Source organism: Danio aesculapii, chromosome 14 (genome assembly GCF_903798145.1).
Source record: "Danio aesculapii chromosome 14, fDanAes4.1, whole genome shotgun sequence".
NCBI classification, from domain to species: domain Eukaryota; kingdom Metazoa; phylum Chordata; class Actinopteri; order Cypriniformes; family Danionidae; genus Danio; species Danio aesculapii.
The window spans coordinates 35,132,287-35,373,468 of record NC_079448.1 but is presented as its reverse complement, the minus strand read 5'-3'; the positions used below and the strand labels follow the sequence as shown (position 1 = coordinate 35,373,468).

Below are 241,182 nucleotides of genomic sequence, written 5' to 3'. Positions count from 1 at the left end.
CTAACAATTTCTAAAATTTCTATTTAAGTGCCCCTTTTTCACTCAAATAACACATTTTAAAAATAAGCTAAAATAAAATAATTTATTTAATTTAGCTACCTTTTAAAAATCTGAAGCATCTTACACATTTATAAACATATATACAATGTGTAAGTACTACTGCATCTGATGACAATATGAATGAATAAATAAAAATAATCTAAAAAGCCAACATTTATTTGGTCATTTGTATTGTTCATTGTACACACTCTTTAATTTTCATGGTTCATAGTCCAACAATACTAGCAAAATTGTGCTGTTTTCCCCAAATTCATTTTTCTGTTACTTTAAGTGTCCAAATTCTTTGAGAGATCAATTTATATATCCTAAAAATACATAACTACTACTTATGAACTACTACTTATTAATAAACCATTTATTTATTTATTTATTTATTTATTTATATCAGTTTGATAAACTGCTGTTTATCAGTCTTAAAACCTTCAATAATGTCATTTATAAAACACCACCGTATGCATCCATCCAGACAACCCCAGAACTGTTAATTATAATATAAGAGTTCCACATATAGCAAATAAATAAATAAATGTAACCATAAATTATTTGATTTGAAGAGAACAAAAAATATTTCCAGCCATAACTTAAAAAAAATGTAACGCAATTGACTTTTATGTTCATAGTTAATGTGAATGTGAGGGGTACTAACATGACAACTAACTGGTTAATTGTAAAAATGTTCGCAAAATTCTAATATCTTCTGTTATCTGATGCATTTCAAGCTGTCTTAACCCAGCAAGCATTTTTAAAAAAAAAAAGATGTCTAATAGATGTCTAATAGACGTCTAGACATAGTCGAATGGCTAAAACAAGGCTAAATGTGGGCTATCAGTGAAAATCTAATAGACGTTTAAGAATAGGGTAAGGCTACGTCTAAGAGTAGGCTTTATATGTGAATGACTACACGTATAAAGTGAACTAATCTAATCTGAACTGAACTTAAACTTTAAAAACTACACTGACACTGTTTCAATTCACTATAATCGTCTATGTTAAGCTGCTTTGAGACAATCTACGCTGTAAAAGTGCTATACAAATAAATATTAATTGAATTGAGTTGAATAAAGTCTGTCTAATCTGTCTATTTGACGACTAGTCTAGTTTTGGGCTTTTCTTAGATGTCTATTAGATTTTCACTGACAACCCAAGTTCAGCCTTGTTTTAGCCAAACTGTCTAAATTTAGATGTCTATTTGACATCTAATAAACACAAAATTGTTTGCTGGGAAGTGTCCATTGCATATAACACAAATAACTCATAGACTGCATATAACTAAATAAGACTAAATCTTTAATTTATTTTTATCTACTTGTTGGAGAGTGGCTGTTTGACAGCCAGGCTGGTTGACTTGAACATCTGGCTACACACCCCTTTGAGAAGTTCTCATAATTATAGGCAAGTAATGTCAGATTTCACGTGTCTAGCATGGTGCAAAGACCATTATAGAAGAATTATACATATGAAGATCTAAAAATGTCTCCAGGCTGTCAAAAGGAGAATGTTGGTAAAGGTGGAAAGGCATTGAAATAAGATGGAGTTTCACTAAAATAGTAATGCTTTTCCTTTTTTTTATTTCAGATACCAAAAGAGCAGCAAGTCTACTGAAACAGTACCAGGCAAATCTAACCAGCCCTGAGGAACAGGCCCTGAAGAGTAACGTGGAAAAGGTTTCCACCATCTTTGGTAGTCATCTTTTTCAGGCTCTGCTGGGTGAGGTTTGTTTCTGTGTAAACTCTAATGGCTCTCAAAGCAAATAATGATTAACTGTCATTATTTAGGGCTGTTCCACTTGATTCCAGTACATGCCATGCTTTGGAAAATGTTCTAAGAAACAGTTTGTTCAGGTTTACAAAACACTGATGGTATTTTTCTGAACGGTACATTATTTTTTTTTGAGTTAGTTACCTCAGTGTCCCTGTTTACATTGTGAGAGGCTTTTCTGGACACCTTGGACATGAAAAAATTCCTTTGATAGTTGCAACGGTTGTAACACAAAGTCACTCTCTGTAGTGTCGTTTTTAACAAGTCTATTCAGTGATATATCCAAAATGCAAAACACAAAATATAGATAAGCAGGGTGCCATGGTGGCTCAGTGGTTAGCACTGTCGCCTCAAAGCAAGAAGGTTGCTGATTTGAGTCCCGGCTGGGTCAGCTGTCATTTCTGTGTGGAGTTTGCATGTTCTTTCTGTGTTTGTGTGCGTTTTCTCCAGCTGCTCCGGTTTCCCCCACAGTCCAAAGACATGCGCTAAAGGTAAATTGAATAAACTAAATTGGTCGTAGTGTATGGGTGTGGATGTGAGAGTGTATGGGTGTTTCCCAGTACTGGGTTGCAGCTGGAAAGGCTTCCGCTGTGTAAAACATATGCTGGATTAGTTAGCGGTTCATTTATGTGTGGTGACCCCTGATGAATAAAGGGACTAAGTCGAAGGAAAATGAATGATTAATAATATACATTTTATAATAGAAACAAAACATATAATACTTCCAAAATGAACACCACTTTCTTTAATGCTAAAACTTTACTACAACACTTCAGGTCTTTTAATTCAGATTTGTATCGATCATGTGCATTCACAGGTCAGAGCTTAAAACTTTAGATCATAAATGATGCACATTAATTATAAAGAAATAGTATTTTCTGACAGTGATCCATTAAAATTAGACATTTTGGGTCCCAAAGAGCTTTTTAGTGAAATGTTCTTCAATGAATGTTTGTTTTTCATAGTGTGAAGAGCGTTTGAATAATTTAAAGAACCCTTTTCAACTTTGAATAACCTCTTGGGGGATGGAAAGTCTTGGAAAGTACAACACCAAAGTCCCTTGATTATAATGCCAGAATGTGTGTATAGTTCCTAGCCATATTGACCTAGAAAATAGAAACATATAATTTTATATCTGTCCTAGTACACAGTGTAACTACAGAGGTGTCAAGTTTTAAAGTGGAAAATTATCAAAACACTTTTACACATTTTTGATAAAGATGCTAATGGTCCAATCTGATTCAATTATTTATGCTAAGCTAAGCTAATAATGGTGAAAATGGAAAAACTATTGTTTAACTCAAGGTGACTTGATTATAAAATAAAATGATTATAAACATTTTTAAAATGTTCCTTTAATGTTATAAAAGTTCTATCTTAACTTTAAAAGAAGAGCCAATTTCTATGGGTTGACACACTGGAATTTGCTCATCTTTATACTTGTTCTCATGTGACAGTAATCTAGCTTTGATTTATTGGATTAAGCCAAATTCTTTCAGTAAATACAAAAGGTTGACTGTTTCTTTTTTTCTTTTTGAATGAAATTACATTATATGTGCCATTGCTGTTGCCTTTAACGACTTGATCTTTTGCTCATGGATTGAAGAACCTGACTTATAAATTACAAAATGTTTGCCAAAGTTTGTGCCACTGCTTTCAAGTTGCGCAAAGAGTCAGACTTTCACAACTAATTTATCAGAGCTGTGGATGTTTGCCACTTTTTAATGATGTCTCACAGCTGCCGTACAGATAACAATAGATACCACTGTCATGCCAGATGCATCTGAGTAAAATAAGAGATTTCCCTACTTATTTTTAGTTTTCGTCCTGCAAAGGAAACAAATTAGTCCCATTACGAAATGGTTGAGTGGTTATCTTAATTAACAGGCCCAGACTTTAATGAGGCCTGCCTGCTGCTGTTGCTGTGATGCAGAAGAGCAGTATACCACAGGGGCCATGATCAAGACATCAGGGTTGTGTTGCTATGGGATTGTAGTGAGGACAGGGACAGGTTTCCCTCATCATAACCCATGGGTTTTCTCATACGCCACAGAATGTGATAGGCTAATTATGCAGTGTGTGATATTGTTGTGCATGTGTTGGTTATACTATAAAAAGGTGGTATAGTATGGAAAATTACTGTATTTTATTTAAAACAGTAAATATATCTTTATATTATGATTTAACAAGTATTTTACAGGTTAAAATGTAAGGTAGAATCAAATATAAGCTAATTTATGAACTTTTTGATGACATATTATCATTTGGAAGTTTGGGGTCAGTTGTTAGATGGATGGATGGATGGATGGATAGAGTATATTTATATGCAACATTTTTTGATTATATATTGATGATTTTACTGAACAGTCCAGCAAATCCGGATTGCATTTTGTAATATTTTTCATTAGTTTTTAAATATAAATATAAATGTATACATTGAATGTAATTTAAGATATATCTATTTTACCAGATTTTGTGATCATCATGATACATCTCTTTTTCATCAATCTTTTATAATAAAATCTAATAATAATATAAAATAATATACTTGAAATAGTAATGTTTATCAGAAAATATTTGTAAAAATTATTTTTGTTGAATCAAACTGACGTTTCTTATCATTTCAACTTGCATCAGTCAAACTGACACGATCACGAGAAATCTAGCCTGTGCAGATCACTGGAGGACTGCAATTCTGCCACCAAACTGCACTACATTTCCCATTTGGCACTTTACTCACACACCAGTTACAGATCAACCCTGATTACTTCCACACAGCTGTAGATCAACAAGAATCAGCACTGTGTGTGTAAATGGGGGGTGTTTATATAGTTAATTTAATGAGTCTTCAGGATCTACAGCTGTGTGCAAGTAATCAGGGATGATCCAGACAACATAGGCTCATTCTGAAAGCATTGCCCTATATACAATTCTGTAGATCACAAATTATGTAGCGAGAGCTAGGTATGGCTGCATTTAGTCTTTAAAACGAATGCTACGGGGCGGTATGATGCCGTTCCTTTTCTCGCTAACCAGCTGACGCTTACCTCCATGTGGACGGCTTATCTGCTCTTACCAGTTTGTTTGGTAGCTCGACATGTATGTCGGCGGACTTGAGATGCAGAGCGGAGTTAACCGAGACGATCCGGTTTAAGTCTGGTGAAAAACGCTTCCAAGAAGCAGGTAAGACAAAAACAGAAGCCAAATAATAAAATAAACAAGTAAATAACAGGGTGAGAATGTAGTAAAATGTGAAAACATGGTGAAAATCAGATGAGGGCTTTTCTTTTTCTGAATTGCTTTTCAGAACACTGTGGTTGGGTTTAAGGAAGGTGGTAGATGGATCAACTGTGCTTATCAAAATACTATTGGTTGGGTTTAGGGAAGGGGGAAGGTGGGAGGATCAGTCGGTCAGTCAGTCAGTCAGTCAGTGAGTTAGTCGACAGCGGCCTCTTGTGGATTTATGTGAGAAGAGCAAATGGCATTCGTGAGAGATATATTAGAGAGTTGAATCTGGTGGATTCTCGAAAACAAAAACTGCGAAAAAACGTAGCTCCTGGAACGTATTTTGCTCTCTCCAGAAATGTATATAGGGGTACATAATCAGAATGAGCCTGGGTTGGATCCAGAACTAGTGTGTGAGTGAGGTGTCTGACGGGAAATGTAGTGCAGTTCAATGGCAGATTGTAGTTCTCCAGCGATCTGCACAGGCCAGATTGCTGGTGATCGTGACACGAACCTTTTTTTAGTTGAAACCTGACTAACTGTTTAAAATTAAAGTATCATAAAAACATTTGTTGTCATGATTTGCTCATATTTTTTTACAGTGTAAGTGCCTTTGACCAATTAATGCATTCTTGCTGAACAAAGGTATTTATTTCTGTCAAACAAAAAACAAGTCTAACAACTCCAAATTTTTAAAAAGCTAATGTAAAAGCTTCTTTCTTTTGTTAAAAAGCATTTAGATTCTTTTAAGAGTGTTTATCAATTTTCAAAGTGTAAGTGTTGATCTTATTTTTCAAATAAGTATCAGTCACCTAAATATTCATCATTATGTTTCACAGTTATCATTTAGGTGAACATGTATGTGCTTTTCTGTGCGAATATGTCATTTATCACACTTTGAATTGGTCGCGAGAGTTCCAGCTTAAATCTGCCATGGCACAGTAAGCGGATAAGGATTCCACACATTCCTGAAAGAGGCCAGATCGTTAGCGGGAATGTGGGATAACATGAAGGTAGATTGATAAACAAACAGTTCTTGGCCGCAGTCGTGTACTCCCTTCTGACCTCAGGCCAGATTAAGTAGAGGGTAAGGCTTTGTACAGTCGCTCTCTCCCAGGTATCGAGAGGAGAGGGGTCATCTAAGGCTGAGCTGAAAGCAACATGTGGTTTCAATCAGTTCTACAGCCTCCTGGGTGTTGGCCAGAGTTTAAAAAATAAGCAATACAATATTAATACTTGCCAAAATTTAGATTTTTCTCCATAATACATTTAAATTTGTATTACAATATCCTTTTCAAGGGAAAGTTCACCCAAAAAGTTAACAAGTATTATTTTTTACTCCCTGCTGGTGTCATTAATTAATTCATTTTATGAATTATCAATCCATTTTGCATATTGTCAGAAAAGTTGCTAAGTTATATGAATTCATACAATTTGATTCAAATCTTTAAAACAAGACCCAAATCCCACCCCTAATCCTATACTAAAATATGTGAATGAGATCATTCAAATTCATACATATAGCTACTAAATCAAAAAGTTATGAGTTGGCTTAAGATTAAGAAGGAGTAAAGTAATAGCAAAATTAAACTTTTTAGGGAACTGTGCCTTTTGTTGATCAAATCTCACACTGTATGTTGGCATATTTAAACATCAGTCATTGATCTTTATTACAGTGTACTTACGCTTTAATTGGAAAGGCCTTTATTTTATGTGGCATCAAAGAAAATGTGATCACTGAATATATTGGCGATGTACAATGAAGGCTTGTAACAATTTAGTGCTGTGATGGACTGTGGAAGGCAGGAAAATTCGACTGTGGGCTTGTTTGGTTGTCTGCATGATTGCACAATTTCGAACAAAGGTTTTCCTAACTGCACACTCATCCCTTTGTTTTCAAACACACAAACAGACTAGGGATCACACAGGTTCTGTGCCCAAAATGTGACCCAGTATCAAAGCTGGGCTATTTTCATGGGGAAAATAGACACTCCATAATTCCCAGCACTTTCCAAACTAAACAATGAGTCTCTTATTATGTCATCAATATTTTAGTTCCTCCCTTTCAGATATTGTAAACAGTGCTTCAATTTTATCTCATAAAAAGTGTTTATAATCCCATTCTAACCTCACAAAGTACTTCTTTCACTATTTCAAAGGGAACAACTGTAAATCAAGTAAAACTGGTAACTGATATTTATTTTTTTATATTAAAACTGATTTTATTTACTCAGTCCCACATTTAAATTGTCACTGGTCAGTTTGACCTTATCAACTAGTGAATTTTTTAAGGTAAACTCTGTCAGTAAAGTCTATAATTCTCAATAACTTATTACAGTGGATTACAATTAATAGTTTACAGTATTTTTTGTGTTCTGCATACTGTTCTTGGCATTATCTTTTCTTTATTTAAAATAAAAATGTTGTAATTTATAGAATAAAATAACAATTGGTCAAAATAACAATAAGTGTGCAGACATGCTTTTCTTTATGTTTTGACAGCACAAACCAATATGGTGAAATATTTATTCCTCATAAATGAAATTTTTTTTATAGATGAATGTCATTTTTTGTCACAAATCAAAGTAAAGCATGAAAAATTTTACAAATAAAAGCTTTTGTTGAAATTTGCAAGAAATGTATTAGCCTTTTATAGAATAAAAACAAAAGTACACTTTACCCAGATGCATATCTTGTAAGAAACTGAACCAGAGAAATTGAGAAATTTAAAGAAATCTCTTAGAAATTCCATAGATATATGAATTTATTATGTATATGTGTGTGTACACACAGTGGAGGATCTAAATCAAAATAATCATCTAAACATATGGTAAAAACTTGCTTGCATGGTCCCTCATGAAGTGACTCAAGGTGCTGAGAGATCTCAGCAGTTGTAAAAATGACTCCACCATATGTTAAAAAGTATAGTAGATTTTACATGATAATACATGTAATTTACTCTTCAAAATACTGTAAAAATATTTAGTTTGTTTACCATGTGCTATAAATGAACTCTTAAGTGTGCTGTTTTCAACTATAAAAATTAGTTTAGATTTTGTATTTGAGCAACTGGAGAAGGACCATTTTGGATATACCAGCTGAGTGTTGAAACTCCGTTTTGCACTAATCGTGAGTCAACTATGGTGACTATGACATGAGGTGAACCCAGTGAAAAGGAGAGCAGTTGTGTAAAAATGATTCTGTGGAGAGGTCTGTGTAGTTAAGCAAAAGGACTGTGTGTTTTTTGTACAGTGGCCAGGAATTTATGTGGTCTTTTAGGACTTACTTGGCATTGGGAACATTCTGCTGGAACGGGGAAAACAAAAGTATAATTTCAGCACAACTTTGTCAGTAATAAATGTGCCCGTATATCACAGTATGTTAGCACGTTGTACAGAATCATTTAGCTGCACACAGCATAACATCCATGAGATTTAAAGGAACACTGCCTTTTTTTGGGAAATAGGTTCATCGTACAACTCCCCTGGAGTTAAACAGTTGAGTTATACCAGTTTTGAATCCATTTAGCCAATCTTGGCAGGAGCACTTTTAGCTTAGCTTAGCATAGATCATTGAATCAGATTAGACCATTAGCATCTTGCTGAAAACATTTGTAAAATGAGCCTTTTTTAAAAGGATAGTTAAACCATAACAAAAAATTCTGTCATCATTTCTGAATCCACACCTGTGTGACTTTCTTTCTTCTGTTGAAGATAAAGAATATAATTTGAGGAAATCTGGAAGCCTTTAACCACTTACTTCCATAGAATTAGTTTTTTGTACTATGGATGTCAATGGTTACCCGTTTTCAGCTTTCTTCAAAATATCTTCTTTTGTCTTTAACAAACCTTTTGTCATAAAGGTGTGGAACCACTCGAGGGTGAGTAAATAGTGAGGATTTTTTTTGTGTGATCTAGATAATAATGATCTCAAATAAATAATCACAAATATGACCTGCACTGATCATGCATTTCGAGGGGAAAGGTGTCCTCGATGAGCACATATTTCATCACACTTCTTCAAAGACATTGAAGATAGCTTTACTAAACGAGGAGGTGTTTCTGTCTGACACACTTACACATTTCCATTCATCATACAGCTGCATGTTTTATAATCACGCTGCATTTAGCGGAAGACTCCACGTTTCAGTTTACTTTCCCCGCCGCTCGCTTTCTTCTCTCTGTTCTCTGGCTTTCTCATCTGGCTCTGGCCAGCCAGGCGATGAAACCGCTTCCCACACACTGTTCTCCTCCCACTCGCACAGGCTCACACAGACACAGCCATGATGAGTCACATCGCCCCATTCTTCTACTGTCTTTCCCGCTGCACCCCAGTGGGACTCCATTACTGCCCCTAACAGCCCCCTCACACACACCATCCGCATGCGCCGCCAGTCCAAGTTCACAGCATATCTCTCCAAAAAAGAGTTGCTTTTTTTCTCAAGCTCTTTTTTCTTCAGTCTAAAAAAGACTCGCTCGTTTCTTCCAGTGCAAAGGGGGCTGAGAGCGCGTTCTGCTTCAAAGGCGCAGCGAGGTAACAAGCATCTCATTATGTTATTAGTGCAGGCTGTGGGCCAACGTGGGAGTGTGGGTGACATTAGTAGTATTGTCTCCCTCCATTCTCATCAGCCGGTCGCCCCTCTGTTGGTGACCACAGGCCATGACAGTTAGTGACCTGAGAGGTAATGAGGTAAGATGTACGCTGGGTAGGAAAGGCTGGGGTAAAGAAACAAAAAAAAATGTTCTGATTCGTGGAGAAAAGTGGTGTTTTGGGGGCGCAACCATTGATGTGTTTTACTTGCAAGATGATTAGCTAGCTAGTCACAATTGTTTCCCAAACTGTGTATCACACATCACGATTTGAACCACATTGGTTAGAACTGTCATCAGGGGTATCATGATTGTAATACAGAAATACCTTCTTCAGATAAATGTTTTGGGATCAAATTAGCGCCATATTAGTGCTGTAAATGGTTTAAAAGGGTTGGTCCACAGTGTATTCCCAAGGCTTGGTTGTGTTTATAAGATGCGTGTTAATAAGCAACGTGTGCTCAAGCTTCATTTGTAGAAAATCATATTATTTTTTTGTGTACCTTACTTTGATTAGATACAGCTACTCTGCTAACATGAAAACGACCGTCATATTTCCTAGTTCCTCCAAAAGGCCCACCCTTAAGAGGCTCTGATTGGTTAGCTAACATAATGTGCTGTGACTCGCGGATTGGCTCCACGTCACGCCCCTACAAGCACGCGCTATAGCGCTGTGTATGCAGTTGCAGAATCAGACAGAAAATGAAGAGCATCTAGCTGAACCTCTTGCCTGCTCTCTAAAATAAAATCTGACAAGTGTCTTTCACGTATATTTGGGTTATAATCATGTGTAAGTAATATAAAACGTTCACATAACTTTTGCCAATTCGTTATTTGAGAGGTAGAATGCAGGGAAAGCGGCTGCATAGAGAGACACTGCAGCTCTGGTGAAGATTGTGAGTGTTTACAGCAGTTTGACAGATAAATATGAATTAGTTGCTAAATTGTTAACAGTGCCAAAAAGCATTTCCAGTTGTTTACATTCTTGTTAACATCCAATTTTAACAAATAAAAATACTTAAAGGTTGTGGCTCACAATCCACAGCTTCGTCGGTTGGAGGAGTTTTTAGCTGAATCCAGCACTGAACTAAGAGAGATTCTGGAAGCTCTCCTTTGTCAAATGCTTGAGCTATATATTTTTTATAATTCTCTTGAACATAATTAAATTGAATTGTAATCACTTCTCACTTTGTGTCGTGTCCTTTAGAAGCCAAAAACAGACACAGAACAAGCTCTGTGGAAATAGCAGCGTTTGGATGGGATTTTAGCTTTCTCTGCTAAAACATTACAGCTCCTCTGGCCACACCCCATTTCTGCGCAAGGTGTATGCGTGTGGTGAATGCACATAACCTGAACCGTTTGTGATCTCACTAACCCGGATGTATTTTTTTGTAGTCCCCAAACTTTGTTCGCTCTAGGCTTTGCTATGCTAACTCTGTAAAAGTCAATGTCTCCCTTTGCATTAAACTTTGAGCGCATTACATTTAGAGATGTTGTTTATGTTCACACAGCTACATTACACATCAACTAAAGTTTAAAAATATGATATCGTAGTGGACCACTTCTTTAAATATAAATATAATTACAAAGCACGCTTCAAAAGAAAAGACGTTGAATGAAATTTGTGAATTTATGGAATTAAAGCTGCAGTTTGTACTGCTTGTTTGTATTTTTCACAATTTATTTAAAGTCCCATTAAAAATCAAAATAAAGTTTCTTAGAGATTAGGGTCAGTATGTTAGTCTTAAGGACATATATATGCTGCTCTGCCCCAAAACAGGGACAAAATTCACTTTAAGAAGATATAAACATCCAAAGACTTGAAACAGTGTCTATTGTATTGCTCACCATACACTTTATGAGTGCTGTGAGCTCATTTATTCTTTAATTTTCCTTCGGTTTAGTCTCTTTATTCATTAGGGGTCGCCACACGGAATGAACCGCTAACTTAACCAGCATAAGTTTCACACAGCGGATGTCCTTCTGGCTGCAACCCAGCACTAGGAAACGTCCATACACACTCTTTTACAAACATACACTACGGCCAATTCAGTTTATTCTATTCACCTATAGAGCATGTCTTTGGACTGTGGGGGAAAACGGAGCACCCGGAGGAAACCCACGCCAACACAGGGAGAACATGCAAACTGACCCAGTCGGGACTCGAACCAGTGACCTTCTTGCTGTGAGACAACAGGGCTAACCACTGAGCCACTGTGTCACCATTACTGTGAACTAATTTTTGTTTTATTTTTTCACATGGTATAGGGAAATAAGGGATTTTGAATTGAGACATTTAGTCATTTACAACATTTTTGTAAATTTATTCATAGACGTTTGTTCAATTCCTCAATGAATCAGTGATTTTGAGTGACTCAGTTGAGTAAATTATTCATTAAGTCGCTTAAATGTCAGTCAGTTAATTGGAATTAACTGGCAAAACGATATAAACTTGCAGTTAGAGTCAAGAAAATATACTTTAATATCGAGAGTGATTTAAGGACTGGACCAGACATTGACACAAAATTGAGGACTGGAATTAACAGATGGCCTGGTTAAATAAAGTGGCCAGTCTTAATGTATCAGAATATTGTTTGATAACCAACAAAAAGCTAAAAGAGTATGTGAGTTGTGGGCCACATTTTGAAATTGACTGTACTTTATCTTACACACCTATAATGATGAGAAACACATCCATTGAAGTGGAAAAAACACTTTAAGATCCATTTATTTTTATTTTTGTTCAGTGCTTGTTTTAGATAAATTCAGCGGTTTGCTGCAATTACCTCTGCAGCACCTCAGCGGTTCTGATCCCACAGCTCTGATGATTTTAACATGTTTTTCCAATTGTCCCAATTTGCACTAGTGTAAACAGCTCACAGCTTTGTGCTTGACCCTCAACACCAGAGTCCCTGTTACCTCTGCTAATGTCTGCAGGCACTGTGCTGTCATGAGTGAGTCACGTTAAAAGCCTCTCTAAGTGAGTGTGATTGCTGTGGCTCTCTAAACCCAGTATGGACAGGAATTTTGGATGAGGCCGCTGGATGATATTTATAGAGAGCCACAATAGTACGAACGATGCTCGAGTCGAGCCAAAAGTTGACATTGCTCTTGACCTTGCTCGCTTGACTTGTGAAGACTGTGCATCTGTGCTTTTAGGCATGGCTTAAAGACTTACTAATCTATTGTTGGAGACCATTAAACTAACAGTTTACTCAAAAATGAACATTCTGGCATCATTTGCACTCTGCGAGGCCCTATACAGCGGAAAAAATGAGATCGAAAAAAATTTTGAAGTGCTTTTGTGTTTATTCATGGAAGGAAAAAATGTATTGGGTTTCACAGATAGAGTTTGAGTTCACTCGCAACATCACTCAAATGTAGTTTTCCCTCATATTATTTCCATCTCTTCAAGTTTATGAGCAGATGCAAAAGCACTGAAATATATAAATTTGTCTCCCATCTATATTGGGGCTGCACGATTAACCGAAAAAAGAACACGATCTCGATTTGACCCCCCACATGATCTTAATCCAGCATCTCTACGATTCAGCCAATTATAATTTCAAGTTTGGGAGAAGCATAAAGGCACTTGCAAAAGCCTTCACTTTGTTTACTATATGTTGCTCAGCAACATGGACACCTCCAAATGGTGTTAAGAGTCACATGCTGTATTTATAAGGTGTAATTCTTCCCAAAAAGTAATTTCTGTCTAAATGTAAGGATGTATTCTTGGCCGCAAAATCACACTTAAGCTGTTTGTTTACTACTGAGAGGACGTGCGTGTGCCCGCGACTGATGTATACAGTACATTAGTGAACAGAACCTGCATAGGCTTTGAATTACAGGTAATAAAGTTGTAAATAACATTCATTTTGTACGTTTGGGAGCCGCATGGGAGGTATGATTTGCATGTGTGGTTTTTTTCTTCTCAAAGTGACGGCAGCCATAAACAGGGTTGCCAACTGTTTTCAATGAAAAGGCACTAAGGGAGGGGCCGATGGCATCACCCGCAGCTCGTTGAGAAGAGTATGGACGGTACAGTATAGACACTATAGAGTCTATACAAAATCTCCAGTAACACACAAAAAAGTCACTAGATTTGTTGCTAGTCGCTTTTTCAAAAATATGTCACTAAGGGGGTCTAAATATGTTGCTAAATATAGCGACAAAGTCACTAAGTTGGCAACACTGGCCATGAAATAAGCACACTCGGCAGTGAAAGTGAAACCAAAAGCTCGCACATCATTTACATGATCATATCGCATTTTAAAGTTTTGATTACGACAAGCATTTGATATGTTTTTTCTTTCATAGCAAACACAAAGTGCTGTGCATGAAAATAAATGTTTAACAGTGTCACTATAACTACACTAGCCTGTAATATAATGCAGGAGGGAATCTGATAATGACTAGTTTCATTTTACCAGGGAAAAAAATGGTCTTATAATGTTATCAATGACAAATGATGAGCGAATATCTCAAACATAATAATTCAACTTCAGAATTATGAATAATTGTATTATGATGTCATCACTATTGTGAATGAACAACCAGGACAAATTTCAAGTTTGTTTAAAGTCCACCATTCCAAGTCTATACAAAATTGAGCATTTTAACCAACAGTAGACCTACACACAGGTATGTTATTACTGTTGTTACTGTTTTTTTACCATATGCTTGAGAAATAACAATAATAATAGCCTACTCATATTAACCTTTATTTAATCTACAAAATCGTAAGAAAATCATGATCATTATTTTAAGCAAAAATTCAAATTTTAGCCAGAATCGTGCAGCCCTAAGCTATATAACTATATATCCATTATTGTTTCTCTAATGACTCAATTTTGTCTGTGGAACCAACATGATATCACGGCAATTTGTAACTTTTTGATTTAGTGGCTAATTCCTATGAATTTGTATAATCTCATTCATACAATTTAGTATGACCTGCTCATCCCCCAATGACGGTTATGTTTAGGGGTGGGGTTGGGTGCCATGCCTCCTTTTTAAAATCGAACAGTTGAACTCATATGAATTCGTATGAATTAGCCACTAAACTGACAAAACATAAAATAGTTATGTTTCCTCGTGAGATCAGGGTGATGGAACACAAATTAAGAAATGTATAGTATGCCTAAGCTGCTCTTAATTGGTTAAAAGTAGATTTTAAGCATTTTGGGTTTTAACGCATGTTTATTTCCAGTGATAAATATTGAACTTGTGTGTGTGTGTGTGTGTGTGTGTGTGTGTGTGTGTGTGTGTGTGTGTGTGTGTGTGTGTGAGCACTTTCCTCAAACTATTATTTTTATATGACAAGAGAATAAACAGTAACTTTGTTTTTTGAGAGTCTTTGCCATCCACTTCAGTATGTAAAAGATCATTTAGATATTTCATTTAATTTTCCTTCGGTTTAGTGCCTTATTTATCAAGGGTTGCCACAGTGGAATGAACCATCGAATTTGGATATTCTGATAAAGATTTTCACTCAAGAAACCAAATCATACTGCACTGATAAAAAATGCAGGGTTCCACAATTCATTTATGTCGTCCCAACACAAATCGATTAACGATTAAGTGAATTGAACATAAAAAATTAAGTTGTCCCCCCAAAAAATAAATAAATTGTGTTGTTTCAGCTCATTTTAAATAAGTAATTTGAACAAGCAGCAAACATACTTTTTGAGTGTGGTTTGTAAAACACTAGGCTAAATAAATTATAACTAAATGAGAATTAATTTTTGTTGAGAATTAATCATATGTTGAAATTCCAACAGCATATAAATTATTTTATTATTTTCATGAAATGTTTTTTATACAAGTAATATTATAGCGCTATCAGCTTGCCTTGCATACTTTTGTTATCAGTCTAAAATGCAATACATATTTCAGCATAAATAGCTGCATTATTGAAAAGGATTCATTCAATGACATCGCTCTTCCATTATTTTCAGATATTCAGGAATGCTACGAGGTAACCCTGCAAATGAATGCAGCACAGAATGGAGTTAAAGACAGCAGCTCAGTGGACACACTGGAGGTAAGAGTGCAAAAGAAAAAACACCTTAATTTGAATATATATGCAGTTACTTACCCTCATGTTGATCCAACTCTTTTATCTTTTTTATCGTTATAGCTGTTCGTTACAGCTAGTTTTTAAATCAATGGCATAATCCTGTCAAAGCAGTGAATATATTCAATTTTCCTCTTTTATTTGCTATTATATGGTGCACGATATTCAAATGTTGTTTTTCTGTTATATACACTCTCTGGCCACTTTAATAGGTACACCTGTCCAACTGCTCATTACACAAATTTCATCAGCCAATCACTTGGCAGCAATTCAATGCATTTAACCATGTAGACATGGTCAAGACGATCTGCTGCAGTTCAAACCGAGCATCAGAATGGGAAAGGTAGGTTGTTGAGAATGAGAAAGGAAATGGTTGTTGGTGCCAGATGGGCTAGTCTGAGTATTTCAGAAACTGCTGATCTACTGGGATTTTCACATGCAACCAGGGTTTACAGAGAATGGTCAGAAAAAGAGAAAATATCCAGTGAGCGGCAGTTCTGTGAACACAAATTCCTTGTTGCTGCCAGAGGTCAGAGGAGAATGGCCAGACTGGTTCGAGCTAATAGAAAGGCAACAGTAACTTAAATAACCGAGGTATGCAGAAGAACATATCTGAGTGCACAACACATCCAACTTTGAGGGGATTGGGCTACAGCAGCAGACGACCACACAAGATGCCACTCCTGTCAGCTAAGTACAGGACACTAAGGCTACAATTCACACAGGCTCACCAAAATTTAGCAAAAACATTGCCTGGTCTAATGAGTCTTGATTTCTGCTGCAACATTTGGATGGTAGAGTCAAAATTTGGCATCAACAACATGAAAGCATGGATCCATCGTGCCTTGTATTAACGGTTCAGGCTAATGGTGTAATGGTGTGGGGGATATTTTCTTGGCACACTTTGGGCCCATTAGTACCAACTGAGCATTGTGTCAACGCCACAGCCTACCTGAGTATTGTTGCTGACCAAGTCCATCCCACATCGTCTGATGGTTACTTCCAGCAGGATAACGTGCCATGTCATAAAGTGTGAATCATCTCAGACTGGTTTCTTGAAAATGACAACGAGTTCAGTGTACTCAAATGGCCTCCACAGTCACCAGAGCTCAATCCAATCGAGCACCTTTGGGATGTGGTGGAATGGGAGATTTGCATCATAGATGTGCAGCCGACAAATCTGCAGCAACTGTGAGATGCTATCATGCCAATATGGACCAAAATCTCTGAGGAATATTTCCAGTACCTTGTTGAATCTATGCCACAAAGGATTAAGGCAGTTCTGAAGGCAAAATGGGGTCCAACCCGGTACTAGTAAGGTATACCTAATAAAGTGGCCGGCAAGTGTATATTGCGATACGAATACAATTTCAATACAATTACAATACAATTCTGTATGGGAGTGAATCATGGATAAAATATAAAAAACAATCTACGATCATAGATTAATGCAATAGAGAAAAAGATACAAATGAAATAATAGTGTTTTATGCTTTTCTTGTCTAACCCTATTCAGGTACAGTAATTGAATAAACTGTGTTGTCTTCATTGAATAAACAATTCAATACATATAATCATTATTGAAGTTACAAACTGTACAGTTTCTTATGCCTGAATGCTTTTAAAATCCTAATTAACATTGCATATGTTGCTATTGCGAATGATCACATTGCGATATCAATGCTGAAACGATATATTGTGCAGCCCTTGCACATTTGCATCTGTCCTATGTATAGTGGAGTTTAAAGAGAGGTGCTGGACAAAAATAGAAAAAAAGAGGGAAAGAATGGGAGAGAGTGCGTTTGGAAGTTACAGACACTACAGAACATTAGTCATATATCTAGAAAGCTCTGCAGTGATAACATCGAGTGCTCCTTGGTGGGCTGTGTGATGATGTCACCTGGACCTTTCATTACAAGTGTCTGCAATCATGTGACCATTCAAAGTATTTATAGGGAGAACGCAGAAAATAACCTCAACTTCTGACTGGATTCGGTTAAAAGCAGCTGCGGTGAGGGAGGATCACTCTGTGGTCTCTCTGAGGGAACACACAAAAATACAAAAATAGTGTCTCTTTGTGTAGTACTGCAGCGGCCTGTGACTGATGTTTCACAAGATTGCAGAAAGAAGTTTTCCATTTCCTCCTTGATTTTAGATCAGTGGTTCTCAACCTTTTTGACTCCCCAAAATCACCATTGTAAATTCAGAGGCCTTGACTTGCGCAGTTTTTCATCATTTATAAGGTTAAAGGAAAAAGGATTTGTCACAATTTCTTTGTGCTTTACTATTTTATGTTATACAGTTGAAGTTAAAGTAGCCCTCCTGTGAATTTTTCTTTTTCAAATATTTCCCAAATTATATTTAACAGAGTAAGGAATTTTTCACAGTATTTCATATAATATTTTTTTTCTAGGGAGAGTGTTATTTTTTTATTTCGGCTAGAATTAATTAAATTAATTATTTTTTTAATAATAAAAAAAAAACTTTTTAAGGGCAATATTATTAGCCCCCTTATTAGGCAATATTTGTTTACAATGTCTACAGAAAAATGCACAGGGGTGGGGGGTGTTTAATATATCAGGAGGGCTAATAATTCTGACATCAACTGTTTGTATTGTATGTATTTTAATGTTAGAAAAAAGTCTAGTCAGTTAGGATTATTAGTTTGATCCATTTACCATATTTCTTTCTGGTTTAGAAATTATTTTGCATTATTAGGCTTGCATTTATTTATTTATTTATTTATTTTTATTTCTGTCAAGATGGTTGATTTATAGGGGGGATGTACACGAGAAATATTTACATTTTTAGATTTAGTTTATTTTGACTTTTGTGGCTTATTATTTTGAGATGGCTTGAGCTCCCACGATTGAAAACAAATTATCTGAAATTTAGATACTGAAATTTGATACAGATTTTTGATGCATAACTTTTAGGTGTGAACAATAACAAGCCATCTTTAACTACTTTCATCTTTTGTTGTTCTAAATGTTTTTTTAAACAGGGAAGCATCTGATTTTTTAAAGCTTATTTTAATTGAACAGTGGTCTTAGCTCTTGTTAGTAGAAAATCTGGATATGAGAATGAGAGTAAAATTCTTACATATACATCCCAAAGTTGGTTTTATACATCATAGAAACTGAAAAAACTGCACATCAATCATGTAATGATGCTACATTTTTAAGATTTTTGAACTTTTCTGAAGTCTATCAAATGTTGATTGTGCCAAAAGGGTCAGTAATAGCAAGATTGTGCTGGATTAAAGGTTAAGTATAGACACATTGATATTACCCTGCAATACATAATATATTGTTTTCGGTTTTTAGTGAAGATCCCATTTTGCTCAGCTTTTTTGCTTGCTTGATTAAAAGATTCATAGGGCTGCTGAGGTAATTGAAAACAGTTTGGTTTAATTGAAAATAACAATACTATAATAAAGTAACAATATACAGTTGAAGTCAACATGATTAGCCCTCATGTGATTTATTTATTTTTTTTATTTTTCAAATATTTCCCAAATGATGTTTAACAGAGCAAGAATTTTTTTTACAGTATTTCCTATAATATTTTTCTTCTGGAGGAAGTTTGTTTGTTTTATTTCGGCTATAGGATAAAAGCAGTTTTTAAGGTTTTAAAACCACTTTGGGTTCAATATTATAAGCCTCTTTAAACAATATTTTTTTAGAATGTCTACAGAAAAAAGTACAGTGGTATAATAATTTAAAGGGGCTAATAATTCTGTCTTCAACTGTTTGTATTGTATGTATTTTAATATTATAAAAAAGTCTGTAGTATTCATTTTTTTTATTAATTTACCTTATTTTGTTTCTGATCTAGAAATATTTTTTTATGATTAGGCTTATATTTATTTATTTTTAATTTTAAATTATATAGAACATCTGGATATGAGAATAAGGATTTAAATATCATAATAACTAAAAAATGACATCAATCATGTGTTGACGGTACGTTTTTAAGACATTCGAATTTTTGATTGTGCCAAAAGGGTCAGTAATAGCAAGATTGTGCTGGATTAATGGTTTAGTATAGACACATTGATATTACCCTGCAATACATAATACTGTATATTGTTTTCTGTTTTTAGTGAACATCCCATTTTGCTCAGCTTTTTTGCTTGCTTGATTAAAAGTTTTATAGGGCTGCTGAGGTAATTGAAAACAGTTTGGTTAAGAAAATAACAATACTATAATAAAGTAACAACATATGCAGTTGAAGTCATAATTATTAGTCAGTTATGAGTTATTTTTTTCCCCAATTTCTTATGTTTTTAACACATTTCTAAACTTAATAGTTTTAATAAATAATTTATAATAACTGATTTATTTTATCATTGCCATGACAAATGTACGTAATATTTTAGATATTTTTAAGTGACATTTAAAGGCTTAACTAATTAAGTTAACTAGTTAAGTTAGAGTATTTAGGCAAATCATTGTATAATGATGGTTTGTTCTGTAGACCAGTGCTTCCAGGTATTGTTGTGTGTGCAACATTTGTATATTAATAACCACCTCAGAGGAATGTGGGGTCACAAGTCACTGGCATTGTTTATTTTGGGGTCGTGGGCTGAAAAGTTTGAGAACCTCTGCTGTAGACAATCAAAAAATATATATTGCTTAGGGGGCCTAATAATATTGGCCTTAAAATGGGTTTAAAATAAAAAACTGCTTTTATTCTAGGTAAAATAAAACAAATAAGACTTTCTCCAGATTCCTCAAAAATTCCCAAAAATACCTTTCTCTGTTGAACATCATTTGTGAAATATTTGAAAAAGAAATTCACAGGTGGGCTAATCATTTTGACTTCAACTGTATGTACAACACACATACACACACGCACGCACGCACGCACACACACACACACACTCAAACGTATAAGCATCCTCCCCAGTTCAAGTCATCAGTTGGCAGAGTTTCCAGGAACAATATTCGATCATGCCTATGGCGTAGTGGAAAGTGCTCCAACACATGCACTCCGGTGTTTATGGCGACCTGGGTCCAATTCCCGCCTCGAGGTCCTATGCCGATCCTTCCCCTCTCTCTGCTCCCCACACTTTCCTGTCAATTTTTTCTCTACTGTCCTGTCAAAATAAAGGTGAAAACTCCTAAAAAAAATGCACACGTTCCTCAGAAATACTGCAGGGGTCAGTATGTGATGTGTGCTGGAGAACGCTGCGGGCCTCACTGCATATGTCCAGACACAGGCTGGTTTCCTAGTTCTCTGAAAGCGAGCGAGGCTGGATCTGAGTAAGTGTCCAGCTCAGGCTTCATTAGCATTCATAGCATGCAGTCACCTGAGAGACGTTAAATGAAATGAGTCTGCAAATTCCCTGATTTGGTGCAGAAGGAAAAAAGACCCTGAAATAATTTACAGCACAATCATCTCAAAGCCTTTGTGTTAAACAGCAAAGGGCAGTGGGTCTTCCCTTATTAGCTGCAGTTACAGTCAGTAATATAACCGTTACATAATTAGACATCAGTTTTATATCTGGGAATATTGACTGCAAATGTTTAATCAGGCTGCTCATGATCTAGCCCAGTGTATATTGCAAGCAGTATGTCATGTGTCAGCAGTGATTCAATGGCACTGGACACCAGCAGCGCCTCGATGTTCCTCTCTGGCTTTGAGACTGCAGCATGTTCTCAGCCGCAGTGTCCAGCTCACAGCTCTGCTGCTGATGATAATGTGACGGCAAACCTGGAGCTTGGCAACCACTTTTCAGTTCAGTTCATGGTGGTCCAATGAAGGCAATGACAAAAACGGTAAATTTGCTTTGTCTTTTGTTAAATGTTTCCTGATTTTTCTTTAATGTTGTTGTTTGCATCACCTTATGTGGGCATGGCTTGGCCTAATGCTGTAAACCTGCATGCCTCTGTGTGTTTGTGTTTATACGAACACACACTGCTATCAGAGTCTCTACAGGACCGATTCTAAAAGAACATTCTAGAGTTGAGTTTGTCACTGTTTTTGGAAGAGACAGTGAGAAAGGCTTTGTTCCATCTGCTGTCATGGCCTTTTCCAAAGGCTGCCCTCTGCTGCCCGTGACCTGTGGGTGCGGGATGTTTTATGATAAACAGGTAGGAACTGATGAAAGTTTTGTCTGAGTTCATTCTTTTGGTCTGAAATGCTGTATAATGAAAGCTCTTCGCCTGTCAGATTTATTAAGCATGGTTTTGAGTAAAACATTATTATTTGTTTTATATTATAAAGGCCTATACATTTCTTATAGTTCTTTATTTAAAAGGAATGTCTTCAGTAGTTTGCAGAACAAAACAAAAGCTATGTTTTACACAAAATTTTAAATTGTAAATCCACAAAATTTATACATTTTAAATCCAGAGATATTGAGAATTTCCAAGTGGTCTTCAATTTTCCCCCCAGAGCTGTCTATAATACAGAACAATATAATATAATGTATAATACCACAGGGTTTTTAAATATTTTGTAAAGTGGGTATGGAAAGTATTCAGACCCCCTTAATTTTTGCACTCTTTTTTTATGTTGCAGCCATTTGCTAAAATCGTTTAAGTTCTTTTTTCTCCATTCATGTACACACAGCAACCCATATTGACAGAAAAACACAGAATTGTTGACATTTTTGCAGATTTATTAAAAAAAGAAAAACTGAAATATCACATGGTGTTAAGTATCCTTTGCTCAGTATTTAGTAGAAGCACCCTTTTGATCCAATACAGCCATGAGTCTTTTTAGGAAAGATGCAACAAGTTTTCACTTATGGATTTGGGCATCCTCTCCCATTCCTCCTTGCTGATCCTCTCCAGTTCTGTCAGGTTGGATGGTAAACGTTGGTGGACAGTTATTTTTAGGTCTCTCCAGAGATGCTCAATTGGGTTTAAGTCAGGGCTCTGGCTGGGCCATTCAATTACAGTCACAGGGTTTTTGTAAAGCCACTCCTTTGTTATTTTAGCTGTGTACTTAGAGTCTTTGTCTTGTTGGAAGGTAAACCTTTGGCCCAGTCTGAAGTCCTAAGCACTCTGGAGACCGTTTTCATCCAGAATATCCCTGTACTTGGCTGCATTCATCTTTCCCTCAATTGCAACCAGTTGTTCTGTCCCTGCAGCTGAAAAAACACCCCCACAGCATGATGCTGCCACCACCATGCTTCACTGTTGGGACTGTATTGGACAGGTGATGAGCAGTGCCTGGTTTTCTCCACACATACCTCTTAAAAGGCCAAATAGTTCTGTCTCAGTCTCATTAGACCAGAGAATCTTATTTCTCATCTTGAAGTCCTTCAGGTGTTTTTTAGCAAACTCCATTTGGGCTTTCATGTGTCAGGCCACTCTGCCATAAAGCCCCAACTGGTAGAGGACTGCAGTGATGACTTTCTACTGCTTCTCCCATTTCACGACTTTCTTTACTTCTCTCACCAAGGCTCTTCTCCCATGATAGCTTAGTTTTTATAGCTCAGAACTTACTATATATATATATAAAGTAATTATTGTGGAAATAAATATTTTTTTCCTCTAAAAAGAATCTGGTCTCTTGGCTTTGTTGTATTGACCAGGGATGTCTGATTTGGCATTTTGAACTTCTTGACACGATATGCCTTTCATAAAGAGAGACATGCCATTTCTACAACATGTTTAGGACAGTAAATGCTGGCTTCGTCTAGGCCGAATCCTTAATTTTAAACATTCGGTTCCATCGGTTAATGTGTTGTTGATGTTTTTTTTGTCTGTCTGTGCTGTTTGCTGATGCTGTGTGATTTAATCTTCCAGACATCAGGTGAAGAGGGTGTGTCACGTGTGCGTGTGACCAGCAGGAGGAGCTCTCAGAAGCTGGAGAGAGTAGCTGGACTAGTAAGCCGCTCTCATGTAGAGACACCACAGGTTAGTGGCTGCTTTTTTTCTGTACAAAATTAGTGAATTCCTTACATATAACAGCTGTGTAAGAGCTGAACAGCTAACAGTTAAGGAAGGCCTGACATCCCTAAGATCAGTGTGAGAGTTTTAGCCTGTTGATGAAATTGTCATCTGTGGGTTGTTCACTTACAGCAAGCTGCACAGCTTTTTAAACCGTTTCCTATGCAAATATAGTGTACCAGAAGAGTCTGCTTCTGAAAAGTCATTTGGAATTTAGTGTTGCGAAAGGTTTTTTCTCTTGCAGGCCATTTACACAGAACTAGTTTCACATTTTAAAAAAAGCAAGATGCAGCCCATGCTCTTTGCTGTTATTCTTTGTACATTTTACGTTTATTTAGTGTGTTATTTATATTTTTGCACATGAAAAAACTTCTGTAAAGTTACAAGGTGCACTTCATAGGGAGTTTTTCCCTACTGAGCACTGTATCTGAACTCCCTCAAACACCTAAGAAAGTGTGCTAAGAAAATCGCAAATGAAGACTTTAAACAGACAAGACTATAATATACATGCATATTTTGTCTAGAGCAATGATGCCCAATCTAGATCTTGATTTGGCCTACTGTTCCATTTGAGATAAGAGGGAGTTATTCTTACTAAGTTTAGTAAACACTGTTTCACCTGAATTTTGTTCTGGGAACATACATGTCAATATATCCCGAATATAAATAACTTCTGTCAAAGTCTTGCACAAGGTGGACGAGGCCTAGTTGAGATGTGCTTAGAATTCTGTTGTTTATAAATGATACACATACAATTTCTGTATGTTTAAAAAAAAGTATTTCTATGTAACCCTGTGCGTCCTCTGACAGCTGTTTTTCTGTGTAAACACTTTTTATCTGTGTGCTCAGAAAATTGCAAATGAGGAGTTTAAACTGACAAGACTATAAAATACATGCATATTTTGTGTAGAGTAGAGATCTAGGGCCTGCAGGCCAAAGTTGGCCCATTCTTACCTTTGATTTGGCCCACCGTTTTATTTGGGATGAGAGGGAGAATGATGGGGAGGTATTTAGGGTCAATATTTTTGACAGAGATTGTCATTTTGAATTTATTGTAACTTTTTGTTTTGTTTAGTAAATGAATCAGATTTTGGATGTCACGATGGTGCAGTGGGTAGCACGATCGCCTCACTGCAAAAGGGTCACTGGTTCGAGCCCCGGCTGGGTCAGTTGGCATTTCTGTGTGGAGTTTGCATGTTCTCCCCGTGTTCACGTGGGTTTCCTCCGGGTGCTCCGGTTTCCCCCACAGTCCAAAGACATGTGGTATAGGTGAATTGAATAAGCTAAATTGGCCGTAGTGTATGTGTGTGAATGCAAGAGTGTATGGGTGTTTCCATTGTTTGGTTGCGGCCGGAAGGGCATCCGTTGCGTAAAACATATGTGGATAAGTTGGCGGTCCATTCCGCTGTGGCGACCCCTGATTAATAAAGGGAATGTATTAATTAAAAGAAAAGAAAATGTAAGAATTAAAAGAAAATGTAAGTCTATTAAAAGAAAATGTAAGAATGAATGAATGAATGAATCTGATTTTTTAAAAATGTAAATACTGACGCTTGATGGATAGAGAATAATACACAAGACATTGACAAGCAAATCAAGACAAAAACAGGTGCAGCTTATGTATTCAGCATTGAACTCCATTGTGTTATGGGGTTGTTTACGTTTTTACTGTTTTTTTACTATACTCAGGGTTCATACGGTCATGGAAAACCTGGAAAAGTTATGGAATTTTGACATGGCATTTTCCAGGCCTGGAAAAGTTTTTGAAAATCAGAAAAATCCACAAAGTTTTGGAAAAGTCATGGAAAAGAGATATCTGTATACTTGAATATAGTTTGTCTTTACTACTTTTCTGTCCTTGGCCAATCACATACTCTCACATTATTAGTGCGGTGGAAGCATAATCTAAATCAGTTTTACATAGATATAAATATAAGCTGAAACTAAATAGATTGTAGAGTGTTTCATGATATGCCGTAATAAATTTTAACATGTATTGTTTTTTTACCACGCATATGTAAACATTGCATGAAACATTAGGTCATGAAAATTTATTTCAAAGTCTTGAAAAAAGAATGGAAAAGTCTAGGAATTTAAGTAGTAAAAAATGTGTATAAACTCTGCATACTGCATTAGTTAATATAATTTAAAGCAATGTTTTGTACTTTTAAATGTTAGGAAATAAATTTGGATATTACTCACAGAACATTTAATATAACACAGTTTGGTATATTTTCCTTCAGCCCAAAGGCCTCAATCAAGTTTAGTTTTGGGCCCTTCATAAGGAAAAGTTTGGGGACCCCTGGTCTAGAGCATGTTTACATTAAAAAATAACTATGAAAAAGAGCATTTAACAGCCTACCAATGTGCTATTTTTATGATCATGCATGTGTTTGTATGTTGTTTTGTGTGATATACCTGAAAATATGTAAGTTTTGTGTGATATATTGAACTTTAATGTTGTCTAGAAATTTATAACAGTCAAATAGAATTCCTTTCAAACATTTTAAAAGATTGTTTAAATTAAAAATCTGGTACGGTGAAAATATCAGGATGGCAAATAGACATTTTGCATAAATATGTTGTGTGATCACCTATTATGAAGATGATATAATCATGAAACACATTTTCACTGGTTTGATTTTGACCACGGTCTGATTTTGAAATATTAGTGTATATACACATAGATGGTTATGGTGCAGTTATACTGTGTGTTGGCTAATGCAGATTGTAACCAGGCTGAAACAGGAAGAAATAAGCCATGATGATGCTGTAATCACACAGTCTTTCAGAAATACTCTGTGTGAGCTCTCATTTTCACCTCCTCCCAATCACAGCACCCCCAGCGGCATGTGGCGGCACAGTGCCTGCAGGCGCTGGCGTTTCAGATGAGCGGAGATGGGGGGCGTGAGGTGGAGATGGCAGTGTGGGTGTGGTCTCGGGTTGTGGCTGAAGAGCGTGGGACCGCCGCGTTGAGAACAGAGAGCCTCCATTGTCTACATCAAAGCGCAAGACAGCGGTGTTCTGTTGACAGCAGGGCAGGCTGATGCTGAGCTGAATGTGGTGTCGTGTCTTCCACACATTAGGAGGGGTTTGAGGTGGAAGGGAGGGATGAAGAGGGAGCTGCAGAGGGAAGGCGAGTGGGGGAGGATGGGGGAGCGAGGAGAGGCGAGGCGAGGGCCGGTGCAGTGCAACGCAGTTAGAGCTGGAACGGACACCTAGAGCTCAGCCTTCCGCGTGTTGCCATGGAAACCAAATTCCTCCCCCTACTTGCATCCCTACAGACTGGCTGCCTCTCTCGCTTCTGCTCTCTCTGTCGCTGTTTTCCTGTCTCTGTTGCATCTTTCTGCATCTCTCATATGCGTTCAGCCACATAAATGTGTTTGTGCCGCATCCGACAGGGCGTTTATGCAACGCTCCAGACGCATGAGCGCATCATTGACAATGCACAATGTCTGTTGGACAACATAAAGGAATCGGCTTCTCCTGTTTAGAAGGCTCTCTGTAATCATGCTTTCTCATTCCCGTTTGTTCATCAGCAAACATTTTGAGTTACCCTCCCCCCAGAGTCATTTTCAGTCCAGTCATATCTTTCTCATGGTTGCGTTCCCGCTTTAGTTTGGCCTTCTGTGTTTATCTTGCTTTCTGGGCCTGATTCTTTTTATTCACTCCTCTTCTCAACACCTACAACACCTAACCACGTACACACTGCAGCTAAATTCAGATGCTGCTCCTCTTCTGAGAGCGTAATCCTGTTTTGTACACGTGCAGCAAGTGACAACCACGTTATATGATGAAATTCACTCTGAACAAAGTAATGAAATCCAAGCTAAACTAAAAACGTGCTGCATGATTTGTGGGAAAGAGTTTTTTTTCTGATGAAATATGTAATTTGACATTATAAAATTGAACTTAAAAGAGACACAAACTTCAAATTTTGCAGTGCTTTATTGTAGGACTACAATATAATTTGACCAAACCTTTTGGTCTTAAACTATATTTTATAACTACTAGGCAGCTGAATGCTTCATTCTGGTTGGTTAAGAAACAGTCTAAGGTGTGCATTTATTGAACAACTAAAGTACTTTTAAGCATTTTTCAACAACTACGTCGCTTCACTAAAATTGTTTTTGTTTTTCAATGGTCCCTTATATCCTACAACTTCAAGAACACTTCAAAAAGATCCAAACACACACTGGGCTAAAAATGACAAATGGTTTTGTTATGTTTCCTTGTTGGAGAACACATTTTCTCTTTAAAGTACAAACACATGTAACACTACAGACTGAAATCAGCTACTCAAGCCTCTGTTATTAGCTGTAAAGGGATTTTTTAGAATTAGCAGTGAGGGCTTGGAATAACGTTCATGGGAAAATAGTCCTATGCACAAAAGCATTTTAAAGGGCACCTATGGTGAAAATCATCTTTTGTAAGCTGTTTGGACAGAACTGTGTGTAGGTAAAGTGTGTCCAGATTCATATTGGGGTGATATAAAGACAATAAGTCTTAAAAGTTGAAATAGGATTGAAATCCCTCCCATTTTGCGGCCCACCGCAATGTGACATAGGAGTGCGGTTTCCCCACCCACCGAATTGATTGACAGCTGCGTATTAACATGTCTCCATAGTAACGCGTATAATCATATCAACAAGACAGGATGGCGCAAAGTAACTGGGATTAATAGATCCGTTCAGCTCGCTGTGATCATCATTTAGAGTGATGTGCAGGCTTTTTTGCATTTTTTATTACTACCATTTTAATATTATTTATCGCTTATCCTCATGTCCTTCCAAATCTTTGAGACCTTCTTTTTATATTCTGAACCCAGTAGGAGAGCTCCCTCATCCTCCATTGACAGCAAGACTTATTCAATTCCTTTTTTACTTTTACTCTTTTTTTTTTTTAAATAAATTTTTGGAAAATTATCAAGCTATGAGATTACATTTGTGCACGAACACACAACAAAATAACCTGATTCAACAGATTTTTCTCCTCAGTGTCAGTATAGGGTGTGCGTAAAAGGAGAATGCTGCGCTATTTATGCATGTCTTGTTCAGGCCCTGTTTACACTAATACATTTTAATTTTAAAATGCATAAGTTTTGCTACGGTTTCACCTTCAGTCCACACTACCCCAGTGTTTTTGAGTGCCGAAAATGGAGAGTTTTGGAAACACTGGAGAGTCCGTTTTTGTTTTAAAGCGCCACTGCTCCGTGTCAGTATGGATGGGGGAAAACGGAGACATCTGAAAACAAAGGCGTTGCTGCACATATTCGCCTGTCTGATTGGGGCTTTTTGTCAATATTAAGTGCGCAAACAGTTTAAGTTTAGACTTCACAAGTTTGATGAGGAAAACAAACTCCCGAGGACTCGTCGAGTAAATCTTCAATGGGAACAGTGTCCTTTATAACCTCATTCACATCATCCTGGCTAAGTTGTATTACTTTATTTACAATAAAATGAAAACAGGATATAGGGAACTGCCTATTTTCATTTTGATATTAACTGAACAGACACCAAAAATGTTGAGGCGTCATGTAGCTCCATATTCATATGGTCGTCATCTTCACTGTATTCATATTTATAACAAAACAGCCTATAACATAACTGCCTCCTTTCATTTTCATTGAAAAATATGAAACACACCCTCTCTTTTGTTGAATATCAGTTTATAATAATCAGTAATGGCCATTTATCAAAGTATAATGTACAACAGGTTTATACAATATAGGAAGTAAAGGCAAGCAATCAGTCAAATGTGCAGAATCAGTGTACGCATAAATTACATAAATTACATAAATTAATATAATAGTTTATCTTTGCGCTCAGCTAAAACACGTTACCAAGAGCAATTAATAGATTCAAAAGACCAAAGAGGCATTAGTGAAAGACAAGATGATTTATCTATCACGTTTAACATATATAGTGAGATGAGATCCAGTGGTATATCCTTGATGAGCTGTCTAACCTGCACTGCTCTCACATAGGGAGGTGTGCTCGAAGCTCCCACTGACTGCATGGGGCTCGGACCTCTGCATATGCTGCAGTGCATGCCAGAGTGTGTGTGGTCACGTGATGTGCGTTTTCAGAGGTGTAGTGTGGACGTGGATCGTTTTCATTCTAAAACGCCATTTTAAAACTAAAACGTTTCAGTGTAAACGGGGCTTAAGTCTCTCTGATTTTACCTAAACTATCTTAGTTTATATTCCAAAGACAATCCGAGATGTCAGGGGTTTGTATCAACATTAGGGTTAGAAATTAGTTACATAAATGAACAATCAGAGAAAATCAGAGGAACTATTAAAATTCTACATTGTAAGTGTTTCTTATTGCAACATTATATAAACAGTTATAACCTTAGTTAAATACTAGATCAGACAAAATTATAACATCATATTTATGTTGCTTAATACTTGTCTCTATATTTTAAGTCATTGTTTTCATCTGTCCTGAGTACAGAAAAGGGGGCTTGACTTCATATCATTATTTTAATACAGACATTATTCGAGTGTGAACAGAGCAATTCAACAATCTTGTCAATGGAAAACACTGCCTCCATGATCGTACCCTCAGAGAACGATAATTTAGGGGATTTGTTCCTGCATTTCAATGCGCCTGTCAGTCTAGCACCTCGCAGTGTGTACGTGGCCCTTATCAGACTCTCCCCTCTCCTCAAGACCTCTCAGTTCTTCAGTCATTTCGCAAGCATCTCATATTCCCTTTCTCTCCTTTTCTCCCTCTCTTTCTCTCATTTCCCTTATCATTACGCTGTCAGTCGGATGTGCGGTGTTTGGTGCAGCAGCTGTTTTCTGTCACCAGGCCTATTAATAGGAGTCACAGCCTTCACATGCACTTTAGTTTATTGTGTCAGTGTGGAGGAGCAATGAGTTACGAGTGTTGAGGTGAAAACCTGACGCCCAAAACCCTTTCTTGGCATTGCATTGGTGTAAACAAGGCTCCATACTCATGTCTTACGACGCATTTATGTGATGCATCAAAATGATTGCATCACATTTATGTTGACTATTCAATAGTTGCTGTCTTCAAAAAGCTGCTCTGCACCTGTTTCATACATTCTCTGCAGTTCATTCAAAGGAAACCTTCAAGACTGCAACTGCCCCTTTAAGACTGCCTGTGTCTCATCTCGCCTTATTTGGTCATACATCCTGTCAGGTGACAAGAGTGCTGTCACATGGGCTGCTATGAGAATGCACAGAAATTCCAGAAATTTTCTATAGATACCTTCGATGTGAGAGAGTATGTGGGGGTTGTGAGGCCGGCTGGGGGGGTTTATGTAATGTGGGAAATGCAGAAACTGACAATGAGGCTGTCAGAGATGAGATACGCCATGTGTCATCAAGCAGAATCTACAGCCCTTTGTACAACCATCACACAATCATTCCCATTTATTTCATCAATCAACAATATGCTTCCATCAAATTCCTCAAGAGCAGTTCAGAGGTTGCTTTACTTATTCATTGAGATGTGGAGCGTATATACTTCCATATTCATTTTAAATGAGTATTATTATTAGTTAAAGAGCATTCTAAACCGTACATGCTTTCTTAAATGGTCTCTTTTTTTAACCATCCATCTGTATTAGATACTTTTCTTCATTCAGCCTGGGAGGATGCATCTGTCTCTACCAACACACAGTCTCTCGCTCTCTTTTTGTGATTGCTGGCAAGGCTGCAGATAGAAACACAGCATTGAATGCATGTTTAAATCAAAATTAAACACTAATATTTATAGGATCTCCTCTTATTTTGTACCATTTGCAAATACGGGTATTGTTGCAAGAACATCTTAGATGACATTTAAGAAACACTTAAATGTTTTCTGCAACGCATGGCCCCTTTGCATGCATTAAACTATAAGCATTTTTGTGATGCAATCTCTTTGAATCTCCTTTCCGTCAACTCTCAATAACGCTCTGCTATTCTAGCTAGTATTGATTGACTTGGCCAAGATTTGATATTATGTAATTCTTTAAGGAGCAGAATTTCTCCCTGGAGGTACTAGAAACGCCCACATGCACTCACACTCTGGAAGCAACCGACACAAACACATGACATAGTGCAAGCATGTAGTGCATGCATATAAGCACGCTTTGCTTCCCCGCCGTCCGCTTTCCTCTTCATCCTTGGCCAGCTACATTAAAAAAATATTCCTCTGTGGAAACCATGGGAGTCTGCATCCTATATGAGAATGTGCTGTATGGACATGGGGAGCGGAGGGAGCAGGGTGGTCACAACATGCGCCCAGTCATGTGTGATGTGATGAATATGCTTGTATTGCCTTTTTTCAGGCGCCCCAAGAACCACTCGTATGCTCCCCATTGGCTTTTTGGACATGTTAGTGTGTGCTACTTGCAGCGTTTTGATCTTTGATTGGCCTTCCTCCTGGAAATCTGGAAAAGTTTGCCTGAATGGTATATAGCGTGGTAATGAAGTGAGTTACCGTTGCATATAATTAAGTGTGGCTGAGCCTGCTGTTTGTGCCTCCTGGTGGGGTCAGAATAGAATGGTGTGCAGTGCCTATTAGAACTGACTCAGCCACAAAAACAAGCAAATTCACACGTGCATACACAGAAATGCGCGCACACACACAGTCAATTGTCCATGCATGCGTGTAGTCACAACAGCAAACACCCTGTTGGTTTCTAATGTTCATACAGAACAGGAATATACATATTCAAATACATATTTGATTATTTATACAGTTGTGCCATTGTTGAATCAAGCCATATTACTTTTACAGACAGAATTCTGTCCAACTGTAGCTTTTATGGATATAGGACTTAAAATATCCTTTAAAATAAAGTGTCAAAAAAGGTAAACGTATTTATTTTTTGCTCTCTCACTCTTCTATTGGTACCACAGAATATTTCAGGCATGGGCCGGTGTAAGACGGTATGATAACCTTTGATAAAAATATCTTGGTATCACAGTAATGTGATTACTGATTCAAAATATGTTCTTTTTAACTGTCTGGGTAAAAAACAGCAACTCTTTCCCTCATTGAACACAGTATATTTTATTATAAGAAACATTTAAAATATATTTTATTTTTTAAATCTTTCCTGTATCGTGGAGTCATGTAGCTTTTAATGTGGATGGGCCTTTGCAGTCCAGCGCAGAGCGTGTCAGTTGTGCCTCGCTTAAACATTGCCAAAAAAATGCAGGATGTACAGCAATACAGAAATATCTTTACAAATGAAAAAGAATTAAAGGATTAAAAAGTTACAAAAATTAATACATTCTACATAAATATAAAAACTACTGCCACCATGCCTTCTTCACCTCGGGGGGCTTTTTTCAGTTTATTAACCACAACTTGCTTTTGTATAATGTTATTATTATCGTTAGTGTTATTTATTACATGCATATTCCTATTTTTTTAATTAAAAACAAGCTTAGATTTGTCCACCTGTCGGGTTTTAGACCATATGGGGCTTAGGACGTGTCTTCGGAAATAACTCAATTTTTAGACTACACTTTGTTATTATTGTTCACTTATTTGTTTCCTGGAAATTAGAACTTAATTTAGAAATAGTTTTGAGACAAATCTTTGTGCATAACAAACAAAATTAATTATGGAGGCTCTTGCATGTCTTCCGTGGAGAGTGTACAACATTGTTTCCTTATCCACGAAAGAGAGAAAGTGAAAGTAGTGGCCGAATGGAGGAAGCTCATTATCCTCACGTTAAAATCAGTATTGGTATTTATTGACTGAACATCATTGTCAATAATGATGAAAAGAGTTTGGTATGAAGTTTCTGTATCAAGCACTTTGGTTTTATTAAAATGTGGTTGCGGAGTGCAGGCCTTTGATGGAATGCCAATAAGATTAGGGTTATTTACAATTAAGGCGAGTGGCTTGCACAAGCAGATAGGGAGTGGTGTGCACATGGTGGCAAGCGGCACACATGACGGGCTTGCACCTAAACTTTTCAGAATGCTGTGAGTGCACCGCGATTCATGTAACTAGAACTAACTAATTTGCTTTACACTTTGTATGGAATGTGCACATTTCAGTAATAATGGCAGACGTATAACCTTGGACAAACACATAGCATCCAAACACTGCAGTGCTTACTTTTCTCCAATAAATAAAACGTGTATCGGAACCGCTGCAATGGTTTGTCCGTTTGACATTCTCTGTTTCTCAGAGGATGACATACGGTTGATGATTGATGGTCACCTAGTTTTATTTTCTTGTGCATCCAGCCACTAGCACCCCATCTGAAAGATGTTTTAGCATAGGGGTAATGTAGTTCCTTTACTTGAATTTTCAGATTTGATTATCATAATTTCTTTTTTTGCTTACAAAGTTTGAGGTTTACGGTATCATTATTATTGACACCTTACAGATGTTAATCTATCTTAAAGTTTGCTTAGATTGTTCAGCATTACACTTTACCATTGCACACACTTTGTAACATTTTATTGTCTTTTTATACTTATGTTTATTTTATTTGTATTTTTTTTGTTTTTAATTATTAAATTTATTTGTCTTAGTAATGTTGGTAAATTAAATAAATTCAATTCAATTCACCTTTATTTGTATAGCGCTTTTACAATGTAGATTGTGTCATAGCAGCTTCACATAAAAGATCATAGTAAATTGGAACAGTGTAGTTCAGTTTGTAGTGTTTAAGTTCAGTTCAGTTTAGCTCAGTTCAGTGTGGTTTAAAGATCACTACTGAGAGTCCAAACACTGAAGAGCAAATCCATCGATGCGCAGGTCTACCGATCCCAAACCATGCAAGCTAGTGGCGACAGCGGAAAGGAAAAAAAAAAACTTCACCAGTTGGCGAAAGTGAAGAAAAAAAAAAGACCTCGAGAGAAACCAGACTCAGTTGGGCACAACCATTTCAATTTCTCCGCTGGCCAAACGTCTTGTGCAGAGCTGCAGTCTCAGCGGTGGAGGCTGGAAGCTGGACCTCAGCGGAGACTCATCCGTCCCTGGAGCGTCACAGGAATCAGTCTCATGCTCTTCACTCCTCTATAACCACCACAGCAGCTGCTCAGGATACGGCCTGGTCCAGGATATGGAAACCTTGGGATCATCTCGTCACTGGTCTTGGATCGAATCAGTGACTCTGCATAGTCTGAGGGCCTCGGGAAGAGTATCCCCAGGTGGAAATGGAGAATAAAGAGAATAATTAGCGTAGCTGCTGTTCATAGTCTATATAAACAAGATGTAGAAACCTGTGTGGAGCACATTCATGTATCATATAGCTAAGTGATGCACGGAGTGTATGCTTTACTAAAAAGATAGGACTTTAATCTAGTTTTGAATTGGGAGAGTGTGTCCGAGCCTTGGACGTTATCAGGAAGGCTATTCCAGAGTTTAGGACTTTGCTATTCTAGGTACTACCAGAAGCCCTGAGTTTTGAGATCTTAAAGAGCGAGTTGGATTTTAGTGAGACAGAAGGTTGGTTAGATAAACAGGAGCTAGATTATTTAAAGCTTTATATGTAAGAAGCAATATTTTAAAAGTTTCCATACGAAACTTAACAGGCAGCCAATGTAAGGAGGATAAAATTGGGTTGATATGATCATATTTTCTAGACCTGGTAAGAACTCTGGCAGCTGCATTTTGTACTAGCTGAAGTTTGTTAATAGAGGATGCTGGGCAGCCAGCAAACAGAGCATTACAGTAGTCCAGCCTAGAAGTCATAAAAGCATGGACTAGTTTTTCTGCATCTGAGATGGATAGCATACTTCGTAACTTAGCAATATTTCTCAGATGAAAGAAGGCAGTTTTTGTGACATGGGATATATGATTATCAAAAGTTAAATTGCTGTCTAATATGACGTGCAGATCTTTTATAGTAGAGCCAACGCTAACTTTGTATCCCTCCAATTGTAGGTCAAGTTGTGGGATCTGCTGTGTACAGGATTTTGGCCCAATAAGTAATAATTCTGTTTTGTCTGAGTTTAAGAGAAGAAAATTGTTGGTCATCCAGTCTTTAACATCTTTAATACACTAAGTTAGCTTAGATAGTTCAGAAATCTCATCAGGTTTAGTTGAAATATATAATTGAGTATCATCTGCAATGAATACCCATGGCTCCAGGTGATACACCGAGGTCTTATGAAGCAAAATGAATGGTCTGTGCAAGAAACTGAACATTGTTTGTAACATTATTACTTTTAATCTACAGCCTTGACAATCATATATTGGGAATAAAGCGATTAAATAAATAAAAATTCAATAATTATCACTACTGAATGATGTGAAAGATTATATTGTGATAATTGTTGTTACTGTATCGCCCAGCCCTAATTTTTAGTTGCGTTTGCGGTTTAAATTGTGTTTTGTGTTTTATATGACATTTTAGATAGACATCTGGACAAAGATCTCAATGGTAACTGAACAAAATAAAAATATAAATAAAAACCTAAAATAGTATAATGGTATAAAAGGCCAACATTTGTTTTGATTCAGCTGTGAAATTGTGGCACTTCAGTTTAATTAACCCTGTCAAAACCCTTAATAAGAGGGTCACTTGGGTCACTAGTTGTAATCAAATGAATATGGATTTTTCTTTTGCTGGGGAATATTGTCTTGAGCTACGCAGATCTTCATCTACGACTGTCAATACATTCAGTAATGTCTTCTCTTTATGTAAAGATACAACAAGGAATTGTGCAATTTAAAAGTCTCTTACTGTATGTACATACCAAGGACATCTATTGGCAACTTTATAAAATGGTGCTGCTAATTTGATGAACGCATTTCTCCAATCATTGTATATTACTATTGCAATTGAAGTAGAATTTTTTTTTTTGAATATTTGCTAAATTTAGAACATTTTAGGCCTGCCCTAGAGATTTTTTGGAGTATACACAGGACAGTAAATAAGAACAGAATCTGCAAAGGACCTCAAGCCAGGATTTGAACTCTGGTCACGATGACCACTGTTACCTTGTGCGTGGATTGCATTATTTATAAAATAAATACCCATGGCTCCTGGTGATACACAGAGGTCTTATGAAGCAAAATGAATTATCTGTGCAAGAAACTGAACATTATTTGTAACATTATTACTTTTAATCTACAGCCTTGACAATCATATATTGGGAATCTAGTCAGTCATCTAGATCAAGACTATACACACTTTAAAAAATATTTGTAAATTAGCAGTTTTCCTGTTTTTGTGATTCCTGTTTTTTTTTTATTCTTTTAATTATGCATTTGAATTGTATTATGGGATCTTGATCTTTCCTTCATCAAATTCTGATATATTGAAAGTTTGATTAATTTTTAATAGTCTGAAGTGATGTCTGTATTGGGGTTGTGTGTGACAAAGCCAAATCAAGGTCCCATAATGCAATTCATAACCTCAAAAAACAAAAAAACAAAATATGGACTCTTTTTACAGTTCATTTGTAATGTTTTGAGCATAGCGTGCATTAAACCAATCAGAGTCTCATCTCCCATTCCCTTTAAGACTCAGTTGTATCATGCCATGGAGCATTTGCTATTTACATGGCGGACTTTGTAAGTAGAAAAATTAACCCTTCACTAGCGAGAAAACCAACTGACCATCTGTGTGAGGATGAAGAATGAGCCTCCTCCATTCTGCCTCTACTTGTACTCTTTACTTTACTCCTTTACTTCATGGAGTAAGGAAACGGTGGAAACTCACTCCACAGAAGACATCTGTTAGCCTACACATTTAATTTCATTTGTTAAGAACAAAGATTTGTTTCAAAACTATTTCTAAATTCAGTTCTAATTTCCAGCTAATGAATAAATAAACAATAATAACGAAGTGTGGTCAAAAATCTGAGTTTTATCCAAACACACGTTCTATTCTTATGCCCTCAAAGTGGTGCAAATGGATTTGCTATTTAAACAATGTGGTGCAAAACAGAAAAACATAAAGCTTATGCTCCAAAATTGTAGAGAACAAGCTCAGGACCATTTCTAAGGCTTAAAGTAAATAAGTAATTTCATAATAATGTACAGTTACTTGCACATATTGGTTGTTTCATCTCAGAAAACCTCATTGTATTGTCATGAACCACTAGTATTTTGTTTTGGCTGCGTTTTTTATTATTATTGTTTTAGTTTTTTTAAGTCATTGGCATTTATGAATCACAAAAGAATTCTTTCTTCAACTAAAATTTTTAATATTGTTTTACTGAAGGAAAAAAGAAACTTACATTTTAGATAGACTGTGGATGAGTAATTTAACAGAAAATTTACATTTTTGGGTGTACAATCATATATATATATATACTAGTTAATAATCTAATAATGTAATTAGATTGAATAGATAGGTCTTCTGTCAGCCTCTTATGTTGCACATCATCAGTATAAACCCTCAAGGCAGGTCTTCAGTCTTTCTTACAGAGGAGCCCTGGAGCTCAAGAACGTGTTCTCTGCATCTCTATTCGGGCTCTGTGTGCAGAGAGATTTTTTGGTGCACTGGTCCTTTAAGAGCAGTCACTGAAGCAGTCAGCCCTGTGTTGGTGCTGCTGCTGATGGCTGTGCTGTGAGTTGATTGGCTGTGGCTGTCAGGGCTGAGGTGCTGGAGGGATGCTGCTACGCATCTCTCTCTCTCCCTCCCTCTCTCTCTCTCTCTCTCTCTATCCCTCCCTCTCTCCCTCGCTTGCTTGCATCCCTTCGTATAATCCACATCTAGGGCAAGCAGGCTGAGAGTCAATCCAGTGCTCAGCTCCTCTCTGCAGACTGGGAAAAGAGTGAGAGAAAGAAGGCAAGAAAACGCTTCCAGAAGCAGGAGGAAACGCAGAAGGAAGAAATCTGGCAAGCAGAGACTTTCAGAGGAAGACCTGATCACGGATATCGTTTATATATAGAAATTGTTTATATATATATCTATATATATTTGTACACACGCATATTGATATTTATAGAAATATATATGTATACATATATACCTGTATATAATTGTATTTGTGCTCATCTGTTTATATTGATATTTTTATATGTACTTGTGTGTGTGTAAATATATACATATATAAACAAATGAATATATATATCTATGAATTTATATACATATCACTGTGAAGCAACAGAAGCAAGAAGAGAACTCGACCATCGGGGCTGGTCTCTGATTCCGAGATCATACACACTATTTTCAGCATTATTTTTCCAAGCCTTTTGCATCGACCGGAGGAAGACTACCAAGCTTTTTCTATTTTTCATCACCCTGTTGCTACCTCCTCATCTCTTTTTGTGGATCGCCAGGAACAAAGAGGAGGATAACAGGGTTTGTGAAGATTTCTGCCATTTGTGCTGCCGTTCTGCGCGCTGCGTTTGATCTGAGCAGGCAGCAGCAGCAGCAGTGAGATAGAAAGAGACAGAGAGCGCTGCACCGCGTGAACTAGCCAGCATGCACAAACATCACCACTGCTGCAAGTGCCCAGAATGCTATGAAGTGACCCGCATGGCCGCCCTGCGCAGGATGGACGCCCCAGCATATGGAGACTGGCAGCCCGAACCCTACGGATACCCAGCCGGCTATGGGGGCGGCCAGACCTTACCGCCCCAGACCTCGGGTGGAGGAGGGGGAATGGGTGGAGGGGGCACTTTGGGGAGAAGTAAAGGGAAAATGATGTCAGCTGGGGGTCCTGGAGGTCCCAACCCCAAAAGCCAATCCAAGGGCGGCCCCAAGGTGAATGGTAACAACTCAGGAGGGCAAGGAGGATGGTGGCCCGAGTGCACCTGTTCCAACCGGGACTGGTATGACCAGGTAAATGGCGTTTGGGGGCTGTTGGGGGCATCGAGAGTAGGCAGCAGGCGGTAGGCAGTTGGTGTATGTGGTCTCTAGCTTGAAACCAAGTAGAATCAGCCAGCTCCCTTAGGCTACTAAACGATGCATCGCTTTTTTTTAAGGGATTCATCCAGTGTTGATCCTTTCATACTGCATGTGCTGTAATCTTACAGTATGCTCGTCAAGATTGATTCTTGCAGAGGAGTTTAATCTTCATGTATTTACTGCTCCATCGCTGCTTTATGGTTTCATCAATCCCCTGTGTACATACTTATCTAAACCGTCATCTGACAAGGATTGACAGGGCCGCTGTGACCACGCAACAAGTGAATGTAGCTCCGCCAATTTAATCCAAGGATGGCAGTGACCCTGCCAACACTGCCGCTGACCAGGCAGTACACACGATCAAATCTAATTTCCTACGAGTAATGGATTATAATTCTAGATTCGTGAGGTGAAGATGTTGACAACGTGTGTATCTTCATGTTCCTTTTCAGCCTGTTGAGATACGGCCACACGCAAGGCGTCGAGCATTATGTATCGTTCTACTTTTTCAGATAGATTTTAACCTCATATAGCAGAGCGTATTAAACTGAACCTGGGAACAGAAGCTGTAATTAAGTGAGGTGTGTGTGTGTGTGTAAGTGGCAGCAGGGGTGGGGGAAGGGTCGCTCTGAATGTATAAAATGGAGGAAGCAGGCTCTCATGTGAGAACGAGCCGCATGCATGCTCTGTGCCTTCAGTGTGCGTGCATGTCTACGGTGTGGGGGTGTGTGCGAGCGCACAGGTTTTTATTGGTAATTGTGCATGGCCGAGGGAGAGAGGATGCAGAGAGAGTGGCGGAGATGCAGAGAAAATGGAGGGTGAGATCTCGGTGGCAGCGAGGGGGAAATTTCACCAAGCGCAGGGAGGGAAGGCGTGAGCAAGGAGCTGACTAATTCTGCCTCCGTTCAGAGGATGGGAGAGGCATCAGTCAAAAGCAGTGCGGTTTTTCACTCATTCGCTTTTGTTTTAATCATGAATTATGCATGCCTTCTTGGCAGCATTTGCTGTAAACTGAATAAATGAACCCTTAAGATGTGACATTTCCTGTTTATTCTCCGTTTCTTCAGTAATTCCCTTCTCATTTTGATGTATGGCGTGCAGCAATGTGAAAATAAATCAAGCATATATCTTCTCCTGCACGCCGCATGCAATACCTGATAGGCACGAGCACTCTTAGGGCATATTGATGGAGTGTATGTTTAATTAATGAGAAGGAAATTGTTTAACAGAGGTATATAGGACAATGTCGCTATTAAAGCTTCTCGTATGTGAGGAGACCATGGATCATCTTGCTGGTTTCTTCTTCTTTGGTTAGACTGTTGCCTTTCAAGATTATTAAAGAGGCTTTAGTTATCTTTGAAGGCCTCGTGGATGTGTTTCATTTGCGAAGGCTATCGCTTCTGAGGTACATTGGAATTGGAAGGCTGTACTGTAAGTAAAAGGGAAAAAACGGTCTGATTTTTTGGCAATCATCACTACAGCACAGGATAGTGGTGATGAAGTGCTAATGTGAAAAACAGAGAAATCAGCCAATAAAGACAGGCGAGGAAACAGAGTGGGTTACATAAGAGAAGGCAGTTGGTGGGGCTGCAAGAGGAGACGCTTTGAGAGAGAAGCCATGGATTTGTGAGCTAACGTTTGCCCACTGTTTTTTTTTTTTTTGGAAGGCCACGTTTAACTGCTTTTTAGTGCTTAGACTATATTTCCACAGTCATTTCTGAAGGAAACCTAATATTCATCTCAAGTGAAATCATGTAGAAGCTTCTTATTTGTTTTGTGGCAGAACTACAGATCTGTTTCCTTGCACTCTGTTATTGTGAGCAAATTGCATCACCTCTTCGATTTAGAGCTGTTTTTTACTTTAGTGGTTAAGTGTGTAGGTTTTACACCACTAAAACAGAAAAGGCTGTTTTTTTTAACATATTCTCTGAACCGAGTAGTTCAATCCCATTGGTTGAGCTAACATAGCTTTAGCCAATAATGTGGAAAATGCCACTTTTTTGGTTTTTCACATCTAATTTTAATCTATACATGTTATTTACATGCAAAATATACATTCTCCTGTAAAGCAGCATATTCATTAGATTTAGAATCGGTTGTGGCATCCCATTTGATGTATTTCTGAGTGAAACTAGATTACTGAATGAGAAACAAATGTAGGTCAAGAGTTACTTTGTTCATTTATACCCAATTTTATTTATCTGAAGTTGATTAGATTGTGAAAAGTGAATGTTACATGAGAGAAAAGAGCTGGATGATTGGGTAAGAGTAGCTTAAAATATTACAGATTACAAAAGAAAAGGCTTTTATTCTTTACTTTGGGATAATGTGCAGTGGTGAATTGTGCGTAGCCCGACCAGGAAACATGTATTAGGGAAGTTAATAGGGTCAATTTGGATTTCATGTCATATTTGATGAATAGGATGGTCTCAGTTGATGCGGTCAGCTTTACAGAAGGAATACAAAAACATTATCTTGCCAAAGCAGGGGATGTGTTCTGGAAGAGTATAGGCAGAATGAACCGCTTGTCTCTATGCACCAATTTATCATTTTGTACTCCTGAGCTTCTCGGCACAGTCTCGTGGTTATGATTAGGGTTAAATAACAAATGGGTCCTACATAATTTATCAGAGGATTTTAAAATTTCATTGGCTGTTTTTCAGATATAAGTGAATGAAGGTATCTTGAGGTGTTGCGTAAGTGTTGTTCTTGCAAGTGCAAACTGTTTCTCTTGAGAATAGATTAACAATTAACATGCTTATCCTTGGTTTACATAAATAGTAACATTCTTGATTGTACTAACTAGGATCTACGATGTCCACACTGCATGTCTGCCGTGTACGTGTGCTCAGAAATTGAGCTTTACAGATGTTGAAGTGTACTTGAAGATATCTGTGGGATGAAGAAGTAGATTTTAAGAGAGACTTTACTCCTCAGATGTCCTCAGCTCCTACCCCCAGCTGCGCTACAGACAGCCTCCATCTTAGAGATGAAGCGTCTGCATGATTTCATGAAGGTTTTTTTTTTTTTGTATGTGTGTGTTAACTCATCCTTGTATCTGTAAAACATATGGGGCAGGGTGAAATGATGCAAGTGAGTTGTACATGACTGTTTTGTGTTGTGGCTTAGAGACTCAAAAGGGCATTTTTTAACTGCCCGTTGTCGACTTTTATAAGACCAGATGATTCATAGACATTCATCTTCCTCATTCTGCCTGAGATTTAAAAAGTTTACTAATAAATCATGATAAATCCTGCATATTAAAACATATTCGGTGCCCATTATAATGAAATTTGAGTACTGAATGTATTCATATATTATTGATTATTAATTAATCAACAGCAAAGCAAGAATTGTGTATTTCGTTTGTCTGCTGCATTATTATTTGGGGGGATATCATGCTTTATTGTATGAAATACTAACTGAATAATTAAATCTACATATAATAAATGAGTACACCACATTTTGAAAATGAATACTTCCATTCTCAGGGAATATGGGTAATGAATATATTGGTGCATTTGAACAAAACAGATTTATTACACAGATATATTTATTAAAATTCATTTTAGTCGCAGAACATCTTTAGAAATGGAAAGATAATACATTTAAATACATGCAAAATATTGTGAAATAAAGTACAAACTACAACATTTCAACAAAATTGTATATATTTTTGTTTCTCTTGATTTTTGCTATTTTTAAAAATGTTATTATTTATAATATACATTTGGGCTACTAAATTTTGAACTATTATTGTAAATTATTTTGTTGGATAAGTTCCAGATTTGGCTTCACTGACTGAACTAATCTAGAAATATAAAACGTTTTGACGTTTTCCCAAATCCATCATCCAACATTCGCAAACAGTGTTGCAAACTTGTATGCTTGCAACTACACCTGTGGAGCTGTAGTTACAAACAAACTTCCTGGCTGTGTTCTATTCCCAGTTATCCCCTCTATTTCCTATTCAGTTTGAAAATTCTAACATTTAAACTTGGAATGAATTTTAAAAAGCATTAAAGTCATCACTCTTAGGTGTTATTTTTTTCATTTCAAAGTATTTTTGCAGTTCATTTTTAGCGATCTTCATGTTTACAATTGTGTTCCCTTCGTAGTGCACTTTGAAAACATTGATGTCGTTTTGAACACAGCTGTGGCTCATGACAAAAGCTATATGTGACCTATTATTTACGTCACCAAAGCTTGTGAAAACAAAAAACATAACATACGTTAATGCTTTTAATTTATAGTAGATTATTTATTAAGTATCTGTACTGTATATGACATGGATCTGTTGGTTAAAACATTTCTGCAGTGGTTTGAATGTGTCAAATTGTAAAAGTAGACTTTAAAAAAAAAACAACAACAACAACAATCATCATCATCATCATCATTAATATTATTATTTAAGTAGGATTGTTTTTATTTCCTAAATATTAAATATTAATTTATTTTTTAATATTACATTTAATATTGCGCTCCCCGGTATAGTTGTTTTTTGTGCCGATTTTCAGTGATTTGCATTCATTTGAGTGTAGCATCACAGTGCATTTAATACAGGAGACGATGTGAAGTTCATTCAGCTTTTTTCTTCATTTTTTTGTTCGTAAAGCATATCATTAAAGGTGCACCCTGCACTTTTATCAGAGGTGATATTCTGTGCTCTTGTGATCTCAGCAGTAAGCCAAGTTCCTCAGTTGATTATGCATGTCATAAATCAGGAGCAGGGCTAGCGTACGCGAGCGCTTATGGATGAATCGCTAGCTTGAGACATCGCTGTACACAGTAATGTATTAATCAGAGAGGGTTTGCTGGGTTTGTGAGATTTTAGCAAATTGGATTTTCATTTGTAATGTGGGGTTTTGGGTTGCAGCAAGAAAATGGGATGGGGGTTGGGAGTGTGTTTTGTTGTGAAGGAAGATAAGGCTTACCTCATCCATTTCAGACAGTACCAGTTTAGGGCTGGACCCAAGAGACCACCTTTCCACCAAAACCAATATTTGTGTCCTTCTGGTAAACATTTATTGTGAGGCCACACATGTCAAGACAAAGTAGGAAATATATATATATATATTCTTGTAGGATAAATTTCTTGTATAATTCTTGTAGTATTCATTTTAGACAACACAGTACCAGTGTTTTGGTAATCATTATATAAAATTTGAACTATTTACAAACTCTGGAATGGCATGGCATCAGTTTAACAGCTAAACATGTCTAGCCATGTACCTCCAACTATTAGATTTCTGAGAGTGAAAGATGATAGAAGCACAAAAATAAAACCCCATCCTTACTCAATATTCAGTTTCAGTTGCACATGCATCATCCTATTAAGATTCATTGAGATTATTGAAACTTCAGTTTACGCAGACTTTAATGTCTGTGTGAACCAGAAGTTGGTGAGTCTTTTCTTTCAGTATGTTGGTGTACTTTCAACTGAAATGGAATATTGAGCAGGAGGCGGGGCTTTCTTCGGCACATCATTCCCTCATAACAAACTAACACAGAGGTGTGGTTAAGGATATTGAAATACAGTTGCTATAACAGCCTTCAATTTGATGTCAACAGAGAAGGACCACCACTCCAAAGGCAAAGGCCCTTACCTGGTTTCACCAAATAGGACATGTTCCTGTATTAACATCTATGTTGATCCTGGAACAACATTCCGGTCAGCCAATCAGAATTAAGGGATACATTTACTGATTATGTTAAGTTTTGGCTAACAGTTTATACTGTTATCCTTCTAATTTTGGGGAAAAAATGACAGTTATGGTTGGGTTTAGGGGTAGGGAATAGGTATGGATTACATATTTCAACAGAAATGATGTTTCAGGATCAACATAGATGTTAATACAGGATCACATTGTTCTTGGCAAAATTATGAAAATCAAAGGCAACCCCTCTCTGGGAAACACCCATACACTCTCATTCACACACATACACTACGGACAATTTAGCCTTCCCAATTCACCTGTACCGCATGTCTTTTTACTGTGGGGGAAACCCGAGCACTCGAGGAAACCTACGCGAACATGCAAACTCCACACAGAAATGGCAAATGACTCAGCCGAGGCTTGAACCAGCGACCTTCTTGCTGTGAGGCGACAGCACTACCTACTGCACCACTGCGTCGCCTCTTCCAGCAGATTAACTTCAATTAATTATTATCCTTAAGAAAAGCAATGTGCGCTAGCAAAATAAAGATTGGAGATTTTGCTTTCATACAGACTTTAAATAAATAAACAAATGCGTTGTACATTGTTTGTGATATGTACACGGATGGCATAAATTCCAAGTGCAGGTTGCTAACAAGCAAAACATTGGATTGTAAAATAGAAAAGAAACCTTGACATTGTCAAATGCTCTTACTTTATAACACACAGCATTTGTTAAATGAGAAAACCAAGACCTGCCACATTTCACTCTCAAAGTGTGTGCTCCTTCAAAGGGAGACATGGTCTTGTAGGAGAACGCTGTTTGATTCTACCCAACACTGCATAGGTACCCAATTAACTTTAGGTGTTGCCATAGCGACAAGAAGGCTAGAAATCCTGCTGCCCAACGGAGAGCTGAATTCAGTGACATTTTACAGACATGATCGTGCATCTTCATCACAGCAGTTGTATTTGCTGACATTGCAGTTACCTTGACATGCAGAACTTCACAATATGACTTTTTTTGCTGCATTGTGCTCCATGCATTGATCTCCACATCTGTGCAATATGTGTTGAGAGGGCCTGCTGCATCACAGGCTATACTCGACACACAAATGCATTGGGCCAAATCAGATGGCCAGATCATTTCATTTACAGCATTATGGTATTGATCTAGAGATCTGCAAGGCTGAAAAACCTACCACATTTATGCTCTGTAAGTGATTGTAAGAGTGTGTTGTTTCATGGCCTTCTCACTGCTGATTAAGTATCAGTTGTCAGAAGGCTCAAGGATGCTGAATGCAATCCATCAATCCATCATCCTTCTCAAAAATATTGGGCACTGGAGTGCACACACACACACACACAAACACACGCACACACACACTCACGCACGCACACACACACACACACGCACACACACACACACACACAAGCCTTTATAAACCTGTTCTTAAAACCAAAATATCCTCTGCCCATAACACTTTTTATAGAGGAGTGCACAGAAAATCACTGCAAATGCACTATGAAACAGGGGAGAAAGTATGTTGCAATATTTATGCATACTTTTAGAGTCGGCTTTTATACACACAAAGATGTTTCCCTCTGAAAACTTAAAAAAAGACTTAGACTGTTTTTATGGGAACTGCTGGACTCGTGGTGTGATGAAAGTTTGGCGTTGTCTGATATGAAGACTAGCATTGTTAGGGTTATGTGTAGAACTTGTAAAATCTTACAGAATCTCACCTCAAATAGCCATTATTTTTTATATCTCTGTTTGCTTGCCTTTGTTTTTCTCTTGTTCATACATATAATGAGAGGAACAACTCAGTATTACAAAAGAGCTTAGAATGACCAAGAGGCGACACTCAATAGAACGTTCCATTGCAACAGCAGCGCCCAGCAACAGCCCTGGATTCCGCCATTTTGGAGTGAAAGCGATCGGCTGTCCATTGGATCTTATTGCTGTCACGATGGAAAGCAGCTGCTTTGTTTTTTATTTATTCATTTAAAAAGCACATTAAAGCTGAGGTTCAACCTAAAAGACGACAATACAGCACTTACTATGACAATCATCAGCACTTTTAATAGTTTATTTTACAGACTTATAATATGCTGTTGTTCTGTTGGAGTTTTCATTCCAAAATGGCCGCCGTGCCGTCTAGTGGCTGTTTTTTCAAATTGCACTAGAGTGTCGCCTCTTGGTCATTCTATGCTCTTTGGTATTACTGTAGAGGAACTAATATTACTCAATTATCTGTTGTTATTATTATTATATTCACACAAATATGAACATTTTAGTGATTATTCACTCATTGTCCAATTGTTCCAAACGTGTTTGAGTTTCTTCTTTCGAACACAAACAAAGATATAGTCAAAAATGTTGGGAAGCAGCAGCCATTGAATTTTCATTTTTGGCGTGAACTATCCATTTAAAGCTTCATGTGTTTGAAGGCATTTTATTTTAATTCATCTTAATTCATCAATTTATCATTTTATCTTAATTTCAGTGATGGGCATATCTGTCGACCCTCCCATTTTTCCCGGGTTTCTTCTGTATTTTAGAATTCTATCCAGCTATCATCCCGTAAAGGTATTTTCCTGTATTTAACCCGTACTTTAATCTTTCTATGAGAGGTGGCAATCAATATCAAATAGCACAATCCTCCCTATATGCAACCCATACCGCCGAACCACCAGGGGATGCCCCTTGCTCTTAAATGTGAATCTGTTCTGTGTTTTCATTTTATTTAGGCATGAAAACACTTTGAAATAAATATAAAATATGGTGGGATTGCCTTTTTTTCCATTACAGGCGTCGTTGCCTGTAAATTGATTTATAATTTTACATGGGGAAGGGGAAGGAACAGAATTTGAGAAAAAATATAATATTTTGAAATAAAGCTAAATGTTAAAATTTGCTCAAGAAAACTGCATGCAGGTTTGTACATAGGCCACATTTGATTTTTTTAGTCTGGAACAATCTGCAACGTCCACGTGTTTCTTATCCACATTACACTTTTATGGGATTCATTTTATTTATATTGTAAAGAATTAGCTACAATGTAAAAAGCAACTAATTATTTTACTTTAAAATGAGTAAACCTGTTGCCTTAAAAGCAACAAGTTGACTTTACAAAAAAAGTAACTCGGAATCATTAAGCTTCTTCATTTTTATAATTGTTTCTTCATTTTATAATGTGACTTCACTTGTATAATTATGCTCATAATTCATTTAATGAATTTAAAACAATGGGTTTATTCATATTTTTCAAATCAAGTCTACAGTTTACAGTTAACTTTTCACAATATGAAAGCCACAATAAACATTTTCAAAAATTGGGTGCAATGAGGTTACACTATTATTCTCATCCTTCAAAAACTGAACATTAAAAGTGAATAAATTACAGCGTACCATGAATGACCCCAAAAGCTCAATTATTTCTGTACCATGTGAAATATCTCTGTAGTATTTCTGTATTATGTAACATGCATAACTTTATTCAGTTTATATCTTGCAGTTCTGACTAAATAATGCAATTGCAAGTTAAAAAGTCTGAAAAGTCTGAATACAAATTCAAATTTGTAAGAAAATAGTCTTTCCCTCCTTTATAATATGCAATACGAGTTATATCTCACAATTCGTAAGAAAGATGTCAGAATTGTGAGTAGAATGTTAGCATTTAGACTTGTATATATATTTTATGAATCATTTTTTGATTATATTTTGGACTTATGTACTAATAATTAGCAAATGCAGGTTTTGTTATATTATTAAAAATCATTTATAAAGTCAAAATTGTCATATCAAAAAGACTTTTTATTTAGTGGCATAGGCTTCCATACACTATGTATATTACAAAATGGTGTCAAAAAGTGTGATTTGTGATGTACCTCATGTAAATCATCAATACTTAGTGTACTGTTAACAAGATTTTTACTGTGGCATTTTACAGTTTTTACCACAGACATTTGTTTTACAGTGTACATCACAGAAATATTATCAGCAAAAATTAAAAAGTAGTGGCAAGGAAGCTTGATGAGGACAAATCATGTTCCTGTCAGCTAGCCAAAAAATTACCTCATGTTGTCCTCAAGTAATCGGCCCACTCCCATTGTTGAGCTTTGTGCTTTTCTATAGTATTTTTTTAACATTGTAAAATGCTCATCTGTTTCTCTTTGGATCTTGTAATGAAAGATAATAGTAACAGTTATAGGGGATTTTTCTGCGCACTACCCAGAGCGTGAGCTTTACACATTGTGATATTTTCCTCTTATAAATACGTTTGTGTGGGTGTTAATGTGACTGACTGTATTGCTCATGGCCATTGACCTGTCAGCCATATGCTCTCAGCTGGCAGCCCTGTTGGAGAGCAGCTCCCCTGCTCCGCTCTGTGCCACACAGGCTGGGGAGTCCAGAGGGCTGTTTATTTGGTGTTTTCACCTGCTTTGTTTTTGCTGATCGCAGTAGTGACTGTCCTGGAAAACAGAAGAATCGCGGTCAGCTTACTCATCTTATTCAGTTCTGTGCACATCCACCATGCCGACAAGGAATTCAGACATGCTCACATGCCACAAATGCATTTGCAGCATTGTCTCGAAGCTCTCCCTGCTGCTTCAGTTTAAGGGCTAACATCCCAATGAATTTTAGAGCCTATTTTTAGCAAGCTTGCATAGTCATTCCCTCTTTTGTGCCGTTACTCCCTGTGTGAAGCTTCAGTATAAGTACACTGAAAAAATTCGTTGGATTTACTCCATTTTTTTAAGGTAACTGGTTGCAAACAATTTACATGTGCTGAATTTAAACAAACAAATTAAATGTAGTAACTTTCAACTTAATTTGTTTGCTTAAATTCAGCTCATATAAATAGTTTGCTACCAGTTACCTTAAAAAAATGGAGTAAATCCAATGACTCTTTTATTTTTTGTCGGTGTAGTTGTGTTCTGCGCCGGCCAGAGTTAAAACTCCCACACGAGATCATAGAATCTGCATGCATCACAATCAATAACGGAGAGTGCTGATCCACGAGCCTCTGACTCTCTCTTTCTGTGTGCCGTGGGAGTCTGTGGGTGCTTTTAACGGAGCTTTTTGAGTGCTTGTAATTTTAGACCTTTTTTGGCTTTTACCTCTGCTGTGGACTCACTCGTGAGCGTATACAGCGATTGCAGACCTAGAATATTCTATGCACAGAGTTGCTCGCGTTCATCGCCTTTCGTTAATTTCGAGAGATGTGCCGGGGCTCTGACCTGCTGCTAAAAATGGCTGCGGTAAATTAAAACGTAATTAACCGACAGATGGGAAAAGTATATTTGCGTCAATATGCCCTTTTATCAGATTTCATTTAGTGACGAGGTGTCTGTTAATTATGCCTTTAGAGTTCAGGCCAGTGTGTTCTGCACAGCCTGACCTGTGACGTCCAATTTGTGAATGGATGATTCCTTTCAATGAACTGATTCATGAATCACTAGTAATCGATTAGAATTATTCTCCCTGAGAACAGCATGTTTTTTATAGTGAGGCTTTATTCATTAATGTATTCATTAGTTATATTGAAATTTGAAACATGGAAATATATGCAAATTACATATATGACTTACATGTTTATATTTGGATTCTACACACATATACAGTTGAAGTCAGAATTATTAGCCTCCCTTTGATTTTTTTTTTTTCTTTTTTAAATATTTCCCAAATGATGTTTAACAGAGTAAGGAAATTTTCACAGTATGTCTGATAATATTTTCGCTTCTGCAGAAAGTCTTATTTGTTTTTTTTCGGCTAGAATAAAAGCAGTTTTTAATAAAAAAATTAAATAGTTTTAAATAAAAATTAAATAAAATTAAATAACAAAATTATTAGCCCCTTTAAGCTGTTTTTTTTGATAGTCTACAGAACAAATCATCATTATACAATAATTGCCGAATTACCCTATCCTGCCTAGTTAACCTAATTAACCTGGTTAAGCCTTTAAATGTTACTTTAAGCTGTATAGAAGTGTCTTGAGTGTCTTGAAAAATATCTAGTCAAATATTATGTACTACCATCATGGCAAAGATAAAATAAATCAGCTATTAGAAATGAGTTATTAAAAATATTATGTTTAGAAATGAGTTGAGAAAATATCTTCGTTAAACAGAAATTAGGGGAAAAGTAAACATGGGGCCTAATAATTCAGGGGGGTTAATAATTCTGACTTCAACTGTATAAAAAATGCCAAATATGCCAAATATTTTCGTTACGTGTTTATGATGTTTAAAAGGGTTGTTGTAACATTTAGGTGAGGCAGATGTAATGTGTGTGACAGATCAAGGATGAGGCAGGAATGGATTCTGAATTTAAGCTTTTTACTCAATGGTTTAAACAAAAGATGTAACAATAATAAATGGAAAAAAGAAATAAACATTTACAAAATTCTCTTTAAACAAAAACAATGAGTGTGAGCCAAATCAAAAAAATGACCAACACAAAGTCTAACGTCTAAACTAGACAACAAAAATAAATAATGAAAATGAAACCCGATATCTTGAGTGCACACGACACCCGATCACAAAACTTAAAATTACACAGAGGCAAAACACTAAAAAACTAATCTAACAAAAACAAGCTAAACGAAAAAAAACCTAACGAGAATATAATAAGCCTCAGTTTAGAACCACACAACAACCATCAAAGCATTTACTTAAAGCCAACAAAGTTTAACAAGTAAACTCGAATTTAAGTAAAACTGTAAAACTGAGATAATAAATCTGAGATAATAAATCTGAACCAATAAGCAACCTAAGAGTGGAGTGAGAAGCGGAGAGAGGAGGGTGAGAAAAATAAATACACAAAACTAACATGGAACATAACAATATTTCAAAATATTGAAAAAATGGATGCTTTCAATATTTTTTTCAACCACAAATATGTACTTACTATAGATGTTCAAATATACATTTTATTAATTATATTATATAGTATATTGTAATTATAACTGATATATTTTAACATCTACATTGCAATTCCAGTGGTTGAAACAAATATGTAAGTGCCGTTTTTGCAATATTTTGAAGTATATGTTGTATGACTGCATATATGATTTTCTTTCAAAAAATAAACTTGTATGCTGTATAGTTTGCTAATATTGCCATATATCAGATTTCTGTTTCATTCTATAGTAAAATATGTTGCATCTGCATGTGTTATGTAATTATTGAATTGATTGTAAGGATCATTTTATTTAAATATTGTTTTGGGATCCAAAAATTTGTGATAAAGTAAAGTGATATTAATGTGACAAAGATATAGTCAGGTTCATTAGAGTAAAAATTATCAACTTAAACCAAATGCAATTAAAAAACAACATATAAGTAAACAGAAAAAGCACTATTTCACATTGTATTTCATTTAATGCAAAATGTACTGTGTGTATATCATTTGTTAGTGTCTGTGTTTTATTGGTCATAATAAAATATTTTGTTGCATCAAACAAAGCATTTGAAAGTCTTCAAATGCATTTGCAAATGTATATGAATTTCATCCCACTCAGTTAAGGTTATATATGAAGGAGATTGCCAGTTTGTTTATTCAGTGTAGAGCTGTGTGTCATCTCTCGTTGCTGCATTATCTAAGCAGCCCTTCAGCCATTTTCTGTACGTTTGCATTTTTAATATTGTTATATATTTTTCCCTCATTCTCCTTTGTCTCATCCCATTTTCCCCTCCAATTTTTTTCACAGCCTCCAAAATAGTTTCTTTTTTCAGGGAACGTTTATTCACATTGCTTTAACACGGTTTGCTAATGCAATTAATGTCGTCTGTCTCTGTTTCTCCCTAAAAGGATGCGCATAAAAAGCAGCTGTAATTACACCATCACTTTTGCACCTTTAAAATCAGCACAAAAAGCTTTGTTTTGTCTGTAGTTTGGTCTAAATACTTCCTGTAAGAGCTTGTTTGAAAGGACAGAATGAATATGTGGCTTTTAATTGAAATAGGCTGTCAATTAATTAAGAACTTTAGAGTCTGTAAACGATTTGAATATTAAGATGCAGATTTTTGTTGAATGCACAGATTGTTTAAATGCATGTTGTAGCATATTAGTATCTAATATGTTTTAGATTGAGCAAATCCAAATGTTGTGTTTGAAGCTCCTTATTTCATAGAGTAATTCATATAAACAGTATGTATAATAATAAAATCCCTTTCTTTACAGTTAATATTTGCTGTTTCAAAATATTTAAATTAGCAGCTGGAGTGCTGTTAAACCGTCCATTTCTTTAAAGCTCTATAATGTATTCTGTTGAAATGAACCCATAAGTGAGAAGAAGCAATTGTTTGCACAGTCTGTCTTAATCTAAGCAATGATAAGCCTAGCTCAATTAAAACAGATTGTGTAGACTGTGTAGGACTAAGCATAACATTATAAAACAGCCTTTAGGTTTATTTTACCCATGTTATTTTAGATGATAGCAACTTTATAATAATAGTTTCATATATATATATATATAGTCACACTTCACAATAAGATTCATTAGTTAATGTTAACTAATGCATTTACTAACATGAACAAACAATGAACAATACATTTACTACAATATTTTTTCATGTTAGTTAACGTTAGTCAATGAAAATACAGTTGTTCATTGTTAGTTCATGTTAACTCATTGTGCATTAACTAATGTTAACAAGCATGGATTTGGATGTTAATAATGCATTAGTAAATGTTCAATTATGATTAATAAATGCTGTACAAGTGTTGTTCATGATTAGTTCATGTTAGTAAATGCATTAACTAATGAACCTTATTGTAGTGTTACCATATCTATATATTATACAGTGCGAAGTAGGTAGGATGTTATTTGGTTGCTATGATGCTTTAATTGCTTTAATACCTTTTTAATGTAATTTGATCTTACACATTCTTCTTGTTGTATTGTGTTACTTGACAGACCATTTTTGACTATTCTAATGTAGCAGACATGTTATCAAGAAGAAACCGCTACTAATGAGGCAGCTATGTATTAATAGATCTTCGATGTTTTGAATTTTCACATTGTTATTAGTCAGGCCTGTAGACAGCCTGCTGAAAGGGGTGGTTCTTTTACTCAAAAAGTGGACCTTTTCTCAGTTATTAACTTCAGTTTGTATTTAATTAAAATACTACATTTTCTGCTTTTTGATGCACCAAAATATTTACTTTTTATTATATTTTAAGGTATTTAAGAATAGCCAAGAAAATGCATTGCTTGAGTCAAAATTATTGACTTTTCTTTTATGCCAAAATCATTAGAATATTGAGTAAAGAACATCTTCCATTAAGACATTTGGTACATTTTGGATAGTAATATGCATTGTTTAGAACGTAACATGTAGAATTTTAAAGGCAACAGTTTTTAAAATGTTGAATGTTGAATCTTGGCCAAATATTATACTAACAAACAAAAAAATACACTAACTAACATTACATTAAGCTTATTTATTCAGCTTTTAGAAGATATCTACATCTCGATTTCAGGAAATTCACCCTTATGATTTTGTGATCCAATGTCATATATTTTTTAAACTGTTTATATCCTTTTTTAAAAACAAACCAAAAAATATGTTATGAGATGTAAAATGTGTAAAATGTAAAACTGTAAGATTTTGAATAAGGAAATATGTTGATAAAAAATACTTTGAAAAATAATTTGAAATCTATTGAAATCATTGAAATCATTTTTACAATCTTATGTTTAAAAACACACTTTTTTCTTGTTTAAACATTTTAAAATCATTTGTCATTAATTAGACAAATACCAAATGCATTTAATTGTCCTCAGTTCTCAGGATTTGTACATTTAAATTATAAATATTAAAAATATAATATAGACTTTCTATTAAAAAGTCAATTATAAATTTAGATAACAATAGCCTAATTTCTAATAAACTTTTAATATTTTTTATATATTTACTTTTGCTGTTTGATGCTTACTAGTAGTCATTTTGTGTTTCAAGAGTAATGTCCAGGGTTAAGAATTAGCTAAATATTTTAGTTTATTTAACAACATTGTAATAGTCAATAGTGAAAGTCGACTTCCCAGGCATTGCATGTTTTCTTGCCCAGCTGGATGTTGAACTCATAGACTGTATTCAAAAAATAATTGTTTGTATTCAACCAAGCTAATTTGCTGAAGTCAAAAACACAGACAGTGATGGTAAATAATGTGAGTGCGTCTTGCTGTGAAGCCAATGCCTTGTTTAAAAGACTTCTTCAAATGTTTTCGAACAATTTATGATGGGATAGCAGTAACAAAGAGGTAAAAGGAGTGAATTTATGGGACACAAAACAGACAAATTTTGGGCAGATGAGAGGCTATGGCTATGCTCCATTGGCTATGGACCTGTTAGTGGTTGCTAGGGTGGGCTGGATGGTTGCTAGGTGCTTGTATACGCGCAATCACTCGGGAGATTTTTGACATTTTTGTCACAACAGGCTGATAATTGTCTTTAAAAAAGAATTGCTTAGAAAACAGCTCATGACTTATTAGTACGCTTCATGTTTTGAGGCATCATGTATTTACCGTAGTGCAATCATGTAGGACTAGTATTGCATCAAAGTTTAATTACATGCGGATATTGTTTCTGTGGTTGCAAAAAATATATTATAAGGTGTCACTATTTTATTTTTCATAAACCTCTCTTATTTAGCTGTCATATTTGGGGTGTTCATCCCCTAGTGACTGAAGTCAGGACACACTAATGTAATACATGCTTTTAATCAGGAATCTTTGTCCCTCTAGAGGTTGAAGCTGTTTTTCTTTTCCAACACATTTCATAGTCTTCATTGGGTGTTTGCATGTATGTAACCACTTGCACACAACACACAGACTTGCTCACTCACTTTTCCTCTCCAGAGAGATACAAATCAAGCAAAACATCCCTGATATCTGAGAGTCCCAGCTGCTTCAGGCCACAGCTACAAGAGGGTTGTGTCGAGCCTGCACAGATAACGTGCTGGATTATCGGCCCGCCGTTACATGCTTTGCAGGCAGCGTGTCTGTGTTTGATTTAACACTTCAGTTTGTACAGAGGAGGTTTTTTTTTTATTCATTTACAGCTCAAGCAGGAGCGGGTAGAGAGTTGATATCTGTAGGTTGATTGACGATATGCTTTCAAGGAAAGTATTTGAGGGGTAAAAATTTGTAGAAAGACATCGAGACTCTTAATTTAACACTACATCATACATTTTATTTAAAGGCTGATGTTATTTTAACAGTCCAACGATCGCTTTTTACCATCGTCATTAGATTTACTTGGGTGTTTGCTTGCAAAGCCCACAGAAACAAGTGACATGGTGGCGAGATGCAGAGATGCTCTGCTGTATTTTTGTCTTGCAGACCTAAAATGCTTTATTATTTTATATTAGTCATCGAGACATCGTGACAGTGTGGTTGTACAGGAAACTGGAAATTGAAAACAAAACCTAATGAAAGAAAACGTAGGCACTCATTAAAGGGACAGTTCACCCAAAAGTGAAAATTCTGTCATCATTTACTTATCTCTGCTTACTCTCTGCTTGTTACAAACCTGTTTGAGTTTCTTTCGGCCATTAAATACAAAGGAAGATATACTGAAAATGATAACTATTGACATCATTAGCAGGAAAATCAAATACTATGAAAGTCAATGACTATCAGTTTCCAACAGTTTAAAAATATCTTATTTTGTGTTTAACAGAGGAAAGAACATCAAACTGCTTGAGAACAAGTGGAGAATGAGTAAATGATGACAGAATATTCATTTTTAGGTCAATTATCACTGTAAGCTGGTATAAAGCCTTTACACTACCTGACAAAAGTCTTGTCAACTTCTAGTTGATCATTTCTTAAGAAGCTGAAGGTAGATTTTTCCAATGAATCATCTGTTGAACTGCATCCCAATCATCAACTACTGCAAAAGACCTATTGGAACTTGCATGGATCCAAGGTTCTCACAGTAATCAGTCAAGTTTGGTGAAGGAAAAATCATGGTTTGGGGTTTTATTCAGTATGGGGGTGTGCAAGATATCTGCAGAGTGTACAGCAACATCAACAGCCTGAGGTATCAAGACATTTGTGCTGCCCATTACATTACAAAGCAAAAGAGAGGGGAAATTCTTTGGCAGTATAGCACTCCTTCTCATACTTCATCCTCCACATCAAAGTTCCCGAAAGCAAAGACGGTCAAGATTCTCCATAACTGACCCGTCCAGTCATCAGACATGAACATTATTGAGCATGTCTGGGGTAAGATGGAGGAGGAGGCATTGAAGATGAATCCAAAGAATCTTGATGAACTCTGGGAGTCCTGCATGAACGCTTTCTTTGCCATTCCAGAGACTTCCAGATGAGTTATTTGAGTCATTGCAGAGATGTATGGATGCAGTCCTCCAAGCTCATGGCAGTCATACACAATATTAATTCTTTAACAAATATAACAATATAACAAATTACAAATTACATATAACAAATTAATTGTCAAATATAATACATGTTTGAACCAAATGTCATTTAGCATTTCATGATTGGGACTCGCTAAAGGATTTTTGACATTTGACAGATACTTTCATTTAAAGGTGACTTAAAGATTAGTTAACGCTACTGTAGTTAATGCACGTTAAACGTATATATATATACTGTACATACACACACTCAAACACATACTCACACACACAAAAATGAATGAAAAACTGAAAATAAAAAAACTAAATACTGTTTGTGTATTACTAATATGTTGTGATGCCTTTAGACTATAATGTCTAAATATTTCGACATTATAGATAATATTTACCATTAGGCTAAAACTATTTGTGATAAATCTACACACCTGCTCTCAAAAATCTAGGTGATTTCAGGTCTGATTTTGAATGTCCCTACAATGATGGTATAACCGCACATAAATGCATAACCACTTACGTAAGCCCTTTAGTACACTGCAGGATAATAACGTTGCACATTAACCCCCATAATAACATTTAGGAATGCCTCTATATAGTGAGTTTGCACTATTTCTGTATACTGGCTTACAGGAGTGTGGCTTGTGTAACACGGAGACTCGTCGCGCTCTGAATAGAGCTGGAGTCGCTGTAGTAGATCCTGATCAGCCAGCTTATAGAGCTGAATGTGGGCCCTCAGTGGATTAATATTCCACATTAAAATTCCAATTATATAATCAGCCAAATCCAAGCACTGCATATGCTCGTCAGAATCGCGGCAGAGCTGGTGAACCTGAAAGAGGTCCACTTGCCGTGAACTCTCTAATATCATTTTTGCCGTCGGTGTTGGGCTCGCTATGTGTGGTCATTCAGAGAACATCCCTCGCTGAAGCGGTGACAGCATGCCAAATTTTTAATGCTTTAACCTCAGGGGACGTGAGGCCGGCGTGACTTTCTGAACCTCCCAACACAGGGCTGCAAAAGAGCTGCACTTTGCGTTTCCTTTGACTCTTCAGCCAAAGCACGGAGGTGATTAATGGCATGAATTATGGGGAACGTATGAACCTCCCAGCATGTGTCTGTTTAAAAAGGCTGATTGCTTGACAGCTCTAAATACAATTTACATCCTCTGAGCATTCTCTCGTCAAACCGTCCGCTGAGAATATGGAGTAATGAGCAAGAGTCATTTATGTAATTACTTTTGGTTATGAGTTATTAAATAAAGCTCAAACCCAAGTTAAAAGTCTTCGAACAATCTGTTGAGAAAGAGACACGAGGGCACTTGTAGAATTGCAATTGTTTTTGATATTGATCTTTACACTAGGATCAAATCAAGGATCAATAGGTTCTTCTAGTGTTCTCATGAGAGGCAGAATACGATGATAGTTTTTCTAGTTTGCTCATGATTGGCAGAATACCATTTTGTCTGACATGTTTTAGTAATAAATTTCCAGATATTTTCATAATGTTCTGTGCCGATCCTTTCAAATCATAAATCCTTTGCAGTGTTGATTGGCTTTATTGAAGTGGTTTTAGTCTGATTATTTCGTTAAGGTAGAAAGATGGCTTTAGAAGGTTTTTAGTTGGCCTGGTACTCATTAAAACGCTACTTTGAAACAGTATTTGAAACGCTACTATTTTAACACTGCTTTGTGTTTGTGTGTTTTTTTTTACCATTCAATAGATTGGGATCAATGTGATTTTTGGAGGTTTTTAATTTAATTGTAAGGTTCATTTAAAGGTGCTGTATGTAAGTTTTTGACTCTTCTAAAGCATAAAAATGCCATAATATGTTTGCAGATATTTAAGAAACATGCTAAGTGATTATACTTGTTTATCTAAAAAACAATGCTGAAGTCGAATACACAGCTTTGAAAATGGGCTGTCTTTGTTTTGGTTCTTTTTTATTCCAATTATATTTCAGCACCCCGGGTTGCCTTGGTGGAAAACCGCATATTTCATTCATTCATTCAGAAAGGCTCTCAAAGCATGGGTGCGTGACCGCAATGTGACCTACAGTATAACAGACTTTGAAATGAGACGCAGATTCAGAGTTCCACATGAGGTTATTAATTAGCAAATAATATAAATATTACGAGCGTAAACATTAGGTGAGCAGGTTACATTGTAACTCTGTGTCATAACAAAACGCTACATGATGAGATTTGCAGTGATAAGCAATTTAGCTGTTTGCACCAGATAAAACTCAAGAGAACTTTAAATACAGCTATTCAGAAGCACAGAATATGCACTCACTCACGAAATGGTAAGATTTATAATCGATTTAATTCATATTAAACCTCTTTAACATTATTAAATGTACATGCTGAATCACTGATATGTGTTGGTTTGTCACAGTTCTAAAGTTCAGTTTCAAATGGTTTATTTTATTTTCAAGATCTGATGTAAACTAAACTATCTGCTGCTGCTTTCAGTAGTATGGCAGTAAATTTTATGTAAAATGGCTTTCAAACTCACATTATTAGCATTCAACACTGAATAAAGCACATGGGGTGTACCTGAGGTGATCATTGTCAGTTTTCTGTTGTTCACCCACAAGAAATAGAAGTCGTTTCTAATATATCAATTCGAGGTGTTGGTTAAAACAAAAACTCCCTTTAATATGGAAAATATTCCTTCTATCGCGTGTTATTGCTTTTATTTAGAACACAACTTAAATCCTGTTAGTCCTCAATTTGGCAATCTGCGCTTGCTTTTGTTTTGATCCAGGAATGCAATACCTAGTTCAACCACTGGGTGTCAAACTTACATAATGCACATTTAGGTGTCCTATGCACATTAAAGCTACATTTGTTAATCAAAAATACAGTGAAAACAGGAAGGAAATATTATTTTAATTTAAAATAACATTTAAAATAAGTACAATTTAAAATGAACTATTTCAGATTTCTTAATGAATTGTTTTTTTGTGCTGACCCTAACCCTAACTTGTACTGTGAACTGTTTATATATATATAGTCAATATATAGTATATAATATATATAACATATAGTCAAATTAGGCAACATATTATTATTAGTAATGATAGTTGGCTCTAAAATAAAACTGGATTATTCTGTGTTAATTTATATCACTTTATTCAAAATTAAGAAATTCAGATTTTTCTGAGCTGACTTTAATCAAATCTGTGCTTAGTCTGTAACATCCATCCTATTCTATATGCTTATACATAGTCAAATTTGCCAAAATAGTAAAAAAAACTTTGCACTTGCTCTAAAATATTGTATAAATGGATTAAAACATACATTTCAATATGTTTGTATGCGTGTGTGTGTGTTTATCTAAAATAAACAATATTTAAATTTTATGCAATGTATACACAGATTCTTCTTCTTTTTTTTTTTTAATCTAGTTTTGTGTAAATCTGTAATATTCTGCAACATGCAGCTGATTAAAGGCTTGGTAAAGCATGATCAAATTGTCCAAAATGTGATTGGGAAATTACAATTCAGTGTTAATCTGCAAATCATTCATTCTGAGCTTTATGCTTTCTCCTTATCTATCAGGTTATTGCATAACAAAAATAGACGGTGAATACAGTAATGTCTGGAATATCAGTATTTGAATCCTAGTTAATTTTTAGGCCATTATAAACTTACCTTTTACCTAACTAAAACACTGACATACTACACTGTACATTACCCCTCATTATTCCAATAATCTGTGTGAGCAGTTCCTCCTGTTTTGATTGTGAATAATCTGTGTGTCCTCAAAACCATGAAAGTCAATGACGGTCACTCCGATCGCAGTGGAGATCTTCTCTATGGGGTTTAAGCTCTGGTTTTCTCTGTCTCCTGTCCAAGGTGTGCAAGAGGGACGGCAAATCTGGCCCCTCCACGGGAGGCAGATTGTTTTGGCAATTCCTGATGTGATACAAACATTTAAAACAAAGCCTCTTTTCACTTCTATTTGGCAGTAAATACACCAGCATATGGATAAACGTCCTCATGCATGTATTCATCATTTTGCACAGAAAGTAGTGGCACAGTGCTTGTTTTTCTGCTGTCGTTCTTGCCGTTGTCCTACTTACTGTAATTCTTCACTTTCGACACCTACACAAACTGCTCAGCCAAACTGAAGGCAGGCAGGCAGGCAGGCGCATGAAGTGAATGGATTGATGTGGGTGTGATGGAGTTCAGGGATGTAGACCCGATCCCATAGTCTTGACTTGAGGAGGAGCCAGAGATGCCCACTGTCGTCCGTGCTTGTAATTTTAACTACAGCTCTCAGAGGATTTTACAGTGTTTGCCATGACCTCGACGCCGCTCCTGTGTGCCCGGTGCCAACTGTGTCCATGCTTGTCTCTGTGCTGCCTTCAGGTGGCCCAAGCTGCTCACAGGAAAACAGTAATGTCTGAGCCTGTGAATCATGTCTGCTGCACTTTTGCCTGCTACACGGAGCGTTATGGATTGCCAGAGTGACTGCTGGAGACGCAACGCACAGCAAGGTCACAATGTGAGAGGAGAAGGCCTGCCAGAGCAAAGCTGATGTATCACAGGCTATTCGCTGCATGGAAAATTACAATCAGTATTAGGGATGTGCGAGTTGGGGGAAAAATTTGTATGCGATTAAGATTTGATTTGTGATTTAAATTAATAAAGAGCTCAATATTCTAACATAGGCTCATTTTGAAAACTTAGCCCTATATACGTTTCTGGAGATTGTGAATTATGTAGCCAGAAGTACGTATGGCTGCATTTCATTTTTAAAATGAATGCTACGGGGTGGCATGGCGTCGTTCCTTTTCACACTAGCACGGGTCAATCTCTGTTCTCAAAAACACTATTGGTTGGGTTTAGAGAAGGAGAAGGGTGGGTCAGTCTATCGGTCAGTCAGTAAGTCATTTAGTCAGTCAACATCCTCTGGTGGATATATATATATATATATATACAGCAGGCGCGAATGGCACTCTCAAGGGAAATTTGAAATCTGAAAAAGCGTACACAGCAGCCTCTGGTGAATTCGCGAAAACAAAACCTGCAAAAAATGTAGCTCCTGGGACTTATTTGGTGCTCTTCATAAACATAGAGGCCTATATAGAGGAATGTTTTCAGAATGAGCCTGGGTTGCAATATTCTCAATAGTGTGCAGCACACTCTTTAAAAGGAATACAACAATCTTTAATAATTTCTGTATAAATAAAGCCTATTTACACCGTGTAGACATGATATATTTTATTTGCATCATTACCATCATTACTCCAGCATTCTGTTTATTTGTTTTTTTAATAGTGGGTTGTACACACTTTTGGTTTGAGAAGTGGTGATTGGCAGAACGAGGGTGCACTCATTCAACTGGCTTGCAATTGGCTAGTGTGCAGTTCAATTGAGCACTTGCTTTCAGGTGTATATTTGTGTTATTTTTATGATATTTATTTTGCATTTATATCCCATTTTTTTTCTATTTGCCAATCACATTTCAAATAATGGGCAACGCAGTGGCGCAGTAGGTAGTGCTGTCGCCTCACAGCAAGAAGGTTGCTTGTTCGAGCCTCGGCTGGGTCAGTTGGCGTTTCTGTGTGGAGTTTGCATGTTCTCCCTGTATTCGCGTGGGTTTCCTCTGGGTGTTCCGGTTTCCCCAAAGACATGTGGTACAGGGGAATTGGGTAGGCTAAATTATTCGTAGTGTATGAGTGTGAATGAGTTTGTATGGATGTTTTCCAGAGATGGGTTGCAACTGGAAGGGCATCTTAAAACTTATGCTGGATAAGTTGGTGGTTCATTCCGCTGTGGTGACCCCGGATTAATAAAGGGACTAAGCCGAAAAGAAAATGAATGAATGAATAAATTTCAAATCATAATTATGACTCTATTTCGAATTCAGTAGTTGCACACCCATAATCAGTATTACATAAAAATAACTTTGTCCATGTTAATGTTTCACTGTATGTTTTTAGTAAATCCTGTTAGTATTTTAGCAAAATATGCTAAAGGTATACTTTAGATGATTTTTATTTATGTATGATCGATCCTTATGTATGTATGATTCAATAGGTATTTTATTATACGTCTACTCGAGCTCATATTTTTTGGACAAAAACAGAAACGTTGTATTAGTAGCACTTAATGTGAGGACTACTTCTTTACAATGAATCACTTGATGCCTTCCTCATTTGTAAGTCACTTTGGATAAAAGCATCTACTAAATGACTAAAAGTTAATTTAAGATAATTATAGGGTTGAAAGAATTGTGTTGCTTCATTAAGACTTAAACGGTAATCTTAGATTGCTTAAAAAACATAGTTTTTCTCAAGTTTCCATGAAGAACATTTGACACCCAAAGAAACTTTCCATTTCATCGATGGTTCTTTATATTGGAAGTGTGTTTTTTAAATGTTCTTCACAGTAAGAAAACATGGTTCTTTGAGGAACAAAAAATGGTACTACAAAAAAATCTATTTTGGGACCTTAATTTTGAATAGTACTGTTATTGTATTTCGATCATAAGCTTTTATGTTGAGTCTAATGTAGCAATGTAGCTGTTTGTGAACGCAAAACATTTTTGCTAAATGTCAAGGTCAAAGTGCACAACAAATAAAGTTGTTGCCTTCTAAATTTGGATAATGCCAGAGCCATATCACTCTGCAGGCCAAAACTGGTTACTCACTGAAGCTAAGCAGGGCTGAGTCGGGTTAGTACTTGTATTGGACCCTATATTGGCAAACTAGGTTGCTGTTGGAAGAGGTTTTTATGAAACCAGCTCACATGGTGGTCTGTGTGGGTCCTAATGCCACAGTATAGTGATGGGGACACTATACTGTCAGTGAGCACCATCTTTCGGATGAGACGTTAAACCAAGGTCCCGACTCTCTGTGTCATTAAATATCCCATGGCAGTTTTTATAAAGAGTAGGAGTGTGACCCTGGTGTCCTTACTATTGCCCCACACCCATCATGGCCTCCTAGTCATCCCCATCCTCTGAATTGGCTCTATCAATGTCTCTCCTCTCCATCTGCAGCTGGTGTGTGATGAAGCACTGATGGCCTTGTCCTGTGGCTGCCGTCACATCATCGAGATGGAGCTGCACACTGGTGGTGTGGAGAGACCCCCATACACAATTGTATGACCATACAGAATAAATGAGCTATATACAGTAAAACTGATTTATATAATGATTATAATAATAATTATATAATGAATGATATTGACCTGTTGAATGAGGATTGTTTTAAATGGATTATATGTGTCTTCAATAAAAATGATTTGATGATGCACCAATAAACTATTATATACCATAAAGGTAGCATGAAAAGGAAGTTAAGATTGCATTTTTTTCTGCTCTCACGACATTCTATTGAAATGGTCCTGAAATGAGTAAAAACATAGGGAGGTGCTTGATTTCATCCTTTGGGAACTGATTGAACTGATGGAAGATATGACTGACAAATGGACAAAAGCCAACTCAGGCTCATTCTGAAAACGTACTGCTATATACATTTCTGCGCTAAATGCGTCCCAGGAGCTACGTTTTTTTTGCAATTTTTGTTATTCGCGAATCCACCAGAGGCCACTATGTGAGATCTCAAATTTCTCTTGCAAGTGCCATTCACGCCTGCTCTTTTGCGTAAATCGCACTGTCGACTGACTGACTGACTGACTGAATGACCCACCCTCCTCCCTCCCTAAACCCAACCAATAGTGTTTTCAAAAGCACTGATTGACCTGTCCGCCCACTTCCCTAAACTCAACCAACAGTTTTAAAAAGCAATCTAGAAAAAGAAAAGCCCTTGCTTGATATTTACCAAGTTTTCAGATTTTACCACATTCTCACCGTGCTATTTACTTGTTTATTTAATTTTTTTGGCTTTTGTTTTTGTCCTACCCGCTTTCTGGAACTGTTCTTCACCAGACTCAAATCCCATTGTCGTGGTCAACTCCTCTTTGCATTTCAAGTCCGCCAATATACATGGCGAGCTAACTGGAAAAACTAGTAACAGTGGAAAAGCCGTCCATACGGAGTTAAGCGGTCAGCTGGTAAGCGCGAAAAAGAACGACGTCATACCACTGTACTGTTCATTTTAAAAACAAAATGCAGCCATACGTACTTCTGGCTACATAATTTGCGATCTCCAGAAATAGGGCTACGTTTTCAGAATGAGCCTATGTTGATAAAAAGAAGGCAGAAACAAGACTCAGTCATAAAAGCATGCCATGTGACCAGAGGTGAAGAACTCGTTTTTCGAGGCGCGAAGGGAAGGTTATGGTATTGTATTAAAGTTTATAAGGGCAAATGAATGCTGCATAGTTTATAACAAACACTATAACTATAAAAATTAGAAGAGTACATTTTGATTTCATGCCAACTTTAAAAAGATAATTTATTTATTTAAAAAATAAATCTGGCATTGTTTACTCACCCTTTACTTGTTCCAAACCTGCTTGTCTTTGCTTTTTCTGTTGAACCCACGAGAAGTTATTTTGTTACCAGTAACCATTGACTTTCATAACTTTTGTTTTTCCTAAGATGGAGGTCAATGGTTATCAATTTTCAGCTATATTCAGAATATCTTAAATTGTGTTCAACAGAAATAAAACTCATGAAGGTTTGGAACCATTAAAGGTGAGTAAATAATAAATAAACGATCATTTGTGGGTGAATAATCCTCTTTTTAATGAGCTTTCGCTTTAAACAGACAGAACAAGGCCTTAAGTCGCATTTCTCATAACAACAATTAGACAAGATTGATTTCAAATGAAAAAGAAGACAATTCTGATTGAGTTTATTCCTTATTCCTGGCACAGGACACCATGCAGAGGAGTGGGCACCGCTCTCAGCTTAGCAACAACGGGTAGCAACCTGCCAGGAGCAGTGAAGAAGCAAGCATTGGCTTCAAAACAACACTTAATATGCGCTTCATTCATCCTATATAGGAATATAATGAAGTAGAGTTTACGTTTGAGTATAAATCTCCATAGCAGATGTAGTGGCGTATCAGATTCTCTCTCAGCCTGTTGTGATAGAATGCAGAGCGCTCTGACTTCTCATCTCAATGGTGACTGAGGCTGTGTTCACAGTGTAATGATAGAGATGATTACAGCACCGCTGCGGCAGTGGTTCATGTAACCTGGCAACAGTGTGATCAGACAGGGCAGGGTAGATTGAATTATTAACCTGTATTCTGCTGATGTGTTCGTCGTCAACCGGCACAGTCTAGTCAGACTGATGCTGCATAACTCGCCGTAGATCACATACCGCAAACGCTAAAGGCACACTTGTTTGTACACTCGCGCCAGCTTGGTTTATTTATAGCGCATGTAATATTTAATATCATCATTTAGCGCTAGCTGAAGGTCAGATTGCTGACCTCGCCGAGGCTTATTGGGAGCTGCTCACCATGACCAAACTGAACACACAGCCTGGATGTGCTTCAGTAAGTTTGGGAAAAAAGGATGGGGAAAAAACTGCTGACTGCTTAAAAGGACTGTTGCCATTATGCAGTAGTAATTCAGTTCGTTTAGGCCCAAAATGAATAATCACGATTTCAAATCTATATGCTGTCTTTTCTGTAAGCGCAAAATAGCTAATCCTGAATTATTATTTTTAATTCAATTATTATTTAGTCATTGCCAAAAAAAAAAACGCACAAATAAAATATAAAAGGGGTCTGTATTTAGTATTTTTAAATATCAGATTTAAGAGTACCCCAACAATGACTGAAGCCACAAAAATTAGAGGGTCTATTAAACTATTAAATAACATTTTCGGCCGATAAATTTTCGGTGGCTGAAAATTCAGTACATCTCTAAAATCAACACACTTTTAGATTCTCATTGTTGTACATTTCTGCTGTGTGATTGGCTCTTAGATCAATGTAGAGTCAAAAAAGTCCAGAGCTTATCATTGTTATTGACATAAATTGGTCACATTTTATTTTGATGGTCCATTTGTTGAATTAAGTTACATTGCATCTACCTGCCAACTAGTTCTCATTAGATTATAGATAGACTGTTAGGTTGGGGTTGGGGTTAGGGTTAGTGTAAGTTGACATGTACTTGCAAAGTTTCTTACAGTCAGTTAAATGTCTGTTGAAGGAGCAGTATCAACAGATATTAAGCAGACAGTCTACTAATACTCAAACGGACCATCAAAATAAAATGTTACCCATAAATTTTACGCGATTCAATATATCTTTTATCGGCCCAGCCCTACAGTATGTGAGAAACAGGTCAGATTTAACAAATCAGATTCATCTACCATGTTCTATGTAGCGTTATTATTGTGAACTAAAAACAAGGCTAACATTATTTTGTCAATTAAATTGGCAAATAAAAATAAATGGATGAAAAATTTGGTTGTCAAGAGAAGATATTCATTTTCAGGTTATGTAAACAAAAAAAACAAACAAACAAAATAATGTAATTTAAAAAAGTGTAAATAAAAAAACAACAAAAAATAAAAATATTTAGAAACAAAATACTAAAACTTCAACTACTTTTAAATGAAATTAAAAACTAGTTCTAAAATTAAAAACTACAAAATAATAAATAAATAAATAAATAAAAATAAAAGTACATCAGGGAAAAAAACACCTTGCTCTAATATTAATAACCAGGAATAACCCTGAATTTCGAATGACAACAAATGAAAACCGATTGCACATTTCTGGGCAAAATATTTGTATTTGAAATTCAGTAGATATGTCATAAAACCTTAATGAAACAAAGCATATTAACATAACTATTATCTCCTAGCAAGAACAACTGTCTGTTCTATATTCGGTATGTTTTTATATATAAATGACATAATGTTGAGTAAATCATGACCAGATTATCATAATCTGACCTACTCGATTTAATTTTTGATACAGTTTTATTTACATTTTGGTACTATGGTAACCAAAATGAATTGACAGTTTGAAACCTTCTGGTCTTTACATGATTGCTTTAAAGCAACTACAATATGTTTCTGCACATGCACAAATATGTACACCTTTCCTCTACTCCGTTCATTCCTGCATCTCTGACTTTCCCCTTCTTGTGTCCCTGAGCACCTGTACCCTGGTGCAATGTTAGGTGCATGGTAATTAAGTCTTATTGATTGAATTGCAGCGTGGCTTATAAAACCCATTGAGGCTTAACAAGACAGGATCTAAGAGTAGCTACTCTTCTGTCTTAAATCCTCTCTGCATATTCAGCATAAAATCTTTGCATTGTTACAGTACATCTAGTTCATATAGCCTGACCTTTTACTTTAGGACAACAAAAAGTGATGCATTGAAGATCCTATGAGTTATGAACTATATAGGCTTCTGTTTGCTTATGTCATTTGTGAACCTATTGCAAACTTTTGTGAACCTCCTACTGCTGTAGTCTGCTATAGTTTTTTGCTCAAGAATGTGTGTTATTCACACTCCCTGGTAAATCTCGCATCTGTGTACTTGAAGGAAAGAGAACCCATCTGCTATCTGACAGAGCGGCCTTCATGATGCGATCAAGTGAGACTAATGCTGTATATGAACATTTTGTGATATCGTTTAAAGGTTGCATGTTGATGCAGTCAGATTGACCTCATTGTGTGTCAGTAGCTATGTTTCCATCCAAAAATGAGAATGAACTTTATGCGCAAAACTGGATTATCGCATAAAAGCAGCGTTTTCATCCAACGACTCAAAGCGAACAAAATCGTCACTTCCTGATTATCTGGTGCCAAATATTAACAGTAAAAACGGAATTTGCTGCAGTAGGAGAAGCTGCGTCAATCCTGACACGCAGTGAACGCACGGTGGCGTTTGAAGGTGTCAGACGCGGAGCACAGACGCTCTTGATTCTGGAGGTCATTAATAATATAATAACACTAATACTTAAACGGTAAGGCATTTTAGAATGACCAAAACAACAGTTCAAATGGTTTACAGTGTGCTCAGCCTGCTGGTTTGTCCATTCACACACATTTTCATCATCACATGATCTCTTATCACAAAATCACATGACCTTTTTTAATGCGCATATTGAAATGTTTGCGGTAAAAGTGTTTCCATCGTAGTCTATGCGCATCTTTTTTTATCGAATAAAAAGTTTATCCTACTCAGTTATGCGCATATGTTTTTATGTGCATTTTCAAAATTAATGCGCATCTTGGCATTTCTATCAACCGTTTTTTTATGCGCATATGTAAAATGCGCATACAAATCGGTGGATGGAAACATATGTTCTACATGAAGGTTATTAGCCATGATGACTAAATATCAGTGCTAAAGATACTCTTCTCTACTTCTTCAAATTCCTAAAAAGTTTATACACATACTGAAGTGTTTCTTGAGTAAAGAAAATGCTGAACTTATTCAGACAACTGATTTTTCATTCACCAAAGCAAATTATGTGAGGCAAGTCATTCAAATCGGAGGTTAGGTGGAGCTTTGAGGTTTGAAGCGCCAATAGAGGTATAGCTTGAGGTTTAATCACTTGCTGTTTTTAATGTGCGCGCACACTTGTACAGGTATCTTTATATGGACTTCAAATTTTTGTATTGTACAAACTGCATATTTAGTTGCATATCCCTCTACACCAACCCTCACAGGAAACAATCTGGTTTTTATTTTCAAATTTCTTGAACTTAATTCTGTGCAATTTTGCAGTGTTTTTGTACCAAAAATGTCACCCACAAGGTAAAATTTTGCTGCTATTGCTTTACTTGTGGGGACATTTGGACCCCACAACATAAGCAATTTAAAGCACACACACACACATTATTTACTGAAAAGAAACATGTGTTAAAAAAGCTTACTTCACATAATAAACAAGGTCAGAACATGTTCAGATAAAACCATTAATTATTAATTGTAATGACTCGTATGCTCTTGATGAAACAATAACTCTCTTTTATAGATTGTTTTTACATGACATCATTGATGTCATGCGAAAATCAGATAGAGGGCTCAGGGCAGGAAGTGATTCTTCTACATAAATGAATGGTTCTGTTTTATGCTGTTCATAATTGTTTAAATCGGGCAAAATAAGAAAAGCTGAACTGCTTTTACATACTTTCAAAAGTTTTTGCTCATAAATGGGGGAAAGTTCAAGAAACTGGCTTAAAAACCCGAAGATAAGGCATATATTAAACATTCATTCAATACATTCATGTGTACAAACTTATTCGAACACAATAATTCATTTGAAAGCATCAATAAAGATTATATACAGGCCTAGCTATTTGTATAAATATGTTAATGTGTTATATAAAAATCAGATACAAACATCACCACACTTATAAAAAAATCCAGGAGAATATAAATAACATACCCTGCCATGTAATCGCTGCAATGAAATCTCTGTCTTGTTTTGCAATAATCCATGTCTTTACTGGTGTTTCAGCAGAATAAACAACATCAGGATGCACAGCAGCAGTAAATGTTTTTTTTTTTTTATTAATTTATTTTTTATAATGTATTTATTAAATTTTTAAGCAATACAGATACAACAACAAACAAGTGAACAGAACGTGGGGGGAAATAAAATAAAATAAATAAATGAAAAAAAATAATAATAAAATAAAATAAAATAAAATAAAATAAAATAAAATAAAATAAAATAAAATAAAATAAAATAAAATAAAATAAAATAAAATAAAATAAAATAAATAAAAAAGGGGGGCAAAAATAAAATTTGCGATATTGCATATTCATGCACCACAAACCTTCATAAGGTCTGACCTTGTTAAATCAACCCTCTGTGGATTATGGAGGTTATGTTTAAACCCATATATAACAAAAATGGATCCCACCTCTCATGAAATAAAACATCTTTGCCATGTAAGACACAAGTTAAGTAGTCCAGTGGTACATATTCAAGTATTACCCTGTGCCATAAAGACTTTGTAGGAGTTTTGTGCGTTATCAAGTTCAGGAGAATACATTTTCTTGCACAAAATGTCAGGAACTTGCAAAGTGTTTTTTTATGTTTAGCAGTAAATGTTTGTTTATGGTGAGATCATCGACCGAACATAAAAGAAATGCAATCCTTACGACAAAACTAGAGGGTTCTTATTGTGGAGCATGTTTTCCCCCTTACAAAAATAAATAAATAAATAATAATGTAAATATGCATCTATGGTTTTGTATGATTTCATCTGTTATTTCGGGATGACTAGAAGATCTGCATGGGAAAAAAAATATAGTAAGTTATAATAAACATCTTTATAACAAAGTAAGGTGTATAATGTGTCCAACTCTTTGTTGATGAATGCTACAGAATACTGTAGCATAGTAAACTGATAAACTGTAATAAATACTGTAAGGTTAGTGTAAACTGTGGTGTGTTGTGATTATATCGTAGAAAACTGAAGCCTATTGAATAATTTGTTGATTACTACAGTTGTGTTGTACCACAGCAACGATATAAATACTGCAACAGTTTAATTCAAGTAATTATCCGTAGTATGCTTCCAAACACCATTTACCATAGCATTTTTCATGTAACGTCATACTACAGTATGTACCGCATCGATGACAGTCAAATATATTTTAGTTCAGTAGAAAACTCGACCCTCTTCATAATAAAAGGATCATGGCCAACATGTGTGCTTATTTTCTATTTATATCTCCTTTGAAATATGGTATATTTCACAAAAATACAGACTTTCCTCTATGTATCCCATTCAGTTTTTTACTTCCTGCCCTCCATCTGAATTCCGTGCATCACCAGAACCAGGTGATTGAAAACAGCCTCTATAGAGGGTTATCTTTAGAAAGCAAATTGACATGGTCAAGATTGTAGTGATACCATCATGGTCACACCCAAAACCTGTCTGCCATGAATGATGAGATTTATTGAAGCTTTACGCAACAATACCTGGCACCTACACTGTGCAACTGGCACAGATCCGAATGCGATTGGGTGGTCTTATCAATCCCATTGTAATTTGTGTCCAGAATAATCCACTGTCATGGCGTCGTCACCATGCAGCGCGTGTCCTGAGAGAGGCGAACGAGGGAGTGCGAACTCTGCCCGCTCCTCCCAGTCAATGCAGAGGCCAGAGTAGCTGTTGCCATAGGAACACATTGATTATTTAACAATTTGGACGAAGCGCTTGCCCCGATGCTTGCCTTGATTCAGTGAGAGCCTTTGTCGGATTGTGGTCCCAAGGGTCTCTGGCCAAGTCCAATTAGGAAAGCCTGACAGGGGCAATTGCGCAGGGAGCTAATGCAAATTCACTCCTCTAATGAGCAAACTGAAGCTACAGCAACAGTTACAATAAATGAGCTGCCTATCCAGAGTATTGACTCGAGATACAGAGACATGTTTATTCATTGATTTTCCTAGGTTGCAACAGATGGAGACAGATCTGGCAGATGAGCCATCAGTGGACACACATGGAGATATTACAATTTGACAGCAGTTCTGTAGATGTTACAGAGGTTTGTTAAGAGAAAGACAAGAAGAAAACCAAGGATGGAGTTTGAATAAGAAAACCACGAGGGTTTACAGTGATTGGATGTGCAGACACGATGTGCATGCGATGTGTGCGTGTTTGTTGCAGCTGGAGATAACAGAGCAGTGACAGCTGGCTGATAAAAAAACAGCCTTTAATGATTAGACTTTGAATTAAAAGGAAATTAAGGGATTTATTGTAATCTAATCCAGATTTGTCTAATCCCTCTCGTCCCCTTTAGACTTTCCCTTCTGCCACATCTGGACACCCTCCAGCCTTGTGCTGTTTGTCAGTCTTTCTTCTTATCGTTCCTCTACTCTCACCTCTCTTGAGCCAGTTCTAAGCATTTGGAGGACTTGTAAACATCAGGAATCAGTCTGGATTCGTGTTTAGGGGCATCGCCTCTTGGCCAAAAAAAGGTCAAATTAAAGAGTGCACAAACAATAAATATGACCTCACATTTACACACTGCCTACATAATTGTTTTTGCTTCCATAGCAAAGAGGTGTACAATTCAGAGCCACTGTACAAGCTAAAGCCAAATTGTAAAATAGTGTCTGACAAATTAATCTACTTGGTCTTGCAACACAGAGCACTTTTAAAGGTGCCATATACTGCATTGATTCAATAAGTTAAGTTGTTCTCTGATATCTACATATGTGGCGTATGTAAGTTCAACCATTCTCCAGAAATGGTTTTATATGCTCGTTTATTACCTCATAAAATACCTCTTTAATCAGAAGGTCCTTATTGACCATATTTGGAATGGTCATGAATATTAATGAGCTTAGCTCTGACGCAGCTCTCAGTGCTTGCTTTTTCTCTCTTTATCTCTCTCTCTCTCTCTCTCTCTCTCACACACACACACAAACACACACACACATTGCATGATGTAACTTAAGTGGTGGGTAGGTTTATGTTAGCATGGAGTGATGGAGCTATCTAATATAAAACACCAGACAGATCTAATATAAAACACCTAAAAGAAATTATAGGCTACATTATAATTCAACTCGACAAAATAGACCAACAAAGATGTATTGGGTTGTATTTTGAAGCTATGATGTAAATGTAATCACAGCCAAGAGTTAATATCCACCTCAGCATAAACAGATGATGTTTAATAAAGTGTATTGATATTCTTTCACTCCAGGGAAATCGCAGTAAGTGCTGACTGATAAGACACTATATGCTTAAACGTGCATTCAGCACAACACTCAGCAATCTACATGTGTTTGTTACCTCAAATTACAAACATATCTTGCAAATTTCACAATAAACACAATAGGTTAACAAAAGTACAAATAAATATTGCTTATGCTTGTTTAAGGTGGCGCTGAATAAATTTATAATCTGTATATCCCACATTTTACATTCTGATTAGCTCTAAGACGTTGTCAAGTCTAGTCGTTGCTTAGTAATGCAAAGAAAACAAAGTAGTATGTCTGACTTTGACTTTGCTGCTTCTCCCGTTTTCGAAATAAGAGTCCCACAAGCATGGTAAGTTTATTATATACTTTGATAAAGTTTAAAATAAGGAAGGGAAACTATCATTGTTATAATCTCAAAACGCAGCCTGGGGCATGCATTATAATTTGTGTACTACATATCAGTTTGCATTTTGGCTGGTGATCTCCTTACGACGTGGCAGCTTGACAGGTCCAAATGACTTAAAACATGATCTAAAGTACATGCAAATCTTGAGGACTTGAACATTGAGTAAAACCATGAGTTTTGTGTTCTGATTGGCCTGATTTACTTGATAACATGATAATGACATGATATTACATGATAATGAGGAAACACAGTCTGGCCATTTCTATGTATTAAACTCTTATTTTTCGACAATGCCTTAGTATGCCCAGATATTCTTTATAGGGCTCTTTTAAGAATAACAAAGAGCTGAATATAAAGACAGATTGTGTTGCACTGCAGTAGCCTAATGTGTGCTGGTTTCAATGCTTGGCACATGGCAGCTTTTACATGCCACTGTTTGGGTGTGTGTATGTGTGTCCATACTGTACTTTTGACATACTGCCAGTCTCTGTTTAGGGTCACTTCTAGTTAATGGACACGATATTTCCTATTTCTTTGAAGAAGGGGGAAACAAAAGCCTCGCTGTGTGATGATCATGTTGTGTGTTGTTGTTTTTTGCAATGGATTCATGAATACACATCAGAATTAATTTTTAAAATAATAAATATAAAAAACAAATAGAGAATGTTTAGACTAAATCTTCAACATTCACGATCTGTCAACCTTTACTCACATTTACTGTATGTCATTCCAGAGCTTTCTTGTTGAACACAAAAGTTAACAAGGTCATTCAGGTTTGCAGCAAAATGTGAGTGAGAATTTTGAGGGATTTTCCTTTTAATTTCCGCCTTTAATATTTATAAGGGCCCATTTAAGTGGAAAATTTAGCCTTACTGTGAAACATTTTTTCATACCATGAGCACAACAGAGAGAATTAATGTCAACATCAAGTGAGGTTGCAACCCATTTTATTTGTGTAATCAGACATTTTTCAGAGAGGCACAAGATATTCCATGAAAGAAATTAGATTATGAACTGTAGTGGAGCCTGACTTGGAGGGCTATGTTTATACCCGAGAGATGGATTTTTTTGGCCTTATAGAAATAGCTCATTAAGTTTGTCCAATATCCAGAAGTTGTACTATACCTTGTGTTTTAGTATGCCCCAATTTTTTTGTATGTAAAATATTTCAGCACACGAACATGGTTTTAGTATGGTTTGTGTTTATGCTACTGAGACAAGTGTGGTCGAAATCGACAAGAGGAGGCACTCATAATGGTCCATACACCATAATAATCAAGCAATGCAAACGTTTATTGCTGGTACACACAGCTGATATCAGTTATCACAATAATAGTCAATAATCATGAATCATACACATGATCATTAATCGAAATAAAACAAAAGAGCATAAAAGGCTTATAATGCGAAATAAAGATGAGTAATAAGGATTATATGAATAAAAGATAAGATAATGAAACCACAAGCAATGTAATATAAGTATATACAACCTCAGAGACGTGCTATCATTTTCCTCTTCAAATTTGAGGTTTGTAGAGTCAGCATGACTATCATAGAATCTGTATTCTACATTAATGAACGTATCCAGGTGTGTATCACATTTGTATGATTTTGTTCTGAAATAAAAAAATCGTTAATTTTATTCAGAAATAATGTAAAAGCAAACAAACAAAAACAGGTAGCCCTAAATAAAATGAATTGTTTATGAGCATATATGTTAGGTCCTCTCAGCTCAAATTATTTCCAAGCAAAAGTATTCACAAAAAATAAATATAATTTTAGAAATATTTGTGAAATTCTCTATATTAGACAAAATGTCAAGACAAAATAAATGTATTTAAAGGGAAACTGAAACTATCAGCATGTGGGAAATGCACTGCGCAGTAGGGTTGTCGCGAGATCATTAATTAATCTTATGATACTATACCAGCTAAAGTATCACGATACCAAGTAGTATGGCGATACTGTAATTCATAACTCAAATTATAAAGAAAATAGTCAGAAATGCTACATTTTATGTTATAATACTTGAATTTAAATCATAAGTTTATTTTGTAGATAACTGACCAACAAAAAACACATTCAAATAAAACATGAAATTTGTTAAAATTTTTTGTCTTATCAGGTAACAATCCAAAGTAAGTCAAAATTTCACTATGTGAGTCTTTCTTTTTAAGAGATTGTCACAGTTGTTTAGCTACTAAATCATATTAACAGGAACAGAAATAAACCGATTCAGATGTGCGTTTGAACTGAAGTGTTAGAAAACGGGCAATAGGCTACCATGAAAGGCACAACTTCTACATAGTTTTGCAACCTTAAAGGGCTCCACAGACTATTAAAATAAAATGATCTATTGTTGCACAAATGTGTCAGCATTTTAGTGACTTTTCCACATGCAACATTATCTATTGTAGATAAACTATTAATGAAGATACTACCGTTAACAAACTACAGTGGCACTGCCAGTATTTTGGAGCCAAAGTATCGCGATACTACCAATGAACCGTGCAACCCTATTGTGCAGGTCACTTTGCTATAGTAAATTTCAGCACATTTCTGATCTAAACTTAAAATATTCATTCATTCATTCATTTTCCTTCAGCTTAGTCTCTTATTCAGGGTTCGCCACAGTGGAATGAACCGCCAACTATTTTGGCATATGTTTTATGTAGCGGTGGCCCTTCCAGCCGCAACCCACTGGGAAATAAACCCTTAAAAAATAAAACCCTTTTGCCATCCTAAACTTGTGGCATTTGATTTTGTGTGACACAAAAGAAGGCAATTAAATAACAACTACTTCTTTCTGCGTTATGAAAGTCATATTTGTAAGGATGAGTAAACGATGACAGAACTTTTTTTGTTGTTGTTGTTTTTGAACTTGAGGTGAATGTTAGCTGTATGATTAGCCGTGGCCAGCCTCAGCCAGCTGTGGCACCACTTGCTCACCTGCCCCTGTCACAGCGATTTGGCTGGCTCAGCTGAACCTTCAGACCCGGTCTGCTCAGAGCATTAAGAGACTGTCACTACCATTGCTCCATCATGCTTCTCATAGTTGTGCTTTTTTTTTTTTTTAACATTGAATACACAACACCGGGCAGCAAGCATGTCTGAATATCTCACTGCATAGCAACGAAACATATCTCACTGCATAACAATGGGCAACAGCAGTTGTGTAGGGTGAAAAAAGAGATTAAAAGCTCGAAAAAAAATTCCAGAATGCTCATGGGCATGTGACGCCCCTTTATGACTTTACCACCTCACTTCTCCGTCATCCTTTTGCTTTTTAATCTGGGATAGAGAGTTATGAGCAGTGATGGTATAAGCCTCTCTTCAGGACATGGACACTTCAGGTCACATATCGCTATCATGTAGCTCAATGATAGCATTTGCACATTCATCCACCGGCTCCTCCAAAGACTGCATCCCGGATTACTGCGTCTGAGATTATCATCCTACTTTATCTCATTTGCTTGTGTTGTATGATAGAAACACAGAGATTACTGTCCATATCCTAGAGACCATGCGAAGGCTTTTGCTGATGGGTTTAAGGGCCCAACAGTGTAGGAGGTGTGTTGTTTTAATACAGCAACACATTGCATGGTTAATTAGCATCTGGAGAGTTAATGGTACTGCATGGTTTTCACCTGTTTTCTTGCGCTTACTTTCTCTCTGCTGGGATATTTTAGAAGATGGCACTGGTTTTAACAGCCTAGGCTCATTGTGAATATGTGGTTATAATTTTGCAAAGCATAAAATACATTGCTCAGGGTACGTTTCGTTGCACATTTCAGATGACAAATCGACTAGAGGGCGCTGCCTACTTTTTTGCGAATGTGAAATACATAGCTTGGGGTAAGTTTTGTTGTTTTGTTGTTCTTGAATATGTCAATGAGAAAGCAGGACTTGACATAAAGATAACCTTGATCAGCAAACCATTGGCCTAACCAGTTGTGTAAACAACTAATTACAAATACTCTAATTACTGTAATTGAGTAGTTTTTCTCAGAAATTGTGATTTACTAAGTAGTTTTAAAATTGTGTACTTTTACTTTCCCTTGAGTACATTTTTAGGGCAGTATTGATACATCCTCTAAACAACCTTTACACACATTGACCCAGAGACTGTTTAGATTGTTGGCCACTGATGAGAAGATGACAGACGTTTACTGTATGATGATCGAAATGGCCTTAAACAACCAGCAGGCACAAGACGTCAACATGACGTCAGATTGACATTGTACCCTAAAGTCATGAGGATGTTGAATTTTGTTTGTAAACGAAAATTGGGTTGACGTCAGAACCCAACGTCAGGCCAATGTCAATGTCCAACGTCCAACCTAAAATCGACCAAATATCAACATCTAATGATGTTACAGCTTGACGTTGTATGGACGTTACCACTATGACATCTATTTTAGTTGCCAATCCATGATGAATAAATTTCAGTATTTGATGTCAATATGACATTGGTTTAAAATGTTGGCTCGATGTTGGATTTTGGTCGCTTCTAACAACTTAAAATCAACCAAATATCAACGTCATTAATGGAACTCACAATAACATTGTCCTTAGATGCTGGCTAGACGTTGAATTTTGGTCACCTGACATCACAACCTAAATCTAACCTAATATTAATGTTTTATGACGTTGTGTGCCTGCTGCAATAACTAGGTGCACTACAGAATGTTACGTTTACACACACATGCACAATTTACATGTAAACACATCAGCTTTTAATAGTGTAATACTCACTACTCTTAAGTGCTTTTGAAAGGTCTACTTTTTACTTATACTTTGAGTAATATTTACAACAGATACTTTTACTCGACTTGCACTACATTTTTAGGCAAGTAATGGTACTTTTACTTGAGTATGATGTTTCAGTACTCCTTCCATCACTGGGCCTAACATTTCCCTAAATACAGCTATTAGTGTTTTCGAAAACTAACTTAAGAGAAAAGCAACCACATATCTTTACCTTGATTTTACATTGCTTTTATCTCTTTTGTCTCCTTTCATCTGCTAATTGACTAAATGTAAATCTTGTTGAACTGTTCTACATCACAAGTACAACACTGTAAAAAGTCATCTACCAAGCAAACTGATCACGTCAGAAATTTTGTCCTTATGGAGATCAATCGGTGATGCAAATATATTCAATTACAAATCATAGACACTCATAAGTTGTGTTGTGATATTTATTTGGTGTTGTGCAAAGAACTGCATGAAAACTATCCTTTTTTTCCTGTGAATATCATAAGTGTGAAAAGTAACACCTTTTTTGGTTGTCATACTGTGCCATTCCATTCATTTGACCTAGAAACTACATTCAAATGTATGTTTAAGTATGTAATGTATGTTTTTGCTGTTCCACAAAAATGTAGGCTAAAGCACGGATTTCCATGAGCCTGTGTTGTAATTTGAAGCTTGCAATTTTGTAGTAACGTATGAGAATAATTCAATGTTATTACAAGGTGTACAGACATATATTGCAATGCTATGCACATTTGCAACAATACAAGGAAAGTGTTGCAGTTGTCAAAGAGCTAAAACATTGTTTTTGTTCACAAAAACAACGACTGAAAGCACAATAAAAAGTATGCTAGTGTTAAAATTTTGCTTCCTGTAGATGCTTAAGATTACAGTTTATTTAGAGACTTTTTCACAGTTGTGTCTATTTCTATCAAAGGATTCTCAACTGATTTGTGTCTGTTTTTGAAACTGTTGTGCCAATTAGCAATAGTAAATAGGGAGATTTCTGGACTTTGAAACAGTGTGGTGTGAGGTAGACTAAACAGAGGAGTTGTTTAAAGTGTGATTGTAATAGCCTACGTTGTTTTATATGTTAGCTTTTAGGGATGGACAAGAGTTAAATCATACACTGCCACTGAACAGTTTGGGTCCGTACAATTTGTTTGAATTAGTTCTTTATTTTAATATCGTTATAATATACTGGTCAAAAGCGACAGTAAAGATGCTTATAATGTTTTTAAAATATATATCATGTTTAAAAAAACTGTTCTTGAACTTCATAATTGCTTACTTGATTAACTTCAGTTATTTTATGAGCATATGTCAGCATATTATGCTTAAACGTCAGTGCAACCAGATGCAACTCCAAGTGTGAACACACCCTTAAGATTTAACTGTCACAGGAATTAATTATATTTGAAGATGTATCAAATAAGAAAAGTCTTTTTTAATTGTGTACTTTTTCTACTACATAAAAAATGTCAGCAGCTAGCTCGCTGTAGCTCTCACATGGTCACTCACTGAAGCTAAGCAAGGTTGTACCTGGTCAGCACCTGCATAGGAGACCATATATGAAAACTAGCATAGGTGTTAAAGAAGCCAGCAGGGGGTTCTCAACCTGTGTCCCTCTGGGTACTAATGCCCCAGTATAGTGATAGGAACTCTATACTGTCAGTAAGCACCGCCTATCGGGTGAGACATTACACCAATGTTCGAAAAGAGTAGTGGTGTGGTGTCCCCAGCATACAGCTTAACTTCTGTTCTTTACTCCCTCCAAACCATCCCCATATCTTAATTGGCTTCACTGACAATTTCCACCTAGTCTCCTCTTCACCAATAAGATGCAATGCTGTCTGGCACAATGGCTGCTGTCATGTTATCTTGGTATATACGAATGTAATGAATTATTATTATTATTATTAAAAAAAATTCTACACCCAATGTAAGACACTTTTAATTGGATTATTATTACTTAATTTACATTGCTAAAATTTTGCAATTATATCTTAAAATTGTGGGCATTTTTTTCTTTTAAGGTCACAGTCTAACTCACCAAAGCGCCTAATGTTATGTGCAAATACACCTTAAAACATAATTTGGACCCTACTAGCATCACTCGGAGATTACTTACACCCTGATTTCCTGTAGTTTCACCTAAAATGGTGGCTGATGATGATCCACACAAATACATAATGCAAAACACAGAGTTTTGTAATATTGAATATACCCGCCATTGAGGATTCTTCTAGAGATCATTCTTTAAAAGCTGCTCTTTACTCTAGATTGAGTAGCTGTACCTGAGCGCCGTCTGCACCTGTGAGGACCTGTCATAAGGAGCAGGGTGTCAGGTGAAAATAAAGGTGGTGACGTCGGAAAAGCTTTTAGAATGTGTTCTTGTAACTCAAATGGTCTTTTCAGATCTTTACTTGCTAAGAGAGGCGCAGGAATTATTCAGGGTCTGCAAGCGAAACGCAATCAGCCACAGCTGCTGCGACAGCCAGAGGGAATGTGAGGAGAATATCTCTGCTCTATAGCTCAACGTTATATAAAGCCGTCTGCAGCACTTCTACCCATTTGCATGTTCAAAATCATGACGGTTTAAAGCATAAGTGCACCTAATTGTAAATTTAGCAGTCAGGGTGATCTGAAATTTTTACAGTTTGTGTTGCGAGTCATTTAGCAATTGGACGTGTGTGGACCGTGGCTAATATGAGGGATGAGTTTCATGAATGTGTACTCAGAAATCAGTGTTTTTGTCTTGCTTGTATTGCCATAAATTATTGAAATATTTCTAGAGACAAGACTGTGTGCGATTAAAAGAACCTTTTTTTTTTACTTCTATCAACAGCTGCTTTAGAAATATGTTTACCAGGAAAAATCATGACTTAATTTCAGTGTCTCCTGTGACATTTCTATTCCTTTTCAAATATTTCACAAGTGCTCTTTAACGGAGAGGAGATTTTTTTCAACATAGCAGTTTTACTAGTTTCTAAAAGTGATTTATATTGTCTTAGCCATGATGACAGTACATACCCACATAGCAAAATTTCTCTGGCCCAGCTCTGGCACACATAATCAACTTTTGTTTGGCCCAAAGGCCGCAGTGAATTACAGTACATGATTGGAACAAGTCTGGCTTCCATACTAGGCCCAAACATAGACCATATCTGGGCCAAGTCTCAGCCAAGTTAATAACCCATATTGGGCCTGAATTGCGCCAGATTTGTTGGTGTGTCATGACTGCAATAAATCTGATAAATCCATGAAGCATTTCACTTTATGGCCACGCTTTTTCTCGAAGCGACCCGATTTGTAAAACTTTTTCTTTACTCAAAAATAATTTAAAAGTATTTTAAAAGTGGGTCAAGATAGGCCAAACTTATGTGGCCCCCATATAAATCTGGTCCAAATACTACATTTGATATCTGGCCCAAGCCTTGTGTGCCACTTTAAAAATGGTGCCACTTCTTCCAAACCCGTGTCATGTTTGGCCCACACGCTGTTTGCCAGTGCCAGACGAATGCCTGCTATGACAGGTTTATGCCAAATCTGGGCCAGAATTCTTTGTTACCTGGGTAATATTTGTTAAAATGTTATTTTACAAGATACTAGTTTTCAACTTAAAGGGCTTCTGTTTGACCCCAGATAAGTCTTTCATGTGTCTCCAGAATGTGTCTGTAGAGTTTCAGCTCAAAATACCCATCAGATCATTTATTGTACCCTGCTGAAAATGTACATTTTGGAGTAAGAGAAAATTGTAGCTGTTTTTGTTGCCTGTGTCTTTAAACGCAAATGAGCTGGTTCTCATGCTAAAATGCTAAGAAATAAACAGCAAGTAATTAATTCTATTAATGCTTTGACATCTACAATAACCTATTCATAATTTTATATAATACATAACCACATTTTGTTATATCATTATAAACATAATCATGTTTATATAAACACTAAATTTGGACTCCTCCTGAATCCCCGAGGTCTGAATGCAGACACAGTGGATAGCATAGCAGGTCTCTTTCTCAATCTATTTCAACCATTAGCCTTGCCGGATCTAGGCGGATCTAGGCAATGTGTAGGGCCAGACGGAATCTGCGGATGTTTTTTGCCATTTCTGCGGAATTAGTTTGGGAGTATCATAACTAAAACCTTAAAATGTGAAATAAAAAAATATATCTTTTTAACTTGTATTTAATATTTAAAATGCAAATCCAATTAAATTCACTTCATTTGGTAAACAAAGCAAGTCTCTCATGTAATACATCTACAGAAAAAAAACTAAAATAAAAAATAAATATATATATATATATATAGATAGATATATGTAGATATATATACTAATATAATATATAATACAGAAAAAAGACAGAAAATATTACTGTACAAACTGCAGTGTACATAAATCAGATGAACAATTTTATATTAGTCAGTAATATTACTGTAATTGATTTAAAAACTGAATAAATATAGATTTACACACATTTAATCAAATAAATAAATTAACGATGGGCTAAAAATCTGCAGAATTCTGCGAAAAATCTGCGGAAAATCTGCGGAATTCTGCGCGCGCAGATTCCGTGTGGGCCTAGCAATGTGTCTGAATGGTAACGAACTCAACTGATAAAAGACAAAGTCCGCCATTCTCCAATTCTTGTACAGCTCTCCTGACAAAAATTACTGCTACACACAAAAAAAGCTTTGTTGTATTGGTGGCCCTGACAGCATCGCGGAGAAAGCAGACATGCAATAAACTCTGTTGATCATGGAAACAAACACATACAAAACACATACATGAATGGCTAAATACTGCATGTCGTGCGCAGACGCGCTCTCAAAGCTTGGCGGATCTGTGGTCTGTAATTGGAATGCATCATAGATGGAAAGCACGTGCTCTCATGAATAATTAAGAAGCAGGCTCTTCTCATTGGATAAGGAAACTCAGCTATGAATAATAATGAAAAACCAAGCGTCATCACTTCACTAGCAGTTGCGCCCTACATCACCGATTTTGATCCCGCCCCAAAAATGATTATAAACCCGGAACATTTCAAAATTATCCAGTTTTCCCCACAATTAAAGTTAACAGGTGCTATCGTTGTTTAAATTGATGCTCAACACCACACAAATCTGTTAAAATCTAGCAGGAAATACTGTGAAAAATGTACTTACTCTGTAAAACATCACTTACATGTATTTGAAAATGAATAAAAATGTCCCAGGAGACACTGTATATTATATCTTTTCATTGTACATAATTTCATGTTTAGTTAAATGTCTCACTTATCATTTCTTTGATAATTATTGTGAATCCTACTAGCAGTTTCCCAGCATTTATTGATTGTTTCCACTTTGTTCCAGTGTACTGATTAGTTTGCAATTTGTGTGGCTTGATTGCAAGTGATCTGTGGGATTTAGCATCAGTTGGAGTGATAATCTTGTGTTTGAAGTAGTAAAGGGGTGGAAAGGTAGTGACCGTCTCCTCTCCACTGGTCACCCAGCGGCCCTGTCAGCATCACCTCACCACTGATCGATCTGATCAATACTCACAAACACAACACGGTTTGCATGTGAAAGGCCATAAATGTCAGCTGCTCCATTGCCTCAGTTCATCCATATGTTTTCTAAAGAGCATGAACTAGTCTGTGGAGAGTGTCTAAAACTACAGGAGGACAGCAATATGTAGAGTACATGAGGTCAGAAGCTGATTTAATTTCACAAACTATTTAAATTGTACATTATATAAAAAAACAGATTAGGTTGGATATTATGATATGGCTTTTGATTATTAATCTTAATATTGTATCAATGATTATTCATTTTGATTATTTGAAGTTTGGGGAAATGTCTGCAGACAAATACGCTGATAAGTGTTGTTAGTCTAGTCCGAGTTATGCACTTGAGCAAAAATCTCATCACTTTAAAAACACAAAATGAGAATATTCTGTAAAATAAATTAAAAACAGAGACTGTCAATCTTTCAAAGGCATCAAAACAATGAACATTTTTGTTTTTCTCTGTAACAATGCTAATAAATGACTTGAAATATTGAACACACATTATTCTTATGGTGCTTCAATTGTACGTTAACCTGTTTGAGAGCCTAATAGTCCCTGTCTTTCTTTGCTTTATGGAAAACATTGTAATTTTCTCATTTTGTGTTACTCTATAGATGAAAAATGAATGGATTTAAATTGGCATTAACCCATTTTCAATTTATGTGTGCCTTTTGACATTGCCTAAACAAAAAATAAATACAATTGAACATCTTTTGTCTATCATGTAAGCCTAAAATGTTCATTAAATCTCACTGCTGTTCAAAAGTTTGAGGTCTGAAAGATATTTTTTATTCTTTCTGAAAGAAATCTCACCATGTTGCGAAGGTTTTGTGGAAACCTTGATGCATTTCATTTTAGCATTCCTAATGAATTTATAACTCAAAAGCCCAGCATTTATTTAAAGTTAAAGTATGTAAGTTTACTGTGACATTTAAGCAATTTAATGCATACTTCTCTTTTAAAACTGAATGTTGTTCATCTATGCTTCTATGAAGACAGGCCAAAAAATGTCATATCCTCACCATTTACTCACATTCAAGTGTGTACACTTTTATGCATTTCTTTATTCTGTTAAACACAAAACAAGGTATTCTGAAGAATTTTGGAAGCAAAGCTGTCATTGACTACCACAGTAGGAGCAAAAATATTATGGAAGTCAATGGCTGTTTTGGTTCAACAGCATATCTTCCTTTGTGTTCAACAGAAGAAAGAAACTAAGCTTTGGAGAAGTGTGGATGATGAGTAAATAATGGCGGAATTATTATTTTCGGGTGAACTAGAGCTTTAACATACATGTAACCTTTTCTTTGTAAAAAAGGTTTTTTATAAAGGAACGAAAATATCCTTTTTTGTAGTTCAGATTTTTCCGGGGTTCTCGGCCAGATTTTGGCAGCCGATGTCGAGTTCTGATTCCTCATCATGGGGATCAGCCGATACCAAGTACTGATTCTGATGCTTCAAGCTTTATATACTGTAACTTTGCTATTGCATAAAGCACATTTACCTTTCAAGTATGATAAAGTGAAGATCTCTCCTGAAATAAGGATGTTAAATATATCCCTTAAACATGTCTCTATTTAGTTAAAACTACTTAGATTGGACATGTAATGGTTAAAGCAGCTTTACAGAAAATTATAGGTAAAACAGATAATTTTTTTTAAACATGATGGAAGAAGAATAAAAAAATAAAATAAAAAATATTTGGAGTGAATATTTGATGCAAAAGAGGTAAAAATGCACACCTATAAATCCATTACTTTTTTTTCCTAAAAGAAAATAGGCCTATAAACTACTGTTTATTGCAACAAGTATATTACAACAAGTTATATTATTAAATATATTAAAGTAAAAAATGTTTTTTTATTTCCCTAATATTTAGAGCCAGGTTTTAGTAAACTTGCGATAATCAAAACACAGATTTTTCAGTTCTTATATAGTAGAAGTCTCCCTGTTTATTTTCAACACATTTCTAAACATAATAGTTTTGATAACTCATTCCTATTAACTGAATTCTTTTATCTTTGCCATGATGACAGTAAATAACATTTTACTAGATATTTTTCAAGACACTTCTATACAGCTTAAAGTGACATTTAAAGGCTTAACTAGGTTAATTAGGTTAGAGTAAGTTATAGTAAATAGGCAAATCATTGTATTTTCCAAAATGAATATATAACATCAGTCAGAAAAATACATTTAACAATTACAAGCCCATACAATTGAAGTCAGAATTATTAGCCCCCCTGAATTATTAGCCACCATGTTTATTTCCCCCCCAATTTCTGTTTAACGGAGAGCAGATTTTTTCAGCACATTTCTAAACATAATAGTTTTAATAACTCATTTCTAATCACTGATTTATTTTATCTTTGCCATGATGACAGTAAATAATATTTGACTAGATATTTTTCAAGACACTTCTATACAGCTTAAAGTGACATTTAAAGGCTTAACTAGGTGAATTAGGCAAGCATAGGCAAGTTATTGTATAATGGTGGTTTGTTCTGTAGACTATCGAAAAAAAAAAAACAGCTTAAAGGGGCTAATAATTTTGACCTTAAAATGATTTTTAAAAAATTAAAAAGTTTTTATTCTAGCCAAAATAAAAAAATAAGACTTTCTCCAGAAGAAAACATATTATCAGACATACTGTGAAAATTTCCTTGCTCTATTAAACATAATTTGGGAAATAATTAAAAAAGAAAAAAAAAATCAAAGGGGGGCTAATAATTCTGACTTCGACTGTATATTCCGTTCTCTCGCCCATTTATATGCACATTAGGAATCACAGCATAAATACAGTTAAGGTCAAACTATTAAATAAATCTGATTTGATGAAAGGAATATTCTTGAAATGTTTCATATGTCACATTTGAAAGGTCCATTTGTAGCATTTTATTTGAAAATCATGTTGAATCATGCATATATAAATTTGTTTAAAAGCAGAATAGTCAGACTGACCTCAAACTTTTAACCAGCAGCAGTATAATCACAGCCGTGCTGAGACCCATATGATATTGCTCAAACATGAAAAATTAAACTATAGCCAGAGGGGAATAACACACATAGAGTTATTTCTCCTCGACTCAGCCTCGGTTCTCTTTCAACTGCAGACCACAGGCGTCTGTAATCTTCACACCTCCAGTCCTGTCCTCAATCTTTCCCCTGAAGCGCCACATCATGCTGGTGATGTACCATGCTCTGTTGAGACCCACTGTTCCCATGGCATGCATTTACTGTCTCCTCATGACAGCGTGCGTGTGTGTATGCGTGTATATATGTGTGTGTGTGCATACGTGTGAGCCGCCAACCTCACACACCGAGGTAATGTGCATCTCTTCATCTCACAGGCAAACCCTCCCCCCATCATTGTGAATGCAGACTCACTGGATGCAGGCCCTTATGTAAGTATCTGCTTCATGCTCTCAGCACCTCCAGTAGCGCCTGCCTGACTGCCTGACTGCCTGCCACGTGGAATTATACCCCTCTGTACATCAGATAATAACAATAAAAATATGCACAGATTAAACCTCAGCAGATGCGGATTGTAGCTTTAATGCCGAGCGCAATTATTATTTAACCGTTATAATGAGTAGTCTTTTCACTGTGTTTATCGACCCTGTGCCTTGTATGTGATTCATACCGCTCTGTTGTTTTTTTTTAATGCGCTTAGTTTAAAGCATTTCTGCTTTTACATAATTAATGATACTTGTGACCTTCTTGTGGATGATTTGTTACCTAATGAAGATGCATATGAGATTATATCTGCAATTGTTCTTTTCTTTCTTACAGGTGAATGGGAGTGATGGCATGTATAAATATGAAGAAATCATTTTGGAGAGGGTAAATATTATTCAACTATTTTTTATGTGTGTGCGTTTTTTTTCCAATAATTTGCAGATATGTTCCTTCACAAGTGTTACCTATGAGGACCTGGACACTAGATGGCAGTAAATGTTGAGCTTTTGCCTGGGATTGAGCAATGTAGTATGCAACTGTGGTACAACTCCAGACTGATCAAAAATAATCTTTCAACTATGTTAATATTACTATTCTGTTAAATTGTTAAACCACACGGTGTGAGTCACAAGTGTTTTACATTTTTAATGGTTGTGAATTGCATTACGGGAGTTTTATCTATTATCTAGTATTATTAACAATGCTTGAACAATAACCGCAAGGCATTAATACTTTTTTTTAATTACACAAAAGACTGAGATAGCAATCATTGACAATCTTTCATTTACAATCAACATTCAGAATCTTTCCATCTTTGCTATAATATAATAAATATAGTAACAAAAATGAACAAATATAATAAATGATAATGAAAAATAAGTAGCAGGCGAATTGACGTTCTCAAAATATGAAACCAAAATCCTCTAATGATGAATACAAATATCTTGCTTTTTGACTTTTCGTCTGTTGTAATCTTGATCTCTCTTGATCTCTAGACAAATTTCTATGTTGAAAGTTCATCGCTACAGTTTAACATAGTGACTTCCATTGATATTTTAGTAGTTTGATATAATGTATATGAAATAATGTGTAGAGAAATAAGTCTGATTTCCCAGGACAGTGCCAGAACATGTGCTAGAGTAGCTGGCGGTTCATTCTGCTGTGGCAAACCCTGATGAATCTGGGAGTAGGCATGGGCCAGTTTAAAATTCTGACGGTATGATAACCTTGGATAAAACGGTATTGTGATTACTACTCTAAAATATATTCTTTTTAAATGTGTGGGTAAAAAACAACTTTTTTACAAAGCATGTGTAGTGATGCTACAGATTAGCATTATTAAATACACTGAAATCACATAATAATCAAACTGACATCAAATCCAAAAATAAAACGCATTCAAGCAATATGTAATTGAAAGATGTGATGCTGAAATCAGGTTTTCTCAGGAAAAAGTTATAACACTAATTATATGGTCCTAAAAATCATTCTAAATATACATTTTTAATATTTAAAAATGTTTAAAAAAAAAAAAAAAAAAAAAAAAAAAAAAAATATATATATATATATATATATATATATATATATATATATATATATATATATATATATATATATATATATATACAGTATATATATATATGGGGGTGGACATGAATTACAAAATATGAAAATATCGTAATTTACGGTTACTTTTTTTTACAATGAATGTGTAGTAATGATACAGATTTGTATTATTAAATACACTGAAATTACATAATAATCAAACTGACATCAAATCCAAAAATAAAACGCATTCAAGCAATATGTAATTGAAAGGCGTGATGCTGAAATCAGGTTTTCTTAGCTTAAAGTTATAACACTAATTATATGGTCCTAAAAATCATTCTAAATATAAAAGCAGTCCCTACTACAGCTATAATAGCACAGAGGAATAAAATAGCTGGAGTCACTTTCAGAACAATTTTCTCTAGTTGATAAGTGATTAAAATGCTGACAGCCAATCAGAATCCCCTCTGCTTGAACAAGCTTTTCTAATTAAAATGGCAGATGTCAAAACTGCAGCTCACGCTTATAATAAATAGTTATAGTCTACTGATTTGAGGAAACATTCAGAAAACATTCAGAAATAGTATTAGAAATAATGTCATGGGTACGACCTAGTTTTACTCTATTAAGATGGTTAATGAGGACATGTATTGAGTCCTCGTAATTCAAAAATATTTAAAAATCATACTTAATGGGCTTTTCACATTCACATCTCATATTTTGGCGGTTGGGTTTAGGGGTAGGGGTGGGGTAAGGCCATATAATAAGCATTTTTACTGTATAAAACACATTATGTCAATGGAGAGTCCTCGTAAAACACCAATACATGTTTGTACATGTGTTTCTAATGGGAACGTTAGCAAAACTTTCTTTGTTAGATTGGAAAACTTCATGAAAATTATCAATGTAATTGATATATACTCACCGGCCACTTTATTAGGTATACCTGTCCAACTGCTCGTTAATGCAAATTTCTAATCAGTAAATCACATGACAGCAACCCAGTGTATTTAGGCATGTAGACATGGTCAAGATGATCTGCAGAAGTTGCAAACCAAGCATCAGAATGGGGAGGAAATGTGATTTAAGTGACTTTCAATGTGGCATGGTTGTTAGTGCCAGACAGGCTGGTCTGAGTATTTCAGAAACTGCTGATCTACTGGGATTTTCATGTACCATCTCTAGGGTTTACAGAGAATGGTCCGAAAAAGAGAAACTATCCAGTGAGCGGGAAATCTGTGGGTGCAAATGCTTTGTTGATGCCAGAGGTCAGAGGAGAATGGCCAGACTGGTTCGAGCTGATAGAAAGGCAACAGTAACTCAAATAACGACTTGTTACAACTAAGGTGTGCAGAAGAGCATCTCTGAATGCATAACACGTCGAACCTTGAGGCAGATGGGCTACAGCAGCAGAAGACCACACCGGGTGCCACTCTTGTCAGCTAACAACAGGAAAACTGAGGCTACAGTTCACACAGGCTCAGCAAAATTGGACAATAGAAGATTGGAAAAAACGTTGCCTGGTCTGATGAGTCTCGATTTCTGCTGCCACATTCAGATGGTAGGGTCACAATTTGGCGTCAACAACATGAAAGCATGGATCCATCTTGCCTTGAATCTACGGTTCAGGCTGGTGGTGGTGGTGTAAAGGTGTGGGGAATATTTTCTTGGCGCACTTTAGTACCAACTGTACCATCTCAGACTGGTTTCTCGAACATAACAATGAGTTCACTGTACTCAAATGGCCTCCACAGTCACCAGAACTTAATCCAATACAGCACCTTTGTGATATTGTGGAACTGGAGATAGTGAGGTGTACCTAATAAAGTGGCCAGTGAGTGTATATAGAAAAATTTGGTTTGTATTAACCTTTAGATTAAGATTAAATGATAGATGTATTAAATGATGGCCACGTTTATTGAAATAAATGATAATAGACGCAAATGAAAAGTACTGCATCAGAGACTGCACTATCGAGCATCAAAAGACTTTTGAAAATGTACCACTTGTGAAAATACTCTGCAGTTCGTCTAGGTACTGTTCTTATCTACACGGACAAAATGTTCTTTGCTGGAATAATCATACGAACTTCCATGGCTTTAATGTTGCAAGGTCTTTTCATACTTGAAGTTTGTTCAATGCAAATGAATCTAAATCCGTCCGCATAGGCCATTCATTAAACAGCAGTGGATGGTGGATTTGGGTACATCTCTGAGCTTTCAGCATAATTGCAGGGCTGTTCTCTAAGTGCCATTTCTGCACGCCGAGGCCTAAATAAACTATGTTAAGATCTCACACGTTAAAAGGTCTGTGGGTGTGTATGATTCTTTAGTGGGAGCTCTCGCAGTGGCTCCGGAGCAGGAAAGGCTCACTGGGATATCTTCGCTCCACTCGGCACTAATTTGCTGCGACCGTCGCTCATTAATTATAGAAAATAATAAAGTGAAGTCTTTTCTCAGCTGTCTGCTTTAGGGCCTGTCTTTTGAGATGTGACTGTCAGACAGAACAGCCCGTCTCAGCTTTTTGGCACTGGAATAAAACAGCAGTGTAAGAGGTGATGAAGTACGGAGGGAGGAAATAGGCGGAAGCGGAAAAGATTTTTGGAATCTCGAAAAGCGCACCACAAATTCCTATATTTAGCAGGGTAAAACTGTTCATGCCTAGAAAGTGTTTGAAAAGTATTGAGAGCCAGGTGTCTTCTTCTTTTCTCCGTTTATCATTTTCTAACTCTTGCATGTCATCAATAGGGCAACTCTGGCCTTGGGTTCAGCATTGCTGGAGGCATGGATAATCCACACATTCCTGATGATCCAGGAATTTTCATCACTAAGATCATCCCAGGAGGTGCAGCTGCCATGGATGGGAGACTAGGGTGAGTGATCAATTCAATTCAATTCAATTCAATTCACCTTTATTTGTATAGCGCTTTTACAATGTAGATTGTGTCAAAGCAGCTTCACATAAAAGATCATAGTAAATAGAAACAGTGTCAGTTCAATTTTAGTTTAGTTTAGTTTAGTTTAGTTTTTTAGTTGAGTTTAAGTTCAGTTTAGCTCAGTTCAGTGTGGTTTAATAGTCACTACTGAGAGTCCAAACACTGAAGAGCAATCCATCGATGCGCAGCTCTACAGATCCCGAATCATGCAAGCTAGAGGCGACAGCGGCGAGGAAAAAAAAAACTTCACCAATTGGCGAAAGTGAAGAAAAAAAACCTCGAGAGAAACCAGACTCAGTTGGGCACGATCATTTCCATTTCTCCACTGGCCAAACGTCTTGTGTAGAGCTGCAGTCTCAGCGGCTCATCAATCTCTCAGCATCTTATATTCCATCGCTTATCTCGCTTTAAAACAAGATGAGCTGCTTGCTTAGGTGGAATTTTAAGGCAATATATTTTCTTCCCAATTTAAGAATGTTCCAAAAGGCTGTTAGATCGTAATTGCAATGCCAATGTAGGGCTGCACAATATATATACAATATATATATATTTCAGCATTGATATTGCAATGTGTGCATCTGCAATGGTCAAATCACAAGATCTGCAATGTTGAGTTGGGATTCTTATAAACCAGGGAGCCACAATTCAGAACACATGAGATTTTTGAGTTTAATAATAATGGAGTGAAGGTTCTTTCATCAGCATCTGCATATGTTTTTAATGACAGTAACTGTGTAGGCATGTAAATATTGTTTTAAAAAATAGGTCTCAAACTCGAATCCGGTAGGGCTCTGCAAAGTTTTTCTCCAACCCTAATCAAACACAGCTGATCCAACTAATGAAGGTGTTCAAGACTACTAGAGACTGTTAAGCAGGTGCGAGTTCAGGGTGGTTGGAGCTAAACTATGCAGAGCTGCGGTCCTCCAGGAATTGAGTTTGAGACCATTGTTTTAAAGCATTAAGGCACTAAGAACTGTATTGTTTGTAATTTTAATAAAGATACCTTTGAGTGGATTATTTATACGATACAGTCACTACAGTTTTATTTTACATTTGATATTCAATTTCTGTAGCTAAATACCACTAGAGTCCCCAAAAAACATTTTATTTTATCTTTGCTTGATTGTATTTATGTGCTTGTAATTAGTTTTTTATTTTTATGCATTATTCATTGTCCTACAGAATTATCCCAATCCATCTGAATGAAGGAATTCTTTCCAAACAGAGCTATTCAAGCCATCTGGTGAAACTATATTCATATCGCAATATATTTCTCAAATAAATAAAATATTGCAATGCCAGAGTTTTCCAATATCGTGCAGCCCTATGTCAAGGTACTTTGGTCAAGCAGGGCAGCATTGCATACATTATACTCTTTGCTGGAGGAGGTATTGCACTGCAAAATGCTTTTCCTAATGAAAGTGTTTGTCTTCTTTTCTAGTCCAAGTATTTAAAATGCTTTAAATTAAAAGCATTTTCTAGAAAAGCGAAAAAAATATATTGTCTTGTTTTTAGAAATAATAAGTAAAAATTAAGAGAATTTGTCTTTAAAAGAAGCAAAACAATCTTCCAATGGGCGAAATAAAAACAGGATAATTTTACTTAACCCATTGGCAGATTATTTAGCTTGTTTTAAAGACAAGCTGATTTATTGTTTCTGAAAACAAGACAATATTTTTTGCTTGTCTAGAAAAGGCTTCTTGATTTAAGAATTTTTAGATATGTGGACTAAAGACAAGAGAAAAACTCTAAGAAAAGCATTTTTGCTGTAAGCTTGGTGAAAAATAAATATGGTGAGAGTAAGTTCAATATTGAACGAAATCCTAAACAGGTAATTGCAATTAATATTTTTTGCTAAGCATTTTATCCTTATTAAAGTCTTAGCTTATTAACTAAAATATAATCGAAGCTACACGCTACTTTAGATATACAAAGACAGTGCACTATTTTTCTTCTGAATTGGAGAAAGCGCAGCATACAATATGACGTATTAGCCCACATAAATCAGAAGCAGTGTCTGAAAATATGCTGTTCCAGATTTTCTCTTTCTGTGTCTGTTTCCCTTTTCCTGCTCATAAGTGCTGATGATCTGTTTTATTAGCATAGATCAGTAAAAATCACTGCATTCAAGAACTGTAAGGAGTTTATTAAAAATGTGCAGTAAAACATTTTCTGTTATTCTTTTGTAGTTGCATTCATACTAACACCATAGACAGATCGATGTGCTCAGAAACTAATTTAGTAGGAGTTTAAACTGACAATAAACCTTGAAACATATTTAGAAAATAAGCTTTCTTGTTAAAGAAGAAAAATATCATGCTAAAACCGTTTGTTTTGAGAGTATCTGAAACAACCTTTTGGGTATTTTGCTCAGGGACTTCACAGAAACATTCTGGTGACACTTAAGACTTATGTTACATTGAACAATGAGCAAAATGAAAATTATGAATAGTTATGAAAATTGCTTTTGCGACTACATGATATTGTAATCATTTGGAATTGGGCACTTACAAGAGTCAGTGACTGTTTGAGCCCATTAACACAAGGACAATAACTATAATGATAATAAACATAAAGATATAGTTCTAAATATAAAATAATATCACATAATATCCACACGACAAATAACAGGAAAGAGAAACAACATCATGTGAATGACTTTTTGAATGAATTTGCTAAAAACAAGGACACCCAATCTGAATCCATTCTACTTTAAATGGATTCAAACAGCAACACTCCAGTGTAGACGTAACAGAAGAATTTTGTCAGCTGGTGTGGATGCTAATATAGTTATGGATATTTTTATAGTTATTGATCTTGGTTTGAACAGGCCTTCAGGGTACTGTCTTAGAAGGAACCTGCCCATGTAAGCAGGTTTTGGAACAAAGTACATGTCTGTACGTACTCAAATATGTGTTATATATTCATTGCTTTATTGCTCAATTTATTCTTCTTCTGACTTTGAGTCTCTTCTTGTGCTTCAGGGTAAATGACTGTGTTCTGCGGGTGAATGATGTGGACGTGTCAGAGGTTGTGCACAGCAAGGCAGTAGAGGCTTTGAAGGAGGCAGGCCCAGTGGTCAGGTTGCTGGTGCGCAGAAGACAGGCTCCTCCTGAGACCATTTTGGAGGTCAATCTGCTCAAAGGGCCTAAAGGTTAGAGAAGCTAAATATGTATCAACTTCTGTATTTATTTAAACTTGAGTTGAATGCAGAAACATTGAAGCATTGTGTAATAAACATAAAGTAAACATGAATGAGTCTTTTCTTTTTCATGCTTCTTAATTGAATCTATTGCTTCGCTTGGAAATAAGCCACCTTAAGTAAATAAAATGGGTTGTGAGTGCTATTTCATGTTGACGTCAACCTCATGGCCAAGATCTGATTTCCTGGTCATAAATGTTACTCCATTTCATTTATTCAAGGTCTTGGCTTCAGTATTGCTGGGGGAATAGGCAACCAGCACATCCCGGGTGACAACAGTATCTACATCACTAAGATCATTGAGGGTGGTGCGGCACAGAAGGATGGACGACTGCAGACGGGCGATCGCCTATTGGCTGTAAGATTTCACCTACACTCAGATCACTGTGCACTTCAGTTTCAGTAGAGCCACATATAGACATGTACCGGAACACTGCATATCTTTGTAGCGAATTACCTTATGCTTCAGCGAGCACCGACACTGTTGTAGGCCATTATGCTATATTATAGATGTTATATCTCATGTGTGAAGGTTTATGGGCCACAGTGTGATTGATGTGAAGCTGAGCGCAAACTCAAACAAGGACACAGCTGCGATAAAGAGAAACACTTGCATGGCACACAAGTGCCAGGGACTGAGCAGGCTCTGACATGGTCATAAATGTCGTAATTAAATGGCTGTGCATCAATCGTGGCTGCCATAATTGCAGACATGTAAAGTGTGCCTTTCCTTTCTCTTCTAGAAAATGATGGCTTTGATTACTGAACAGAGTATGTCAAGAACATGTCAAGTATTATAATGGAAGTTATAATGTGTCTACAAACCAGATTTGATGCTTTATCAGATAACAGCATCATTTTATTGATTTTATTGGGGATGGTGCATAACAAGTTAAAAACAGTACTAAAGAAGCGAACACCTTGTGCACAGTCAGGCTCATTTAAAGAACTATCCACCTTTCAGTAAATAAATTGGTATTTTAATTCATTTAGGTAGTTTGAGTCTTTTATATGTTCAGTTTAAGGCAGGATGTTCCTTAACTTCAACTTAGATAGATAAATTAGTTATGTCTTTTCCATACTGTACATACAAACTGATATATATTGGTTGTTTATTTTATTATAAGAATAAAAGCACATTTCTGAAGAGCATGCACGTAAAACATGTCAAAGCCAGTTCCTGGAGGGCCACAGCTCTGCACAGTTTAGTTCCAACTCTAATTAAACACACTTGATCAAGCTAATTGAGTGCTTTAGGCTTGTTTAATACTTACAGATATGTGTGTTAAAGCAGAGCTGGAGCTAAACTCTGCAGGGCTCTGGCCGTCCAGGAATTGACTTTGACACCCCTGATGAAAAGTAACCCAAATAATAAAACAAAATAACAGAAACAAAATAGTGAAGCAGTGTTTAGATGCCATATTAATTATTTACAGCAATAAACCAACATTATTTTGAATGTTTTTTATGGTGTGAAATTGCAGAACTGACCAATGTGGTCTAAACAATAGATTTACAACAAAGTTCAGTAAACTCTTGTTTGTTTCTTCAACAATGCTTGTATTGAGGCAGTTAAACTGCAAATGACACTTTCCACACCCTCAGAACAAATCAGACACTTTCCCATCTGCCAATCGCTCAGCTTTCTGTGTAGCGTAGTTGCCCTAAAGCTTACAAAGGAAAAAGCAGTGTACCTTTCCAGCTTCCCCTCCCTCTCGTCCTTCCTCTTGTGACCGGACGGCTGAGAATGAAGCGCTGTCGCCGAGTGTGGGGCCATCCGGCCTCCGCTCCAGTCGCTTCCTTCCCACTTCTTCAAATGTGCTGTCGTGAATATTCTGAGTCACGCTTCAGAGCCCAGCCAATGTAACATGCGTGTGTGTGTCTGCCTTCGCAGGTGAATAACATTATACTTCAGGATGTGCGTCATGAGGAGGCTGTGGCCGCCCTGAAGAACACTTCAGACATGGTTTATCTGAAAGTGGCCAAACCGGGACCAGTACATCTCAACGACATGTACGCCCCACCAGACTACTCCAGCAGTACGTACCTTCTTTTTCTCATCTCCATCCATCATATGCCTCTACTAGTCCTTTTTATAGCCCAAGCACATGAGGTTGTTTTACTGCACTGATAAACGTGGGTCATTTCAAACATAACCCGCTGTATATATTCTCTGTTTTCATCTTTAACCCAGTAATGAAAGCGAGTAGTGTAGTGCTGTGGAGTTTTGTAACAGTACTGTAGTGTAGCAGTGGGTGCTGTTTTCAGACACCCACACACACTGCACTGCTGCTCCCATCACAGCACCAATCCCACCCTCCCACTGAGAGAGAGAGCTTTTGCACAATCCACATGCACAGATTGCGCACAAAATTCACGTTCTGTCACACCTGGTGGCTGAATAGCTCTTATTGGCCCTCATTTAGCTGTTTTCATACTTGGAAATCCATGTCATGTATGAGGAGATCCATATAATAAGGGATAAAGTGGGATTATGGACAACATCAGCACGATTATCACGTCAATAAATTCCAGTCACTGAATTCCAGCAATAATTATTTTCTTTTTGATTAGATGTCATAGCACACACACACACACACACACACACACACACACACACACACACACACACACACACACACACACACACACACACCCCCACACTGACATTCAAGGTTTGAGGTTTATTAAGAAATGAATACTTTTATTCAAAAAGATGCATTACAGTGACCAAAAGTCTCAGTTATCAGAGAATTTATCGTGAATATGCCAGCTTTCACAGAAATATTATGCTGCTCCTCTTTAACATAGATAATAATAAGAAATGTCTTGAGTTTCAAATTAGCACATTAGAATGATTTTATGAAGTGATGGCTCAACACAATCTCACGGCAATTCGTAACTTTTTGATTTAGTGGCTAATTTGTATGAATTCGTACGATCTAATTCGTACAATTTAGTACGATTTGCTCATCCCCCAATGACGGTTGGGTTTAGGGGTGGGGTTAGGTGCCACGCCTCCTTTTTAAAATCTTACAATTCCGTACGACTGAACTCGTACGAATTAGCCACTAAACTGACAAAACGTAAAATACTTACGTTTTGTCGTAAGAACAGGCTGAAATTGCGCAGGAATTTAAAAATATATTGAGATAATATTAAATATTAAAATTAAATTGAAATAAAAATTTTCCAAATTAATTGTGATTTTAAATCACATTGATAATGAAACGATAATGCACAACAAAGCACGGGATAACAAAAACACCATTTTTGGAATAAACATCTACATGCACATCAGAATTAGATAGGTTTTTGTAGGTTATGTAAAGAAATATAGTGCTTTTTTAGATTGTGTCTCTTATAAATCATATAAGTATAGATTATAGAAATCTAGATTAAACTAAAATGCCACATACTTTATTAGAAAGTTTCTATTTCGTTATTTTAGGCGCAAATATCAAAGTAGCCTTTTTTTTCATTTGGCCTAAACTATGTATAAAATTAAGCCTTAAATCTGTTTGCATATTTGCATAACAAAAATCTTTGTAGATTTTCCCTCATATCTCAAACATTTGCACAATACACAAGACTAAAAATACTATAAACATTACTCTGCCAAAATGTGATCTCACACAGTGGATTGTCATCGACGTTTTAGCAGGTAATGTTTTCATTTATTAGCAAGTGTGCTGGCAGCTGTCTACACTCACCTTATACCTGCAAATCTGAGGTATTTTGAGCTTCTCTTTGTTTTTAGTGTTGTCATACATTTTCCAAGAAACGTTTTACAGGCAGTTGTGTTCTTGCCAAACTTTCACAAGCAGTTTCTCTATCTCCACTGTCCATGGGGCCCATTCAACATTGGATATTGTGAAAGTACTTTCTGATTTAAAATCCTGAATATCAAACACATTTGGTATGATCAAGATGATGCTTCGGAGTAAATTAGGAAGTTAAAGATTTGATCTGTTGGCACCTCATATTCTCATTAATCTGGGTTGAACATTACAATTGACTAAGGGCCAGTTTAAACCCTGTTTTAGTTTTAAAGCGTGTAAGTTTTGCGATGATTGTGCCATCTGTCCACACTTCGGCAGAGATTTCAAGTGCTGAAAACTGAGCTTTTTGAAAACGCTACTGTTCCGTGTCAGTGTGGATGAGGTAAAACGGCGATATCTGAAAACGGAGGGATGATCTGATTTGGGCCTTTTCCTCAATATGAAGTAGCCTCCACAATGTTCAGTCTTGCATCCTCTCCTTGTAAGTCCAGACTTCGCAAGTCTGATATGGAAAACATACTCCGAGGACACGTCGGGTAAATGTTCAAAGGAAACAGTGTACTTTAAAACATCATTCACATTACCCTGGCTACGTTGTTTCACTTTCTCAACAATAAAACAAAAACATGATACAAGGAACTGCCTATTTTCATTTTGATATTAGCAACTTAGACACCAAAAATGTTGAGTCGTCATGTAGCTACATATTTATATGACCGTTATCTTCACTGTATGCATATTTATAATAAAAAGGAGCCTATAAGATAACTGCCTCCTTTCAGTTTCATTAAAAATACAAAACATACCCTCTCTTTTGCTGAATATCAGTTATAATAATTAATAATGGCCATTATTAAAGTATAACGTACAATAAGTTTAAATATTATAAGAAATAAATGCAAGCAATCAGTCAATATGCAGAATCAGTGTACGCAGTTAGATTAATTAATATATTATTTTGCACTCAGCCAAAACACGTTACCCAAGAACAAGTAATAGATTCAAAAGACCAAAGTCTGGGAATATGTTGTTATATATAGACAACAAGATGAATTAAATATCAGGTTTAACAAATATAGTGAGATTAGATCCGGCAGTACATTCTTGATGAACAGTCCGACGTGCACAGCTCTCATCTGGGTAGATGTGCTCAAAACACCCGCTGAATGCCTGGCACTCAGACTCGCGCATAACATTATCCTTAAATTATAAGGATAGTGTGTTAATTTTAGGATCTGTAATCCCAATCACAACTTACAAATTGGTCCTTTATAGCTACTTGGTAAAATCATCTGCTTTTTTCCCCTTTACTGGTCTCGGCCTCCCTCCAGCCTTCCCCACCATGGTGGACAACCACGTCGGACACAATTCCAGCATGGCCTACATGGGGGGCATGGAGCCTAAACCAGTGTACCAGCCACCCCAGGTCACCCCATCGCGGTACTCACCGGTCCCACGACACATGCTGGGGGAGGAAGACTTCACCAGGTTAGAGTCATGACTTTACTCATCTATTCACTCACGCTCACTCACTTCTTCACTTCAGGGTTCCCATGTTCATGGAAAGCCTGGAAATATCAGGGAATATTAATGTTTCCCGGCTTGAAAAGGTCAAACCAAAGCAGCTAACATAGCTATTTTTATATTTCACTTTGGCAAATTTTGCTTGACATATGTTTAATCATCTACAAATCTATAAAACGATAATAAAAAATAATATGTGCTGGAAAAGTTGATTGGCCAAAAGTGTGGGAACCCTGTCAATCAGATGGCCCTTTTCAAATGCACTCATGCACTGATGACAAAAAAACAACAACACTTGCATGTCCATATATATATTTGATAAAAGTCTACATAGTTTTTCCACAATCTGTGCTACAGTTCTTCAGCTTTAGTTGTTTAATTTCTTTTTGGCGATACTGTGCACATTTTATGATATAACTGGGCAAAGATAGAACAAATAAAAATGACTTTAAGTAGGTGTCGAGTGTGGGCTGAAGAACGTCTACGAGGTGTGTAATGCCTCTCTGTGGTGGTGTGTTTGTGAACATTGCTTCAACGAAACCTGACTGGGTGAATAAAGTCTCCAACACAAATCCCAACACGGCAAACAAACACTCTGAACATTAGAGATGCTTCTGGCATGGGGTCAAATGTCTTGAAGTTACGGTCACAGTTGCCTGGACATGAGATGGGTTTCACCTCTCTGAGCATGGACTCCCTGGAGCCTGTGAGTCAGCCCGGGCCCCAGAGCTGACTCGTCCCTCTTTTACCATCCAGCTAAATGCATCCTCACTTCTGCATGTCTGTGTTTGTCTCCGTCTGTGTGCATGTGTGTGCAGTATGCGTCTTCATACAGTATGTCTCTCTGTCTGCTGTCTCTGTGTGTCTGAAAGCGCCCCATTTACTATGTGATTTCTGTACCCCCAATAGGGCCGAGCCCATTTACAGTGCCATCCACAAACCTCATGGGGACACCAGCCCTCCCTCCCCCCATCTGTGCAGCAGGGGGTCTGGGGATGTGGGCTGCAGCCCCGCCCCGCCTGCTCTGTGTCAAAGCCTGGTCCCATACACCGGCAGGTACTAACCACTGCTTCTCGCTCTGCCTGGCTTAGCATAGCTAGTTAACCTGACAGTTACCCACCTCTCCCACCCCAAACACAACCACCATTCTTTCCCCTACGTCAACGCAACACAGGTAAGGCCTGAGGCGAAATGACTCCCTGCTTTGAGCATTGTACTCTTCTGCAGTATGGAGGAGAAGGCATGCGGTGTTAGCTTTTGGTAGAAGACTTCTTTCGTCATTTTCTTGCTCGCAGTCGTGTTCACGTATCTTTTAAAGTAGACCCAATTACAGATGAGCGCAGATGGAGAAGTTTGACACATGCACTTTTATGTCTCATTTTTTACCTTGCCTATACACTGTTGTGCAGACTTTGTTTGCACACAGTAGACAAGATGCCTGGACATCTCTTCTTCATTTCCAGAATTTTGTCATTTGGACAATGCCCATAGAGTCCCCAAACATTATCAGCGGAAGTATGCTTTGGGGTTTAAAGGTGCAGTATGTGGGATTGACATACTATATACTATGACTTACCATACCTAGTGGTTGGCCTAGGCATTGCCGTCCAAATTTAAAACACCTGGCACCTCCTGACAATTCCAGGTAAATGCAGGTTGCCAGATTGACAACACCAACCAGAGCAAGTGTGCCTGGCTATCGAGCTTACACTGTGTCCTAACTACACGTGACAACACATGATAAAACTGTCTTTTGTTTTTGTCCTAACCATCCTCGACAGCGACACCTGAAAGTTCTGTTTTAGAAACGTTTTTTTTTTTGCACCATCTTGGCTAAACAACTGCATTGACTACTATGACAATGATCACCTCAGGTACTGATTATGTGCTTTATTCAATATTAAATGCTACTAGTGTGAATACCATTTTACGTGACATTTATTGTCATACTGAAAGCAGCAGCAAGTAGTTTACCTCAGAACTTGAAAATAAAATAACAAGCAAAAATTTGAAAATGAAAGTTAGAACTGTGACTCAGGGCAAACCAACAAATCATTTTTCATTGCATTGCATTGCAATTTCTGTTGTGTTGCATTTGGTGCAGACAGACAAATAGTTTGTTGCATCGTGTGTTAGGACACTCAGGTACTATGTAGCCAGATCAGTCTCAAAAATAAAACATTTAAAAAATAAAATTCATACAGTCACAGAACAATTCACATTTACAAAATCTAATTTGTACATCGGGTTTTGAATTAATGAATTGCATTTGCGTTTTTTTAATCGTTTTTTGAATGTATGAATTGGATTTACATATTTTTTTATTTATGATTGGATTTGCATGTTTTTGAATCGGATTTTGAATTTCCGAATCGGATTTGCATATTTTTGAATCTTTTTTTATTTACAAATTGAATTTGTGTATTTTTTTATTCGTTTTTTGAATTTCCAAATCAAATTTGCACATTTTTAAATCTTTTTTTACATTTATGATTTGAATTTGTGTATTTTTTTTACAGTTTTTTTAATTTACGAATTAGATTTGCATATGTGTAAATCGTGTTTTGTACTTAGAAACTGGATTTTGTAAATGTGAATTGTGTTGTGGGTGGATGAACTTTATTTCGTAAATGTATTATTTTTGACACTGATTTGGCTCCATAGGTAATGTTTACATTTGTATTTTTCTATTATTTTCTAAATAAAACACCTCATGTGGATTTTTATAACTCTGAATCCGCTTTTAATTTCGGAGTCTTCTACTGTGCTCCGGAGGTCGCATTTTCAGCCACATACATTGAGGCAGCCTTCATGACTGAAATAAAAAAACACAATTGGGTAAACTGGCAGTGGGCAGGTTATAGAGACTGTAACAAAAACAGACATTCTGACACGGAGCACATGGTTTCAAAAGAGAGTAACTGACAACATATGTTTGCATAAATATCTGCAAACATATATATTTTTTATACTTTAGAAAAACTTACATAGAGCCCCTTTAAGGCCTATTGACAGCAGCATGAATGTTCGTCATGAATATCTGGTCAAGCCTGCCGGTTTAGGTCAATTAGTAAAAATGTCAGACAGTTTTATTAAAACTGCAGATTCAATCCCAGGTTGCACTTTTTTACATTTCAAAAATTTTCTTTCAGATTTGAAAACACAACACTACTAATTCCCCACTCCTTACCTAGTCCATTTTGTAGGTCCCCATGTTTAATATCAGATAGTATATGAGTGAAACCCTAAGCCATCACCTTTTAACGTTTATTATGTCTTGGTGTTTGTGTGTGCTCCATGAAGCAGTCATATTCTGAGTGATGTACTGTGACTGGCTGTCTTGGATGAGTATCATCCACTTTATGTATCAGTATGTGTCAGTGCTTGTTGTTTAATCAGTGTATATTCTCTGTACTGTAGTAAAGGTTCTACAGTATACCAGACAAATTATTCAACTGATTTTTCTACAGTACTCGCCCTAGGTATTAACATTTGGCTTTTAACTAGTCAACATCTCATTATGATGTGAATTATTCCCCGGATCAAGAGATAATTAGAGAATGTCTGTTATTAACAGTTAGGCTTGTAACTTAACTATAACTGGTGGAATACTTATAATGAATAACCGTAGCCATATCTGGAGTCAATCAATGACACTATGCTTTTTTTGACTTGGACCATAAGCAATCACCCAGAATTCCTTTGCAACTGCATATTAACAACACTGTGACAACCACCCAGATTACACTAGCAATCCCCTAGCAACTACCCATAACACCATAGCAACCCTATAGCAGGTCACTAAAACACTCACAGTCTTTGTAGCCAGACAACCACCCAGAACACTCCAGCATCTGCATTGCAATATCTTGAGACCCTAACAACCTGTCACTGCTGTGGTACCCCAAAGATACTCTTTTAGACGTATAGGTGCTAATATGTGCACTTCAGCAACTAATGTAGCTTTAGATAACCATATGGACCCTTTAGGTTGAGAAAAGGTACCCCTAGTGACAGCTCTTGTATCTTTATTTCTGAGATTGTAGCAATGCACCAAAAAACTGAAAACATCAGCAACCACACAGCAACACTCTGACAACCATACAAACACCCCAGCAACTGCATAATAACGCCTTGACAACCCAGAATCTCCAGCAAACCTCATCCTTTAGAAATGTCCTGACAGCCACCAACATATTCTAGCAATCCTTGAGAAAATATCTATAACACAGAAAACACAGTGATTGCCCTAGCAACCCCACACCAATGGCCTGGCAACCCCAAGAACACCCTAGCAGCTGCAAACCAACAATGGAGGAACACCCTCACAACCTCTAACTGTAGAAATGCCCTGACAGCCATTCTGAACATCCTCGCAGCTGCATAACAGCACACAGACAACCCAAAACTCATAATCAACCTCATACTGTGGTAAAGCCCTAACAACCACCCATAGCAATCTTGCAGCATCTTACATCTATAATATCAAAGCCATGCGCTAAAATATTAAAATCACCCTATGAACCATGTAGAAATGCTTAGACAACCATCCAAAACATCTATAACACCAAATCAGTGAACTGAAAACACCATAATACTTTAACATCTACAAAGCACCACCCTAGAAACCACCCATAGCACTAGAGCATAGGTCTCAAACTCGATTTCTATGCTTTGCACAGACTTGCTCTAACCCTAATTAAACAAAGCTGATCCAAAAGTGCTCAAGACTAGAGACTATTATGCAGGTGTTAGTTGGAGGTGGTTGGAGCTAGACTAGACAGAGCTGTGGGCCTCCAGGAGTTGAGACCATTGCACTAGAACATCACATAAATGACTTTTGCTTTGAAAGTATCACACACATTTTATGCTGAAAATTTGATATGCTGCAGGTTTAGGATGGCATCAAACGATATGAAGAATTTTTAATATATATGGAGAGCTATTATTCCCCAAGGTGCCTACAATGATGTGTGCACTTGCTTATGTAGTTTACAAGGACACAGATTTGTGGAATAACTACCTGTAGTAAACATGCACCCTGACCTGATGTGGAAGTCAAAGCCAAATTAAGCAGTCCCTCCAGGATTTAGCGTTTTTTATTTTTTCGATCGCTGAATTTATCACAAAATCAAGCAAACTTCACAAAATTTTGCAAATTTTGAAATGCCGTGGATTTCCCACAAATTCGGAATCTAGACGCTTTCTATGACGTCATCACAACACAGTTTCACCCAAAACAAAAGCCATGTGGACGCAAACATCCCTTGCTAAGCCATGATTTTACACACATCCTGATCATAGGTGGCAGTATATACCTTTACGCTGGTCTGCAACTTAGCATTTAACCAGACGAAGACAGCGCACGTTAAATAAGAGTCAACACACAAAGTCACATTTACCTTCAAATATTACTGCAAAAGACGGTGAGAACTTGAGGTGAGTGAAATAAGTTGAATAAAGACTTGTTGTGGGCACAGCACATAACACAGGCATTGTGTCATGCCTCTTTCACATTTTTTTAAACACATTTCTAAACTTTTAGTTTTAATAATTGATATCTTTTATCTTTGCCATAATGACGTTAATTAATATTTGACTAGATAATTTTCAAGATACTAGTATTCAGGTTAAAAGACTTAACTGGCATTTAAATAGCATTATTAGCATTTAAAGACTTAACTGGGTTAAAGGCAAGTTAGGGTAATTAGGCAAGTCATTGTATTACAGTGGTTTGTTCTGTAGACATCCAAAACAAATATTGTTTAAGGGGACTAATAAAGTTGAACCTAAAATGTTTTTTTTTTTTAATAAAAATGCTTATATTCTAGCCGAAATAAAACAAATAAGTTAAATTTAAAATTTCTCCAGAAGAAAACATATTATAGAAAATACTGTAAAAAATATTTGCTCTGTGAAACATAATTTGGGAAATAAATAAAAATGAAAAAAATAAATAAAAAATTACAGGAGGGCTCATAATTTTAACCTCAACTGTAAGTAACAACAACAACAACACTTTTACTTTTTTTTTTTACTGGAATGGCCTTCATGAGAGACTGCCTGTGCAATGATTCAGTGTATTTTAATCTTTGAGCTGTTATATGAGCTGCATATATATGGATACAAGATTAAAAAAAACACACAGTATCCTTTAAATTTAGTTACAGAAAGTTACAGAACATAGTATCTGGGTCTAGGAGTAATAATTATATATATATATATATATATATATATATATATATATATATATATATATATATATATATATATATATATATATATATATATATATATATATATGCAGCAAATATTGCTGCAAGTTTTAAGAAAAGCAGCAGCAAAATCAAAATTCTGAAAAAAAGTCCCACGAAATCCTGGAGGGACCGATTAAGTCCTTAATATTAACACTAACACTAACTAATTAATAGCATCATTTTTATTTTATGGGTGAACTAAACACAATTTTTTTTTGCCTTCCTCTTCGATAAAGAGGAGAGCTGTTAGTCCACAAGGTTCCACAATGATGCTTGCACCTGTTTATGTGGTTTACAAGGACACAGATTTATGTAACGACAATTGCTCGTAGTAAACAGGCACTCTGGCCTGATGTAGAAGTCAAAAATAAATTAAGTCCTAAACATTAACTCTAACTTTACACATAATTAAGAGCAGAATTTTTATATTCTGGGTAAACTAAGCCCTTATTTTTAATTTGCCTTCCTCTTGAATAAAGAGAATAAATGGTGATTTAAGAAGACATTCCTTCTGTCATGGCAATTCAAAATGCTTAAAAATCATCTTCTTTTGTCATACAAAATTTGCCACTGATTTACTGTGAGGGTTGGGTTACATTAGGTAAGACAATATAATGCATTTTTTACAGTATAAAATTAATTATGGCTATAGAGAGTCCTGTTAAACCACATGTAAGTGTGTCTGTATTCAACAATAATGACCTCCCACCCTCCTATGTCCTCTATGTGTATGTTTTTATGTCCATCAGTTTGTAAAGAAGCACTGCATTGTTGTAGGTATGACAAAGACTGGAGCGGACATGCAGTGATTTATTATCCTCCAAATACATAAATATACACTCGCGGAAGCTTCCAACACAGGAACGATTTGGCTTCTGTTGCAGTTATGTAAATATAAACAGTAGGGCCTGCTCTTACCATAAATGTATTGGGAAGTAAGAGGCTGATTCTGCAGTCAGACTACAAATGAGTAGTGGCGCACATTCCTGAAGCTGTCATGATTCATTTGAACGGGAGAAAGCAGGCCACAAACACACACACACACACACACACTCACACACAGTGGGCTCTGCCAATGCCCATCACACACACAGATACACTTAGACAGTCTGTCATAATGTGCTGACATGAACACACACTCCCTTTGACACATAGCCCAAACACACATGCACAAATACAGTATGAAACACAATATTTAAACCTACACAGGGCTACACCTACAGTACCAAAGTACATAAATAGCGTTATATTAACCCACTTTGCACTCCGACGTACCCAAACTAAGCTGTCAGAGTAAGTCTGAACCTTATCACAATCACCCCGGAGGTCTCCCCAGAGGCTAATAAAAGTTGTTTACAAGCATATATACTTTGTGTTGGTGTACAGTGACAGTTTCCTCCTGGAGGAGTGTGTGTGTGTGCGTGTGAGTCACAGGAGAGACTCAGATAGGCCCTCTACCCATCTGTGCTTCCCCCACACTAGCACAGTGGTCACAGACACATTTAGATCCCTCCATCTGACCCAATACACACTAACGGCCCCCTGGATTCTCTACCAGCTGAATACATTACAGAGATTCGGCGAAGATCTCCCACCCACTAATAAGATCCCACAACACTATTGGCCATGCCACAGCCATTTGAACTGGCCAATGCCAATCTGCTTGTTCACAGATGATGGACACACCTTTAGAGACCATCATAAAAAAGCAGACGGATACAGAGATCTCAAAGGTCAGGCCATTTGTGACCATGTTTGATTAAACATGAAAATGGCTTCCTTGCGTGACTCATGTTTTTCCGTTCAGAGCATGACATGCTTTGGTGAGAGTAATTCATGACTGCTACAAACACAGTTGTGAAGAGAATATTGATAATTGTGTAACGTGAAGTAATAATACATATTTTTGTATACACAAATAAAACAGGGCAATGCTTTTTTATCTATTATTACTACACAGCAAAACATAACAGTCAAAATCACTAAAAGAAATAAGTTTAACATATAAAATAATCCAAGTTTAACTATAATTTAAAAAAAGTTAGTTTGACTCAATGAAAAAGAGTTATCGTAACTCATGAACGGATTATATTAATCAGAACTCAAAATGAATGAGTTATGAATGAGTGAATTATATTTTTTGTGTAACTTAATTCAAAAACTATAGGAGCAATACCAAACCATTCCAGTAGCATAGTTTGGAGTTAATTTGTAGAACTTACAGCAATTTGATAACTGAACTTAAAATCTTTAAGTTACTAATACTCTAAAAGTTTCACAACACAAATTATATATGTGTATATGACTATATATAGTCACAGTCATATAGTTTTCACTACTCAAACCATGTTGTTTCAAAACTTAAATGGTTTTCTGCGATCGGTTTCCTCAAACAGTTTGAGTTGATTGTACTTATTGGGTTTTACAGTGTATGAAAATTCTACATTTTTAAATCCTGATTAAAGAAACCATAATTTTGGAAAACGCAGCGGGAAATTCCTTTGACCTGTCTTGGTATTGATTATAAGTCTACTATTTATTCTTAACTGTGCACACCGCGATATTGTAATATTGTTTTGAATTAGACCACACTGCTGTTTTTTGTGGGGTTTTTTCTTCTTTCTTTTTTCCCTTAAAAATACTGGATACTGTTTATGTTCTACTCATTGCTGTGTATACAACTTATTCTGAAAAATTCAATTTTAAAAATACATTTTTGCTCCGTTGCTAATTTAATTTTTAATTACACTCAAAAAAGTATTTTTGCTGGTTGTTCAAACTTCTTATTTAAAAGGAGCTCAATCAACACAATTCTTGAGTTTTTGGGGGGGTCAACTTTATTGTTTTATGTTCAATCCATTTAAATTTGCACAAACAAGTGAACTTAATTCATTTCTGCTGGGACAACTCTCCCCACGTTCGCGTAGGTTTCCTCTGGGTGCTCCGGTTTCCGCCACAAGTGCAAAGACATGCGGTACGGGTGAATTGAATAAGCTAAATTGTCCGTAGTGTATGCGTGTGAATGAGAATGTATAGGTGTTTCCCAGTGATGGGTTGCAGCTGGAAGGGCATCCGCTGTGTAAAACATATGCTGGATAAGTTGACGGTTCATTCCACTGTGGCGACCCAAGATTAATAAAGGGACTAAGTCGAAAAGAAAATGAATGAGTGAATGAAAAAGAAATCCACTATTTGTTTTCCTTTTATTAAATTCAGGAGCCATGTGCACCCACTGACAGGTAAAGTCTGCTGCTCACATTTTGTACAGTGTTGCCTAAGCATGTTAGATATCTATAAAATATGCAATATATCAACATCATCAAATTAAAAGAATATACACAGCAAATGAGAAATAAATGACATAAAGAAATAAAATCATCTATTGAATGAAAATCTCGAAAAGTATAATAATTGCAAGAATAAAAGTGTAGATTATTTAAATAAGGTATACAAGTTAATTGACCATTTCTAATGGTGTACATAAATTTTGCAGCCAGTTTAGATGTAATTTAGTCCTTTCTGAGTAAATAGAAAAGTTTACCGTTGTTTAGATCAAAGAATTAATTATATAATGTTTCTCTCTGTCTTGCGGCTGTGCACGAGCTGTCAGTTGTGAAGCCAAGTGAAGGTAAATCAGGCTTAAAATAAAAATGTGATGCAAAAACACATACAATTAACGATGGCTTAGAAAGTGAAACCAAAACTGAATCTCTGACATTTTAGGAGATTTAGAAACCCCGGACAGATGCATTTCTAAGTTCCAAAAACACGTGCCTCTGTGGGTCTCTGTAGAGCATGTGAGATTGTCTGTGGGAATGTTGACAAATGTTGACAAATAAATGTCACCAAATATACTTGGGCAGCCATTAATATACCTAGGCGGCCCATCCAAGTAAAGTCTATGTATGGGAAGCACTGTATTGTATGAAAAAAATTATAAATTAAACTTAAAAAAATGCTGGGTTCCAAACAATTCATTCATGTTGTCCCAAAACAAATTGATTAAGTTGGATTGAACAAAACAATTAAGCAGTCTCCCCCAAAAAAACTCAATTATTAGCAAAAATCATTTTTTGAGAGTATTTAAAGGACTGCCTTGATATTTTAAGTTTTAAACTCACAATAATTCAATCAATTTTATTAGAAAAAGTTGTTGAAACTGTACTATAATTTGTACTGATACGTTAAAATAGCACACATACACAGCAAACATTTTATTTTGACTAAATTTAAACAACTTAAATTTAGCAACATTTAACTTAATGTGTTTGTTTAAATTCAGCCCAATTTAATAGTTTGCAACCGCTTAACTTTTTTGTAAATCCAGTTAATATGTTTTTTCACTGTATAAGCTACCATGGTAAAGCTAAGTTTGAACATATAGACCATTTTGAATAATGTAAACAAAAACAGTGGCCCCTATTTAATTAAATAGTGTTGAAGGTGTTGTGGACGACAGTGAAGAGCGGGTTGGTGGAGATTCATGGAATGAAGTGAAGACTGGGGGGGGGGGGGATAGTGTCGTGGGCGAAAGTGAAGTGTAGGGTGGGGCGGGGCGGGGCGGGGCGGGGCGAGGGTGCGTGTGAGGAGAGGGATCAGTAAAATGAGGTGCCGGATCAGATGTCAGAGGTACCGGATCCTACGTGTTCCAGCACAAATTACACAAATAGGTCCCAACCTATTTCCTGTTTTACATTTTGACTTTCTATAGCTTTGGAGAATCACAGAAGAGCCACATATTGATAAATAATTATTATGATAGCGGTTTTGAATTTGTTACATTTATGAAATAATTTGATAACAAGCAGGAAATGTTCATGGGCCAATAACATAACCACATTAAAATGGGCTATAGCTGAATCCACCATTCTCTTTCCTTGTATTTCTCTGTTCGCAGTTCAGAATTGAAGTCTTTACAACATCATTGTCAACAACATTGGCAGCACTAACTTGTCTTTTGATTTTGTTTATACTGTGTAAATACCCGGCATTATAGGATCTGTTTGAAGCTGGGGTACTTTTTGGCGGCTTTACTCAGTGACGCACCTGATTGTAAACTGTTGACACACTTGAGTTATTCTTAGCTGCTCTGAGATGCTGGAAATATCTTAAACGTCTCTTGGCATAAAGTCAAACGCGACTAAAGTAGTGAGAAAGCGATCGGTGGTTTTCACCTTGAGCTTTAAATGCTCTCAGAGAAAGAGAAGGGGAAAGAGAGCATAGCCTATAGCAGAAAGCCATGAGCCTGTGATCCTGCCAAACAGAACATGTTTTCCACAAAGAATTATGTCTCTGTGTGTTTCCGGAGAGCATTATCCACTGTGTCCATCATTAATCATCCAACCACAGCCAATTACTTAGAGCACAAGGAGAAGCAGACAAACTGCACTGGGGCATCGCAACCCTGTAAACCTCTGAGCTTTCTGGTCATCCTTCAGTGAGGTTGTAAAATTACAGCTTGTCCCATGATGGTGGGCTGGTGGTTGTGGGGGGCACATGTTTTATAGACATTGTTGCTGAAAGAGTGATAACAACAAGTACTGCACAAAGGCTTATAATGATTGGATGCCATTTAAGATACTGTCTACACCTTTTACTTTCTTTAAGAGTCTATGTAGAATTCAGAAACCATTTTTATTAGGGATTTCAGTGGTTGTCGATGTCTTATTCTTAAATTACAAGTAAAAATATCTTTGCATTGATTTACTGTAAACAAATAGATTACCTGGATTGATAAGACTGTAGGTTTAATGAATCCCTCTGAATGAACATTGTATATTCATTAATTTTCCTTCGGCTTAGTCCCTGATTTATCAGGGGTCACCACAGCGGAATGAACCACCAACTACTCTGGCATTTGTTTTACTCAGCGGATGCCATTCTAGCCTCAACCCAGCACCTATAATGGGAAAACTGAACATTGTGCACTACCTGACAAAAGTTTAGTCGTCCATTCCAGATTTAAGAGCAACTAACAATAACTTGTCTTCTAGTTGATCATTTGGAAAAGTAGCAGAAGGTAGACTTGGATGGCAACACCTCAGTAGAGGGCAAATTCTTGAGCAGGATAGCTCTCCATCTCATACTTTACTCTCAACATCAAAGTTCCTGAAAGCAAAGAAGGTCAAAGTGCTCCAGGACTGGCCAGCCCAGTCAGCAGATATGAACATTAATAAGCACGTCTGGGTTAAGATTAAGGTGATGGCATTGAAGATGAATCCAAAGAATCTTGATGAACTCTGGGAGTCCTGCAAGAACACTTTCTTTGCCATTCCAGATGACTTTATTTATAAGTTATTTGAGTCATTGCAGAGATGTATAGATGCAGTCCTTCAAGCTTTTCTCCAAGATTATTTTTCGCAAAATATTCCAAAGAGATTAAATTCTTAAAAATTGTTTTCATGGTCTTCGTTATCAACTTTTTTTGTTCTGGCCTCACTTCTCTTGATGTTAACCAAATTAAAAACTACTCGGACTTTACTTACACATTGGGTACATATTTTAACAGACACTTTTTATGGGATTTCATTTTTTAGATAAACCAAATGTTCTTCATTTTTTATTCACCAAAGATGAAAATTTTCCTTTACTCATTTACTAATTAATTACTTTCTTCTGAAGAAAGCAAATGCAGATAATTCAAAGAATTAGGGCAACCAAGTCGTTTCTGATCTCCATTGGCCCTCATTCTTCAAAAAAATCTTATTTTATGTTTAGATTAAGAAACATCTTTCCAGTTCCCAAGGCATCCACCACATAATACATATGCCAGAGTAAATGATGGTTTGATCTGCCCCTGATAAATGAGGGATTAAGCTAAAGGATAGTGAGGATAGTGAAGAAACAGCTTGAAGAGTTTTTATTTATTGGGTGAACTACTCAAACTCTATGAGACATCATTTATTTTGTAACTGATTCCAGCCAAATATCTAAACACCCTTTTACCCATATTCGTTTGTACTCTTGCAATATTCAAATTAAAATCTTGACAAAGAAGATTACTTAAACCTTTACACTGTTGTAAAAAGAAGCCAGAGTAGATTTATCCATTAATAAAATTATACTAAGGCTTAAGTATATGGGAGGACAATGCAGACCATCCAATCCACACACACAATGAACAATGAAGCCTGCATGAACCTGAAAGCAGCACCAACCAATTTATGATCGCTAACATCATGTTTGAGGATGCGATATTGTGGTGAACGTGGCTGAGTAAGAGTTAAGCCTTACCCTGTTCCTGCAGGGGTGACGGTGTGACAGGCGATGTGCTGCTGTTTCCCATCACTCCCCGTGCACTTAGAGAAAGCATGCATGCACACATACGCCACTTCACTGCTGGTCTGGAGCGAGGTACAGAGTCCTGGGAAAATATTGTTCAAAACCCTGCTTTGTAGTTACTGTAGCAGCAGGAAACATGTTCACAGTTAACATCTCGTCTTCTTTGCCAATGGTAAAGTCAAATGCAGAGAAACGGGGAAGGACAAGCTTCGCCTTCATGAACAGGTACAGTAGATCTAGAATGTTGTTTAGTGAGGTATTGTTTGCCTACCGATGCCTGCTTTTTCTCACTGAACTGTACAAGAATGCATTAAGTGAATTGAGTTCTGCAACATCAAAATAGCCACTCTTCACCTTTTTATTGCTTTTCCACTGTTTTAAAAATTGATGAGTTATAAATAATTTCCAAATATTATTTGTTTTCTCTCAAAAATAATAAAAACAGCATATATTCAGTTGATTTAGTACAAAAAAAGTAACTTTGCTTTAAGGAATAAGTGCTTAATCCAAACATTAATATTAATAATTGCCTTTAATTAATGCAGTTGAATCATTTAATGGGTAATTTATTTAATTACAATTATGTAATTGCAATTATGTTTGATTAGCATTTTGTCAAAATGATTGTATAGTTTAATCTTCAAAGCATTTGGTGTCATGGTTCTGTGTCAATTAAGTTTATATAGCCAATAGTTTTGTGCAGCTTTTTAGTAGATTTTTCACTGTTTGTTGGACAAAGTCTTGTTTGAACATTTTTATAAAACCAAGGTTTTGTAGGCCTTATAGTAGACACAGGATAGTAAAACACTCCATTTCCCTGAACTCATTGTCTATGTTGAATTTGTTTCAATGGATTAGTTCACCCAAAAATTTTTATTAATTAACCACTCAGCTTCATGCTGTTTCAATCCCCTTAGACCTTCATTCTGAATAAAAATGAAGAAATTTTAGATGAAATCAGAGAGCTCTGTAACTCTAATGGACTTCAGTGGTTCATCTTTAATCATACAAAACAATTATCCAAGAACACATTTGTGGACCTCTATGAAAATGACTTTCCATGAGGGTGCATGTTTACTACTGGCAATATGACGTATTTGCTATAAAGGCTGTATTATATTGCTGCAACGAGTAATCATCACCATAGCAGTGCATTTATACTTCAGCATTTTGTTTTTGTGTTGCTCTGATAATAACACTTGCAAAACACTAGCTGGCAGTGGGGTTTCTACGTTCCTCTGTGTTGAGTTTCTTCGAGGGTGTATGTTAATTTACTACAATGGCCCCCAGCCAATTAGATTTTGAGACCCCTGCTTTAGGGTGTACTCACACTAGGCTATCCAAAGCATTCCTGGGCATGTTTGACTCTCAGTTTGTTTGAAAAGTGTGAGTGATCGGCCCGGTTGGAAGAGGTGTGCCAGAGCGCGGTTCAGTTGGGCTTTGGTGCAGTACACTTGTGGTGTGACTGCAAAGTGTGCCTGAGCATGTGACGCCACTTTTAAGGGACTGTTTCATATGGATTTATTAATCATTCTTACTTTTCAATGAACGTGAACTGTCATAGTTTATCAAAGATACAAACCCATTACTGCATGTCAGCTGCCACCTTCAGCATACCTCCTAATACGTGCAGCATGAAGACTTTATGAATGTATGAGGGTCAAAAGTGGTGGATCTGTTCAGCAAAAGATTTGACTGCACGTCACCACATATCAAAACGACTTAAAATAATACAAAACAATATAACTAAAGCAATCTCCGCTGTGCTGAGCGAGAGCGCACCTCTTACGTAACTGAACAGTGGCATCATCGATGACAAAATCGTGCTCAGGCTCGGAAGGTAAAATGCAGTGTGAGTGCAGTCGTGCCTAGTGTGACAATCATGCCTAATGTGAGTACACCCTTAGAGTCAGCAAAAACACGAAATTGCCGTATTGCCTAAACATGCACCTTGAACTGACATAGAAGACAAAGACAAAGGCAAGACTAAGGCCAACTAAGTCGCTAACATTAAAGCCCAATCCCAATTCTACCCCTTAGCCCTTCCCCTTACCCCTACCCCTCGTTTTGCGCATTCCCATTAAGGGGTAGGGGTGTCCCATTCTCTTTAGCTTGAAGGCATAAGGTTAAGGAAAAGTGGTGAATAGCCCTTCGAGCGAAGATTTTATAGGACCACACTCGAAACCAAGGGGTAAGAAAATTTCCCAGAATACACCAGTCACAATGGCAGGATAGTTACACCCGGAAGTCAGGAGATCCACAAATTAGTTTTTTTTTTTTGTCATTATTATGAATTTTTACAACAAACAAGAATATGTTTTAATATATTCATAACCTTGTTCGTGTTTTACTGTCATGCTTTAAAAAACAATGCTAAAATAAAAACCACTAAATTTCGCGATCTATAATCCATAATCATAACTCCTGTACAGCAGTCCCACAACATTCTAATACTCGATGACACTCGAATACCCTATCAGAAAAGTCTAGTGGCTGGGAATGAGCTTTTTACAGTGTCTGCTATAATGTTAATGATGTTTTTGTGTGTTTACATAGATGTATATGGCCACTAAATGCACAGTATTACGATCTTATTGCCACATTAGATCGTTATGATAACATAATATATGCATTCAGTGATTTCCTGAAGAGAAATACCAAAAAATAACACAACTGGAATAACTACAGCAGTCACCATCATCTGATCTCATATTAAACATGAGATCGCGATGACGCATGATGACACGTGCAGGTGCTGTAGTGCTGTCCCATTTCTTAGGGGTAGATTTTGAAGCCCTTCCCCTTCACACTCGGTTTTAAGGGCCAAAGGGAAGTGGTAGGGGTACAAAAATAGAATTAGGATTGGGCCTAACTCTTCACCTAATTAATATCAGAATTTTATTTTTAAATGAACTAACACGTTATTTCATTTCGGTCTTCCAATTCATCCCGAAATGAATTGCAGAGGACAGACTTCAATTGAGAGGAACTATAAAATATCTATGTGGATAAAAGACCCATAACAGTGGCAGAAGTTGTCCAGGCCATGGTTTTACTTTGTAATAATAGAAGTTTAAACATTTTTTTTCAGTTTCACATTTCAGTACTCTCCACACGGTACTCCAAAGTCAGTTTGCATGTTAAGTACTGCATGTATGTTTCATTTAAGGACAGAACATATAAAAGGCCAGCTTGACTGCTCAAATAAAAGTGCGGTTTTCAGCATCATGAAGCTGTAGCACAGGTAGTCGAGATGGAATGGCTCATGTCAAGTTCTGCTAGTGCTGAATCCTAATGAGAAACATGCACACTGCACTGCTGACAGAAAGGAGCTGTCATGACAAATGTGGATGTATGTCTCATTTTTTTAGGAACTGGTTTTCATGTGTTACTCTACAGTACATTCAGGAAGGGTTCTTGACGGCCTGTGAATGCAGTCAAGACTTGCTGCTGTGCCAGTCTGGAATGTCTCTCTGCCTGCAGATGAATCACGGCTTGCTAAAACAGTACCGCAGTCCTGCACGAGGCATGGAGGAGCTCAACGTGTGAATGTGCTTTGTGCCCGACTGAGAAAGTGTGTTGGTTATCGGTGTGTATGTGTTAGAGCTCAGTTCTGGAACAAATCTGGAACACTTGCTGTTTAGCTTTGTTGTGGATGAAAGTTTGCCAGTCTCCTCTAGTCGTGACTAGAGTGTTGTACGTTCTTGTGGATCTGTTCATCTCGATTTCCCCTCTCTCTCTCTCTCGAAATGCAAAATAATAATTTACCTTCTGGAAAAACTGAAACATTATTATTGTTCCTTTAGCCTCTGAATTCTCCTTCTTTCTGCAGTCTGGGATGAATGAAGGTTTGTGAGAGATTTTGAAAACCATCCCACTCTCAAATGTCTTAGCGTGGTTTTTCCACTGTATTTCTTTTATATTGCACATTTATGTCTGTCTTTCGTCCTCTCCCCTGATGCTGTGCTGATCTAAGTCCATCCTGATGCTTGACACTGTCGTTCTGTTTGGCAGGGAGCCGCGGAAGATCCTGCTGCACAAGGGTTCCACAGGCTTGGGATTCAACATTGTGGGCGGTGAGGATGGAGAGGGCATCTTTGTGTCTTTCATCTTGGCAGGAGGGCCAGCCGATCTGAGTGGAGAGCTGAGGAGAGGAGACCGTATCCTGTCGGTCAGTATCTGTCCATGAAAATATACATTATCATTCAAAACTGTGAGGTCCGTAAGATTTTTTTTATTTTTTTTACCATGAGAATTACAATGGTATTTATTTAGACTTTGTTCAAATAAATCCCATATCAGGGTGTCTGCAGGGTCTTAAAAAGTCTTAAACTGTCTTAAGTGTCTTGAGAAATATTGTGTTGTATGTCTTAAATCATTTTAAACAGGTCTTAACTCCTCATGATAATAACAGCAACATATGCCTTTACATAATCTTCAATTTACACAAAAACTATTTTTTAGAAGAAAGTGTGAGTAGACATAATATTTATAAATAGTCATGAAACTTAAGGTTTATAACAGAAATGCTTTAGGTTGAATAGGATTTATACTCAATTCACTTGGACCAAAAGCAAACAAATATATTTATGAATATTCGTGTAGTTTTCTTTATATTAATTATATAATATATGTTAAACTTGTAATTAAAAAAGAAACATTATGTTGAAAAAAAGTCTACACAACTAGAGTTTTCTTGTTTTGACACATTAAAATATGTGGTTAAGAAATAACTACCTTTGTTTTTTTCAATTCTATTGGTCTAACCAGGCCATTGCCAAACATTCTTTGTGTTATCCCCGTATAAGTCTAAAACCTCATTCATAATGGTCTTAAAAGGGTCTTAAAAAGTCTTACATTTGACTTGGTGAAACCTGCGGAAATCCTGCATATAATTATAGTGTTTACTTACTTACTAACTCCCAGGGCCGTTTATATTGAAGTTTATATTTAGTCGCACCATGTTGGTGTTTTGTAACATCTAATTTTTACTAGGTGGGTCGTTAGCCCAATGCTCAACCCCCAACCTGGAGGACTTTTGAATTTTTTTAAATTGATTTTTTTTTTCTCCTACCTAACGGACAAAGTGAGGAATGAACCTCCCAGCAAACAATTTTTTAATAGACATTTAATAGGCATCTAAACATAGACAGCTTGGCTAAACAGAGCTAAATTTGGGCTGTCAGTGAAAATCAAATTGCCGTCTAAAGGCCGTCACACACCTGATGCGTCACGACACGGCGCGCACATGACAGTTGAAAGTATCACCAGATGCGCACATTCGCTTGCTGTTTTAAACGGAACTATTCAGATGGCGCTCTGTGGCACGGCAGAGAAATGAACAGTGTTCTGAGTCGTGGCTGGGCGCCTCGGACAGCCGCCGACAGCCACCGACTTGCGGCGCCGGTGTGTGTACCCTGATAGAAACCTATGTTTAAAATTCTGAAATGTATGGTGCTGCGTGGCGCTATGCGGTGCATCTGGTGTGCGACCTGCTTAAGAATAGCCCAAAACTAGACTAGTGGTCAAATAGACAGGTTAGACAGACTTTATATGTGTAGTCATTCATTGATGACTAGTCTAGTTTTGGCCTATTCTTAGACGTCTATTTGATTTTCACTGACAGCCCAAATTTAGCCTTGCCTTGAACAAAAAATGCTTGCTGGGTCTTCAGCAGTCTAATAACTTGTACGCAATCATAGGCTATATTTACATTAGTAAAGGTAATGTTTTCATGGAAATTACTTCCGGGCGACACTGTAGCTCAGTGGTTAGCAGTGTCACCTCACAGAAAGAAGGCTGCTGATTTGAGTCCCAACTGGATTACTCGGCTTTTCTTTGGGAGTTTTTACTTCATAAAATTTTGACGATAGACATTTAAAGTTTAATTCTAAAATCTCAGTAGAGACTATTTTAAGGGATGTAAACAAATTAACATAGCCTTCGAGATTTCCAAAACGTCCACATATTGACACATAATGTTATGATAGCTGTTTTAACGTTACGTTATGATTGAATTGTCTTTTGGTACAGTTATGAAATAGTTTTGCGACAAGCAGAAAATGTTCACGATTTGTTATACAATTCTAGTAGTTTGAGTTGTTATACAATTCTAGTAGTTACAGTAAATATCCCTTATATAAGACTGCATTTATTTAATCTATTGTAAAACAGTATTATTGTAAAATGCTAAAATAATCACTTTTTTCTATGTTAATATGTTTTAAAATACAATTATAATACAATTAACAAACTCAGATGAAAAAGCCCCCTATACTCCGGTAATCATGTGATCATTCAGAAATTATCCTAATTTGATGTGGTGCTTAAGAAACCTTTATAAATGTTGAAAACAGTTAATAAAAAATTAATATTTTGTGGAAGCTGGATACATTTTTATGGATTCTTTGATAAAATGAAAGAAAAAAGAAAAAAAAACTTTAATAATATCACTTTTGATTAATAAAATGCATGACTGAATAAAACAAATCATATTAAGCCAACATGTTTGAGCCATAGTTAGGGCCAGACAGAATCTGCGGATGTTTTTTGCCATTTCTGCATAAAATTTTGTAAAAAAATCTGTGGATTTATGCAGAATTATTTTAGGAGTATCATAACTAAAAACTTAATATATGAAATAAAAAATAATAGCTTTTTAACTTCTATTTAATGTCTACAATGCAAATCCATCTAGATTCACTTAATTGGTAAACAAAGCAAGTCTCTCATATAATATATCTATTAAAAGACAAAAAATATTACTTTACAAACTGTATTGCAAATAAATCAAATGAACACTAATATATTAGACAATAGTATTACTGGAATTAATTTTAAAACTGAATAAATATAAATTTACACAAGTAAATAAAAGACTCAATGATGGGCTAAAAATCTGCAGATTTCTCTGCGCGCAGATTCCGTGTGGGCCTAGCCATAGTATTATGGATTATAAAAAAAGCAATTTTCATGATTCCTCATACGTTCTGCACTTTAAAATGACATGAAGTCTTATAGCTTACATTACATCATGCAATTTGCGTGAGTGTGTGGTGTGTGTAGGATGTTGTTTTAATCTGTTACCATGGTATTGTCCCAGGTGAATGGAGTAAACTTGCGCAACGCTACCCATGAGCAGGCTGCCGCTGCACTGAAGAGGGCTGGACAGACGGTCACCATCATTGCCCAGTACAGACCAGAAGGTAGTGTAGCTCTTTCACTTTTTGTCCATGATGTTTGTCAGTGCAAATGAAATTGTGCTCCCTAGAGGACAGTGAATGAGATTAAAAATGGGAATGATTTGAGCTCAAGCATGCAGGTTAGCTCTTTGTTGCATCTTAAAACAGCCTTCATTTATATCATTATAAGGAGTTATAACTGCATTTTTGCTATTTTATAATGTTAGCAGAATTTTTGTTATGAGCAGAAAATCATAATTTCTTTGTAAATGTCCTCAACAGTTGTTTTTCCTCCTGGATTAACAAGGAGATTCTTCTAATTTATTGTAGAGTCCTTAAATCACAATGAATCTAGGTGAATTTGATTTTCAAATATGACCTATTTAAGAGTGATAGAAAAGAATTTAAGATGGATCAAACCTTTGATTCTGAGTGCACCTTTCTGCTTTGAAATATTGCATAGGGTTGTTGCACCAAGACCCCAAACTGCTTTCTCTTTCTCCACACACCCATGTGTGCCTGTTGTATCTTGCCTGCTTCTGTAATCACTTCATCACAGTGGAAAACGCTGTATATATCTTTAAGAAATGTGAGTTTACTTAGCCTCACCTAATTTTATCAGAAAGACTGCTTATTTGCAAATGGGGACATTCGGTTACTGATGATTGGCTTCAGTAGAATAAAGGTGGCAGGAACTCATTTTTGACAGTCTATCAACTATGCGTGGAGTTATGGTTTTACTGAAGTCACTGGAACGACTCGTTTTGGATTTGGATCTTTTTGAAGAGTCATACGAACCGGTTCACAATAGGCTACCAATGTCAGCAATTCATAACTAAACAATAATGTTGAGGATCTAAATGATATATGAGATGAATCGTTGCTCACTGAACTGGCACTCGTGAACTTATAACAATAAATATGAAAATGGCTTGATATGAAGGATTCAGTTCAGTAGCCATGCGATGACGTAAAAGAACCGTTCATAAGAGTCGATTTGTGGAAATGACTCGGAATTCCCAACAGTTCACTCGCCTGAATGAAAGCGCTGGGATGAAACTGTGCCAGAAGTGGGAGGGTTCAACAACCTGAGAGAGAAAAAAGAGGGGAAAAGAACTAAATGGACTACAACCACAGTGGAGGAAGCGCCTAAGTTTACTCTTTGAAAGCGTGTTTTTGGCGCAGGGTTGGGTTTTTTTGCTGGATTAATTTGAAAGTCTCTCTGACTGGAGATATGGAGTAAGCGCGCGCTGGTCTCGTGAGCGGGACAGACTGAAATCCCGCGTCTCGAGCGCGAATGAGACTCGGTTTTAAAGAAGGTACCGCTGTTGGAATGGGAGGAGCGAAGCAGGACAGACCGAAACATTTTCACTAAAATATTTGCTCTTTATTTACCTTCCGTTTTGAATCGAATCGATTTTTTTCTCATCGCGTCGATGTGCAGCGTTTACTAGTTTATTCTCTATTGTTTGACTTGGTTTGATCACATAAAATGTGTTTTGGAGTGAGTTGGAAAACGAGAGGTTGAGCTGAACACAAGCGCCTTTAGCCTCCGCCGGGTAAGATCACCTTAACTTTTATTAATAAAGCATGTACATGTGTAAAAAAGTAAACTTATCAGAGGGTGTTATTTCACTGTTAACTGACAACAGAAAGACTTTTGGATCTTATCGTACTGTTCTGAAAGGGAAAGCGTCGCTGTTTGTTCCCAATGCGCTTCTATAGGCTCGAGGTACATGTTCAGCTCAGTGTAGTGTGTTTCTAGATTACCCTGAAAAGCATGTAAACTACTTGTTTAGACGCTCAGTCGTTGGGCTGACCTCATGAATATTATTTCTAGCCTAGTTTGTTTTGTTAGTGTCGCCAGTTGTGTTGCTGAGAGACTCCGGTAACGTTAGGCTGTTTGCTCGAGAATTTTGAGAGAAATATTTGCCATAAAACAGTAAGAATGAGGCATTATAACAGAAACAGCGTTTTCATTCATTATGAGGAATAGTGTGGTTCACTTTTGAACTGAAGTTTAGTTCTGTCAGTGATCCGGGATAGTGTGCACTTAGAGGCCTGAACCTTCGCCGTCATGTTTGTTTTATATGAGCTTCCTGCAGAGCTCAGGACAGGTGCAGGGAAGGGCTCATTCAGGAAGTCTCGTTACCTGCAAAAATGTCAAACATTACTGTCATTTTGTAGTTTAGTTGAATCTTAAACAGAAAAACTTGAAACTGTTTCTTTACTTTTATATCAAATGTGTTGCTGTGGCTTTTATGATTTGACATTTTCAAGTCAGTTCCCTAGATCATGAATACCATGCGTCAAAGTTGGTGTTATCAAACTGTGAACACTAAACAGGAGACTTGGACACATCTGACTGCCACAGAGGACAGGGAATCAATTATAGTCCTTGACAAGTTTTGGAGTGCACCAATATCCTATGTAACTTGTGACGTTTACTATGTCAATGTATAGTTCATTCTTTGGTTGTCTATGTGAGCAATGACAGGAATGTTGCAGTGTTAGTTATCTGTTTCGGCACGCTCTCCCCCATATTCCTCCTTAGTCTGACACTCCTGGAGTATAAATGGACTGCCTCTCCCTCCCAAGGGCTCTTACGTCTACATGAAAATAGAAGTGACACATTAATTTGTGCCAGAATAGCTCAATGAATTAGATGGGGAACCGGCACTACGCAAGACATTACAGCTTTGTTCACATGTTAGAAAGGGGCAGAGCTTGTCTGTAGACTGGCTTCTGTTAAAATTTGAACTTCTCGTCATACATTAACTTAGGGGGCAGTGGTTGAACTTGAGCTGTGAGTTATGTTAGCCTAGTACAGTCAAACATACAAAATACATTCTTATTTGGCCTCTTAACTATTTAATGAACTCTCAGTTAATTAAATTGTTATTTGTTAACAGTTCATTCATGCAATTTTCATTTTTATAAATTCATATTTTTTCTCTTTCTTACAGTCAGTCACAAACTTATATTCAGATTTGGACAGCCGATGCATAAAACCAAGTCTAGTGTGCTTGCACTAGCTCTCCAGAAACTTTTAGTTTGACCTACATTAACTTTCTGGCCCTATTGTAGTTCTTCAGAATGATGTTGTCATTTAAATGAACAGCCAAAAATGTATAGGTTGAGAATGGTGTTGTATAACCCAACCCCTTAGAATGACAATGGTGACGCCCAAATCATAATGGGGGTGAATTTGTTTGACTTGCTAAGCAACCATCTCAAAAACACTAGCAACCACTAGCCAACCATATAAATATACTTAAAGAAGAGTCAGATTATTATGCATCACTGCGTAATGTTTGTTAAATAGCTGTAAAATGGTTTCATACGTTCTTTTTATTTACCTATTAATTTGGATAGTGTGTTGAGTCGACCAGATATAATTATTATTGTGTATGTAATATTTAGATGACCTTTGCTAGTATCTAATACTCACTTTAAGTTAACCAAAAGCAATAAATATGGTAACTAGGCATGGGCTGGTATAAGATTCTCAGGGCAGGATAACCTTGGATAAAAATATCACTGTTTCATGTTATCACGGTATTGTGATTACTGCTCCAAAGTAAGTTCTTTTTAAATGTCGGGGTAAAACAACTTTTCCCCCATTGAACACAATATATTTCATTTTAAAAAACATTTAAAATATTTTGAACCAGTAGCTTTTGATGTAGAGGTTCCCATTCTGTTGGAGATACTGTTGCCTTAAACTAAATACAAGGGTTGTGGAAAACATGTTAAAAAAAAACTTGCATACACCTTAGGAACAGTATAGCAGACATTTTTTTGGCGGTTTTAAAGCCTTGACTTTTCCAAACCGCGGTAAACCTTGAAACCGGTTATCGTCCAATGACTAATGGTAACATCGTTAAATCTAATCTTTAGCGAAACACAAAATGAATAGGCATTTCTCATACTGTACATTGCTCTAATGAAAAAGGTTTTGCACAATTTTCACTTGTTAAATCAGAAGACAGACTGTAAATAAAATCTTGTTTGTCACATTAACCTGAACGTGTGTTAAGACGGTTGTGATAATTATAATGCTGTCCCCAATACATGCTTTCACATTAAAAGCACATGGCTGCAAAGTTATGTAACTGCATTGACAAAGAGGCAGCCTTCAGCCAATCCCCACTCCTCAAAAATAAAAGCTCTGCTCATAATGAAGGCAAGTGAGGCCGTGTGAGTGTGAGGCAAAGCTGGCCCAGATTCTCCCCTGATCTTCTGTTGATGGGTCACACTTTACTGGGGACCTTGTGCTTTAGCCATTAGCCTTGTATGTTGAGAACTGTGTCTGGCAGGCTGTAAGGACCCAGCTGTCTGTATCGTCTGTCATATGTGTATTGTATTACAAGTAGAGTGTCTGACCAATGACCAGTAAGAAGAATTACTTTGTGCTTTATGATGTATAAACTGAAGGCAGTGCAAACTAGAGTTTTTTTATGTGGCGTTTTCAGCTTCTCTTTTTCACTGTAATTGTTTTTTCGACAAGTTGGTCTAGATGTTTCCTTCCACCTCTCTGCTGGGATGTTCCCCTGGTTACAGTCAGGTGGTGTCAGGTTACTTTACCTTACCCTGTCATTCCAGCATGTTGTTAACCCATTTGTGAAAGACAGGGCGTTTACTGCAGAGCTCCCTGCAGCTATGGTTTCTGCTGATATTGAACTCCAAGTTTCGGCTTTGTGTTGAGCTTTAGGATTGGAGGAGCTGCTGTTATGAGAATTTAAGTTCTCATATTGTCATAAAAAGTGGAATTCCTGTCTCGGGTTCGGTTTCTGGAAACTCAAATTTGGAATGTCAATGTTTGAATGCAGGATACAAGGTTGCAGAGAAGTTCTTAAAGGACACCTATGATGAAAATCATCTTTTGTAAGCTGTTTGGACAGAACTGTGTGTAGGTAAAGTGTGTCCACAGTCATATTGGGTTGATATAAAGACAACAAGTGTCTTTTTTTTTTTTAAATTTCCAAACGTTAAAAATAGGATCCAAATCCCTCCCATTTGGGACTCACCGCAACATAATGTAAGAGTGTGGTTCCCCCGCCCACCGATTTGTTTGACAATCACGTATTAACATGCCTCCATAGTAACGCGTATAACCATAACAAGACAGTATGTGCGAAAGCAACTGAGATTAAAAGATCTGTTCAGCTCTCTGTGATCATCAATCATTATCCAATGTGATCAAGAATGAGTTCTACAAGTTTAAAACGTTTTAAAACACTGCATGTTTAAAATGAATTACAGCCATTTTACCGTCTTTACTTTATCATCACAGCCGCGCGTCAGTACAGTTATAAAAGAAGACTCTTCAATCCCGGTTTGTGGACATTAAATCAGGTTTATTTTGTACATTACCATGCTTCCTTCATATCTGTCACTGTGCTGTTTATCTGACACAGACGAGGCAGAGATTGAGGCACACTCTGACAGGCATGTGGGAACGGTGGGTGGGGAGAACTACCATTAAAAGCATAGCAACAAAAACAGCTACATTGTGTTCAGAGCAGAAAATCCAATATTCTGAAAGGTATAATCAATAATCTGATGAATGTTTTGAGCTGAAACTGTACAGACACATTCTGCAGACACAAAAGACTTAAATCTTGAAAAAGGTGTAAAATAGGTGCCCTTTAAGTCATTCTTATGAATGATCTATAGTGGTAAATACCAGTGCTTAGGAAAACAAAAGTCTCTCCTCGAGTACATGTTATCCTTGTTATTCAGTGTTTGTGTGTCCATGTGATTCGGTTGCTAAGCTTGTGTGTTACCAGACCACAGTGCAGCAGAGGTGTGCACCTTTAAGTAAAGATCGCTGCACAATCAGCCATCATGCTTCAGTGCTGCTCCCTGAATCCAAACCCTTGTTCTCAATGAAAAACGATTACCGTCCGACATTTGTTGGAGGTTTTCATTCCATTACACTGAATAGTGCATGTTCTACTTAATTAATTATGCATAATTAATTATCTGGCAGGAGATATTAGCGTATAGCTCATGCAGATACATGATTAATATCCATCTGTTCTCCAGGTCATTAATCAGTTCTCAATAAGCTGCTGAGCTTTCCTTCTCTGCCCTGCTCCACAAGCACCTCCACTCATAAAACCTGGAGCAAAGCCCGGAATATCACTGTAAATATAGGTGTTGCTGACGGATTGTGTGCCTTGTCTCTTTCCAGAATACAGCCGTTTTGAGTCCAAGATCCACGACTTGAGGGAGCAGATGATGAACAGCAGCATGAGCTCTGGCTCCGGCTCGCTCCGCACCAGTGAGAAACGCTCCCTCTATGTCAGGTATCTTCATACTTTTATTCATTCATTCAGTCTTGCTGATATTTAGAATGGCTCAATATGTGAAAGAGTGCTTTTTCCATCAGAAGATGATTGATTGAGACATACAAGGGAAATATATTTTAAGCAAGATGTACATTTATAGTTATAAAGTAATCAAGTGATGTTTTTAGCAGTGTATTGGTTTTCTTGGATTAAATTCCAGTAATGCACTGCATGTTTTACTGAAAAGTGTTCTACATGCATTTCAGCTGTAGTGGTACTTGAAGCGATGAAAATAAGCTGAAATAATTTTTGTTGTACAAAGATAATTTAAAATGCCTGGATAATATCAATGTTTACAAACTGAACTATTACAAAAGAGATGTGCTTGCTCTGCTGTGGTCGGCTATGCTGTTACAGACTGCCTAGCCTAAATAATCTGTACATGCTGTATATTGTTGGACAAACTTTTGAAACTGTTCACACCAAAGGCAACGAGAGTGTCAAAAGTCGCCCTGGCTGCCCTGTCGACAACGATGTCTGTGTTTTTAGCTCAGTACTATTTCAGCTCTAATACTGTTTTCTATGTTCGTTATAGTTAGCATGATATTCGTGCTTTAAAAAAACCAGTAACTCGCCAGTAACTTTTTTTTATTTATGTCCCTGTAAGAAAACATTGTAAATAACTGGAAATCCAGCGACCGCAATATTAAAACCCTTGGGAACAACTGTGGTCACCTAAGTTCACAAACTGTGTTCTTGGAATCCAAGTGGTGGACTTGTACATTCTGATTGCTTGTGGCCAAACCGCATCATAGCTCATTACTATAAAGTTGACTTGATTTCAACTCTCCTTAACGCCCACATCAGCGAAAACGCACCTCGCTGCTTATCGCCACCGGCTCCCATTGACAATAAATGACTTCCAGCTACTTTGCCACTCTCATCGCCTTTGGTGTGAACGCATAGTTAGGATTATGGTGTGTATTTTGTATGCTATTGTTTCAACATCCTTATGAAATTTCACAAGGTTATTTCCATCAATTATTTTGCCAAGATCTTGTATTGATAAAGGTTTACAGTGTTTTTTTGGTTTAGTTTTTATTGGTTGGTTTGTGGCCAGTTGAATGAATCCACCTTTTAACACCAACAATTTTGGAATTGTCATCTCGCAATATACATTTCTTAGGGTTTAGAAAGTGTTGCTTAAGATATGACAGGCAGAACTCTATCAATTAGGCCTGCACAATATATAATTTTAGCATCAATATTCCAATGTGTGCTTTGACAATAGTCTCATCTCAGGAATGTGGAGTTGGGATTATAGTTCATCAGCAATGAAGAATGTACTGTGATATTTCACATTTTACATTGCATTTGATTATCCAAAAATAGGGGTGGGACAAAATATCGCTATGTGGAGTTTTTTGTGATAATTCCACCTGCGATACATTACATTATTGATGTAGCCAAGTATAAATACATCTTATAACTTCAGCATTTTTTTACTTAATTTACAAATATCATGATATATTGTACATAGTTTTTTTGTGATATTGCTGATATAATAATCTATCATTATCAGAGACAAAATATCATGATAATATTGTATTGCATTACTATACCTGAATATCTGACTACTTCACTTTTATCTTTGCTCTATCTTATTTATTTACGCTTGCCATTTATTTGATTCACTCTGCTACAAGATTATTTCAATCAATCTAATTTAATGGTTTAATTCCAAATAGGGCTATTCAAGTAATCTGCCAATTGTATTCTTATCGTAATATATATTGCAGATAAATAAAATATCACTATGTCAGATTTTTCCAATATGGTGCAGCCCTACTATCAATCTCTTTTCAATTCAGTCATAGATACTGAAGTATTTGCATATTTATATTTTAACAGCAACTTGACTTGACAGTGTATTTATAAAGAATTTTAAGATTTATCGTATTATGTGTTCCTGGACAACACAGTGAGAGTAAAATGCATTCCTGATTACAACGTAACCTTATGCAAATGGTACATTTAAGAACTAAGAGAAATGTCAAATACAAGCTCACCTTGTACAACAGTTGTATGTCCTGTTACCTGTGACTTACTGAATAAACATGATCTCCATGCTAGAATACAGTGTTTTGGGGTACGTTTAGCTGCTTCTGACACTGGCTATTTTGAACCTGTGCATGGCACCATAAAATCAGTAATCTGCCAGGTCATTTGGATCATTCAGAGATATGCAAGTCGCAGCATAAGAATCTTACAGAAGAATGAGGAGACAGAGACCTCACTAAGCACTCAGTGGATAAAATTGAAATTCTTTTGTATGAATCCAAATGAACATCTAAAAAAGTTCAGAATCTAACTGTTGGGAGCAGGCATCCATGAAACATGAGAGAATGAAGCAATTTTGGTCATTTACTCAAATTAATCTAACTAAAATATTACCAGTTGAAAAATGTGTTTAAAAGCAAAGTGTATCAATATAAGATACTTCTCATATCTGCATCCATTATTAAAAAGTAAATCAAGCTAAATGTAAAAGGACTAAAATTGTGTGTGCACGTGTAGAGTGAATAGGTAATTACGTAAATGGACAGGTTTAGTAGCAAGATCTCCTATTGTAAAAATCTGTTGACATTTTAATACTTTCTAAAGAATTAGGGAGAGTGTTTGACGGTAGTGTTAACTTTACATATTTTGTTGTAAGTCTAGCTATGTGCGTATTAAGTACATAATCTGCCTAATGAATGTGTGGCCTAGTTCTGACGGTGGCTTGCACCTAGTGAGCTGTGCTTAAGAGCATTCAGAAGCAGCAGGTTCATGAGTCAGCTGACCGCACATGTTATTGTTATGTGTGCGATCTTAAGGCGTTTTCTCATTCCTATGAATTCAGCAATGAGATGCATGTGTCAGATTGGTACAGCCATGTCAGTCGGCGCTGACTGTGTGCAGCAATGCTCCATTTTAAAGCAGGCCTGATGTTGTCTTGATTTAGTTGTGAAACTGTGTGTCTGGTTCAGTGGGCTTTTAAATAGTGCGTCCTAGAGAGAGGTATGTAGAGAAACAGGAAGACCTGCTCTACTGGTTTTCCTCCTTTCATTTGGATTACCTGTCTGACAAGGTAAAGACCTTCGGCTTTGAACACAATGCCTGACTGTGTTTCCGTACTCAATGTCATCTGCCATCTGGTTTCCCTCTCATGATGTTTCTGGGATCCTTTATCACTATTGTGCCATTGAGTGCTTAGAAAGTTGATCTAGAGGGACTGACTCTGCAGGGATGTAGCTATGATATAAAAATAGGTCGGTAATATAAATGTTGCTTAATGTTAGTAGCAATGTTGGTTTACATGATTAATAGACCTACTTGATTTGGAAAAGTTTGAAAGTAAGTGCAATTGTATGTGGCTAATTGGTGCGTATAAAGGTTTGCTGTTTTAGATGTTTTCTTTGCATAGCCTACAAGCAATGACGTGTATAAATGCAGTATATACACAGCAGGGTTGCACGATATTGGAAAAAACTGACATTGCGATATTCAATTAATTTTACCGTAATGAATGGTAGCAGTATTCATGTACACTAATTGAGTAATCAAATGTAAAACGACAGTGTATTTTTCATTGTGTGTGTACATATATTTAAATGCAATTAATCTTTCTTAAAGTTAAAAACATTATAACTTCTTGTGCGTAAATGCTTTAGATGTGCACACAATCACAGGCCTTAAATACACAATCAACTGTGGTTCCTGGTCAACTATAATCCCTTCTCAACAGATCTTGCGATGTGACTATTGTAGATGCACACATTGCGATATCTATGTTAAAACGATATATATTGTGCAGCCCTAATACACAATACTGTTCAGAAGTTTAAGGTAAAACCTCATTGACATCAGTGACTTTGTAGCTGCTTTTCACCCTGGGTGGTGATGGAAGTTGCTAATGGGCATTCCAACCTTGAGGCTGCTTGGAAAATGAATATCAATCGCGAAAGTCACTCTTCATTTGCATAAAGTTGAAGGATTCTCAACTTTGTCCTGATTCAATACATGTGCTAAACATGAACATCACCATTAAATACCCTGACTTATAAGATCAAACAGATTGGATTAAGAGCATGATCATCAAAACAATAATCATATTAAAATGCTTGGCATACACCAGATTTAATTGCAATGGAGTATATACACAGGTAGTGTTTTCCAGCCAATGATAAACTTCCTGTGACAGTTTAATGTGACTATTTTTGACTTCACAAGGTTGAATTTACAGCATTGATGTTGTATTGTAGTTAAATATAATCAGTTAAATAGACTTAAGCATTCATTTAGTTGTTCAGGTCTAAAACGAGATGAAAGACAGTGTAACCGGTAGCAGTGTCAGTACCAGCAGGCGAGCGCAGAAACTCCCTTAAAAATACTGGGGTAAAATAAACTGTCAATTTTTAAAAGACATTTTGGGGGAAAATTGCATTTAATGCAGTTGTACTTGTCTGGTCTGAGACTCGCTTCATATTGTATATGTAACAGGCAGTGAAGATCACTGATTTTTAAAGAAATCAGATTTTAAATGTGGCAATTTTGTAATGGAAAGACAATTGACAGGAAGCCCTAGGGCTGACTGACTGAACATTAAAAGTCTGTGTGCATATACCCCATTAACTGGAGTTTAAATACTGTCATATTAAAATAGCTCTGTTGCTGCCACCAAATAAATTGCTTACACTCCTGTTGTAAATTGCACTCTCTTCAGACGAAATCTGATAAGAAAAAAAGAATCAAACTTCATAAAGCTGATACTTGGTTAGAAAATTCCTTGATCGGCCCTGATTCAAATTTTTAGGTCAACCAAAAATATATTTCTCTGTCAATTAAATGCTGTTCTTTTGAACTTTCTGTTAATCAAAGTAGTACAGTTTCAAAATATTAATGTGTACAGTATGTTTGGTCAAATAAATGCAGCCTTAAACATGAAAAAAAATGTATTAATCACACACTTTTGAATGATAACGTGAATTATACTCTAGAATAATGGAAAATGCTATAAAATGGATGCTATACCTTTGGCAATAAGTGTACTGTAGATTGCTTTTAGTGAGAAACCATCTGCTAAACAAATGTAAGCAACATAAAGGTACAGATGTCCAATGATGTACTGTTGTTTCTGTATGTGTGTACCCACACCCACCCTTTACTCAAACACAACAGATGTTTTGCAATGAAACCTGAACATCCACTCCTCTAGCTCTCTGTACAGACTCTTTCGTTTGGTTTTCCCAGGGCTCTTTTGACTATGACAGGACCAGGGACAGTTGCCTCCCCAGCCAGGGTCTGAGTTTCTCCTATGGGGACATCCTGGCATGTCATCAATGGCCTCGGATGATGAGTGGTGGCAGGCACGGCTGTAACACCCCATGGGAAGTGAGCAAATTGGGGGTCATACCAAGCAAGAAAAGGTACAGCCTGCCAACGAGCCCGGGTAGAATTACAACAATTCACTTGTAGTAATGGAGTGTGTTGTCTGCAAGTCACACAATCTTTGTTTTTCGATCCACAGAGTGGAAAAGAAAGAAGCGCGCACGGTTTAAAAAAACGGGTCAAATTCCCACGCAAGGACGGCATGGAATTGAGTCCAACCGGGTGAGTGAGTCGTCGTGTTGGAGGACTCATGGGAGCTGCCCCCACTTCCCCTGAGTGTGGGAATGGTGGCTTCTCACAGTATCCTGCAGGCTCCTGTTACTGAGCATCTCATTTCTCATAGTGACACACAAACAAAATCGTAGGATTACCAACATGCACTGCGCTATCACAATCAGCTATGATGGCTAGATCAATACTCCTCAATCCTGGTCCTGGAGGCCCTTTTCCTCACCACACACCTAATCCAACTCCTAGAGTGCTCAGTGACTATGTTTACATGGACATCAGTAATCAAATGATTTATCTTAATCTAATAAGGGGATAATATGATTAAGGTGTTTATACGAGTTGCTTTTAGAATGTTCCTTTAGATTGATTGTCATTACATCACCACTCTAACCATAGTTTCCTCTGGAGTTGGATGTAATTTCTGGTGTTTCATTTTTAATTTTTCGACTTCATCTAAAGTTTCACTTTCATTCAGCAGCATTTCAGTCATGTCCCCGTGACAAACTCTGAGCTACTGGATGAGAGTATGAAGTAAGGACTGCTGGGAGAGAGTTTGTGTAATTGAATGTGATGCCGAATGAAAAGAAAACATATGCATTACCTGGACAGCATTTGAAAAGTTGTGTTCAGTGATGGAGAGCGTGAGAAGTCCCCAGGAGATCACTCCGCCCTTGGAGATTCAGGTGCTAAGGTCCTTTTAAGGTTGATTTATAATTCTTGCGTCAAGCGAACGTGTATTCTCCGGGCGCCGCTGGCCGCCACTGGCCCCTCTAAAAAGTGAAGAGGAGCAGGGGAGAGGTAACGAAAGTGAAGAGCATGGGGGGGGTTGGGGGGTGTAGCTACAGTGAATGGGGGGGGGGGGGGGGTAGTTTTGGTGTTGTCGTGGACGAAACTGAAGAGCCGTGGGGTTGGGTGTCGCCTCGTGGGTCCTTGATAATGTCTCTGGGGGCCCCCAAAATGTGTGGGCCCTTAGAATCGTCCTAACTCAAAGGACGATTGAGCACTTCAATAATGCAATTAAAATAGGAATACTCCACATGTCTTAATTCGATTTGTATTTACTACGATTATGACTTTAGTCGGATTAAGTTCATCAACAATCTGTTTACACAATAGAGCCTTAATCAGAGCATGGTCTTAATCTTATTCAAATCTGAGTATTGACGTCCATGTAAACGTACTGAGTGACCTGAATTGGCTCTCTCGAACAAGGATTGAGAACCAGTGTGTTTAGATGCCCATTCTTTTCATTGTAACTTAAAGGAATAGTTCACCCAAAATGACAGTTGTCATTTATTTGCTTTCATGTTGTTCCAAACCTGTATGATTTTCTTTTTGTTTTTTCATGGAACACAAAAGGAGATGTTTGGCAGGATGAACGACATAAGGGTGAGTAAATGATGAGCAAAAATGTATCTTTTTTTGGGTGAACTAGTCTTTTAAGATTGAAGTGTGTAATCAATTAGTTAGGATTCTCAAACTAAAAGTGTGATGCTTTGAATTTGAATGAAAGAAACCTACAAATTATGCACAAACACTTGCTCCAAGGTTTGTGGTCAATAAGATTTTTTGTTAATAGATCAAAATTGACAGTAAAGTCATTTATGAAAATATTGTAACATTGACGTAATTACACACTTCACCTGCCTTTTTGCTGTCTGAATACTTTTTTTGTGCAGTCGAGATATTTCACACATCTGTCATTGTTCAATTTCATATTCCATTTTTTACATTTACAGTAAAATTTTAAAACAAGCTATTTTCTGAAAGAGGAAAGCATCCAAATCACGTTTACGTTCATTATCCCCACTGTTTTTGCGATCACTCGTCGTCTTTGGTTTTGTTTTTGCATGCGTGCTGTGAATATCATTGAAACCCCTTTTGTTTTGTGTTTGTTTCATCCTCATCCCCATTACCTGACCATTCGGCCCGTCTCCACGCAGCCAGTCAAGGTGAAGCGCAAAAAAAGCTTCAAACCTATCGCGCAAGTTCCCGTTTACAAGAGCAAGGAGAATATAGTGCAGGAGTTGGTGGAGACTGAACGTGAGTATTAGCGTGGGATGAGGGGCTCTGATGCTGTCCTTCATGCTTCATCCTGTCACTGTCACTCACCCTGGAGATGGCTTCCGGTTGGCTTTTGACCTTTCCTTGTGAAAACTGAGCCAATCAGAGCCTCTCTGGCCTTAGTCTTGCTCGGAGGGGCATTTCGGCACTTCTCGCAGGTGTGAGGCTGCACTAACACTCAAACGCTGTGCTCGAACATCTGTCAGCGTCAGAGCTGCTCCCTTAAGCCATTTAAACTTGCAGTTTGATTCTCATGAATGTGCATGGAAAGCCCCACACTTAAATTACAAATGGACAACCCAGATCTCTCAGTGCACAGCAAAGTGATGTTAGTATTTCCTCATCCCTGGAGAGTGCAACACTTCTCTTCTCCCAGCCTCTCACTAACCTCTCTTTCTTCTTCCTTTCTGCTCTCTCTCTCTCTCTCTCTCTCTCTCTCTCTCTCTTTGTTCTTGCTTTCACCTGTCGGGACGCTCAGGACTTCCCAGGGTTAAGCGATGACTTTTATGGATCAAAGAGTTTGAGTAAGTGTGTGGTTCCTCTTGTCAAGCAGCTGTTCCCTGAGCTAACTCAACTGGCTGTGCCACACAAACATTTTCTCTTTCTCACTGAATATCCCCTTTATCCCCACATTTTACTTTCAAGTAATCAGGATCAGTTGACTTGATGTAAGAGTAGATTATATTCATCAAGAAGGTTCAAAGTTGTTATAATATTAGCAAAATTGACCACGCCAATATAATGCTCCGGTCACAACATTTCTGAGCACACTGAACAGTCATTATGTTTTCACACAACAACTCGAGTAATACTCAGAATTGTAAATATGCATCCTGCTTCCTTTGTGTTTCCACAAAACAACTCAAGTAATGCTCTAATTGTTTATGACTTAGCTTTACTGCAATAAAGTTTGCATTATTTTAATTAATACTGTGACGTATCTGTATTCTGTTGGTCACAATTCACAGGTCACTAAACCTTTTTGAAACGCAGCGAAATGTGAAACTGTTTACTTTCCTCAGACTCAATGATATGTAGCACTGCAGGTGTCGTAGGAGATTTAATCTCTATAGGGGCTCACTGACACTGCACTGTGCCACGTCTTTAAAATTGAAATGCACTGCCCAGGAAACAAGTTTGTTTAATAGACAACTAATAGACATCTAAACTTAGCTTGGCTAAAACAAGGCTAAACTTGGGCTGTCAGTAAAAATCTAATAGACATCTAAGAATAGCCCAAAACTAGACTAGTCATCAAATAAACAGATTGGACAGACTTTATATGTGTAGTCATTCATTGATGACTAGTCTAGTTTTGACCTATTCTTAGACGTCTATTAGATTTTTACTGACAGCCCAAGTTTAGCCTTGTTTTAGCCAAGGTGACTGTTTAGACGTCTATTAGATTTTTACTGACAGCCCAAATTTAGTCTTGTTTTAGCCAAGATGACTATGTTTAGACGTCTATTAGACATCTATTAAGAACAAAAAATGCTTGCTGGGTCTTCTATGAATAAACGCATACTGCCGCCATCACTCTGTCTAATTCCAAGGTATCATTTTAAAGTCTTTGCCCATTTCTGTGAAAATAACAATGATTTTGAAACAAATATAATGTAACGTCCATAATCAGTTCATCCTTTGCTTGAAGATTTTGCATCTTTTGACAAAATACTTGTTTGTGACAAACTCACCAAGCCACTTTGTTTATTCTTCAAGTGAACTTTTGCATGTTTGGTGATTTAGATGATCTATTTCTAACAGGCGCCGAGCTTCTTGTTCGATGTGCATCCGCCTTCAGCCCTTCTCTTTGCTCTTCTAGTCGCATAACTACATGCCATCTTCTTTATCACAAAACTCATGACATACAACAAAAACAGCCCTGATCATGGCGTCCCGTCCTTTAGTTGTTGAGATTGTTGAATACCGTGATTTAAATGACATCATCGTCGGCCTGCTTGCATCACTTCAAATTTCCTAATGGTGGTGCAAATTCAACTTGGAAAACCTAGCGAAAGCAAATTCTGTATGTCCTCATATCAATGGAAAAAGAAAGTCATTACACAGAGAAAAACTAGTAGTTGCATTTTGAAAGATTACAAAGGCGTAGTTTTTATTTCATTTTGACTTTTTTAAACTCCTGAATCCAATGTTCTTAAAGGGATTGTTCAACCCAAAAATATACACTACCTGACAAACATCTTGTTGCCTATCCATGTTTTAGGAACAACAAATAATAACTTGACTTCTAGTTGATCATTTGGTATCAGAAGTGGCTTATAAGAAAGGCAAAGGCCTGTAGATTACACTTATTTTACCAAAATAAAATATGATCATGCCTTGATTTTGAATTATTTAATTAGGACAATAAGCGCTGACTTAGACGAGTCTTGTCACTAAACAGAAATAATGTACAGTTTAGAATATAAAGTCATGGTGCAGTGGGAAAAGAATTAATATTGTGTATGACTCCCATAAGCTTGGAGGACTGCATCCATACATCTCTGCAATGACTCAAACAACTTATTAATAAAGTCATCAGGAATGGCAAAGAAAGTGTTCTTGCAGGACTCCCAGAGTTCATCAAGATTCTTTGGATTCATCTTCAAAACATCCTCCTTCATCTTACCCCAGACATGCTCAATAATGTTTATGTCTGGTGACTGGGCTGGCCAATCCTGGAGCACCTTGACCTTCTTTGCTTTCAGGAACTTTGTTGTGGAGGCTGAAGTATGAGGAGCGCTATCCTGCTAAAGAATTTGCCCTCTCTTGTGGTTTGTAATGTAATGGGCAGCACAAATGTCTTGATAACTCAGGCTGTTGATGTTGCCATTCACTCTGCAGATCTCTCGAACACCCCCATACTGAATGTAACCCCAAACCATAATTTTTCCTTCACCAAACTTGGCTGATTTCTGTGAGAATCTTGGGTCCATGCGAGTGCCAATAGGTCTTCTGCAGTATGTGTTATGATTGGAATGCTGTTCGACAAATAATTAATGAGAAAAATCTACCTTCTGACACTTCCAAATGATCAAATAGAAGTCAAGATGAATTATTTGTTGCTCTTACAACTGGGATAGACGACAAGTCTTTTGTCAGGTAGTATAATCTTAAGTGGTTCCAAGTTATTTTGTTTTCTGTTGAACACAAAAGAAGCAAAAAACCCTGAAACTTCTGACGTCCATAATTGGAAAAACAAATACTATGATAGTCAATTGTTTCATGTTTCCAGCTTTTTTCAAAACATCATCTTTTGTGTTCAACAGAAGAATGACAATCAAGTGAAGGGTGGGTAAACGATGACAGAAATTTCAGCTTTGGGTGAACTATCCCTTCAATAAAAGAGAAAGTGGGTGGCAGACTTTCAGGACCAGTAAAGGTCTTCACAGCCAGCTCGTACTGGGCAGAATTGAGTATGTTTAATGTTTGAAGTATCCCAGCACTATCATGTTGTCAGTGTATCTAAGAGATGTTGGATATTTGATTCCTGTAAGGAACCCAACACTGGCTTGTTTACTTTGGCATGAGGAGCAGTATCACTGTCTGATGAACCCAACACTGGCAAGGTCATAGGAAACGCTCAGCACAGAATCTAAGATCAGTGGGGCCGTAGGAAAAGGAAATACTTAATTTGCTATTGCTGCCTCATCCTACCATTTCCTTTCTGAGAAAGCGGCAGCCATTTAAGTGCCCAAAAGTTCTTTCTGTTTGTCCCCCCCCCCTCGTCTTGACTAAGCCTTTTCTATTCTTGGCATGATGGTACGGGAGGGTGTATAGTTTCAACCTGAGCTGGGATTGATATACCGTTAAACTTAGAAATGAGAGAAAGTGTGCATTGTGGCATTACTAAACCTCCTCCTTCTTCCATTCACAGAGTGCTTGACGTCCAACACCAGTGACAGTGAAAGCAGCTCCAGTAAGTGGCTCTAAATGTCCATTAGCTTAAGCTTTTCATTACTTACTACATTAAGTCTGTCCCAGTGTCAGTGCTGCCAGATTGGGCGGTTTCGAATTTGTTTGTGGGGGTATTAAATGGCGTAGGCGAGTTGACAATTTGAGTAGTTTTGAAATGTACATTTTATATGCAACTTCTTCAACAAAACATAACTGTGTGCTTCGAATCCATTCACTTAGTAGTGACCAGTGTGTCAAAATTTGACTCCCTGGACAAATCTGACTCCTCTTTATGTGCACGTGCATCACGCAGTGCCTGTTTTTTTATTTTATTTATCTTTTTTTTTTTTTTTCTGAAATTGACAGCAAGAACAAACATGGATGCCAAATGGGACAAATACCCCATTTCAAAAGTCAAACATACTCTAATAGGTAGTGTAATCTACACAACAAGTGCAGTGTGTGGGAGAGAGGGGGCGCACTGTTTCGATTTCATCTGGTTATGTTGTGGTTCTGTGACTGCTGGTGTTCGATTTAAATAAATTTAAATAAAATATTAATCTAATATTTTGGGTGTTATTTTGTGTTTGGGTGGGTTTTGGACTGCTTTTGGGCTGGAAAAAGTCAGTTACAGTATATCTGGCAACACTGCCCAGTGTAGTCCGCTGAGGTGCAGCATTCCATTTGATCAGTGTCATGCCATTAACTTTAAGTGCTTGAACAAAAAGCCTGATTCATGGATATTGTCATGTGACCTGCACGTTCATTCCAGTAATCATTTAAGTGGATTGTTTTTGTATTAAATAGTGATTAATAAAACCTTCATGTTTTAATTGGATAATTGTCATTTTTCCTCATGCAGAGGGGCAGGAAGACACAATTCTCTCATATGAGCCAGTAATTCGACAGGAGAGTAAGTATACATATGCCTTTTTTACCTTAGGTGTTTAATTTTGAAGTTTGAAATATTTCATTGGCAGCTAGCTGAAATGAGTATAATATTTGATATTAATGAGCATTTTATTCATGAAGCAAAAACGGTCATGTCATGTTTTTAGTTGACCAGTTTCACTCTGAACCCTAGTTAACACTCCCCACAATGCAACACTCCTCATTCCAGCAGTTGTTTGGTGGATTAGTCACTGTTTACGTGTGCCGTTCTGATCTTGTTTTTGCGTGGCTGACCTGCAGTTTACATCACTGAAGTGAGATAAAAAAATGTTCCTAGTCATTTTTAAAAAGGTCATTTGTTTCAGAAGAAATGAAATGATTTGTGTGACCATTTGAATTAAACTTTACAATTAAACGGGCTGCTTTTCCTGCTCTGTTTAAGATTTCTTTAAATGACTTGACCATTACATGATGGCTTTATTTATTAGGGTTAAGTGTAGGTCAAGTTACCTGTCTTGCATTGCACTTGTGCAAGATGTTGAATAAGCAGTAGGTCATAGTTGATATGCAAATATGGATGTCTCTGTTAACGAACAGTTTCTGAATAGTCTGTGTTTGCACTTCAGTTTTCATAAAAGCTCTGGTTGAACTGGCTAGAGATCTTTATGTACTTGGTACACACTACAGGGAAAGAAAGTCAAATCCTGTTTTCCATAACGAGAGCCAAAGAATAATTCTCAAGGCTGAAAGTTTTTGCCCAACAATGATTTGGCTTTCTTTACAGTCCATTACACAAGGCCTGTGATTATCCTGGGTCCGATGAAGGACAGAGTAAATGATGACTTGATCTCAGAGTTTCCCCACAAGTTTGGATCCTGCGTTCCACGTAAGTATAATATAAAACAAAACAACTTAATCCTTCAGTGTTTTGCCAATACTTGTGGAATTAAAGACAAACTCCTGATTCTTTAGATACAACTCGTCCTCGGCGAGAGAATGAGATGGACGGCCAGGACTACCACTTTGTGGGTTCAAGGGAGCAAATGGAGAAGGACATTCAGGACAACAAATTTATCGAGGCCGGCCAGTTCAACGAGAATCTGTACGGGACCAGCATCCTGTCTGTTCGGGCAGTGGCTGAAAGGGTCAGTGACTCCCCAGTGTAAACATGCCAGGGGATCCGCACTCCTGTTTAATCCTTCAATATTTTCCCTGTGGCAATTACTGTGAGCAGTGAAAGTGTGACACAGGATGAAAGGGTTTCTTTAATCCTGTTGTAGGGCAAACACTGTATCCTGGACGTGTCTGGAAACGCCATAAAGCGACTGCAGCAAGCACAGCTCTATCCAATCGCCATTTTCATCAAGCCAAAATCTGTGGAGGCCCTAATGTAAGTTGAAGATTTCGATTTATTAAACCATTAGGAGACAGCGTGAAAATCCTGTCCCACTATCTTTTTCTAGATAAACAAAATGCTCCAAGTTACTAGGGCTGCACAATATATCGTTTCAGCATCGATATCTCAAAGTGTGCATTCGCAGTAGTCACATTCCAAAGATATGCAATGTTGAGTATATTATAGTTAACCAGGAGCTACAGAATTGTATTAATTCATTCATTCATACATTTTCTTTTCGGCTTAGTCCCTTTATTAAACTGGGGTCGCCACAGCGGAATGAACCACCAACTTATCCAGCAAATGTTTTACGCAGCGGATGCCCTTCCGCCCTTCATTTAGCCTACCCAATTCACATGTACCGCATGTCTTTGGACTGTGGGGGAAACCGGAGCACCCGGAGGAAACCCACATGAACACGGGGAGAACATGCAAACTCCACACAGAAACGCCAACTGACCCAGCCGAGGCTCGAACCAGCGACCTTCTTTCTGTGAATTGTATTTAATCACAGTATTTATATGGAATTTACATGACCGATGCAAAAAAATATATATATTTTTTTTTTTACTTAGAATTTTTGTCTTGTTTCTAGTCCAAATATCTACATTTCAAAGACAAAACAAGATTACTTTACTTACCCCACTGGCAGATATTTCCTTAAGAAAAAAGTAAATTTTCACTTATTTCTTCTGACTGTGAAAACAGCATTTTTACTTGGTCTTAAGATTTTTTATATATATATATTTGTACTAGAAACAAGACGAAACGAAGTAAGAAAACCTTTTTTTTTGCATTGTGATTATTCAATTTCTGTACCAGAATAAATTAGACTCCTCAGAACACCATCAGAAACAGCTATTCATACCATCTTCTGAAACTGTATTCATGTAGCAATATTCATCGCAGAAATAAAATATCAGCTTAATAAAATAAAATATTTTATATTAAATTTCATAAAATTAAAAGTCTTCAGACTTCTAAAATAAAACAAATATTAAGGCCCAATGCCAATTCTATTCTGTTTACACCTTCCCCTTGGCCCTTGAAACCGAGTGTGAAGGGGAAGGGCTTCAAATTTTACCCATAAGAAATGGGACACCACTACAGCACCTGCACACGTCATCATATGTCATCGCGATCTCTTACTTCATATAAGATCGAATCTATCTTGAGGAAATCACTGAAGGCAGGTATCATGTTATCATAACGTTATACTGTGGCAATACGATCTGTATTGTGCATTTACACTGTGGCCATATTCATCTATGTAAACACACTAAACAACATTAACATTATAGCAGACACTGTAAAAAGCTCATTCCCAGCCTCTAGACTTTCTGACAGGATATTCCAGTGTCAGATGTGAAAGTATGTTGTGGGACTGCTATTCTGGGAAATTTTCTTACCCCTTGTTTTCGAGTGTGGTCCTGGAAAATCTCTTGTTAGCCCTTCCTATTAGCCCTATGCCTTCAGGCTAAAGAGAATTGGGACACCCCTTCATGTGAATGCACAAAATGAGGCATAGGGGTAAGAGGTAAAATTGGGATTGGGCCTAAATATCAGTCCATACCTAATAAATTCAGTAATTCCCAGCAAAGTGAGAACGCTTCCCAAGCGGAAGCTTTGAATGTTAGTTATCCTCATTTCATTTTCCTAACTGTATACATCACACTTTACTAATAACTATTCCTCATGATTCTGAACTGTAGTGTGTGCTCATGCACTTCTTTGTGTTTAACAGGGAACTCAATAAGCGGCAGACGTACGAGCAAGCCAATAAAGTCTTTGACAAGGCAATGAAGCTGGAACAGGAGTTCGGAGAGTTTTTCACAGGTTTGTTTTTCTCTCGACTGTATTGATAGGAAAACTTTTAGCTAAGCACAGGCCCTCTGTTACTGTTTAACAGGAGTGAAGAGTACTGCAGTGTGACAAGTGTTCTTTCTGTCTCTCTACAGCCATAGTCCAGGGTGACTCACTAGATGAGATCTATAATAAAATCAAGCTGATCATAGAGGAGCAGTCAGGCCCTTACATCTGGATCCCGTCTGCAGAGAAGCTCTGAGCTGGCCGCCTCCACCTGACCCCCCCCGTACCCACTCCCACCCGACACCTTCCCTCCTTCACTGATATGTTTCATATCAAGTTTTAGTGTCATCATTATGTTACCCTCAAATGAAAATCGTCTTCTCACCATTACTGTGACTGTGCACACCCCTGCATGAGTTTCTCAGCAATTCCATTCAAGATTGGAAATGCCATTCCTAACGAAATCTTTTTGTCATGTAAAACAAACAAAAAAAGGGAAACCTGAGCGAATCATTTCGGACAAACTTGTCGAAGATGAGAATGTCTTAACGAAGTGACTTCGGGGAGTTGGAGAGCGGGAACCTTGTATATGTTCACTGAAAAAGACATTCGAGGATGCTGTGTGAGGGTTTTTCTACGAGGACTACGCCTGCTGACGGTACCGTCACTGCTCGTGCTCATACACAGAGAACTTGCAAACTGATGGTGATCTTCAGTACTCACTAATCAGCTGGCTTCGATCGGCTGCCTGGCCGTTTGTATGTTCAGAGCAGAACAAAATGGAAAACGGGGTTTGAAGAAATACATTTATATTACTGAAATCACATGGAAATAAAAATCCTACAGATTTTACTACATAATACGAAATGAATACGGTACACATTTTACACTTAACTAGAACTGACTACTCGGAGGGCTGTTAGATTTCATTTACTTGTCTTTGGGTTTTTGTGTTCTTTCTTTCTTGTGGTTTTTAGCTGCTCTGTATTAAAGATGGGGGGTAGAGAGGTGTAACTGGGCTCTCTGCAGACCACCAAACTGCCTTACGACGACGAGTAAACGCTTCTGTCAAATTTGTGGGGGGGATCAATAATATTCAACCTGTCAGTGCTTAGCGGGAGACTCAGTTTTAGTGCTGTTTGTGAGTTTCCCGTCCATCCTATTGGAGGCCTAACTTGTGAGTGCAATAGACTGAAGTGTCTTACCTCTGTAAAATCCTTCTTTTTTTTTCTTTTTGCTTTGCTGTTTGTTTGTTTTTTTTACTTTAGCAAAATCCAGTTTCGGCCACCATTGGAGTTATTGAAAAGCAGACAGCCCACTTGCACTTCCTCTGCCTTCCATGACTATATTCTCTTCAGACTGAACGGTAACAAGGTACTGTCCTGTTAGCTGCCCTGGAGTGCAGCCTTAAAACGGGTAGAATCAAGACAATAATTGTATTGGATGTCCTTCTTAATATTAAAGCGTTAGTGGAGCCTGAAATTGACAGTTTTCCCCAAGAACTCGACGATGGTTTGATTAAATCTGTTCTTTGTAATGACAGCTTTTAAATGATTTTTTTTTTCTTCGACTTTATTTCCGGGCTGATGTTTACTCCACTGTGTTGAGCCTTGGGCCGGGCGAGCTCAGGAATCTGATGGAAAACTACTGCTTTTTTTTTTTATCGATAAGCCACTAAAGGGCCGCAATCATATTGTGATCAAGTAGAGTACGAACTCAAGGGATGATTTCCAATCCTCTACCTGAACACCCAGACATGCTGATATATTATACTTGTGTATTCTAAATATTTAGTCCTTTTTTTTTATTTGATACTTTGTAAGCACTGTGTCTTACATCAGTGTTCAGCCTGGAGAGAACGGGATTGTGCTGGAACGGGACGGTGCTCACCGGTACAGAAGTACTTCCTTCAGTCTCTTGGCTCCCTCAAGAAGGCGAATTTTTGTTTCTGTATTGAGAAGTCTGGATCCCGTGTAAATGCAGGGATATCCATCCCTGGCCCCTCTCTCTTTATCTCTCCTGACCCGCAGGCATTTTCTAAACAGGTGCGCTCACCTGCCAAGCATCTCTGCGAAATCAGCTGTCATACCTGTGTCAAAACCAGAGTTCAGGGAATAATCGAAGGGAACAGAGCCATTTATAAACTGCTTACAGACTGTTTTAATGGGTATGATAGCTGTAAAGTGTAAATATCGGCCCTCACTTGTGCTTCATGCATGTGTGATACAACTGGGACAAACATGTTTTTATAAATCACAAATGTCAGGTAAGTAAACTTTGAATTTATTCTGAGATTAATTAATTTCCATACAAATGTGCCGTAACGTTGGTATTTTATCTATAGAAAAGAAACTATCTTCAGCTGCCTATCGGAACATTTTTTTAGCGAGTCGGGAACTAGCTTCCCTACATTACGGCCTGTCTACTTGTGATATCTTGTGGAACTTGTCTGAGTGTATAGATGAAAAACCAATGTAAAAAATTATATAAATATAAATATATATATATATATAAAGAGACATGCGGACAGCAACCCGTAGAGTGATATTAAACCAGACGCATAAATAACTCATTTAACGTAGATCTGGCCCTCTGTGGTGTCGAGCGGAAACGCAGCTGACCCTTCGCACCAATGATGCTGGTCAGCCATGTTGGTGAAGCCCAAAGAATTCATTGTACTATATTTCTACTGAGGTGGATTGAATGAGAGCAGCTCTGGTGTACTAATGAGGGTCTGTGCTCTGGAAGGCATGAGCGTCAAATGGGGAGGGAAGGGGTCTGGTTTGTCTTTTTGAGTGATTATGAGTTTTTGATGTGACAGCACACCTGTGCAGTAAGTGCTTGCAAATATGAACCCTCTGATTGTACAGTAGTGTCCTCCCCATGATCACAGGTGGTACAGCCTATCAGGACACGAGGAAAACCGCTCTTTTATATCCTGGTCAGGAGGGAACACAGTCCTACCAATTACTATTATTTTGTTTTATGTTGATTTATTTTTTCTTTTCTTTTTGGACTGGACAAGAGTTTATTTGTTTGGAAATAAACTATGTGACTCTGTTACGATTTCAATGCATGCATTTTTATTTGTTTTGTATGGCAATGCATATGTTTCAACCCAGGACAGCTCAAACAGATAAGCAGATGACAGGTAATAAAATAATACTGCCAATTAAGGATTTCAGATTAAATTAATGCAACTTTTGGAACCGTTTTATAACTGTGCAAACAAACCCTCGGAAGAATTGTACATCTCTTAGCATCTCGGAGAAATTCACACTACATATTAAACACGTGCCGTCAGACCTGAGATCTCCATCTGCGACTGAAGCCGCCATCATTTATTCCTCAATAATAAGATTCTTCTTGGCTTTATCCAGCCTGTCCAACACCTCACTGTACAGACCAGCCATCTGGGGAGACACATTTCAGCTATTTTATTCACACCTTGCCGCCTTGTCTTTTACCAAACCGCATGAACAAAACCGTTTTAATGAATATTATCTTGTGAATTCCTAGAACTCAGGATGAATTAATCCCTGCCAAACTCGACTGGCTGAACTAAACTTCTCTACAGCAAAAAACTTTCTACCCACATGGCTAAAACCACCCTCTCTGCTCTAATCAAATCACCCACTGAGGGGGCGAAAAAGCTTCTTTTAAGAGGAGTATGAAGCAAAAATGGCCCAATCCCAACTGTGACCCGAAACTCTTGCTCTGGCTTTCTCTGGAGCCTGCACATGACTTAAAGCTGCTTTGATGATCAGATAAAAGTACCAATTAAAGGGACAGTTCACCCAAATTGTGAATTTTTCGAAGACCCTGTTTACACTAATACGTTTTAGTTTTAAAATGTATAAGTTTTGGTACGGTTTCGTCCACACTAGCCCCTGAAAACAGCGATTTGGAAAATTATTTTTTAAAGCGCTGCTGCTCCATGTCTGTGTGGATGGGGGAAAACGGAGACATCTGAAGATGAAGGCATTGCTGCAGACATTCGCCTGTCTGATTGGAGCTTTTCCTCAATATTTAGTAGCCTATACAATATTTAGTCTTGCATCCTTTCCTTCTAACTTCGTAAGTTTGATATGGAAAACAAACTCCGAGGACACCGAGTAAATGTTCAAAGGAAACAGTGTACTTTATAACCTCATTCACATTACCCTGGCTACGTTGTTTCACTTTCTTAACAATAAAACGAAAACATGATATAAGGAACTGCCTATTATCATTTTGATATTAGCAACTTAACAGACACCAAAAATGTTGAGTCGTCATGTAGCTACATATTTATATGACCGTCATCTTCACTGTATGCATATTTATAATAAAAAGGAGCCCATAACATTACTGCCTCCTTTCAGTTTATCGAAAAATATGAAACATACCCTCTCTTTTGCTGAATATCAGTTATAATAATCAATAATGGCCATTATAAAAGTATAATGTACAAAAAGTTTATACATTATAAGAAATAAATGCAAGCAATCAGTCAATATGCAGAATCAGTGTACGCAGTTAGATAAATTAATAACTAATCATTACACTCAGCCAAAACACGTTACCTGAGAGCAAGTAATAGATTCAAAAGACCAAAGAGGTGTTAGATAGAGACAACATGATGAATTAAATATCACGTTTAACATCTATAGCGAGATCAGAGTGTGTGTGGTACCGTGATGTATGTTTTCAACGGTGTAGTGTGGACAGAGCTGTTCAGAAACGCTAGGTGAAACGCCAGTGTGGATGTAGGTCAATTTTATTCTAAAACACCGCTTTAAAACTAAAACCTATAAGGTTTCTAACGTTTTTCGAAATATCTTATTTTGTGTTTGACAGAAAAAGGACTGACTCATAAAGGTTTGGAACCTCTTGAGACAGAGTAAGCGGTGAGTTAATTTCATTTTTGGGTGAACTATATCTTTAAGGGCACATAGCAGTGTATATGGGCACTTGTGAGCACCTTTGTGGAAGATAAAATGATGAATGCATGGCTCCTGGAAGGCCAACATCCTGCAGAGTTTAACTCCAACACACTGGCCTTTAAGTTGTAATGACCCCGACTCAGGTTTTTATTTATGGTTGGAGGTAAACTCTGCCAGGAGCAGGTTTAGACAGGTGAAGTGTGGCATTTGGGATTGTGCCAGTGAAATGTGCCACCTTGTGCTGAGTGCTTAAACGGTTGTACAGCGAGAGACTCATACCTGAGTTTGATAGCTGTCCTGCAGAGAGCCCAGATAACTCAGGAAGCTCATTCCCAGCCCACACCACCTCTCCGCTTCAGGGTATTGGGCCAGACTGTAGAGCAGGATTCCTGTATTCCACGCTCGGGTCAGCAGCCACAGGATCTCCAGCTCTGGAAAGTCCTCGGTCTGTGATAGAAAAGAGATATGATGGAGGAATGGTTTGGTCTAAATGCTGTAATTATAGCTGCAGAATTATATAATGCTATTCAATATCGATGGTGTCTTGAAGGTCACGAATTGAGAATAGCAGCCTGATGCTTATGCAAGTTTTCTGCAACGCTAGTCCAAGATAAAAGATACAGGCGAGATCTTCAAATTAGCATCCAAATTGGCAGGAAGAGGCTGGTGAATGGAGCATCTGCTAACTGAGGCATAACTAAAAGCCCATTGACAGAAACAGGAGATTCTTTCAAAGATGGGGATAATTGCGGGGCTGAGCTGCAGTGGGTCGTGTGTGATGCCTGCTGAGTCACCGTAACCAACTCACTGCGGTTGCTATGAGGGAAAGAGCTTCCTCATAGTAGCCCCACACTTCCTCCAACACGCAAGGCTGCACCTCGGACACACCGTTCGGCAGGCTCAGCTGAATCAGGCTGTGTAAACAGTTACTAACACACACACACACACAGTATAAGGTGTGTGTCACATGAGGAACAGTTTAATCTCTTTTGTTATGTGTCATTGTGTAAGTAGCAAACACTGGGCTCGTCTGACCTGCAGCGTGTGAGGTCCACCTGTGGTTGTTTTCTGTGCAGAGACAGAGCAATCTTCAGTGCTTTCTTACAAAGAACAGGGTAATGGGCTGGGGGTTCCATCGCCAGCACTGTAGACACAAAGAGCAGAACTATCAGATCAGAATCTGCCATTTTGTACACCAGGGGTTCCCAAACTTTTTAGCCCGTAACCCCCAAAATTACACTGCCAGTGACTCGTGACCCCCAATATCCTCTGAGGTGGTTATGGATATATAAATCTTACACACTGGTGCACACATACCAGTAGACCCAAGTCTATTCATCATTTAATTTTGAAGAACACCACTCTGAGACCATCCTCCATGTTCATTTGTGGCCTGTGTTTATTTTTAATGTACGTGAGGGCCGTAAAGGTGTCAGAAAGTTTAACCTGGTGCCATAAAATCAATGTGCTGTGTGTTTAATATAACGTAATCGCCCCAGAGGTCGCAAAAAATGTTAGGCTGATGGATTTTTATTTGCATGTTGTTTTTTTATAATAATTTTTTAGGATTTTTAACCTTTAATGGATAAAATAATACAGAGAATCATTGGAAGCAGAGAGAGGGGAAGGATCAGCAAAGGACCTTGAGCTGGGAATCGTACCCGGGTCACCAGGCGTGAACCATATGTGAGCGCACTTAACCACTAGGCTATTGGCGCTGATCATGGTTTTTTTATGTAACTAGTAGCTACTGTTTTGTTCTTCAGTAGGTTATGATTAAAAGATGGTAATTCTAATAGTTTAATAACAATGAATGTGATTTTTGGAAATCACCAAGCGACCCACCGGGGGGTCCCGGCATCCACATTGGGAATCACTGTTGTACACAACTGCTCCAAAGTTTGGGGTTGCTCTTATTCACTTTTTTGAAAGCCGTTAGATTTACTCACCAAGGCTGCTTGAATGCCTCAAAATACCATTCATTCATTTTCTTTTTGGCTTAGTTCCTTTATTAATTAGGGGTCGCCACAGCGGAATGAACCGACAACTTATCCAGCATATGTTTTACGCAGAAGTCCTTCCAGCTGCAACCCATCACTGGGAAACATCCATACACTCATGGACACCCATACAATACGGACAATTCAGCTTATCCAATTCACCTGTACCGCATGTCTTTGGACTTGTAAGGGAAACCAGAGCTCCACACAGAAACACCAACTGACCAAGCCGAGGCTCGAACCAACGACCTGCTTGCTGTAAGGCAATTTTGTTACCAACTGCACCACTGTGACGCCCCCTCAAAATAACAGCACATATATACAGTATTTGAAATATTTCAATTAACTGTGTGGAGTTTGCATGTTCTCCTTATGTTCATGTGGGTTTCCTCCGGGTGCTCCAATTTCCCTCACAGCCTAAAACAGGGGTGCCCAAACTTTTTCTTATGAAGGGCCAACAACCAAATTTGATTTAGGGTGTTGGGCCAAACGTAAATATTCCAAACTCTATTGCATTAAAGCTGCAATGGGTAATTTTCTAATTTATTTAATATTTAAATATAACAAGAAAACATTGATTTATATTAACTAATGTAGTGTATATATTTTTAATTGCGAGTTATTACAGTAGTCATGCTGCACCTGTTTTTACCTTGATTTGCTCGCCAAAGTCTTCTGTGTTGTCCTGTATCCGATGAGTGTCAGTATTTATATTTTTTAAAATCTGATTCAGTTACAACAATTCAATTCAGTTTGCTTTTTTGTAGCTCAGCAATAAAAACAAACTAAAAAGCTTACATTAAATTAGACGATCTCTGTAAAAGACCCCAGCCCTGCCCATCAGTCTTACTCTCTGCTTAGATGGGACGGTGGGCCAAATCACAGGTTATCATGGGCCAATTTAGTTTGGGCATCTCTGGTCTAAAGACATGCGCTACAGGTGAATTGGGTGAACAAAACTGACCGTAGTGTATGAGTGCGTATGTGAATGTAAGGGTGTATGGGTGTTTCCCAGTACTTGCCGCTGTGTAAAACATATGCTGGAATAGTTGGTTGTTCATTCTATTGTGCCGACCTCTAATAAATCAGAGACGTAACTTAAAGAAAATGAATGAATTAAAACAAAAACAACTCCACACTTTTGAATAGAGTATATCCATTCATAAAGGCAATATTTCATCATCCATTAGAGCATAGGTCTCAAACTCGAATCCAGGAGGGCCGCAGCTCTGCACAGTTTTGCTCCAACCCTAATCAAACACACCTGATCCAACTAATCAAGATGTTCGAGACTACTAGAGACTGTTAAGCTGGTGTGATTTGGAGGTGGTTTGAGCTAAACTATGCAGAGCTGCGGCCCTCCAGGAATTGAGTTTGAGACCATTGTATTAGAGGGTTATGACTTGAGAAGCTGACCTGCGATCACTTCTAACAGCTTGGTCTCGATGTTATCCAGCTCCAAAACTGATTCAAGCACAGTCTCCAGTTTTGGATCATTTAATTTGGCCCGAGCCTCAAACTCATAGAGCAGCAATAATGAGTCTGTTTTGTCTTGAGAAGAAATGCCTAATGAGGAAACAACGTGCCAAAAAGGTGATTATGGTCCTTGTTAATTTGGAGAAGCAGGTAGAAGTTAATTTTGCATACGTAAAATAATAGAAGCAGTAAATGCACCTGATGTTTTGATGGTGGTCCAGATCTCTTTACAGAGTTGGATGTTTTCTAGAGTCTGGGTCAGCAGCTCAGTCTGAAAGCAAAGGAGACATTTTAAACTGCGCCCTCTGCTGGTTAACTGCATGAACAAGTGAAAACTGAAATAGGAGAGAGTTTATCCCATGCAGGGATAGTTACAACACATCCTCCATTGAACACAAAGGAAGATATACTGAAGAATGTTGGGAAAAAACAGCCATTGACTCCCATAGTATTTTAATTCCCACTATGGATGTAAATGGTTGCTTTTTTCACAACATTCTTCAGTATATTTTGTTTAAAAAGAAGAAAGTAAGATGACACAGTGGCTCAGTGGTTAGCACTGTCGCCTCACAGCAAGAAGGTCGCTGGTTTGAGTCCCGGCTAAGTCAGTTGGCTTTTCTGTGTGGAGTTTGCATGTTCTCCCTGTGTTGGCGTGGGTTTCCTCCGGGGGCTCTGGTTTCCCCCACAGTCCAAAGACATGCACTATAGGTAAATTGGCCGTATTGTGTGTGTGTGTGAATGAGTGTGTATAGATGTTTCCCAGTACTGGGTTGCATCTGGAAGGGCATTTGCTGTGTAAAAATACTGGATAAGTTGGCGGTTCATTGCGATGTGGCGATCCCTGATTATTAAAGGGACTAAGCCGAAGGGAAATGAATAAATGAATGAATGAAGAAGAAAGTAATCCATAAACGTTGAGGACCATGATTTATCAAACCCAATCTTATTGTTTCATTCATTCATTTTCTTTTCGGCTTGGTCCCTTTATTAATCTGGGGTCGCCACAGTGGAATGAACCGCCAATTTATCCAGCACATGTTTTACACAGCAGATGCCCTTCCAGCTGCAACCCATCACTGGGAAACACCCATACACTCTTATTCACACTCATACACTACGGACAATTTAGCTTACCCAATTTACCTATAGCGAATGTCATTGGACTCTGGGGGAAACTGGAGCACCTGAAGGAAACCCACACCAACACGGGGAGAACATGCAAACTCCACACAGAAATGCCAATTGACCCAGCCAAGGCTCGAATCAGCGACCTTCTTGCTGTGAGGTAATCATGCTACCCTCTGCGCCACCATAAAACCCAATCTTATTGTTTATGTACATATTAAATCTATAAAAATACTGTTTTAATATTGCAACCTGAGGTCTCAATTGTTTTATAAAATAAATATACATTTCTTTTTAGATTTTTAGATAAATTTCACTTAGTAATTTACAAAACAGCAACATTATTATGCATTACGCCTCTTGGCTTCTGTTGATTGATTAGTCAGGTGAAGATGATGAAGTGCTATGAGTGAGTGAAGTGAAGCACCTGTTGCTCAGTGTGATCAGAGCTCCTGCAGATCTCCAGAGAGGCGGCAGCAGACATCAGCAGGCACGTCTTCTGCCCCATCAGCACAGCTCGGTCAGGAGCACACAGTTGTGAAAGCTGCACATCACACGATCACAGTAAGTAAACCTTACTAAAGCTGCAGTATCAGCATGTGGATTGCCGTTAGCACGAGTATGACCTAGCATACAGTTACTAGGTGTGTCATCCTGCTGGAAGTAGCCATCACAAGATGAATGAACTGGTCATAACGAGATGGATGTGGTCTGCAACAATACACAGGTAAGTTGTGGGTTTGTATACAATGCTCAATGATTAGTGCTAAAGGGTGTGGCAAGAAAATCCTCACACTACTACATCACTTCCAGCATGCTAAATGAATACATGCCTTCAATGTATTGAGTTGCTGCCATGTGATTGGCTGATTACAATTTGCCTTTTTCAGCAGTTGTATAATAAGTGTAAAGTGTCTGGAGAATATACTCCATATATTAGCAACTAACTTGCACACTAAAAGATACATTTTTGCTAATACATTATAAAATGTCTTTGTAAATATCATTTAAAGCCGCTATGAAACAGAACTTAAGATTGTCCTTTTTCCCATATCGTGATGTACATGCAATTGATACAGTAATGAAATGAATGAGAAGAAAAAATGTAGGGCTATGCATGATTACATCCATTGTGAACCAATAGGATCATTGCAAGATGGGCATTGCTAAGAAAATGAAGGAACATTGCTGAATGGATGAAAGCAGGGCATACATGAGACACGAATGGCATTCCCTGTGACCAGAAGTGAAGAAAAGTCACTTTGAGAGGGCATGGAAGTTTATGGTATTTGATTATGAAGGCAAATGATTTTTACAAAATAATGAAGTGCGCAGAAACTTCATTTATATCAAGCACTACTATATCAATATACAAATAAGAAGAGCTCATTTAAATTCCATGGTGATTTTAAGCTCCTTGCACAAACGTTTTAACCTCAGCATCCTGACTTTGCAGTCTTCAGAACTATATTGTTTCTTTTTAATTGTGAAACGATGGCCTGGGTGGCATTTTAAGTACATAATTATGTGCATATGTGAACATCCTACACATGTACAGTATGTGCACTCTATGCTGATAATAGAAATCTGTTGTTCACTGTACACATACCCTGGGTTTCTTGTACACTACCTGACAAAAGTCTTGTTGCCTATCCAAGTTTTTGCAACAACAAATAATAACTTTAGTTCTAGTTGATCATTTGGTATCAGAATTGGCTTATATGAAAGGCAAAGGCCTCTAGATTACACTTATTTTACCAAAAGGACAGTAAGGTCTGACTTTGCTTAGACAAAAGTCTTGTCACTTAACAGAAATAATGTACAGTATATAATTTAAAGTCATGGTGCAGTGGAAACAGAATTAATATTGTGTATGACTCCCATGAGCTTGGAGGACTGTATCCATACATCTCTGCAATGACTCAAATAACTGATTAATAAAGTCATCTGGAATGGCAAAGAAAGCGTTCTTGCAGGACTCCCAGAGTTCATCATGATTCTTTGGATTCATCTTCAATGCCTCCTCCATCTTACCCCAGACATGCTAAATAATGTTCATGTCTGGTGACTGGGCTGGCCAATCCTGGAGCACCTTGACATTCTTTGTTTTCAGGAACTTTGATGTGAAATATGATAACGAGAGTTTGCCCTCTCCTGAGGTTTGTAATGTAATGGGCAGCACAAATGTCTTGATACCTCAGGCTGTTGATGTTGCCATCCACTCTGCAGATCTCTCACCCGTCCCCATACTGAATGTAACCCCAAACCATAATTTTTCCTTCCACAAACTTGTCTGATTTCTGTGAGAATCTTGGGTCCACGGAGGTTCACAATCATCACAAATACTGCAGAAGACCTATTGGATGCAGTTTAACTGATGATTCATCGGACAAATCTACCTTCTAACACTTTTCCAAATGATCATCTAGAAGTCAAGTTATTATTTTTTGCCCCTACAACTGGGATAGACGACAAGGCTTTTGTCAGGCAGTGTATAAAGGTATACGCACGGATTATGAGGGACTATATCCTAACTTACTTGAAATGAGAGAAGAAAGAAATCCTTCATCCGAACAGGACTGTGCTCACACTGAAGGGCAGAGTTCCATGCTGAGAGTCAGAAAGACGGCCAAATTACAACACATCTGATTCAATCAAACTGAACTACCAATAGACAAATGTTCCTCAAACAGTTGGAGGTTCAAAAAAAGAGCACCAATTCTCCTGAACCAGTTAGCATCTTCTGAACGCTGCTTTGCTCTCTGACCAGGAACATGGCAGACTTGTGATAATTTCTGAAGAGCTGTAAATTCAGATACAGTATGCATAAATCAGGGCAGAGATAAAACAGCATAGTGTAAAGACAAATTAACCTACCTGTTTTTAAGTATGACAAGAGTATATCCAAGTTGGAATTCCTGTTTTAGAAATAGATGGAGTGAGACAAAGGGAGATGCTGAGTTTGTCAGAATTTCTGTACCACTGATCTACTAACCTGTTTTCCTCGCTGATGTTTTCCAGTGTTGAAAGAGCAAGTCGCACTAAACACCTGAAAAAACATTGGCCCAGATTTACAAACAGCTTGAGCCAGCACAAACCCTCTTGTGAATAACTCTAAATACAGGTGTAAACAGGGTCTAAATTCGAGCTTGTCTACTTTTGCAGAGGAAACGCTCATAATTGCTCATGATGGAATCGAATGTTATTAAAGGGATAGTTCACACAGAATGAAAATTTCCTCACCATTTACTCTCACTCAAGTGGTTCTACTATTTTATAAGTTTTTTCTTCTGTAGAACACAAAAAATATATATATACTAAACAAGTCAATGGCTGTTTTTTCTACAATTCTTCAGTATATCTTCCTTTTGTGTTTAACAGAAGAAAGAAACTCTAACAGGATTTGAACAAGTTGTTCAAATGATAGCAGGATTTTCATTTTTGGGCGAACTATCCCTTTAAACAACTCTAAAAGATAATAAATTATTTGTATGGGCCGAGTTATAATACGTTTTGCAGAGTTTACTATGCTGTACCAAAACCGATTATGATAAATCATACTTGCCATTCACATCCTTTTTATTCCCTTGCTTCTTTTGCTCAATTGTTAGCCACATAACATGGAATTATTCAACACTACTCGTGCATCACAATGAATGCTATGGAACAAAATCAATGCCAAAAGTATTAAAATAAATAGCTTGTTGAATGGCACTAACTGAAAAAAAAAATACGTTGAATTAACAAGTGCTTGCATTTCAGTGACTTGAATTGTGAGGGTTCGCCATTTTAGGTCCTGAAATATAACATAGCTGTTTATTTAAGCTGTGAATATTTTAATTTAAAACACATTTTCATACTTAAATTCAATACTTCATATTCAACTTCCAGATTTCACCTCCAAAATATTCAGTTCTGTTTAAAAATGCGAAGTATAATATGAAAAAAAGGCAATTTTCAGTTAATTTTATTTTATTTCAAAAATTCACTTCCATAAATTCAGCGGTTCAAATTTGGTTGTTAAAATTCAACATTACATCCGGGAACTGCAGGAAAAGCAAAAGATTGCGGATCGAAATCTTAAATTGCTGCATCTCACCTGCTGATAAAAAACAGCAGATCTCTGGAAATGGTCAGTCTGCATTCTACTGCTTTAAACAATTTATTGCTTTAAACAGAACTGAATATTTTGGAGGTGAAATCTGGAAGTTGAAAATGAAGTATTGAATTTAAGTATGAAAATGTGTTTTGAATTGAAATATTCACAGCTTAAATAAACAGCTATGCTTAATTTCAGGACTTAAAATTACAAACCCTGGCAATTCTTGTCATTGAAATGCAAGCACTTGTTAATTCAACGTATTATTTTTTCAGTTAGTGCTATTCCACAAGCTTTTATTTCATTTTATTAATACTTTACGCATTGATTTTGTTACATAGTATGCCCCATTAAAAGTATTGTCTCAGCTAACCACTCAGCTTACCAAATGGGAACCAGAACACTGATGTAAAAAATTATAGTGTAAAGCTCAAGGTCAAAGGTTACAGTAAATGTGTGACTGACCTCAAAGCAGTGAGGGTTTGAGGAACATCTTCTGAGTGTTCACACAGAGTCTCCAGGGCTTTAATGGCTGTTTCCTGTTGCTCATGCTGCAGTAAAAAGTCACTGTGATTTTAAAAAGTACTTCAGACAAAGTAGCAATTATGCAGCATTGCTAATTGCCCCCCCCCCCCCCCCCCCCCCCCCAAACCTTCCACTAGGCCATTTATTGATTTGAAATAAACAGGATAAATATTCAGAAGAATTGAATATGGTTTAATATGACGAACCTCAAGGGCGATCTGTGCTGCCAGGCTGAGGAGGTTTGCTGCTGCGTTCTCAGTCACAAGAAGCCTATCCCCGCTGCTGACTGGAGCTTTAGCCAGAACGCCAATCCCTACCAGAGCCGCAGCAGCTTAAAAACACACCAAAGACAATGTTCACTTTTAAAAAACATTTTTAAAGGGATTTCTGGGGCTGATTTCAATTTCTCTTTCAAATGTTTGGGGTCAATTTTTCAAATATGATTTATTGTTGTGACAGGAAAATTAATTGTTTAGGAGCCCAGTCTTCAGAGTCACATGATCCTTCCCTCAGAAATCTTGTAGATATGCTGACTGTGATGAATATGCTCAAATTATTATTATCAATACTGCAAAAAAGTGCTGCTTAATGTTTTGGTATTATTTCTTACCAAAAAAGAAAAAAATGGCCCCAAACTTTTGAACAATGGTTTTAAAGCTATTTCCTGATAAAACTCAGATATTTTGCATGATCATTTGAACCCTGGGTATTGTCCAGTCAGAAACCTGTGACCCCAGTGTTGCTTCACATCATCTCCATTACCTGTCTCAGCATTGTTTTCCAAAATAGCAATCTTGTAGATGTTAAACTGTGTAAAAATATTGGTTGAATCAATCCTTGCTGCCTCTTCCACAGCCTCTTTGGCCTTCAACAAAATATCAGTAATGTTACAAACATATTTATGTATGTATATACGGTATAGCCTAAATAATGCAACCTAAATTGTTTTGCCAACTACCTTATCTAGTTGTTGTAAGTGCAGAAAACAAGAGGATCGGTTTCTCTGTAGTTTAGCCAGGTTGGGATCCAGCTCACCTGCTTTGTAGAAGCTCAGTGAGTAGTTATACCACTGCAGTGCTTCTGAGAAGTTCTTGGCCTGTTCAAAAAACAAGCAAGCATGACAGAACTGTCTCCCAGTGCTCAAAATAACAAGCTATACTGTACTTGCGTACTATATAAGAAAAAGTATACAGTATACACAATTACATGTTTGTGGGAAGAATGCTTGCACTTTTAGCCTAATTATTATCTAAAAGTTTGTTCAGTAATTTTCTTAAAGAAATTCATATTTTCATGTAGTAAGAATGCATTAAAATGATCAAAAGTGACAGTAAATACATGTATATCTTTACAAAAGCTACTGTAGTAGTGTGAATAACATTATTTAAATTGTAATAGTAATATTATCAGGATTTTTTATAGGTAAAAATCAAATTGTAATTAAAGAAAGTGAATAAATGCATGGGTATCACAAAGTGTAGATTTTAAACATGTTAAACTGTATGTAATACTTCAAAGTTTTTGGAAGCTCTATCCCAGAGAAGAAGATGCAGCGATGAAAGAGTCTGTGGTGCTAGTTGTTTTCCAGTGTAATGTCCTAGAAAACAAGAAGCGGTAACACTTTACTTGAAGTAGTGTTCATAAACATTATGACAGAACACACGTTGTGAATGTGAGATCTTATGCATGCTTATGACAACTGTTGTTAAGTGTCATTTGCTCAGTTATGCCATTTTAAATTCAAAGATTTGTTATGACAGCTTGACAAACAAATACATCACTACCAGTCTTCATCTTTGTCATGGCAACATTACCAAGACTAAATAACTTGTCATAAAACATGATTATCATGAAGCATTATAATTGTCATGAATGTTTTTCTGAACATGTTTTCAGTGAAACAAATTGTATTTGTCAATAAAATGTCTCATTAAATAAGTTTTAACAGCGTCATTAATATTTAATGACATTTTAACGACAAGCTCCGCTTGTACCACTGTAGTTGAGGTAAAAAATAATTATGACGCTGTAATAAAATTCATGACGCACTTATAACAACTTTATGACAATCATGTTTATGACAGATTTATGACATGTTTTGTTGTCTCGGTAATGTCAATTTTTGATAACAGACAAAAACATGCTGTGATGTATTTCTTTATGTCAAGTTTTATGGGAGCACTATGACTTTTTGAACACAGAAAAAGGTTTGCAGGTTGTGTAAAGGGTTACATGTTTCATATAATGACATGAAATGCATTCTTGGTTAAAACTATAGAATAACAATGGCTCAGTTGCTTCACAGTATAACAAAATATTCAGTTTTGAGCACCAGTAATAGCATCCTCAATCTTCTGCTTGGCCAGCAGCTCTATATGCATGAGCAGAGCAGAGCCCAGTTCAGGAGACGACTCAAAATGCTGACACACTCGCTTCAGGAAGTCAAAGGCCAGAGCCTCCCTGAAACAACATGTCAGTGCCTCTGTAAGGTCTCTTTCAACTACAGATCTCAGGATGTTTTTGTGCTTGTTTAGAAAGATGAAAGGTCATACCTGTTCTCTTCTATAAGCAGTTTTACTGTGCTCAAACACACTTCCAGTGGAACCTCAAAGTCCAGCAGCTCTGACAGTCCTGACAGGACAAGAAAAGCAACATGTTAAGAAAGGATAACATTTGTGGAGAAGAAAACCTTTTTGTTTAGTGAAATAACATGGCTCACCGGATTTTACAGCTTCATCTGGGCTACAGCCTTTCCCTAGGATACGGATCTTCAAGTAAAGGCCTGACAACTGCATGTGCTCCTGAAAAAATAAACATGATAAAACAAAGTTGTGCTACAGTTTAATCCGAACGTCTACTTTAATAGAAAATGGTTGCACTAGGGATACTTTACCTTATTTGCCAAGCTTACAGCCTGAAGAGCTTTTTCTTGATACTTCTGATGGTCCCACTCCAAATAAACTGTTGCAAGAAGTCTTAAGACTTTGGCCTGGAACAATGAGAAATTAGACACCGCATTCATTTAATGCAAAAACAGTCTAAGACCACAAGGTATATCTGAGATTCAAAAACTTATTTAAGCATGGAAATAAACAGACAGGTGTAAAAAAAAATAATTTGAACTTTAGACTATTATACACAGAATTATTCTGATAATATAAAACTTAAATCAGAAAACTCCAATTCCACCAAGTCTATTAATTTCAGTCACATCTATTGTTTCTTACTTGCATCTCTGATCCTGGTGAATACTTCATGTTCATCTTCCCTATATCATAACTTTGGCTGCAATGCAGATTAAGAAAATGTGTTAAACAGAAAAAAACTCAAAACAAGGAAAAATGTCTTAATAGTGCAAATACTTATGATATTTATACTGATATTGTGGCAATATTGCACAAAAGTTTTGGGTCAGGTAGAGGGTTTTTTTTTGGAAGACCTTTTTAATACTTATATTTAAAAAGGAGTAATTAAATTAATGACGTGACAGCAAAGACAATTAAAGAGTTATAAAATACTTCAGTTTAAATAAATGCTGTTGTTTTGAACTTTCTATTGAAATAATCTTCATGAAAACATATATCACAGCTTCCACAGAAACATAAAAAAATGTTTATTTAAATAGGGTGACATGGTGGCTCAGTGGTTAGCACTGTCACCTCACAGCAAGAAGGTCGCTGGTTTGAGTCCCGGCTGGGTCTGTTGACATTTCTGTGTGGGGTTTGCATGTTCACCCCATGTTTGCGTGGGTTTCCTCCTGGTGCTCTGGTTTCCCCCACAGTCCAAAGACATGTGGTATAGGTGAATTCAATAAACTAGATTGACCGTAGAGTATGTGTGCGAATGAGAGTATTTGGATGTTTCCCAGTACTGGGTTGCAGCTGGAAGGGCATCCGCTGTGTAAAACATATGCTGGAAAAGTTAACTGTTCATTCCGCTATAGCGTCCCCTGATAAATAAAGAGACTAAGCCAAAGGAAAATGAATACATTTGACTGTAATTGATCAAATAATTGTATCTTTGGTGTGCAGAAGTCTTATTTCAAAAACATAATGTTCTGCCAAGCCCAAACTTTGAAAGGTAGTATATTTAACTATATTTTTACAGAGATCCTTACCTAAGCCAAAATGTGCTCTCTTCATGCTTTCCCTGACTGTAAGTGTCAACCCCAAAGTTGTAACAGATGAGAGAGAGATAGCCAGTCTAAACAAGATTTCACAAAGACAGCATTATTTCCATTTATACTATACATTTTCTCTCTCTCTTATATCAGAATAAATCAATGGCACCACTCTGTCCACCTCTTTAGGGAGGCGTAGAAGGATTTCTTTACATCGCTGTATGCATGACACTGCCACTTGGTGTTGCTCTTGAGAAACTGCCTATTAAAGCACAACACAAAAAATATCTTGCATATTAAAAGTGCACACATTTTACACATGCTAAGCAATCTCTACTAACAGATTCAGCCTGATAAGACAAAACCCGCAACAGGTCTTTCTCTATGTCGCCCTTTGGTGTGTTCATGTCTTCTGTATCTCCATGAGACGTTAGTCTGCTGTAAAGAATCTCCAAGCTCTGTAAAAGTAGCATATTTGTAGTTTCTAGTTCAGATTTTAGTAGTCAATATTATTGTGATGTTTTTTTAATTATGCAAGAAAAAACATTTACAAAGACACAATATGAACAAAGACAAAGAGGGTTACATAAATCAATAACAGAAAATTATACAAGTTTAAAAGATTTACACCAAAGAGTTTTAAGCAGTTCACATCAGGGCTGCACAAAATATCCTTTTAGCATTGATACTGTATCACGATGTGTGAAATACGCAATAGTCACATCGCAGGGCGTGCAATGTGGAGTCAGGATAATAGTTGACCAGTTCAGAACACATGAGAATTTTAGGGTCATTTCAGTTTATCCATAATAGAGTGGAAGTTTATCAATTGTTTGTGTTTTTAAGGGCTGTGCAAAATATTTTAAGCAAATTTAAAGAATTTGGGCACAAAACTAACAAATATTAATATTTAATTATTTAAGCAATTATTTAAACAATCAAATTTAATTATTTAAACAATTTTATTTTAGACAGTGCGGTGGCGCAGTGGGTAGCGATGTCACCTCACAGCATGAAGGTCGCTGGTTCGAGCCTCGGCTGGGTCAGTTGGCATTTCTGTGTGGAGTTTGCATGTTCTCCCTGTGTTCATGTGGGTTCTCCAGTTTCCCCCACAGTCCAAAGACATGCGCTATAGGTGAATTGAATAAACTAAATTGTCTGTGGTGTATGTGTGTGAAAGAGTGTGTATGGGTATTTCCCAGTGTTGAGTTGCGGCCGGAAGGGCATTCACTGCGTTAAACATATGCTGGATGAGTTGGTGGTTCATTCCGCTGTGGCAACCCCTGAATAATAAAGGGACTAAGCCGAAAGGAAAATGAATGAATGAATAATTAACGCACTCCCCTATAAATACATCCCAATCAATCTAATATTATTCATGAATTAATTATTATTTTAATTATATAAATGATAAATTGCAGAAAATTTAAACTGCAGAAAATGTCGCAATGTACGTTTTATTTCCAATATCGTGCAGCCCTAGTTCACATATTATTAAAATATTTTCAGAAAATAAAAAGGTAGTTTCTTAGAATTTTTTTTTCATTTAGGCAGAAAAGGCATTAAATTAATAATAAATTTACAACAAGAGGGGTCTGGGTTCAGAGAGTTACCAAATTTTTTAATATTATTGGAAAACCCAAAACACTTCACAGTAAGTACATTACCAAAATGTGAAAAATAATTACGGGTATTTTTCAAAGTTCCACTACCCAATGGCATTATATATTTATTTATTATATACAAATATTTTTTTTTTCTGCCATTCCTGCAGTCTGTTTTTTCCTTTGAATTCATACGTACATTGACAGCCATGCTCAAAAAAGCATCCGCAGATTTGGAGTTTTTGCAATCAAGCCATGTTCTCCCTGTTTTACTGGCCATCTGAGAAACAAAGACGTCAGATTTCAGTCATAAACAGTAAAATATGCAAAGAGCATGCACAAGGGATGGACAAAAACAAATGTACTGCGAGTGTGCATCAACCACTTCATTACTGACTTATGTGTGAATGTTAAATTAGTACAAGCTAATGAACAAGACTGCTGAAAATAGTTATTTACTAACCAGTATCTGCTTGCGCACAATACTCTCAGATGGGTTCTCAGACCCGCATGAATACAGAAGTCTGCATGCCACATGACGCACTGAAACATGTGCACAGAGTTAAACAAATTTGTAGCGTATTATTAAATAATTGACATCTGTGTAAACATCTGGGGATACACTTAAACATTTTCTTTTGTTTGTATTCTAGGATATAAACTATATCTCTGTCAGAAAACTGACAGATTGATTGGCACCCAAATACAGTAATACAGGGGTTTTTAACTGTTTAGATGCCATGAACCTATCCTAAAATGTAAAATCTATAGTTTCTTGTATAAAAGTCACAAATTGTACTGTAAAAAGTTGTTATGAATGTCCAAAATATTATTTGATAATTATGTAGTTACATTACATTACATTAGCCCATCTTATACAATATTAAATATATATACATTTATATAATAATTAATTTTTAATGTTTTTTTCTTTCAACTAATCTGCATCTATTAAATCTCATTCTGCATAATTAATTTAATCTGATAATGTTTCAAGAGTTCACACTTAGATAATGCTCGACTATGATAGCAGGTTTGGCATGCTGTCCCAGGAGAGAACCCTGAGCTCGGAGATAGATGAGCCCAAGGTCAATGAGCGTTAGGAGGGATACGAGTTTAGGAGTTTCTCGAGTGCCCCCTTTTGCTATGTATGCGTTAAGTGCTTGTGACTGTATTACGATTTACTTATGTACATGTTCTTAGAATGTGGGAGGAAACCGGAGGACCTGGAGAAAACCCACGCAAACACAGGGAGAACAAGCAAACTCCACGCAGGGAGTGCCGACTGGCTCAATTACAACTTGAACCTGTGGCCTTCTTACTGTGAGGCAGCAGTGCTAACCACTGAGCCACCGTGTTGCCCGATCATGAAAGAGGAGGAGGGAGAAGGGAAGGATGGGGGGGGGGGTTTCCAAAAACGAAGATAAGGAATGAAGTTTAGGCAGGATATTTATAGTAGTTTTAGAATGATCTGATAGGCTAGCTAATGATTAGCAATGAGGATCAGCTGTAGTCAATCATATCACGTGCTCCTCTCGAAATTAGTTTGTGAAACTTCACTTATACTAAAATTATTGTACTATCGTTAAATTCTTAATTTTTTTTTTTTTTACAATTGCTTGTCTTCTTTATACTAGTATGTTAGAAGCCAATATTCTCTACACTTTTTCAGATGGTTTCAAAAGTGGAAAATGGCGTAGCTGCAGTAATGGTGGTTGAACAACAATGTTATGGAATCAGTCTGCCTAAAGAATGCTCAATATTCACAGCTCAATCCCGTGCTTTACTTTTAGCACTGGGTTATATAGAAAATGTCCAACAAAATAACTATATCATTTTTACAGACCCCAAAATCATGCCTCTAAGTGATGGAATCTTCAAAAAAATTATCATCCCTTCATTGAAAATATTTTAACTGAAGTTCACCATCTACAAAACTAGTTTTATTATATCATTTTGCAAAGCATGTTGGAGCTGATGGGGCTGCCAAGGATGCTTTAAAACAAGTGGTGAACAAATGCCAAATTCCTCCTTCAGAGATGAGACCTTTTTATTAATGTTTACATTTTAAACAAGTGGCAGGAGGAGTGGGATGCAATGAAAAATAATAAATTGTATGAAACACAACCTGAAATCTCAAACAGAGTTTTAAGACATTTTAAGACTAGATTTGATCAGATGATTTTTACCAGATGTTGTATTAGACAAGAATTAGGGACACTAAAGACGAAGACCCTACTCAGTGTTTGTACAGCACAATTCCTCTTACAGTAAAAGACGTTCTACTGGACTGTCCTGCTTTTAATGTTTTCAAAAGACTTTTTTTTAATGAAATTAACTCTCTTAAGGACATTTTTAGGGATATGACACCAGGAAAATTTTTTAGAATTTTTATCAAGTATTAGCGCTAAAAATCTTATTTATTTTATGTTGTCATTTGTTTGGTGTTTTTAATTGTATATTTATTATTGAAATGTTCTTGCCATGAAAATAGCCTTGGTTGATGACATGGCATTAAATAAAAAAAAATATATATATATATATATACTGAATATATATTGAAACTCAAAACATTCTTTTTTTCTATGAATTTTTTTTCTCTGTAGATTATTATTAATATTATAAATAAACTGCATGTTTAAAAGTAGTAAAAGTCTTATTTGTTTTATTTTGGCTAGAATAAAAGTAGTTTAAATTTTTTTAAAAACCATTTTAAGGTCAATATTATTAGCCCCTTTAAGCTATGTTTTTTTTTCAACTGTCTACAGAAAAAAACATCGTTATACAAAAATTGCCTAATTACCCTAACTTGCCTAGTTAACCTAATTAACCTAGTTAAGCCTTTAAATGTCACTTTAAGCTGTATAGAAGTGTCTTGAAAAATATCTAGTAAAATATTATTTACTGTCATCATGGCAAAGATAAAATAAATCAGTTATTAGAAATGAGTTATTAAAATTATTATGTTTAGAAATGTGTTGAAAAAATCTTCTCTCCGTTAAACAGAAATGGGGGGGGGGGGGTGGGAACGGGGGGTTGGGGGCTGATAATTCAGGGGGCTAATAAATCTGACTTCAACTGTATATATTTTAAAATTTACCGGAACCTTTATCTTTTTAATGTAAAATTCAATGTAATACATTAACAAATTAAAAAACACGTTCTAACTAACTAATTTGCAACTATTTATACTAAATTAGCCATTTTTATGAATAGATTTTATAGGAATAAAAAAAAAACAATTAAACAAATTTAATTCACAAATAATTGCTGTTTGTGAATCGGCAGCTGTTAACTTTCAGTGGGCAATGTTATTTTATTTCAACAGAGCCCACTACTCTTGGTTATATAGAGATGTTAGAACTAGGCATGGGACGGTATAAGATTCTGACGATATGATAACCTTGGATGAAAATATCATGGTTTGACGGTATTGTGATTACTGCTCTAAAATATATTCTTTTTAAATTTCTGGGTAAAAACAAAAACTTTTTTTCCCCTTTTGAACACAATTTATTTTATTTTGAGAAACATTTAAATTATTTTGGAACAGTAAACATTCATTCTCTTTTCGGCTTAGTCCCTTTATTAATCCGGGGTCGCCACAGTGGAATGAACCGCCAACTTATCCAGCATATGTTTTACGCAGCGAATGCCCTTCCAGCCGCAACCCATCTCTGGGAAACATCCATACACACTCACACTCATACACTACGGACAATTTAGCCTTCCCAATTCACCTGTACCGCATGTCTTTGGACTGTGGGGGAAACCGGAGCACCCGGAGGAAACACAGCGAACACAGGGAAAACATGCAAACTCCACACAGAAATGCCAACTGACCCAGCCGAGGCTCGAACCAGCGACCTTCTTGCTGTGAGGTGACAGCACTACCTACTGCGCCACTGCATCGCCCAACAGTAAACATGTCAGGCTAAATATTTCAAATAAATGATTGCCTTCTGCTGTCTTCATTAGTTTCAATAAAAAAATCTTACACATATGTTAGGAACGGTATTAAAGAAAATGTTGACTGTTTTAAAACTTTGACTTTTCCAAACCACAGTATACTTTAAAATGGTTATCGTCCCATGCCTAGTTACAACATATGATAGAAAATTTATAAAAAGCTATATGATTAATATATGCTTCTTGGCATTGGTCGGGGCCCCAGAGCAGCTGCTTACCTTGCTTATTGGTTAAGTCTGCCCCTGCTAGTATGTTCATTTGTGTGTCTATAAAAGGTTTAAGTTAAACATGTTTAAAATTTTATTAACTACATTTAGCAATTTTTTTAATTTATTACATTTTTTTCCCCAAACATTTTTGCATTTCCCAGACCACAGAATGAAACCCCCTGCAGTATTAAATAGATACATTAATATACAGACAAGTAAAATAATTATTAATTATATTTATTTGCCCTAATTAATGAATTTATTATTATTATTATTATTTAAAAAAACAACTTTATATTAACAAAAGACTAATACAAGGACAGACCTTTGGCCTTCTGCTCTTCTGTAATTGAAGTCCCAACACGTTTGGTGACAGCCCAGTTCCACAACTGGATGGCGATTTCCTCCAGCTACAAAAACATTTTTTAATTAAATATGGAACCACAATTACCTGATTTATATGTAAGATGTCATCGTAAAAGAAGAAATAAAGCATATATAAGTTAAATGTTTATGTCGAGAACATAAGATAAAGACGTCATCACTTCAAAACACAGTGCTTCATGATCTCTGAGGGCTTCCGTAGGTTTCAAAAGAAGTGTGTTTTCCACACCTGTGGATCCTGTAGTTTTGCAGCTTCTTCTAGAGTTAAAATCTCCTTGAAGAGGGAATCAATCACTTCATCCAAGTCTGAATGGCTCTGTCTGTGGAGGAGTTTCTCTGACAGGTCTGTGAAAGGAATGTCAAACCACGAAACAGCTACACATAAATCACTTCATCAAAAGGTAAACTCAAATTATTATAAGTTATTATACTAATATTACTTAAAATATCTTAAGATAAATAATTGTTTTATAAAAAATAAAAAACATAATAGCTCATCTCATATTAAAAACATAATAGCTTGTCTCATATGAATTGAAGTGAATAGTACCACATATCGTCCTGTTACCTCAAATTTACCTTTTAATTCGACAGCAAACTGGTCCATGTTATATTTTTGTGTATTTTAAAAATCGGAAGTAATTTTAAAAAGGTTTATTTTGTCTGAAGTTTCTGTGTGACTGGAAAAAAATGCTGCCTCTCGCGACCGCTCCCCGCCAAAACACGCACGAGAACGCGCTTCATCCGTAGTGTAATACCTCTGTGTGACCGCAAGGTGGTGTCTCACACACGGTTTTAACTTACTGTTATTCATGTCTCCCTAAAATACTTCATTCAGCTTTACACAACTTAATTGGCGTGGAGAAGCCAATATTATTATTCTCACATGATTGTTATTAATAAATACAATCATTTTGCTATTTGCACATCACATATATGCTATAAAATTGCAGGTTAACAATGTCTGTATATGATAACTTATGTTTGATTGTAACTTTAACTTAAAGTAATGCAATAATGTTGTTGTAATGCAATAATGTGCGCCTTTTGTAAAATAAACTTGAATTAAATTGAATATTTAGTTACATTATCGCTTACAATATCCACTATATTATAAATGCACTACATTATAAATAGTAATAAAATATAAAAATAAAACTATGTAATATAAAGCCTCAGAAACACGCGCTTTAAATAATATTTTAAGATAAATGGAGAACTAGGCCTGCTCTTTTGAAATTCAGAATTTCCGTGTTGAAAGGTCTGGTCCATTATATGGTATAATAGCATTGTTTAAACCTAATATTCATCACCTTCTGCTAGTTAAAACCTCATTCACCCCAAAGAAAGTATGTGTTGATAACGCTGAGCTTTTTGTTTTAACAGGGGAGGTCATTGTTGAGCTGAAGGAAAGAGCTCAAGCTGCGTACACAGAATGGTTTGTGAAGTCTCTTATTGTGTTCACGGCACTAGATTCGAAAATAAGATGTCTTAAAAGCCCACTCCTCTGCATGCTCGGCTTCCAGCAATTGTTTCTGCCTGAGTCTTATCTAGCCACCGTACAGGTCTGAGGGAAATGTGATCAGTTCAGAGGGCTTGATTGCACAGGAGAACGAAAAAAACAAACATGATCCCTGTGACATGCGGTCAGAGAGATGGACACAAGATTTCCTAAAGTCTGCAACATAAATAATATTAAAATAATAATAAACAGGCGTATTTATACATCTGTGCCAGGTTTAAAAATATTTCTTCTCACAGTTAGACTTGAGTATGAAAGGTCAATTCTAGGCCGAATATTATAGTGTATTTGAGAAATATCTCAGCCAGACATCTGCTGCCAAATCTGAAGACATAACCTGAAATTTATTGCCTGTAAATGCATTTAAAAAAAAGAAAAAGGACAAAAAATTACTAAGCTTTTATTTTACAATAATTTATCACTTAATCTTCCTAATTCAAAAACTGAATGTTGCATTTTACTGCATAATACACTTTACATGGTGGCTTTCATCAGCATCTAAATCTGCATTAAAGTATGTTAACATTAAATAACCATAAACATCTGTAATCTAAAATTATTAACTTCAGTGTAAAAAAAATACAGGTATCAATTATTTTGGATTGCATTTCTTAACTCCTAATATCGCTAGTTAACACACTCAATGCATTTTTTTTTTCAACACATCCCATAATTTTTAAAATATCAACCTCTATCAAATGGTTGATATGTCAGTTTATGGTAAAAGTACCAGAATTAATACAGAAAAATCTGAAAATATGAAGTGTTAGACCAACTTATTTAAAAACACAATCAAAATAAAACATTTTATGTAAAATATAAAACAACACCTTTATTTTTTGAAGTATGCCGTAAAATATTTCAGATTCTCATTTAACTTGTTGTTGTTGATCATGTGTAGTAGTGCAACAGAATTATGTTTGATTTTTTTTTTACGTTTTTTAAACCAACAGTGCTGTGTAATGTAAACCATTATTTAAAACAGTCAAAATATGGTCAACCATTTGGTAGAGCAGGCAGTTAAAGGGTTAATATAATAATAATGATAATAATGGCAGCAACAATAATATTTTATATATGAAATTATGCAGAATGAGATTTATAAATTTAACTGATATCACTAGTAGACAAGCATGAATGGACATTGTAAACGGGACACCCTCCATGCATTCATGTCTTTTACTCTACAATGATAAATACAATTTCATTTTTGAATTGAATTGAATTGAAATGACAAATCAAATTGTAAATTATACCTTGTTAATTGTATGCTGAGATAACTAAATCCACAACATATATATATATATACAATATATATACTCTTAAACTGTTATCAGTGACCCTTAGAATCACATTATTCTCCAATCAATATTAAAGGAAACCTCATGTTTCATTAACCTTGGAAAACTAAGCATTGCTGTACTCAGACACAGGACTTTTACATTACTGTTCAACAGATTAAATGTGCATTTGAAATGATACGTACAGTGCAGCTTAATTGAGTACACCCCATTTTGAAAATGATTATTTTTATCCATTTCTCAGTGAATATAGGCAATGTATTTTGGTGCACTTAAACAAAACAGATTGATTAAACAGATATATTTATTAAAATAATATTTTAGTCACCAAACATATTTAAAAATGGAAAGATAATACAATTAAATTCAAGCTAAATATTGCAAAAAAAAAACAACCTACAATTTTTTTTTTTTGCTTTTCTTGATTTTTCCTCTTTTAAATTTGTATTTAATATTTTTCTATAACACATAAATTTGGCTGTACTAGTTTTTGGGCTGTTATTGTAAGTTATTTTGTTAGATTAGCTCCAGATTTAGGCTTCAGTACAGACTAATCTAATGTATATGCACAAATATAATATTGTATAACCTCCTATTAAAATAAGATTTTAAAAGATTGATTTGTGAGGGGTGTACTTATATATGCTGAGCACTGTAGATGAAAGGATATGAATGGACAATGCATTGCCGCACGTTGCGGGGAGCATATCCACATTTGTAGCATCAAAAAGACAAACAGTCTGTGGTGCATCCACACACCATGGGGTGCTGGAAGGTGGTAGAAGCCTCATGATTATTTACTCTGATATAAAATTAGCTGCACATCCTGTTTCTGAAGTAAAAAAAAAAACCTTGTAAATATTTTTCCAGTGTATTTTGACTGCGATTTAATCAGACAATGCAACGCTGCACCTGAATTTAAAAAAATTGTGATGCAAAAATTTACTAAGAAATATTTCATATTAATTTTAAGTTAATTAAACACTAAACACAGTAAATCTGATTCTTGCTAGAAGTGCGATTCTAAAGTGATTGTAGTTATATTGTCCAGATATTAAGTATATAATAAACAAGATAAAATCAGACATTTAAATAGTACAAAATGTTATTGTTGTAACAGTTTACTAAATAAATATATTAAAAATATGCCTTTGTGATACAATATAAAGTAGTTTTGTGATTAAGATGATTGTACTGTACAATATGTGTGCATACATGATAATATGTACAGTATCTTAAAGTTTTTGGAATGAGTTATGTAACTTTAAAAAATAAAACAAAACCATGATGTCCGTATATGTATTAACTGTTTTAATACATTATTTCTGGATAGCAAAGCAGAATGAAATTTTTTTTATCATTTATTATAGGCTATTAAAAATATAATTAAAATATTGTTTTTTTAAAATAGGATTCTTTTTTATATGGAATATTTTCACTTTTCAGTCTACTTTATATTTTATGTAGTGCATAATTCATCTTTTTTTCTTTGAGTATAAAACAGTAATGAAAAAATATAATTCATTTATTATTTTTATTTGCCTTTTCATCTGTCTGATTCTCTTTTTTTTATGTATTTTCACTTAAAAATTTGTGATCCAAAAATCACTAAGAAATATTTCATATAAATTTTCAGTTAACCAAATCAATATTTGCTAACACTAAATCTGATTTTTGCTAAAGGCTTAAGTGATTCTAGTTTAAGTGATGTTGTCCAGATATTAAGTGTATAATAAACAAGATAAAAGAATATCTTAAATATCTCAATAAATATTAATTTATTAATTTTCCTTCAGCTTACTCCTTTATTTATCAGGGGTCGCTACAGCGGAATGAACCGCCTTTAATAAATATATTAAATATATATTTCATGTGATCTAGAAGAGATGATAGTACTGTAGTGTGTGTGTGCAGTAATTTAAAATAAAATTGGAATGAGTTATGTAACTTTAAAAAAATAAACCCATTATGTACGTGCTGTATGATATGTATTATCCCTTTTTTAATCAAATTTTCCAGTAGCAAAAGTTGAATTCTCATTTTAAATAAATTGATCAATATTATAGATTATTTTTAAATAGGAATTCTGGTAACACTTTACAATAAGGTTGTATTAGTTAATGCATTCACCAACACAAACAAACAATGAATAATGCATTTATTACAGTGTTTGTTTATGTTAGTTAATGAAAATACATTGTTCATTCTTAATTCATGTTAACTCTGCATTAAGTGATGTTAGCAAGGATAAGTTTGTGTGTTCTGCATTAGTAAATGTTGAACTGATTAATAAGTGCCGTACAGGTTTTGTTGAGTAAATACAGTAAATAATACCTTATTATAAAGCGTGACTGGAATTCTGTATTATTTTCAGTCTACTTTTATGTAGTGCATATTTCATGTTTTTTTTTTTTCTTTTCTTTGATGTGAAAAAAATGTTATGATGTATGTCTTGTTTATATTGGTCTTGGTGTTGATATGTTCCTAATAACTCTATGAAAGTCATTTAGCCTGAATAAATAGAGAGCCTGTCGATTGAGTTAAATCAGTACACGTAGCTACTACGAGTATCGCTGCAAGGTTACTATGGTGACGTTGCGTCCTTCCGTCCTAGCTTCACTCATAAAAAGCCTTCGAGAGGGAAAAGCCCAGTAGAAAAGTCAGAGGCATACTAGGATGGTGTGAAGATAGATAAATGGCAGTTACACCTTCACTACAGAGTGTAATTTTGGAAATTTCATTCATTCACTTTTAGGAAGGACGGACAGCGGTCGCACCTGCCCTCGGGAGTAGTGGAGTCAGTGGAGTGTGTCCATTTGTCTTAGTACCGGGGCAGGCGCAGTCCTGCGCGACACTTTACAGTCACTAAGAGGTGTTTAACTATTGACACATCACCGAAAGAACCATCTATATCATATCATCAGGAACTCGAAGCATATAATCATACATCAAGAGAAATTAAGTTCTGGACTACTGCAGCCGCATCCAAACGCGAAGTGACAGACGGAGTATTATTCGGGACGTTATTTAAACAGACGAAATGACTCCTTTTAAAACCTCAGTCAAAGGCTTCTTCACACTTCATCTGCTTTTTAGTTGTATTGCAAATGGTAAGTGTGCGCTTTTTGTAATTATTACGCGCTTTGAGTGAAGCTGCACTCATTTTCTTGGGGTTGTTGTACAGATGCGGACTGAAGTTCAGTCCTCCACATTAGCTGATGTGCATTGTAAAGGCATATAAACAAGTAAGGATGATGACAATTTGTTTACTGCTATAGTAAGATCCTACCACTTATTTGATCACGTTGGATTAATACATACATTTGTTGTAATGTTAAAATATATTACAATATGACGGATTAAGCTATACATGGTTGTAATAGTCGTAAAGCACTTAATTTGATCGAAAAAAATAAATAAATATCTGTAGTCTTTATGATGTTGGTATCGTGTTATTGTTGAAGTACCCATGCAAAGCTTTTTGGTGCTGCAATTTGGGATCAAATGTGTAAGGTTGTAAAATCTTTATTGGGTTCCAAATTTTTAAGTGTGTTGTGAGTCTTTGTGTTATTACTGCTTTTAATAATATTGCCTTTTATTGGCATTGCTGGTTACAGAACCTGTTACATCAATAGAACCTTTGATTTCACAAAAGTTTCTTTATGGTGTGAAATTTTCTTTGAATCATTGAATTTAAAGCTAAACGTTGTTCTCTGAAAGGTTATTTGGGGAACTTGGATTGATTCTTCCTCATTTGAAACTTTTAATATTTAAGAGTGAGTGTTCTCCCCTCTGACAGTAAATAAACCACTCAAGTAGCACACAAAAGTTGTTTTTCCCTCCTGGGGCTTAAATTATTTTACTGACGTTTGGTTATGGGTCCAAACATATGGTCAGTTTTATTAAACCGTCTGCATAGTCAGAGAAGAACAGTAGGTCGGAGCGTTCATCCATCCTCTGGCACTAGTTATTCCAGGAATGAACATGTATTGTGTTTAAAGGTCTGTTTTGCTAACATGCATAATATTTTATTGTAAAGGAGCAGTTTGGACTCATCCCCAGTTCCGGTGTTGTTCTCAAGTTTTAAAAGAGAATATGTGTTTACAGTAGAACGTATATTGTTGACTCTTGGCTGATTGGTTTTCTGGCTGCATCTCCTTATAAACAAGTTGGATTGTAAAAGGTGGATGCCATTGTTCATTGTGACAGCACTTGTGCACTAGAGATACAGGTCTTCCTCTTGCTGTCCAAACAAACAGGAGCTCTTACTCTGGTCCAAACAGAGGAAATACTGCTCCCCCTATGACTTTTTGGGTCTTTAGGCTTTGTCTACAAGGTTTCCAAGTAGATTTCCTTCGTTGTCTTTGCGCTGAGCGTGGGAAAGACACATGAAGGAAGCGGATGGAGAGGCAGGAGGCACCCTGGAATTGTTCTGGCAGTAGAGGTCACGGAAATGTGACACGCTACCTGAGAAAAGATTCCTTCCCCAGACTCCTTGCTTGCTCCTCTACTCCAAATCTGTGTCAGTCGCCCTATCTTGACACAATGGATGGGCGGAAGAGTATGCCATTATATTTTATATGTCAGGTATGTATGGTAAATCCATTAGTCAAAAATAGGGTTTTATGTCACGTTAAAAAGTGTAGACATATACCGATACTCAATTCAGTATATATTGATACTGAACGTGCACAATAATGACATTGTGAGAACTTTTAAATACTATGAATAATTATTTATTATTTAAACTTAATGAAATCAACTTAATGAAACTTATTATTTTTAGTTTTAGTCATTATAAGAATCAATTCATTTAAAATGGAGGGATTATATTAGGATAAAAGGCATTTCTGTGTGGAGTTTGCATGTTTTCCCTGCGTTCGCGTGAGTTTCCTCCGAGTGCTCCGGTTTCCCCCACAGTCCAAAGACATGTGGTACAGGTGAATTGGGTAGGCTAAATTGTCCGGAGTGTATGAGTGTGAAGGAGTGTGTGTGTGGATGTTTCCCAGAGATTGTTGGCTGGAATAAAGAAAAGAAAAGAAAATGAATGAATGAAGATAGATAGACAGACAGACAGACAGACAGACAGACACATACATGCATACATACAAAGGGTGCATATTAGGACTGTTTGGCCCATAGGTGGAATTGCTTATGGCCTCCAAATCACTAAATCCGCCCCTGTTCATAACAGCGCCAAATGCTTGGATATGTAATTGGTTAGCTTAACAGTTTTTCACATTATTCTGGCCTATTCTGTGACTGTTTATATAGTATAGAGCTCAAATAGTAGACAAATTAACTCACAATGAAAGCTATAAAAGCTTTTATTAATCTTAGTTGATGTTAATGCCTTAAAATCGTAGTTGTAATCTGATTACAAGTAGTATTTTTTTTTAAGTCATTACATCACAAGTCATGTTATTAAATGGGGTTAATCACTGATAAATTCAGTTGTATTTTTTTTGCCAATATCATCATAGTAGCTAAAAATTTTTGGCCTTTTCTTACTGTTCATTTTAATCCATGTTAGTAACTAACATTTCCTAATGTGACTTTATTGTATAATCCTAGCAATTCAGTTTGGTTGAAATGTTTGTTTACTCTCAACATGAATATACAATAAAGTAATAAACTAAGTATGTTATTATACATGTAAAAGTAAAAATATTTGCAGCTTGCAGTATTGGTCAAAGTTTTATACAATAATTGTATGCAATAAAATCTTCATCAGTTAATCACACCAAGAAAATGTGATATCGCCAGGGGTAGAAAGAGTACTGAAAAATCATACTTAAGTAAAAGCACCATTACTTGCCTAAACATGTATTGCAAGTAGAGTAAAAGTATATTTTGTAAAAATTACTCAAAGTATGAGTAAAAAGTATCCCTTTTTAAAAGTACTCAAGAGGAGTGAGTATTACACTGTAAAAAGCTGATGCATTTACATGCTATTTGTGGATGTGTGTAAACGTAACATTCTTGCGCAGCAGGCACACAACATCATAAGACATTAATATTAGGTTAGATTTAGGTCATAATGTCAGGTAACCAAAATTCATTGTCTTGCCAGCGTCTAAGTACATCGTTATTTTGATGTCCAATTACAATGTCAAATGACGCTGATATTTGGTTGATTTTAGGTTGTGTTAGAAAGTGAGAAAAATCCAACTTCGGGCCAATATCTTAAACCAACGTCATACTGACATGAAATACTGACATTTATTTATCGGGAATGGCAAATAAAATCCAACATCTGATAGACGTCATAGTGGTAACGTCCACACAACATCAAGCCGTAACATCATTAGATTGATATTTGGTTGATTTTAGTTTGGACATTGGGTTCTGACGTCAACCCAATTGTCATTTCCAAACAAAAATGCAACAGGGTACCTGCTGGGTGTTTAAGGCCATGTCGGTCATCATACAGTAAACATTTGTGATCTTCTAATCAGTCACATGCATCTAAAAAGTCTCTGGGTCAATGCGTGTAAAGATTTTGGACATCTTCTTGGACATTTTTAATGCTGCCAAACTGTTTGCTGCAATTATAAAGCACCCATGTCTTGAGGTAGTTCATTATGATGCGATTTACTTTCTATGTGCGATTTGATTGGACTGGAATCACAGGACTGATTTTTCTAATCCCCATAGACAAGAAAAAAAATAAAGTAAGGACTACAGGTTGAAGTAAAGTAGTGGAGTAAATGTACCAATACTGCTTTAAAAATGTACTCAAGGCAGAGTAAAAGTACACATTTTTAAAACCACTTAGTAAATTACAATTTCTGACAAAAACTACTCAATTACAGTAATCTGAGTATTTGTAATTTGTTACTTTACATCACTGTATATTGCCAGAAGCCTTATTATGATGGTGCATTGTAAGTTTTACATTTAAGATATTTGTATTACAATTTTTGATAAACTGCGAAATTACCCTTGTGATTATAGTTTTATTATCTCTATATTGATACATTATATTCGATACTGTGTGTCTCGTGATGATTGAACTTTCCAGTTCATCAGATTGAACTTTTGCATATGCTATATGAGTCACATCCACAAGTCAAATTCAGCATTTTCTAATAACTGTACACATTTACAGAAGTGAAACACATCTTGGCTGTTGGAGATCTTGTAGATGGGAATGAAAGGATTAAAGTCTGCTTTAAGTGAGAGACATTTTCCATAATGCTACTGTGTAGAGAGATATAAAACATCTTGAATCAATCCGGATATAGCCAGGGGCTCTGTTTTCAAATTTTTCTTGGCTATTTAAAGGTGAAATTACTCCAGGAATTTTACACATCTGAAAACCCTCTGCACTACATTATTTTTCAGAGCACCCACTTGTGCTTGTACTTTTAACTTCACAACACAAGGGTAAAAGAGGACTTGATTGCTGGAACGTAAGCAAAGCATAACTACAGTGCAGGCTCACTGAATGCATTCAGACTGCTTAACAGAATTATTCAAAAATAAAGTGATGCCTCATAGAAGAGATTGTAAAATTGTGATCAGTAAATAAGAACAAACCCAAACTTTATTAAATCATTTCCCCCGGTGAAACGGAAGCATATTTTAATGATTGTTAATCTACATGGAGCACTACCTAAAGTTAAGGTTTGTAATGCTTGCAGCACATGAATCAATTGTGATAGACAATGTATTATAGGGTATTTTATGTTGCTGAATGAAAGCATGGCTGGCACAATTTCTTAGTGGTTAGCACTGTTGCCTCACAGGAAGAAGGTTGTTGGTTCTAGTCCAAAGACATACGGTATAGGTGAATTGGATAAACTAAATTGGCCTTAGTGTATGATTGTGTGTGTGAATGTGAGAGTGTATGGGTGTTTCCCAGTACTGGGTTGCAGCTGAAAGGGCATCTGCTGCGTAAAACGTATGCCGAAATAGTTGGTGGTTCATTGCACTGTGGCGACCCTGATAAATAAGGGACTAAGTTGATGGAAAATGAATGACTGAAAGCATATCACAATTTATTGTGGTCACAAATATGTTAGTAATTGCAAGTTAAAGTAGTTTTCTGCACTACTTACAGTTAAATCTTCAGCATCAAAACTTTGCTTTCATTGTGCTATGTGCTTATATAGGCAGTGTAAATACTCTGAACTGGATGGCAAAGTAATTGTTTCAATTTACCAAACAGAGAAGCATCTGTGTAAATGTGAAGTGTTTCTTTTAGATTGCATTTTATTTTCCAAGCTCAGAGTTCCTTGCGAACATCCGTTCATCAGCAGTGCACATTGGAATGAATGCTGTAGGTTGGGGTCAGCCAGATGCAATTCAAGCTCATCCACTTATCTCAAGTATAGCCTGTGCATTATATACATTCTTTCTTGCTTTTTACTTGCAACACAAATGTGCTGGTTATGTTGAAATGTTTTTGATCTCTCAGACTTGGCAAAATTATGTAAGGCATCCATTAAATGTCAGTCTAGGAGCTTTGGAGTCATTTTTGTAACGTATTTTATTTATTGGTAACTGGATTTCCTTCAAATTGTCTTTTCTCTTTGACAGACAACTGATTCCTCTGTAGGCATGATGGCTGCTCATGTTGCGTTATATTGCAATTTCAAGGAGAATCTCCAGCATGAAATGCAGCACAATCCCCTGATCTCTCAAACATATTGTGGTAGCTTATGTGATTCAAATCCACTTATTGAGACTGTTTCCCGGGTCATATCCCATTGTTTTAATATGTGACCAAAATTGCCAGATGTTGTCCGTTTAATTTGGCATCTTATTCTATTTATATTTGCAGATTGTGTATATGTATTATAATTGTGCATTTGGCTCTGAATTTGTCCATCTGAAGACCAATACAGGAACTAATAAAATCTGCATTCTCCATTCTGTTGTCTTAACCTTGCGGCTTGGCAGGGAGCAAGAGATGGAGCATAGGGACTTGCAACAAGAGAACACTTCAATGAATAAGAAGGCAGGCAGCACCGTTGGAGGTGTAGTAGCAACTGTTTTGGCGGGTGGTCTTGGTTTTGAGAAGTATTAAGTCTGCAGTCAGCTCCTTAAACATTCTGTGACACATTTTTGTGACAATAACAATATTAGATAAAAGTATAATAAGAAGCAGAATAACCTTTCCGCATTAATTTTTTGTATATTTGTAAGCAGGTATATTATAGTATTTTATTACAACAAGCTGTGAAAATCCTTAATGTAGTTTGGTCATTTGTGTAATTTTATGCTCAATTTTTATTTTCCTACATGTCGTCATAATAATAATAATGATAATAATAATAATAATAATGATAATAATAATGATGATGATGATGATGATGATGATGATGATGATAATAATAATGATAATAATAATGATAATAATAATAATAATAATAATAAGAATGATGATAATAACAATAATAATAATAATAATGATGATGATGAATAATAATAATAATAATAATGATGATAATAATAATGATAATAATGATAATATTAATAATAATAATAATAATAATAATAATAATAATAATAATAATAAAGGTAAACTCCAATTAATTGTTATGTTATTAAAATAAGCCACATTGTAAATAGACACTTTTTACATTGTAAATAGACACAAATTGTGTTGCAGACAGGTATTCATTAGTTTAAAATAAACAGTACAAGACCTATTTGTCCTGTCAGGGTTTATTATGGCAATAATGACCAGCTAACTATACATTATCAGACATACACTCACTGGCCACTTTATTAGGTACACCTTACTAGTACCGGCTTAAACCCCCTTTTGCCTTTAGAATTGCCTTAATCCTTCATGGCATAGATTCAACAAGATACTGAAAATATTCCTCAGAGATTTTGGTCCATAGTTGTTGACTGCACACCCATGATGTGAATCTCCTATTCCACCACATCCCAAAGGTGCTCTATTGGATTGAGTTCTGGTGACTGTGGAGGCCATTTGAGTACAGTGAACTCATTGTCATATTCAAGAAACCAATTTGAGATGATTCACGCATTATGACATGGTGCATTATCCTGCTGGAAGTTGCCATCAGAAGATGGGTACACTGGGATCATAAAGGGATGGAGATGGTCAGCAACAAAACTCAGATAGGCGGTGGCGTTGACCCAATGCTCAATTGGTACTAATGGGCCCAAAGTGTGTCAAGAAAATATCCCCAACATCATTACACCACCAGCAGCCTGAACCATTGATACAAGGCAGGATGGATCCATGTTTTCATGTTGTTGATGGCAAATTCCCTACCATCCGAATGTTGCAGCAGAAATTGAGACTCATCAGAGCAGGCAACGTTTGTCCAATTTTGGTGAGTCTGTGTAAATTGTAGTTTCAGTTTCCTGTTCTGCTGACAGGAGTGGCACCCAATGTGGTCTTCGGCTGCTATAGCCTCAAGGTTGGACGTGTTGTGTGTTCAGAGATGCTCTTCTGCATACCTTGGTTGTAATGAGTGGTTATTTGAGTTACGGTTGCCTTTCTATCAGCTCAAACCAGTCTGGCCATTCTCCTCTGACCTCTGGAATCAACAAGGCATTTGCACCCACAGAACTGCCGCTCACTGTATATTTTCTCTTTTTCGGACCATTCTCTGTACACTCAGAGATGGTTGTTTGTGAATATCCCAGTAGATCAGCAGTTTCTGAAATACTCAGATGAGCTCGTATGGCGCCAACATCCATGCCATGTTCAAAGTCACTTAAATCACATTTCCTCTCCATTCTGATGCTCGGTTTGAACTGCAGCAGATCATCTTGACCATGTCTACATGCCTAAATGCATTTATTTGCTGCAATGTGATTGGCTGATTAGAATTGTGTGTTAATGAGCAGTTGAACCTAATAAAGTGGCCGGTAAGTATTACACAATTTATGCAACCAACAAATAGATAAAATTGTTTATGTCGTCATATTATCTCTTTTTAAAAAAAATTTTTTGTCAAATCTCACAGTATTGCATATCAGCTTATGTAGACATACTCATATTTCTGTCTTGACAAGTTCCTGTATTTTCAGAGTTATACAAGTCCCAGATGGGTACTTTGTCTCCTTCCAAAAAAGACAGGAAATAAATTAATGCATGATTAGTCGCGTGCAAAAGTTGCCTGACGTTGTGGTCCTGCGCCTATATTGTTTGACGTTATTGTTATTTATTGAGAGGCCTTCGCTGCTTGGAAACTATTGAAATCTCAATAGATTTTTCAGCAAGGCTAAATGATAAATGAACTTCTATTGTTGTGTAAGCCCAAAAAAAGATTCCCCCTGCCCTGTCCTCAGAGACCGCTTTACCGGCACTGTACATCACATGGGTGGACGGGAAGCACAACCAGTCTTGTACCAGCCACAGAGTAGGGAATTCCGCATATTATGACCAACGCTTACAGGGCAGCGACAGGATTTCCTCTCTTCAAAAGACAGTACACAAGTAAATTGAATTACATCTGTTAAAAAAATCAAACCCATGCATAATCTAACTTCATAAGTTCCAGCTTTTTAACATCCAGCAGGGACCAATGACGCGTTATTGGTCTTAAAGTTTCACAAGACAATACTGATTATTTATAGAGCTCCAGAAGTCAGATTTCCTTGGAAAACCACACAACGTTTTTTTTGTAGTAGATTCCCACTAAAATACAAACATCCATGGTTGACTGATCACATAATTTTGGAAGGCCAGAAGAAACATTTGTGACAGTGACTTATATTTTATCTGTTCCCAGAGACACGTAGGCTGAATATGGCAACCCACGTAGCATCGGCACTGTGTTTTTTCCATGCTTCCATGGTTGTCTATTGTTTTTAATAGGCTATAATAGAAACCAGGTCCCAGGCCCCTTAAAGCACCACAACAAGCCTCATTTTTGGCATTTTTCAATCTGTGCTGGAGGAATGCAGTACACAGCTGTTGGAGAGGGGGGCGAAATACCGTGCTGAGGTCAGCACTGGGCAGACATCAGGGGCAGGTGGGGGTATATGTGCTGTGGGAATATGTGGGTGTACAGGGACAGAGACAAGAGGTTTTTATGAGAAAGTGTTCTTCTTAAGTGGGCTGCTGGGGGCCCCTGCTGAACGGGGCAGCTGTGAAGACAGCGATAGTTCTTGGGTTTTATAGGATCTGATTCACCGCTGATGTTTGAATGCAAACATACATCTGTAAATGAGCCTTTGAGGGACAAGAAGAATATGTGAATGTCATCAGGAATTAATAACTCTCATGAAAACTGTGATTCTGTGTGGGACACATTTCAGAGAATTAAAAGCAGCCGTCTCAGTTTGACCCACTGATTCATTCAGCAACTGTACAGTGGGAGCGGCATCTTCTTGTAATACTGATGTAACGGATTAAGATTTACTGTATTTCTAAAAACATCTTAACGAGAATGAGTGATGATGACTCATGTGAGCAATTTGTACAACATATGACTTTTAGGAAATAAGCATTTCATGATGAACTCTGTGTCTGAGACAGGAGGTGGACCTGCAGAAAGTTAGTTTGGTCTGTGACTGCTGTGATGGTGATGTTTTTCATCAATCATGACACAAAGACATCTTAAATGTGTGTTTGTTCTACAATTCTAAGATGTCTAAATATCTACAGAATAGATTTCCAGTGCTCACCACAGGGGAGTGTATTTATTTATTTTTCGACTAGGATATGTTTTTGGACTAGGACAGCTGTGGTTATGTCTAGTTATGTCTCCTCTGGACAGAGGGATAATATCAAGCTGATAGAAATGTGTGCTTCGCGTGAATAGCTCTGGCTACATCCGCTCCCCTTAACTAACCTTGGACTGTGAAACAACAATGATGCTCTAGCACACTGAGAGGAAGTTCATATTAAGTGGCATTTGTGGTGTGGCAAGTTCATTTTGTGAATGCAGCTGTGTATTTAAGCCATTTCTAAAAACAAAACTTTGGTATAAAAATTGAAAGAACTGCTATTCAGGTGATGCAAGTTTCTTATTCTGCCTAAGAATGACAAAAAAATGTTGCTGCAGGAATAACAGACACTTTAAGATCTGAAGGTTTCAAGTGAAGTTTCACAAACTAATTTCGAGAGAAGCATGTGATATGATTGATGCTGGCCACTCATCTACATTCATTAGTTAGCCAATCAGATTAATCCCAACTCACTATAAGTAGCCTAGCTAGAACTACTCTTTTATTTTCGTTTTTCGAAGAAACCCCCCAATGGAAACCCCAGCACTGGACAACACCCATACACACTCATTCACACTCATTCACACACACACACACACACACACACACACACACACACACACACACACTACGGCCAATTTAGTTTGTTCAATTCACTTATAGCGCATGTCTTTGGACTGTGGGTGGAACGGGAGCACCCAGAGGGAACCCACGCTAACATGGGGAGAACATGCAAACTCCTCTCAGAAATGCCAACTGGCCCAGTCGGGACTCAAATAAGTGATCTTCTTGCTGTGAGGCAACAGCCTCTGTGCCACAGTGTTGCCCTGCGGATCTTGCAATCAGCATTTCTGTGTTGGTCCATTTGTTTGACAGTACACCACAGCCTAGTTCAAAAATCCTAAACTGGTCATTTTTACCAGGAAGTTTTCCCAGAAGACTCTGCTTTTGAATCAAAATAAACCCATTTTTTGGCTGGCAACACAAATAACCTGTTACAACACAAAGCAGTCAGGGAGTAGGTTCAAAAGGCGGAAATCACTTATGAGACGAATATCACCCATCCTGAGCAGCAGAGGGAATGTTACTATTTCCTGTCCCGAGTGTACTCATAGCTCCTATCATCAGCTTTACCTGGCTCCAGACCAGCAGTGAACCTTCACTGTAATAATAGCACACAGTATAAATCTCATGAGACGTGAATGAAATGAATCTCTTTATATGAGAATAAAAAAGGTGGCATTGTGCAAGGGACAGAAAGAGAAGACTGAGTGATGTGAAGGATGTGTTTAAGGACATCTGATTCATCTGGGTCTGCCTTGTTCTCTCACACACATGCTGACAGAGGTGACCGCTCTGTGGGGGGCACAGCTGTACCTCTGGCCTCCCTTCGCTTGCCTAGAATTGTATACACATGCTGAAACCTGCTGTTCCCACATATCTGCCAGATAAAAACCTGTCCAGCACAGACTAGACTGCTCTGATTTGGATTCTGGAGCTCCACATGGGAGCGGAAAGGCCATTGCATAACTTTCTGAATCAGAGTGTCCAAATCACGCTGGAATGCTCTTAAAATGTTGCCTCTTGTAATCGAGTGTTCATTTTTTGGTCTGCTTAACCATAGTTTAAGACTATGCATGTGTTCTCTTGAGAGTAATGAGGCGGACTATATGTGCGGCAATTGTTTTTCAAGGTTGATATGACTATTTTCAATTTCATATGGTCCTTTTACAACGTCAGTAATGTAATTTAAATGCATTTAGTAATTAAGCATTAATTTAGTTGTTCAAGCGAAAACACAAGATGAAAGGTTGTTTAAACACAAGCACGGTCAGGAGCAGCAGGTCCATTTGAAAATACTGTGGTAAAATTTATATATTTTAAAGACATTGTGCAGAACAATGGAGTTTACATTTAAACCCACTTTATATCGTGAGGCAGTGAAGATCTTTCATTTTAAACAAGCCAAATCTCAGGAATGTAAATTTGATCAGATTGTGGATTTGGATTGTGTTTTTAGTGAGCCTTTGATTTAATGTGTGTTCTATTATTTGTTTTCTGTAGGGTTGGTAGAGGGATCTCGTCTGCCTGATCCACAACTGCTTCCTGATGGAGACACACACCTTCAGCATGTTGGTGGGACACTCACACTCATTTGCAGGTACTGCGTCCATCTACTGTCCCACATTTCACACAAACCGTTAGGGGTGTCAAAATGAATTGTTTCTTCAATGCACCGCAATGCAGATGCGATCAATTCGGTATCGGTTCAGTAATAATCATAATAGTTTATTATGTACTGACATTGTTTATCACATATGCGTTAAATGGCGGTAGCTTATAATGGTGAGGGAGGAGACCGCAAGTAATTAAAACACCCTAACTACTTAAAAGCAGACAACTGTGCACAATTCACTGCTTGTGAGTTTGCTGGACAGGGAAGTACATCAGAACCCAACTAGGAAAAAATGAAATCTGTAAACTCAGTTTAACATCAGTGTCCATGTCACTGTTTGCTGAACAGCACCAGAGCCACTGACCGTTGATGCCAATCGCAGCCTTTTGTGTTGAGTGCGTGATCAATCATAGGCATTTCAGAACTCGCTCAACAATGATCAAAAAGCAAGAGGGATAATATTTGCATTTGTTTATTTGCTATAAATGCTCATGTTGTTCTCTGCATGTACTTTAGTTTTGTTTGATACGTTCAAAAAGTGTGTTTTATTTGATCAGGTCAAATTAAAGGTATATTTCACTGCTTGTATTAAAAAACAAAACTGTATTACAAATAATACATAAATATAATTAAAAATCATACATTCTGATGCAAGAATTATTGTGTTGCTAAGTAAAATATCCAATTGTTTATGGAAAGCATCGTCAATGCACCGAGATATTGAATTGAACCGAATCGATGGCATGAAAATCGTAACCAAACCTAACCGTGAGACCCGTGTAGGTTCACACCCCTACAAACCAATGCAGAATGTGTATCTAAAATGGTTAAAATATGTGAATTTAACTGAAGTTATTCTGTAAGCACTCCAATATTCAGACTGAAAAAAGTAAGTTGGTAAAACCACACTCTGATAACAGTTTTCAAATACCACTGTTTATACAATTTACTGTCAAATCTCAAACATTCACACACAAATATATATTTCTTCAGAAAAATGAAGGTTTGCTGTTTGTATTTTGAAAAAAAAGGGAAATAACCAAAACAACACCAATATCTCATATTGGAAACCAGTATCTTAATCCCAAAATGCTGTTCATTTAAAAATGTTAATTCTATCATAATACTTTAACCTTTTATATAGTTCTAAATCTGTATGACCCCTCAAAAAAGTCATGTTATCTTGAGGATGATTAAATGAAGACTTAATTTTTGGGTGCAGCTAGTGTCTGTCCAAATATGCTGCAATCACACCATCACCCTTCAAATATAAGCACATTTGCTTTTGTTTTGCATGAGATGAGGGACTGTCAAGAAAAGCAGTATAGGCCCAAAATATCCAATTATTGGAGAGAAAAGTGGACTAAGAGGCTGCTTTCTAAAACATGAGAGATCATTGCACACTATTGTAGTCATTCCAGGAATGCTGACTCTGAAGAAGCTTGACTAATGTAATGCTTCCCTACAAGGCCATGTGTGAGCCAAAAGCTGATACTGTCTTTGGCTCTGGATAGAGATTTGAGACCGAAGTTGCTTGACCCACCAGTCTGGTGGCAGCAGTGCTGGTATGTGAGATATGTCTGATTCTCCGCTGGGATTCTCTGTTTAATGTTCCCTTGGTAAAACAAACATGTCATTTAGACACTTTATTCACTAAACACCTGTTCCCATGTGAAAGTCGGACACTAGCTTTACATGTTAAATGTTCCAAAATAAACAGAATATCCTGGGAATATTGAATCGGAATTTGATGTGAGTCAAAAGTGATTTTTTTTCACTCACTCGCTTTCCTTCGGCTTAGTCCCTGGTTTATCAGGGGTTGCCACAGCTAAATGAATTGCCAGTTTCTCTGGTATATGTTATATGTTCTGGTATATGTTTTTCCCTACTGAAAAAAAAAACAGCTTAAACCAGCCTAGGCTGGTTGGCTGGTTTTAACTGGTTGACCAGCCTGGTTTTAGACGGGTTTGGCCATTTCCAGGCTGGTTTCCAGCCATTTCCAGCCTGGTCTTAGCTGGTCAGGCTGGAAAATGACCAGCTAAAACCAGCTTGATCAGCCTAGACAGGCTGGGAGCCCAGCCAAAACCAGCTATGTCAAGCTTAAACTAGGCTGGTCAAGCTGGTTTTAGCTGGATTTAGCTGGCCATTTTCCAGCCTGACCAGCTAAGACCAGGCTGGAAATGGCTGGAAACCAGCCTGGAAATGGCCAAAACTCCTCTAAAACCAGGCTGGTCAACCAGCTAAAACCAGCCTAGGCTGGTTTAAGCTGGATTTTTCAGCAGGGGTGGAAGCCCTGCTGGCTGAAACCCAGCACTGGGAAACACCCATACACTCTTTCATTCACTATGTCCAATTTAGTCCAATTCACCTATACCACATGTTTTTTTGGACTGTTGGTGAAACAGGAGCACCTGGAGGAAATCCACGCAAACATGGGTAGAACATGCAAACTCCACACAGCGACAGTGCTAACCACTTAGCCTTAGTGCTAACCGAGTGATTGTAGTATCAGTTGAGGAATTATTTGTTTTAAACAGATTTTTAAACCCTTATTCATAGTCAGGAAGTGCTGCTCAGTATGTCAAAAATCATGTGCAGTTGATTTGGTTAGGTTACTTTTATGGTTGTGTTTGAATTAAGTAAATTCAAAACGGCTGCTGGATGTGTTTGTGTGTGGTTTCTGGTAAAAAAAAAAATATGATTTTGTCTTTTAGTTCTGTAAATTATGCCATGAATAACATTTTTTAAAAATTGTTTTGTTTATTTGTGGTGTTTTATTTTTGGTGTGACTTCCAATAGAGGATCAACTGCTCTGCACTGGAGGCTGGCTAGCAGAAATGTGTCATCGGTACGCATTGAGTCATGTGAGGAAAGACTGCACAAGCACTGCAGCAAGCTAGTCATACAGAACTTGAGGCACAACGACACTGGCTTCTACACATGCAGTCACAAGAAGTCCAGCGATCATGAAGTGTCCACATATGTTTTTGTTAAAGGTAAGATTTTAGGAATACTAACTTTTTAACACTGACCCGAAATATTTTCTTAATATAAAGATTCCTGTTGGTAAACAACTCAAAGGGCTATTTCAATCTGATGAGAGACTTTTTGACATAATACACAAAGTATCTTTATCACAGCAGGTTTCAGCATATTTATAAATCTCTGGTCAGCAAAATGGAAAGGTTCATCAGGCTTATTTTTTGACTGGTCTTATTCCAGACTTGAACCTTGTAGGGAAGAATTAGTCTTAAATTAATTCGTCTTAATCATATAACTATAACTATTTGCTGACTCACTTGAACAACATTGACTTTCTTTTCTTTGAAAAGCTGTCTCCAAGTTTGCCCACAAATAATAATACCTAGTAATTTGGTGTGTTTACACTTAAATTAAAGAGAACCTATGAGTGATAGTTCTGTTACCACAGTTCAGTTTAGTAAGTGAGAATGCTGTTGTTTATTAGCGTCTTGGTGTACACCAAAGGAATGAGACCTACCTGAATGACAAGATGAGTCTAGCACCTCCAAAGAAAAAGAGTCATTCAGGCACTGTTTTGACTCATAAACCCATTTTATAAGCTATTTACAAGTTCTCAACTGATTAAAATACAGATGTGCACACACAAAGAGCATGTAGACTAGCACACAGCATTGCTTTGATGCTTGGTAAGTTCGATTTTAAAAATTATATCCCTATAAAGTCCAGATATATATATATCTCCCAATATCCAGGGATAAAAGCATAATTTTCTGTTTTGGTATGGATCAGACAGACCATAAGAACTGAACTAAGAACACACCCCTAAAGAAAAGACAATGGCTGTTCTGTATTTTCAAATAATTTTGTAAATATGTGCAATTCTTACTAAATTACTAATAAAATACTAATTGTTACCTTCTCATCTTAGGCTAAGTCCTTTTGTTTTGCCCAGAAGTGTACATCATGGATTTTGGTTTCCCAACTGGATAAATAAAGGGGCCACTGCATTTTTTTTCTAATTATGTGCCAGAAGAGAAATTTGAGGTCTCTATTTAAAATGGGGCTTGGAACTACTCTAAGAAATAAATGAAGTAATGGCTTCACCTCATTGTAGACCTCACTGAAGCTACAACAAAACCTTAGACCAGTTAGCTAGGCAATGGAGCTAGCAGTTATGCAGCTAGACAGCGCTCAATTAGAAGATTTGAATCACTGAGAAGTGGACCGTGTCTGCAAGACAGAACCTAGCTGTCACAATACTTGGAAATAGAAAATCAGTGACACAAAAAGTAAACCTTTTATATTAAGCTGATGTCTTTAGAGGTTGAAACGGAGTTGGATTGTTCTGGAAGGCTAGGTTTTGATAATTTCCTGTTTGGCGTGCTACTTAGAGTCTTCCCGTGCCTCACAACAACTTAACTTAACAACTTGTTAAAAGTTTTAAGGAAGTGCACTAAGGAGTTTTCTGAAGTACTTTAAGTAGCTTTTTATTATTTAATTTGAATAATTTTATTCAGCAAGAGTGCAATAAATTAATAAATCATACGTTACATTAAAGACATTTATAATGTTGCAAAAGCTGAATAAATAAAACATCAGATTAATCAAAGAATCTGAGTTTTTTATAAAGAAATTTCTTATAAAAATGTCAAATAAGTTTTGTTAAAGGGAAAAGAAAATGATTCTCTGTTTTGCATATTTTGTCCACATATAACATAGGCAAAACAAAGAAAAAAGAAAAGGAAAAACAAAATAAGAAAATCATAATAATATATATAAAAAAAGCACCCACATAACAAGGCAACTTGTTTATGAAGACCTGTTTAAATGACAGAGTATGATGACAAAGCATATTAAAATATTACTGACATGATTGGTTATTCCACAAGGTTTTTTTTCAAGGTAACAGATAAAAGGATGCCAATTTTTGTCAAATTGTTCAAGTTTGCCTAGACTGACATCTCTATGATAAACTAAATAAATAAATCAAACTTAATAAAACACCAGATTAATCAAAGAATCTTTTTTTTTATATAGAATTTTTTTCTTTTCTTTAACACCATCAGTACATTAAACTGACTTCTCTATCATCATGTGAGACTGAAGACTGGATAAAAAGTTGCTAAAAGTCAGTTTTGTATACACATGAATACCTTTTTCTTTAATTGAAAATTATTTTTTAATGTAAGAACATAAAAAGCATAATTTTTATTATTTTTTTTCAAAAACATTTGTAAGAGTCTGACCATAAAATTTTCAATGGTAGTGTATGTTCCAAAAAGAACTGCTCTGTGATAACTTTAGCTGTGAAAATGACAACAAAGCTCACCAAGTATTTGGCTCAGCAGCTGTTTTATTTAGCAGACCTCCTCCTCTGAAGCCTGCTGCACAAACAGCCATTTTAATACCTGATAGTCCCCTGGTTCCTCTCACTATGCAATTCCAATGTTATGCGAGATAAGTTTGTTTAAAAAACATATTTTATTACATGGACACTGTCAACACACACAAGATCTTGTTTGTTTAATCACGCCAATCTCACAGCATTGCTGTACAGTAACATCTCCTCCTGCCAAGCTGTTTCAGTTTCTTTATCCTGCGGCTTGTGTCCTGTTTGCTGTTTAATGAGAAAGGTGATCTGACTTTATCTGGAATGATTAATTGATCTAGGTCTGCATTGCCTAAAGTCTAGAATTCAGCCATAACAGTTCAGGAAAAACGAAGCTCTGTTTTTGTGATTTGTATATTAATTTGAGCTCACTGTATTTTTGTCTTGTTTAATATTTAAATCACAGATCCCCATCATCCATTTGTGGAGGCTTACAGTTTACCACATCCGCTTTTTGCATATCGAAATGATCCCTATTTTGTGGTCCCCTGCAGAACAACATACCCGAACCAAAACGTTATCCTTGAGACTGTAAGTATTTTATGCTAGCAACACTGTATTTGAACTCACTGAACGTAAATATATTCACATATAATTTAAGGCTGCATATGGTGAAGGTGAATGTTTTACCTGCTTTTTGTGGCTCTGGAATGATGGCATGAAAAACTGTTTTGTATGATCTGACATTGAAGAATGCATTGGACCTTGAGCATCTCAGAGGTTCTCACACCCATCAAAAGCATAAGCCTACGTATATAGATAGAGACAGTGTGCCATATACTCAGGGAAGCTCAAGGAGGCTCGGGAGTCACTCTGTCTGCTTCCCTGTAAGAACAGGAAGGTAGTTTTTGAGCTGTTGTTTTTTCACTCAAATTAGAAGCTCAGGCTATAAATAAAACATATTTTTTTATGCATCATGTCCAGGAAGACCAGGGAGAAAAATAGTCCAGCTTGCCTGTTTTTATTTTATTTATTTTATTTTATTTTATTTTATTTTATTTTATTTTATTTTATTTTATTTATTTTATTTTATTTTATTTTATTTTATTTTATTTTATTTATTTTATTTTATTTTATTTTATTTATATGTTATTTTGTTTATTTTATTTTTATTATGCTATTTTATTTATTTTTTGTTTTATTTATTTTTATTTCATTTTTATGTTATTTTATTTATTTAGTTATTAATTTAATTTAATTTTTTAATGCTATTTTTTTTATTTTATTTTATTGTTATTTTATTTATTTAGTTATTGTATTTTTTTATTTTATGCTATTTTATTCATTTATATTTTATTTTATTTCATTTTTTTATATTATTTTATTTATTTGGTTATTTTATTTTATTATATTTTTTAAGCTATTAATTTTATTTTATTTTATATAACATCAGATTGGTCATCAAGTTTTCTCTTACAACCACTGAAGTCATATCAAGATCTATAGATTATTTCCTATAGATTAGATCTATAGATTAGTGTTTTTTTCTACAGTGGTCATGTAACAGGCCTATGGTCATTTCTCACTTTTCTTAGCCATGAATAAACACTTCTAAGCCAGATGGCACAGATAGTTATGTGACCTTCCTGCCATTGGAAGATGTGTGGCATTCGTCCTTCCTGTATCCTTCCTTCCCTTCTTTTCTAGCAGGGCACTTGGACTCAGAACAAACAAAAGAAGTGAAATAGTGTATACAGTTAACTTGGTTCTGTTTTAGTCATTACTGGATTGTCTAGTAATCATCAGCCATAAAAGCTTCACACAAGAAGGTTACATGAAATCTCTCCTTTTTGCAGCAGATGAATTCTATGGCAGATGATGTGAGAATAGGGGTGCAGTGGGATCCAAAAAAAGGTTTCACGGTCCCTTTAAAACCTTTTGACAGCTATCATCTAATTACATGCATGACCAGGGTGGACAATGCAGAATTTTCATCAGTCTACTTACTTAAAAGGCTAAGTAAGTCATTTTAATTGCTAAACTGCTTAACAATACAAGGAAGATCCCAGTTATGCAATTACATAGTAAATTACAAAAGCCTTTTTCATGATGTAACCTGAATTGATGTCCTGTTCTCTGTGTAGCGATGGAAATTAAAAACCTTGCCATCGAGCCAGAAAGACCAAGAGTATTGGTTGGTGACACCTTGATCCTCAACTGCTCTGCAGAGACCACTTACAATGGCAGAATTCACTTTGAGTGGGAGTTTCATAAGGGGCGGGTGAGTAACTGAGAGCCTTTCTAAAGATGCTGAGTTTTAACTAGATGACTACAGTACACATTCATCAGTCATCTGATTTGAACTGCCGTTTTGTAAGACTTGATCTGATATTTGTCCTCTGTGTTTGCAGATCAATCGTACTCACCATTTTAGCACGACACCGGTCCAACTTGCCCAGATCATGGTGATGTCTAAAGCATTAATCGTGCCTAATGTGACAATGGAGGACAAGGGCACATACATGTGCACAGGATCAATTGAGTTTAAAAAGCTTCAAATGTCAACCAAAGTTATTGTTTATGGTGAGGATGTTGTGACACTGCAATAAAACACTCTTGCTATGAGTTTAAATGGATTTTAATAGATTTTTCTCTCTACAGAACATCCATTCCTCAATGTGACCCATAATAAACGTAAATTCACCTCTACTATAGAAGGTAGAAGGGTGCAGTTTGAACCTCGGGTCAATGCTGTTCCTGCACCCGATAGAGTCTTATGGTAAGTTTGTGCTTTGCATTATAAAAACAAGAGATATGTCTAAGAAACCACAACAAGGATTCATGCAATATATAATGTCATGCTTAAGCAGCTAATAGTAATAGATTTAGATTTATCATATCATTTTGCTGTCAATTTGTATAGGTACAAAGATGGAGTTGCCATTTCTGAAAATTCCACATGTTACGAAACTGCAGGCTACAACCTGACCATAAAACAAGTGAGACAGAAGGATGCTGGGATTTTCACTATCGCTCTGTCAAACCAGGAGAGGGGTCTCTACAAAAACATCAGTTACAAGCTTGAAGTCAGAGGTAATGCACTGAAAAACAATATGAATTGCACATCATGGTATATACATTACCATACACAGGTGTCAAATACAGTTCCTGGAGGGCCGCAGCGCTGCATGGTTTAGTTCCTACCCTGCTTTACCACACTTACCTGTAGTCTTCAAACAAGCCTGAAGGACTCAATTAATTTGATCAGGTGTGTTTAAGGTTAAAGCAAAATCATGCAGAGCTGCGACTCTCCTTGAATTGGATTTGATACATGTGGATTAAATAGAGATGCCATAACTAAACATAAACAATCAAATTAATGGATTTCTGTTATGTTCAAATATAGTTTGTTTACTCTTTGAAATCTTTTTTACTCTTTTCTGCTTTAAAAACCATGACAAATTCGTTTATCTGTACTTCAGTTTGTATTTTATATCTTAAACCTATATATTTCAATATTTCCATAAATTAGGAAACTTTCATATTGCTTTAAATTTGTACACACTTTTAAGCAAATATGCGGACATTATTTGTAATTATTTGAGAAATTGAGAAATCAAAATAGAAATAATTAATTTGATTATTATATGTGAGCAAACCCAGTGACATTCATTCATTCATTCATTTTCCTTTGGCTTAGTCCCTGATTATCAGGGGTTGCTACTGCAGAATGAACCGCCAACTATTCCAGCATAGGATTTATGCATCAGATGCCCTTCCAGGTGCAACCCAGTACTGGGAAACACCCATACACACTCATTCTCACACAGACACGCACACACACACACACGCACACACACAGACTCGAACCAGCGACCTTCTTCCTGTGAGGTGACAGTGCTAACCACCGTGCCGCCCCCCAGTGAAATTCTTTACCATTTTTTATATTGTGTTGAACATGGGAACACACAGAAGATATCACAGGAAGTAGAGAACTGGTGAGCCAGCCTGTGAACTGTTATGCATTTCTCATCTCTGGTATGTGGTGTCAGAGCTGAGATTATAGCAATGTGCTTCCCAGATTTATCAAGAAAATTTGGAAACCTGCCACTCCAATGTTGTACACAAGTATAGTTACCTTTTCTGGGCTAATATTCATTCATTCATTTTCCTTCCGCTTAGTTCCCTTATTCATCAGGGGTCGCCACAGTGGAATGAACCGCCAACTTGTCCAGCATATGTTTTACACAGCGGATGCCCTTCCAGCCACAACCTAGTATAGGAAAACACCCATAAACACTCATACACACACTACAGACAACTTAATTTATTCAATTCACCTATACCGCATGTCTTTGGACAGTGGGGGAAACCAGAGCACCAGGACGAAACCCACACAAACATGGGGAGAACATGCAAACTCCACAAAGAAATGCTAACTGACCCAGCCGAGACTCAAACCAGCGACCTTCTTGCTGTGAGGTGACAGTGCTAACCACTGAGCTGCCATGTTGCCTCTGGTCTAATATAAAATAGTTATTTCAATGCTTCTCTGTCCTCAAACTGAACTCCAGTAAATGACATCATTACAGACCCAAAAGCAAAACCAAGGTCAAAAACAAACTTTTGAGATTTCTGGTTGCAATTAAGAAACTATTTTAGGCATCATTCATCGAATACTGAAATCTTCAGAACATGCTGTTTCATGAGCACAGATGCACTGCTGTAAAGGTCAATATAAGCAACACTGCTCTTTTTTTTTCTTAGTTGTATAGAATTTATTGTGTAAACATGAATATTCTTACTCATCCTTATTGGAGTTATAAGGTGAAAGTTTTTTTAAATGATGTGTGAATGATCTGTATTATTTTCTGGGTCTGACTATTTAAATAACTAATGTTCTGTATATGCACACAGTGAAGCCAAAGATCTTTGAGGAGGACGTGGCTCCAGCAGGCCCCCAGACCTACAGATATGATCAGAGGCACAAGCTCACCTGCACTGCGTTTGGGATTCCCATGCCGAACATTACCTGGTTTTGGCAGCCGTGTGACCCCAGTGCAGATCTTACGGAGTAGGTCAACCAATGTGCTCATTTACTGTTTCTGATTTCATATGCATCATCTAATTGCATTTATAACAGATGAAGATTGTACAACTTCCAAACACATGAAATATGGCGTGTTTATTCTTGTAATTTCCACAAATTTGGGTTTGTGGCTCCATAAACAGTTGTCGTACTCCTGCATAGCAGATCTCATTTCTTGCTGAGGTGTTAACATAAATGATGAATGCTGGCTTTTACCCACAGCTCTCATTATTCAAGTGATCTGCATCCGTTTCCTTGACACGGGTCCAAAATAAAGTATGCTTATCGATGAAAAATAGCCCCAGAGCTACATTTCGCAGTTATTGGCTCTGTAAATGCAAGGGCAATTCATTAGTTTCATTCCCCAGGCTTGGATTGTGCTGAAGGCAAGAGTATCCCAGTGTAAATGCCAGGCTTTTAGTGAACTTTTATGACCGCTGCAGATGTCCCCTAAACTGGTGTGTCATGACAAGAGTTTCTCGTAATTGAGAGTAATTATTTGTCGAAGAGTGCTGCCAAATTTGCGACAAAAATACTTCAGGCTTTGTACCACAGTGCCAAAATACCACTTTGGCTGTTTGAAATGTAATCAGCGATGGCAGCAAACACAACAGCTCATAATATAGATGGGGAGAAGACCTGATTTTCAACAGCTAATGAGAGCATTTGAGGGTAATTGCAATGCACTACTTGGAAGAAATCCATTCCTCTTTTATTTTACCCAATTTAAATAAATTCCTTTTTTGAGAAGCAACCAAAGGAGAAACACGTTCACTCTTCAAGATTTGGGAGTTATGGGAGTGAATCCCCTGTTTGGTCATATTTTAGTTGAGATGTGTACATAACCATTATGTGTCCATTAAATCAGTGTTTTGTTGGAAGGGTCCAGCGTTAGAGATCTCGTTATTGCGCTCATGAAGGTGATCTCTCTAAGGTCTTCTTAATCAAGGAGCAGTGAGAAGTTATCAGTTGTCCCTTGTTGACCATGGAGGTCTGGGTTCAGCCTTATCTCAGCCGTCCAGAGTGTGGGGGTGTTTCCTTTGAACAGTGACGCATGATTCAGCCCTTCCTGTCACGCTGTGGTTTCCTCTCCAACCTCGACTCTCATTAATCCAATTGTTCCTCCACTCAGATTGATGCAAAACAGGTCTTTGCTGTCCTGTGGATTGAAGGCATAAAACACATGATTTGCTGTAAATGGTGATCAAATTCAGAAAAAAATATCATCATGGTCTGTGAAGCTTTGTCTTCAGTGGAAAAATATAAATGTATCTGAACGACATTAATTTATTCATTGCTCAACAGTTTGCTTTTTTCCCCCAAAGAAACACAATTTTTCTGTTTGTATTTCACAACTATTATTTTTCTTCTTTTTTGTCTGGTAGATGTAAACTTTACACTGATCCTCTTCCTATTGAAAACGTTGATGACCATTATCCCCAAAATCCGATAAAGGATGTCAACAGCAAGGTTGGATTGTTAAAAAGTAAAAACCGGGTATGTATTATGTCCATTATTTAGTCATTTATTAGTAAAAGTTTTTACCCTCAAAGATCTACTTATTATTTTTCCTTATTAGTTGTGTCTTATAGATTGAAAGGTTCACACTTAGCTGATGATTGGTAATAAGCTTGTTTGGTAATAATCTAAGATGATTGGTAATAATCCTCGAGCTTTGGGCTCCCACCCGTTCGCAGGGTGAGAAGGGAGTTTGAGCTTAGGTAGATCTCTATGAACTCACCCGACTTATTTCTGACTAATGACAGATATAGGGATGGCTAAGGAGAGATATATGGCTTGCTAAGAGCTTGACTATGATGTCAATTTGGTATGTTCAATTTACTTAGGTTGTGTGTTTTTTGGACTGTGGGAAAAAAGTGGAGAACCCGGGGAAAACCCACACGACCAAACTCTGCACAGAAATGTCGACTGGTTTATTAGGGACTTTAACCAGAGACATTCTTGCTGTGAGGCAACAGTGTTAATCACTGGGCTGCCGTGTCGCTCATCTAGAAAGGAGGGGAAGTAGGGGTTGGTGGGGGTGATTCTTCAAGACAAAGATACTGAGATAAGAAACTCTGGTTATTTATAGTAAGTTAGGAATCATCTGATTGGTGGATCAATCGTAGGCTAATTGCGGGACCAGACGTGTTCAACCATAAGCACGTGATCCTGTCAAAATTAGTTTAATTATTGTTCAAGTAATGTACACTAACATGAGATGAAGGTTCAGAAGCTTTAAAAATCTTTTAACATGAAACAGATCTCATCACTGAAGCTGTCATGCTGACATTTGCATTTATTAACTTATCTGATAAAAAACTGAGAATGTGCATTTCTACAGTTGAATCAGTTGTTTCCACTGATTGAGTACTGCTACAGTTGCATCTCTAAGTGTCACTGAATTATGATAATGTCTAGAAGACCCAGAATAATGTCTGCCTTATTGACAACATAAAAAGTGTACCTGGAAAATGGAAAAACTAATTGTTAGTTAAAAAACAGATGTTGGTGCATTAGCCTAGTGGGCAGTGCACAGATATACACTCACCTGCCTCTTTATTTGGTACACCTTACTAGTGCCGGTTGGACCCCTTTTTGCCTTCAGAACTGCCTTAATCCTTCGTGGCATAGACAACAAGGTACTGGAAATATTCCTCAGAGATTTTGCTCCATATTGACATGATAGCATCACACAGTTGCTGCAGATTTATCAGCTGCACATATATGATGCGAAATCCCCATACCTCGGTTGTAATGAGTGGTTATTTGAGTTGCTGTTGTCGCTCTATCAGCTCAAACCAATCTGGGGTGCGATAATTGGAAATAGAACACAGCCGGAACTATGCTTCTAATTACAGCTCTAGAGGTGTAGTTGCAAGCACACAAGTTTGCGACGCAGTTTGCGAATGTTCGTTGGAACGACGATTTTTGGAAATGCCAAATCAACAAACTATGTTTGTAGCGACACAACTTGCGACCTTTGTTTGCTAACGATGGTTTTCGGAAACGCACCCCTGACAAATCTCTTCTGACCTCTGGCATCAACAAGGCATTTACACCCACAGAATGGCTGCTCACTGGATATTTTCTCTTTTTCGGACCATTCTCTGTAAACCCCAGAGATGGTTGTGCATGAAAACCCCAGTAGATCAGCAGTTTCTGAAATACTCAGATCAGCCCGTCTGGCACCAAACATCCATGCCACATTCAAAGTCACTTAAATCACCTTTCTTCCCCATTCTGATGCTCGGTTTGAACTGCAGCACATCGTCTTGACCATGTCTACACACCTAAATGCATTGAGTTGCTGTCATGTGATTAGCTGATTAGAAATTTGCGTTAACGAGCAGTTGGACATACGTACTTAATAAAGTGGCCTGTGGGTGTATAGTGCAAAAGCATTGTGGGCATCTTAAGTTTGAGTTCTGACTTTCGGGTATAGGATTTTTCTAATCCGATACCCCTTTCTCTCACCAATTTTGTTTCCTGTCATCAAACTGTCCTGTCAGAATAAAGGCAAAAATGCACTGTAAACTGACAATAAATGACTGTAGACTGTAAATGGAATAATTAATTGTAAAATCATTGGTTCAAATGCTTGCAAGTCACTCATAGCTATGTAAGCTTTTACATAACATTGAAACTAGGTTGCTAATCCAGATTAATGATTCTTTCAGCCTTATTTTGGAACAAAATAATTGACCTCAAAATACTGCAGGCAGCTTATAATTTCATGCAAAGGAATGCTGATTCGTAAAAGGGAAGAATCAAAATTGGATGTACTGCATACATCTGTCTTCCATTTAAACTCATAACTTCCATTGAACATTCACAGAACCAAATTGTCTTTCTAGGAAAACATTTTGAGACAACTGATCTCAATATAATAAAAAACTTTAAAGAGGCAACACAATCTGCGTTATGTTTCAATAGTGCTGCCTCGGTAGTCTTTTTGGCTAAAGTGCCAACAGATTTCTGAGATATGGCATTCATTGTGCGCATGCAAGTGACCATGTGTGTGTTCTCTCTAATAGCTGAGGCTCATTTAGATGTGCTGTGAATTATATCACGCTTCAGTCACCTTCAGTGGAGAACAGAGGCCAGTAAACAGGGCAGCTGCTGCTTTGAGTGGTGCCTCAGGACACAGTTTATACTGATATTTATCAGTCAATCTCAATGAGCGCAATGAAGCCAGTAAAGTCTTCATAAACAGAACTTTCTCCTAGGACTGTTCACGCACTGAATGTTGATTGTTTGACGCATGTTTTTAAACACATAAGATGACTTTAAACACGCACAGAGCAGTCATTGCAGTCCCTTCAAACCTTCAAAAAAGTGAGCTTTGCGAACACCAAGTTCACCAAGTGCTTGATTTAATTTGACCTTATCACCCCAGGAATGAATCCCCACTGCTAGATTGTGTGTAGTTGCAGTCAGAGCTCTTATATCTGTCACTCTGTCATCCTTTGCAAGTGCTGCCAAATGTTACAGTGAACACAGCCGACATTATGGAAAACATCCCAGGAGGCCTTATTACTGAAACCACTCGACCTAAACCTAATGAAGCGCAGGTTTTCATTTTTAGCATTCCTCTACACTTCATTGTGACTGTACTTTGAGGTCAATACAACTGCATACAACTGCAATAAACCAAATGCAAACCATCAGCTCTAAGCCATGAATGATTTTAAGTCACAATCACAAAGTATAAACTATAGCCTTGTGCGCGGTATGGAAATATGTCTTTTCTTACAGCAAGATTTATGCGACACGGTATATTCTCACAGTAGGAATGTCATTTAAAACCGATCATGCCTAGCCTCCCTTGCGCAAGGAGGTCCGCTCTTACTACGGAATAGGTGTAAATTTTAAAGTTAGCTACATTTACAGGCTCTTGTGACAAATAGATGATGGTTGGCAGGGGTGAAGCACAGCGGTCAGTGATAACAAGGCCTGTTTAAAAGGGTTGGATTTGTTTAGAGTGAATTCCTTTCTGTGACCTCATATAAATTTCCCTGCTCTATGAACAACAGGCTGGTAAGGTCCATCTCAAATGATGCCTTTTAACCACAGAATGAGAAATGGCCACTTAAAGATTAAGTAAGAAGGTCACACTAAATTTTTGACAAGGTCATTAGAGAAATGCTTAGAAAAGGTTGAAATACATTAATGGTTTATATCATTACAGGTTGAGCCTGGTGAACATTGTGTTGATATTCAATTTCAGACCAATATTTCAGTTAAAATAGATTGGTAAGGCAATTAGATGGAAACATGCCTGCTTTCTCAGGTATATTTTTGTGCAGTGTGCCAATTAAAAAATCAGCTTCTTGTAAGACTAAACAACGGCATGCCATTGCACTTCATCAGCCCCACAGATTTACATTAACCAAGCTCCACACCTCATTTCAGTATAATGTTGTGTACAAGAGAAATTCTAAGCTTTGTAAAAAATTCTTTTGCATTAAATATGACTGTTGTATGCCCTTACAAACTAAAACAGAAAAACAATTAAAATACCTGTTGTTCAGAGCCAACGCTGTATTTCTTTAGTTTCAATTAAGTCGTATAAACAGTCTGTGAACCCCAGGAAGTAAACTGATAAATGGGTATATTGCTCCAGAAATACACCCAGAGTGTTTCATACCTTTGATGTGACGGCCAAGAAAACAGATGTAGTTTGAAACTGAAAACAGAGCTCAGTAATCTGGTCTCTTGCCAAAAACCTGCATTATTATTATGTCTACTTAGGCTATTAATGAGTTCCAGTTGAATGGTAACAATATTAAGCCTGGCATTTTAAATGTGTATGAGGAAATTACATGGGACATGGAAATGCCTTCTGTGAGTTATTAGATGTGAAATGTTGTTTTATTCCTGGTTAAAGAATATTTTGATTTACACTTCTAATAATCTTTTCTCATCCTCTTAGACTGTAAGTACCCTGGTGGTGAAAACTGCTAATGTGTCTGGGATCTACTCCTGTACAGCAAGGAATGAACTTGGTAACCGCACCATGAGAATCCCTTTTTATGTGGATGGTATGTTAGTTCAATTCAATTCAATTCAATTCAATTCAATTCAATTCATGTTTATTTATAAAGCGCTTTTACAATGTAGATTGTGTCAATATAGCTTAACATAGAAGTTCTAGTAATATGCCAATTTCAGAGTTGAAGTTCAGTGGTAGGCCACCGGCGGGTGTTCAGGCTGGCCCACAGGATCAATGCGGGGACTCGTCTGTCACTATGGTCTTTCAGGAATCAGTCACATGCACTCCACTCCTCCATTACCTCCAGAGCATTAGCTCAGGATATGGCCTGGTTCAGGATTATAGATACCTTGGCATCATTTCTTCAGGTCTTCTATCGCATAAATGGCACTGCATAACCTCTAGGGCCCTCGGGATTTGTATCCCCAGGTGGAAATAAAGACTAAAGAAAATAATTAGCGTAGCTGCTGTTCATAGTGCATAAACAAACATAGAAACAAACATGTTAGTAATTTTGCATGTACTGAAAGTTTAAACGCCACATGTTATTTGTGGATTTAGGCATATAGATGGTTTGATTTCATTTATTTGATTGTCTCATAGTAAATGTATGAAAGTGGTACAAGGGTGTAGCAGCCATTTTAAAAGTGGGGGACAGCTGTATGTGACCCAATGGTTATGAATAATCATTTGCTCTTTTAAGAAATTTGTGTATAATTCCTTAAAATATTAGCAATCAATTCCAAAACACTGCCTTAAAATTATCTTTTTTTTATACAAATTTCACTAGTTAGGCCATAGCAGTAATTAATTAAAAGACTAACATTTGGTAAAGTACACTTAGGCAACAAAAGACAGCAGAACCTGACAGGCAAATCTTGAAAATATGAAAATAATGAGGGTTGGAGAACACAGGTGGAAATATTGGAGCTATATAAAAAAAAGTTCGGGGGAGACAGGGGACAGAATCGCCTGTTTCTTAAAGTGAGAGGGAAAACCCCCTGGTTGTTACGCCTCTGGAGTAGTACCAGAACTATCACATTAACAAATAATTACTTATAGTAGTAGCATAAAGTTTTTGATAGTCAAGACAAAGGATCAACTTTATTTTCATTCAATTATTTTCCTTCGGCTTAGTCTCTATTTCAGAGGTCGCCACAGTGGAATGATCCGCCAATTATTCAAGCATATATTTTACACAGCGGATGCCCTTCCAGCTGCAACCCAGCATTGGAAAACACCCATACACATTCGTTCTCACACACACACACTACGGACAATTTCGTTTATTCAATTCACTTTTAGCGCATGTCTTTGGACTGTGGGGGAAACCGGAGAACCCAGAGGAAACCCACACCAGCATGGAGAGAACATGCAAACTCCACACAAAAATGCCAACTGGTGCAGCAAGGACTTGAACCAACGACCTTCTTGCTGTGAGGCGACAAAGCTAACCACTGAGCCATCGTGCCGCCCCTTTATTTTCATAAAGAACTAAATATTTGAATAATTTTCTGGTGACTTTTGTTATTATGGTTGTCACTACATCCATGATCTGTATGTCAGCTATTCTAATAGAAATGTTTTTATATTTTTAATGAATATTTTGCGTCTTTGTTTCAGCTGTTCATAGCACTGTGTTTTATTACATGGTGAATTCTGGCTGACTTCTCGCCTGTCAACTCAAGCTTATGATTGAGCAGTATTGGAGTTAAAATAAAAGTTCTTCACTCTAGGCAAAAACATGCAAATCCAGACCCTGTTCTTCCACTCTACTCGCATAGTCTGGATTGGACTCAGGCACTAATATGCCAATTCCTGTTTTAAAATGAATCACTTTTATATGTCGCTGACCAGGGTCAAATGTTTCTGAAATGAGAAACCCGTTCACCGAGTTATGTAATGAAGAGTGTGTCGGCTGTCAGAATTTTCAAAGCTGCTTAGATTAGAATGATGAGAAAAAATGAGCTGCGGCGAACAGCAGCCGAGGTTTGGGGAAGCGTGAAAAATGAGAACTGTGCAATAAAAATGGAGACAGGAGATAAAATGGTGGATGTCAAGTGGCACGTCTCCAGAAAAGAACCGAAAACCCTGGAGAATATTCTGTGCTATGCAAGAGGTGAAGATGACTTTGTGCGCAAGAATGCTGGTCGGAGGGATGAAATAGTAATAACAGCTGTCTCCTCTGGTGGGACGTATATTGCTGTGAATAAACAAGCGTTTCAGTGGTTCCCTCGAGGTCTGGCCTTAGCCTGGTTCCTATTGTAATGCTCTAGGTCAGCCATCGCTGCCGCCATTCGCCAACAACGTGCTTCCAATTAGGAGTGATGAAACAGGAAATAACTGCAAATTTGACATTCCTGGCATTGCAGTGTGTGCAGCTTGGTGTTTGTAGTGTGGGCCAGAGAACGACATTGTCTTTCAACAGTAGATCTATAGTGTAGTTTCAGGTCTCTTATGAGCCATATGTTTTGTGAGTTAGTCACGCTTTGTCTGCTTGCTGATTGCAGATTATGCATGAAAAGTACACAGTGAATATATTGTGTGTAATGACGTTTCATGTCAATTCATCTCCTTTCTTCAGCTTCTTAATTGTCTCATTTTCCTTTATCTTCACTAGATCACCCACAGCCTTTTGAGATTGAGCCCTCCACTGCAGTTGCTGGAGATGACATTACATTGACTTGCAGAGGCACAAGATACCTCTACGATAGGCTGAGTTGGTATGATCCGCTGGGCCATAAGGTGCCCAAAGGTGAAACCACTCTGCGGATTGAGCCCTACACTATATCTTTGTCAATCAAGCTGCCCAATGTCTCCAGAAACCACACACTCGGCTATGAATGTCAGGCTTTAAACATCAACACCAATAAATTGGTCAATGTCACATCTGCTTTGACTATTGATGGTGAGTTTTATATATCAAGAAGCAAATTGATTTGTCTTTATTATTATTATTATTATTATTATTATTATTATTATTATTATTATTATTATTATTATTATTATTCATTTTATTCATTTTATTCATTTTATTCATTTTATTCGTAGTAGTGTTAGTATTGTTGTTGTGACTATATTTATAGCATTATTTTAGTAGCCTATATATTTGCATAAATGGCATGAATAAATGCAATACAAAACACAATTATTAAATTAAATTTATTTATAATAACAAAATAAATACATTTATGATCCAATACTCATGTATAATTAAATATAGGAATACGATACAGTGCAATGTGGCAGAAAATGAACATAACTTATTGTAATGTAATTTCTAATAGCACAATACATTTCTAATATATTATTTCTAAAATAATATATATTTTAATTTTCATATTTTTATTATTATTATTATTAATAATAATAATAATAATAATAATAATAATAATAATAATAATAAATTCATTTCTAATATATTGCATAGTGCTACCAACATGGTTCTGCAGTAAAATGTGCTGAAATTTCTTTAGAATACTAGATGGTCTGAAATTTTTGCAGATTCTCCCTGCTGCATTATTGCTTAAATTTATTATAACAATGTGCAACTTTCTGTTTTCTGAATCAGAGAGACAAGGGCCCTGGTTAATGCAGAATCTGACCAATCAGGATGTGAACAGCAGCAGCACCCTGACACTGGCCTGCTTGGCGTATGGTGTTCCAGCACCCTTTATCACATGGTACAAAGACAAGACTCCTGTCACAGAGGGACCAGGTGAGAAAACAATACATGTATTTATGCTATATTTTATTGTCTCTTTAAATGTAGATATGTCATCAGACCCGGGACAGTTCCATTTTGTATGGTGTTAATGTTTGATTTTTCTTTTAATAATGATTTCAGGAATCACTCTAAAAGATGATGGCACTCTAATTATTGAGAGGGTGAAGAAGGACGATGAAGGCATTTATGAGTGTCGTGCCAGCAATGATGAAGGGGAAGCAAAAACCAGTGCGGTCATTACTGTAGTAGGTGAGTACTTGGATGATGACAAACCCTTGACCTGCCTTGATTTCTTTGTTCATCATTCATGTTATAGAGCATAAATTGTGCACTTTACAGACTACATAGAATTCAGAAACCCTTTTTATTAGTACCATGATATTTGTTGTGGTTGCTATATGAACTGCAGCCAGCAAATTACTGTTTACACACCTAATGTATTTGAGTCTAGATACTATATATATATATATATATATATATATATATATATATATATATATATATATATATATATATATATATATATATATATATATATATATATATATATATATATATATATAGTTTTGTCTTTCTAAGAATGTAGTTTAAATCAGTCCGTTTTCTTTGTAGTGACTTTAAAGGACAGAATAGTTTTTTGGCTTTTTTGAACACGGAAAGGTTTCATGTTCTATAACATATACCTGCTCTTCATTTTATGTCTTCTAGAACTGAAAAAAAGCTCACAGAAGCTTGCTTAAATGTCACATCATTTAATTTTCCTTACAATAATCTTCAACAAAAGTCCTTCACATTTAATATTGGTCTACATGTTTTTATAGACAGCAAGGGAGCTGGGGAAAGTCTTTGTTACAGACTGTTCAATGTGTGAAAATTTCCCTTTTAATCAGCCAATGACTGTACAAATCGTCCTGTTTTGGAACATCCTGTCAGTCATTGTAAAGATGTTGCAAAAGTTTCAAGCCCTCCTCTCCAAGTTTCCATAGAGTAATGTAAACAGGATAAATAGCCTTTTTTGGCCAAACTTTGAAAAGCTATCAAGTGAGACTAAGGCTGCCAGAAATACCATGCAAATTCCAGAGTTTTATCATGGGGGTCTGGATGTTAAAATCAGGATCCTTGGCTTTCACAAGGGATTTGACCTCTATGTAGTCTTTGTGGATGTTCAATAATGACTGATGAGTAGGTCCACACGGAATCTGTGTGCGCAGAATTCCACAGATTTCCGCAGATTTTTAGCCCATCATTACTTCTGTTTATTTACTTGTGTAAATGAGTGTAAATTTTATATTTCAGTTTTTAAATTAATTTCAGTAATATTATTGACCAATATGAAAATATTCATATGATTTATTTACATAACAGTTTGTAAAGTAATATTTTCTGTCTTTTAGTTGAGCTATTATATTAAAGACTTGCTTTGTTTACCAAATAAAGTGGCTGTAATTTGATTTGCATTGTAGCATTAAATAAAAGTTAAAAAGGTATTTTTTTTATTTCATATATTAAGTTTTTAGTTATACTCCCAAAATCATTTCGCAGATTTTCAACAATATTCTGCGCAGAAATAGCAGAAAATGTCCGCAGATTCTGTCTGGCCCTACTGATGAGATATCTCTTTAAAGAGGCAGAGTGTTTGAAAGATGGACTGCACTCCTTAAAAAAAACAGTACCCCTCATTTCAATATATAAATTCAGATTCCTTTTAGTTTCAAGTCCAATTCTCTAACCATTAGGCCACAACTGCCCCCTAATGATAACATGATTATATGGGCAAATAACATTTGTAATTTTTAATCCATTATAATGTGGTAAATGGTACATATGGTTCTCTCCTTGAAAACATGCTGTTTCTGCACACAGGAGAAGATGGTAAACCAAATATTGAGGTCATCATCTTGGTGTCGACTGGAGCAGCAGCAACATTCCTGTGGATTATGCTCATACTCTTTATCCGTAAATTAAGAAAGGTAAGGTGTTTGCTGTTATTGTACTTAAACTTTTTCTCTACATAACTGTTCAAAAGTTTGGTGTCAGTACAATTTTGGTGCTCTTCAAGATTGAATTTATTTGATTAGAATTTAAAAAATAAAAACAACAGCAGTGTGAAGTAGTATAATGAATAAAATTATTTTATGTTTATATACATTTAAAATGGATTTCTATGATAGCATATCTGAATGGTGAGTATCATTGCACCAGTGTGATTGATTTGTTGCTCAAGAAACATTTCTTTTTAGTGTCAATGATGAAAATAACTGGTTCAAATTGTTTACATTTTTTTCGTTCATAGTTCTTTGCTGAATAAAAGCACTTTTAATCTGTTAAAAATACAAATCTGTCTGACTTCAAACACTAAATGAGAACTTTATGTGCTTCCGTCCACTAATGCTTATGTAACCAACATTCTTGAGTTGCTCAGCTGTTTTATTTTTCTTGCTCTGAAAGTAAGCATCGAAGCAGCCATGTACCTACATAGAAAGAATTACAAAATCCTGTTTTGACTTTTCTCAAGATTTTTTTTATTATTCTACCAGCCAAGTTCAGCAGATTTGAAGACAGGGTACCTGTCCATCATCATGGATCCTGAACAGATGCCTCTCGATGAGCAGTGTGACCGTCTACCGTATGACAGCAACAAATGGGAGTTTCCTCAAGATCGCCTCAGACTCGGTGAATTCAAAGATCCTTTTTTTTATTTAAAATAGGCTTTTTTATGTCAGACCAAATTTCTCTTAAAATGCTTTTAACAAATTAAAACACAAATGCATAGCTGCTGTCAAGTGTAAATAACTATTAATGAATTCAAGTTTAAGTTTCTCTCCTATGGCACTATGGAATTTGTAAGGAGCCAAGCACACAAAACTTAGCCATACATGCAGTAGTTCAACACAATTGGCTCTTTCTTATTTTTAATTGCCTTAATCCTCATGTCTATTGTTTAGGAATGGTGGGCATCAGGGTTGTATAAGTTTTCAGAAGAAAATGTTATGCCTTTAGATATCAGCTTCTGTCGTTCAGTCTTAACTGCTCCATGAATTCTCAGTAAAGGGTCAGTCAGGCAGTCACAGCCTTTGCAGGCTGTTTTAATTAGAGCCTCACATCTTTCCTGACAGGGCATCCTGCGTGATTTATGAGCCCCCAGGACACGGCAAACTCATGTAGGAGCTCTCTCTCTCTTTCTTTTTCTAACAGGTAAAACTTTGGGCCATGGAGCATTTGGAAAAGTTGTAGAGGCCTCTGCATTTGGCATCGACAAGATTTCTACATGCAAAACAGTGGCTGTGAAAATGCTAAAAGGTAACTGTAACGAGTTATTTTTAGTGGGCTCCAAAAGTGATTATATATTATCAGTTATATTAATGTTGGAATGATAAGTGGAAAGAAAGTTTGTCCTTTTTATTTATTGGTTTGGTACCATGATTGACAGCATCTATCAAGCTGCAAGAACTTCAGACGTTTGTGTAAAACCTTATTATTTGAGAGTGATCCAAAGAATGCTTCAGTGAAAGCAAAAATAAATCTGTCTGTGTTTATCCAGTTCTACTTTTTCAGTCGATGACTAAGTTTTTAACTTGCTGGTTGTGGTTTCAGACTTTCAGACCACACAGTATAATGCTATCAGATCATGAGAAACACAGTACAAGAACTCAAAGTACTTAGATGAATGTTATCAACATTACTGTACATTCCCTTATATTACACATTTGCAAAAATAAAATTATGTGCAAAGTTATTTTATGACAGTATTGTAGGCATTAGTCCTGTATATCTAATCAGAGATCGAAACCCAAAGCCTGTCCATTGCGAATCTTCTAGTTATCGTGCATGTTTCTTGAGTACATATGAAGATAATTAGCAGCTGCTCAGGGTATTGCATTCTGCATTAATGTGATAATCCACAGATATAAAAACTTGGACAACAGCAAACGAAAGCGAACTGAATGTGCAAATACTCACGTAGCGTTTATCGGCGACCCCTGAACAGATGTTTCTTAGATCACACTGAACCAGGACCAGCACGGTTCACCTTCTGTAATTGGTTGATGTTTGCTATTATTTTACTGCTACTTTCCAAAATCTTTGCTATAATGCCACAATATTCAATAAACGCGGGAAGTTTGTGTCATGCATTAAAGTAAAGCAAATATTTTGGTCTAGTAGGATTGTATTTATCTAAACTCTCTCCGTCTGGTCAACTGGCTGTAGCGTTTGTTTAGTGATGGTGTTTTCTGGCAGAGGGATGAGCGCCGCTCTGCTGGTGGTGTTTCGTCTGTTCTTGATGATGATAAATCTGTCGACTCTTTAGATACGCATTTCCTCTCATGTCATTGCATTAATCTTCCCTGTGCATTAATCATATAATGAAAGGAAAGATTGATGCCTCCTCATGCACCACAGGTCAGGTAATAAAATGCAGTTCCCTTTATTTGAATCCTGTCAAATTATTACAACGATTGTCTACACGCATTTTATATGATGTAGCCTTCTCAATCAACCAATGACTGTTTAATTATTTGCACATTTTAATAAATCTAACAATTAAAGGAAAAAAAAGGTGACTGTCCTCCGTTTGACATTATAAATGCACTTCATGCTGAGTTCATTCCTTACCCTACTTTAAAACTAGGAGCACCAATATTCCTCTCAGTAAAAGTCACTGTGAGGTGTCTTTGGTATGAATCATGTTCAAATTACTGCTCAACGTTGAACATAGCTCTCCAATGTCATTTTGATGGGCCTAAACCACAGGAAAGCTGACGTGTTAAAACAACAGCCCCCCAGTCTGACTCGACGACCTCAAGAGGTCACCAGGATTATGTTCCTGACCACAAATTTCCCTAGAACCTTGTTCAAACTACTAAGAAACTGGTAAAGTGCTGTTTCTCTCATTCAGATCCTATAGACGGATTATAAAAATGTTGCCTCCAGATGTTGATCTGTACAGCATAATTTATGGCGTGCATTATGTTGTCTGTTTAAGGTTCCTTTAAAACAATGACAGGCTTTGAAGTTTAACTTCATACTTTCCTGTGATTTTTCTCTGTGTGAACTTGATGCTTATCTTGATTATCAAAGCGCTGCTCAAACTATTTTGGACACACACACATATAGTGTAATACTTGTAATCAGTGTAATGTGTTTGTAATCAGAATAGAGCTAGTTAAATAGTTAGACATTGAATTCATTCAGTAGTTTAAATGGAAAATAAATGGAAAAGATATTTGTTTAGAGCAATTATTCACCCCAAAACTTACTCACTGTTTACTTTATCCTTTAGTGGTTTTAAATAAGTTGAGTCAAAAATGGTTTTATGAGTTTCTTCTTGTATTCTGTCAAACCCAAAAGAAAATATTTTGAAGAAAGCAGAAAACCTGTCACCATTGACTTTCATTGTAGGATAACTATGGAAGTCGATTGTTACAGGTTTCCAGCTTTATCAGAATATCTTTTTTTGTGTTGAAAGAAAATCAAACAGGTTTGAAACAAGTAAAGGGTTAGTAAATGATGACAGAATTTTCAGTTTTGACAGTGAGCTGTGAGCTCTGAGTACAGAATGACAAACTGACACATTGTCTAGAAGTACCCATGCACAAGGTCATTTGCGTCACAATATTGACAGTAAATCTCTCATTTCAAATGAGAATTACAGTAAACAGGATGTCCGCGGGGTCTTAAAAAGTCTTAAATTCACTGAAATATTGTGTTGTAGGTCTTCAATAATTTTAAGCAGGTCTTAAATTTCCTCTGTCCAAGTAAAGCTAACCAATCAGGCTGAGATTCATCCAATCACCAACAATCCATCTCAATTTTTATTGCAAAGAGATACAGAAAATTCTCCAAATTAAAATCCCTAAACTATAAACAGTAACTCAATTACTCATGATAATAACAGAGCAACATATGCCTTCCCATGGTCTTCCATTTATAAAAAAACTATTTACAGAAGAAAGGGGGAGTGGACATAATGTTTATAAATAGACATAGCAGAAACACATTAATTACACATTGAGTTATTCTCAATCCATTTAGACCAAAAGCCAACAAATACTGTATATATTTTTGATTATTCATGTAATTTGTTCTTTAATAAATATACTTTTTAACTATGTAAACTTGTTAATAAAAAAACTAAACATGTTTGTTGAACAAAAAAAGTGTATTCAACTAGAGTTTTCATATTTTGACACATTAAAATATGTGGCAAAGAAGTCATTACATTTGATTTTTGTGACAAGCAAAAAAATTAAAAATTCCATTGGCCCAGCTGGTCCATTATCAAAAATCCTTAGTGTTTAACCATGTAAAAGTCTTAAATTTAATATATAATGGTCTTAAAAGGGTAATAGAATGTCTGTAATTTGACGTAAAGGATGGTCAGTCTTGCATGCTTGAGACACACCACAATGTAATCATATGTTTTTCTAACAATATAAACAAAAATCCTTTCTGACCACGCAGGACATTGCAATAATTATTTTTTTCCTTTTATCCTCTCCTCCAACTTCATCTACACTCAACAGCGGGAGCAACAAATAACGAATGGAGAGCCTTAATGTCTGAACTGAAGATTCTGATCCATATTGGGCATCATCTCAATGTGGTCAATCTGCTAGGAGCCTGCACAAAGCGTGGAGGTAAGAGGAGGATGATAAGATTTGAAATTCACCCATTTTTTTCTGCTTAGTTTTAACAATTGGTTTGATTTACACTTAGGCCCACTAATGATAATCGTGGAATTCTGCAAGTATGGAAATCTTTCCAACTACCTGAGAAGTAAGAGAGGTGACTTTGTGGTTTACAAGGTAAGCAGTGACGCCTCCTGTTCATTCAGCAGTGATTTGACATGGTGAGCATGTTATTGACCAAAGTGTGTTCCCCTCAGTCTCAGGACGGTAAGGCTGTTCGTTCCAGCTCAGGCTGTGATCTGAGCGAGCTCATCAAACGCAGGTTGGAGAGCGTGGCGAGCACCGGAAGTTCAGCCAGCTCCGGCTTCATTGAAGATAAGAGCTACTGCGACTCGGAGGAAGAAGAGGAAGGTAGCGACTGAGTGTCTTCCTTCCCCTCTCCCCTCCTCCCTCTCAACCCCTGCCTCACCTCCGCCCCTCCCTCTCTCCTCTCAAGGCTCCACTGATTGTTTTTTTCCCCTTCAATCTGATAGGTGGCTTCCTCAGGGAATCATAAATACAACTGATATTTTGTATGAGCCACTGTCACCCACTGCGCACAGAGCTTTTTCTAATTTCCTGCCTCAAGACTGGAACTAGACTGCTATGGGTACATTAGGTTGTGCAGTCCCACGCCAGTTATTTCTGGTTTGATAAACTGTTTACTCAGGTGGATGACCCACCCACAAGCCGCTCACTTTAGGATCGTTGACAAACTGCACGTTGCTTTCTGCATCTATATAAAGAAGTCATTTCATTGAATCTCCCTATCGGATGTACTGATAGTAAACAGTAGATTTATGACTGTATTAAGGGATTTGGGGTAGCTCAAGCTTGATAGACAATGCAGACTCAAAGATTCGTATAAAAATTCCTTTTTTGGGGGGGGGATTGTGTAACAAAACAATGGTTTTGATTAGCCACTGATGCTCTCTTACTCTTTTCTTGCAGAGCAAGAGGATTTGTATAAGAAAGTGCTCACATTGGAAGACTTGATTTGCTACAGCTTTCAAGTGGCTAAAGGCATGGAGTTCTTGGCTTCGAGAAAAGTAAGAGTCATGCTTTTCCTATTCAAGATTTCATGAAAAATGGCTCAATCAATCGTTGTATTCTTAGTTTGTTGTGGCAGCTCATTTTAATACCAATTTCCTTTTTAAACAATTTTCTGGCTTTTTATGCTATATAGTAACAATCAATCTCTGTATTTTGGCAACTCTCTGAGCAGTTCTGCCAAAACTGCAGAATATGAAAACCCAAATTACTTTATTGATCCAACACACTCAAAGACACACATCCAGCAGATGAGATTAGCTGGCACAAACTAAAGATGCAGATCTCACCTCAGGTCAGAGTTTCACCAATGGCAGTTCCACATGTTTTATATTATCGCAGCTTTCCATCATGTGCTTCTTCTGACAGCACAATGCCACACATGGTTCAAATAAGACAAAAAAAAAAGAAATGCATCTTCACTACAGACACTTTGCCAAGTCAGTTGAAGTATGACGAAAAATAAAGTGGATACGCAACATATTTCCACTATTAAAGCATTCATTATGAAAAATAAAGGTGTAGAAGGTATATCACATTCTAATAGCATCTCTTTTTTACTTCTACAAGTGTATTCACCGTGATCTGGCTGCACGTAACATCCTGCTGTCTGAAAACAATGTTGTGAAGATTTGCGATTTTGGACTTGCAAGAGACGTATACAAGGACCCAGACTATGTCCGCAAAGGAGACGTAAGTGTGGTAGATTATCCAATTACTTCATGTTGGTCACGGATACATGGTGCAGCGAGTCTGTATAATACACACAGTGTTTCAAAACTACTTAGTGTGATGGACACAAATGATAACAGTCCAAAAACCACTGACGCTGTGAATGTTCATCTGGACGAAGATAAAATAATTCTGTGAATGCCAAGAGTCTTTGGCATGCTGATAGTCACTTTATAAGCCCTGAAAATATTGTTCTGGTCAAAGGATGTTTTCTTGTGGTCAAGTGTGAGCCAAGACGTCACACAGATTGTATAATCAAATAGACAGTGTTTTATAAGCTACACGATATTGAATGTGGAATAGTAATTGGGAATGGTAGCTTTACAGGTGACAGTGGCTCTAACATAATGTGCTTATCTTTTTTTTTAACAGGCTAGACTTCCCTTAAAGTGGATGGCGCCAGAGGCGATTTTTGACAAGATCTATACTACTCAGAGTGACGTTTGGTCTTTTGGAGTGCTTATGTGGGAGATCTTCTCTCTTGGTAAATACCATTGCTGTCCTTAGAGTGTAACTTAAAAAAAAAATTTATTTATATAATGTATCTACAGTGCATCCAGAAAGTATTCATAGCACTTCACTTTTTCCTCCTTTTTTATGTTACAGCCTTATTCCAAAATGGATTAAATTCATTTATTTCCTCAAAATTCCACACACAATACCCCATAATGACAATGTGAATGTTTTTTTAAATTGTTGCAAATTTATTTAAAATAAAAACTCTGAAAAATCACATGTACATAAGTATTCACAACCTTTGCTCAATACTTTGTTAATGCCTTTTTGGCAGCAATTACAGCCTCAAGTCTTTTTGAATATGATGTCACAAGCTTGGCACAACTGTCTTTTTTTGCCCATTCCTCTTTTGCCCATTCCTCTTTGCAGTACCTCTCAAGCTCTATCGGGTTGAATGGGAAGCGACGGTGTACAGCCATTTTCACATCTCTCGGGAGAGCTATAGGAGTGCAATAGGATTTAGGTCTGGGCTCTGGCTGGGCCACTCAAGGATATTCTCCGAGTTGTTGTGAAGCCATTCCATTGATATTTTGGCAGTGTGATTTGGGTCATTGTCCTGCTGGAAGATGAACCGTCACCCCAGTCTGAGGTCAAGAGCACTCAGAAGCAGGTGTTCATTCAGGATGTCTCTGTACATTGCTGCATTCATCTTTCCCTCTATCCTGACTAGTCTTCCAGTTCCTGCTGCTGAAAAACATCCCCACAGCAGATGCTGCCACCACCATCCTTCACTGTAGAGATGGTATTAGCCTGGTATTGAGCAGTGCCTGGTTTTCTCCAAACGTTATGCCTGGCATTCACTCCAAAGAGTTCAATTTTAGTCTCAACAGACCCGAGAATTTAGTTCCTTATGGTTGGAGAGTTCTTCAGATGCCTTTTGGCAAATTCCAGGCGAGGAGTGGCTTCCGTCTGGCCACTCTACCATACAGACCTGATTGGTAGATTGCTGCACAGATGGTTGTCCTTCGGTAAGGTTCTCCTCTCTCCACAGAAGAACGCTGGAGCTGGAGTGACCATCGGGTTATTGATCACCTCCCTGACTAAGGCCCTTCTCCCCCGATCACTCAGCTTAGATGGCCCGCCAGCTTTAGGAAGAGTCCTGGTGGTTCCAAAAATCCTCCACTTACGGATGATGGAGCCCACTGTGTTCATTGGAACTTTCAGAGCAGCAGAAATATTTTTTGTAACCTTCCCCCGCCTTGTGCCTCGAGAAAATCCTGTCTCGGAGGTCTACAGACAATTTTTTTGTCTTCATGCTTGGTTTGTGCTTTGACATGCACTGTCAACCTTATATAGACAGGTGTATGCCTTTTCAAATCATGTCCAATCCATTGAATTTACTACAGGTGAACTCCCATTAGGCTACTGAAAAATCTCAAGAATGATCAGTGGAAACAGAATGTACCTGAGCTCAATTTAGAGCTTCACAGCAAAAGCGGTCAATAACTATGTACATGTGATTTTCAGGATTTTTACTTTTAATAAATTTGCAACAATTTCAAAAAATCTTTTTTCACATTGTCAATATGGGGTATTGTGTGTAGAATTTTGAGGAAATAAATGAATTTAATCCATTTTTGAATAAGGCTGTAACATAAAAAAATGTGGAAAAAGTGAATCGCTATGAATACTTTCCGGATGCACTGCACATCCGAATTTAAACCGGACTTAAACTTAAACCTCAGAGGGGTCAGTGGATTGCTCTTGAGAAATAGATTTGTCAAAAATCATAAATCAAGAAATTGACCCCAAGTAGCCAAAAATTTTCTTATGGAGCTGGTTCTTAAAAATCTGAGTTTCTCCATTTGAATAACAGATAGCATGTCAGAAATCCAGTTCTGGAATGAGGGGGGTAAAGGGGATTTCCAATTATTACCACTAGTCTTTTAGCCACCACCATGCCTTGCATTAAAGACTCTCGCATTGTTTGAGGGAGAGAAGATGTGTATTGTGAGAAGCCAAAGATGGCAAGTTCGGCATCTTGGTAGAAAAGGTTTGCTATAAGCCTTGGAGTACCAGTCAAAAATGTTTGTCCAGAATCTCTTCAGTAAGGGACAGAGCCAAAAGGCGTGAGCAACCGTGTCCTCTTCCGTCTTGCATCTATCGCACATTGGTGAGACAGAGGAAAAGATTTTATGCAGCTTGGCTTTAGTGTAGTGTAGACAATGTAAGACCTTGAATTGAATCAGTTGGTGTCTGCTGTGTACTGTGCATGACTGTATTGAAGTCAAACAATTGTCCCATGTGTCTGCAGAGAGTTTGACTCCCAAATCTTCTTTCCAGGCAACTGGATACCTCATAGAGAATACTGTAACACAACCTTTAAATAAACACACAAATTTAGAAGATGTCTAGAATCAGGGGGTTCCTAAAGATATCATAAAACACATGGTTTTCTGGACAGAGTTCGGAATTAGAATATTTACACTTCACAGAATGCCTGATTTGCAAAAAACGGAAAAAATGTTCATGAGAGAGATCAAATTTTTCCCTTATTGACGGAAGGAAGCAAAACGCCCCTCGACATAAAGATCCTAAGAGCATAACTTATATACTCTGTATTCAATTACTACTCATTGAAGACACCTCCAGCACTGTAGCAACAGTTCAGGAACTTAAAATACTCTCTAATGCTTTATTTTACTTTTATCACATACATTGTTTATTAAACATTTTGTGGAGATTCGATTGTGAAACAATCAAAGTATAATTAAGCTTTTATGTATTCACTGTGAGTTCAGTTGATGGAGTTTTCGGCTCTGTTTTCCATGAAACAAAGTGTCGGCTTTTCCTTCCTTTCTTCTATAGCAACATTGCTTAGACTTTGTTTGTTTGCTTTACTGGTTCGGTGCATTTTACACCAAAGCAAAAACCCCAGACAGGATTCGTCACCCGTTTCAAAGTTAAACACATGGAGCAAAGGCAGCTCCACAAATGCTGCGCTGCATCCGAATGGAAATAAAACAAAGTTGAGGGTCCTCAATCAAAGACACCTGGCATGAACCAGGCTCATGAGGTGCCCTGCGCTATCAACCTCCTCCAGATGTAGAGGGCAATAACTGTCAGCTGCTGTTAAATTTTCCTTAGGGAACAAAAAGGATTGCCTTGTCAGCTTGCAGAGAGAAAAAAACAATTTTCATTCCTCTAGTGCAACAACATCTGTGAACTTCAACAGTGTGTTTTCTTATCATAAATAGAGGTCATTAAACAGAGGAATCATTTTCCATTTGATCAGGTTTCATTCCCCACTGGAAATGTAAACCCACAGTTACCAGGCAGCATTAAATGTAAATATCTGTCCCCCTCTGTGCCATTTACCATTAAAGGTTATCGTGCATGTACAATCCATCTGTGGCATAGACTGTAAAAAAAAAGGTCTGTGGCCTGTCATTAAAGCCTCTGAGCAAACTGTTTTAATGTCACTATTTATATACATGCAATTTTAGACATTATTATTAATATTATTAGTTTGTAATTAAAGTGATTTTTTCATTATACATTTTTGTGCTTTTTGGACAGTATTAGTGTAGAAATCAAATACTGTTTGAGTGCAATTAATTACGTATAATTATAATTATTTCATTATTCTCTGCTTTATCAGGGGTTGCCACAAAGGAATGAACTGCCAATTTTTCTGGCAATTACCTTTTTAAAAAGCTGGTGCCCTCTCCAGCCAGAACCCAGCATTGAAAGTACTACCACCAGTTCTGGGAAGCACCCACACACTTTCTCATTCGCTCACACATTCATACCATATGGTCAATTTTAGTTTATCCAGTTAACCTATATTGCATGTATTTGGACTGTGGGGGAAACCGGACCATCCGGAGGAAACACAACCGTCAAACTAACAAACATGCAAACTACATACAGAAACGCCTCCTGGGATTCAAACCAGTGACTTTCTTGCTTCCTTTAATTATATTTAAGTACAATTAATTAAAATTAATTTGAGTGAGTGCGTAATTAATGTTTTTATGGTTGTATGATGTGATGAAGTTAGCAATGGTACTTTTGTTACTTAATTTTGGATCATACTCTGTAAAAGAAATCCTGGCTGCCTTACATTTTTAAGCTGAATCAAATTAACCTTATGAGTCCATTGAACTTCTATTATGTTAAACTGACTTGCATAACTTATAAAATTAAGTTAGAACATGATTAACTTAGTTTAATAAGTTACAATGAACTAAAAACATGCTGTCATGACTAATAGTTCATATAATTTTTTTACAGTGTAGTTAATTAAAACTTTTCTTGAAATGCTTTTGCCTGTCTGCACTCGATTACCATTTATTGTAAGTTTGAAATGCTTAATAAATGAACCGGAAACCACAGCAAAATTCCCCCAACTTCCACAGTTACTGTAATGGATTCAGTCAAATCTGTGGGAAAATAGTAGGGTGTCATTTTGCATGTTGAAATAAATCAGCATCCAAAAAATCTCAATGTGAATAATAAATGATTAGTGATATTGAGGGAATAGGATCCTAACTGATGACTATGAGCTGTCATTACCACTGAGCTGCGCTGACTTAAGCTGGTGTCAAATAGACTAACACGAAAAGTTTATCAAATTATTATTGCTACTTGATAGTGTCCATGGGAGAAAAGTTTGCACCGCACCCAAAGTACACTCTAATGTTTTGTGTTGTGGAGTTAAATTTCATGTGCCTGTTTTTTTAGGCACTCCACATCTACTGGACTCTATTTCCAAAGTTGCAGGAGATTTCGAGTGCTGTTAATGTATTTGTTTTTAATGACTACCTAATCCATGTCAGAGGGGGGCTTAATGAAAGATCGACCCTTTCTGAGATTCATTGTTATGATCTGCATAGTTTAGTGGTTATCAGATATTATCAAAGGGATTTCAGTCGAGTAAATGAAAATATTGTTTCATGAATCATGGTTTTTGCAAGTTTGCAGCAAAGTCTCAACCGTCTGCAAATTCACGCGGTCTTAATATTGTAGTGTTTCTGAAGAAAACAGCTTTGCTTAGAGTCTCCAAGTATAGTCGGCTGTCCTCATCAGCCCCAGTGATGCTGATTGTGCTGAGGTCTTTCCATTGATCTGTGCTTCCAACCCACTTCACAGTTTAGTGAGTTTCTTGTCAGTCTCTTTGAAGTGGCCAGAACTCTATTTCATGGAAAAGTCTTGATAACCCCATTATTCTCTTTCTTCTCCCCAGGTGCCTCCCCTTACCCTGGCTTACACATTGATGAGGAATTCTGCTGCCGACTGAAGGAGGGCACTAGGATGAAAGCTCCTGAATACTCCTCCTCTGAAATGTAAGAATTTGCTCTGCTTGTGTCACTAATGTCAAACGCTCCTGATCTGGATTTAACTATGCATGCAGTTGTTGCGTAACAATTGGCACAAATGTTGGTAAAATATTATAAATAAAGTTACATAGAAATCATAAAATTCATCATGCTCGTCCAACTGTTAACAACCACAAGCATGGTCTTAATTTGACACAGTATCTTGAGTTGAATAAATTGACGTCAATTTTTTCTTTGAAATTTGTTTTCCAATGCAAACATCATTAAAACCTGATATGTTTGCTCGAAATGCAATATAAAGTCATAAAGTGCTGTTTTTTTTTTTTCAGAAATTAAACAAAGCTTTTAACAAACATCTGTCAATGGGGTTTGAAAACTTCTCATTGAAGTTAATTTTGAGTCGATTAACTTTTTTTAAATATATTTTTAGTTTATTGGAAGATATTTGTTTCATTAGTTTTAATCATGAACTCACATCATTTTGATAAAGACATGTCTCTTTTCTTGTATTTCTGGCTTTTCCTGGCTACTTTTTCATTAAATTGACATATACACTCACTGGCCACTTTATTAGGTACACCTTACTAGTACCGGGTTTGACCTCTTTTTGCCATCAGAACATTCTTAATCCTTCGTGGCATAGTTTTAACAAGGTACTGGAAATATTTCTCAGAGATTTTGATCCATATTGACATGATAGTGTCACGCAGTTTCTGCAGATCATGGCTGCACATCCATGATGCGAATCTCCCATTCTACTGCATCCGAAAAGTGCTCTATTGGATTGAGCTCTGGTGACGGTGGAGGCCATTTGAGTACAGTGAACTCATTGTCATGTTCAAGAAACCTGTCTGAGATGATCCGCACTTTATGACATGGCGTGTTTTCCTATTGGAAGCAGCCATCAGAAAATGCATACACTGTGGTCATAAAGGGATGGACTTGGTCAGCAACAATACTCAGGTCGGCATTGTGGTGACACAATGCTCAGTTGGTACTAATGGACCAAAAGTGTGCCAAGAAAATATTCCTCACACCATTACACCACCACCAGCCTAAACTGTTCATACAAGGCAGGATGGATCCATGCTTTTATGTCAGTGACCCAAATTCTGACCCTACCATCGGAATGTTGCAGCAGAAATCAAAACTCATCAGACCAGGCAGCATTTTTTCCAATCTTCTATTGTCCCTTTTTAGTGAGCCTGTGTGAATTGTAGCCTCAGTTTCCTGTTGTTAGCTGACAAGAGTGACACGCGATGTGGTCTTCTGCTGCGGTAGCCCATCCGCCTCAAGGTTTGACGTGTTATGCATTCAGAGATGCTCTTCTGCATACCTCGGTTGTAACAAGTGGTTATTTGAGTTACTGTTGCCTTTCTATCAGCTCGAACCAGTCTGGCCATTCTCCTCTGACCTCTGGCATCAACAAAGCATTTGCACTCACAGAACTGCCGCTCACTGGATATTTTCTCTTTTTTGGACCTTTCTCTGTAAACCCTAGAGAATTTCAGTAGATCAGCAGTTTCTGAAAAACTCAACAGCCATGCCACGTTCAAAGTCACATAAATCACCTTTCTTCCCCATTCTGATGCTCGGTTTGAATTGCAGCAGATCGTCTTTACCATGTCTACATGCCTAAATGCATTGAGTTGCTGCCATGTGATTAGCTGATTAGTAAAATGCGTTAACGAGCAGTTGGACAGGTGTACCTAATAAAGTGGCCGGTGAGTGTATGTGCATGCCTGTTACTTACATTCAACATATAATACATGCAAAATGTGTTTCTGTGTAATCCAATGAGACCGTTGCATTTAAATAAACCAGAAGTGAGCACAAAAAAACAAACTCTCTATAAAACCCTACAAAACTCCTTCAGGGTTATTAGCTGAAATCTGGCCTCTGGGGAAAGAAAGTCCTCTCTATCAATTCAGTTGAAAAGAGCAGAAATATCTAATTTCATTGCTTTGACACAAGACTGAAGCCTTAAATGGAAACAGATCAATTATTCAGTGGAGCGGCTTCTGATTGGCAGCTAGTTTATAGTGTAGTTGATGTGTTCTAGGGATCCATTACTAACTTACACCACTGCAGCTGAAACTCAAGCTCACATTAAAGGGTTTGTCTACCTAGGCTGCATGGGGTGGCCAAACACAGTGGCAGGACCCCTGGGCATCAGACAGGGAAACCCGCTGGCAAGATACTCCCATTGTGATTACAGGGTTAGAGAGCATGTCAAACCAAAATGTGAAAGTTGTCAGATGTAACAAGATATGAGAGAAGAGGTCATGGTATGGGTTTTAAATGTGGTAAGGAAGCAGACAACATCAGATTAGTATAGCTTGTGAATTGATGCAGAGAAGTGAATGGCCTCAGTCTGAGAGATAATATTCGCAGGCTGTTCTCCATAAGAACCCCTACTGCTGTCTACGAGGTGCTCTACTCGATCATTTGTTTCAAAACTACAGGCTTGTTCACAATGGTAATTTTTCATATCTTTTTTAAACATTCTGAAACCTAAACAGAACATTTATGGTAAAAACTTACACTGTAATGCGAGTTGTTTCTTATTTGCAATCACACACACTGGTCACAAGTCTGGCCAATTGAACAAAACACAGGAGGTCATGAAAGACGGTGATTGGAGATGACCTACAAAATGCAGTCCAGACCTCAGAACTGAACTGAATATGGCCCTCGTGAAAACAGCCTTTCTTCTGCCAAGACCTCAAAACCCAAAAGCCTTTTTATTCATCTTTGAAGAACATGTCAACTAACACTGCAGATAAGGGTCTGTCTACTCCACTGCCTGTTGTTTTGAAGGAGTTTCAGCACTGATAAAACGAAATGTTGATTATAGTCATTTGCTGCCATTGGGCTTAAACGTAATTTATTCCTGACCCTGAGAATGACCCTGAGCTATTGCCAGTGCTTAAGAGTAACTCCATAATGTGGGATTTGAATGGGTAGAATTATCTCTCCACGTTATTTCATGCATTTAAAGGGATAGTTCACCTCCCAAATAAGTTATTTTGGCATTGTTTGCTTCTCAAGTTGTTCCAAACCTTCACAGATTTCTTTCATCTAATGAATACAAAAGATTATATTTGGAAGAACATTGGTAACTAAACATTTAATAGTCTCCATTGACTTCAATAGTATTTTCCCACATTATGGAAGTCAATGAACACCTACAACTGTTTACTGCTACTGATATTCTTCAGTTCAGAATATCTTTTATGGTGTACAGAAAAAAAGAAACTCATACAGGTTTCAGACAGCTTGAGGGTGAGTAAAAGATGTCAGAAGTTTCATTTTATGGTGAACAACCCAAATTCAGTACATAGTACTAAACCATAATCTATTTTCCATTTATCCAAGCACAGCTTGAGGGGATATAGAGCATCCTGGTGAATCGTTGATTTCAGAGGAACCACCATTTGCCATTTTTCAGGACTTCCTGTTAGTTTAAGGAGTCGCTCCATCTGGATTCATTAAAACAACCATTTTAGCAGTCCTACTTCCTTTTGCTAATCTCCTGCACAGCCCACAAGAAGAATACCTCCTTTCTGATCACTACTGAATTCGTAGCCAGAAGGAAACATTGTCTGATTAGTGTAAGGAAGTAATGACTCCTCTAGTACTAGTACAGTAATTTTTTCATGCTCCCAATTGCCCGATGTCGTGCTAATCAAACAGGATCAGAGAGTTTCATGGGTAACAGTCTTTATTTATATAAGGACCTGTGAGTGCAACACCACAGTATAAACAGGATACAGCTCAATCAACGCCCGTGATCATTTACTCAAATACCGGGTCGGTGTATTGACGCCCCAGTGTTTCACAACTGAACCGTAGCCTTCAGATAAACTTAACCATTACAGGCCAGTGCAAAATCCAATAAAGGACCCCAAGCGTCCCTTGTGGAAAGAGATGCTGACAGCTCGTGTACAGCAGGAGGAAGTTCCTCTCAACACAAACTCTCACCCTGAGAACGGTGCAAGGAAAACACTCAGCCTCACTCCTCCTCGTGTCACGCACAGAATATTATTGATGGTGAAAATAATTGGATAAAGCCGGATTTACAGACTAACCCAGAGGTCAAGGCTAAGGGCGTAATTCATGAGAGTTTGTGTAGCTGCTGAAGAATTGCAATTTATAGTTATGCTGAATTAAATGTTAGGTTAATAGGGTGTCTGTGGGGTCTTAAATAGTATTTAAAGCTGATAAATAAATTTGAGGCCTTTAAAAAGTATTAAAAAGCCTTCAATGCCCCATTTTTGACTGTACAAATTTAATCTGTGAATATTGGGGTGCAGTGTAGTTTATGAAATTGATAAAATCCTGCTAGATTTAACATTATGCTGCTTTGTTTACTGCCGTAACTAAGGCAACACCGTTATTTCTGCTGCTCGGTAGGCGCCACCTGCTGGATTAGCATTTGTATTTAGTAAATGAATAGTGTTTTAGTTTAGGATTAGTTTCTTACAAACGGTATTTAGTAAATATGCTGCACATTAAAATGTCGCCAATGTTGCTGGTTGAAACCTAATGTGGCGATGAGGCCTAAAATGTAAGAAAGTGACTTAAAAAGTATTGAATTTCACTCTCTGGTTCCTGTATATACCCTGGTTTAAAGGAAATTCTGTAATGTGTGTGTTTCTCTTTATAGATATCAGACCATGTTGGACTGCTGGCATGGAGAACCACCTCAGAGGCCCACTTTCACAGAGCTGGTGGAGAGGCTAGGAGATTTGCTACAGGCTAGTGTTCAGCAGGTACTGTCTCATTCACTTCAGTGACCTTGAATGTCTTTCCCACAAGCTATTTGAATGTCCTGACCACAAGGACCACAAGAACTTTATCAAAGACTATAGAATACACAACACATATCACTCATATAGTTTTGAATGGTGAAAAGTGTAACGCTCCATATGGCAAATAAAGCCCCGCCTATAAGTACAGAAGCCAATCATTGATTCCTATAGACTGACGTTTCTCTGGGGAGAAGCTCGGACCAGACGTGTGCTTTTACGACAGGTTTTGTGGTCAACAAACACACTGGAATCTCAGCGAATACTTGCTTCACAGACATAAGAAATATATACACATAAAGCTTGAAATCTGTACCTTTAAAATGAACCAAGTGCACTTGAAAACAAAAGTGTTTTGGTTTTGTAATCTGTATAAAATGAACGCAAGGTACAGACCGTCCTGTCAAATGCACATCACATGACAGCAACTACTCAACCGCCCACAAACTAGTAAAAAAAAGTCACTGTCATTTCTGGAGGAGACTCACCATCAAGTCCAAGTTATGAATTACTTCAGAAGAGCAGCGCGATCTGACAATGCATTATCCAGAGGATGATAATGTCTTACATGGCCATAAATGAGGTTGGTGTCGTGATCTCGTTCATTTCGAGTGTGTATGCGCATTAGCTCGGGCATCCTGAAATAATTGCAGATTTTGCTTGATTTGAATATTTACAAACAAAACTTATGAGACTATTGTTTATTTTATTGGTGATTCCAAATATGTAATGCAATCGTAAGCTTGGCAAACAGTTTTGGAGAATTTGATGTTTCATCATTCAGACCATACTGCATACTGCCCGAGAGGTATTTCAAAGATGGCCGCCGAGTGAAATTACTTGCCTTAAAGGGACTTTGACTTTATGGAATGAGAGACGCACCACCATTATACACGACAACTATCCCATGAGTGTCTCTACATATTACTTTTAGCAGCTACTTACAGATGAAAATTTAAAAAATTATGAATGTGAAGAATGGTATCAAGTGAGTTCAGGGTGAATGTAAAGAAAATATGAATCCATTTGTACACTGGCATTCAAACGTTTTGGGTCAGTATGTTTTTTAAGAGTTTCTTGAGTAATACAATGTCAAATGTTAAAAAGAATGACGTTTAATGAAATCCAATCTTTTGTAACATTTATTTCCTTCATGTTTGATTTATTTATTGCATTTTTGCTGGATAAATGAATTAAATTCTCTAAGCAGGAAAGTTTAAACAGTTGTGCATGTTAATGCATTAATAAAAACACACATAATAATATATTTATGTTCCCTGTGTTGTAAGAGCTACAAATTATATTTCATAAACTAAGCAAAAGTAAATGCTCAACATATGAATAATGTCCTTATAAATGAACACAACATCCAAACAAAACAATTCAGCAGTAAAAACCTACAATTTGCTTTAAACCTTTGATAGTACAATACGTTCTGGTGCATTTCTAAGGAATGGATCTAATTTATAATATGGCTTGAAGCGAAGATATGGTCTTCGTAAAAAACTACTACACTACACAGAGATCAAAACATATTCCAAGCCGTTTGAACTGGACTCCATCCAAACTCCCTCTTTCACACATAAGGAATCAAGCTTAGCCGGCCTGTCCATAATAACACCATATCCATAAAACATATTCACACATTCCCCTGTAGATTTATGCACAGATTCCTCCAGAATCCTATAAACCATCTGCACAATGTTTTAAACGCTTTGTGTCTCTTAGGAGGGAAAGCACTACATCCCGATCAACACGGCCCTCTTGACCAAAGCAGACCTCTCAAACCAGAGTCCCACAGAGGAGACCTCCACGCGACCAGTCTCTCTCAGAGACTCTGGGACGGCTTGGTAAGATAACTTCATCTGTTTAACATTTATATCATCAAAATGGCCTCTATTTGTTTTTCAGTTGTTAAAAATCAGTTGACACGATCATTATTCATTCAAGCCGTTTTAAAAGTTTGTTTTTGGTAGATAAAGTTCTACTGTCTATTTTCTTTTCCATACATTTTCCTGCACAAATCAAACACACAACATCTCAGTGTCCTTCGGTTGAATGCTTCAAAACAAGGCAAGAAGTGAAGGAAAGCACTAATTGGGTTCTTGATAAGAAACGGCTCTCGTAGCATTAAGGGCCCCTCAAGGAATTTCCTCTTTTACCACAAATGCGGTTCCAGGATTTATGCTTACTTAAGATAATATTTATCCAACTCTGTGTGTTTATATCCTTTAAATATGTTTGTAGGGAATGATATCGAAATGCTGCAATTCCTGTTTTCCCTAAAGCTGAGTTAGAGAGTTATCCTGTGGTGTAAAATTGAATTTAAAAGAATTTAATTTGACTTAGTATTAAACTTCTACTTTCCAACTATGATAGCAAATCTAGCCCGTTTCATGTGTTTGTTGGGATCTGCCAGACATGATGTCATGAGAAACTTTCCACACTGTTCTGATCTGGAGTATTTGATGCTTTCAGGAACATCAAGATCCGCCCAGAGAGTGTGAAAACCTTCGATGAAGTAATCCTGGAGAACGGAACCAACAAGATCCACGAGGTGAAGAGCTTGTTTTTCTCCCTCTCAAAGGCTGTTTACTCTAGTAGGTTTTTACAAATTTTGGGTAACAGAGATTTTTGAAAGCAAAGGTGTGGCTGCACACATTCTCTCAAGACCTGAATGGGTATTGTGGGGTCTTTGCGTTTCCCTCCCCTGTCATATGACCATTATGCTGAGTTTTATTTATATTTTTTGTGAGTGTGCTTAAAGTCACTTAATTATAGGCCAGTCATGACCATTTAATTGTGGTTATTTAATCTACACTTCAAAAACCAGTAATTGTTGCAGTTATTGCAAAGGTAAATACCTAAGGTAGCTTTTCAGAAGCAGATTTTCCTAACACGTTTTTTCTGTGTTTTGTGTGTGTGTTTTAATTTTTTGGGCCAGTTTGTTGTGATTTGTTATCAGAATGCAATAAATTACTTTAATATTTAAAAGTGCAAAGTGCCATCTTACATTATGTCAATTAGTTAATCAGTTAATCTCAGAACTGTATAACATTTCTTTAATGAATAAAAACAAAACATGACAAAGCCCCTAAATTGAAACCCTATATCAACACAATATTTGCAAATCAGATATTTAACATCATGTTTGAATATTACAAAAACATATGCCATACATGTACATATATTCAACATATGTTTCAAAGTATTGCAAAAATATGAGTTTACATATTCGTTTTCATGCACGTCTGTCAAATTTGACCATATATTACATTTCTGTATGGGTCCAAAACTGACAATTGTATGTGCACCAAATCAGATCTCATAATCACAGTTATTTCTTTGACAATTAATCGTCAGCCAATTTTCCAACAGCCAACACCGTTCACAGCACATTTTTCTCAACACAGTTTTTATTAGATATATTTAGTTTGTTGCAAATACCATTATATTTAAAGTGTATTCAATTTTGTTCTGTAATTATATAGTTACTTATCATAGATATAGAAATTAGATAGCGCATACGGACCCTGAGCATGCGTCAATATCGCCACCACATTTGTACATTTCTCTCAGGACAAAAGTCATTGAACCGCATTTACTGTGGTCAAGACTAAAGCCAATCTGAAGATGCTGGTTTTTTGTGCTGTGTACGGGTGTAGTAATGAGCAAACAAAAAAAACAAAGCATAAAGGCAAAACATTTCATAAGTAAGATTTCGTTTTTTACCTTTTTGTATGTTATGAACTTTTGTGCTAAACAAGTGTTATTGATGATAATACAGTCACTATATTGACCATTAGGCAAAGTAGCACCAACTCGCACTAAACTCTAGGCTTATGCTAGCTTTGTTCAATAAAATCAGCAAACCATGTAAATGAAATATTACAACAAGATGCTGCGGTGCCAGAAACTTGTACTGTCGGCTAAGTTCACCAACGTTTGTTTTTGAAGTAACTTATCTGGGTGACTGATAACATAACAGTGTCTGCGCCTCAATGTGCATACTGTCCACCATAAATTATTGAATATCAAAAATGTTACATACCATTTAGATCAGAAAGGTGGATATGCACATTGAGACACAGGGATATCAATGGTTCACACGAGTCATTCATAACAGAGATTCATTCACAAACTAATCGAGGGAGGATCATACATTTCCAGGCACACAAACACATGCTCTTTGTCAGCAATGCCCATGCGGTCACTTATCCATCGATGTAAAAATGTGATGTAAAATTATAATTTTCGTGATTACAAAAAATATTTGCATATTGAGCACCAAGTAAACTCCCGATCATAGATATGTGTGTGTATATATTTCTATATATCTATGGCTCTAGATGGCCACAGTCCTCCACTGCACCTTGATCCCACATACATTTCAAAGGAGTGCTACCCTGTACTAAAATGGCGGCTCTATTGACGCCTTCCTTCAAATAGACAACAACAGTGTAGGCGACACCTGATATAAATATCTATGGTTACTTATTATGAGTTTTGTCTGGTTCTGTTCTGAATACAGTAACATTTAAAGGATTTGCTGCCAATCTTTTTTCTCTTAATGCCATTTAAAAACCTACAGTTTATTTTAAAACGAATGTTGTTAGACTGTGTTTTAGTTCATAGTTTTATATAGACTACAATTTAGCAAATTTAATGGCTATTTCTAGCTTCTGACATGCATTTTTGATAATGAAGTGTGGATAAAAAATCTTATCAGGAACACTGTGGAAACATTATGGATATAATATTATTTCAAACACCATGTTCAACTTATCCTTAAATTCATAAGTCTCTTCAACACAACATTAAAAAACAATGCAAATATATTCATTAAGTCATCTTTGGTTGCTGACAGGGTGGGCAGTCAGACAGTGGGATAGGACTATCTTCAGATGACCTGAAGACACTGAAGCGCCTGGAGTCACTGGCCCGACCCCGGAGTTTCATGTCCCGAGCGTGAGTACAATACATTCATTCCCATTTAAGCCTTCTCCTTGGCCATGTCCAGGACCACAGGAATGGGAAGGGCTGCCGGCATATGCCCTGGAGACCCTCCCACCGGGCTGGAATGTGGATGACACAATTGTCATACAGTTTCTCCCCCACATCTCCACACGACTCCAGTCACTGCGCCTTTCTTTGAAAGACGTGCCTGCGTGAGAGTCTCTGAAACAATGGCACAGTGGAGAGATACTGCCTAAGGTGACAATCTCAACAGCCAGACTACAAAAGCAGGGCTGGGCGTGTGACTTGTTAAAGCTGGCTGTAAGGTCTGGTGACTAGCATCTTTGTTTGTAACGCTTGAACTGTAATGGCCTCTGACTTCATCTCTGAATAAGCATGGCTACAGATATGGCATATGGCCATCTTGTACAATAAGTGATTTGAATTGGGGCCAACACATTATTATATGGGTGCCAATATGTTTTATACTACTAATATGTAATTAATAGTTCTTGAAGTTAAAAAACATGATGTAGAGTTGATGATGTCAAACCTATAACTGTAATGACATTATTTAATAATGGACTAATAGTCATGTGGTTCAACAAGTGAAGTTATAATGTTAACATAATGATATCTTGAGCTAATTATTCATTAAAACTGACAAATAGGAAGTTGAAATCCATGGCTTTGAACTAACTTTGATTTTTGGCCTGGTAGGATTAGTGGTGTAGAATAAGATCATAGTTTATACATACTAATAAACAGCCAATATCTTAATAATATGCAGGTAACAAGCCAGTAGGTAATAGTGGGAATTGCTACTAAAAGTGTTACCAATTAATATTTTTGAACAGAATGCAAGCTTTGAATAAAACCTAAATCTATTTAATGATGACTAGTTTAACCATTGTGCGCTGTTCAAATGTACTACCCTTTTGTTATGTTCGGGATGAAAACGTCTATTGAATTGAACTGCTGTAAAAATGCATCAGATCAATATTTATTTTTCATTTTTTTTCCATAAATCTGTTAATCTAAAAACTACTGAATTGCTTAGAAAAACTCTTTAATTGCCAAATTCATAAATGATGTCACTGATTTGTTGAAAACACACACACAAAGTGACGTATTTTCAATATAAAAAGTAATTGTGCACTGGATTATTTTTTTGGACATGTGAACGATTAGGAACAACATTGGCTTTGATGCATTGTTAGATTTTCATTTTTTCTTCCTAATTTACTGTTGGTGGCTGTTTTTTTGCGCTATTGACTTCCATTATAACCACATTTGATGGTGCATAAATACACAGTCTTTGTTTTTGTTTACTCCATGTAGTTCTAAAAGCTGAGATGCATATTTTGATTTTCTCAGACACATCAAGGTAAGTTCGCAAAGGTCACTCTCACACTCTCACGCTTTCACACACTCACAGTCACACATACATGCTTTAATTTGTTGTTATACTTCATATAAAATCCAGAAACTTAAGTTTTTTTTTTTGCACAGGACACAGGATCTAAAGGGTTAACAGTGCCAACTGATGATCAACAGTAAAAATGACAAATTTAACCTCTTACCAACAGGGAAAACCAAGAATCAAAAATGCATGAATTATATGGTGTCTTGGTTTTGTAATCAAAAAATGTGGTTATAATGGAAGTCAATGGGGCAAAAACAGCCAATAACAGTAAATTGAGGAGAAAAAGTGAAAATCAATCAAAAATAATGCATCAGAGGCAATGTTGTTTCACATGTCCAAGACTTTGATAAAAGGTTTAAAAAAATCCAGTCCACAATTACTTTTTATATTGAAAATACGTGGATTTGCTGCGGATTGGTGCAGCGGCAGCAGTAATGCAGTCTATGTACCAGTCCGTTGTGGTGAAGAAGGAGCTGAGCCGAAAGGCAAAGCTCTCGATTTACCAGTCAATCTACGATCCTACTCTCACCTATGGTCATGAGCTTTGGGTCATGACTGAAAGGACAAGATCTTGGAGACAAGCGGCTGAAATTAGTTTCCTTCGAAGGGTGGCAGAGTGCACTCTTATGGATAGGGTGAGGAGCTCTGACACCCAGGAGGAGCTCGGAGTAGAGCCGATGCTCCTCCACATCGAGAGAAGTCAGTTGAGGTGGCTCGGGCATCTGTTTCGGATACCTTCTGGACGCCTACCTAGGGAGGTGTTCCAGGCATGTCCCACCGGGAGGAGGCCTCGGGGAAGACCCAGGACACGCTGGAGGGACTATGTCTCTCGGCTGGCCTGGGAATGCCTCGGGATCCCCCCAGAGGAGCTGGAGGAAGTGTCTGGGGAGAGGGAAGTCTGGGGTTCTCTCCTAAGACTGCTGCCCCCGGCGAATGAATGAATGAATGAAGGAATTGAAAATACGTCATTTTGTGTGTTTTTTTACCAAATCAGTGGCATCATTTGTGAATTTGACAATTAAAGAGTTAAAATCCTGTAATTTTCTAAGCAATCTAGTAGTTTTGATCAGGACAGAGGTTGATTAACAGATTTATGCAAAAGAATTTGAAAAACTAAATTATCTGACGCATTTTTACAGCAGTTTAATTTAGTGGATGTTTTTATCCCTAACGTAATAAAAGGGTAGTAAATTTGAACAGAGTGTATCGTTGAGTTTTTAAAAAAATTCACTGCTAAAACACAGAAAAAGTTATGGCCAAATTAAGACTCAAAATCACCCCAGAGTGGATGAAATATCCCCAACAGAACATAAGAGTTAAAAAACAAGATGGCATAAAAAGATAACTCTTTTAAAACATGGTCAGTTCATGCTTGAAACATGGATAATACTTTATTAACCACACACCAAAGTGTGTTTTAAGACCGCATTACTTGTTCATAAAAGGGCCTCAGGTCAAATGGTGCTGAAAGCTAAAGTGAAGGTGGCCTTTTAAGTTATTAACGGCAGGCCACTGGGCTGAATTAGCTTTGGTTTTGTTAAACCATTGGAGATCTGAGACACAGTTTATGGTCTTCCAGCGAAGCAGACGCCAGGGTTAATCTACAAAGGTTATCCACTAAATTGCATTCAAGGCCTTGACTATACGGCATCCTAATATTTGAGGGCAACAGATTTTACCACCAACTGCAGCTAGACAAACAGTGATAATCTCTTGCTGATTGGAGGTTTATGACTCAGACCTGGAGTGGTTAAAGTGACTAATAATCAGCCATGCTGTTTAAAAGCGAGAGCTATGTAATATGTTTTAATAAGACACCGCACCCCCACTTGCACCATTTTTAAATTCCTCTACTAAATAATCACAGCGGCAGGGAAGATTACATAGCTTGGCTGTCTCTTTGTATGATTGATGAGCCGAGTTGATCTGCAAATGAACATAATCAGCAGGTTTTTATTAAATCACTCAGTCTTGCCTCTGTCAACACTCCCCCATCGTTCCATGTCCAGCGCCCTCCTCATCCCAGCGCGATGTGATAAAAAGCTGGGCACAGCCTGCAACCAGCTGGCAAAGCCCTGGACCGGTTGCCATAGTCACAGGCATGAGAAAAAAGAGCCACTTGGAGCATGTAGAGAATGATGTATATATGGTAAAGAGACGGCCCTGCCAGAGACCCACTCAATCACTGTCACCTTTGACCTTCCTCAGCTTTACTGCTACGTCCAAGAGTCTCCTCCACACTGGGCCTCTGGATTCCACCTGGAACCCCCACATTTACTATGCACATATGTGGAGTACTTGGCACTGACAGCTCTCATTACACTGTGTACAAACCACAGTACATGCCAATCTGTTCTGTAAAGATATTTACTGCAAATTATCGGCCCTTGAACTCCTGTTGACTAAAAGCAATTCAAACCCACTGACTTCCTCCAGGGTGTCTGACCCGATGACCCCGATTGAAGAGTTACTGAAACCCGTAGCAACAAACAGAGCAAAGTTTCCGTACATAGTACAAAAGAAATAATGTTTCATCACACCTGAAATACCCTGGGATAAAGGACTCAGGGTTATTATATACCAACCTGATTTCACCAAGTAGGACATGTTCATATATTAACATCTGTGTTGATCCTGGAACAACATTCCAATCAGCCAATCAGAATTAAGGGACACGTTTACCGTTTAAGCTTACGGTTAGGTTTATGCATTTCTACATGATTATTAACTATTTTTCATCTCTAATTTTGGGAATAATTTACAGTTATGGTTGGGTTTAGGGGTAGGGAAAAGGTATGGATTACATTTTCAGCAAAAATGTTCCAGGATCAACATAGATGTTAATCCAGGATTGCATTGTACTTGGGAAAGTCATGGCGTGCGTATTATATGTCACATTTATATTAACAATTAATCCTGGGTTTTCATATCCTGAAGTTTCACACTATACAATCCTATAACCCAGAATAACATTCTTATTTGCATACACTCACAAAATGAATTTTGCTGCTTGTTTAAACTACTTATATAAATGAGTTGAAACAACACAATTCTTAAGTTAAGGGGGGAAGGGGGGGGGGGGGGCTGTGTACAATCCACTTAAATTCGCAAAACCTATAAAGTTAACTTTATCGATTTGTGTTGGGACAACATGAAAGAGTTATGTGGAACCCAGCATTTTTTACAGTGTATTTTGCACTTCAGTGACCCGTTTACATAAACGCTATACATTTGCTCATCCTCATTTTATATATATTGACAATTGTACAATGAAACTAATTAACTTTAAATTAAATGAACTTTAAAGACAATGTTAGCTAATTTAAACTATTAAGATATGAATAAAAAGGAATCGTTTTCATTAGTACGGATGTTTTCAAGCACAATTTGACATGTTTCCATTTGAAAGCTGTTTTATACAGTACTTTGTGCTTCCATAATTATTCAAAGCATGTAAATATGTGGCATGTGATTGGCTGTCAGTTGCTAAGCATCATGCCATGACAATTTAACACCACATTGTTAAAGCTTTTACAAGTGTGGCATCACGGTAGGGCTTTTCACACTGTTTAACCCCAGGTTATTGATCCAAACACCACTTCTAACCACAGGTAAAATACAGTTTACTGCTGTAATTGAGAGGTGGGTTTAGCACTGCTTTTTACTGGAGTTCCTGAAGTATTGCTCTGAAGCAGGACTAGCTCAACAGACTTTTTATTGTTCTATTGTTAAATTTAGTCCCTGAAGTCAATTCAGAAAAAGGTAGCAGGTATGATCTGCAGAATATGACACAAGGATATGCAATGATCGATTCGATATGTAAACAGGTTGAATTCTACATTCATCCAATTAATGACACTGCAAATATTCAGATGTAGATATTAACCCAGGGTTTAAGATTATAGTACGATATGTTAGCTTATGAATACACAGGAAACTGGTAGCCATTGACATCCATAGAAGGAAGGAAAATACTATGAAATTCAACAGGTTTCCAACATTCTTCAAAATTCCTTCTTACATAGTGAACAGGAAAAAACTCAATAACCTCACTTTCAAATGGGGAAAACATCCAATACCTGGTGTTAAAAGTGAGCTTTTGTATGATGATGGCCTAAATTAAAGGGTTAGTTCACCCAAAATGAACATTTTGTTATTAAGTACTCACCCTTATGCTGTTCCCACGAGACCTTCATTTGATTTTGGAACACAAATTAAGATGTTAGATGAAAACTGAGAGCTCTTATCCTCCATAGACCACAACGGTCATGACCAGTCCATAAACAAAACCCTCATAGCAAATAACCAAGCTACGACAATGCTTTTGTGTGCACATAAAATAAAAATAATGACTTTATGAAGGCATATGGTCTGTTTTGAGGATGTTTTAAAATATTTGTCATGGATTTTGAATGTTTTGGGACCATAGCTGTTTATGGAGTATGAGGGAGCTCTCAGATTTTCTCTAAACTATTTTAACTTGCGTTATCATGTCACAATTGCGAGTAATTAAAAATTGGGTAAACTACCCTTCTAAGTGCATTGTAAAAATACCTGAAATGAATAGTGAATACTCGTATCAAATTAGACGCATCCAAAAACCTGTTTTCTTGTCCCTCAGGATGAAGAGGAAAAGTAAGGAGTCAGTTCTGCTGGAGGGCGAAATGGACAAATACCCGCCGCTTGTTCCCTCACTGAGTCTGGAGGATTCGTCCCTTGACCCGGAGATGGAGTGTCACAGTCCTCCTCCAGACTATAACTATGTGGTCCGTTACTCCACACCACCCGTCTGACATGCTCTGCGCTGGAAAGCCGCCAGAAGTCTGATTGGTCCATTCTGTCTCAGTCTACTTTTATTCTTCCCACACACATGGTCATTCGGAGATTCACAATTCCTCTTCCTGTGCACTTTTGTCAAGGAAGTGAAGGAGTACAGTCGGCTGCTACTCATATCTGTGGTAGTGTAAGATTCATATGGACCAGCTCAGGTATTTCTGCTGTCTACTGTGAACACTACAGGCACATTTTATTACACTAACAGCACTGTTTCCCCCATTGAAATGGCATTCTTCAGTCAGAATGGTGGCTAATTATGAAATCATTAGTTCGGTGGTCAGAATGAGAGGACAAAGGCAATCCTTATTTTATTTCTAGATAAATATTTTATTGAAATGAAAACTGGAATTTTGGTTATGTGATATTTTATTTTGCTAAAAGTATTCTTTCAGAGCTCGCTAAAGCTTCTTTCTTCTTTGATAGGGAATAAATATTTTTCTTTAGAACAGATTTCACTCAAACTTTCAGACAAGCTGTCAAATAAAGACCACAGATCATGAATAATTGAACATGCGGTCTGAAGCTCTTTCCCAGAACTCCATCAGGACACATTGATCATCAGCATACTTATGATGCACATTGTGTTTCCAGGTTCAGTCGCGCCAGTCTGAGGGCCGATTTCCTGGGTCTTGCTCAATGAAGCTGAAATGAATCACTTTTGTTCCCGCTTGTGCTATTTTTATCTGGTAGACAGCTTTTAATCTGGTTGATTTAGTTAAAATTGAGTTTAAGATCTTCAGCTGGCTTATGGATGCCATAACATCCAGTCCATCACTGTGAAAGTAAATTACTCCTGCCGATTTCATAGGAAACATTCAGTTAATTATTGATCAAATGTGGATGATATAAACGGCCTTGCTCTGTTCAATACACAACAGTTACACTGCATCGTGTACTTTCCATATTTATGTCGTTTACACTACTGTATACATAACAGCACGTAATATGTTGTGCAGCTATTAACCAGAGGAACGTATCCTGTTACTGATTCAGTAGTCGTTTGTGCTAAAATACTACTAAAGCTTGCAGGGCAGGCTATGATATTGTCAACAGGCTGGTCACTATATTAATGGTCATGAAAATGATATGTACACATGATGTAGGTGCTATCGGTATTAACTCCCTAACATCTGTATGTAGGTAATGGAATGGTTGGGGCATTATCGTATTGGTTAAGCCAGATTATATTGACAGTGTGTAAAGGGCCCTTTGCTAACCGTTATCGTTTTAAAATCCCAGTATTACATTCATAGCTGATGTACTGTCTTCCAAATAATGGAATGTGTATATACTGCCAAATGATGCTTTCCATAATGTTGTTATTTTGACTGATATTTGTGAAGCAAAATTGTATGCACTGATATTTTCTACATATATGTATTTTTTTGTATTATAACTGTATTTTAATATTAACCAAGCATAAATAAAGATCTATATATTTATATTTAGCACCTTTTCAGAGTCATGATTGCTTTTGTACTTGGACTTGCCCTTTTTTGTAGCAAAGACATCATAAATAAATTAAAAAAAAAACTCTTCATTTCCTTGCCAGTGCTGTACACTACCTGACAAAATCTTGTTGCCTGTCCAAGTTTTAGGAACAACAAATAATAACTGGAATTCTAGTTGATCATTTGGTATCAGAAGTGGCTTATAAGAAAGGCAAAGACCTCTAGATTACACTTTTTACCAAAATAAAATTCAAGAGTTCACACTTAGCTGATAATCAATAAAGCATATTTGGCATGCTGTCCCAGGAGAGAGCCCTGAGCTCGTAATATCCTCGAGTCCATGGCTCCCTCCCGTTAGAAGGGCGAGAGCGGAGTTCGAGCTCAGGTAGGTCTCGAGGACTCCCCTGCTTGTCGCCGCATGAGAAGTGTAAACTAGTGTTGTTTTCGGTGATAATTTGGTTTAGTCGATTGGCTATAGTTTATGTTTTTGGACGGTGGGAGGAAACCCGGGGACTCAGGGGAAACCCACGCGAACACGGGGAGAACATGTAAACTCCGCACAGAAACACCAACCAGCCAAATAGGAGGTTGGACCAGCGGTGTTCTTGCTGTGAGGCAACAGTGCTAGCCACTGGGCCACCATGTCGCCCTATCGGAAAAAGGGGGAGGAAGCTTCAAGACGAAGATAACTGGAGTGAAAAACTCTGGTTATTTATAATGCTTCCGTAATCATCTAATGGATCAGATTACGGAGCCAGCTGTGTTGATCATAAGCACATGATCCTCTCGAAATTAGTTTATAAATAAACCACACTATGATCATGCCTTGATTTTGAATTACTTAATTAGGACAGTAAAGTCTGACTTTGCTTAGACAAAAGTCTTGTCACTTAACAGAAATAATGTCCAGTATAGAATATAAAGTCATGGTGCAGAGGACAAAGAATTAATATTGTGTTTCACTCCCATGTGCTTGGAGGACTACATCCATACATCTCTGCAATGACTCAAATAACTGATTAATAAAGTCATCTGGAATGGCAAAGAAAGTGTTCTTGCAGGACTCCCAGAGTTCATCAAGATTCTTTGGATTCATCTTCAATGCCTCCTCCATCTTAGCCCAGACATACTCAATAATGTTCATGTCTGGTGACTGGGCTGGACAATCCTAGAGCACCTTGACCTTCTTGGCTTTCAGTAACTTTGATGTGAGGCTGAAGTATGAGGAGCGCTATCCTGCTGAAGAGTTTGCCCCCTCCTGTGGTTTGTAATGTAATGGGCAGCACAAATGCCTTGACACCTCAGGCTGTTGATGTTGCCATCCACTCTGCAGATCTCTCGAACACCCCATCCTGAATGTAACTCCAAACCATGAATTTTCGTTCACCAAACTTGACTGATTTTTGTGAGAATCCCGAGTCCATGTGGGTTCCAATAGGTCTTCTGCAATATTTGTGATAATTGGGATGCAGCTCAACAGATGATTCATCTGAAAAATCTACCTTCTGCCACTTTTCCAAGATATCAACGGCAAGACTTTTGTCAGGTAGTGTAGTTTTATTAAAATTATTCCCCTTAGGTGACAGAATACTCAATTAATGTGTAATTAATTGTAATAAGGTTAAATTGGTCAGAAATATCTTGGTAAAAGGGTTGGTTAGCTAAATAATATTAACAGATAATTGTTTTTTAAGTTAAAAGGATCTTCACACACAAAAAACTAACAATTAGATTTAGCATCAACCTAAAAAATACCTGCAATGGCTTTTCATCAGTCATCAAGATATTTCATCTCTCAAAACCTTTCTATCTCTATTTTATTCAATAACAGACGTGTAGCATGTTCCAGTCTGAAGGGCTCGTCTTTATGCCCTAATAACTTCAATTGGTTTACCCACCAGAGTCACCACTTCGTTTAATTACAATTAATTGATAATATATTAGGGTATAGACATGAGCCATGCACACCAAACAACTTCCCTGTGTAAAGGATCATGAGGGCCTGAAGTGTCCATCATCAATTGCTGAATTGGCCAGTTTTGAGTATATCGGTTTGGAACGCACTTCTTCAATATGGCGGCCACAATTATTTTCATGCTGAAAATTCCTATCAGAGAGCAATATATATCATTTGAAACGCACTGATAGCTGGATTTTTTAAACCTCCTGTGAGTCTCACTTGTGGATTTCATATTAGACTGAGCCTGCAGTGTTGAGTTTGAATGACAACTGAGAATTTACTGCTCCATAATAATGCTTGCTATGTCATTATATTATATGTGTACTATTTATTCATTTTCTTTTTGGCTTAGTCCCTTTATTAATTTGGGGTCACCACAGCAAAATGAACCACCAATACAGCATACAGTATATTTTAAGCAGTGGATACCGTTCCAGCTGCAACCCCTCACTGGGAAACGTCCATACACACTCATTCATTTTAGCTTTCCCAATTCACCTATAGCGCATGTCTTTGGACTTGCGGGGAAAACCGGAGCACCTGGAGGAAACCCACGCCAACATGGGGAGAACATGGAAACTCCACACAGAAATGCTGACTGACACAGCTGAGGCTCGAACCAGCGACCTACTTTCTGTGAGACAACAGCACTACCCACTGCACCACAGCATCTATTTGTGTACTATTAAAGTTGAAAATATCAATTGTTATAGCAAATGCTGGTATATTGCGACTCCCTTGATTAACACAATATTAAGTGTTTATATATATCATGATTATTTTATTGGAACATCACTTATCTTTTCATATTTCGAGTCATTTTAAGCAAGCTATAGCTAAAGTATGCTAACACATACACTAGGGTATCAGCACAGTACACTACATACACAGCATGCACAGGTGATTTGAATTTCCTTGCACTACTTAGTTTGTCCACAAGGTGTCAACAATGAAATAAATCATTGATGAATCGTTGTTATAACAGAATCAGGAGAAGAATAACAACAAAATACCTGAACTGGGTAAAGTCTAGAAGGGAAAGAGCTGTGGATACTTGGCCATGCGCACATCAGCATCGTTTCTGTGACACTACAAACAATAATTACTATTTTTTTCGTTACTGTGAGAGGTAGGTATAATATTACCTTATGAATATACTCAAATGTTAGCAGCAGCATGGCATCTACTACTGAATACATTGGTCTGCCTATTTTTGATGTGTAAATCATAAACAAATAAACTGCTTATTAGTAGGTAGTGCTGTCGCCTCACAGCAAGAAGGTCGCTGGTTCGAGCCTCAGCTGGGTCAGTTGGCGTTTCTGTGTGGAGTCTGCATG

At 36.9% G+C, this 241,182-nt stretch overlaps 3 protein-coding genes across 3 annotated transcripts; 2 read left to right on the top strand and 1 right to left on the bottom strand.

Moving 5' to 3' along the window:
* The first annotated feature begins 38,274 nt into the window (after positions 1-38,274).
* Positions 38,275-147,006, top strand: dlg3 (discs, large homolog 3 (Drosophila)). The gene is given in 21 exon segments (XM_056472798.1): positions 38,275-39,347; positions 88,544-88,594; positions 92,506-92,630; positions 95,678-95,847; positions 96,117-96,253; positions 97,790-97,934; positions 101,009-101,165; positions 118,754-118,910; positions 121,842-121,944; positions 128,120-128,234; position 128,301; positions 133,509-133,598; positions 133,601-133,684; positions 133,788-133,868; positions 136,420-136,465; positions 140,701-140,751; positions 141,514-141,615; positions 141,702-141,874; positions 142,010-142,119; positions 143,870-143,961; positions 144,084-147,006. Coding segments are annotated over 21 exon segments (2,457 nt in total). The 5' UTR covers positions 38,275-38,987; the 3' UTR covers positions 144,191-147,006.
* A 160-nt stretch (positions 147,007-147,166) lies between these two features.
* Positions 147,167-168,977, bottom strand: tex11 (testis expressed 11). The gene is made up of 29 exons (XM_056471862.1): positions 168,950-168,977; positions 168,600-168,715; positions 168,312-168,396; positions 164,272-164,351; positions 164,008-164,088; positions 162,546-162,662; positions 162,386-162,466; positions 162,202-162,287; positions 161,312-161,369; positions 160,978-161,073; positions 160,804-160,885; positions 160,637-160,715; positions 160,417-160,544; positions 159,596-159,681; positions 159,043-159,180; positions 158,847-158,949; positions 158,291-158,415; positions 158,025-158,110; positions 156,456-156,509; positions 156,338-156,378; positions 156,177-156,263; positions 156,000-156,070; positions 153,888-154,004; positions 152,534-152,606; positions 152,276-152,425; positions 149,895-150,003; positions 149,668-149,788; positions 149,139-149,306; positions 147,167-147,347 (listed from the first exon to the last, which is right to left on the bottom strand). The coding sequence occupies exons 1-29, from the start codon at positions 168,975-168,977 to the stop codon at positions 147,276-147,278; spliced, it is 2,718 nt and encodes a 905-aa protein (XP_056327837.1). The 3' UTR covers positions 147,167-147,275.
* Positions 168,978-173,860: 4,883 nt separating this feature from the next.
* On the top strand, positions 173,861-237,882 carry kdrl (kinase insert domain receptor like). The gene is made up of 30 exons (XM_056471767.1): positions 173,861-174,303; positions 185,924-186,020; positions 188,835-189,031; positions 191,813-191,937; positions 193,203-193,365; positions 193,491-193,627; positions 193,758-193,929; positions 194,008-194,125; positions 194,270-194,439; positions 196,264-196,420; positions 197,821-197,932; positions 202,371-202,479; positions 205,051-205,338; positions 206,002-206,148; positions 206,278-206,406; positions 208,021-208,127; positions 208,695-208,830; positions 209,353-209,457; positions 212,682-212,795; positions 212,875-212,963; positions 213,044-213,197; positions 213,777-213,874; positions 214,446-214,568; positions 214,980-215,091; positions 220,312-220,411; positions 225,075-225,180; positions 226,945-227,066; positions 227,695-227,773; positions 230,084-230,184; positions 236,220-237,882. The coding sequence occupies exons 1-30, from the start codon at positions 174,234-174,236 to the stop codon at positions 236,389-236,391; spliced, it is 3,909 nt and encodes a 1,302-aa protein (XP_056327742.1). The 5' UTR covers positions 173,861-174,233; the 3' UTR covers positions 236,392-237,882.
* Positions 237,883-241,182: the final 3,300 nt, after the last annotated feature.

What these genes read in the sequence shown, in the direction of transcription:
- tex11 (XM_056471862.1), bottom strand. Translation starts at nt 168,977, where the DNA reads ATGGACCAGTTTGCTGTCGAATTAAAAG. An exon ending in CAGCACAGATCGCCCTTGAG is followed by an intron (nt 158,111 to 158,290) that starts GTTCGTCATATT and finishes TTTTTACTGCAG; the next exon opens with CATGAGCAACAGGAAACAGC. An exon ending in TAACTGGTTCAGGAGAATTG is followed by an intron (nt 156,071 to 156,176) that starts GTGCTCTTTTTT and finishes TCTGACTCTCAG; the next exon opens with CATGGAACTCTGCCCTTCAG.
- kdrl (XM_056471767.1), top strand. Translation starts at nt 174,234, where the DNA reads ATGACTCCTTTTAAAACCTCAGTCAAAGGCTTCTTCACACTTCATCTG. An exon ending in TTTTAGTTGTATTGCAAATG is followed by an intron (nt 174,304 to 185,923) that starts GTAAGTGTGCGC and finishes TGTTTTCTGTAG; the next exon opens with GGTTGGTAGAGGGATCTCGT. An exon ending in TGCGGTCATTACTGTAGTAG is followed by an intron (nt 206,407 to 208,020) that starts GTGAGTACTTGG and finishes TTCTGCACACAG; the next exon opens with GAGAAGATGGTAAACCAAAT.